This window comes from Glandiceps talaboti, chromosome 10, assembly GCF_964340395.1.
Source record: "Glandiceps talaboti chromosome 10, keGlaTala1.1, whole genome shotgun sequence".
NCBI lineage: Eukaryota > Metazoa > Hemichordata > Enteropneusta > Spengelidae > Glandiceps > Glandiceps talaboti.
Window position 1 is genome coordinate 11,339,650 of NC_135558.1, and position 288,358 is coordinate 11,628,007.

A 288,358-nucleotide genomic window follows, 5' to 3' on the forward strand; every position below is an offset into this window, starting at 1 on the left:
CCGCTAATGAAAAAAATAATATCGCAACGAGACCGCAGGCAAATTCTGCCTTCCGAAATACTTTCCACGCAAGGCCTTTCGTTGTTATGGCGGCAAATTTGCACTTCCGTATGTGATCTGTGCACTGTGTGCATGTCTGTAGTACTGTACATGTAACAATATCAGTATTTATCAAATCTCGTATCGTCTTTACTTTAATTTATTTGAACTGAACAATCTTCAGAGGAATAAGTGTGGCGTAGACATTCACTGGTAAAAAAGTCAAAAATGATTCACGCAATAGTCAACTTCCAAACACTTACGGCACTCAGTGGTGAAATGACCCAATATATGTTATCAATTTCACATCGCACATCAGTCGTCTGCTATGAAATATTTCAGTAAACCAAACGAAAAAAAAATCCTACCGAACACTAATTGTACGTAATGATTACGTGATGTTGAGAACTAGCTGCATTTATTTGCAGATTAATTACGTGACACCATCTGACTTGCACATGTAAAACGGGACGGGTTCCCCCAGTCACCCCATTACTTTTCCGAGTACATTCACATTCAGTCTCAGTAAAAAACTTCAAGATGGAAATATCGTAAAATTAAAACCCGAGGACAAGTACCTAAAACGTAGACATCAATAGCAACTTTTACACAAACCATATATTCACAGATACATGTACCTCCAATGCTCACAGCGTTTGAACTTATATGGCTGTGATGCTCATATGTCGGCCAAAATGTACCGTTAAAACTTATAATCGGGAGTTAATACAAAGGAAATCCACAAAATCTGAAGAGAATATTTACGCAAATTACTGTGCTATCTCGGCAACAACTTCTTTGATAGCAGTTTCCGTAAATACGGTGGCGAAGACATCGTGTGCTAAACATAAGGTATCTTTTCAGATCGTAACGAAAACGTATCTCACACGTGTTAAATTTTGGGCAATATGTGGTGGTTGAATAGCAAATTAACGAGTCTTGTTCTCCTAATAATATTTCGCGTAAGTTTGGCTCTGCAATTCGACAGGAAAACCTAAAAGTAGCAACATTTTGAAACGGCGTTTTCACTGTGACCTCGGCCATTTGCGTTACCGTTGGAGAAATTGTAGCGATTGCTTCCAGTCAAACATCGGAACGGAAAAAGGTACAAAAACAGAGGAAAGAACCCCAAAATCACAGTACACGCTACAGTTATTGCAGTTAGTATAAGACATAGTTTGAGTGAACCACATAAATGTTACATGGGAGGATGATTCATTGAAGGGATGATGTGGTGTGGTACATCAATAATAATAACAATATTTATGATTCGTTGCCGACTTCAATGTTTTTTTTAATACATTGGTGGTTCTGAATAAAGATTAGCAAGCTTACCAAAGTGTGATAGTAAAGATGAGTATATAAATACAAACGTGTTTATGCCAACTTATAACCAGTACATGAAATGGTTTCTTCCGGACAAAGTTTTATGACTTCACCCATGGTGCTACACACCACTATCCTAATAAACAAGAAAGGCCTAAGTACGCGGCGACATCAGTTTACAATACATGTATGAACATGTGGCTCGGTAATTGTCGATCGAACTCTCAATATTGCGCACTAATTAGCTGGCAACATGGTAATTTGCTGACCGGGGAAATTAGTGCGATGACTGCAATACACCGATTGAGGGCGCTTACACCGGCGTAAAGCGTTCACACCTACAACTGAGTACAAGCTAATCCTTTCCTCCGGAGGATCTCCGGAGCTGAATCAACCAAAACCTCCGCAGTAAAATAATCCACAGATTCTCCGGAGTCGACCATTCACACACGCAAATTACCTCCGGAGTTAATTTAAGTCACTGATTCTCCGGAGGATAGGTCCTAGTGTGAACGGAGTAATATAATGGTGAATGGTCTATGTTTATTATTCACAATGACATGGATATCTCATGAATCTAGGTCTACAACTGTATGTGTGCCAGAATGAATGCCCATGGACATGGGTTTAGGGATTGTTTTTTGACTCTGTGAGTATCCTGTTGTCTTACTAATAATAATCAACCTATTAAATGCTAAAATGACAAACTCGTGACGTTTACAGAAAAGAACAAATATGGTGCCCTGGAATATCTCACAGAGATTAGGCATTGTTCATGAACATGGTGTACCTGCGGAGACTACGGCTTGATTATTAACTAATAAGTCAAAAGTGAAGCTAACGTACACATGACTGAGTGATACAGCCCCGGAGATACATCTGTATACGAACCACTCAGAGTTTAGTTCAATCATAGAAAATAGTCTTGACTTTATTAGTGGCGAATTTTCATCAAGGACAAACTGAAGGACTTCAAACGGTCAATCGACTCATATGAGTGTAGCGTTCCACAGCTGTCATCGACAGTGACAAAGCCCACAAATTTCACATAGAACCAAAACGCGAACGTAACCCCGTTAATATGTTTTTTCTAATCCATTCTGCCGAATCGCACAATACCCCCAGATAAACTTCTCGCTTAGTATTATACTAGATATTTCATTCATTGTATCAGTGGAACCTAAACCTACTCTTATCATTAGACACAATATAACCAGACTTAATCCTTCCATAACAAATCAACATTGGGGAAATGATACATAGAAAGTTCCAACATTTTATACTTTAGGATGATTAAATGTTAGAATGAAATCACATCAAATATTCATGAAGCAACAGGCTGAAAAAAGTATCTTCATTTGAATCTCTGAGTGAAACGTTGGCAGATGTTAGCTTACCCTAGAAGGACGGCTGATACTACTGTTTAGTGATCCTAACTGCCAATTTGATTTGTTTAAATACCGAAGGACGGGCGACTTTTAGAAAATCAAAATCAAGCTGTGGTATTAAAGTCCTGTCATGTTTAACCCTAGGGTAGACAATGGTCCCTACTCCTGTTATACTTATCAATAGAAAAACGATGACATGTCATATACAAATACAAGAAAAGGTCAACTGAGAAAACTGGGTCATTTTGTATGCAGATATTCAGAAGTAACCATTTGAAGTCATTGATTAAAATTCCACAGCTAGGAGCTGATGTTCTATGATCGAACCACACACTTCGTTGGTCGAATATTTGATGGATAGCTGATGTGTATTATCCAGTGTACGTCACCTGTAGCATTAGCGGAATTCTATCCCCCTTCACATACTATATCCTGACGGGACGATTATATACACGCAAATCAGGTACCACAAGTGACAAGATTAAAAGTGAGCGGTTGAGTGATTGATTGGTAAAATTTTGGGTATATCATTTAATAAACGTTAAAATATACATTTAATACAAATCTCAATCGGTTATACGGACAAAAGAGCTGCAACAGCTCTGCAAAACTGTTGGTCCTTTTGAAAATCTACCGTTCTCGGGCCGACATTAATATTTCATATATATGCCGGTTATCAAAGTCATTAAGTTGTCAAAAGTCATAGACTCAGAAAATATTTGGGAGATAGGTTTGATAGTTGATAGTGACATTCCTCAGGGTGTCAATAAAAAGAGAATTCTAGGAAATATAACGACTGATTCAACCATACCTTATACTGTCGTTGCGATGTTGCTGCATAGACCAACATTTGTAAAATAATACACCGTCAATGCTAAGAGTTACGAATCATGTGACAGCTGGACGTTTGCTGAAGTAACGAAAGAAAGGTATCCATAGAGTATCCATTAATCCTCCAATCTGATTCTACTTGTGGTTTGCACACTACAAACAATCCAGTACGTGAGTTTATAGATGTGATGTCAGTATTAGTTTGAATATGGAGAGTTTGCACTTTCAATTTCAAAGTAACAGCCAGTGATTTACAAAGAATTGTGATATTTTTGTTCTCCAATATCCAAAAACCTAGTCTAATATGTAATAGGAATGGCAATGGTTTTGATATTAGGAACTGGGAAAGTAATTTTCATCAATTATGTATTGTAGGCGTCTCTATTATATAGTTTTCAAATTTGGCAAACCTTGCGTAGAAGAGGCCTGATGTACACTAGAGCGAGGAATTCTACAATTACGGAAGTATCACCCATTTGGGCAATGCCTCATGGGAGAAAAAACCAACGAGCTCCAAATCGCATGACATAATAGCCCCAGCATTGTTTTGGGTAATGTTTAAAACGATTAGGAGCTCAACATTTTCAAAATATTAATAAAATGGTGACTTGTTTTTTAGTATCACTTCACTGGTTGATAGTATCTTCTTAGAGGATTTCGTATAGGTACTAATGAAGACTTAGTGAATGAAGCAAATAACCAGCATTTACTAGTACCTTTATATACGGTAATTTTACTTTGACGGACAATATAGATTCTGATGCAGAACACTGTGTAAACAAATTATATTACAAGTTATGGAAATTGACTAACAATCTCACCTATTTTATTATTTTTCTTATCTTTTCATACTATTGTCTAAAGCAAAGAAAATGAGTTACAGATTTAAAGAGTTACTTTCAATAATTGCTGTACATGATATTGAACATACTATGTGTGTAATTATCCATAATTCCTGTACATGATATTGAACATACTACGTGTGTAATTATCCATAATTGCTGTACATGATATTGAACATACTACGTGTGTAATTATCCATAATTGCTGTACATGATATTGAACATACTACGTGTGTAATTATCCATAATTGCTGTACATGATATTGAACATACTACGTGTGTAATTATCCATAATTGCTGTACATGATATTGAACATACTACGTGTGTAATTATCAATAATTGCTGTACATGATATTGAACATACTACGTGTGTAATTATCCATAATTGCTGTACATGATATTGAACTTACTACGTGTGTAATTATCCATAATTGCTGTACATGATATTGAACATACTACGTGTATAATTATCAATAATTGCTGTACATGATATTGAACATACTACGTGTGTAATTATCCATAATTGCTGTACATGATATTGAACATACTACGTGTGTAATTATCCATAATTGCTGTACATGATATTGAACATACTACGTGTGTAATTATCCATAATTGCTGTACATGATATTGAACATACTACGTGTGTAATTATCAATAATTGCTGTACATGATATTGAACATACTACGTGTGTAATTATCCATAATTGCTGTACATGATATTGAACTTACTACGTGTGTAATTAAGAAGTATTAAGCTCTAATGCCCACATAATGCACAAATTATGTAAATGATAAACTAGTCTCTCTTAAACTATACCTACAATGGCACAATGACAAAAAGTCTCTAGACACAAATGAAGACTGTAAATATTAAGTACTGTCGTTGGCGATGCTCTGACAGTTTGCACTGAACAGTCGTTATCTGTGCTGCAATAGTCAATACAGGACACTGGTGGCAGTTCGATAGTGTACACTTGGCAGTCGTTAGTGTTTCTTTGCTAAACTACGCTGTATAGTCATTAGTGGTGTTTTCATAGTCTACGCTGGGCCGTCGTTGGTGGCACTTCTATAGTCTACACTGGAATGTATTGTCGTTACGGGCCCTTTCATACGCTACAGTGTACAGTCGTTAGCGGCACTTTCATAGATGACACTGGTCAGTCGTTGGTGGTACTTTGGTAGTTTTCATTGGGCAGTCATTGGCAACACTCCAATAGACTATGTGAACTAATGACTATATTTTAACGTCTAACTCTACTGTTTTATTTAAATTTCCCTTTCTAATTCATTGTAACCCTTCGCAATCAACATCTTATTAACAATGGTAATGCTGGGGTCGATCATTCTGTGCATGTCAGGAGCAAAAGGGTCATCTGGTAAGGCTTCATGTCCTGTTCTCTTGAAGATGCCGTCCATATCATATTTCAAACACTTGCGTCTTTGAGTAGTTAACTCAAAACCAAGGAATTTCACTATTTTCCCAACTTCATCAATAGTATGTTGTTTGAGATCTGAGTATTTCACCACTAACAAGGGTTTAGTGAAATTCAACCATGTAGTTATTTGAGCTTGCCATCTTTTCTGATTTCCATTCACAAATTCCTGCCATGCTGTTAAAAAAGAATAAATTGGGATCAAATATATGGTTCTATCAGCACCATCATACAAATACATTCCAGTTATTCTAAATCTATCCTTGTCATTTTATCGTTTTACTTCCCCGCTAAATTTAAATTGTTTGATTAATCATGGCCTAGTCGTGATTTACTCTGTCTGTAAGCGTCACTATTGAAGTGTGAACTATGATTTGATGATGAAGAGGTTGTAAACTCGAACACTGCCGTTCGGAAATTAGTATTACCAAATGATATTCAATTTGAAGCACGCATTCTTAAAATTTAGCCTAATTACTGAAAATCATTAATTATGCAAATGAGTTATTTAAACTACAAGCTATATTATCAAACTTTATATGATACAGGCACTTTGTTATCATCAATGTAAGTACCAAATTATATTGAGTTTCAATTTGTTAAGATATTGCCTAATTACCGAAAACCGTTAAATATGCAAATTTGTCATTAATATTCATGTCATTTACACCAAAACGTAATTGGTTCTATTCATTACCCGAAAGAATATGTGTACCAAATTTTGTTTCAAATAAGGCAGCCGTTTTTGAGAAAACGACACTGTCAGACAGTCTGACAGATGCGCACACAGACTTCATCTTTAATATATAACCTTCCTTACAAAAGGTAATAAAAGTAATAGTTCAAATGGCTGCCAGTGAATGGATGGAAAAAACAGGTGCAATACCTTGACTTTACGTTGGGTTATAAGCCTGAGGGTAAGGATACGATCAGCATGATTCATATGCATAGCAGAGTGCTTGTGCACTGAAGGCATACAACCCAATATCAATGCTATTATATTTATTGTACTGTCTCCATGAACGTTAGTGTTAGAATTATGCATGTAATAAACGTAGTTTATATTTGACTATGACTTTGCCAAGGAGTAGATCAAATAAAGACATCTTTCATGAATGTGGTCAATTTGATTATTATAACCATTTCTTTACAAAATCTTTTGTTGGTGGGAGAACGTTATTCTAACAATACGTCTTACCTTTGCTACGAAAGTCTGAATGTGAGGCAATTCCTGTCTTCCCAGCTCTTCGTCGATTAAATTCTGCAAGCAATGCTTTGTATGGATCGCGAATGAGCAATATAGCGGCATCAAATGGTGCAGTCCTTTCACCATGTATCTTGACTGTCAATGTCCTGCCCAATGTGTAGTCAATAGTTTCACCTTTGAACCCTGTGAGTTATACAGTGGAGAGGAGAAAAGTTGGTGTAATCATGGCATATATAGGAAAACACTTTATGGAGAAACTGAAAAATTAAGTTTGATGTATCTTACTTTAAACGCTGGAGAGTTTTTACGCTGGAGGGTTGGTGTTTAAAAACAACTTCTGTATGCAAATTATTGATACAACAATTTGCTTGGAAATTGTAATTTGAAAGTGAAATTCAATCCCACAAAAAAGATGTAAACATATCAAGCCTAGCCACTCAATTTCAAAAGTGCGTGTCAATTTCATATCATACTGTTGTTCAAAATAAATAACATTACTTAAAAAACCAGAAACTTTTAAAGAAAAAACAACAACAACAACAACAACAACAACAACAACAACAACAACAACAACAACAACAACAGATATTTACATTATTAATAACTCTAATAAACACACTCGGTGATAGGATCGTACCACAAGTGAAAATAAACATAATAACTGACGGTAAAAATGCCAAAAATATTGTTATCAAATAACCAATTACCTTAATATTTACTTAGAATTCAGTGCAGCTTATATTGTGTTTTAAACCTAACCCTGTCAGGGATACTTCTGATAGCATTTGGTATTTTGTTCCATAGCAAAGGACCGGCAAACTGAATTGGCATGTCATTGAATAATTAAATATTTGTATTTAGGGGTACAAAACAAATCCATTAAAATTAAAATGGTTTTTAGCTCCGCTGTCAACGAAAGCTGAAAGCGTAGCTTTAGGTATAGGTGGGTATAGAGTATAGAGAGTATAGGTGAATCATAGGTGTCCGTCAAATTTTTATATTTTCATCATCTTCTCCGAAAGTAACAGCCAGAATACTTCGATATTTGGTGTGCATGTTCGTTGGGGGGAGGCTATTCAGATTTGTTCATGCCAAGTTGATGTGCCATTTTCAATTTTTTATGATTTTTTTTCAAAAATGACATTTTCATCATCTCCTCAAATACTACTTGTCAGATTGCTTTGATATCTGGTGTGTTGATGCACAGAGGGTAGCTTACTTAGATTTGTTAATTTCAAGTCAGAACGTCTTCTTTTCTATTTTTTATGATTTTTTTTTTGGTAATTTGAAAAAAAATGAATATGTTAATGAGCATTATGACCGACGCCATATTGGAAATCAGACCACAACACTGTAAGTAAACTGCCACTTTTCAAAAGACACTATTGACGTCAAACAAGCAATGTAATATGTGCTATAGTCATAATTCTACGCATTGTGCACCCAAATGACAACCGTTTGTTCGAAACAGGGTGGTAAACTTCAAATCCAAATTCTGCACCCCTTCTACATAATCAGCCTGTCCGCAACATCCTCATTTGCATACATCTATCCTTCAGTTTGCGGCCATTACACTTTGAATGGCTGCTCACGGGCCTTATTTTTGGGTATTTTCAACTCGCTGTAACTTCCACTAGAGTCCACCATTTTAGATACTGTAAACGCCTAAACCTCAACTGACATCTCTTCTTTCGTACCAGCAACACAAATTTTGGAATTACATTTAGGAATACCGATTTTCCGACGAATTCGGGACGCATACTTGAGGCCCTGAAACTTCGACCCGGTTTTTCAGTGCTCATACTAGTAGTTTCCTTAATACGGACCGGAAAGTTTTACAAATTTCACAAAAAGGTGGATTTTAATGTGTTTTAAATAACTATGGCAAGTAAATTTAGTAGGATCATTGTGTAACGCTCCGTTCAAGAATTTTCGGTAGAAAACGACTGATTTGACCAGAAGCTGAAGCTGACCTCGTTTGACCAGGCGATTTTCCACAGCAAGTAGCAACACGGGACGTTCTTGGTACTCACTAAAATCATACTTCAGACCCACTATAAAAGTGTGATGTTTTCAGATAACATGTAACTTGTGATTAATTCTATATTGTCGTGCAATTTGGAGTGACAGTGAACCAAAATGAAGACAACTCGCGTATAAATTAAGGCGGCATGCCTAGCATGAAGTTATGCAAGAGCAGTCTCACTGCCGACTGTGAATCGACCAAACTTTGTTTATTGGCCGACAGTTTACATGTAAAGTTAAACGACATGAACAAATGTTTCAACCTCCCATCACTAACCTACATTTTTTATCCTACAATGAACTATTATCTCGCCCATTAAGGGTTACAATTTAACATACTGGCCTTGTCAAGAAAAAAAAACGATGTAAACTTAACGCCTTCCATCAAGGGCTTAGATTTTCTTTAGATTTTTCTGAGCAAATTGGAAAATTGACAATTCAAAACTATACGACATTTGAGGCTTGCATACTTCTGATATTGCCTAATTACCGAAAATTACATCACACATTAAAAATAATAGTTGTGTCAACAAGCTTCACAGACCATGTGCGCTTTGTTATGGTTAATGTATGTATCAAATCATTTGGAATTTGAAGTGTACATACTGGAGATATTAGCAAATGACTCATTAAAACTAAAAGTCAAAGTCAACAGACTTGTCAGGATATGCGCTTTGTTATGACTTGTGTATGTACCAAATTATATGGAATTTGAAGTGTAAATTCCTAAGTATACCTTAATTACTGAAAATCAGTAATTATGCAAGTGACTCATGATTAAAAGCCATAACAAGATTTACAAAACATATGCGTTCTGTTAACATCAACCAGTTCTAGCTTTAACCCTTGAGAGTATGTATACCAAAATTTGCTTAATTAATAACACAATGAGAGACAGAGAGACAGACACACAGTGCACGCACAATATTAAAACATAGCCTTCCTTTACAGAAGGTAAAAACATCAAAATGAGCATCAGTGGCTTAGTTCTAAATTCTTGCCTGCCACGTGGGAGGCCCTTTTTCGATTTCCGGCCGATACAGACAAATTTTGCTTTTAATAACACAATACCAGCGGAACATGCCCATGTATTACTCATATGAGTGAACAGCTGCTCTAATAAATTTCCATAAAAGTTGATAGCCGAATAGTGTAGGTGGAACTTGGACAGATTTACCATTGACAATTTATCATAATATTTGATGAATGGGGGGTGTTGGTACAAAATCAGCTCGAATTTTTAGTTCGCTTTCTGTTTTTTTTTTTCTGGTTGGTTGTACTGTAATTGAATTGGATTGTATTGGATATCTCATTCAATGTAGGAGCACCCTCTTTGAGAGGAGGTTACAATTATACAGTTAAAAATCGAAATAGAATAAAGTTATCCCTCTTTATATCGTAAGGAAGATGTATACCAAATTTCGTTTAAGCCAGCCGATTTTCTGAAAACGATGACAGATAGACAGACAGACAGACAGACAGACAGACAGACAGACAGACAGACAGTCAGTCAGTCAGTCAGTCAGTCAGTCAGTCAGTCAGTCACACACACACACACACACACACACACACACACACACACACACACACACACACACACAAAACACAAACATATCCCTAAAGTATAACCTTCAATTTACGGAAGGTAAAAAGTGATCTCAGATAGTTTTGGCCTTTAACCTCAAAACGTACTAAAACATTACTTGCATATTTATCACTCTGTAGAAAAGGGGGATCTTAACCCCATATATTTATCATGCGAATAAAAATGCTATTTTCTACCGTTGTTCAGTAGAACCCCACTTCTATAAATAGACCCCGTATATATTCCAGTTGCGTGTTCTATGAGAAGCCTTGTCCATGTGTTTCCGGAACTATTGATCTCTACCCCTTAAGTGTTACAATTAAACACGTTTTGTCTTGTCACGAGAAAAAAAAAGAACTTTCACGCCCAAAACGCACTCAATCATGACTCATATACTTATCGCTCTCTTCACGAATAAAAATTCGATTCTCTACCGTTCGACTGAAGAATCCCACTTCCATAAATAGACCCTGTGTATATTCCAGTTGCTTGCTCTATGAGATGCCGTATCCATGTGTTCCCGGATCCTGGAAAACTGGCCAATGCGATGGGAGGATGGGTGTGTTCAGGAGACAGTGATACATTACATTGCACTTGACTATCTGGATAGAAAAGAATATGAAAAAAGAATAAAGTTTGTTAATTATGATACTAATTATGCAAATTATTACACACAGATTCCACTCATGAAGTGTACCTCTACTAAGTATTTTGTCATTCAATCAAGTACCTTATGTATGGAAAATCAACAAATTATGTAAAATTCATATGCACGAATTTGAGCTCAACTCTCAAAAATTTGATTCCTAACCACTCCTCAAAAATCTCACTTTTGCGAATATAGTTACTAATCCAGCAAATAGACTAGGCATTCAAGATCATGCTGCCATCAACGTCATATCAAATTTGGGTGTTGCACCGGAGTGCAATGCCGGCATTCACCCTGTCTGTCTGTCTGTTTGTCTGTCTGTCTATGTATGTATGTATGTATGTATGTATGTATGTATGTATGTATGTGTGTGTGTGTGTGCGTGTATGTGTGTATGTATGTATGTATGTATGTATGTATGTATGTACAGTCATTATCCGTGTATTCATGTAGCTGTGTTCGGTTGATTATTGATGTATCATATCTAAACATGTACTTACGAGTATGGAGCAGCCAATTACAATATGTCTTACAATAATACTCGAGGATGGAAAGTGGCACAAAGAGATCCACCAAACAATAATAGTAATCACTCAAAAAGAGCAGAGGAATTTGCAACATTATTTTTATTAATATTGTTTTTTTATGCCCGAGCATAGCGTTCTGAGGTACTGTACCAGTAGGTTTCGGTGTAAGACACGTTCTCATTGGTTGAATAAATTCACTCAGCGCTCAGATTTTAATGTGAACTCCCTATGGTACATTGTGTCAGATGTAGGAACAAGGCGCTCACTCACTGGACAAAAAAGAACAAATTACAATAAACGTAGGAAACAAAGAATCCCTCCAAGTTCACTACATCAGATGTTAATCAGATTGGCACTTGCTCATCAAACCTACCTTGGTTACCATTTACTTGATGTAGTGAATGGTGTGGTGGTGGTGGTGGTGGGGGTGGTGGTGGTGGTGGTGGTGGTGGTGGTATGAGTAGTCGAAATGGTTTAGCAATCTCCTTTTCCAGTACACATATTATCAAAGTAACACATACAACCACAAACAGGATGCCTTGTCTTTTAACAATCATCTTGTCTCACAATAAACCGGTACTCTGGATCAAAAACAATATTGAACTTCATGTAGATTTTCAGGTAGATAATGCTACGTAATGTTATATATAGTGTACTAAATTAAAGTAAATGCCTTTTGGTCATAAGGACCAATAGGTAGCAAAAGCTATTGGTCCTTACTCGATACAGTTTATTAACCTTTATCTACTGCTAACTTTAAAATACAACATATTGTCTTTTGCTGTAATAGAACAAAAGAGAGTAACAGAGTAGTTGAATACCCAAAACAATTTATTTCACATCATTATCTTTCTTTTTGAGTGGACTCGGCTGTTACCAGCTGTTCATACTGGCAAAAACCATATACCACAACAACCAAAGAGGTCCGTCCCATAAAGTCAAGGAAATTTGAGATACCTGTCAGTACACGCTCTGTGGAAAATACAACTCTTGAGGTTGTTTGACTGCCTAGTTGGTGCCCTCTTTTACTGTCAATATCGTAACAAAATGATACCATTGTGTGACCTCATGTATACCAAATAATGACAAATCAACTCCAAATTAATAATGTAACGCAAATAACTTTAAAAAAATCACAGATGTGTTTGCAAGAACTGAAGGTTCTTGACGTTAGAGAATTATCAGTATTAAAAAGTGCACATTTATAAAGTGAATGTAAATGTTGTTAAAACATCACTCACAGCACAGACATATGAAAAGCATTTCCTATTACAGTGTCCCCGGAAGACTGTTACAGACGACAATTTCTTTAAACGCAAAAGTCTTCTGAGTCGAAAATAAGTTCTGGGAAATTATGTCTAATAAAATAATTTTGATAACTTGCATACAATAACAATGTATTGAATATAGTAATTCAATACTTATACTGGCAGATCAGCGTTTGTGAGTGCACGTGCGGACAGATGACGTCATTACAGTAAATTCAATGATACGGTATTTTAATTTTTCAAATGTATTTGTGTCCTGATCTTTACCTTGGATTGTCTTTGTTATTAGTAGTGAGATTAGCTTACATTTGGTAATATTTGGAATTTGAGTTATATCTGTACTTTTCATTTATTGTACCTTTAATAATCCTATGGGATTGATTATGTTTAAATAAACACAATCACTTGACAGCTGTTGTTTAATCAATGCATTTAAACAAATATAGAGGGATTAGCGATACAGCTTGTACTGTGGATGAATGAATAATCCGTTCGTTAATTTGTTATTAGTAGTGAGATTAGCTTACATTTGGTAATATTTGGAATTTGAGTTATATCTGTACTTTTCATTTATTGTACCTTTAATAATCCTATGGGATTGATTATGTTTAAATAAACACAATCACTTGACAGCTGTTGTTTAATCAATGCATTTAAACAAATATAGAGGGATTAGCGATACAGCTTGTACTGTGGATGAATGAATAATCCGTTCGTTAACGGTTAATACTATCTGCAATATCATAGAGATCATTTACCTGTCTCACTGCATGATTCCTCAAAGTCAAAGTCTTAATCATATAGTCAGTTGTCTGTCAACAACGAGTGAAGAGGGATTGGATGCCGCTAACACTATTTTGTATATTACACTTTGTGTAATGGATACAACTTCGAAGGTTCAATACTTCCAAGACGTAGAAGACAAAGCATTGGGCGAATTGCTCATCAAGCAATCAACTTACATAGAAAAATACGACGGACTTCGCCAATAAAATCAAGCAAACCAATCTTCCAAAATGTTTTAGAATGAATCCATGTATACAAATACTGATCATGATGAAACAACACACATACACATTATATACTGATAAATCATATTCACCTAAGTGTACTGGACATCAAACCACCACTACCCTCAAATATGAAAACACTGTTTGGAATAATTCTGAAATCAATTTGAATTTGATAGTGAATGTTGTCTGCCACTGTGGTATGGGAAGATTTCTCTAGAAATTGTCGAAAGCTCCTATCACAGCATATAGGAGAAACAAACCCCAATACAAATAGCATTAGCGGAATCCTATTTACCTTCACAATACCCAAACATGACGAGTATTCACGTAAAGCAAATACCATAAGGAGCAAGATTAAAATTGGGCGCTTGATTGATTGGTAAATTTTTGATACATCATTGAAACGTTTTATATCAAATAAAAAATTCAACTGATCCAACAAGTTACAACAATTCTGCAAAACTGTAGGTCCTCCTGAAAATCTACCGGCATTAATTCGCATGCTGGTTTATATGTAACGTCAAAATTCATCAATTCAGAAAAAATTTCGGAAATAGGCTTATAGTTCGCAGTGTTCCATAGGGTACCTAAATGACAAGAGGCATTCTGGAAAAGTAAGGATTGATTCTACCATACCTGACACTGTCGTTGCAATACTACTGCCCAACATTTGTAAAATGACATTAATTAACACGATGACAGATGTTGGCCCGCCGCTACAAATATGGACGTGATGAATTGATCAACACTGCGTTGTGTTATTTCAAATGGAGTATTTGGACTCTACTCTACACTTTACAAGTCCCACAAAATGAGAAGTACTAAGGGGTGATAGTAAACATGAAGTTACCCAATGTAATATCCCATTATTTGAATGCTCTATGATATTCTAACATAGCATGTAGACTATATGAAGGTGGTAGCCTGATGTCACGAAAGCCAAGTTTTTTTTCTAAATTACACGATGGGAGAGGGGAGGTCCACAATTACTGGAGAAATAACAAAGAACTCGCACACATAGATGTCATTCAACTGGTCTAATTTTTCTCTAAACTAAAAATACAACACATTGTACAGCGAAACTGCTTGTACGAAAATATATGCTTAAATCTATAAACTATGAGTACACTTGAAAATTAGTGATGACCGGTTGTAGCAAATAAAACTACTCACATTGTTCGATGTAAAGTCTTTTTTGTCTGGTTTTATCGAAGGGCAGACCTGGGACACACTGTTTACCGCAACACACAAATCGTAGAAGATGTTGACAGTTGTTCAAGGATGAAAAGGTCAGTTCCACACAATGTATTAAACAAAACGTTGAGTTTCCAAGCAAAAACAGAATTCAGACCTTCCCCATACAGGAATCCAACAGCATATATACTGCAGCAAAGTTGTAGATCCAACTCTGGAGTGCAGCTCCCCGAACTGTCAAACATTGTCCCTTTTATACCAGTGTCAAAACAACTCGGTTGCCACACCCGATTGGATAATCATAAGGAAGCCTTCAGTATTTAGAGGGGGGCGGAGGAAATCACACATGGGCTGTTTGAGTAAAACATAACCCTCCCCCATTCTCCATTTGTAAAAGGTGACCCTCCCCTTTGTCCCATTTTGTAAAACATGACCATGACAATTGCATATACTGAATGTTAATCAATCTTCCCATTATATGTATACATACAAATAAAAATTTTTGACTCTGTATTAGAAAGCAAACAGTCAAAAAATGGCTAGTTGCATTTCTCTTATAACTGTATACAATCTAGTTAGTATCTAAAACGCTTTTCCATGTTGTGCATACTTTACCTGATCTTGTGACTTGTAAAAGTTCCCAGATATCATTGTCATCATCATCACCTTCACCTTCAGTATTGTCATTATCAGTGTCACTCTAATCTGACTCACTGGTTCTACTTGAGTCAGTACATGTATCACTGTCAGTGTTCTCTATTACATTCAAAATTAAATAATAATCAACAACATCACCGTCATCATCATCATCACCACAATAATTGCATCTTCAATTTGGTCACAAAACTATGGATTGTAAAATGTGACCACCAACCCGATTCCTCCGGCCCTCCCCCTCCTGTAAATACTGAAGACCACCAGGTGTACTTCGTAGTGTATGCAAATTCAATCAAGTTGTTTACCTACTTTCCAGCCATCTGTTGAAACATATTATGTTAATTTACTACTTAACTGATACTATATGCGAGCAAACACATACCATTATGTATGTATCTTGTCAACAACTTTAACCGGTGATCCCGTATAAACAGTGGAGTTAATGTCACTGACGGCAGTCCAATAACCTAACATGTACGTATACTATTAAAATATATCACCACGTTGTGACACCTTGTATACATTGACAGTTACGAATCATGTGACAGCTGGACATTAGCTGAAGAATGGCAGAAGTAATCTATATCCAAAGTATCCATAGAGAGTAGGGTTTACATTGACACAAGTTCTCGTATCAATAACTGCCCGTGTCACAACTTGAGTGGTTTGTAATGATTAATCACCCGATCCGATTCTACTCGTGATGTGCTGACTATAACAAATATTAATTCAGTACCTGAGTGTATTGGTGTGATGGCTATAAGTATCAAATTGGTTATGGAGAGATTTCCTTTTTCATTTCAAAGTAACAGGTTCTTCTAATATAAAATAGAGTTTCAAAATTGGCAAACCTGGCGTAGAAGAGGGCTAATGTACACAAGAGGGAGGTCCAGTACAATGGCCTATGGTCACATTGGGGTTAACACTTGGGAAAACAAACCAGTGAGCTCTCAAGCGCATGACATAATAGCCTCAGCATTGTTTTGAGTAATGTTTAAAACGATTAGGAGCTCAGCATTTTCACAATAGTAATAAAATGGTGACTTGTTTTTTAATATTACTTTACTGGTTGGCATTATCCTCTTAGCGGATTTCGCATAGGTACTAATGAAGACATAGTGAATAAAGCAAATAATCACCATTTACTAGTACCTGTAATTTTACTTTGACGGACAATATAGATTCTGATGCAGAACACTGTGTAAACAAATTATATTACAAGTTATGGAAATTGACTAACAATCTCACCTATTTTATTATTTTTCTTTTCTTTTCATACTATTGTCTAAAGCAAAGAAAATGAGTTACAGATTTAAAGAGTTACTTTCAATAATTGCTGTACATGATATTGAATCATACTACGTGTGTAATTATCCATAATTCCTGTACATGATATTGAACATACTACGTGTGTAATTATCCATAATTGCTGTACATGATATTGAACATACTACGAGTGTAGTTATTTATAATTCCTGTACATGATATTGAACATACTACGAGAGTAATTATTCATAATTCCTGTACATGATATTGAACTTACTACGTGTGTAATTAAGAAGTATTAAGCTCTAATGTCCACATAACGCACAAATTATGTAAATGATAAACTAGTCTCACTAAAACTATACCAACAATGGCAAAATGACAAAAAGTCTCTAGACACAAATGAAGACTGTAAATATTAAGTACTGTCGTTGGTGATGCTCTGACAGTCGTTATCTGTAATGGGCAATACAGGACAATACATTGGTGGTGTTTTCATAGTCTACGCTGGGCCGTCGTTGGTGGCACTTGGCAATGTACTGTCGTTACGGGTCCTTTCATAGTCTATAGTGTACAGTCGTTAGCGACACTGGTCAGTCGTTGGTGGTACTTTCAATTGGTAGTTTTCATTGGGCAGTCATTGGCAACACTCCGATAGACTATGTGAACTAATGACTATATTTTAACGTCTAACTCTACTGTTTTATTTAAATTTCCCTTTCTAATTCATTGTAACCCTTCGCAATCAATATCTTATTAACAATGGCAATGCTGGGGTCGATCACTCCGTGCATGTCAGGAGTAAAAGGGTCATCTGGTAAGGCTTCATGTCCTGTTCTCTTGAAGATGCCGTCCATATCATATTCCAGACACTTGCGTCTTTCGGCAGTTAACTCAAAACCAAGGAATTTCACTATTTTCCCAACTTCATCAATAGTATGTTGTTTGAGATCTGAGTATTTCACCACTAACAAGGGTTTAGTGAAATTCAGCCATGTCGTTGTTTCAGCTTTCCATTTTTTCTGATGTACATTCACAAATTCCTGCCATGCTGTCAAAAAGGGATAAATGGTGATCAGCTACAAAGTTGTATCAGCACCATCATATAAATAACAAGGCTTATAATACTGTTGATACATTCCACTTATTCTAAATCTATCTTAGTCATTTTATCATTTTGCTCCCCAGTCAAATCAAAATTGTATGTTTAATCAAGTCCTAGGCCTGATCGCGACTTACTCTGTCTGAAAGCACCACTATTGAAGTGTGAACTGTGATTTTATCATGAAGTATTATCGAGGTTATAGACTCAAAAGCCATCCTTCAGAAATTAGTCAGCAGATGATGAGTTTTATCACCGGGGGATTAGGCTTAGTTAGTTATATTTACGAAAATACACAAACCAAATCTAAACAAACAAACAAACAAACAAACAAACAAACAAACAAACACACACACAAACAAACAAACAAACAATATATAAATACTGAAAAAAATGAACGACGGGATAATTACGAAACAATGTCAACAAACTGAATGTTTCCATACAGCAAGAATTACAATATATTTTGTTAAATCTGAAATGGTCAAAAATGTCATATAGCGGTATGATTTTCAAACAAGGTTGTTTATCTGACAGGCAGCCGACATCTCACACAACGTCCGTGAGTGAAGGACAACCTTCGGAGTGTCAAGTTTAATTGTAGTTTATCATATTCCACACCTAATATGTAAATAAAAAAACATTTTCAATATCAAAGGAGCTGTTAGATACATTGGGTAGAACAAAGGAAATATGTCTAGAAAGAATAAAAATATATTGAATTTCCACTGAGAAAATGGTTCCTTGACTCATGGTAGTTTACCTAAGACCTACTTCCGGGACGTAGGCAAGGCGAGATAGCGTAAGTGGTCGGTGTAATGTCTCATTGGTTCAAACGAGGACCGTAGCATTAGTAATTATGTGACAGAATTTCCATACACGGACATATCTTTTTCAGAAATAAAAGTTTGATTTTGGTGTAAACAAAAGTGTTTGTTTTTTAATCTATCAAAGCAGTTCATGGTTGATCTCAAAACAGAAAAGAGTTCCGGTTTGATTCCGTTCGTTCCGTAATATATGTACCGCTATATACGTCATCGTCACTTTCTCCATTGAAAACTGAGATGTTCGAATGCAATAAATGTAGTCTATAACTTTGCCAAGGAGTAGATCAAATAAAGACTTCTTTCTTGAATGTGGCGAATTGCTAATATGATAACCATTTCTTTACAAATTCTTCGCGCCATTTTTTTGTTGGTGGGAGAACGTTATTCTGACAATTCGTCTTACCTTCGCTACGAAAATCTGAATGTGAGGCAATTCCTGTCTTTCCGGCTCTTTGTCGGTTAAATTCTGCAAGCATTGCCTTGTATGGATCGCGAATAAGGAGTATAGCGGCATCAAATAGTGAAGTCATCATACCATGTATCTTGACTGTCAATGTCCTGCCCAATGTGTAATCAATAGTTTCACCTTTGAACCCTGTGAGTTCAAATGGAGAAGATACAAATTGGTGTCGTATTCACACATCAGATTTTAATCAGATTGATTATTCTTGTGGTTTTCCGTAATTAATGACATACGTTTTGTCTTGTCACGAGAAAAAAAGAACTTTCACGCCCAAAACGCACTCAATCATGACTCATATACTTTTGCTTTCTTGACGAATAAAAATTCTCTACCGTTCGACTGAAGAATCCCACTTCCATAAATAGACCCTGTGTATAATCCAGTTGCTTGCTCTATGAGATGCCGTACCCATGTGTTCCCGGATCCTGGAAAACTGGCCAATGCGATGGGAGGATGGGTGTGTTCAGGGGACAGTGATACATTACATTGCACTTGACGATCTGGATACAAAAGAATATGATAAAATCATGACATTTGTTAATTATCATACTAATAATGCAAATTAGTACATACAGATTCCACACATGAAGTGTATCTTTATCAAGTATTGTGTCATTCAATCAAGTACGTATATTTTACATATGGAAAATTTAGGAAGCCTTGTGTAAATAAAAAGGGCAGAGGGCCGGGGGATATCAGGCCTGGGCGGTTGCATAAAATATGACCCTTCCCCGATTCTGTCGCCACAAAAAGTGACCCTCCCAAATCTCTGAAACATGCCCCCCCCCCCCGTTAAAATATTTCCAAAAATACCACCAATGGCACTGTAGCACAATTGTAATTAGCTGTTGCTATGCACGTGTTCTTGTTGCTAGGCATATTTGCATTCATTTTGGAATCTCTTAATTTACCAACCCTATTTGTGTTTAGTTTGTGCCCAACAGTGACAATCAAGAGGATTAGCGCCGTGAAGTGACAGCAAAAGACACACGCAAAACCAAGATGGTGGCCCACCACCACAAATATGGATGTGATGAACTGTTGAATGTTGGGCCATCTGTCCTTGCAGTGCTATGTCAGTTAAAGGAGAATTTGGACTTACAAAGCCCACGAAAGGGTATTAGTAAACTTGCAGCCAGTAGCCCCTTATTATATCATCCGAATGCCAACCGATACTCTAAACAATGGTAGACAGTGTGAAGGTGGTAGCCTAATTTGTACACTGGAGTGAGTGACATTTTAGAGAAAATAGCAAACAGTTTTAGTTTTGAGAGCTTGTGTTATGAATGGAGCTAAGTGTTTTGATGTTGATCAGGTTATGCTTTTAGAAGACAGAGATCATTCATTACCGTGAGGTACTATCTGAACATATTCCACACTTCTTTGCAAATTATAACGTTGACTATGTTCGATGGCTTCGCATTCACCAGAGGACGCAGCAACACTCATAAGATGGATGCTGGTAGTAGTAGAAGTTGGCCTTCTTGTTGCAGCATACGAGATCTGTTTTTATGCCACAAAGTGCTGAAGGCATCCTGAACAGATGAACGTCCCCGAAGAAGTTTCAAGGTATCAAACGTAGCATAGTTCTACATAGGGTAGACCATCACATCCAAGAAGATTCCTCTGACTTGCTCACCTTAGACACAATGGGTATCGCTGATTCGCTGTCCTTGCATTGATTTCTTTGCACAACAAAATAGACAATGAACAGCATGGGAAGGCTTCGGCATGAAGACCAGAGCCGAATCTATTAGCCAATCATAGAAAACAAAGCCAACTTATTTCAGTATAAAAAAAGTTGCAAACATTTTGATGGAAAGAGCACACATCTCTCGACTGCTCATTCCTCGTCAGAGCAGACCGTGCAATGGTTTTTGCAAAATGAGAATCGGATTAAGTAACAACGGTAAAATTTAAACTTCATACTTGTCAGTCAAAGGTCCAATCTGTTGTATATACTACTAGAGACAGTACTGATTTTGACAAACACAAAACATGAAGCAGATGTAGTCATCATTAACAATGGTTCTGGCCTGAGCAACACCCTACCTCCATTTACACCAAAAACCTTCTCAGACTAAGCCCTGGAATCCATGGGAGTCAAGTATTTAACGCAAGGGGTCAGGAGAAGGTTAACAGGCCTAGGGAGGAATGTTACTTAGCACAATGGGAGGATTTTCTGACACACGTCAATATTAAGAATTCTCTGTTCACATGGAGAAGTTGGCACATTGATATTTTACATGTCAACCATGTAACAAAGAAAACAACAGGGTGCTAATTGTCAATACCAAAGACACTGATGTTGTAATTATTGCCAGTCTCCTTAAAAGTCCTTGGTCTTCAGAAATTATGGTCAAGGAGCGTATTGCTGATAGATTCCAGTGTTTGAGGTAGCCTTCGTAATTGGGGTTGTAGCTATACCAGTGGAACTCAATTCTTCCATGCATTCAGTAAAAGTGATGTTGCCATTGCTTTCTGGGGCAAAGGAAAGAATCCTGCATTGCAGACATGGAGATGTTTAACACATTGTATATTTTTGCTTACGAGCAAAGATCATTAATTCCACCAACTCAGTCTGCTCTTAGCAACATTCAAATGAGTTGCCTACCAGGCAGGAATTATCTGGGGAAAAGCACCTTTCATTCAACCAGACATGTAAATTTCATTCGAATTGCAATGAATTAAGTAGGACAACAGGGTGACAACTGGTAGGTATTTTGGAAAACTTTGAATACATGTATTTTTTGCCAGGCACGGCTATGTTCGAATTCTATCTATGATGAAGAATTTTTTATGCTGGCCTCACCTGCACTTGGCAATGTAATTACATATGCCATGGATAATTTAAGTAAAAAGGTTAATTTTCCTTTGTTATAAAGACCCGGTCGAGAGCAAACATTTTTTATGCTGGCCTCACCTGCACTTGGCAATGTAATTACATATGCCATGGATAATTTAAGTAAAAAGGTTAATTTTCCTTTGTTATAAAGACCCGGTCGAGAGCAAACATTGTAGTTGAATGGGATTTAATAATAGCACAATGACCCTATTGATAGAACAAGTACTAGTACGGCTAAAATGTTCTATCTTTTGTAAAAAGAATCTGGAAAACAACACCTATCGCTGAGATTAGTCTAAAATGTGGTGGGATGTTCCAAAGGATGAGTAGATAATGGTTTGACATCAATAATGGTGATTTGTGTATGCAAAGGAGGTCTAAAACTGTTATTTTCAGTATAAATCTCGAACTCAAAAAGTTCCAGGTGAATTGTTCTGAAGTTTGGTGGGAATGTTTCTCGGGTAAGCAAGACAGTATTAACCACACACTAAAAGCTACTTAGCATTTTTTCAATTCACTGAGTTAAAAACCAGACTTGGTTTATTTTTCTCCATATTGTTTTTCAACCAGAAATATAGAGTACTTAGTAAAATTCTACAAATTACAATAACTGCTCGTTTCTCATAGACATGGCCCCTTTATATTATCAAAAAATTAATACCTTGGGTATGAAGTGATTGGCTTCACAATTGTTGATATTACTTACCTTGGTTACTATTTACTTGTAGTGAATGATGTACGAATGGTGTTGATGATGATGATGGTGATGGTGGTGGTCGTGGTGGTTTGGGTAGTCGAAGTGGTTTAGTACTCTTCTTTTCCAGTACACATATTATCAAAATAACACACACAAGCACAAACAGGAAGCCTTGTCTTTTAACCATAATCTTGTCTCACTATAAACCAGTACTCTGGATAAAAAATATTGGCCTTCATGTAGATTTTCAGGTAGATAATGCTCTATATAGTGTACTAAATTAAAGGAAACCACTTTTGGTCATAAGGACCAATAGGTAGCAAAAGCTATTGGTCTTTAGGGACACCGACAAGAAAGTCTGTTTTAGGGACGATCGCGATTTTTACACATGCTCTACATAAAACGAACTTGCGTTTGTTTAAGTGGGATGGGTTCTGGCGTCAGTGCGATTGGTGAACTTCATTTTCACACTTCTAACCAAATTTCGAAAACGTTCACGCCTTCAATGATGACAGGTTTTGTATTTACTACTGATATGTTGATAAGTGGGTTACAATTTACTTCTAATGTGATATACAGTGCTGGGTTTCCGGTAGTATTTTAATGTGTTTACCATCATGTTTTACAACGCATCGATCACAGTGCAGAACTTTGTCTTGGTGCAATCATGCATTTAAATTTAGAAAAGTGCTCATTTGCATAAATTTGAATGCAATTTACATAATATCTATTTTAGCATACGCAATTAAATATCATATGTTAGGTCAGAAAAAAAATGCTGGTCAACGGGTAACCTAACCCATCACATTGGGTAAGTAGGTCGATTTCTTTTTTTCACAATGCTTGACAAGGACAAAACAAACCACATATAATGTTAGCAAAATATATCAGGTCGAGTTAAGATAGAACGTATTCAGTCATCTTGATTCTATCTCATGCAATTTGTCTGCATAGCTACAGTTACGAAATGTACACAATTTACGGTTAAACAAATGGTGTAGTTCCTCTCCCCCTCTCTTCTCAAAAATGTTAAGCCCCGCCAATTGAAACTCTAGCATTATTTTAGCTACCCCTTCTGTCACCTACACTACAGTGCCAGTGGAGATATAAAATCATATGGTACAATGATGCATTGGAAGGAGACAACTCCAAAAGTGAAAAGAATTGAAAATAAGACCATTAGGTGTAGGAGGCCATTTAGAGGCATAAAATATCGAACCATAGACATAATAAAATACCGGAATTGAAACAATTATGCTATGCATTACATATTATCTGGAAGTGTATTTTGTTGTGGCAAAGCTGAAAGATATTATGCGAATGTGCACATGGTAAATGACTTTTCTTGATGTTTAATTAGGTTCCAAAAATTCACGAATAAAGAGCAAAACTTTTCAAGACTTTCAGACTTTTGATGGCCCAATAATCGTAAACTTTTGTTCAATTCTTTTTAGTGCACATTGGATATTTAATCTCAACTCATGCTTGTATGTAACATCAGAGCCAAGTAAACCACTGTATAAGATATTATATAATTTGGAATAGACTCAAATGTATATTGTTACATGTACTATTCAGAAAATATAAAGAAATATCCTTAATTTTGAAAAAAATGGGAAGCCCGCATGAGGATATATTGCCCATCACCAGAAAAAAATATATGGGTAGGTTGAACAGCTTTTTCATTTTTTCTGGCCTAATGTCGTATCTTTCAAAGTAGTTGCCGAAAAGATGGTGCTTTCTCAAATAAGTAACACAACAAAATAATCATTTTCTTTACCCAACTCCCAAAACTGTTACGGCCTCGTTTATGTCGGAACCCAAGGTGAACTCAGTGAATTCTCCTTGTCATTATCATTGTAATGGAAATTGAAGTTTGGATTTTGATGTCGAAGGTACAGCTCTGTTTACAAATTCAGGGCCATTCTTTCCATAGCAAATTTTCGCTTCAAAATGAATTGTGGAATAACGCTAGTGTCAGTGTGCAATGAAATAATTATATCAAACAACATTTTAACCAAAGACAACGTCGAACACAATTATTGAAAGAAATATCTTCAAATAGTGGATCTTAAACTGCGTACCTAGTTTAATAGTTTTTCAGGGCCACCAAATATTCCAAAAAGAGATCTGCCGTTTTATCAGTATGAAATGTTTTAATATAAGGAACCAGATGTAAATGAGATCGAGCGCATCTTCGGAGTCACTGCATGCAGCATAGCAGGCGACCTCACGTTGAACGACTTTTTCCGTCTTTTTTTTAAAAGTTTCACTCGCTGACATTATAATTGCGACTTGCTTCAAATGAAGGAGACTTTCAAGACTACTGTTACTCGCGGAAAATGCACAGTGCATGTGCGCACTTCTTTTGTACTTTCCCGCACAAAGAATTTTTGATTTGCTGCAAACAGTTACAATTTTTAACTGGACACATTTTTATTCAAAGTAGCCAGCATACAATAGCGATATAAGATACATATTAGCCAGGAGTCAGTGTACAGTCACTTTAGTGAACTATTCATTTAAATCGCACATGCTAGGAATCGTCACGTAAATAACGATTCTAATAGCATCGCTATGTATTGAAAAAGTACCTTTTTGTCTTTCTTTTTTCCAAAATCTCAGGGGGGCAGCTGCCCCCTTGCCCCCCCCCCCCGCAGGCTACGGTACTGGAGGTTTAGGGCAAAACCCTTGCCCCTCCCCCTGAACGAACGTTCACAAGTGCGACTTCAAACATTTATATATGATGTAAACTATGATGAAAACTGTAGCAGACACACCACTACGATCGATGTAATGTAAAAACATGATTGTAAACACATTAAAATACTACTATAAATCCAGCACCATATCTCACATTAAAAGTTATTTTTATCAACTTACAACATCTCAGTAGTAAATACAAATTAAAGCTGTTATCATTGAAGGAGAGAAAGTTTTCCATTGAAATTTGGCGAAAATAAAGTTCAGCAATCGCAATGATGTCACTCCCCTCCCCCCACGAATGAGGTTTGCTGATTGGGCTATTGAGCTTGTGTGACATTGTGCGATCGTCCCTTATTGAGCTTGTGCGACAGTGTGCGATCGTCCCTTACTCGATACAGTTCTAAGCCTGTATCCACCACATTTCTTAAAGATCAAAGGAATGTGAACTTTAAGATACAATATGTTGTCTTTTGTAATAGTGTTACGATCCAGAAATGACATATTTGGAATTTTGGCATATTCTCTCAAATTAACGTATAATTTACCTTTGTACTACTTAATTACAAACAGGGGCTAACAATATCTTTAACTTGGTTTGTATTTTGTCATTAGACGTAAGGAATGTAGCTCGTTTTGGTAACATTTTGCAGGGTTTTTTCGTTTATTGTACCTTTATTATATTCCTAACTATATATATAGTAATGATAGTAATTACAAATATTACATTTACTAGTCAATTGCAAGTAAAATATTATATCAATAGCTAACTGGAAAGTTGTCTTGCTACTAATCTAGTCCAACCCTTATAAATTCATTTCACAATTAACAAATAAATATGATCTGGGCATGTCCAATATGATATAATAAATCTGGAATCCTCAAAACTTACAAATACATACAATACAAACAGAAGAAAAAAAAGTAAATAAATAAATAAATAAATAAATAAATAAATAAATAAATAAATAAATACGCCCAATCTAAAGTAAAAAATGAGTACATGATCAGATATGTCTGTTAACATAATGCCATAATCAATACATATCACTCAGAATCGTGTACAGCTTATCAACTATTGTCTCGGATCTATTTTCTATACTGGTCTGAATTTTGGTAATCCCCAGGATTGATTATGTGTACTCAATAAATAGAGCAATCACGTGTCAGCTATTGGTTAATCAATGCATTTAAACAAATATAGAGGGATTGCGATACAGTGGATGGATGAGTGCTTCATTCGTTAATATTGTCTGCAATATCGATCATAGAGATCACTTTTCCTTCCTCACTGCTTGATTCGTCGAAGTCAAAGTCTGAATCACTGTCAAGAACGAGCGAATATGGACAGGATTCGGCTAACACTGTTTTGCATATAACACTTGGTGTATTGTAGACAAAATCTTGAAAGGTTCAATACATACTTTCAAGATGTAGAAGACCAATTCAAGGCATTGGGCGAATTGTTCATACAGGTTGTGAGAAAACAACCAACCAACAAACTTACGTAAAAGATACGACGGACTTCACCAATAACATCGAACAAACCAATGTTCCAAAAACAGTGTACAGTTTTAGAAAGATGGACATAGAATCCATGTATGCAAATACTGACCATGATGAAACAACATACACATTATATACTGAGAATTACATTCAACAAATTATATTCACACTACCCTCAAATACGAAAGAATGATTGAAGTGTTTCGGAAATCAATGTGAATTTGGTAACGAAATATGTAGACAAACCTGGCTTTTCCAGAAATTTCCGACAGCGTCTATCACAGCATATGTAAGAAACAAAACTTACATTACTTATACAAACACGTATAATCTATATTGCAGAGGTATAGTTTAATTTGTACTGTGATTTCCCACAACAGTTTCAGTTTTTAATTCGCCTTTTTTTTCTTTTTACTGTCAACCCTTGAAAATGGTTTTCCGTATACTACCACTTTAAATAAATGCTGATTTTTTAGTAAATCTTGGACTGGTCTCCTTGAACTAACTCGTCAGTACTCGGTCAAAAATCATAAATTTAGACAATATGCTCCCTGGTGTGTATGGATAAAAAACAGACATTCTGGAAAATAAGGACTGATTCAACCATACCTGACACTGTCGTTGCAATGCTGCATATAGATCAACATTTGTAAAATAATACAATTTTAACAGTTACGAATCATGTGACAGTTGGACATTTGCTGAAGTAACGAAAGAAAGGTATCCATAGAGTATCCATACAGGTTTACCTGCATTAGTCATACCAATCACTTGTGCGACATGTGTTGAATGGTTTGCAATGGTTAATCATCCGATCTGATTCTACCCGTGGTTTGCACACTACAAACAATCCAGTACGTGAGTTTATAGATGCGATGTCTGTATTAGTTTGAATATGGAGAGTTTGTACTTTCAATTTCAAAGTAACAGCCAATCAGTATTGTCCGATTTCTTGAAAAGAATTGTGATAATCGTGTTCTTATAAACAACAAATACTTTGAAAATGTTATGTTTCCAAACTTGTTTGCGTCGGAATTCATGACTAGTGTACAATTTTCAAACACAAAATCTAATATCTAATCTAATAGGAATGGCGATGGTTTTGACTCAGAAAGTAATTCCCATCAATTATACATTGTAGGCATATATATTATATAGTTTTCAAAATTGGTTAAAGAGCCAACTGTACACTAGAGTGAGGAATTCTAGAAATACTGAAGTATTCAACTATGTGCCAATTAAACAAACAATTCAATATGGAAGTTCATAAGTGTGATACCTATATGTGTTAGTTTTAGATATGGAGTTTGTCCTTTTCCTAACGAGTCCTGTTTTTGCATACCATGCCATAAAATAATACATAAAGCGGAACGGTTAGCTGGTTTGATAGGACTAAACAACGCGAAATATCCCTAGGTAATCCGATTTCTTCCTCCAGGGGAGCTTAGTAATCACCACAATTCAATTAAATTTGGATTAGTCTAGCATTTGGTAGGGGTGTTAGAGTATTCAGATGCTAAATCCTTCACTGTAAGCCGATGTGATCGTGGGTAAACAGTGAAAGTACTATACTTTGCAGATACGTTGAAATGACATGGACCAACTGCGACACTATATTCATCCAACTTTCAAGTACTTCCATAAAATATATCTTCACTCATGGGACATTACGTTTGGACACAAAGCATTTCAACTCTAGACTAACATGAAAGTGTGTGTTATATGTCATGTTACATGAGTGAAACAACCAAACCAACATGTTAGCTATATATCGTATGCATGTTGATTTTTTTACCCAGAGAAGAAATTAGGACAGTCATATAGCATTGGCAGTCAATGCAGTCTATACATCAGCGAGCTTTATAATAAGCATGCCTTTTGTTATCATCAATGTATGCAGCGAAGTATATGGAATTTGAAGTTAGCATTCTAAAGTTATTGCTTAATCATCCAACGTCATTAATTATGCAAATGACTAATTGACTACATCAACACACTATAAAACGTGGTTACTTTGTTCTTATCAATACATGTACCAAATACAATTCATCGGGCTGTCTAGATAATAACAGACATTCTGGAAAACAAAATGAGGACTGATTTTACCATACCTGACACTGCTGTTGCGAAGCTGCATAGACCAACATTTGCACAATGACATCAATTCATGGTATCATGCGAGTCCACTGGTGGCAGGAGGCATTTATACGATGGTTTGCAGAAAAATGTTTAAGTCCTTTTATTTTCAATGAAAAGATGATATAAACATTGAGTGTATTTTATCCCACCATTGAAAATAAAATTCACTCTGCATTTATATCACCTTTTTATTGACGGTATAATAAGTGCGGGAAAGGTGCAAATCTTCACATACCTGCCCCCATGGTAAATTATGTGACAGCTGGACCTTTCCTGGTGGACAGAAAGAAAATTATCTATAGAGTGAAGAGCTTTCATTGGCATTAACTAGTTTACATAAGTCACCTGTGTGCCATAGGTCGAATTTCTAATAACGATACAAATTAATCACCCGATACTTTCCATTTTATATCTAAAAAGTCGATGATAATAAATTGCTTGTGTCGATATCGCTTGATGATGATATAGGCTACATGTAGTTTTTAATTTTAACAGTTCATTTGCATAAATAATTATTTTGTGGTTATTAAGCAATATTGCAATGCATGCTTTAAATTTCATATAATTTGGTATATACGTAGATAATTACGAAATCAGATAAGGGACTTCAGAATTCTAGTCTAGTTCCTGACGGATCATATTCTGTACTACATTTTCTTCTTACTATACCGTCTAGTCAATCCTGTTACTCTCACACAGAATTCTGTGCAGCGTTCATATAACAGTGATGACGTCGTCAATCCCCACCTGATTTTACTTTAAACAGACTGGAGGTGGAGTCCTGGTTGGACATTTGCATATCATATCAGTCCTAGATTCTAGAAATATGAGAACGATGACAACAGCCTGTCAGTTTGTGATGGATTACTACTGACATGCACCGTTCGCACTTTGCCCACCATTGTTGAACCACAATTAACGCCCTGAGTAACAGGATTGACTAGACGGTATAGTATGAAGATAACGTAGTACGGAATAGGAACTAGAATAGTCAGGAACTAGAATATCAGAATTAATTCAAACTTCGGACTTATATAATAACAAAGAATAGCGGAATTTCATGGGTGCAACCTTTGACATTTGAATTGGATCTCTCATCGGTTCATCTTTATCTCTATAGAACTAATAACATTTATGCTTTATACCTACACTAGCTGCGAGGAATATCATTTTTTCGATAAGACGACCAAAAAATATATTCTGCAAATTGTTAAAATACCAATAATCAGACACTGTCGATTTTATCCATTAAAAGTAATGCAGTTGAAATCGTGGTTTTAGGGTACGGACACAAAAATCAATTTGATCGGATTTATTGCACTGTTATATGTATACAGCTATATAGTATACATTTACCAACAGGTGATTCTATATTGTTCAGGGTATACGACATTATAAGTCATTATATTAGACAAAACATTTTTGTTGTTGTTGTTGTTGTTGTTGTTGTCGTCGTCGTCGTCGTCGTCGTCGTTGTTGTTGTTGTTGTTTGTTGTTGTTGTTGTTGTTGTTGTTGTTTGTTTGTTTTTGTTGTTGTTGTTGTTGTTGTTGTTGTTGTTGTTTTTTAAACTCACAGTTGCAGCTTTAATGGCCTTTGGATAGATTCGTCATCGTCAATCGTAGCAAAGATTCCTTGACTAAATTTTCCCAGTAAGTGGCGGGACTCATTAGCTTTGTGTCTCGTTTCCGACAGTTCACGAACTATTATATATTGAAAACAAGAATGTCATCCATAGCTGTATGTGTTTCTAGAATGTCGTCATCCATAGCTGTATGTGTTTCTAGAATGTCATCCATAGCTGTATGTGTTTCTAGAATGTCGTCATCCATAGCTGTATGTGTTTCTAGAATGTCATCCATAGCTGTATGTGTTTCTAGAATGTCATCCATAGCTGAATGTGTTTCTAGAATGTCATCCATAGCTGTATGTGTTTCTAGAATGTCATCCATAGCTGTATGTGTTTCTAGAATGTCATCCATAGCTGTATGTGTTTCTAGAATGTCATCCATAGCTGTATGTGTTTCTAGAATGTCGTCATCCATAGCTGTATGTGTTTCTAAAATGTCATCCGTAGCTGTATGTGTTTCTAGAATGTCATCCGTAGCTGTATGTGTTTCTAGAATGTCATCCATAGCTGTATGTGTTTCTAGAATGTCATCCATAGCTGTATGTGTTTCTAGAATGTCATCCATAGCAGTATGTGTTTCTAGAATGTCATCCATAGCTGTATGTGTTTCTAGAATGGCATCCATAGCTGTATGTGTTTCTAGAATGTCATCCATAGCTGTATGTGTTTCTAGAATGTCATCCGTAGCTGTATGTGTTTCTAGAATGTCATCCGTAGCTGTATGTGTTTCTAGAATGTCGTCATCCATAGCTGTATGTGTTTCTAGAATGTCATCCATAGCTGTATGTGTTTCTAGAATGTCGTCATCCATAGCTGTATGTGTTTCTAGAATGTCGTCATCCATAGCTGTATGTGTTTCTAGAATGTCATCCATAGCTGTATGTGTTTCTAGAATGTCATCCATAGCTGAATGTGTTTCTAGAATGTCATCCATAGCTGTATGTGTTTCTAGAATGTCATCCATAGCTGTATGTGTTTCTAGAATGTCATCCATAGCTGAATGTGTTTCTAGAATGTCATCCATAGCTGTATGTGTTTCTAGAATGTCATCCATAGCTGTATGTGTTTCTAGAATGTCATCCATAGCTGTATGTGTTTCTAGAATGTCATCCATAGCTGTATGTGTTTCTAGAATGTCGTCATCCATAGCTGTATGTGTTTCTAAAATGTCATCCGTAGCTGTATGTGTTTCTAGAATGTCATCCATAGCTGTATGTGTTTCTAGAATGTCATCCATAGCTGTATGTGTTTCTAGAATGTCATCCATAGCTGTATGTGTTTCTAGAATGTCATCCATAGCTGTATGTGTTTCTAGAATGTCATCCATAGCTGTATGTGTTTCTAGAATGGCATCCATAGCTGTATGTGTTTCTAGAATGTCATCCATAGCTGTATGTGTTTCTAGAATGTCATCCATAGCTGTATGTGTTTCTAGAATGTCGTCATCCATAGCTGTATGTGTTTCTAGAATGTCGTCATCCATAGCTGTATGTGTTTCTAGAATGTCATCCATAGCTGTATGTGTTTCTAGAATGTCATCCATAGCTGAATGTGTTTCTAGAATGTCATCCATAGCTGTATGTGTTTCTAGAATGTCATCCATAGCTGTATGTGTTTCTAGAATGTCATCCATAGCTGTATGTGTTTCTAGAATGTCATCCATAGCTGTATGTGTTTCTAGAATGTCATCCATAGCTGTATGTGTTTCTAGAATGTCATCCATAGCTGTATGTGTTTCTAGAATGTCATCCATAGCTGTATGTGTTTCTAGAATGTCGTCATCCATAGCTGTATGTGTTTCTAAAATGTCATCCGTAGCTGTATGTGTTTCTAGAAAGTCATCCATAGCTGTATGTGTTTCTAGAATGTCATCCATAGCTGTATGTGTTTCTAGAATGTCATCCATAGCTGTATGTATTTCTAGAATGTCATCCATAGCTGTATGTGTTTCTAGAATGTCATCCATAGCTGTATGTGTTTCTAGAATGGCATCCATAGCTGTATGTGTTTCTAGAATGTCATCCATAGCTGTATGTGTTTCTAGAATGTCATCCGTAGCTGTATGTGTTTCTAGAATGTCATCCGTAGCTGTATGTGTTTCTAGAATGTCGTCATCCATAGCTGTATGTGTTTCTAGAATGTCATCCATAGCTGTATGTGTTTCTAGAATGTCGTCATCCATAGCTGTATGTGTTTCTAGAATGTCGTCATCCATAGCTGTATGTGTTTCTAGAATGTCATCCATAGCTGTATGTGTTTCTAGAATGTCATCCTTAGCTGTATGTGTTTCTAGAATGTCATCCGTAGCTGTATGTGTTTCTAGAATATACTGTAAACCTGGACTAGTTTTCACTTATTTTACAAGATAACAAAAACACAAAAACAAGTAGTTGTTATTTTATTCATTTTTAGATTCCTGACGAAGGACATTTCTGCAGGACCGAAAACGTAGAAATAAAAGGTTTTCAATTCAACCTCAGTGGGAGCAAATTCTTGTCCTTTGATATCTAACTCGTAGTAAATTAGTCTTTGAGAACTAACTGAAGACTGCAAAATGGCGCAATTTTTTTCTAGTGGTGGAAAATATCTAGGTTTACAACTGTCTTCATCCTGTGATCAAAATCGAAAATGCCAATGGCAGCATGAATTTTTCACACAGAGTATAGAATTACCGGTATGTATGATATTGAATTACCCACGCTCATTGTGTAGGAACACTCATCATATATTCGTCTATGAACCGCGTCGGTGTACCTATACATAGACAGAAAACCATCTTTAGTCATTTTGTTCGTATTCGTGCATACGTGCATGTGGAACTATGCAAACAGACTCAAAACCAAATGAACGACACTCCAAATTCCACAAATTTCCTTTTTATATAGAAGTACTCCATTTTCTACAAATTGGTCAATAAGACTGAAAGTTTACAGTTTATAGCGAAAATGAACATTGAGGCTATGTTAGTCTGCAAAACAACTAATGACTACTAGCCAAATTAAGGGAGCGATCAGTTTTTAGGGCCGGGGGCCCCGGCAAATCAGGGGGTCACCTTAATTTGGGACTCAAAGACTTTTAAAAGGTGAATAAAGGGGGGGGTACCTTGTTTTCAACTAAACAAAATCATAAGCCACACTCCTGTACTTAAATGTCCATACATTTAATATCGTAACTAGGCCAAAGCCCCTAAGCTCGCACAGCTGGGTAAATTCATTTGTGAGCGGCTGCCTCATGATGATATCATAGATAGCACTCTCGGCGTGGATATTGTATACGATGTGTACATAGAACGTGCATGTGTAGTCATTGTACTGCAATGCATCCTTGGGTAAAACCACCAAAAAACATCACATAGTATATAGGACACACATACGTACTAGTCATTGAGCCGCTATGCTGCCGCTTGCGGGCGCTGTGCGAGCTATTAAACAAGAAATGTATGTGCATAAAATAAACCATAAACAAATAGCTATAAATATACATTCAAATATAACATAAACTCTGTCTCTTGATACATAATCCAATACATATGGTATGGCATCACAACACTGCACCATGGCCACCTTTAAGCAACATTTATTTGTTAGAAATGACTTCTCGCTATTGCACGCCATGAGTTGCATTGTGTCATCTTGTGGTAGAAAAACTTGCATGTGCAGCTGTCCATGTAACACATAAGAAATGAAATACCTTAAGATTCACTGGCTCTAAAATATATTCCATTGACCTGAACATGTTGAATTGTGTACAAACATAACCAATTTAGGACACTTTGAAATAATATGTGGTAAACACTGTGACTGAAAATGCCTGACCCAGCCTGTCTAGATATTGGATATTCAATGTCCATGTTAGTCTAGTTCCTATATATGTTTGTACATCGATATCTAATGTATGATAAAAATCATCTCCATTAGAAGTTCCAAATTGATTTATGGTTGAGATCAATAGTTCAATGTAGGATAAAAACTAAATTCTTTTAGTGTAGGGTGGGGTGAGAGGAGGTATTTTATAATGAAATCTGTTTTGTACCCCAATACAAACAATTTTAAAAATGTCAGATTGGAAAATGGGAAAACATTTGTTATGCATGGCACTAAAATACATTTATTGTGCATATAAAAGAGCTATTTTTCCTCACTACATACTGGCTTTGTATTCATAGTACTACATAATACTACATACTCATTTGAAATTGATTGTGCTGTGTACAACAATTTTACCAATTTAGTTAGAAGGGGATGGGGAAGGGGTTCTGAGGCCTTACTAAAAGAATAAGTTTTTTTACCTACTGATCTCACCCCTAATGTGTTGATTTATCATACATGTACAATCTATTGAACTGTTACTTGGCATAGCTATAGTACGATCTGTGTTTGTGTTTCACTTCTTCTCTGATACCTGTGACCATCACCAAGTTTAATACATGTTACCAAGCTACATGTGAAACCCCCTTTTGTCTTGCTATTGTTTTACACCATAAACTACCAAGAAAGAAATATATTCCAAGGTGAACACAATATTAATCGGATTCTCGGAGAATATATATTATGTGAATGACTGATAAACAAAGTTATAAACATAGACTTGTTTGATGATGATCTAGTAAAGGGCTACTTACTGTAGCCAGGACTTCTATAGTACTGACACAGTGCAAAGTTAGGAGGAAAATTTGATTTTACATCTCCCCCTGGAATATCTAGTATCCACATTGAGTGACTGTATACTGCGAGTAACATTTTGTCAGCAGATCATAATATTATATTTCCTTGGTATTAGAATGTATTTTTTTCAAGGCTATCATGTTGCCAGCAATATACTGGACAACATAGCCAATAGTAAGTGAACTGAATTAGTAATCTAGTTTAGAAACTGCTGTAGTACAGAAAACATTTTTATGACATTTTTTAATTTCTATTTTGAAACCTATGACATTTATCACATTTCATTATTCAAAACCTATCAAAAATATTTTGGTTAAAATTAGTAGTGTGGTCAATGAATGGGGTGGGGGTGGCGTTTTGAGTCAGTGCCATGATTAAACTGAACAATTATGAACAGGACAAATAAGTGCCTTGAGGAGTGCAAACGTGTACATGTATGGAAAGCCTAAAGAAAACAATTCATTATATGATGCAAGTACATCATTATGTGTGACAGTTATTGACATGGGTTTACAAGTATATTAACTCCATTTATAATATTGTACTTGATAATTAGCTGAATTAATCTATTAATAGTTCACTCAATCTAAGAGATATCCTAGAACTTTTGGTTACTAAACCATGAATATTTTGTATGTCTGTGAACAGACAATCACACTTCTCATAGGGTTCCTATCTAAAGAGCTTTATACATGTGAAACAATGGATTTCGGTTAGCAATTTACCAGATAAACTTAAAATTACTGAAAATGTAACATGTAAAATTAACTATGCAGTGTGCAGTATTATGCTTTGAGAATAGTGTCTTTTTCAAGAACAAAAAGAGTGTTTTTTGTCAACAGATGGGAGGGGGGTCATTGTGTTTTTTTATTTGTCAGAGGGGGGGGTGGATTATTTTGTGGATGAATTGCAGGTGGGGTCACTATTTTAAGTACAACATGAACAAAAAGTCACCGGCCCACCCCCGGCCGTAAAAACTGATCGCTCCCTAATTACAGAATTAAGGTCAAGTAAAATTCACGCCAGTACTCAAACTGCCAATAAAGTTCTGGTAAACTGAATTGCTTGTACAGTTCTCTAAAGGAAGAGGGATGGGTGGGTTGAATCTGTAAGCACTAACGTTTGCAAGAATGATCATGCGCAGATTGAACCATATACCCTACTAAACAAGTAGTGCTGGGCATGCGTAGACTAAAGTGTTTACTATTGTCATAACATAAAATATGTATATAACATATATATATATATACAACATCGTGTTTAGTTTACTGCAGCTGGCATGAAACAGAGTATGAAATAATAAAGACGGGGTAATCACACCAAATGACACGTTTAGTACCAATGAATGCTTCAAAATACCAAATCAATGACACTCCAAATCCCACATATTTCCTCCATTTTCTACAAATTGGTCCTTCCTCGATTCCCATTTTCTAAAACATGACCGTCTTTTTATTAGACTCTAATATTAGACGTCGCTTATCCCCCGCAATCTCGCAAACGGCAGAGCTGTTATTTCTTCCGCGACACTGTGAAAATAACGGTGCGTCATGGACGGTGCCGTAAAAGAGGCTGTGGTTTACGACGATGATCGGACCCGAACCCCGGGGCTCAGCCACATCCACACAACCTCGCTCATATGATCTAACTTAGATGTCGCTCATATCGCCCGAACCCCAGACAGTAGTTTTTTAACGGATAATATCATCTAAAACCTAACTTAAGAGATTCGGTGTAAAATCTAATATTAGACTCTAATATTAGTTAGATGGACGTCCCTCATCGCCTAGACCCCTGACAACAGTTTTGATTGGATAATCTAAGCTGGAGTCTAATTATATTACATTTTATCCGATAATGGATATTGTGTAATGTCGCGCCGACATGCTTTATACACATGGCACTCAGGCTTAGTTAAGTTTACGAAAACAACCAAACAAACAAACAAACAAACAAACAAACAAACAAACAAACAAACAAACAAACAAAATTAATTAATTAATTAATTAATTAATATATATATAAACAAACAAATAAATAAATATATAGATAGATAGATAGATAAATAAATAAATAAATAAATAAATAAATAAATAAATAAATAAATAAATAAATAAATAAATAAATAAATAAATAAATAAATAAATAAATAAATAAATAAATAAATAAATAAATAAATAAATACTGACAAGCACCAACAAGAGAGTAGTTGCAAATCATTATCAACAACAGGAATTGCTATATGTTTCCCTATTTGCGAAATGGCCACAAATGTACATACCCCACGAAGGATGTGACTGATCCAGGGCTACAAAATGCGAGTTCAATTATTGCCAATTTGACCTCTGATCAGTAAAAACCAAAAGAAATAACATGCTTACAATTCACTTATTTACCAGGCGCAATTTACGACTCATGGTCAACGGGAAGGCATCAATTCTGGCGATTTCTAAACCTTCCCATCTTGCATTGAAAAATCTCGTTAGATGTTCAAAACTCCAAGGCACTCAATTTGAATGAGCCTGAGTGCCCTTATTCTGGAGACTACTGGTTTCTAACCCACGTCCATGGTCGTCGCGATACTGTATAGAAACTAGACTAGAGTACCCTGTGCTTTATACAACAAAGCCAATTATGCTTCAACGCTCATCGTCGTAAACCACAGTCTCTTTTACGGCACTATCCAAGACACCGTCAAGAGCTGTGACCAGGTTGATAATCCGTAATCGCAATATCTCGGAAGAAATACTAGCTCTGGTTTGCGAGAATGTGAACTCTATGTGGTTTTAATTTCTGACGTGGGTTCACAATATCAAGATCTTGGGTATAACAGAAATGAATCGCGTGTGGTGATTGTGGAATCTGTAAAATTCGCCGGCTTGTAAAGGTTCAACATGATAGAGGGACTGTGGTTCAACACAGGCCTTTACTTTGAAAGAAATGTTTTGATGAAGTTCAGTTCAGTGTTGGGTTGGAGATTTGTTGAACCCATCACCACCAGATCCCGCCCCTACCAAATGGTCCATCCATCAATTCTAAGGGGTAGACCATTCGATATCCTGGGGGGTGGGGCTTGGAAGATTGGTGGGGAGTCATTATTTTTTTCCCCACCTGCTTGCCTGAGAATTATTTTTTTTCTCCTTCGCCTTTGCTGGCAACTTTTTTTTCTTAGCTTCTTTGAGATATCCGGATTTTTTTTTACGTCAATGTTGAACACCTACATTTGTTGCCACAATTTTCTGTTTGGTTTTCAATTAAATAAACATCATTGACAGTTTTTATGCCATGGTATGATGACACACTGAAAATTCAAATCGGAAACTTGATTGTGAGCTCAAACATTCAGATAGACCAGTCAGTTTCTCCAGCTTGAGTGGATGGGGGGTGTCAGTGTTTTTTTCCATTGGGCCGACAAAAAGTCACTAACCCCCTGAATAAAGTTTCATAGCATCTGACAGTAAGCTGTGGAGGGAAGAGCTTTGAGACTGGGATATGTCCACCTCTTGTGTGAGTGTGTGTGAATGTAAAGAGCAACTACGTGAGTTTGAAACATTTTTGAAATAAAGTTTCATAGCATCTTGACAGTAAGAGGTGGAGGGAAGAACTTTGATTTGAGACTTGGACATGTCTACCTCTTATGGGGGTCCTAGGGGGTCTCCCCTTGAAGCTTTTGATTTTTTTTTACCAATTTTGGTGAATCTTATTGTTGGTTCAACGAATGAGTGGCCTCTGGGGCGATGGAGTCCAAGGGGTCCCCCCCCCCGGCAGATCTGCAGTTTTTTTGCTTCTATTTAGGCAATTTTTAGGTTATTCGTAGCCTCTGAGATATATATTGCCAAGCTTCGAAAAGCTAAAGTAAATATAACTTTTTAACTAAATTTTCCATGTTATAAATGTGGGCCTGTAACATTGGTATAGGGGCATTGATATTGCATGTATAGTAAAGTTACTGATGTGTTAGAGCACTTTAGGAGATCATACCTAGTGTACAATAGAAACTTGAATTTGAGTTGTGGTGTCGATACATGTAGTGTCCGAAATATGAAGTATATTCATCCCTTCTGACAAATTCATACTGAAGAGACTAGAACAATTTAGATTAAGTTCTTTTATAAACTATCCAATAGTATGAAGATTACCATTACAAAACCTTCAAGTTCACTTTTGCCCCAAAGTGCAAGATAAGTGAAGCACTGATTGTGAAACAGCCAAACACTTACATGGCATGTTCTGTAACTAGTGTGGCAGCTTGGTAATACTAGTACATGTATTATATGTATAATTTTATGTATAGTTATGTTTGAACCCTTACATTAAGTAATATTTAAACAATTTATGAAAGAAACAGAGACAAGAAAAAAATATATACATGTACCACAGGCTAACGAAACTGACTGGTCCCTGACATGTGTTTGAAAATGTTTGTCATGATTTGACAAGTGTTCTGGTTGGAGAGGTACGAACAGGTTGAACAGTATACTCGAACCTGTGCATCATTTCCCAGCCAAGACATTTTTTTCTAGCAGCAGTGGTCCATCTTTTTTTCCATCACCCACTCATATCCGGATTTTTTTTCAAGCAACTCCATTTGGCATCTTTTTTTCCCAAAATCTGCCAAGCCCCCCCCCCCCATGATATCAAATGGTCCACCCCTAATATAGAATTGGCGTGTCGTTTTGCTTTCCAGTATGCGACACGTTGCACTGTTTATATGAGTACACACACACACACACACTGTTTGACAATCTCCGTTCATCGATTGATAATTTACACATTGGAGCGATTCACGTATTATATAATCATATCCAGACCTGATGAATGTCGTTCTCCAAACACTGTCACCTCTCTCTTCAGCATAGTACAGCGGTTCGGCACTCATATCCAAAATGCCAAGATTGTCAGTACTGCGATGAAATGATGATGTCATATTTGTGAAAGACATAGGAGAAAACAGAGGCGAGTGTCCAGATATAATTTAATGGAGCGGTAATTCCGGTGTCGTTGCGTATTATCCATAATTAAGAAAAAATATACCATACTCTATCTCGTATTGCAACAGTTGGACATCTTGTCGCAGAAAAGAATCCCTTATATGCAGAGTAGATACGTGTAGTTGAAGAGCAGTACACTTCGATCTCGAAATGACGGCAAATAATTCCCCTGGAAGTCTTGCAAAGGTAAGAAAGAGAAACCAGCAATCGTGTACACCACAACTAAACGTAAAGTAATCTTTTCTGTAAGTTGCAAAGTGTTTTGCGTTGTCGCAATGACGTATTATTTCAGATTCACTTCAATCTTAATTTAATTTATTTCATAAGAATAGGGCCACCGCCCATCATTCGACGAAAAGAGGATAAATATTACAGTAACTTTTGGAACACAATGACAAATAAAATAGAAATTACAAAGATGATAATGTCTTCTGTCGGGGTAAAAACGCTTTGAATACAAAAATAGACAAACTAAAAAGTGTAAGTTGATGTCTGATCGAAAGTAAGGTTATTGGTTTTTTCTCGTCTTGAGTACTGCATAAACTAATTTAATTTTAGTTCCTTTCTAAGAGACTGGTATAAAGGACAAAATAACAAAACATGCAGTTCATCTTCAAGAACATTTAGACCTTCATTTTCACAAAAAATACATTTTCTGTACGTGATAACTTTACCGACATGTCTTCCAGTCTCAATAGCTAAAGTATGGTTTGAACAACAGAATTTAGCTAATGCTATTTTATACCTGGATATATGTATACGTTGTAAATATAATTCAAGTTCTAGTTGAGTCTTAAATATCGCATAAAACCTGAGTCGTCATTATTTATATCATGCCACTATTGTTGATAACATACAGTTAAACTTTGGTGAAATATAGACATAAATAATTCAACATTACCAACTTGTTGCTCGAACTATACATAACCAAAGCCATACTTAAACAAGAGCTCTTTAATTTTTGTAGCCCAGATGGTTTTATCTGCCTCATCTAATTTCTTTAACATTTCATAGGTAGCTCTAGTGTACAGAGAACTATCCATATGTACAAGCTTAATTAAACCAATATGTCATGCATCTTTTCATGTACGTACAGCAAAGTGGGACCCTGCCACACTCGCCCAAAATAGCTTTTCACGACCCCTAATAAAAAGCTACAAAAACTGAGGTGATTTTTTTTCCATTGTAAGGGACAATTCATGACCCCATATTTCAGATCCATAACAAAGCACAGGTGCTACACAACTGTCAAACAATTTGAATGAATTATGCAATGACATAAAACCTAGTTTCTTTATAACAATTTGTATCTGGGTTAACGCCTTTCTGGATTTAGAGGCAAGTTCATTTTTGGCAGGTGACCATGACAAACGTGAGGACAACCAAAGTCCAAGAATTCAAAGCTGTAGTGCTTGGCACAATCAATTTTTTTTTGCCCAAATAGAACCACTTTTCGGTACTTTTGATAATGCCGCCATTTCCGAAAACTAAAATTTTTGTTTTATCCAAATTAACAGTCATACACCAATGCTTACAAAACAGTTCAAGCTGGTTAATTTTACGTTGTAATGCAATAGGTAGATCGGCACTATCACTGACATCATCTGTGTACACATTAATAGGAAAACCATCTGTCAGAAATATGCCATCACGTTCGGTCTTTCTCGTGTAATTGCGTCATTCATTAATAAATAAATAAATAAATAAATAAATAAATAAACAAATAAATACAGCATATAACATTGTCTTGTACCAACCCCGCCATTGAAATAACTGGTGAGGCCTTCGTTAAATAACACACATGATTCCAATTTTGAGCATATAACATCGAGCGTAACACACGTAACATACGACCATGGAGGTCATATGAAATATATACCATCAATAGTCATGACGTACACATTCGGATGCCTTAGAAAAATATTTTTTGAAAATACAGAATAACCTTCCTTTGAACTCGTTGAACTCATTTGCATCACACGGGTGGCAACTTGTATCATGTTGATTTAAATCTAATTGAATTTTCTGGTCAAAAGTGTTCTCCATATGTGTGACATCCGTATTTAACAGTTTGCGAAAATAATTATGCCAATCTGATGGTGTTATTTGCTGTGAGGAGGAGAGTGTTCGTGTGTTCCCTTTGATACGCTTAACGACAGACCAAAACAATGACGAATCGTTCAGACCATAGACCTGTTGGGTGGAGGGTCTATGTTCAGACTAACTAGAAGAGATGTCTGTTGTTGTTGTTGTTGTTGTTGTTGTTGTTGTTGTTGTTGTTGTTGTTGTTGTTGTTGTTGTTGTTTTCTGTAATTGTGTAGCTTAGAATTACAGAGACACTTGTGTTGGTTTCTAGCTTCAATCTTATTTGGCAGTGACTCTGTTGATATTGTGAAATGAAGGCATCGCGATGCTATTGATATTAAAATTGTAGCCCACAAGTTATGTAAATGAATTACAGTACAGCTTCTAAATGGGGAAGTTAAGTTATTTTTAATAATTCTATTAATATGAGTGGCTCCCTCTCTTCAGAAATTTGTACGTATGTGTAGTTTAAGTATATACTTTGAAAAATCATTTTTGAAATAGCTTAACCATGGCGGTATACTCCATGGCCTATGGTATCTATTTGTATCTATCTATTGATCTTGGTAGGTAAGTAGTCACAGATCCAATAACGTCACATTAGACAGGCTATATTTCAAAAGTCGGGTTTCCGAAACTCTTCAGTAAGGTCTACTCCATAAGCATGAAGGAATGTACGTAAACGTATAAGCTTATTTGTGTACCATATGTCGAGGTACGCGACCTGTAATATGATCGAATCAAATTTACGTTCTTTATCTGTGCAAACTCAAACCCTCACTGGTGCATTTTTTCGAAAAACCTTGAAATGAAAACTTGAGTACCTAAAACAGCCAGTTGGGAAATTGTTCAAAGCAAAATGATCACTTCACATGTGTGTCATTTTTGATCAAAAAACTTAAACTCAAAAACTACGTATTGGGCAAATTGGTCTGAAATTTAGTGGGAATGTTCCTAGGGGTGTTAGATTAAGATTTGTTTATGACCACGAAGAGTCTATCAGTAATATGCAAATTAGGGCTAAAAATGTGTATTTTTGGTCAAAAAATATTTCATTCTAAAACTACTGAGCAGATTGGGCTGAAATCTAACAGGGGTGCATTTGGGAGTGTATCGATAAAGCAAAACAAATAATATAATGATCTCATCAGCGGTATGCAAATAAGTGTAAAATTTTTGGTCAAAAACTTACATCTCATAAAGTACTTGGTCAAGGAGACTGAAATTTGGTGAGATGTAGTGTTATTCTACAGATTTAGTTCAAAATATTTTGACACAATTGGCCCTAGCAACCATGACCATGCCCTTAGCAACATCCAGATGCCAGTATATTTTGCTAAAATAACATCATCTGGTAGACAAGTGAGTACACATTCAAAAAATGTATGCTAATATCACTAGTAACCATGACCACGTCCATCGCAACAGCCAAACGATGGTGTATTTCATAAAGATAACAGCGATTCTTAAATTAAAAGAAAAGTATGCAAATATGTCTACCAACATGACCACGCCCATATGACAACAGCCAAATGGTCCCATATATTGCAAACAACAGGGCTGGGTGTCACGGATTCTATAGCATGGATCAGCATGTGGACGAACATTTTTTTGAAATTGTATTGTTGTGCTACAACGCTGGTGGCGCTATGTTTTTCTATTGCTTTTGGGAAATTAACCCGACGGCCGCACCTGACCTGTGCACTTCGTTTCTTTACAAAATAGATATCTTTCCCTTTTTACAGGTCAAATTATACTTCTTGGCCGTGCTGTTGTTTGGATTCACCATCATGGTTTATTTTTCTCGAAACGGTTACAGTCCTTTCGTACTTAATTCGTATTCGACAGGGTAAGTCTTCAAATGAGAGAGGGAGAGAGAGAGAGAGAGAGAGAGAGAGAGAGAGAGAGAGAGAGAGAGACTGACATACATACATACATACATACATACATACACACATACACACACACACACACACACATACACACATACATACATACATACATACATACATACATACATACATACATACATACATACATACATACATACATACATACAAAGACAGAATGTAGGAAAATTTACTCTGGCTTGGCAGAATGTATACCATATTCATGCCATCAAATAGTTTATACATATATGTACCATATATGTATAAGCTAATATACAGTCTGTACTAAGGCATACCAAAATTGATGTTATATAATGTATATTGTGAGATTGTGTACACATTGTATAACACAACACCTACACATTTATTTATTTATCTGACAGATGTTATAAAGAGCTACTTGGTATTCTGTGTAAGCATAACCTGTAGGCTGTGATACCAATAATCCGGTATTATTAATGAGCCAACACATACTGTGGTCTTATATTAGGAACAGTAGACCAAATAGGGTGTGTATTGAGCTGAATGCTATGGTATCGAACACACCATGAAATGTCTTCCCTTCAGACACTAAGCAGTGAAAAATACAGTGACACTGTGTATAGGCTTGCAATGTTCTCTCCAAGCTAGTTTGCAATGATGCTGTCTAATTTGCATAATACTTTAATATCCATAATAGTATGTTTAATAATCAGCAGCTAGTATACAGTCTATTTCATAATACCGTGCAGCTTTTCTGTTTGATACAACCACAAAGAAACCAACAAGAAACTGCATATGCCACATATCAATAGGAAGATCGCATTTTTTGCTATATTACATGCATGCATGCATGCATGCATGCATACATACATACATACATACATACATACATACATACATACACACACACACACACACACACACACATACATACATACATACATACATACATACATACATACATACATACATACATACATACATACATACATACATAGAAATGCATAAGGAACGAGTTATACAGTCCGAATAAATAAATACAATCCGACGTTGCCAGAAACCTTACAAATTCCTGAAATAGACATATCTGATACATTATGATCGTTGGTAATAATACAAGACTTGTTAGTAAACCTAGTCGTAACAGCCACACTGTTCTTAGGGCCAAAACATGATTAGCATTAATAATGAGACGACATGTACCACATCGAGTACGGTCGCATGGAAATGAACCAGGATTAACTTCCAATCCATGTTGTTCTGTATGGAACACCATATCTCTAAGATTGGTATCACGAACATCTCCATGTTTCATCATTGCAAAGTTGGCTATTTGAATGTTAATTAATATGTACAATCTACTATATCTATCAGGTGTCTATTTTAAGCAGTTAAACAAATAGCAAACAAACAGACAGACAGACAGACAGACAGACAGACAGACAGACAGACAGACAGACAGACAGACAGACAGACAGACAGAAACGACAACAGGAAATTTACCAATATGAGTTATGAATGAAAAATTAACCAAATTCTAATTTCGACATAATTTAGTCTGAAAGGTTCAGTCGTTTGTCATTAGATCACAAGCTGTTTTACATGTGTTTACGTCACAGGCCATGATTTATACATTTTTTTCCTTTGATGTGTCCGCTAATTATGGCAGGTGTCATCCAGGCGTTGTTGAGCATAATACATAAGAGGAACAACGACTGAAGCTTTCAGGCTAAAAGTGATTATATAAAATGAAGCCACGCGTTACTCATTCTACCTATAGTCACTTATTTGCATATACCAAATGTGTATTTATTTAGACATGGCAATAATACATTGTAGTCGTTGCATTGATATGATGACAGTGAGACTGTAATTGCGTATTATACACACATAATCAAAGTTATCTTTGAACAGAAAATGTGGATGATATACCCTGGTCGTTCTACATCATGGCAACCCGTGTCTACGTCACTGTTTTCTGTGATGTTCAAAACATTCTATTAAAATCACCATCAGTTTTCCAACATCTTTCATACACTTTGCATGAGGGGGTATAGTTATATCATTCTCAAGATACATGGTATTCCTTCATGCAGCCGGAAAATATTACAACTAACACTGAAGTAAAGCACTTTCTCTATGTACTACACTCATTTATAGCATTCGTATCAAGTGTAAAAATATACTGTTTCAATTGGTTTATTTACAAGCCTAGCATGTGGCCTTTGTAATGTGGTCAATTGGCAAATGAAACAGTACACTTGATATGGCTGTTATAAACGATTGTGGTACATACAGAAAATGTTTTACTTTGGTGTTATGGATTATACACGTCTAGCGACTCGTAGTGACAGTGCCCCTTAGGTGACTCGTATCATCATTGGCTGAATGAAGAAAAATGGTGGTGGTGGTGGTGGTGGGGTAATATCTGATTACACTATGTATGTTCATCATGGAAGCTATCATTCATAAACAAGTTACATGTATCAAGTTCCACTTTGATTGAGAAACATACTTGTTTCGAATAATCACTTGTCCTCCAGTGTCTCAACTGTGTCTGACAGTGGATGTATTACTCAGTATCATTTCTGACAACTGTTTAGATACAGCTAGAGATCCAAATGTGTTGAACCTCAGACCACTATAAAGAAGGTTGAACCATAGACGACGACCCTCGTGTAGGATCTATGGTTGAACAAGCTCGAGGTGTGAAAATGTTAGCTTCAATATGTCAATTCAGGAGTGAATGTACTTGTCAGTTCACAGACCCTCCTGTTGATGAAGGGTCTGTGGTCAGTTCAATCTAACTGTTCACCTTCTTTGATAACAGTGTCAGTGTTGTATTTCACGACCAGATTTGAATTATTCTGTCAGATCCAGTTGAGACACTGACTTGTTCAAAAACATGCCAAATGGATGATGAGAACTTGGGTATGAATGTATAATTACTTCTAGTTTGTCGTTCACGTCTGAGCATGGAGGTATAAGGGGAGAGTGACGGCGTAGTTTATGCCAGCTGTTGACTTTTTGTGTGTTTGCTTATGTCTTCGTTTTTGTGTTCAGCGAAACAAAAGTAAATAAAGGTTGTCATGTTTCAATTACTAATTACCATGCCATATCTTCCTTGAGGATGCTTGCTATGAAGGTCATTTTCCGGTATTAAATAACGGTGAGAGGGATATACAATCACGTCTAATTTAGACTCAAACACACTAGTATAATCCATCTCAATATATTTCTTTTTTCCCATCTGAATAAGTATTAACTTGTATTTTCCCAACAGGAATCTGGTACATAGTTTTCTATCAAATATTCCCATCACTTGGTCTTCAAGCCTCTATTCAAACCTTTCCGTGTTTAGCTCTAACGTCACAGCAGTATCAACAATCAAGACCGAATCTTCTGAAATGCCAGGGTTGACAAATCTTACAACTTATGCAAAAACGTGTTCCTCCCTCAAGGATGTCGCCTATATCTTTAACCGTAAAACGGGCAGTACAACTCTCGTCACGATATTAGACAGATTTGGGAAACAGAATCACCTTCCTTTCCGCATGATGACAATATTTCACAAGGGCAAAAGTTACATGGGAAACTTACAAACCTATTACATTCATGGAGAAAATTCTCCCGGTGCTTCCCTTCCCGTGATGGGAACTAGGCGGGAAGATAGGACTCTTGTTGCAACGACTGGCCAAACTTTAAACTTCGCTGCTGTTAATCCAACACAGATGAAAGTAATCGAAAGGGCTCCACAAACCATTCTTCTTTCTATTGTACGTGAGCCAGCGGCAAACTTTGAGTCCGCCTTCAACTTTTTTCAATTGTATAACTTTGTAAATAGACAGCCAAAGTCAAGTCCTGCTGAAAAATTAAAGGAATTTTTAGAAATGCCGGAATATTATCGAAATAAAATATCAAGAGGTCGTAACTGGAACGTAGCAAGGAATGGTCAAGCATGGCATCTTGGTTTGGATCACAAGTACCACGACAGGAAAGATATTGTGGAGGAATACTTCTCAAAACTAGCAAATGAGTTGGACTTGGTGTTTGTTACGGAATACTACGACCATTCCTTGATATTACTAAAGCGAATAATGTGCTGGAAGATGGAAAATATATTATATATTGCCCGTCGAGTGAGAAGCAATCGTACACCCCTCACTGAAGACATAAAAGACAAAATACGAAACTGGAATTACGTGGATTTAAAACTTTATCAAATATTCAACAGAACACTTTGGAGCAAAATTGATCAGTATGGACCTGAATTTGACAATGACTTACAAGATTTCCGCCAACTTAGGGATGCTGTATCTAAGGATTGTAATTTACATAAAACACTGACAAAAGAAACCATCAAATTATTGGCAAAACATAGTTCCAATGTAACAGACTCCAGAAAGTTTTGCATGAATTTGGAAGCTTGGTATACCATGGATGATGACTTAGAACCTGCTGGAGTCTCACATGGCCTAGGTGCCTACACATCTTTGATTAAAGGTAAGGATATAACAAATATCTTGATAAAAGATAGGTTTTTATGATGTCACTGTGCCATTTCAGCAAAATTGATTGTCGACGGTCACATTGTGAAGTCATGTTGATGAAAGGGTTGAAGTGGTTGGCTTACAATCTTCAGGTCGCAATCTCCAGCCTCACCTCTGCCGCTTGTTTCTGAATGCCTTAAGGCCAAATAGGACAATTTGGATCACAGTTGTGTCCCTGAAATTGAGGACCTGGTAGGATAGAGGTTTCAATGTGAATGCTTTTCTGCTATACGTTTACAGAGGCTGCAATGGACTACATCTTCCACGGGGAGATGGAGAAGTATAAAGAGCCATACAATGTGTTACCCCCATTTTAGACCAAACTGTATTTTTTAAACGCTCCATTGCTTCATGAGATGGATTCTCATTTACCAAGAGTACATTAAAGTATTGACAGTGGTCTGATTGAAGTGAAATTCGAGAATAAAATGTGTTTGAAATTTCGGGTACAAAATAATGAAATAGAGGGTTGATCCATTTAAAACCAAGGCTGGGTGACCCCATTTTATACCAACCATTCCATATCTACACCCCTATTTCACTACAAGACCCTAAAATACATATCCAGGTGGCACATGCAAGGCTTGTAAATAAACCAATTGAAAGAGTATACTTTACACTTGATATGAATGCTATAAACGAGTGTAGCACGTAGAGAAAATGCCTTACTCCAGTATTACTCGTTGTATTATTATTTACATCCCGGACTTACGCTCAGTGAATATTATAAAAATCACACATAAAACTTTCAGATGCATGTATCGAAAATCGCCAATCTGATCAAAATCTGATGTGGTGAATACGGCTCGATTTCTCTATTTATCTCTTTTTCCTCTTCGTTTATTCACAAACCACTGGTTTGTTGTCGTCTGTTTCCCGTTTTGTGATTCTGGGAGTGATCGTCGTCTTTGAAGCGCTAATATAATACTCCAGGAACAACAAAATTGATCAATCGGATTACGAAATTTCTAACTGTCGAATAATTGTGCTGCAAATGCTGTGCTCAATTAAATTGGTGGCCATTATTGTTTTTTCATCTTGTACAATAGGCACCAAGGACCCCCTTGGCTCTTTCAAATCTGAAAATACTGACAACGGAGAACAGTGCATAAAAGTGTACTATCACAAAGCAATATCGTCCAAGGACAGAAAATCGTTAGATATTTATATCTCAAAAATGGGTTCCAATATTTCAAACATAGAAGTTCAGAATACAACTAATGGATCGTATGTTGCTAGCTATACCACAGGGGAATGGGAATATTTTCAGGTGAGTTGATTCCTAAATATGTAGATCTATTCCTTACTTCTTTGGCATTTTCATACATGTTCATATTTTGTTCAAAATGAGACTCATTCAAGTTAATGCGAGTACATGTGGTTGGCAGTGTACAACTGCCAACTACCATCATTTGGAATAATTCCGACACTGGTAATAATATCACCGTTTTGTAGTGTTGTGTAGTGTATATACTGACATCAAGCACTTGTCAACAACAGATTCTATATCAACGTGGCTAGTGACAAGTTCTTGTCCTAACTCATAGTTAGGTATTCTATACATATAAAGCATATGCAGTGAACTGTGAAATTAGCTTTTGTGATGACGAAATGTAAGAACAGCGGGAAAACACAACAGTTGTGTGAAGTAGAATGTAATATTTGCAGTGGTACCAAAACCACCCCTGTGGGAATCAGTGCAATTCATAACATTATTTACCAGAGATTTTTGTATATATGCCCTGTGACTTATTAGACTTTTTTTGAGGGCGTACACCACCTGGGCTAAAACTATGTATGTATGTATGTATGTATGTATGTTGGTTGGATAGTCTATGCCTTCAATGAAGACCTTTCTTAGCACGACTGAACTCAGAGACGTATACATAAATGCCCAACAAACCGACCATTTCCACAGCAACAGCAAAAACCAATGGCCTTTATTACATCAACAGCAATGAGGTGTAGCCATAAAGAATTGTGTGCATAGCAACCAGCTGTGACACACCCATATACAGTAACCAAACAGTAGTGTTTTGTGTAAAGATAACCACAGTGATGGGCATGGATTAACTTCTCAAGATAGAATGATGTCCAACCAATCAAAATATCTGAAAATTTAATCTTTTGTTGCCCATATTGTACCAGTTGTGCTACAATACCATTGGCAATATTTTGATAATCAATGTTTTAATGTGTCACGTTTGGTGTAGACTGCCACTCTACGGCAATATTCTGTTACATATAGTTGACAAATGATGTAAAAATGATACACATAATATGTTCAGACCCAAAGCAAATACGCCTGTGTGCCTGTAATAGTGCCCTAGGTAAAGATTTAAAAAATATTGCCCTCTGTATGCAAATTGAGGTCACAATGGGTCAAGAATCCATACCACGTGAGATTGTCTAAGCCAATCACTAAAGGCTATATTTAAAAAATGTGTTATAAACTAAATTAGTCCATTAGAAACAAATGTAGAGGAATCCCAGTTTGTACAATCGTAAGATTAAGATAAAGGAAAAGACCAGTCAGACTTGTCACCACCTTTTACAACACTTATTTTGATTACTGCTATCAACTTACATATTACACAACTGTGAAATGTTGTCAAGAAGTCCCACTACATATATGCGATAACAAAAGGCAGAAATAAGTCTGACTGGACCTTTCCCTTTGACACATATACAGATACATGCCATCAGAAAATAGGGTCACATTTTCTGGTGTGCAAATCTTTATGTGGTTCTTGTATTTTACTCAATAACTGTATTTATCTACCATTTTCCATGCACATTGGTTTCAGGTGACAACACATGTCAAATACACCACTGACGAATATTTGATAGATGCATTAAGTATGACAAATGGTCGATGTGATGACTAGAAGACAGTTTATAATTATCAATATATCGCAAACCAGGAAACAAGCCAGGGACTGGAAGGTGCCAGTGTCTTTCATAGGTTGCGGCGTGCATGGAATTTGTTGACCTTACCCAAGACCATGTCCTATAATTACTGACCGTCCCTCTCCTCTGTCATTGAAATGTATGTAATAAAAAATGTCATTGCACAAAAAACAGTGACCCACCCCAAAACATTTGCATGAAAAATGGTTAACATATAGACGAATATGGACGAATGGTGACCCTATATGCAAATTAATGTCACTGCGGGTCAATAATCCATACCATGTGGTCCGATCTAAGCCAATCACTGAGGCGCATATGAACACAATATGTTTTTTAAGCTTGTTACTGTCGCTTTTGATTTTAATGAATAATTTGCATATATAATAATTTTTAATAATTAGGTAATATTTCTAATAATTCCATTTTAAAAAATCGATGATAAGAAAGTGCTCGTGTCCGATATCGCTTTATGACGATATGGAGTATTAATTTTAACAGTTCATTTGGATAAATAATTATTTTGAGGTGATTAGGCAATATCGTAATGCATGCTTTAAATTTCATTTAGTTTGGTATATATTGCGTTGATGATTACGAAAGCCGAGAAGGGACATCAGACTTCGGACTTCGATAATACCAAAGAATAACGGAACTTAAACAATATTTATGGTGGCATTACGTTAACGTACCATCTGGTCTGGAATCTCAAGTCACCATCATGACTAACTGACCCAAAAATCAATTTGATCGCATTTATGGCACTGTTATATGTATTCAGTTATATAGTATACATTTGCCAACAGGTGATTCTATATTGTTCAGGGTATACAGGGTATAGGATATTATGAGGAAGTCTTTCTAACAGACAAAACAGTTTTGGTGTCGTCGTCGTCGTCGTCGTCGTCGTCGTCGTCGTCGTCGTTGTTGTTGTTGTTGTTGTTGTTGTTGTTGTTATTATTATTATTATTATTGCTGTTGCTGCTGCTGTTGTTGTTATTGCTGTTGCTGCTGCTGTTGTTGTTGTTGTTGTTGTTGTTGTTGTTCTTGTTGTTGTTGTTGTTGTTGTTGTTGTTGCTGTTGTTAAATCTCCCAGTTGAAGCCCTTATAGCAATTTGGATAGATTCGTCATCGTCAATTGTAGCAAAGATTCATCCATTAAATTTTCCAAGTAATTGACGGGACTCTATAAAATTTTTAATATTAGCCATGTGTCTCGTTTCCAAGAGTTCACTTTTATTATATATTGAAAACAAGAATGTCATTCATAGATGTATGTGTTTCTAGAATATACTGTAAACCGGGACATTTTCGCTGAAGACTAGTTTTCATTTATGTTACATGAAAACAAAAACAAGTAGTAGTTATTTTATTCAATTTTAGATTCATGACGGAGGACATTTGTGCAGGACCGAAAATGTAGATTTTCAATTCAGCCTCAAATTCTTGTCCTTTTATATCGAACTCGTAGTAAATTACTCTTTGAGAACTAGCTGAAGACTGTAAAATGGCGCAATTTTTTCTAGTGGTGAAAATATCAACCTAGAGTTCACTATTATTATATATTGAAAACAGGAATGTCATCCATAGCTGTATGTGTTTCTAGAATGTCGTCATCCATAGCTGTATGTGTTTGTAGAATGTCATCCTTAGCTGTATGTGTTTCTAGAATGTCATCCATAGCTGTATGTGTTTCTAGAATGTCATCCATAGCTGTATGTGTTTCTAGAATGTCATCCATAGCTGTATGTGTTTCTAGAATGTCATCCATAGCTGTATGTGTTTCTAGAATGTCATCCATAGCTGTATGTGTTTCTAGAATGTCATCCATATGTGTATGTGTTTCTAGAATGTCATCCATAGCTGTATGTGTTTCTAGAATGTCATCCATAGCTGTATGTGTTTCTAGAATGTCATCCTTAGCTGTATGTGTTTCTATAATGTCATCCATAGCTGAATGTGTTTCTAGAATGTCATCCATAGAAGTATGTGTTTCTAGAATATACTGTAAACCGGGACATTTTCGCTGAAGACTAGTTTTCATTTATGTTACATGAAAACAAAAACAAGTAGTAGTTATTTTATTCAATTTTAGATTCATGACGGAGGACATTTGTGCAGGACCGAAAATGTACATTTTCAATTCAGCCTCAAATTCTTGTCCTTTTATATCGAACTCGTAGTAAATTACTTTTTGAGAACTAGCTGAAGACTGTAAAATGGCGCAATTTTTTCTAGTGGTGAAAATATCTAGGTTTACAACTATCTTCACCCTGTGACCGAAATCGAAAATGCCTATGGCAGTGTGAATTTTTCACACAGAATACAGAATTACCGGTATGTATGATATTGAATTACCCACGCTCATTGTGTAGGAACACTCGTCATATGTTCGTCTATGAACCACGTCGGTGTACCTATACATACGTAGACAGAAAACCATGTTCTGGTCATTTTTTCGTATTCGTGTATGTAAGCTCAGACCACTATAGAGGTCTACAGTGGTCTTGATGAAGGTAAACGGACCTTTGTTCCGACCGGATACGTCATATGCATTACAAATAGACTTAGTTGTTACATAAGCTATTCAGATTCCATTGTGAAACGGTATTGTATATCACCTTCACTATGCGACTTAGATCATGGATTACGGTACCAGCACTGAAGGCTTGCACCGTCTAGAGAACCAATCGCTTTCCTTTTTATAGAACAGCATACGAATTGAGATTTAGTACACATCCATACTATAAGCTACATCCTCATAGGAGAGCGAAGACGGGGACAACATCATTGTCATTAAACAGGTAAGATGATTATTGCGTTGTGTGTATGAATCTTTACAATCGTATCAAACCGACATTTTAAGGCTAACTATATCTACAAAACACTCCATGATTCGATATGTACACGCGAAACGAATCGCTAATAGAATACAGAGACATCGCCATAATGTCGTGGATTGAGGATTTCGTATTTCTCAGTAAAAGTCAAGATGGCGATCAGACGTACCCTTACACTCAGAAAGGAATACATATATAATTAGCACGTTGATTGGAAGGGGTTGTCTCGCTGTCATTGTCATTGTCAACAGTTAGCCTTTGTTATCCTACCTGGCGTGTTAATAAGTAGCTGTTGATATGTGTACAAGTAAAATCAAATCTATTCATTAAAGATACAGTACACTCTTTGGTTCTGGAGATTCGTTTCAGAATTTCACACCATTCACATAAATTTCACGGGGTTGCCAAGAAACACCAAATACATTTAAGCATAGACAGTTGTTCTATCTGTATTTTTGACATTGCTTCGTGCATGGATGTATTAGTGAGAGTCTAACTATGTCAATGACCTCATATATATTCCGAGGTCACATTTAGTTAGAGAATAAAACGGTAAATATTAAAATCGTGGATACTAACAAGCGCGTGTCATGTCACTCGCTATTCCTGACATCAAAATTGGAACTCTGGTAGGATTATAAGCTTATAGCTCTGTTTGTGACCACCCCTCGTGACCAGCAAAATTTCCATCATTTGTAAGGAGCTGATTTTACTCTCTTTTTTTCCGCCGAGAAATACAAATGTATATTCTGCCTTATTCTACATGTCGGTGATTATCTTTACTATCCTATGACGTCACTGAAGACGACTTATGGCAAGAAATTCACATCACACTGTTTATGATTTGTTACTGTTGTGATTGAAAATATCGTATATTTAGGAATTTGGGTGTAAATTTACACAATTTTGGCGATATTGGCTAATGCCCAAGTGATTTTACGAGTAGGGGCATGGCTGGGATGCACACGATTATGTAATTGAGACAACATAATGATAGATTTATGAGAAGTAACAGTTTGTACAAGGTGTGATTGAAGTGTCAGCAAGTTTTAATATACGCTTTTAATATTGGCGAGGGCTTCACAAACATACGTCAACAAATGGTAAGCCCAATGTGATGAATGATGGCACACAGTACTAGGATATTCTAGTACAGTTATGCAGTAGTAGATGATATCGGTACATACAAAACAACTCCTTTAGTTTTAGTGATGCGAAGCTCCGAGGACATGTAAGAGAGTCTACTATTGTCTTCACACCTATGTGAATTATTGTAATAGAAGATATTCATTTCTTCTTTGTCTAGGTGTTTGGCTACGTCTGAACCCAAAGACAGTAAATTACGTATTCGTGACAGGCTACTGTATCGTGACAAGAGCTGTGAACGAAAGCAATGACCTCGTGACCTTTTCAGCTCAGAATTTACAATTTATTGTACATACCCAAACCGATACAATTTACACAGCCATAAACTTATTTACATACATAAGACAGTAAATTCCGATATTGTTCTGATATTCTAAGACATGCTGTTGAATGTGCAATATTTATCAGCCTCTGATTGAGTTCTGTATATAGTCTGTATTTGAATTACTTTCTGTTTCCATGACGACGGAGTTCGTTTTTTTCAATATGACCGCCAGGCTAAAGTGGCTTTATTGGAAAATGGTGTGTGTACTCTGTTGAGTTCTGGTTACCATGGGTACGCGTTGAAATAGTGCACAGATAGGTTCTTCATTACATATACATTTATTTTCATTTTCCACTGAGAATAATGTATTCTTGTTGAAAGTTTATTATATTTTTTTGTTGTTTTAGGAAACGAAGACGTTGCTATATTACATATGAAGTAGAAGTGTGTTCCAATCACTGCATTCGTATCGAGTGACGTAGGAGAGCCCACACCAATCAATGCATCAGTATCGAATGACGTAACAGAGTGTGCACCAATCAGTGCCTTGGCACTGTGTGTTGACTGCTTGGAAAATCGTCTGCGACTTTCACCACCAGAGGAAACCATGACGACAGCAGGTCGCAGGCATCGTATCATGCGAGCGCTGTTTTTAACATTCGTACTAAGTAATGTGTTTATTGTTATCGCCGTTTATTTCAAAGTTTTTGGAAATTTTGGTAATTCGCCGGTAACGACGAGGAACATTGACGAACGTTTTGCATCACAGATACATCAAAAACATCACCATCGTCTAAATCACCACCGACATAGAAGGAAACACCACGGTGACGGTGACGGTAACATAACTGACGATTTTCAAGGAAACCAATTATCGACATTTAATGACATTATAAAACAAAGTAATGATAATCTCGAAAATAATCTCGAAGCCTTATTTGATACAGATGATAAAAGTAATGATAATCTGGAAAATGATATCGAAGCCTTATTTGATACAGATGATAAAAGTAAACTTAACCAACTCATACGAATGATGTATAAAATTAACGATGGAAACGTCGAAGGAAGTCTAGCAACTGTGAACAGAGGGAGAATGAACGTACGTGTGAAAAACAGCTCATCATTAAACGATATCCGTGGCTATCCAACTTCACAACAACAAAATGCAAATCTGACGAGTCAGGAGTCAGAAGACGACGTTGAGAGTTTATCGAAACCTGCGCAGTGGATGAAACATTCAAATAAAACAGTAAATAATAACATAACACTACCCGATATATCAGATCCACAAATACAGTTTGTATTGCAACAATATGAAAAGAGTTTTGATGATAGATACATAGCACCACGTAATAAATTTGGCATTCCACCGAGGAAAATTCGTAAGGAACGTGTACATGACACCGGTGATGGACGACAACTATTATGCAGGTTAAAAGACGAAGCTCCTGTTCGTCTTCTATCCCCGGACACGACCCCATTCAAAGAAATTGGTTTCGGAAAATACTTCCCGAAGATAGAGTTTCTGAACGCTTATAAACGACCATTTGATACATGTGCAGTAGTTGGCACAGCACGGTTTCTGAGAAACTTTAAACATGGTGCAGAAATAGGTAAGTGGGATATATATAATGATAGCATATTTAAATTATAAAGGAGATACACGTCATGTCATAATTTCTTTTCTCATATTTATCCCTAGGGGTACATATTGTAATTCTTGTCACATCGACACATTGTTGATGTTGATTTGTAATTTCCCAGTCGTTCATGTTTCTCAGTATTTGTATGTTGTTGTTGTTGTTGTTGTTGTTGTTGTTGTTGTTGTTGTTGTTGTTGTTGTTGTTGTTGTTGTTGCTGCTGCTGCTGCTGTTGTTGTTGTTGTTGCTGCTGCTGCTGCTGCTGCTGCTCTTGTTTATTTGTGTGGTGTGTTTTCGTAAACAAAACTTTTCATTAAGCCTGAACACCCTAATGTCCACCAATCGTGTTTTCAATTTTCAGACGGACACGATGCAGTCCTACGAATGAATGCAGCGCCGATTAAAGGATACGAATCAGTGGTTGGAAATAAAACCACATTTCATCTCCTCAACAGTCAGTTCCTTGAGAAGAGATCATTTGAAACAATCAAACACACGTATCATGGAAATGTTACCCATATCGTTTGGAAAGGTGGTCCATACAGTGGAAATCTGTATAGGGTAAATTATGATATAATTTTCTCGTTCATTTATTCTGTCTTTCTTTCTCTCGTTCGTTCGTTCGTTCGTTCTTTCTCATTTGTTCTTTCTGTTTTACTCCTAAGTGCTTATTACCTTCAGATAGTCAAATGGACCTTGATTAGTACCTAGGGAACTATTTCCATGGCCCCCACCAGAAATGTCCTTTCTGTTGCTTTCAAATATTGTGTGCATATTTTTCTTCTCTGGTGAAATACATTTAAATTCAATAGTCATGAATAGTCATTATTCATATACATGAGTGTCTACTAAGTCCCATGCGGCAATAGTGGATATTGAAAGAATAATAGCGGTGAAAAAAAAAAGAATTTCAATAGGGGTTTTCTTTGCAGAGATGTGAAATCATGCAATGACTCTCTAGAACCCAGTTTATGAAAACACATTTTATTGCCTTGAGTTGTGTTCCCTTTAAGGAGAGGAGAAGAAAGGAAGTCTTCTGTCTCTTGTTTCTGAACACATTACCTTTACTCAGTCTACAGGAAGTGTATTGAAGTGTGAAGGAAAGCAGACAGTGCCCTTCATTGACAGAACCTGATATTATATTTTGGGTTATATATAAGGTTTACATACATCACAGACAAGGAAGCCTTGCTTATCTGTGCATACATACATACATACATACATACATACATACATACATACATACATACATACATACATACATACTAATATTATTGGTATTCATGGCACACCCGCCTAAATAATTATCATTAATTATGCAAATAGTCTCATTGATTTACATATTATGATTTACCATCCACAGTGGTATGAGGTTCCAAGCGCCCAGAAATTTTTCAGTGGTTACATGGAATGGCAAACGTATTATCCTACATCACCTATGTATGTGATGAACCCTAAATCTAACTGGAATGCTTGGGACATTATGAAGGATTACTGTACAAGTTCGTCTGTTAACCCATTATCATCTGGAATTACCGGTAAGTCACACTTGTCACGCCTCACCACAGCACGTCACTGTCAAAGTGTCAAGTCTCGTGTAACATGGCGTACTGTAAAGTGACAGTGTCAAACGTTTTCACGGGTTGCGCTGCAGGTAAAATATCTCACGTTGCACGTTACCCAGAGTCACGTCCCCACGCACGGAGCATGGTATTCTGAACGTCAATTGACTTTTAACGCACATCCCATATCCATGATCTGTACGTCTGACAGTGTTTACAAGGTGTAATATGTCACGTCTTGCACGTCATAGACTACAATACATCGCCTGGTGCGGGAGTACGATGCAGTGTCCTTGTTATCCAGTCCCTCCCATTGTGGAAAGAGATGGGAAGTGCGCCCACAACGGCTGATATTTCAGTCTATTCCAACTTCACATTGTCATTTCCATGTTTCTTCTAAGTTGTATCGTAACATTTCAAAATCTGAAATAGTTTTACACTTTGTTGGTAGCCTCACATTGATCATATCTATTCAATGCAATGTACATTCAAATGTGTAAATCTTTCATTAAAGTGACACCAGCTGTGTTTGTAAGCATTTTACTCAAGTGAAAATACGTCTCGTTTGGGTGGTCTTGTGGAAGAGCTCCCAGCGGTGACAGTCTGGGTAACCGAGACTAGGTATATTATGCTAATATCGATGCATGCTTTCTATCACATTACAATTTGTGTTCTGGTATTGTTGGAATTGATGAATGCACAGTAGTGCGAGTGCCTGTATATTTTTTATGCGTATGATAAATTACGTCATCGGATCGTTCATAAGTTATATTCTAATACCAGGTTTGAGTTCAGTCAATTGCAAGTGATGGTTAAGTGTACATCAGTAACTAGCATACTGTGAGTACCTTTTAATATGCAGAAAAAAATACATCCCAAAAAACTCAGCTTGTGTGCTTTAAGGACTCTCCTATGGTTTTTTTCTCCACTTAGAAGTTGACTTCACTTTTTTCTCTTGATTTTATTTCTAGGTCTTCAGGCAATGCTACATATCTGTAAAGAAGTTGACGTATATGGAATGTTGTACCCGACTACGTCGACTTCACTATGCCATTACTATCGAGATATTTACAGTTGTTCTAAATTAAAGTGGCATCCATTATCCATGGAGAAATGCTTCCTTCAAAAACTTGTAGATGGCAATTTAGAAATTCCGTATGAAAATGGAAAATTTACACTGCAAGGATTCCCATCATTAGACTGTAATAATTAACATAATATTCAAACTGAGGCCAACCGAGGTGACGTCATAGACAACATGACGTCACATTCAACCATATTGTGATTCTCGTTTTCCAATTGTTAATGGTTTGTGTTATCCCAGTCCCTCTATCCCAGGGACTGTTCTGTTTTCTAAACTTCGTTTTCGTCTTTCTGTTTTTTCTTTGTTTGTCACTTGTGCATTGATTTTGCAGTGCTAATTTAGTATTTACATGACGAATACCGCGTTGAATAATCAGAACAGGTAACGGTTGAGGGCGTGCCATATATACAGGACATTTACATGATTTGTATTCATGTGTTGTTGTAAATCTTTTTGTAAATAACTATGTTAATCCTTGAATTCGCCATTTCAATGTCAGTTACATTCTATGATCGCATACGTCACTTCTGTATGCAAATGTCGATGGATACTGATGCATTTTATCATGTTCATCAATATGTGTATATAGACAACGTGTCAAAAATTTAGCCAAATGACAAAATTGTCGTTCAGATCCATATCTATATTTACTAGCAAATTTCAACAACTATTTTTATGTTTTTGAAGATCAAGACATCTCAATTGTAAAAGCTGTTATTGCATCGATATTTCTCAAGGTATCTCGTGATTTTTCGGTGGTTGGTATTGCATGTTTGGATAGAGTAGTCAGACTTGGGCCGACACAATTTTATATTAGCATGCTCTCGGAATACTCAGCCATGAAGTGAGCCATCAACGGTGAGACTGGATAACCGAGATTTTGAGGAATGTGCGTAGGTATGACCAGACTGTGGCAGTTTACGGTATGGAATACTTTTGTTTTTAACGCGCCGAATCAGATTGAGGGCGCGCCACAGTTTGAAACTTTGATGCTGACTTTGTTTTAAGACAATAATAGGAATCGCATATACATATCGATGTACCCTTACAAAGTCAGATGGCGGCATCAGTATTTATAGAACCACCATTTTTTGTCTTGTATTGTTCAAATAAAAAATCTTTTTAGCATATTATGTGTTTTCATTTTATTTATTTTGTGAGATTGTTACGTACACGAGTGAGGTAGTTGCGAAAACGAAGTATTAAACAGGCGAGAAAACACGGAAATATATTGAGGCATGACACAGATACATTATTTTATATTTCAGAGCTTGTATCGAAAAAACTCAAATAATTTTAATTAAAAATGTTATGAAAAATGAAAAACATTGTCCTCATGACAGCGCCCTCACCGGTTGCATATCCGATGTGCCCTCACAAAGTCAGATGGGGCGACATTGTTATAGAACTAGTTTTTTGTTTTGTTTTGTTTTTAGATTTGTTTCAAGTGAAAAATCTATACAGTATCATACTAAGTATTTTGTGTTTTCATCGCTGACGATAAAATAGTTTATGACTGTACCCGTAGAATACATGAATGTATTAACTGGTATAGTTTGGTTTTAAGAAAGCTCATGGCACTGATATGTGTATATTTCTACTTAAAGAGACAATCAGGTATTATAAGTCGAATGGCAGCCCAGTTTTCGTATGTTTCCTTGACGCTGAAAAGGCGTTCGATAGAGTGAATCACTGGACTCTCTTAAAGAAAATGATTGACAGATCAGTGCCGACCTATATTGTTCGGCTACTTTCAAATTGGTTTGTAATACAAAAGTTTTGTACTCGTTGGTCAAATTCTCTTTCCATGTCTTTTAACGTATCTAATGGAGTTCGACAAGGGGGAATCTTATCCCCATTTCTTTTCAATGTTTATGTTGATTCTCTTAACAGGTCACTGTCTCGTGCCAGGGTTGGTTGTGAAGTGGGTGGAATTGCAATTAATAACTTGTCATATGCGGACGATATGTGTCTCATCTCTCCATCTATCAAAGGCCTCAGAAAACTTATTCATCTCTGTGAACAATATGCTGATGATCATGATATCATTTATAATGCTAGAAAATCTAAATGTGTACACTTTAAGGCATCCACAAAACTGTCTGTCATTCCCCCAATCAACCTTTGTGGGAATCTTCTCGAATTCGTATCAAGTTTTAATTACTTGGGACATGTTTTTACTGATGACCTGAAAGACAATCAGGATATTTTGAAACAGCGTAGAGCACTTTGTGGTAGAGCCAACTTTTTATTGAGAAAGTTTTCTGCATGTACTATATCGGTGAAACTGCGTCTCCTCACAGCGTTTTGCAATAACATTTACGGAAACCATTTATGGTGTGATTTCAATGTAAGTAGTATGCAAAATATAATTGTCTGTCACAACAATGCGTTCCGGAGACTGATAGGACTTCCAAGTTCTGCCAGTGCATCTAATACGTTTGTCTCCAATTCAGTTAATTCTCTCTCTGTTTTGAGAAGAAAGGCGGCATTTAGGTTTATGCTACGTCTTTTTGACAGCCAAAATGTTCTGATTAATCGTGTTATTACTTGTGATGTACGGTTCTGTGGGCTTCAGGCCCACTGGTTGAAGATTTTACATTGATTTTTTTTTCTTTTAAAATAATACCTGTTGTAATATTTTCTGTTTGTATTTGTCTGTTATGTAAAAATTATGCTGTCTTGTGGTATATTTTTGTTCTTCTCTGGACCATGGGTCTGTAATAAAGTTTAAATAATAATAATAATAATAGTGAATCAAACCAAACTAAAACTATTGTTATTCAGTTCACCAAGGGGCAGTGGCGTAGCTGCAATAATTGTAGCGTTAGTTTTGATTCTGAGTTGGGTTTTTTCTGGTTTTATGACGTTCGTTTTGAGCTTGAACTAACTCCGGAACAAAAAAAAGCTCAAAAATAGAGAAAAAGAAAACAGAAAAATCAAAAACCAGTGCTACAATTATTGCAGCTAGCTAGCAGTGGCGTAGGCCACAGGCACTTGTTACCCAAGATATGTCTCAGAATACAATAAAATGTTGATAATATCGATAATATAGACGTATTTAGCCAACTTTATATGAAAGGGGTAAAAATTATACTTGCTTCTGTGATCGCGGAAGTTCACTCACCGCGAAAGAAGAGACTTCGCGGTGAGTGAACTTGCGCGCTCACAGAAACAATTGTAATTTTACCCCTTTCATATAAAGTTGGCTAGATAAGACAATATTATCGATACTATCAACATTTTATTGTATTCTGATAGAAAGATTGTGATACGTATCTAGGGGAAACAAAATTAATGTGTGTGGCGTTCTCGGAACGCATATTTTTTTCCAGAGCTATTGTATAGTTTGAGGATCAAATCATGACCAACTGTGATTGTGAATCTCGTTGTGAATAATCTGACTATTACACATTTCAAAATTGATTAAACGAGTAAAATAGCTGTATCAAGCCTTGAGATGAGCTCGCGGATATGCAGGCAAGCCATACAGCGAAGTAAAGGGAATCCCGTGGAATACCCCTCTGACGTCATGAAGTGCTACATTTTCAGCTCAAAGCAGTTCATTCTGGTGAGGTTGGAAAATAGTATTAGATGATCTCATTCACTGACCATTCTAATTTTAATACAATTATATCTAAGATTTTACATTTAAAAATAAAATATTTTAAATATTGATTTATCTAGTGTGACTTACCTGCAAAATTACGTAGCGCGATACCAAAAATAATACGATTGATATTACATTGCATTATGGGTAAACTTCGCCTTAGCAACAATCACAAGCAAGCGGTAACCTCGTCAATTTGCTCGTGTGAATAAGCAGGGATTTCAGAAAGAAAATACCATTTTTGAAAAGCCTAAGATGACTACAACCCGTATTTCAGCACATCTACCACCAGATATTGACGTAACCAAGGCGCCACTGGCGTACGGCGATCGTGCACTTCCCCGACTGGTGAGTGTGACCGACTGTAAACAACACCATTGTCAAATGCAAGCGTGATATCTCAATGTTTGAAACGTATTGTGGTTTTAAATCACTTTGGTAACTTCTCTCTGTTGAAGTATTTTCCAAATTCCACAAAATTGCTAATTCAAATGTTACAAATGTATACGTGTAACCATAGATTTACACGTAGAAACAGTGTTAATACACCATCGTTACTTCGTGGACACTATGTATATGATATCAATGGTTTACCTCAACCTGGTTTAGAATAGCAGTATCATGTATTAATGTAGTCGGACGCACTGTTTAAAAATGTACTTGCTACTCCAACTACTGTATCTGAGAACCGGCAGAACAGAGACACTACAGTAATACTAGCCAACTGGCAGGATTAGGTTTAGCGTAAAGACAGTTTTTCTCTGTTTGGAAAGTGTTATTATTTATTACTATATCACATGAGCCAGTACTTCATTGGATCATGGATGTATTACATCCGTGATTAGATTTAGAGTAACGGTCAGTTGATGTGACCATGGATATTCTTCTAATACATCCAGGAGGTGTCAGTGATCAGGGGGTAGGCTACCACTTCATATTAGCAACTCAGTAGCTGTACTACAAAATAAATACTGTCTGTTTATTGATTTAACTTGTAGTACTGATTGTAGCTTTGTTATTATTTACAATACTTTTTTATTCTTATTTTTATATACTCTATTTTGTGTGATTCAACATTTTTCGTCGTTTTACTCGTTTATTCTCTTATGGAGTTTACAAAGAAAAAAACAAAGCGGAGTATCGAGAGCAATGGAGCGAAACCACTACTGTTACTGCAGTCAGCAACTCACAAGTGTGTGTGTGTGTGTGTGGAGAGAGAGAGGGGGGTAATCTTGTTTTATTTTATTTTTTCCTGTAGGTCTAATAATAGTTGAGAATAAATGTGTACAGTGACTAAAAAATTCTGTAAGGCACCGCTGTAATTTTAACCTAGTAAAAAGTTTGGGTTCTCTCAGCATTGCTGAATCTTTTGTTTCATTGCATTCACTGATTTATTTTGATTTAATCATTTCAAACATTATGGTGTTTTTGTTTACAGAATCGTGAATTAAAAGATGAAGAACTGATTACAAGGCAGAGAGCATTGAGAACACTGTGTGATTATCTCCATGACCCTGAACATATAGCAGAATCCCTTAGAGTTGGTAAGTTAATAAAAAACAATTGAAACATATAATAAAGTCAGTAAGCTGGGTCAGTTGTCTCTGAGGTTGTCCATACACCCAGTCAGTTCACACTTTACCAGTGGTCTTTGATATGATGAAAGTTTGGTTCAAAATTTGGTTTGATATTTTTGATATTTTTTTTTAAATAGTTTTTTTCACTAAATGTTATGCATGTTACTACAGTTCTATACTTGTATACATATAGATATGAGTGTGAGTGTCAAATGACAAGCCAAATCGACATTTGAGGTGTTGACACAGAGCAGTCTTTGCATGCATAGTTAGCATTCATTTCTCAACCATGTAGTGACAGCACAGTTGTTGCCTTTATGTTTATACAGGGCCAGAATAACAATGAAAACAAATACAACTGCGCTGAAACAGATCCTTGATCTAAATTTTGCAATTATTTTTCTGCAACAATGTTCACAGAATACTCTTCTCACATTTCATGATGCTAACAATTGCCATTGGTTTATAAACTTGTATGTGAAATAACCTCAGACCACTAAACAGTGGTATGAGAAATAACAAACATATCAACATCCAAATTTTTACACCCATGCAGATGCCTAGATTGAAAGATCAGCTGTTGAGGGCGCTCTTCTCATCCCTTTTCTACACAGGGGATGATAAGGATGCTCCCAGTGATGTATTTTTCTGTCTAGCAGATGCTCTGAAGTCAAGAATTGAGTTAATCTATGAAATAGAGATAAATTTTCATTTCTTCCACTAGGTGTTGCTGAAAGTCTAAAGGCATTACTACCAGATAAAGATGGCACAGTCAGACAGAAGACAACAGAAGTACTTTACATTTTAGCTGGTAAGTATAGTACTTATTGTACAGTATTATGGTATTGGGTTCCAGCAATGAAGTATGACCAAACTATTTAGTTCTCAATAAGTCTTGTTGGAGATCTTGTGAAATATGCAACTATGCCTAGCAACAATCGTTGTCAAACATGTGATCGCAGTCAAGCTTTCACCGTGGCCATGTGCAATGATATTCAGAACAATAGTGTTGCTAAGCGTCTGACACTTTCAGCTTGACCACCCTCATGAGTAGTTTGTCCAAAAGCACACATTTTTATGAACTTTTCTGAATTTAGAAATGTTCGACTTTGTTAGAATTTTAATCTGTTAATCTGTGATGGAAATGTATGTATGTCATAGGCCATATATAGCAAATGTGAGACATGAAATGATTCATGTAGCAATTGACCTAGCTGTAGGGGGAGGAGGGAGGGGATGGGGGGTCCTGTCCCCTGAATATACCCTTAAACTGTTTCTGTCACTAATGGCATTAATTTGTTCTATCAAATCACACACAATTAAAGAGGTCAATATTTCTTTCCAAAATTTAATGATAAAAATGTCTTTCAATTGTGATAAAGACAAAACTAAACAAAATATAATCACAAAAGTGATGTCATATCATGCAATACATCTTGGACCCAGAAAACCAAGTATTGAACATTTGACTCCTATTCTACCTTACCAGCAGTGTGACTTAGGATATAATTATATACTCTGATAAATATACCTATGCTAAGTTTTCAAAGGGTTCATTTACAAATATTTCATCAAATATTGTTTTACATTGACTTTGTACTTACAAACTTTTTATTTATCTTTATGACAGGTCATAATGTTGGTCGTGAAGCATTCTTGGACTTTGAGATTATTCTACCATTATCTAAACTCTTTGATGATGAATTAGACATTGTCAGAAAGAACACACATATGGCCATGGAGATGGTGTGTGAAATGCCATTGGGTGCTGCCGGTGTGGTAGAGGCAGGACTTATCCCAAAACTAGTCAACAAACTTAGGACAGAACTAGAAGAAATAAAGGTGAATAGTTATTTATTTTTAAGATTTTATATGATGTTACAAATTGTCAACAAAACTGCAAATATGTTGCGTAGGTTTCCATAATTTCTTCCATGCGTCAAATGCAGTTAAAGGCCCATGTCGGTTTAAGTTTAAAACTTGAGTGACCAAGAGAATAATAAACAGCTGTCTGGCAGAGGTATAGAAAACGTTGATCCAGAGCAAAGCGTCTGTATTATTCTGATTGGCTCCAGTCTCCACTGATACGATAACACAGTTACACTAATTTAAATATGAGAACCTAGGACTTTAAAACATTGGGTTTGAGAAAGCCTTGTTACAACCAATGCTAGATTTTACCTTGCAGTTTTTAATACAGGAATACATACATACTAGACACATTTCACTTCTGTATGAGACTAAAACAGTTACAGGCGTTACAATCAGGAGCCATCACCATATTTACAATTTCATCATCTTGTTATTTTACAGGAATACATACTAGATACACTTCACTTCTGTATGAGAGTTGAACAGTTACAGGCGTTACAATCAGGGGCCATGGAAGTATTTACAGATTTATTAAAACACGAATCTAAAGTGATTCGAGCTAAAGCAGCTAGAGATATCATGGATCTTAGGTAAGAAGTGACGCACCATTTGATAACTACAATAGTTTTGTAGAGTTTTTTTATTTTTTTTTTTAGAATTATGATGATAAAGAGGTACATATTGATTGTCTCACAGTTCCTCTATGATAGAAGGACTTTAATTATGATTTTGGTGTTGAATTTCACCCAGTACATATGACCCCCACCACACACTATGAATTTGACAAACAATGTCAGTGTAGTATAATTTTGTGTTTAACTAATTACTAGGTTTAATGTTATTTCTTGAATAGTGTACCACTTGAAGGTAAAAAGAGAGCATGTGAAGTAAATGCTTTGCCACCATTGGTTGGTTTACTCAAAGATGAAGAGGCAGATGTACGTTGTAAGGCTGCAGGGGCAATAATGACGTAAGTGTACATTGATACAATATTGTGTCTTGTTTTTTTTCATCATGGGTATATGTATGTGTGTCACCTGTGTGTGTGTGTGTGTGTATGTATGTATGTATGTATATATACGTATGTATGTACAATGTATGTATGTATGTATGTATGTATGTATATATGTACAATGTATGTATGTATGTATGTATGTATGCATGTACATACGTACATACATATGTATGTATGTATGATACAAGTTTGATATATAACTATAAGCCTTGTGTAGGGAAATTATTTAGAACAAACCACAGAACTTGTGTAAGGTGTAATTTTGTAATTGTAGGTTTACAATACTGTTTCTAATACTGACTCTACATGGCCTTAATTTTAAATGAGTCGAGGTAAGAGGTGTCTAAGGAATGAACAATAATGACTTTCCATGTTGTGTTTTATTTACAGGATAACCATTACCACACAGGGCAAATACCAAGCCATTGAAGCCGCTGCCATATCAAATCTTGTAATGTTAGTTAATGATGAAACTAGTGAAGTCAGATTAAATGCACTTAAAGTAAGTACTAGACTTAGATTTGTCATTGTGGATGTTCCTTATCACTCACAAGAACAGAGGAAGTGATAAAGATCATAATGTCTGTATCTGTATCTGTATCTGTATCTGTATCTGTATCAAGGTAGGATAAAAAACTAAATTGTAGATTTACAAAATTGATTTACTTGGATCTGTTTTGTACCCCTAAATACAAATGTTTTATAAAACATGTCAAATTAAAAAATGGAAGAATTTTCACTGTAGTAAATGCATGCCGCTAAAAGAAAGCAAAGTTTCAACAAAAGAAACAGTGTTTCCTCACTACATACTGGCTTTGCATTCATAGTACTACATACTGATATGAAATTTGTTGTACTGTCTGAAACAATTTTCAATTTTGGCCAATTTAGTTAGAAGGGGTGCGGGGGTCTGAGGCCTAACTGAAAGAATTTAGTTTTTTATCCTACCTTGAACTATTGACCTTGCCCCTTAGTCAAGCTGGAAAGAAGCTTTGAAAATACAAGTTTATTTGGTATCAGAATGTGAAAGGGCCATGGAGTCATTGTTTTGTAAAGCATTACATGCGATGGTCATGTTGTATTGCACAAATTCAAGGAACTATGGTTAGTTAGTGTTGTAAGTCCATTTATCAACTTTTCCTACAGGCAATAACAACATTATCAGAAGCACCGCAAGGAAGGGCAGCACTCTTAAAACATGTGGAATTGGTAAGTATGTGCATGTAATTAGCATATATTTAGCATCTCATTAACATATACTTACCACATACCTCTAGCATGTATATGTACAATACTGATTGCTGTGCAATGACCATCATTTCATATGTTTGTTCTAGCATGTTGTTTCTGTTTGTTTTACATTCTCTGTTACAGTCTCACAAGTGTGTCTCTAATTTGGCATGCCATCAATAGTGCTATTTCAAAATGTTTTGCCACCGCTGGCTGTAAGTAGGTCAGTGCCACTTCCTCTTTGTGGTTATGATAGATCTCGTTTGCGATAGCATGTGCAGTGGGATACAGTACGTGATCTTGTATAAGTTTCTGTCTTCAAAAAACATATACCTTATAATAAAAAAATATATACCTTATAATAAAAAAATATATACCTTATATGTAGAGATATTTTAGTTACATTCAGAGTTTAAACACGAAATAATCTTGAGCAATATTGCGACGACAGTCAGGCAGTCAACTTAGTCTTCCAAAAGTACTTTAACTGGATCACTTACCACAGCACAGGCTATCACAAATGTGATCAATTACAACTGAAAAACAGATGTGACCGCGACCTATGTAGCATGAGTGCACTGTCAGCAGCAAAACATTTCAACATAGCACTATTTCTAAACATAACATACCAAACTTTGGTATTCCCTTATCCCTTAGCCTATATGGTGACTTACAATGAAATCAAATTTCTCATCATTTGGACACACAACAACAACAACAACAAAAATGTGTTTTTTCAATGGAGGGCACAGAGATTCTTGCACAAAATTAAACGGAGAAATAATGTACATATAAGCTGTCTTTTAGATCTAACGTTTCTAAACCCACACACATTTAAACAACTAAAATGAAAAATTTTAAGTTTTGCATTATGAGAACCTCAATCTTCACAAATAGGCAAGCACTCCACATTTTGGGGTCACCAACCAGAAATGAAATCAAACTGATCTTTATGTATATTCATTGTAAAGGGCATTCATGGCTATGTAGAGGTTGGATAATGAGATGTTATACCCCAATATTTTTCTTCCTTCAGCCAAGGAAACTACTCATGACCTAAGGGGTCTTTGGCACTACTTGTTGATAGATGAGAAGTGACAACCCTTAGGTCACGAGTATTTTCCAGCTGAATGAAGAAAAAATATTGGCGAATAACATAATTACACCAGAGCCAGTAATATCAAAGTAAAATTAGGGAAAGTAATGGCAATTTTGAACGTTTTGACTCATATTTGGAACACAGCAGAACCAGTGACATAGGCGCGTGTTGTCGTGATGTAGAACGACCCACGTATATTTTCCATATTTTTTGTTCTAAATGGATCATGCATGGTATAATTAACTTTGTCCATGTGACACACTCAAAGAGCTGAAAACTTTTAAAAAATCTATGTACACCATGATGATAAGAGTAAGAAAATGGTTGCTAGGTGGAATACTTTCTAATGTGATGATCCTGATTGAAATATAGAATATTTAATGTCAAGTTCATCTTCTTTTTCAAAGTCATAAAGTTGTAAGAATTATTTAATATATGATGTTTGACTTGAGTAGTTCAGTTATGCAATTATTACTCTGAAGTAGTTTATATTACACATTTTTCAAAATAGAAATCACCTTGATCCTAGGTGGTATCTCAGAAATTTTTTTTTTTAGAAATACAAATTAAAAACAGTTTGTTTTTCTTTGTTTAGTAATGCATGCTACAAAGTGTTAATTTATATGAATGCATGGATGTGGCAACAACTTTTTCTAAATCTTCCCCAATTCACAATTATGTGTGTTCTGAATATGATAGAAGAAGAATTCTATAATATATAAAACATTGGAAATTAAAACATGTGGGGATATTTTTTTTACCAAATTAAGTGTGTAGTTGTTTGCATGACAACATGCTGCAAAACAGAACAACCAAGCTACTACATAACAGTGTATTTATAAAATGTACGTACAGTAATATGTAAAGTATTATATAGAGCTTAATACCTATATGTGAAGAATCTAAAACTCACATTTATGTGAAAATAATACTTTTTCTTCGTTCAGCCAAGGAAAACACAAGTGACCTATAAAGGGGCCTTTGTCACTGTTTGTCTAGCGACTTGTATTGACAACTCTGAGGTCATGAGTATTATCCAGCTGAATGAAGAAAATTTTTGGAAAATAACATAATATTATACCAGTGATATCAAAGAAAAATCGGGGAAACTAATGGTAATTTTGAACGTTTTGACTCAGTTAAGTAGACATGCGTTGCCATGACAATGACCAGAGTATAAATTCCATATTTTTTGTTAAACTTGGCTTGTGCATGGTATAATGTATGTTATAATATTTGGTTTACACACATATATCCCCTGTATTCTAATATCTATCTATTTTCACCTTATACTCATGCATGTGCTGAAGAGTTGCGTGAATTTTCTACTTGAGTTACTGATGTGTTTGTGTGTCATTGTACGTTTTCTGCATGCTTTTTTTTCCATGTCTTTCTTTTTCTTAATCTCTCTTTCATCTCTATTGAATGTTTAATGTTAACCACCATTTTTCATGTTACTATTTTTCATATTAACTCCCGTTCATTGCAAAATTGCATTGTGTCTGATTAATGTACATACTGTCTAAACAAGGTGCCACAGGTAAATTTTCCGTCCGTCCGTCTGTTTGTCTGTGTGTGTAACTTACCATATCACCTCTGATAACTTCACTTTAAAATACAGGTCTAACTTCACTATGTCACACACCCCAGGCTTGCAATACACACATCAATTTCTGTACTTCTTTGACTCTTTGAGGTGATAAGGTTGATAATTTCATCATGTTTTACTATTTAAATGTTTGTCATTTGGGAGAGGGTGTGGATATTGTGATCCATTTTGCAGTGATTCTGCAAGTTAGACTTATTCTTCAGAATAAGTGAAGGGCAAAGTTAAAGATTTCTTGTACCCATGAAGTGATGATGTCAAAATGTTTGCTCTCCTGAAGGACGATAAATATTCTAATTACACAAATAGTAAAAACCATAACACAGTGTAAAGATGGTTAACATTGATACCCTCGAATTTGGTTTTATACCTGTATATATTCTCTTCAATGAATGGGTATAAAAAGTGGCTGTATTATATTTATTTGTTTATTACTGAAGTCCTTTTGGATCGAATATTCATCTATCTGTTCCTGTACAATGACATCTTTATTTGTTTGACATCATTAGCTTGTGAGTGGAGGGAAACTTTAACTATGTAAAAACATGTGTTTGCACAATTAGCTGCGTTGTGTTTGGGGATTAGCTGGTAGCTTTGTTGGCGCGCAATGTATGGGTATTTGCTGTAGTAATTAGCCTTGAAATATGCAATATTCTAAGTTTCTGTAGATATTTGATGTTGAGATGACACATCATCATGCAATGAAGCCCATAGACTTAGCTTAGGTTTGACCATATTCTTTGATCAAACGGCCTCCTGATAGTGATGAGCAGCAGTTTCTTGTATATGTGCAATGATACTATCGACAGTAGTTTTGCCATTCTCTATGGTATCGTACAGAAAGTAAAATGCAAACTGCTGATGTCACCTTCCCTGCCCATGAGAATTCTCACCTCTAAAGTTTCAACTGACATGTTAAATTTGGCTTGTTTGCATGTAGTTTGAGTTTAGTTCTCCATGGTAGAATTCCCCATCAAATGGCAAGAATTTAGAACAGACTGCCTGACTGTAGAATAGACACAAATTTGTAGTCATGCTAAGGAGTTAGGTTAGGGATAGGAATAGAGTTAGACCCCCTAACATAAACCTGATTTGTATCACCTTCAATGGGCGGATACTGTTCTACATATGTTCCATGTAAATATCTGCTTGAAGTCAAAGCAAGGATGCAAACTTTTGTGAAAATGTAGTCTAAGTTCATACAATATTAGCCAAATTCAACTTGTGTGTCCGAACCATAGAAATGTATATTTTGCAACATCACGTCTATCATAATTTGAATATTGCATATTGACTTGACAGATTTGCATGCTGCCAACACAGGTGTTGCTGCTTTTTTGAAAAGCGTGCTGATTGGACAAAATAATACATATTCTTGACATGTGTAAGGGTCTAGTAAAGAATGCCTGCTGATTGGTTTACGAATTGTTTTTAAAAAAAGCAAACATGCTGATTGGTTGATAAATTTATTTGATTTACATAAATCGCATAATTATTGATTGGCTTGTAACTGAAAATATCATTTAGATGTTAATTTCTTATTTCTGACGTCAACCTCTTCAGAGTACAAACTTGAGAGAATGAATTCATTTACATATTAGGTCATATTCATAAATTTAACTTTTTCAAACATTTTGCACCTCTGACAAAAGCTATGGTGGATATCTGGTGAAAGCTTTGGTGGGCTATTAATATTTCAAAATGAAGTTAAATTTGTGAACAGAGGCTGAATGTTTGCACAGATGTGCTTTCATCACACGAGGTTGCCAATTGATTTTGAGCCAAATTAGCCAAATGGCTAACATATTTTGAACCCCAGAGGAAACACTGCAGTTATTATTTGAGTACAAATCACAGCAATTCCTCAATCAATCAACCAATCAGTTAGTCTGCTTTGATACATTGTTGCATCAACAAAACATCTTAATTTATGATCACCATATTAATTTTTGAATTGATGTATATTTTCATAACAGATCCAAAAACATATCGATGAAGACAAAAGTGAAGCTGTACAAAAAGCAGCAGAAATTGCAGTCAAAGTCATCACTTGGAAACCATAGAAACTGTTCACATGACAACAACATTCCTGAATTAATGATGAAGAACTGTAAATAGGAGTACTTATAACGAAGACAAAAAAGAAAGGAATTCCTCTAGAATTCAAATTAAACCATGTAGATTATTTTTTCGGTAAAATTGTGCGATATTTTACATATTATCGATACAGTGTTTGAATCCTACATCAATTCCCTCCACACATTTGGATGTTAACTCCCCAGTGTATAAAAATCACCCACTGTATTGCTGTTGGTTTCCCAGCTCTTCTTTGTATATACATATCACATTGTATGTAATGTATTTGATGTTCAGTGAGTCAATGCACAACTAGGATTGCGACAATTTTATCTGTATTTATAAAATTATCAAACCTTCCAAGATTGGAGGTATAAAATAAATTTCTTTCATAACTGTCAAAGTTTGGAGGTATGAATTAAATTACTTTCATATAAATATATATCAAGGAATTCCAAATACTGATGTGTAAGAAAGTGTTAGATTATCACCTAAACTATGAAATACAATGGTTGGTGGTAGTCCATATGTTCTACTTACCTCAAACCATTGCATAATGACTGGCTTGTTATCACCAGGTCTGATTTTAAAAAAAGCAGTATAAGCATGTACTGTTATACTTGTACCAAAAATGGTCAAACAAGGTTGCTGCAGGTTTGGATACGTGTCTCGCTTAGCAAGTCTTTGAAACTTCAGAACTATCAACAGGTTCCATTGGGAGAACAGTGCTAATGCACTGAAATGGTGTCTGTATATGAAAGATTAATAAACAAAGAAAGAGGGGGTGGGTGGGGGGGGGGGGGGGGAATGCCTGGAAAGCTTGTGATCGCCGCTTAAGTCAACCCCTTTAAAGTGTATATTTAGGTCAAATAGGCTATGTATTTTACCTTGTATTTTTGATCTTATATATATAGTTTTGTGAATTGGTATCATTGTATATATGTCAAATTAACCAATTAATGTCTACACCATTGTCTTGTTTTGTGAAGACAGGTGGAAAACGGTCTCATTTTGTTTAAATACTGTATTTGCATATTATTTTGACAATAAACAGATTTTCCCCCAAAAAAGAGTTGTATTTATGTTATTGTGTTGGTATGTAATACATCTAGTTATAGTAATATGTATATTTGTGTACTGAATTGTATAACCCCCACCCATGACATGAATAAAAAAAATCTAAAACTTGCCATGATTAGAGACCGATGTGTGAGGGCGCCCTTCACTGCGTACCATACAGACCTGGGCTGGGATCGGTTGATTTCGGGATAACATACTGAGTCAATATTTTAAATGGGTAGATAGTTAGGGCTCTTTTCACAGTGAAAGCAACTTATTATGTAACAGTTGAAAAATGTCAGTTTCTTTGTATATCCAATAGAAATATGTGCCTATGGCCCACGTAAATCCTACATTAGAAGGTTTAATGCAGAAACATTAAATTTAGAAGGGATTTTTAATAATTTAAGATATATATCTGCGATGGGAAATTATGCAATGAAACACGAATATGAATATAAGGTCCCTGTAGATGGCAGAGCCGCTCATGACTTCAGAAAGTAGGGTACGTAGGTTGAAATTTCATTTTATTTTACATTTAAAAATTTTAAATCACTATGAAGATAAGATTCTCATCAGTCACAATACTTTCATGAGAGTTTGATGAGGTGTAAAAGAAGTAAATGAAGATAATTATATGTGAAGTAAACGAATGCATTATGCGGGTTGTCTAAAAACATTTGCCCAACAATTTTTTGCCGTGCAAAATGAATCAACAGCTGGGGTGAACATAGCTCTGGATGTATATGCTACAATGTTTTGACACATCTTCCCTCTAGTCGAACCTCATAGCATATGCATCCAATTACAGAGAATGAAGCTGTATGACATACACATATATAGTTGGTAGACAGATCAGTCAATCACAGGGAAGATTTCATGATAGATTTTATTCATATCGAGGTGGGTTGTGATGTAATATAAATCTAGATTTGAATACAGAATTGTTGGGTAAATATCCAAGCGAATGTTGGGGGGATATATCCGAAATCAACCAAACAATGGGTTTCAGTTAAGTTCCCAAGATAATCCAAAAAAGACCAAACACATTCATACTATATAATGGAGTCATTACCGAGTAGACTCACTGTTGTTTTGAGTGGAAACAGTTTTCCATGTCCTATCCTGAACACTTCTGTAGGTTGACTGATGCTCTACTGACAAGTGATTGGTGACAAAAGACAGAGTTTAGTTGTCACGTGTTTGTGAGAACCAAAGAGGAAATTGTAATACAATTTTAGATTTGATACGGATTTATTGGGCAAATGTGTAAGGGAGTGTTGGAAGACGTAGTCGAATTCAGTCAAGTGAGGTAAAGTTCCGAGATGACCCAACAATAGAAACTGAAAACATTCACACTTATACTATACAAGTCATACACTTTTTACTTGTTCATTTATTGATCAACATTGCAATTAATACAACATTGCCATCATCATCATCATCATGTGATTTAGAATAAACTGTGATTACAAATTTTTGTTGTAAAGTTGTTCATTATACAAAATTTACACAGACTTTCAAATTCATGAAATCCTGACACCGTACCTTACAACAATGTGACTAAAATATGTTATGTTTGTCGTAAAAGCTGTGCGCTCTACCAAATCTCACAAATTCTAAATTAAAATTACATATGGTATTTTCCCAAGTGAACTAAGTTAAAGGTCTTCACTTTGTATATAATAATACGACAGGATTTAAAGTTTTGTATCAAGAGCTGAAATCTATTATTTTCATACAATAAAAACATAACTCGTGCCACTGCAAAATGCTCTTACTAAAATGGAGATGTTTTTAATTACTCTCTATTGTAAATGTTAGTGCAATATATCTGTATCCTGACAGAGATATTTTATATTTGGTATCTGCCCATCAGTATTGGTGTCTTTGCATATTAGATACTTTGCATTTTGACATAGATACTTTGTATTTTGTATGCATTCTTTGTGTCATTATAAAGATATATTGCACCTTTCTAAAGATACTTTGTAGCTATTTAAGGATACTGGAGCTTTTTTATAGCCACATTGTAGCTATTTATACTGTGTAGCCTTTTAAAGCTACATTGTAGCATTCTATAGATAACACTGTAGCTTGCTACACTCTAGCTATCCAAAGACACTATCTTTTTATTGTTACATTGTAGCTTTCTGAAGACACTTTCTAGTTTAGCATGGGTACTTTGATGTTTTGGTATAGCTACATTGTAGCCTTGTAAAGATACTTTGCCACTTTCTAGTTGAAACAGCATTCCATAGGTACTTGGCAAAACTAACAATGATTTGTATCTTTCTATTGATACATTGTAGCTGTCTAAAGATATCTTGTAGCTATGCCATAGATATCTTAATAATTTTCTCTAAGGATATCTTAGCTGCATTTTCATCAGCAAATGTAAACAAAATTCACAAACACATACATTGAGTACAGAATACTTAGTACACAATTTGTACACAGGCACTTGTTAACAATGTCCACATATGAGTTGGTAGTAGCATTTCAACATAAAACATTAAGAAAATTCTCTACAAGGTTTTGACACAAGTTTCAGCAGTCTGGCCTGCTACCCAGGCAGTCAACACTAAAATCTAAGTTGACGGTACAGCACATTTACAATTTTTTACGACAGTACATATTAAATTGTACAGAATTCAGGTTTGTTGAACTTTTGATACTATTCCTTTTGTAAATCACATAAAAATGTATCAAAAAATTAATACATATAAAATAAAAATCGAAGTCTTTGATTCACATAATTCTAGCTATATGTTGTGATGATTATATATCAGTATACAGATTGTCAGAATATATTATCAAGTGGTAACACCAGTGATTACACATAATGGTACATTGAATTAAGTCGTACAATGTTGACACAGCATTTATTGTGGTGCACAACAACACTAAAAACCACAGTAATAACTGCACTAAATAAGTTGTACAACACTGACACAGTATTTATTATGATACAGGCACCACAATGGCCAGTCTTGTGCTATTAGCTGTAAACACTGACAAGTCTGTGCTGTAAACTACTGTGTTCCTTGGCAAATTAAAAAACATAAAATCCTGTCAATTGCACCTAATACCATTATCAAAAGTAAATCCATAGTAAGTATTGTCTTGGCAAGCACTAGCATGTTATAATGTACTTTGTAAGAACTACAATGTTGGTACATTCATAGCTAGCACTAGTATGTTATAATGTACTTTGTAAGAACTACAATGTTGGTACATTCATTGCAAGCACTAGTGCACTGTGTTAGTACTAGAACTATGGTACTCATTGCTAGCACTACCACATAATAATGCATTAGTGTAAGAACAAGAATGATAGTACATTCATTTCAATGCACTCACTATAATGACAGAATCATTAATTTGCATGTCTATTCACAGACAGTACCATTAATTTGCATGTCTATTCACAGACAGTATCATTAATTTGCATGTCTATTCACAGACAGTATCATTAATTTGCATGTCTATTCCCAGACAGTATCATTAATTTGCATGTCTATTCCCAGACAGTATCATTAATTTGCATGTCTATTCACAGACAGTATCATTAATTTGCATGTCTATTCACGGACACTGCTATCAATTTGCATGTCTATTCACAGACAGTACCATTAATTAGCATGTCTATTCACAGACAGTACCATTAATTTTCATGTCTATTCACAGACAGTATCATTAATTTGCATGTCTATTCACAGACAGCATCATTAATTTGCATGTCTATTCATGGACACCGCTATCAATTTGCATGTCTATTCACAGACTCTACTATTATTTTCACTTCTATTCACAACAGACCCTTGTTAAGTTGAAAGTAACAGGGTCTTGAGGAAACAAGGAACAAAACAGAAGAGATAAGATTTTACGATATCATACTTATATACAACGAGTTGAAGATTCATACCATTTTTGTACTCACTTTCAGTAGAAACAATACCACATCCTCACCGCCTGTTCCTTTTGTCACATCTGGAGTGCTTTATATGCAAATGAATGTACCATTTTACACCTACCACTGCTATGAAGTGCACACCTGCTTTTAGCAAAATACCATTTGACATAATACCTACAATAATTATTACAACTCAAAAAGTATAATACACTCAGAACATCACAAAATATATCAAAACATCTCACTTGAACAGATTTCTATCAACTAAAACTAATACATGTACGAAATATTTGCATAAACTAAAAACAAAACTAGAACTTCTTGCAGTTCTGTCTAGTTAAACTACCATCAGTAATTTTGTCTAAATGCACAATTTTCTACATAAATAAAACTGACACAAAAAATGTTAACAAAAAAAGTCTGGGTTTTGGAAGTTTATGTATCATTCTCATTGGAATATGTCAACATTTATGGAACACACACACAAATAATGAGAGAAAAAAATGGCTGTCATCTCTCAAACTTGGCACAAATGTGTGACCACACTATTTTTATAGTTACCATATTTTTTTTTTCTTCAAAGCTTTCCTTGGTTACAAACAAAGGAAAATACAAGACATAAAAATATTGACACATTTGGTGGATATAACATTGACTGGCCAGAAAAAAAAAACGTTTGTTGATTTTTCACAAATAAAAGTTTCCTGGCATATTTGTGGTTGGACATTTTCCAATCCGTGATACAGGCACCAAGACCAGCAGGTACGTATTCCCAAAAACTATACACATATTTTGGAAAGTTGTTGATGATGATAAAGTGTTACGTTCAATGATCAAAGTTTAAAACTAAGATCACTATTGGAAACATGAGATAAAAACTAAACTCAAAATACCGGATAAAGTTTATACAGCAAAGAAGTAAACACATCTTTTATCTTTGATAACTCCAAATTTTACCAAACTAACGTAACTACAATATGTACATCTAAACATCTATTTGCTAACACTATATCTACCTACCATCTTAACTTTTATAAGTGTTCAAAACTTCTTACATACGATATGTTACATTGTTAATAAATTGTCACTTTATATAGTATGTTAGTGATTCTTTCACTTCACTACATATCATCCAAACTCTTTACACTTATCATATCTGTCTCCTCCAACCCACCCAAACCCCAAAAACTTATCAACCCACCCAAACCCCCAAAACTTATCAACCCACCCAACCACTAAAAGTAATGATCACCTAATTCAACAATTGATCAACCCCATAAACTAATCAACCCACCCCAACCCCCTAAACTTAACAATCAACCCATTCCAACCCCCAACCCCCAACCCCCTAACTTGGCAATCAACCCACGTCAACCCCCTAAGTTCAACAATCACCCAACCCCCTAACTTGGCAATCAACCCACCCCTAGCCCCCTAAATTCCACATTCACCCAACCCCCTAACTTGGCAATCAACCCACCCCAACCCCCTAAATTCAACGATCACCCAAACCCCTAACCTGGCTATTAGCCCACACCCAACCCCCTAAACATAACAATTAACCCATCCCAACCCAATCACCCAACCCCCTAAACTTGACAATCAATCCCCCCCAGCAACCTAAACTTAACAATCAACCCTCCCCCTCCCCTACAGTAGTTTTTGACATTGATGAAACTATTAAATCAACATTGATTTAACTAAAAGTGATAAAAAATGAAGACAGGAATGGTTAGGATTGAGGTGGGCTTCATATGAGAATAATTTTTTTTTTTCAAACTTGGAAATGTTTATGATCGGAACTCAAAGTTGTCAAGATATGATACATCCATGAAAGAAAACAACTAATGCCATCTAAAAATACCGCCAATGGAGTTGAAGCCCAACTGATAATATTGAAACAAATATTACAAGACAATGTAATTGTTGTTGTAATGGTCATGATCATAGTTGCTAGGGATTGTTTTGGTATTTACCTCACCCTTCATAAACACTGGTGACTATCTATATAGGATACGATACAGTTTCTATGAAAGAAGTCTTTGTTGTCATGCATTACTATTGGACAACCACCTGGTATAAATATATGCAATATTCAAATTCAAATCTGAGCATTATAGATGGAATGAGAAATTCAGATGTATACATTACTATTGGATGACCACCTGGTATTAATATATGTAATATTCAAATTAAAATGTCAGCATTATAAATGGACAAATTCAGATGTACGCATTACTATCAGATAACCACCTGGTATAAATATACGCAATATTCAAATGTGAGCAATGTGGATGGACAAATTCAGATGTATGCATTACTATCAGATGACCACCTGGTATAAATATATGCAATATTCAAATGTGAGCATTATAGATGGACAAATTCAGATGTATGCATTACTATCAGATGACCACCTGGTATAAATATATGCAATATTCAAATGTGAGCATTATAGATGGACAAATTCAGATGTATGCATTGCTATCAGATAACCACCTGGTATAAATATATGCAATATTCAAATGTGAGCATTATAGATGGACAAATTCAGATGTATGCATTACTATCAGATGACCACCTGGTATAAATATATGCAATATTCAAATGTGAGCATTATAGATGGACAAATTCAGATGTATGCATTACTATCAGATAACCACCTGGTATAAATATATGCAATATTCAAATGTGAGCATTATAGATGGACAAATTCAGATGTATGCATTGCTATCAGAAAACCACCTGGTATAAATATATGCAATATTCAAATGTGAGCATTATAGATGGACAAATTCATATGTATGCATTGCCATCAGATAACCACCTGGTATAAATATATGCAATATTCAAATGCCAGCATTATAGATGCACAAATTCAGATGTATGTATTACTATCAGATGACCATGTACCACCAGGTATAAATATATGCAATATTCAAATTAAGATGTATGCATTACTATTGGATAACCACCTGGTATAAATATATGCAATATTCAAATTCAAATCTGAACACCACAGATGGGCAAATTCAGAAATTTGTATTACTATAGGACAACCATTTGGTATAAATATATGCAACTGCATTACTATTGGATAACCACCAGGTATAAATATATACAAATAGTCAAATTCAGATGTATGCATTACTATTGGATAACCACCAGGAGTAATTTAGTATACGACACATTCAAATTCAGATGTTTGCATTATGATTGGCCAATCACCTGTTATAAATAAACAATGTTAAGAGACAGTATATCGTAATGTATAAAGTCTTGTATATTTTGATAACCATATCGACCACTTAGACAAATCACATCTGAAGGTCGCGAGCTGCCCTTACTAGTGCACTTATCCCTGGATAATTATCACCCCCTCCCTCAGCATGCAACCCCCACCCCACCATTATAAGACAGACATTTGTATAGAACATGTTTAGTGACTGCATTTTATGAGAAATACTGCCAAGTGAAAGCACATGTGAACCAGACACTGTAATAGCACCATGTACTTTTAAGAACATCACAAACACTAGAGACTACACTCCCACTTTTTTTTCTTTTTATATCTATCCCTACTTTAGAAGAACTGCCATTAAGTTATCCATGATTGATCTGACACTACACTAGACTAGTTTTTTTTCTACAAAACCCAACACCTGCTTAGAAACTTATACCAACCCGCATAGATTGTCCAAACTGTTACTAGTATTGTAGTACATATATTATGTAGTGTAGGTGTACAATGAGCTGTTTTGTGACTTCAGAAGATACAACCATGGCAGCTTGACTGTCGGGAAACTAACATGAACACAAACTGAAAGAGTTAATGCACCATGTTGATATAAGCATAGTGGAGGGTCTATGATATAAGCTACGAATGAAACTGATTTACATGATAGGGTGGTGTTCCTAAAAGGTGGAATTTCTGATAATAACGTGTGTTTTTTTCTCAAAGTGCTAGTGAGGGCAAATACAACACCATTCACTGTTTAATTAAACTACAACCCATAACACCAAAGTAAAACATTTGCTGTATGTACCACAATCATTTATAGCAACCATATTAAGTGTAAAAGTATAATCTTTCATTTGGTAATTGACCACATTAGAAAGGCCACATGCTAGGCTTGTAAATGAACCAATTGAAACAGTATACTTTTACACTTGATATGAATGCTATAAACGAGTATAGCACATAAAGAAAGTGCTTTACTTCAGTGTTACTAGTTGTATCTTAATTACAGGGTGATCTCCATGGCAACGCTATCACCTACTTGTTTAAATCTACCACATCCAGCAAACAATAGTTTTAATCTGTGTCTATCTTAGTTTGCCAAGAGAACATTTTCTGTAGTAATATTTGAATGTAGGTACAAATTGAACAAACCACTAATCAACCCTATGGCAGTCATATCATTCATGACACAGAGACTTTAGATGTGATATCTTAACACTATCAAATAACACCCATCTATATCCTAACTACAATGTGAGGAAAACATGACTTCCTATTTAGGCACATGTGTTACCATGGTAACCATAAACACCACATTATTATGTCTCAATACAAAATATGAGTACAAATTTGACACAGACAATGAACCTGATTTCACCATGATAAATACTGCTGAGGACAAAGATGATATGCATTTCATTAGATAATTATTTATCATGACAAATTAACTATATATCTATATTTTAAAATGTGGAAAATGAAATTTACATATATGAAAGTGTTGACAACTAATCAATTTCACTCAGTCACTGATATTCTTGAATGACCAAGTAAAGTTTATTATTATATCGTTTTCCATTTCCTGGGCCATATTAAAGCAAGCCTTAGTTTCCCTTCCATCAAAGTATACTTCCCTTGGCTGTATTTTCCCTTTTCCTGCCAATATTAAAATAAATCTTAGTTTCCCCTTCCATGGCCACATATAGTATGTTTCCCTTTCATTGGCCATATCAAAGTAAACTTAAGTTTCCTTTCCCTACATCAAAGTAAATCAAAGCTTCACTTTCTTTGCCCATATCAAAATAAATATTACTTTCCTTTTATTGGCCACATCAATGTTAACCTTTATTTCTACTTCTCAGGCCATATCAAAATAAATCTTAGTTTCGCTTTCCTTGGCCATATTAAAATAAATTTTAGTTTCACTTCCCTTAGCCATATCAAGGTGAACCTGCACTTGAATTGTTCCTTTACATGGCCAAACTATACTAATAATATAACAATACCTTTTCCCGTGGTCATATTAAAAATTTGCTCCCTTCTGCAGTTATGAAGTTGTATGAAAAAGAATACTGCATAGAATATGGAAATTAGCATCATAATTATGTAAATGTGGCATGATGAGTGAAACCTTTCGTTATTAGCCAAAAAAGTACTTGTAGGTAGAGTAAGGATACTATTACTACTATCTCTCCAGAGTATATACGTTAGATTTAGCAATACCAAATATATACATATCTTGTTACCAAATCTATGACAGTTACTATACTTATCTTGGATAATTAGGACTCAAAAGAACCTTTTTATATATATTTATATAAAAAAAAATAACTACAAGCAAAATATGCAGCAAATTTAACCAGGTAACATAGAAGTAGAAAGGAATGGCCCTCTGAGGACAATGTAGCAATATACTTAAAGTTTATTTATCGTTTAATTTTTATCATATAATAGCCATTTTTCAATAACAACTGAGCATGTGGGGTTATTTATAGATGTGGTAATATGTAATCTTGGGATAACTGGAATGCTAGACCTCCTAGGACGGGTCTCGGTAGTGAAAAAAACTATGCTACATACAATGTGACAAAATGCTTACAACTATGACTACCTTATGTATCTATCAATGGAATACTACTATTTTCCCAATGATGCATTGCACTATTCAAGATGGCTACTTCCCATGATGCATCATTCAAAATAGCCATTTTCCCGTGATGCACAATTCAATATGGCAGATTTGCAAGTTCTTAGTTGTACTGTCATCTCTTGAATGGTTACAATTTCCTTTCGATGTAAAGGAGAGATGTGGCACAAACACAATTAAGCATTCTGAACAAAACGGCACAAATAATAAATAAAAAGAAATAAAGTCTATTCATTATAAAGACAACAGAGATACCCATTTTTGAAACCAATCAAAAATTGCTTTATAGGCCTGGTACATATAGAGGCTGCCAAATTACTTTTAAAAACAAACATGTATTTGGTGATAAGGAGGAAACCAGTTCATTGTACTAAAAAACCTCTAGAACTGCAAAATATCTAATATTTCATGTTAGAATATACTGCAGAAAAATAACTTACAAACCAGGCTTACTGATATTTGCCAGGAGCTGTCTAATATTTTTAGGGGGCATCTGTGGGCGAAATGACATTCCCTACAGTAAGACAGCACAACAGTACACACAAAAAACTCACAACTGGGCAAACGTCTTAAGATAGGTCATGATATTTTGATGTGTTGCCATGCATCTAATTGGTTGTATTGTTTAGACAAGTCATGGCTCCTACTAATATATTATTGGTTGTTTGTGACAATCTATCACTGAAGGCCTTGCATCACTGGTAGGCCTTCATCAGGAAGTAGTGGTACAATGCAGCCATAGACCACAAGGGACCAAAACCAGTTCCTCTACCCGGGCCCTTTAATATACCCTCAGTACCGTTATAATACCAATTTGTATTTAGAGAACTAACATTCAAAGGTAGAGTTAGTTAGCTATAAGTCTATCGACTGTGTTGTGCTGATCAAATGGCAAGACATGTCCATGTTACAGATATAACACTTCCTGTGTTAGGCCATAGAGGGCGCTCTATTTGTGCACAAACATATAGCATTATTATATTTGACCATAGAGGGCATCCTATTTCACAAAGAACCAATAATTGTTAGGATTTCAGATACCCAGTGACACTTGAAATAAAAATTAAAAAATGAATTCACTTAGGAGCAATTCATAATAGGAAGATATAATGAAGGTATGTATTTTGACTCCAAAATAAACTTATATTAGTTCTTTAAGCTTAACAATTTCTGCACCAAAAATAAACCAGCATCAGAGTAATATCTCTTTCACCAGTAAATTTTGCATGACCAGGTAATTATAGTTATTTACAGAGGGTGTGTGTAGTCAGGTGTGAAAACCAACACGTTAACTTACAAAAGTGATTCAGCTATGATTACCTGTTAGTCACACATATCACAGTTATTATTAACTGAATACAAGTGTAATGTTAAAACATCCCCATCAATAATCGGCCAAAATAAATTGGTGCAAAGTGTGAAAAACTTACTTTTTGTGAGCCATAATCATGATAATGCATACATTCACATTCTTAGTTTTCAGGTCATGACCTTTTTAGACACAATTCCACTGAAAATATGACGATTGAGCGCTAATCGCTTCACAGTGCTGTTAATCATGATCTACACTCTCAGTATGAAAATGCAAAAACCTTGCATATTTCATTACATTATTTTGCATTTCCACTTTATCTGTCTGACTCAACACAGTGACAACAGATTGAGATAGATTTCAAGAGTACACACGTAATCTTTCATGTCAGACTCACTGTGTTGAAGACATACTGTGCAGAAGTGATCATAGAATATGCAAATTAACTAATTTAAATATTGCATAGGATTAACTAGCTACACTTCAGCAACTCAATTATTTGGAGGCACAACTCATCACTGAGCATCCCGCAGAAATACCTGGAACTACAGTAACTTTATCAATCCACCCCTCCCCCCCCCCTAAACAGCCTGGTTAACAACATCTAGTACTGATAAACAATAACAACTGCTTTATCTATCACTACAAACTATAATTCTGTGGTTAAGTCTGCATATACATCCTTTGACCGCTGTCCACTCTGTTTGACAGAGTCATACTTATGGTTGTAGAAGATTCTGGTTTGTTTCCTTGGATCTTTCTTGTTTTTTTCCTGTTTCCGTTTTATCAATGTCAGCACGATGCAGGCAATGCAGGAAAAGATGAAGATGGCCACTACTACAACTATGACAATAATTATCCACAACTCTGTTGGAAAAAAGAAGAAGTAGGAACTTAGGAAAATCAGTTTTATTATGCAATGCCAAAGAGACATGCATCTGACCTTGGTGCCATGTTTGAATAAAACTGGACTGTTTTCATTAGAGATATGGCTGGGGACATATGGATGCATGAATGCACACACAAATGCACACACACACACACACACACACACACACACACACACACACACACACACACACACACACACACACACACACACACACACACATAAATGCACACACACATACAGACAGACAGACAGACAGACAGACAGACACAGACAGACAGACAGACAGACAGACAGACAGACAGACAGACAGACAGACAGACAGACAGACAGACAGACAGACACACACACACACACACACACACACACACACACACACACACACACACGCACACACGGATGAAACCCATTCCGATAGCTCCTTTGTGTTTTGCCTGTTGGGAACTGAATAATATTACATATACTGGTGGTATCACAGAACACAGAGTTGGGATCTACAAGGTATGGTTAGGTATGGTTGCATCACACAATGTACAGTTGGCACAACAATTTAACACAAATGGTTAGATATGGGTACATCACAAAATGTACAGTTTGCACAACATCACAAGGGCCAAAATTTAGATATGATGGCACCATATATATAATACAGAACTCACGCAACATCAACAACTATCACACAAAACATTACAAACAACAGTTACAGATTATACATCTAAAGGTTTGCCCTGTATGCTGAGGAAGACTGACTTACCTAGACCACTTTTTGGTTGTGGTTCTGATGTTGGTTCAGGAGTACTCATTGTCACATTCACTGTGATATTACCTACAATGACAAAATTAGAAATATATCAATTTGGAGAAACTATGTTCATTTCACTAGATTTCCCTATTCTGTAACTGGGCTCTTAAAAGCTGCCACTAGGGTGGTTTTTTTAAAAATTCTTTGTCACCTATACGCCATTTGCTCATAATATCGTATCCCCTGAATAGTATTGAATAACCTGTAGGTAAATGCATGTTCCATTCTGCCCGATAAAGGGGGAACGCGAACAAAGATTTGTCAGGGTAATTAATTAAGGTGTAGAACTATTAACTCTGTTCGCTTCATTGCCTTATAGTATCATACAACAGATAATGAACAGACTCTTCTAAATCAATTTTCAACTCTGTAATTCTAGAAAAGTCGTGCAATGAATTAATAATAAATTAAGTTTTATGGTCCCCATGACATATAGAAATACAATGGAGTTAAAATCGATCAAATCAATTTTTTTTCTTCAATTAACATGTACAAACAATGTCTGATATTGGTATTTGAACAATTTGCAGTGAAATTGTTGGCTGTCTGACAGCTACTGCAGGTTTAAACCATAGCAAAAACACTATATAGCATTCTTTGTGTCTATCTAAGCTGACAGTATATGGCATCACTAAGAATCCACAAACACTCACCTTCAACTGGACCCCCATCATCAACAACTTTGCCTGTGAACTGAGTTTCAGTGACGGTATCAAGTTGTTTGGAGTTTAGATCCTCAGGCAATGCACATGTTCCTGATATTGTATTAGAGTCTTTGGCCCACTGTACAATCCATGCCAATCGTTTATCACAGTGTACTGGGTTATCCGCTACATGTCTATGATAGAAATACAACCAGTTTTGTTACTACAGTACAGTACACCACAAAATGATACATTGCCCAATCCTTACATGGGATTTTTTAGCTAGCGTGTTTCTCAAAAATACTGTCTTTAACATAGTGTGGCTCTGAAATACTGCCCTCTAGACTGTGATTCTGAAATACTGCCCTCTAGACAGTGTGGCTCTGAAATACTGCCCTCTAGACTGTGATTCTGAAATACTGCCCTCTAGACAGTGTGGCTCTGAAATACTGCCCTCTAGACTGTGATTCTGAAATACTGCCCTCTAGACAGTGTGGCTCTGAAATACTGCCCTCTAGACTGTGATTCTGAAATACTGCCCTCTAGACAGTGTGGCTCTGAAATATTGCCCTCTAGACAGTGTGGTTCTGAAATATTGCCCTCTAGACAGTGTGGTTCTGAAATATCACCCTCTAGACAGTGTGGTTCTAAAATATTGCCCTCTAGGACAGTGTGGTTCTGAAATATCGCCCTCTAGACAGTGTGGTTCTGAAATATCATCCTGTAGACAGCATGGCGCTGAAATATTGCCTTGATTCTAAACTATTGCCCTCTACCTAGTCTTGTTCTAAAATATTGCCTTTTATGTATCCTGCTTCTAAAACAATGCCCTCGAGACGGTGTGGTTTCAAAATATTAGCTCTCTCGATAGTCAGCTTCAAACACTTCGCCCTCCAGCTAGTCTGGTTCTCAAACGTTGACTTCTAGATACATGTAGTGTGCTTCTGAAATGTTGCCATCAAGATAGTTTGAATCTAAAATATCACCCTCTGGATACCCTGGTTCTAACATTTCTCAATCAAGAAAGTCTAGTACTGAAATATCGCCCTCTAGATAATTTGGTTCTAAATTATCACCCTGTACATGTGTCATGTCCATTGACTTGATGGATTCTATCTGCAAACGATAACTTACATCATTCTGAGTGTAGTTAACGAGTATGGGATATTCTCTTGTAAGGTTTCCATCTGATTTCCATTCAAATGTAAACTAGTTATCGTGTTTAGTCCTTGCAGCTGAGGCAGATACAGTTCTCCCAAATTGTTGTTATCCAAATATCTGTAAATAGATAGATAATACAATGTGACTCTCAACACTGACTGATTGGTTAAAGGAAAAGTCCAGTCAGACTTATTTCTACCTTTAGTACACTTGTATTGATTACTGCTATCAACTTAAAGAAAAAGTCCAGTCAGACTTACTTCTGCCTTTAGTACACTTGTATTGATTACTGCTATCAACTTAAAGTAAAAGTCCAGTCAGACATATTTCTACCTTTAGGGGTCGTACACTTGCATTGACTACTGCTATCAACTTAAAGTAACAGTCCAGTCAGAAATATTTCTACCTTTAGTACACTTGTATTGATTACTGCTATCAACTTAAAGAAAAAGTCCAGTCAGACTTATTTCTACCTTTAGTACACTTGTATTGATAACTGCTATCAACTTAAAGTAAAAGTCCAGTCAGACTTATTTCCACCTTTAGTACACTTGCATTGACTACTGCTATCAACTGAAAGACAATTTGGGTGTTAAAATAGCATCTTGATAATCCAGTCAACTCTGAAATCATTTTTTTTTCAAAAGTCCCTTTTGCATTTGACAAGTGATCGCCAATTTGGGGGATTTTCTGCAAGGGTTTATGGGAAACATCTAATGATGACATCACATTAATTTACCACAGTCTCTATGTAAATAACTGTCTCAGGAAATACTTGCTGCATAACAGCCCTCGAGGTAAGATAATGTCTTCTAATGCCCAAATATGGCCGTGCAATAAATATTAAAATCCCCTCCCTCCATCAAATTACCCTTTATTTCATGAGTTTCGACTTGCTCCATGAAGTAAAAATTTTCATTTGCAGTAAAATCTTACAATTCCAGATACTGGTGTTATAAACACGCAGAGTGAAAATATAACTTACAAAAACTTGAGATTTCCAAGATCACCAAATGTGTCCTCATCAATTCGGCTGATATTGTTGTTTTTTAGAAATCTGTCGATTAAAGAAGTCAAAATTATGTTTATTTTGTGACTATGAATTCTATTTCTGAAAGACATGTACTGTCATTACGGTAACATTCTAACATATTGTGTACATAGACTGAAGGAATATCTAGCAATACCACGCACATTAAAAAAAAAAATCCCAAAGATTGTAAGTTTTGAAGTAGCTAGTGTCCCATGTGGCTATTATTGAAATAATGATTGGGTATATCTGATCATATGATATAGTATAATCAATACTAACTGATGATTGGCTGCATAAAATCACATGACAGTATTGTCTGATAATGATTGGCTATATCAAATCACATGACAGTACTTTCCGAAATTAATGGAATGTATCAAATCACATGACATAGAGTTTGGATATTAAGAAAATCATACTCACAAATCTTGAAGTTGATGTAGGCCATCGAATGCTCCTGCTTCCAAATTTTGCAAATTATTCCCATCAAGTCCTCTGCAAAATACAAATAATGCATATCATCACAAAATGTGTAACGCTCAGCTGTCATGTGTAGCTGAAGTTGTAAAGCCAAGTACATTGAACATGAAATTTCTCTTTCCTCCTATATACCAGCCATAATTTGGTTATATTGATATAATTACCCTGTAATCAACATAGTGTAAACACTGAATGAAGTTGAATGTGCTGCACTGTCACATGAGGAAAACTTGCAATCAGAGCTGCCACCCTACTGTGAATGTAATAAGTATTTCCAAATTTGCCATGGTGGCGCTCTACTTCCTGTCTGTGTGTACCTTGGGGGTATACATGGTATAGGTTTCTCGGTTAATCATACAGCACTGCTGCTTTCCTCGATGTCTGAACAATACGAAAAACATTACACTTCTACAGAATACCAAGGGACAAAGCTCTTAAGAAACAGTACTATGAGGTGATGATACCCCCAATTTGAGTGAGGGTGCTGTATTCTCAATTGCCCATCATTACACTATTATAAATTTTACATCGTACCATCAACATGATGTACTACATCAAACATCAATTCTTGCCATAGCAAACATGACTACATTGTCTACTGATTTTGTTTTTTCAAAATATTAAAGATGGCGATATTTTGGTCTTACTTAGCGTGATACTTACAATAACTGTAGAGCTGATAACCCCATGAATTGTTCTGATCCAATGCTGGAGATGAGATTGTGGTCAAAAAACCTGAAGAAAAATAAAATCACTTTCTCAATAAAAAAAAAATGGATCCTGCTGTGGAGAAGATACTACCAAACTAACAAACCTTTAAGAAGTATCTAAGAAAGGCTTTTATAAATACATGATTCCATGATGAACTTTGATTAAAAAGAAATTATTAGGTAGTAGCGTTCATTTTGTATGAAGACCTACCCTTTTGTATAATAACAGGATACATGTATCTGACTATAAAATGAAAGTTGAGAGAAATCTGTTTATAATAGTGGCAGCTTCCATCTTGATTCCTTCCACATGTGCAATCAATGCTTGTCAGGGTGCAATCTCAAGCAATTTTATCAGGGGTGCTAAGCTGGTCATTTGATAATCATGCAGTGATATGAAAATATCTGCCCAAGAAATCAGCTAAGTAGTTCTGTATTTTGACCAAACACAACAGATAATAGTGTAGCGTGAATCCCTATTTTAGAGTCTTTGATTTGAAAAACACACCCTGTTTTAGACTAAAGAGCTAAAAACACACATCCCTATGGGCCACAGTGAAGTAGATATATGTATATCCACAAATAGGGGGAGTAACAACCCCCCCCCCCCCACCCTGTTTTAGACAAAAGAGCGAAAAAACACATCCCTATGGGCCACAGTGCAGTTCATATATGTATATCTAGGGCTCGAAATTAACAGTAGTCCTGTGTCCATACACTACCAATTCTTGTCATGGGGCTACCATAATTTGTAGGTGGTAGCCCATTCAGGCTATTCAGGCTACCACTGATTATGCGATGATTTAAAGGATGGAAGATGTAGGAACATGAAAGTATTTTAATAACAGGCATATTTCCGATAGAGGAACTCTGTTTTCAGTTCAGGAATTCTAGGGCTACCAAAGAAAACAGTTAATTTCAAGCCCTGATATCCAATAATTAGGGAGGAGTAAACCCCCCCCACCCCCACCCACCTTATAACATGTACAACATGTAATACATACATACACTAAACATAATAGGTGCATTTAGCCATACAAAAAACACATGTATACATGTACACTTAAAATTTACAAAAATTACACACATCAAAATTTCAACAACAACAAAATAAAAGAAGCAACTAATAAACATCAAGAATCTAGTAATAAACTTTGTACAAACAAAGACATAAACAACAACAATGTACTTACAGCATTGTCAGATTGGGGAGATCTGATGCAGCAAAATCGTTGAGATTGGTCAACTTATTGAAACGTAACGTGCTATAAACATGAAAATAACAACATAAATCATACCAACTCTATTCATAACAACAAAATACTGCAAACTAAATAATCTGTGTAATGTACATATTATCATAATGACAGTCGGACTATGTACCCCAATAAATACATCACGCACAAATATAGTGAAACAGAAAACTCTGCATTTCCCACTTTTACTTCTCCTTCTGAGTCTCCACATATTTGATCATCATCTTTATTTTGTCACATTATTTTACTCATGAGAATTTTGTTACATTATTTCAATCATTCTAATTGTCACATTATTCCATTTAAGTCCTCACATTACTATTTAATTCATTAATGTGTAAACACTACTTTCATTATTTTGTGATTTATTTCAATATATTATTTTATCACATTATCTATTCATCATTATCTATTGCATTCGTAACATTATCATTTATTATGTCACATTACTTTTATTCATTTTTTGTCACTAAATGTTTTCCATTATTTTGTCAATATTAATTATTCTATTCACTTTTGTCACATTATTGTATTAAATACATTTGTCGCATTATTCACTTCATTATTGTCATATTATTCATTATTTTGTTGCATTACCTATTCATTATTTTGTGATATTATTCATTATTTTGTTGTATTAACCTATTCATTATTTTGTTGCACTAACGTATTCATTATTTTGTCATATTATTCATTATTTCATTACATTAACCTATTCATCATTTTGTCATATTATTATTTTGTTACATTAACCTATTCATTATTTTGTTACATTAACCTATTCATTATTTTGTCATATTATTCATTATTTTGTTACATTAACCTATTCATTATTTTGCTACATTAACCTATTCATTATTTTGTCATATTATTCATTATTTTGTCATATTATTCATTATTTGTTAACACTACATTTTATTTGTTGTTACATTATTCTGTTCTTCATTTTGTAATATTTTTTATTCAAGGAGGTTATTTTTACTTTGTTTGAAGTTCTTTGTTTTCTTTACAATATTTCTTCATTGTGTAAAATATTCCCTTACAATAATCCAGATTGAAAAAAAAAGACAAAAATCAAAAATAGCAAAATTAAACTGCAAGGAACTCCAAAACAAATCTATCTATGAATATTTTGAGATTGTAAATATATACTTACAGTTGTTCTAATGCTGGCATTCTTGTAAAATTAAACTTGGCTGTTGAAGTGAGTTGATTGTACCCTACATCGCTGTAAACAAATACACAAATTGTATTCAGATCAATTCTTCATTTTGATCATCTTAATCATTTCTGTGTCAGATGTCATGAAACCCCATCTCTTCAAATTTTTCAAATGTTTTGAATGAAGTGATGGTAAAACTACGATACAGCAGTCCAAACATGCTTCCTGTCCCCTGGACTATGTTGTCTGGTTTGCTAAATTGTGCGCTATAATACAATAATGGTATATTTTCCCAGCTTTCTAGCTCTATTTTTAAACTAAATAGTGTTTTAACATTTAATCTTACGCAAGTACATATCAGTATTTATACCATGCACAAGCCAAGTAATTGTCTTTGAACTAAAAATATGGATTGTATACCAGTACCCCCTGGTGATCCTATGCCACAACAACCCGTGTCTGCATCATCACTGTTCTTCAGTGCTTGGAAAATGAGTCAAACATTCCAAAAACACAATTATTTTTCCTAATTTTTCCTAAATTATGTTTGAGGAGTCTTAGATATTATTATTCCCCCAATATTTTCCTTCATTCTGCCATAAAATACTTTTGACCTAAGGGTTTTATGACTCTCTCACAGTCCTCGAAGCATCACATTGCACAAAAGGTTGTTTTGTATGTACCGATACCGATACTGTACACACTACAATATCTTACCCACAATTCTCTCTGATTTGTATGCTTGGAGGTTCCTTATTTTATAACTTCTTCATTAACCCATATTTGTCAACATTTTAAGCATAGTAATTACGTTTTATTAATATGTAACAAAAGTACGCTTAGGAATCAAAAATAAAGTTATACATTTTGCATAAAAATGTACTAACAACTAAATGAAACATGTACTAAATGAATAAAACACTTCTCAATGTCAAAGTATCAATAACTTGGGTAGACAGTGTGTATGGCGAGTTTTAGTATGTAAATTTCTTTTGTTATACCTATTCAAATAAATCTATATCTTTGGCAAAGTCATGACAGGTGCAAATGTTTTCCTTAGTTTCGTAGAAAATATTTTGCATGTTTATCAAGAAAATCTGTTGACAAATTTCTAAAATTGCTATCTCCTCCTACAATAAATCATTGATACCGGAACCAATGAAAATATGGATTCCGAAACTCATCAGTGTCAATTCTACGCTTCATAAATGACAAAAATATTCTTACAAATCCCTGTACACAGGTGAGATTAGTCTTACTTCAAGGAGATGATGTTCAACAGTACAAATCAGAGAGAGTTGTGGGTATAATATTGTACAGTGCTGTATAATTGTACTGTGGATCCTCATCGACTACATATGGCTAATCATTTGTTGACGTGTTACTGCGATGCCCAAGGCATTGCAATAACACAGAGTCACAGTAACACGTCAATAAACGAGCCCTATGAAGTCAACGAGGGCCCACAATACAAGGATATTCTAGTACAATTATTCGGTAGATATTGGTACATACAAGACAGCTAATAGCGATGCTCCCGAGGACTGGCGAGAGAGTCTATCTATTAATACCCAATAGTCATTTCATTTGATAATTTAATGATGTTAGTATACTGATTCCTAGCATAGTACTTATTTTTCTCCAAAATATTCTTACGGTAATAAATTTGACATAAATATTCATGAGTACATGGTTCAAAGGCAATACTTACAGGACCTTCAGTTGTGGAAGAGATACATTAAAACTAGCACCAATATCTCCTATTTCATTATGACTTAAATCGCTGTTGAAAAAACAGAAAAGACAACCATAAGATTTAACAAGAAGTTGGCCATATAATTACAGGGTCGTGTCATTTTAAAACTGATGCACAACAAATGTAATTCTGTCATTATGGGGGTAGGTGGTAGGAGTTACTTAAAGTAGTAAAACATTTTACAATTTGAATTGCAATATGAGTTTGTTGTGTTTATTGATGTCATGGTACATGAAGTAGTGACATAGGACAGGTTGTTCATTTTCCCATTTCGCATTAAGGAATTTCATTTTGAGGGGGGGGGGGGATTAAAATAAAACGAAGGAATTATGTTTCTTGTGCATCAGTTTTAAACTGACATGGCCCCTTACTAGAATGACAAATTCATACTTATGGTATGGTTACCAAGCAAAGTCCTCAGCTGTGATAACTTATGTACAGCATTGTCACTGCTAGATACGATGCAAGTAAACAGAGTACAAACAAGTAAACAGAGTACAAATAAGTAAACATAGTACAAATAAGTATTATAACATAGTACAAATGTACTACATTTGTAATTACATTTTACTGCATTGTAGTCATGTGGAATATGGATGGCAAAAAAATCTTACTTACATTTCTGTGAGATTTAGCAATCCTTCAAAGGCATCATTCGGTAGAACCTGGATTTTATTGTCATGAAGATACCTGCAAAATAATGCAAGAAAAAGAACTTTATATCTCCCAAAGTACATAAATAAATATCATTTGAAGCCTTACGGATTATAGACATATGAACAGAATATAGAAGCAGCTTTGAGGTGCAGTATAGAATGCATGATAGCCTAAGGGGTATAAATTGTAGAATGCAAGAAAACCTGAGGGGTACATTGTAGCATGCATGAGTCTTGAGAGCCTATGGGTACAATGTAGAATGTACAAGAGCCTAAAGGCTACAGCGTAGAATGCGTAAGAACCTGAGGGGTACACTGTAGAATGCAACAAAGCCTGGGGGTACAACACAGAATGTACAGGAGCCTAAGGGATTATGCACAGTGTGAACATTTATTATGCAAAAAAACCTGCCCACTCGTAAACCATATTGACAAGAAGTATTCAATGGACTGAATGGAATTGGAAGCTGGTAATGATAAGACCATCAATAGAGAAACCTCTGGTAGAGCCTACTAGAGGGAGAAGTGAAACTATCACACAGGAAATGAAGCTACTATGAGAGGAAAACAGTTAATTGTATACAACGAGAAAAAGCTAATGTAGATGGCAAAAATTGTCCCATGTGAAACTATAAATAAATCAATGAAAACAGCTCATAATATGAAGTAGCACTGGACAGTAACTGGTACTATATAGGCACCACAGTAGTATTGTGTACATTCATGTATCATCAACGTAATAACTGGTCACCCAACCAATCCATTTGTCATTCATAGTCCTAATATTCTCATTATCACTTTTGGAAAAACATCCTACAGTGATTTCAAGTTGCTTGGTAATTAATACTGTATTGATTTAAAAACAACATTTTCAAAAGGCCAAAAGTTCACTCACAGCATTACTGGTCAAATTTTAATACAGTGTGTTACTTATTGGTTTGCTGAGGTCAGTATTACAGAACTTGACCCCTCATTCTTTTAAATACATGACATACAAACAGAAGGCAAAGTTCACAGTGTATGTACTTCAATATATCGCGGCACCACTGCAATGTCATATCTACTATACAATTGTATAGCAGATATACCTTTATTGCATTGATGCCACGAATTATACTGGTATAATACTAATATAGAATTCTGTTCTTGACCTTAGGTATCAAGAATTTATAAATATGACATTTTGCATATGAAATATTTTGAGAGAAATTAAAACCAAGGCAGATTAATCAATTTCACTGGCATCATTCTATTTATGTGTGTTAAATAAATTTGCAGCATATAAATGAATTTAGCCTTTGGACATATTACAGATAAATCGACTCTAATATTAACCTAAATCACCTATAAATGGACACATATCACATTGTGAACGGTATTATTTGTTATAGTCGCCGCTGTAAGCCAGTGAATGCTAATATTTTTTCTGAATTATCAGGATTCCCTATCAGACTATAGTTAAATGTACTGGAAACACTTTTAATTTTAATTTTACCCCCCCCCCCCCCCCCCAAAAAAAAAAAAAAAAAAAAAAAAAAAAATTAATAATAATAAAAATTATAACTAAGTCTTGAACAATTTTGGAAAATGCAAGTAATTATGAAAATTTCATCAATAAGAAATGTATCATACTACATTATAACATAAACTTCAATTTTAAATAATATATATATCTATATGAGTCAAAGCTTCTCTCTACGACGTTAGAGATCGTTTATAAATTAACCTTTAGAATGTCATGTATGTAGTAAATACTGAAGACTCCCTCATATCAGCAACAGCCCAGTAATTTTTCTTGAAAACAAAAGGGCCTACATTTCCTAAAGCAATCTACTGCAACTCCTTTAAGAAAAGTGATTAATTATACACAAGGGATGGCATGATAATAATATTCAATGGATAAGTTTTAAATTCAATTAATAATGAATTATCAGAAATGGCATAATTAATTATTTTTGTCTCATAGACAATTTGTAAGAAAAGTGTACACTGAATGGTACACGTTCCCTCAGTATCAAGGTGTGTCTATATACTGTTAGTAAGTGTTACACTTGCATAAATTATGGTTTAAAAGATTTTAATTGAATTATGTGTACATTTTATTTTGTATGTTTCTCTCCCTCTCTCTCTCTTTCTCTCTCTCTCTCTGTGTGTCTGTCTGTCTGTCTCTCTCTCTCTCTGTCTCTGTCTCTCTCTGTCTGTCTGTCTGTCTGTCTGTCTGTCTGTCTGTCTCTCTCTCTCTCTCTCTCTGTCTCTCTCTCTCTCTCTCTCTCTCTCTCTCTCTCATGGTTAAATGATTTTAGAAATGAAGAGAAAGGAAAATTAAATACTTATGAGAAACTTTTTAACCCAATGTAAACTTATTTAGTAGTTTTTTTTTTCTTTTTTGTCAATTCTTGTGTGACCCAATATCCTTCCTTCCCTTTTTTTCTGTCTTTTACTTGTTTGTACTATTTTTTCCTTAGTATAAATAATATATTAAGTTATTTCTATAAGAAAAAATACATGAATGAATACTTGTGTATGTGTGCGCTTTTTTGAAAGTGTGTGTACATCTCTAAGTATTGCGTAATGCAAGTGCATTTATGTGCACATCTACACATGTGTGTGTATGTGTGTGTGTGTGTGCATGTGTGTGTGTGTGTGTGTGTGTGTGTGTGTGTGTGTGTGTGTGTGTGAGCGAGCCCATGATACATTGATAGGCAGTGCATTCCTAGATATATTTATAATATTAATAACTAGTTAAATGATACACATATTAAGTGTGATATAACCTCTGTGTAATTCAGTGTTATCAAAATCTATTATTAGCACAATATAACATACCATTGTTCACAAGTTGTATTGATTCAGAACAATACAATCCAAAATGAATGATGTTCAAACAGAAATTATGACAATTCTAAATACTCAGTTATCTAAAAGGGCAAGTATTGGTGGTACAAATCATGTGCATGCTAGGGGACATAAGCTTACACTTACCCCCTAGCTTGGAGGTAGATAATACCTCCATTGCCAATCAACTACATTCTTATTAGTCTTTAAATCACAAATCAATTAAAAATTAATTAACAGAAGCCAACACATAAACTCACTGACTTCCAACATATTTAACACTTAAATTCCTTAGGGTCCCTTCAACTTTAAACCATACAATAAACAGTGGGGTGTGATCAAGTCAAAAGAAAATGGAATAATAAAATACACTATTATGGTAGATTTGGTTATGTTGTTTGGTTTGGTTAGCAAATATAAGTCTTTTTTGACAAAGAAGAGCAACAAGTGAGGGGGCCCAAAGGAAACCTTCCTCACAAATGAACAAAGGCACTTTTTTTACAGTTCCTCAACAACAACAAAATGAAAATCATCAAGCTAGGTGTAGGAATTTGAAGAGAGTGAGAACACTGTGTATTACATATTTGTGTATACTTGTACCTACTTCAACTAAAACCACACAAGTGAGTAGTTATGGAATGTCACATTACTAATTTTACATGTCAACAGGTACGGAAATTCCACAAGTTCCATTTTTAGTCCCACCATTGACATTAGTCATCAACGACAAATGACACCCAACAAAACATCGCTGAATGTAGAATTTGACATGTCTCTATACTGAATACCGTTCATAAATCATATTCTACAAACGGCAACACCACTCCCACTTTCAAATAATACGATTTACGAAATAAAAACTTTGTTCCTGTAATTAAATTGTCAATCATAATGTCTGGCTAAGAAAAAGACAAGGAAGTGTGCCAACGAACAGAAATAACGATCGTAAGACCTATGCACATACAGACTTGTCAAACTACAATTAAACCCCGTTAACCTGTTCGTAGAAACTTTTATAAACAAATTCATCGTACGTTGTTTACTGACATAATCGACAAGTATAGTTCACTTACAGCTCGCGTATCGTAAGGTTCTGCGACGAAATGTCCGACGGGAACTCTGTAAGATTCGCGTTTGAACAGTCCAACTTGTGCAGCGACGGACATCGGCACTGAGGTCCCAACTCAGGGCACATCGTCGATGAAATCTTTTGCAAACCACATAGCGTTGAAAGACAGAACAGTAAAACCAGGTCGCACCTGGAAATACACCTGGGCGCCATCTTTGCGCTGCTGATCGTCGTAAGAGTTGTGTAGGCTCGTTCAGAAGCGTATTTGTAAATGTAACACGTGATGTTTTCACAGTACTCAAATCTTTATAATTTAAATATTTTGTTTAAAAATATATTTAACATTGTAATTACAGTTCACTTTTAAACATGAGATGGTACTGTATACATTTGTACTATATTATTATTCTATAGTATTATTGGCGTCTAGAACGAGGTCAAAAGTATGCCTGCCTGTGTCATTACAAATTTAAATATGAAAATAATATCATGCATTATAAATCATTGTAAATCGTTCACACTAGATAATTTGTTTTTCGTTGGATAGAAAACTGTTGACAGCAACTATCACGAAACCCCATTTCGTTTACATTTGTTAGTCTTTTGTGCATTAAAAATATTCAATATCTAATAATTTATTTGATAGATACATTTTGTAAAATGTCTTGCCACCTTGATGTTGCATATTAGTTTCAATTTATAATCATAAACTATTGATTAAAACATTATAAATAGGAAAAAAACTATTTCCGATATTTCAGAGCAGTTTATCGAGATTCACAATTAATTTACTAACTTATTGATTTCATTTGTGAATTGTTCTTGTCAATTATTTAATCGATTTGTATTTGTGACATATGGAATGTGAACTGTATTTTTATTTATTTTTTTTAGAGTAAGCTCACTTTGTCAACATTTTCCGTAAACAAGCCCTACTTTTCAAGCCGTTCAACTTGTGAAACAAATCGTAAACAGGGAAAGTAAACATTAGCATACGTCATTATTTGCATATGGTACCTCTACGTCACACAACGTTATCACGGCTGTATTAATTATGCAAATTTAGGTCACACCTCCGGTAAATTGAATTGTGGGAATAGACGTACAGCGTTGTTGTATCACTTTTCATTGCTTGATAGTTCGCTCACAAAACGCTAAAACCTTTTGATATTGGCATTTCTAGAGAATATTCATCAAAATTCTCTCTGAAGACTGTTTTTACATTGAATGGAAAGTGACGTTTTCAAAGGTGAGTGAATTTAAGCGTACAGTTAGTTAGAAATCACAACGAACGTAAGTTTGATTGAGAAAATGTTTACGTACTCGCGTTGATAGTAACTTGCGGCCTTTCTTAGACATGAATCCAGTGAAATACACGGTTTGTTATTGCATATTTTACTTCTTTGTATTTGGGGATTGTTTTACGAGCTGTTTCCCATGTCAGACAGTAAGCGTCAGTGAAAAATGAAGACCGTTTATGTGTAGGTCTGTACACTTGAGCTTCCTGTTAAACGAACATGGCACGTCCTTGGATTAAGACATATCTGTTCAGAAATGATACTACACGAGGCCCGTGCATTCAATTTATCACCTGTGTTGTCAGAATCAACTAACACGTATACAAATCTTTCTTTTTCAGTTATAGATATGATGAAAATACCAAAACAAGAAGAAAACGAGGTACGTTTCTTTGACAATGTTTGAGATTTCAGTCAGTCAAGTACGAACGCCATGTTTGATGTGAAATTACCACATTGCTTGGCACTGGCAACTACGCAAACACATTGCATACTCACGAGTTATTCGACGGATTTCGTTGAAAATTCTGTCATGAATTTAGTTGGGTGTTGGTATGAATTGATAGAATTTTTGTCGGATTTCGGGGTGTATTTTTTGAGAAATCGCGATTTTCACCTCTGTTGCGACACGTTTAATTTCGGAAGTTTAAAAAATCGTACAGTTGCGTGGTTGACACTCAGCTATCTAGAGAACTAAGTAGTAGTTTCCCATAAAAATTGGTCAGTACATGCATATAGGTAATTTCTTATAAGTTGCAAAATTTCAGCTCATTCTGTCGAAAATTGACGAAAATACGGCTTTTTGTCGGTCACCGAGAACGCCTTCCTTTCTTCTATCATTTGGCGGCCATATTGTCGAATTGTTGTTGTCCCAGTTCGATATGGACATTCGAAATGTACATAATGAAGCCTGGTGACCATGTGTAGAATTCGTTCTCATCTATGACAAAGACACTGGTGAAAGATCGTTTATGATTACAAACTTTCAAGTTTCAAAATAAATGTTAAGTACATAACGTTTGTCACCTGAAATTGTATGATGGAATATGGGGAAATATGCCAAGTGCTAACATAATAAACCATAAACATCGGCTATCAAGCGACATGGAAGAACAATACGAATGTCACATCGAAAGGCTTTTAAACAGTCTGTGCTAAGAATATCACATGTAACCATCAAAATACTGAATCTGTTTGAAGGAAAACGCGTGAAAAATAGTACGAAGCTTTGTTGACTATTGAGAATGTCAGCCTGTGTCATCCTATCAATCGATCGAAGCTTATTTTAAGCCACTCGTTATTCAGTGTTCATTCCAACAGTCGGTCACGGCGATTCTAAAATCGCCGCTGCCGTATATGTACTGATTTTCAATGTCAAATACCTCCCCATTTCTTACAGTATACTAGGTAGATGTTATGTTAGATCGTAGCAGTTTGGCGATAAGGTCAATTCATAAATTATACTGGACCATGTTACATTGATCGTTGGCTTCCTTTGATAATACGTATGGATATATGGGTTTCAGTGTCAGCGAGCTATTGCTCAATGCTGCTGGGTAACATTTGTGTCGATCATCTCATGATTTAAAGTTGTTTTGATGTTCAGCATTATGTTGTCCTTATGAGGGGGGTGACCTGTGTTGAGATGGGGGTCCCAGTGTAAGATTTCACCGAGTCTAAATGGTAGCAGCTGTGTTGGGTAGATGCCAGTGACCTATAATGGCTTCAACACACCAGTACAATGTCCAATAGATTGGTCTGTAATGTATTCATGCTAAACATCAGAAGTGTTTGCTAACGCTACAAGGTCAGTCCTGCTGTTTGAAAATAACAGTTACTGGAAAGGTTGTAGAGTTGTTTACTATATATGTTAACATGGAGGAAATAATGTACAGGAGACGTGTATGTGGATTTCAAATTGTCAATGGAAGGCTTCCATTTCATTTATTGTATCATTATATTTACATGTAGCTAACAGTAACACTTGGGGTGCTGTAGGCCGTCTTGATCTTTACTTATTTAAAACACAAGACATGCTACTCAATATGAAAAAATATAACTGACTGTGAGCTGGTGCTTCATTTTGTTGCATTGGTTAAAAAACAATCCATACAGATACATGGTCTCAGTGTGACCTTTTGGTAAATAACAACTGTTCACATAAGGTTTTGATTCTGTATTTTACAACTATGAATGAAACAAACACCAAAGACAGATGCTATGTTAATATGTCTCGGAGCCATGATCTGGCATTCTTATTGGTCACCATGGCAATGATGTCCTCTTATTTTTATATTTATACTTTCCCTCATTCTGCTTCAGTTCAGAATACCAGGTTTGGTCAACCACATACTGATCAGCTCTTCTTTCCTGGCAATCGATTTTCTATATTTCTAAACAAAAATTTTGCTGTCTTCAAATGTTCTCATGTTTTCAAATAGATAGATTATTTTGTATGTCGTCATGTATTTGACATTCGTAGATACAATACCTTTAAACATGGGTGAAATTTTGACAAGTGTCACAATGAAAGCATGGTGTTAACGGTGTTATGTCACTCATTTTCTTTTCCAGCATTACACACCACAGCCAAAGAAGAGGCGGACTGTTGCTGATTTCAATATGTTCTGCACATGGGTGTTAGCATACGAAGCAGAACAACAGGTCAGTGTACTTGCGTTGTTGTTGTCACCATCATCAACATGGTCATGTCCATATTCACAAGCCGTTTTCCTTCGTCTTCTGCGGTTTACAACATCAGAATTTAGTGAGACAACACTCAAGCTGCAGAGCTGATACTCATAGAAATGTCCTCCATTGATTTCAATAGCTATGCAAATCATATTGTCGGATCAGTCATTGCTGCTGCGAGTGTGATGCCCTTTGTAAATGAGATTTGTCATGTGTAATGTTGCACTCAAATACCTCCATTGGACTGCCTGATTAATTATGCATGCATGTTACCATATAAGGACTGTGTTAGTCATGTGTAGTGTGGATCTCACCATGTTAGTGAAGGGGTGTTGAGTTGTAACATGAGGGGAACAAGTATGACCCAATTCCACTTTGTAAGGTCATGGAAATTATAATCTGCATTGTTTGTTTTGTACAGGAACTTTCGAGGAAAGGAAGTAGTAGTCCACTTGATAGTGGTGGAAGCAGCACTGGTAGTTATAGTTGTGATTCCATGGACAGTCTTAGTAGCTCAATCAGTAACAGTAGTAGTAGCTCAAGTTTAAGTGCAGCCAGTGACCTCCCTGATGGTGAGTGGTATAGTCTTCATATATATTTCAAAATCATGTTGTTTTGTACACTTTTTGTACCCTAAATGCTAAAATTATAACTTGGGGAATTTAAAAGGACAAGAACAAAATATGTATGGCGTATTATGACTCAAAATTTTTATTTTGCATGCATGCCAACCGACATAAACACAAAACATTGCTTCCATGAAATTTCTTATTTTCACATTCTGAAGTTCTGATCCCATGAAAGTGATGATTGCAAAGATGTCAATTTTGTGTCAGAACAAAACAAGAAAAATGTATCATAATTGTCATACGAATTTGAGTTCATCTTGTAAATCCACCTATTATTTTTTTTTTCAATTTCAGAGGACGACTCGCTGGACTTGGTGACATGTTATTGTACTAAACCCTTTGCTGGTAGACCGATGATAGAATGCTCAGAATGCAATACATGGATTCATCTGTCGTGTGCAAAAATTCGCAAATCTAACATTCCAGAGGTTTTTGTCTGTCAGCGGTGTCGAGATGCCAAGCACACAATTAGGCGGTCAGGGCGTGTTCGCGGTCCCAAGAAGAGGTTTATTGAATAGAATATTACATGGACTATTTAGATATAACAGAAAAAATACTCACAAAAAGATAACAGATTTTTTCCAATTATTTTTTCAACTTCCATGAAGTCTGACTTTTAACAAAAGTGTCTATAGATTTTTTGCACAAGGAGATTTTCTTATTGGGTAGATTATACCTGCAGATGTTATCACTTGAAAACCTGTATGTAAAACAGTTTGTTTTTTTAAGTTCACCACTCTTGTATTCACCAATGGTACGCTAGTCTTTGATTCAGCATGACATTGTCCTTTGACATATTTTGTATGAAGTCCAAGATTGCTTATTGACAGCCACCATGGCAAAGTCAATGTCAACTGACTTGATAATAGACGTAACATAAACATTAGGGTTCTCCCCAGCCCCATGGGGAGAACTGGTTGGCCATTCACGAGATATGTTAACATAAAATATTGTCAGTTACCATTTACAATGAAATGCATAGCTTATGAATAATTTAGGGTAACAATGAAACTAATTGGATGCATTTTGTTAAGGCTACTTTGCCAGAGTACCAGTCGCTGCCAACCAGTGTGGGGAGAACCCTGAAACATCTTGGGCTGTGATTTTTCCTCTCTACGTATCATTGTCATAGTGGTGGTACTTTGTATATTTTCAATCCTAGTGAAATCTTGACACCATTTAGTCCATAAGTTTCTGTTTCATGTAATATATTCTTTTGGTAATTATTTAAAGATTGGGGATAGCATAAGATTTCCAATTGTACAGGAAGCAAGCAAATACCGTGATCTACCCACAGTTTTTTCGCCGAAAAATTCTTTATATGTAAATAATTCTATACGATATTATACTGTAGTTAGAATATGAATTGCCATTCATTGTGTACATAACACCATGCTAACCAACAATCTAGTCCCGTACTGTCCTCTTCTGGGATGGAACTTTTGCTGCATTTTGGGAAAACAAAACGTGTCTTTTGTTGATAAATATGGAAACATAGTTTGTAAAAAAAATCAAGATTGTAGGTAGCTCAAAAAAATCATCATTTTCAATCTTAGTCAAGTTTCCCATGTTATCATTTTAGCAAGGGGGCATGACAGTATTGCTTAGAAAAGTACTTTTCCATTTTTTCTGAACATTTTTTCCTTATAATGTGTAAGTGATATGTACAGTGCAGGCTTTATTTGAAAGTGAACGCTTTATATCCTGAAACATGTTTTTTTCTCTTAAAGTCTGTGCAAATTTTAATTTTGGCTTGCTGACTAGGTCAGTGGCATTGTAAGGGTTATTTGGCATCTGTCTATCTGTGCACAAGGTCTGATCTAGCTCAGTAGAGAGAGTCTTCATCAACCGACAATTTAATTTTCAGGGTCTGTGTGATCTGTTGTTCAATTGGTTCATAACATTTTAAAAGTACAGCAGTTACCATAATGTCATAGTCAATTTAAGCCATCCGATGCAACTTTTTCAAAATTTTGGGGATAAAACTGTCTAAAATGAAAAAAAAATCTGCCAATAAAATGTTTGTCTCATTATCAAACCAGTATTGTACAAAGATAAATTTATCAAAGGAATATTGATGTTACTGAATAAAAATAATGAAAAATAAATGAAAATTCATACGCAAGGTGAAAACATGTCAGTAAAAAAATGAGAGAGAACCATACTTGACACAGTTTCACAATAAATGGTTGATGTGCAATAAAGAACTTGAAACAAACTCCAAATTTAAAACGCTTTGGTCTTTCTCGTTTACCTGAGAGTTTGGCTATAAAGCTGTGATGGACTAGTTACTGAAAACTAACACTAAAGGAGCCTCTATGGCACATAGTACTAATTTGTGAATGTGAGATACGTCTCCATACCAGCAGTCTGTGTTGTCTGTAAGGTACGTCATGATGGGGCACCCTCACATATCGGTCAACCCCTTTCACTGATAGAGTAGGTTGGTGAGGGTAAAGGGACATGGTGTATCTTACAGTCTACAGTCTTTCAGGGTTCTATAGTCTGTTGCTATGTAAGTCAGATAAGCAAATAATTGACTTGAAATACGTGAATCAACTACTTTTTTGTTTTTTCATCATCGGAACCTTCTCTGCTGATCTTGACAATGTTGGACAAAGGGTAGTTTTAAAATGCAGTAACCCTTTGCACCCTTCTAACCAACACTATGTTAAGTAGAATATTGAATTCATATCATTATTCCTAGGTGTTGGCTTGAGATGACATTATCAAGATCAGCCAAGTGAAGGTTACATGTTATCACAAGATAGACAGGTGCCAAGTTGCTCAATCCCATTCTGTATGGGGTTTACTTTACCAAAATTTGATTTACAGAGTAAACGCACAGATACTTTTAAGTTTGTAGAAAATGAGACATCAACATTCAGTTATGGTCAGTAGATTTTTGGTAGACTATTTTTTATCCTGACAAAAAATGGGCATACATACATATGTACAGCTAGCCATTTATGTTGTGTACATATCACATCCATCTATACTTTCAAATAAGAAATCACTGCCTGATGCCAATTCTTTTAACAATTGGTTTCAAGTTATGTGTTTTTGTTTTATTTTATTTTGATTCAGGGGATTTCATGGTCAATCCTTTTTTTCCTGTCCTGAATCATCAAAACTATTGATGGTCTCCGTTGAAATAAAAATAATACGATTTCTGCAAAGTGCATAATGTGTTGTGTGAATTTCCTGAGCATCTTATGCTAGGGTAGGTGTATAGAGTGGTGACATTGTCAAGTCGTATTGCCAAGTCTCTGGACTAATCTACGCTATGTTTATAGCTTTAAATGCAGTGTTTGATTGTAAGATCTGCTTTATTATCATCAGCTGTAGACAATGAGAGAGTAAAAGAAAACATCTTGCATGATTTATACACAACAATTGTCAAACAGCAGAAACTGACCAAGTATGTTTATTTTGCATGAAATGATTGTCTCAGCACATGGTGATGAGAATGTGTGTGTTTGCTTTACCGATATTTCTTGAACATCCAACAGAGACTCAATGTGTGTAAGTTACAAGTTGAGGCTTCCACCTATGTTTGTGAGTTGATACATATAAACACGACATTCAAGGGGCATATTGACCAATCACACAGTGTTATGTTGTGTTGTATTATGTATGTACATCATTACCCAACTGTAAGGAGGTATAATTTTGTACGTTTCTTTGACTTCCAACTCTACATTTGAAGGTTAGTATAAAATGAATGTTTATTGTTTATACAAATGTCTTCAATTTTCTTCTGTACCTTTGTGAGACATGCAAGTGTAAGCCATCTATATTGAACAGTGTTTTTTGGTTCTAGGAAGTAAGTTGGTAAATCTGTCTACCACGGTAGTTCCAAAGTTTTTTAACCATGGTACCCCATCAAATACATATACAGTAACATGGTATGTAAATTACCAACCCCATCAAATACGTACAGTAACAGTAACATGGTATGTAAATTACCAGTTTTACTATAAATCTGAGACTCAGAATGATCCGTTGTTTGGTTTAGTGAGTGTATACAGGAGAACACACAACAACAAATCCTTTGATCTAGTTTTATGTCTTACCTTTCAACATGTACCAGGTTTCAAAACCTTACCAAAGATTAGACAAAGAAAAAAAATTGTGTGCTTCTGATAGCTCGACCAATCCTAGTTTACGCTACCAACCCTAAACACATTTAAAACAAAAAAGTTAAGAAATACTTCTTGACCTTCATGTATGTCTGTTTTCTTTCCCCAGTCATGTCTACACATTTCATCAAACTATCACAGAAGGAGTACTCTGTTTGTTTGTTTGACTTTATTTAAACTCGATAAATTGTTGAGCCAAAGGCTCTTTTAAAGTGGCCATATGGATGAGAATTTGGTATTTATTTTGGATTTTTATTTGATAAAACAGCTTCACTATGTTTTTCTACTTGAAAAAATAATGTGAAATAACATATACCAAGTCCATGTTCACATCTCAATAAACTGTAAAACATCAAACAATGTGTAAAATGTTTGTTATTGTACGTACAATAACAAACTTTTTACACTTTGTGCATCGTTTTGCAATGTATTGAGTTATGAACATGGACTTGATATATGATATATGTTATTTTTTCAAGTAGAAAAACATAGTGAAGCTGTTTTATCAAATAAAAATCCAAAATAAATACCAAATTCTCATCCATATGGCCACTTTAACACAATGTCGAGTAAGGGAAATTTACAATATTTACATTAACATATACAGAAAAATAAATTATGACAAATTAAGAAGTGGGCAAAAAACAGTAATAATAATAATAATGACTGACTGACTGACATTTTGTTTGTTTTTAGGTCGAAGCAATATTTTTCAAAAAAAAATAAATAAATAAACAAATAAAATCCTGACCTACCTACCCTATTTTCTGAGACCATGTCGGAAACACACAATTATTATTTTTTTCACCTGAACCATAAAATAACGGTATTAGTAAATGTGTCAGTCATATCATAGACCCTCTATCAAATAGAAGTATTGACTGTGGAGTATATGTTATTATATAGTACAGTATATTTGGCACAAGATGGGGCATAAGACTACATATGAAATGTACATAATCTATAACAACAACAAAATAAACAATTATAGATATTAACATTGAAGTATAATTATAAATATTTATGGTGACTTATAAAACAATAGGGGAAAAATTCTAAGAATTTGTTAGACAATAAAGTTATACATTTTCCTAGGTTGTTAGCAATAAACTCATCCCTCCCAGTGTCCATAGTTTTTAAAAAATATATATTGACCTTGGATCCTATCACTCCATGGGCTACACAGTCATTGTCATCACATGATCCAACAAAATTGTGCAATACATATAGTGTATATGGTTAGAAATTGGACTGGGTGTTGTAACTCATTTTTTATACTAACACTGATAGATTTTTAAGGAACAGCTGATTGACCTATGAAATGTCAATATCAATATGTGATGTACAATTCATGGGTACAGCTGCAGCTGCAGTCCACAAAAATATCACATTGTGCACATATATTTTTAGAATGAACAGGTTCCAAATAAATATACACCTATGTCCATCATTTTCAATCCATCTGTTATTCACCAGTACAGTCAATATCCAACATTACCACTAATATTCAGTGTGATTATAAATGTAAGGGTTCTCTCTGGGTTCTCTTTACTTGCTGGGGCAGCTGCGCGCAATGCGTTTCGGGAAAAATACCAATGTTTCAATTACGCATGCTCACAGAGCATTTCCGGTGGGTTCGCCGAGGAAGTGTAGCATAAAAGATGATAGTCCACTAATATTTTGACAGGCCTATTCACGCATATTGCCACACAAAATGTCGCGATCTATGATGCAAACACAGCAGAAGTTAGCTGAGAAGCTAACTATCATCAATGACAGAGGAGTTGGTATGCTTACACGTATTTATAACATCAAAAAGGTGAGTACGTTTAGCTTTAGTATTTACAAATTTAGCGTACCCGGAAGTCCTACGCAGGGTGTTGTTTTCTTGTATTACATTTGTGTACTTTGAGTTCGTGACTTGTCAATATGAAAAAAAACTCACCACCTCTCTTCCGTTTTCGCCCAAATTCCGGAAACTGGTTAGTTTTGATGATAAAATTAACAAGGAAGGACTGTTCATAGAAAAAGAGAAAAAAATACACGTAAAGTTGTGTGATGTAAAATGATACGTGCATACATTTGAGCGTACACATATAGTATACATTTTGTATATGGCTTCATAACAGGAACTTTGAATTGTTTTTCACACCTATGTAATAACTATTCGTTTTGCTGGATTGGGTGCCACAGTTCAGACTAGTCTCAAATGTTGATATCTAGTCCAGTTTGAATTATGTTTCATCCAAATTTATAGATATGAATATTTGTTCACTATTTTAGATTATATTTGTTTTGTCTTTTTCATGTTTTTGTGCCTTAGGCTTAAATAATCCCCCAGAATATATTACGTGTACTAAATAAATAAATTCATTTTAAAATTCACAAAATTGTAGCTTGTTATAAAGTTATGTAGGGTATACAATGTGGCAATATGCCATTGATGTCCTAAATGTGATGTCAAGTACTAGTATTTGATATGGTTCCTCCTAAAATGAGTCTGTCAGTATAAAATCGACCCATTAAAATAATTCACATTGTATAAAAAGTGACAAGTTAAAATCAATCACTTCCAATAAAACCAATATAAATATCATATATTGAATGATATTGTATATATCATATCTCAAAGTTAAGGATATACAATTTTGTGAAATTCTGGCCTTAATTGGGTATAATTTTAAACTATAAAAAAGTACAGTGCATTTTCAATTGATTTACATATAATTTTCACAAGTTTGTTTATTTGTTCCTACAACTAGGACTTAATTTTCTTTGACTTAAAAAGTTATTTTTCAATCCCAGGTCATCACATTAGTGTTATCTTAACATGGGGTCATTCTTTTGCTTTATACCAAGTTTTTCTATATCTCTGCTAAACAATCCTTTTTACATGTAGATTTTAATCCTAATCTAAAGATTTTATTCCTAACTGGAAGTGAGCCTTTAAAGGCAAATGTTGGATTGGGATTAAAGTTTTGGTGTGAACAGTTTTCTGGAAGATTTTTCAAAAATATTTAGTCCTTGATAACAAAAAACAACCTATGTACTTCATATGGCTGCACTGATGAGATAACACAGCTAGTCACTCCAGGATCTATGGAACATATTACCCTCTAAGCCAATTTGACACACCACTGAGACACATACAATTTCTAGTGACGCACCAAAATTTGGTGTTCTCCTATCTCTTGCTGTGTGGTGACTCACAAGAAATGCCAGATTTTCTCATTTTGACTCACAACAACATTTGGCTATCATTAGAGGGAACACTGCTACGGACTAATATGAAAACCTTGGATTGAATCACCTGAGTTCTTCAGAGAAGAGGCAGCTGTATATAGTGTAGCTGTAATGTGCTGCGAACATATTTATTTGAGTCTCAAAAAATTTTTGGCTGAGAGACAATTTCTGTCTTTTTGGCTATACTTTATTTTGGAGGATAAAGCATTTTGACTATACTTCTGCGGGTACAAAGTTTTTTATCGTAGGTAAACAACATCTGACTGTACATGTAATTTATATAATATATGTTTTGTTTTTAGGCCTGCCAGGATGCTAAGTCGAAACCTACGTTTCTATCAGATAAAGCTCTAGAAAGTAACATCAAGTTTATTGTCAAGAAATTCCCCAATGTGGACAGAAATAGTCACGTAAGTATCATACATTATCATAAACATAGTATATGTCTTATAATATGACTCTAGCCCTATATAGCAGCTAGACTAAGTTATTGCCAATCCATTCAAGTCAGCTCTAAGACAGGTACTAGGTAGCACATTGACAAATCCAATCTGATGAAGATTCTACAACTGTGTTTGACCTTGTCAGGTCACATGATCCTTTTGACCAAGGTCAGCAAACTCATATGTGAACTTGAAACATTCTGATCATGTAAGACTTGTTAAAATGATACCGAAAACAATAAAGTAAAGTTCTGACAAATTAATGTTTTTGTCATACTTTAAGAAACAGTTTTATTGACCAAGCACATATTTTATATTGTTACTTTTACAGAAAGACCTAGGACCAGTTACTGCTATCAAGAATGACATTGTTAAATCTTTGTCACTCTATTACTTCACATTTGTTGACCTGTTGGATTTCAAGGTAAGTCACATGATCAATTAAGTGGCACTAACTGTAACTTGAACATTTTTGAAACTTTTGATAGATATAATTTTCTCTCAATATTGTACTCCATGAGATGTATATGGAATTATCTGTAAGTAAGCATATGTATAATACGCAGTAACTGAATGTATGTTATTTTTGAGAATGGTAAGAAAATGTATGATTTTGTATTTTACAGTATAAACCCTAAAATCAGCACCTCCATCAACCAGAACACATTGAATTGCACATAAAATGTAATCATTCACTAGACATGTTGTGAAATGGTGATTGCTATGACTAATAGTGTATGACCTATAGCTTGTGCCTTGATATCAATTAATGAGCACTACTCTATATAGGTATTGAGGTAAATCAAACTAACATGTTGACGTGTTCAAAACCAAGCTTTCACTTGTGATTTAAACCTGTCCCTATTCTACCTATGGATAAAATCAACTAATTAACAGGTACAGTCAATGTCTTTTAATAAGTAATTGAACAATTTTTAATGAATATGTCATTTTTTGCTTGATGAAAAAAATGTCCCAGTTATGGCCAGGCCAGGTTTAAGGCAGGGGATACAGCGGAATTCAATTTTAGCCGAACACTTATATTACAGATTCCCAATCCTTTAGTTCATTTTATTATATTCACATGCAGTACAGAGGATTGACAAAGTTTGTTATTATTGTTATTACTATTATTATAATTATTATTATTATTATTATAGGACCATGCACAAGAACTGTTGACAACAATGGATGCTTGGGGTGTGAACTTTGACATTGTAAGTATCCTTCCAGAATTAACAATTGACGGTAACCATGGTAATTGAATATTAATTAGAATTCCTTCCTTTTAATTAATTATAGTGCAATTGTTGTGCACTGTGCATCATTCTTATGCAGCTTAAAAAAATTCTGACTCTGAAATACATTGATTGGTGAACATTACCTTTTCAATTTCTGCCATCATATAAGTTTTTGATATTCGTGGTCATAGAAATGTTGTAATTATTGAGTGGGCTTTGCATTGCAGACAACCAATTTTGATTTGACCAGAGGTTATTTAGATCTGATGGTCACCTACACTTCATTGATGATGTTACTGGCAAGAGTTGATGATAGAAAGGCTGTGTTAGGATTGTATAACTATGCCTATGAAATGGTCAATGCTAGCAGGTGAGTAATATTCTAGTTGGCCATTTTTACCTCCCGTAAGGGTATGGGAGGTATTAAAAGGGGGATGTCTGTCTGTGTGTGTGCCTGTTTGTCTGTGTGTGTCTGTCTGTCTGTCTGTGTCATCATTTTCTTAAAAACAGCTTGCTCAATTATACAGAAATTTGGTACATATACTGTTTAGGGTAATGGCTAGACCTGATTAGTTTTTGAACAAGATCTGTTCATGTTAATTAGGAAAATTTGCATATCAATTAAATAAACTAATTACAAGCAATATCTTAACACTGCATTCTTGTAATTTAGTACATAAGTTGACCTTTAGAAAACACATATGTCCTATAAAGTTTGTTGATGTACTTTACAGTGCTAATGAATAGTTTGCATAATTACCGGTAATAATTTTCCGTAATTAGGTTATGTCTTAAGAATACATACTTCAATTTCAGTAGATACATTAACCATAGCAAATCGCATATGTCCTATAAAGTTTGTTGATGTACCTTACAGTGTTAATGAATAATTAGCCTTTTGAGACTGGTCTCAGATGACTATTTTTTGCAGACTAAGACTCTCAGTTCATGGTGTCAGTTTAACGTTTTAGGTACCCTTACATACCACGTCAGTAGCACCATTGACATGATAGCATCCTACCTCAGGTGCTTGTGGTTCCTACCTTTGGTACAGTGCTTTTGAACTGGTACTAGCAAGTAAACAGGTTTTATGTTAGCTGTTTTCTAGAAGTGGTCTTCAAGGTTACATAAAAGGCAACTTGCTTCAAGTACTCCATGTTGTGGTCCTGGCTTCCTGCCTTTGGTAGCATGTTTTTGAAATGGGAGTGCTAGCAGTTCAGTAACTGCCATTTAAGCCAGTTTCCTTAAGTGGGTTACACCATTACTCAGACTACATGTAGGCATCCTACCCCAGCTATAGTATCCTATCCCCTACCCCAAGGTAGAAGGGGTGGGGGGGAGGGGGGTTATGCCTGTGTACATATCATATGATTAGTGTGATAGATTAATACCATGGCCATATACTCAATGTCACCCACAAATTACATTTATCTAACTTGTTCTGTCACTCTTTACAGATGCAAAATACTGAAATCCTCGAAACATTTGCTAAAGACTTATTTTACTTATTTTGCTGGAAAATAAAAAACATGAACATTAAGAAGTGGCTAAATGTTTTCTTAATAAACACAGTCACAGTGCACCTGGCTTAGAAATGTTTAAATATTGGTCGTTGAGAACTAATTGAAGACTGTAAAATTGCAAAAAAAAATTCTAATGGTGAAAATATCTAGGTTTGCTGTGTTTGCCCTGTTTTCAATATGACCATGTGCACCATTGTAATAAAATAGATTCTTGGTGTCCCATGTGAAATTTAATATGGTAACCATGGCGTTGTTGCTGTTGTTTTTTGTGTTACAGTGATCATCATTTCCCAAGACTTGGACAAATGATAATTGACTATGAACAGCCTTTGAAGAAATTGTGTGAAGAGTTTGTACCCCATAGCACAGTAAGTAGTCCATAGTTACCACATAGCACAGTAAGTAGTCCATAGTTACCACATAGCGCAGTAAGCAGTCCATAGTTACCACATAGCACAGTAAGTAGTCCATAGTTACCACATAGCACAGTAAGTAGTCCATAGTTACAACATAGCACAGTAAGTAGTCCATAGTTACCACATAGCACAGTAAGTGGTCCATAGTTACCACATAGCACAGTAAGTGGTCCATAGTTACCACATAGCACAGTAAGTGGTCCATAGTTACCACATAGCACAGTAAGTAGTCCATAGTTACCACATATCACAGTAAGTACACCATAGTTCAGCATAACAGAGGATGCATTACACAGCAAACTACTCAACATTGCAATGGTTTGTCAAATGATGAATAAATAAAGATAACTCACATCACTATAGCAGACTGCCAAGGTTATTGTTTCATTGTTTCTCTCCAGTTTTACTTGTAATAAAAGCCCAACAATGTTCAAATCTTTATTAGAACACATACCAATCAAATACATGCAGCAACAAATATCATCTCAAAAAACAAGATGGCAACGACTTTGATATTCAAATTTCAGTAAGTAATGACATGGGAAACTAGATGATCTAAACATGTAGTTGACAGAACCAGTGATGTAGACACGCATTGTCATGACATACACATGTGTTGCGTAACATAGAATGACCAGAGTATCTATTCCATATTTTTGGTTTATGCATGGTATAATGATTGTTATTTCAGTTGGTTATGAGTGCTCTGATGTCATTACAACAAGTGTATCCTAGAAGGAATTTAACAGCTGATAAATGGAGACAACATTCCATGCTTAGTCTTGTATCAACTCCTGCACACATGCTGAACCCAGCGCAGTGTGATACTGTAAGTATATGATGTATCAATCACCGATATGCCCTCCCCTACAGCAACACAGTTAAGTATATGATGATTCCATCTATATCCCTTTCCACCCCCTATAACCCCTCCCCATGCCCCCCCCCCCTACAATGTAACGCAGCAAAGTATATAATGTATCAACCCCCTCCTATACTCCCTCCCCATGCCCTCCCTTACACTCTGACATGGTATATTGTGTTTCCATCAGATTACTCAACCGGGTACGTTTCCATCCCCCTTCTCATGCCCCTCCAAACACAGACACAGTAAAGAACATGGTGTGTTACTCCCCCATACTCCCTTTTGCTTAGTCATCACCCACTAAAAGTCACTAGCATACCTCTACATTGTTCACTCAAGGTGCTTTAATACCTAATATGCAAATACACGCTTACTCAGAGTTTTAACCAGTCACCATCATCATCAGCATTGTTAAAGGTCAATTCTTGGTTATGACCTCTATAAACACAATTTCTTGACACTGTGTGTTTATTAATTAGCCCCAAAGTGCAAATGACTGAAGGGGCTATTACATTGAGTTCTGTCCATTCATGTGTCTAGATGTGTATTCTCTACCATTTATGTGACATGCACGAACTAAATTCAACCAAACTTGTACAACTATGTTACCTACCTTGTTTTGGGGCTATGTCTTTGATGGAGACTTGTTGACACTCCTCCCATTTTACCTTTCTAAGGGTATGTCTTTGTTCATACTCCTTCCATTACGTACCCGGTTGAGTAATCTGATATATTCTTGTGCCATTATTATTGATGTAAGTCAATTCTTATTGTTTATTTAGATGCCCTGTGAATATCTTTCCCTTGATGTGATGGAGCGATGGCTTGTCAGTAAGTATATGATGTTGTAACATTCAAGTAGGAAATTACGACACTCTAATCTTGGTCTGTTGGCCAACACATATCAGCATTGCACTGTAATATGTGTATTCTGTGATGTGTATAATGTGTGCCTTTAGACACTTTATCTTAAAATTCCATTAATTTTTTGTGTGTTTGATGTACTGAGGTCATGTGTTGCCCCATACATTTTGTATGGCAATGGTTGTATATAATGTATCAACCCCCTCCTATACTTTGTATGAGATGATTGATCTCCTCACAGCAGAGTAAAAATATCACCTTTGTTAGGATTTGGATGTCAGGAAACTAGACAAGCACCCGCAACATACAAATAAGTAAAACTGGACAAGCGCCCTCAACATACAAAATAGTAAAATCCTTTGTTTGAGGCACTCCTTCATGTATCTATGTTTTTATTCCTTTGATTGACAGTTGGGTTCATGTTGTGCCATCATAAGATCACAGCCCTTGGTACACCCCAGACAGAGTTGATGCGGGCTGTCCTACAGAGTGGTTGGTGTATTACATTATTCCGTGATGAGGTGCTGCTTCATCATAAACATCTGGAAAATTTATTTGAATCTGTCAAAGGGTAAGTGTCAGGCATATTTGTATCCAGTGATAGGAAATAAGTATTGATTGCTTTCTTGTGTTATTTTTGCCAATACTTTTTTTTTTTGCAATGTTTATATGAAATCAACAAATGTGAAACAAATTAAATTATTGTGATAACCTGAGTCTGTAATTACATTTTAACTTTTACATTATCTCTGTATCTTTATTCATTAGTACCAGTAAAATTGTTGCATTTATCAAGGAATGCTGTACACAGGCAGTGACTACATCGTAAGTAGTTGTTTCCATGGTGATATCTATCATAGTGTTCAAATGATTTTAACGCTAACACTATATATAGGTGTAATTACATAGAGTTACAGAAACCAGGTCATTAAAGATTTAAAATCGATAATTTTCACAAATCTAATAGAGTACAAAATAATTATGGCGTGATTTGTGATAATGAAATTATCAATTCAATTACAACATAATAGTCACTTAGTTATTATTCCCCAATACTTTTCTTCGTACAGCCATGGAAAATACGAGTGACTTAAGGGACCTTTGTCACTGCAAGTCGCTAGATGAGTAGTGACAACCCTTAGGTCACGAGTATTTTCTGACTGAATGAGTGGAGAATAACATAATTATACCAGTGCCAGTAATATCAAAGAAAAATCAGGGAAAGTAATGACAGTTTTGAAGGTTTTCACTCATATTTGGAACACAGCAGAACCAGTGACATTGACACCTGTTGTGACGACATAGACACACATTGTCGTGATGTAGAACAACCAGAGTATATATTCCATATTTTTTGTTCTACCTGGCTTGTGCATGGTATAATGTCTATTATCTGTGTGTCAGTGAATAGAATACTACAGGTTCTAAATTTTAAAAATCTACCGTCAAAGAGTGTAAACCTTGCCTATGTCCCTTTACAAGGGACATTATGAACGCCAATGTGAAAAGCCATTTAACTTTATATCCATATATTACACAGGGGACCAATTCACAAAGAAAGAAGAAAATTTCTGAGAACATCACTGAAAGAATTATCCCTGATTTTGACTGACCAGCCAGGATTATTAGGTCCTAAGGTAAGACTTACTTTTATGACATTTGCAAACTTTCTTGTATTTATCCAAAGAGAGACACTTCATAATTTTTATTGTCATGGGAAGATAGATTCCATGCCGATCAGGAGAAACACATCAACCATACAACTATGTGGTGCCCCGGGTTTGACAAGCTAAGACAAACAGCAACAATTACGTGTTATTCCCCAATATTTTGCTTCGTTCAGCCAAAGAAAATACGAGTGACCTAAGGGGTCTTTGTCACTATGAGTCACTAGACAAGTAGTGACAACCCTTAGGTCACAAGTATTTTCTGGCTGAATGAAGAAAAATATTGGAGAATAGCATAAATATACCAGTGCCAGTAATATAAAAGAAAAATCTATGAAAGTAGTGTCAATTTTGAACGTTTTGTCTCATATTTTGAACACAGCAGAACCAGTGACGTAGACATGTGTGTCATTACATAGACGCACGTTGTCGTGACATAGAATGACCAGAATATATGTATTATATTCCATTTTTTTTCTAAATGGCTCTTACATGGTATGAAAACTTATCTTTTTAGAACTAGTAGGTGACCTAAATGGCTGAAAATTTGATGTAGCTCGGTTTCTTTCATATAGTGACCTCATTCCCACAGCAATAAAATAAAAACATGAGAATATGTGAAGCAAATAGAAGTAAATAAAGATATTGAGTCGTATTGGTACATCTGAATTTAATCAGTGATGCATAACTTGGTGATAGTCATAGTCATACCTTAGTGGTGCAGATATTATCACCTTGTCATCAAGGTGGTATAAATACTGAAAATCACCCCAAAATGTTACACTGGAAGTCTACACAATGCATAAGTTTTTCCACAAACTAAACCATTTTATTATAAGTGTACGGTAATCATAGCTATTGTCCATTGATAGATTAATGCCAGACCGAATTCCGATTTTTACACTACGTTATCTTCACACATTATGTCTAGTCAATGTCGTTACTCTCACACAGAATTCTGTGCTCTCCCCCCCTACAGCGTTCATATAAACATGATGACATCGCATCCCCATATGATTTTATCCATAGTAAATCATGCTGACACTGTTTTATTTCTATAGATTCTGTACGTCTTTATGGCTCTAGGATTTGCCCGTGATGAAGTACAGTGGTTAGTACGCCATTATGAAGCACCATTGCCACGGAATAGGTCAAGGCCAAATGCAGAAGACTTTGAAGACAGACAGATTCCAGAATTGTTATTCCACATGGAAGAATTGAGAGGTAGTCACACTCTACAAACCATCCTGCTAACAAGAGCTTCGTCATCATTTTTTTTTCATGTACAAAACTAATTGATGATTTACGGTAGTCTGTTTTGGTATTCATTTTCTGCTGATAAAATATGGAAATATTTATGTTTATGTTATCCTGCTGTGCACAGCATTGACATGATACCAGCAGGATTCATATTTCACTTACTTGTAAACAGACCATTATGGAGATAGGCAGTTAATATTAATAATGAATATAGTTCACTTCCTATCAAGAAATTGGAGAAAATCTATGTTAATTTTTACATGAATTCAGATGAGTAAACTACTCTAAATGATATCATATCATAGAGTGAACAAGACTGACAGTTTGTAGTCAAAATCTCTGTTTATCAACAGCGCCCTCTATCATAGAGTGAACAAGACTGACAGTTTGTAGTCAAAATCTCTCAGGTTATCAACAGCGCCCTCTATCATAGAGTGAACAAAACTGACAGTTTGCAGTCAGAAGCTCTCAGCTTATCAGTTTATGTTGTGTGTATTGGTTAATTTTCTAATTCATGATAGATGGTTTTTGAAATTGCTTTTCTTTGAATAGTTTATTTATGACAGTTGTTGGTATCTCAACTGCTTAGATGGTGAAATAATTGTGGTTGATATTTGATGACATCATTTGTGGGTGTGAGTCAACAGAAAAGACTTGTCCATGATATGCAATGATTTTTGTTTTCAATTATTTTTTCTAGCCTTGGTTAGGAAGTATAACCAGGTACTACAACGCTATTATATTCAATATTTGGCTGGATTTGATGCAGTTGTACTAAACAACCAAGTACAGGTAGGTGTCCGCTAGTATTATGATATTTGACTATCTACAAGATACAATGTTAGTGTTTTGAGATACCTCAGTACGGTCCTCATCATGAAAACTTAACATTTCAGGGTTTGACAACACACAGTCATCATCTTTAATTAGAATTTCAGAATTTTGAAACACATAGAAACACTTCGAGGTGAGATCAATAGTTCAATGTAGAATAAAAACTAAATTCTTTTAGTTAGGCCTCAGACACCCCCCCCCCCCCTATTTTAACAGAGTTTGCCATAATTGATGATTTGTTTCAGATAAGGCAATCAATGTCAAATCAGTTTGTAGTTTGTGGTATGAATTCAAAGCCAGAATTTAGAGACCTGTTATCGATACTTTCATACATTTTTATACAATGCATTTACTTGGTGAAAATTCTTCCTTTCCTTGATTTGACAACATTTTTTGGAAATATTTGTATTACCCAAGAGGCACAAAACAGATTCCATTACAAGTAAAATCGTTTTTGTAGGATAAGAATTATGTTATGGTTCTACCCCCCCCCCCCCCCCCTTGAGAATTAAGTTTTTTTATCCTCCAGTGAACTATTGATCTTGCACGTTACAGCAATACAGACCAAAGTATACAGCAATAGTCGATGAGTTTTGATGTTGGCTTCATTCACTTTCATCCATCAGAATGTTGCTGGCATCAATCCAAACTTAGGGGGAAGTGCTGTATAGGCCTTGCAATGCAAAATTCTGTTAAAACATATTGTGGACTGGTTCTATTGTTATTCTAATTGTGTAACAATACAAACAGTTGACAATACATTTGAATGGGAGTTCCATAAAAAGGCTTATACATCACTACCGCCTAAGTTCTGATCAATACCAACTCCACACTGATGGGTGAAAGTAAATGAAACCAACTTATTTGATCTTGTTTAACATCCAGCATTTTATTAATCATAGTGAATTCACAAAGTATCCTCTCCATCTAATAACAACCACACATTAGATAGTGGTTACATGAATTCAATTCACTCAAACCAATGAATTGCCACTTATATGATAAAATACTGAGTATAATTTCTGATCAGGCGTGCCAAATAAATTCTTAGATTTTATTTAGACAGCATTGTACATGATTTTTGTCATCAGTGTAGGAAAGGATTGGTACTTTAAATAAAAAAGTGTTTTTTTTGCCTGAATGACATGAATATGTTAATATGAACGTATGTTAATGTTTGGTGCAGCATGTGTGTATCTAAGTGCATGGTTTTGTCTTGAATGCCTGCAACTATGGCATGATTGACCTTTGACCTTTACTGTGACTATTGGACCATGGAATGGATGACCTTTGCTGTGTTCACTTTGTGACAAAAACAATGTTACTACAATGTTACAGTGTAAAGTTGGTCATGGTGTAAGTAAATAAATGGGAGCAGGTTAAGTTGGTGCTACAAAGGCTGAGTGTATGTTACCTTTAATATTTTGGTTCAGTATTGGTACTATGGTTGTACTACAGCAGTGTCCTTCAAAAGTAGCAATATGAATGTATTATTATCAGAATCTTAGTTCAGGCACTACATCAGCATGATTATTCTGTCATTGATACTTAGTCCAGCACTACAGTGATGTCATAGGTCTTGTATGCAAATATCAACAATTTACATGGGCTTGAACACTGCCCTCTATTGTTGCTACAACTTGCAACAGCATAGTTTACTATCAGCACTGGCATTACAATAGTGTTATAGGTTTCATATGTTAATGTAGCACAATTCTATCACTGTCTCAGTTCAACCCGGGGTCACACTTGTATGGTTTACCAAATGTCTAGTCAGAACCCAGTATCATCAAGAAAGCATCATGAATTGTGATCATGCATATTCAGCGATTTTTGTGAATGAGATAAAATAACAAAAAAGCCTGTACATTTTATAATACCTTGCTACAAAAGTCAACCATCTTTTGATAACCACCTTTGTACAGCAGAAGTGAGAATTATCCAATAGGTCATTTATATCGACATGGTTTTTGGAAGAATTACCAAATAGGAACACAAGAAACTAATCTATTCCTGTTTAGAAACATTTAATAAACAACATTGTTGTAATATCATTGATTTGTCCAATGTGTACATAGCTCTTGTCATTCAGATCCAGATAACCCAGAACTTCAGATGGTCATCTGATCCAGGTGTACTAAAACTTTACTGTCACTTTATTGGCTGACTTAGTCATGCAGGTCCAGGTGCACCAAAACTTTAATGTCAGTTTATTGGATGACCTAGGCATACAGATCCAGGTGCACCAAAACTTTAATGTCACTTTATTGGATGACTTAGTCATACAGATCCAGGTGCACCAAAACTTTAATGTCACTTTATTGGCTGACTTAGTCATACAGGTCCCAAAACTTTAATGTCAGTTTATTGGATGACCTAGTCATACAGATCCAGGTGCACCTTCACTTTTGATACTGGCAGTGTAATTGCTACCTACGCTCATCAAGTCCAGGTGCACATGTTTAATATGCATAATGAGGGTTAAATGTATAGATTATCAGCACAGTATTTGATCATGTGACTCACGTTGTTTGATCTTTTGGTTTTAAATCCTTGATAATAAAGGATATCAAATGGAAACGTAAGGTACTATAAATGATATGATATTCTCGTTATCGAGATCCGACTCTTACTTACTTAGTTAGTATAGAATGTAGACCAGTCACTGCATGTTTTGAATTATAACCGACAACAGGGATGGTACTTTGTCAAAGATTATGGTAGATTATTTTGCAAGGTGCAGTCCAATGGACTGCCAGAAGGCATTCTGCTCTTTTATATGCAAATGCTGTATATCATCTTCCAGGCCATGTTAATTCCATACAAACTTTTTTGATGACAGTGGTGGGATTTCCATGTATCTAACCTGTCCCCACACTCTAAAAAAATGCCATTTTGCATCTTACTGACCAATCAGAAAGGTCCACCCACTGTGGAGAAGGTTGTAGATTTGCAAACAAAGTAAAATGGGCTCAGCTATCTTGAAATGGAAGCCAATGTAACAAATCACCACATTGGGTAATACTTTGTCAATGACCACCAATCAGATTAGAGATGTGAGGGCGTGCTTCATACATGAAAAGTCATGCCTGTATATTCAAGGGTGTGTATGGAATTAATATGGACTAAAAACTCTGAATGATGCAAAGCGATTTTAAGGAAATTGTACGGTGAAATGGAAGTGGTTGAGGAAAAGTTAATTTGAATCCTACATACCATAGTTGCCACGACAACATAGTACCACCCCTGTCAGTTAGTCTTTCTCTAATATATCACATCTGCCAATACCTTTGACAAATAGAATGTCTTTATCTTGCATTGTACTGTTCTAATATGACATAGTAAAATTTGGCCTAATTTTTGGAAGGTGTTTCTGCCTTACTGATGCAACAATTTTTTGTTTATTGTTAATGCCTGACTTTTCACTGTAGGTTTTTTTCTGCACTGAACTGTAAACATTTCATTAGGTCCTTACAAACAAAGATTTCTTTGTATGTTTACAAACAAAACAGCGACAAATGAATCCTCCAAAAATGCATTTTCTAAATTTGATATATATTTCAAATTTGTAGTCTATGCATATTCATGAATTCAAAATTGTTTGACCTATAACCTTTCAACTTTCAATGACCTATTTCTGGGTCAAACTTAGTTGCCCTTTTATTTTGTGCATTGTTTTTTTCTAGATTTGTAGATCTATACATATTTATGGTCGCATTTTGACCCATGACCTTTCAGCTTATGATGACCTATTTTCTGGGTCAAACTCGGGTCACAAACATACAAACAACTGACTTTGTAAGGACTTAATACTAGTGCCTTGTAAAGCATTTGTAATCTGTTTTCTACTTTCTTTGATTTTGGCTAGCGTTTGTTGTATGCTAATTTCTGCACTCACATAACAAGTCAATCTCTCCTTTCACCCATCATTCTCTTCATGTGTATTTTATTGATTTCTGTGTGCATTTGTATGTTAATATGTAAATCATGGGGTGAAAGGTTACAGATGACATCATGATTTGATTGGCTCTTACAATGTGTTGATTTCAGAGTTTTGGAGTTTGTCCTGAAGATGAGTGCATTATCTTGTCATCGTTTGTCAGTACCATACAAGCATTGAATGTCAAACAAGGTAAGTTTTGTATCAGTTGAAAGACTTTCACATGTAAAGATACCGATATATATGTAGATAGATGAGTCAAAATGTACAGTTGGGGAGGGAGGGAAGGATGGATGGATGGATGGATGGATGAATGGATGGATGGATGGGTGGGTGGGTGGATGGATGGATGTATTGAGGGAGAGAGGGAGGGATGGATAGATAGATAGATGGAAGTGGATACATGCATGCATGCATGCATGCACGGATGGATGGACAGACAGACAGATAGATTGATAGATAGATAGATAGATAGACAGACAGACAGACAGACAGACAGACAGATAGATAGATAGATAAATAGATAGATAAAAGTACTAGGTGAATAGAAGATAGATAGATAGATAGATAGATAGATAGATAGATAGATAGATAGATAGATAGATAGATAGATAGATAGATAGATAGATAGATAGATAAAAGTAATAGGTTAATAAATAGATACATAAACAAACAGACTTACTGATTGGTTGACAGATAGCCAATACAGTAAATAACACAAATCTAATCAAATTTACCAGCAGTGTCATCATTGTTTTATTTATTACATTGTACTATCTTCACTACACAGTGGAAGAAGGCGACTTATTTGACTTCCGAGGACTACGCCTGGATTGGTTCAGATTACAAGTAAGTAGATCACATGACACTCACATGATGCAAATGATGTCATGATTATGCAAATTTGAATGTGATGAATTAATTAGACAGCTTGAGCTTGAACTGAATCCAAAACACTTTGATTAAAATGGAGTTTTTTTTATGAAACACTCATCTGGAAATCTGTTCTTATCAAAAGATGTGAAATATTCGCATACAGACAAAACTTCTAGAGGTCAAAATTTCGGTGAAATACATAAATGGGAGACTTTTTAAGCCCTTACCTTGTGTATACTAGTAGTTAAAAATTGTACATCCATAATTTAAAACAAAATAGAAAAAAAAAGATAGCTATGAGTTCGAAAATAAATAGGATATGTTGAAGAAAAATGGATGTATAGATAAATTGTGTTTTGGGATATTAAGATACAAGTGGAAAGATGTCCTCTTGGCTCATTACTTGTTACTAATTCTATTCACCATCCTGACCACCCAGATCTTGCGAGATATGCAAATATGCCTGGCAACGGTTGTCAAACATGTGATTGTGGCAAGCTTTCGCCATGGCCATGTGCAATGATGTTGAGAACAATAGTGTTGCTAAGCGTTTGACACTTTCAGCTTGACCACCCTCACATGGACACAATGCCTCTCGTGAGATCTCGTGAGATCTGCCACGAGACAAAAAATGGCTTATTATCCTACATCTACAAGTAAATTTGTGTTACTATGATTTGATCCTTCTTTATCAAGACTTGGTGTTTTTGAAAATTAGTGTGTCTGAGGGAAGTCTTCACCTGATTTCTCAGATACTACACCTATATTCATCAACTCTTCATTTTCTCTATTCAGGCATATACCAGTGTGAATAGAGCAGCGTTGGTGTTACGTGAACATCCAGAGCTTGCTAGAACTCTCAACACCATATGTTTTCATACAAAGATGGTAGACTATCTGGATGAGATGTTGGTAGAGACATCAGATCTCAGCATCTTTTGGTAAGTAACAGCATCGAGATGAATTATTCCCTCTATGAGATATACAAAAAAATTAAAATCAACCAAATATCAAACTAGAAGTCTATATATATATCCTATGAATATAGCAGTGCTCTTGAGTTTGACGATTTATAAATTTGCATACTGAATACCACTTCACTAAATACCAATTTCACTGCACTGGAAACTTAAACTAGTAAAATAAGTAATGTCTAAATTGTCTTCTTATACATAAACCCAATGCATCAGGTTCTGTAATTTGCATAAGTAAATTTTTTGGAACTAGTTGAAGACAGGAAAATGTCAAAATTTTCTCATACCATCTAGAGTTGCAGTATAAGGTAGAATGTCCCTCAGGGATCAGTTTCACTAAAAATCAAAGTTCTTACATTCTCTCCAAACTTGGAAGTTTGCTTTTAGTCCTTTTCAAATAGTAAAAGAAATTTGAGGTCTACCATTTTCTTTTCTAGGAAATCGTCAATACCTTTACAACAGTAATCGGCGGCCATATTGGATTCTAAAGTGGCTTCATTTTGATAGAATTTCTGCCTTTTTTTACAGAAATTGTGATCATTTTTTTTTCTTGATTTTAACTTTACAATGAAAGGAAGTTTCTTGAGCAAAGTAAGAGGAAAAGTTTAGACAGCATATTTTCAAAGTGCATTTGATGTTTTAAAAGTGAACATTTCATTGATTTTATCTCATAGACCTGTAATAATATAAACATAACAATCTTATATTTGTGTTTTATTTTGCAGTCACTACAACCATTGTTTTGAGAGGTTTTTCCGTCAGTGTCTTGACATGCCATCACAGGCACGATTTATCATAGCGTTTCCTCTCATCTGTAGTCATTTCCTCAACTGTACACATGAACTTTGTCCCGAGGAGGTAAGGAATATTTCTTTCTTTTTCATGCAACATTTTTTGAAAACATGTATTTTTTCAATTTGAACAAAGAATATATATATCATTGATAAATCTGAATCTTACAAGAGTTGTACAATGAACCCAATTCAATTTGTTTATTTTGGCTCTCGAAAATTTTGGCGGGAAATAATTTTTCACACTTTGGCTCCAATTTAGTTTGCAGATAAAAAGATTTGGCTGCAGTAAATCGGCTTTTATAAAGTGTATAGTAAACTGATAGGTTCACTGTTATCTATGCAAAATGCATTGCTATCGTTTAATCAAGAGCAGTTTGGTGCCCCCACCATGATGAATCTTTCAGTCAACCTGTATAGTTACTCTAGAGTTTATCAGTGAAACTGATTCCATTTACTCAGAATTAGTTTGATTCAAACATTAATTACACTGAATGAGTTCAAATAAATCAAAATATTTATCTTCCTAGCATTATATGTATGTATGTCTGCATGGGATATATATGTTAGGCTATGCAAACAGTATTATATAGTAAAGTTGAATAGTTTATATTTTGTTTTTTACATGACAGAGACACCATGTTGGTGATAGAAGTCTGTCAGCTGTTAATCTCTTCCTGGATGAAATGGCAAAAGAAGCTAAGAATATCATCACCAGTATCTGTTCTGTATACTGTGCCCTCAATGATAAGGTATGTGCATGTGTGTGTATGTGTGTGTGTGTGTGTGTGTGTGTGTGTGTGTGTGTGTGTGTGTGTGTGTGTGTGTGTGCATGTCTGTCTGGTTGGCTGTCTATGTATTTGTGCATGTGGATGTGTGTTTGAATGTGCATCTGTGATTGCATATGTGAAGCTAAGAAGAAGCGTATGTGTATTTATGTGTGTTTATCTGTGTGCATGTGTGTATGTATGTATGTATGTATGTATGTATGTATGTATGTATGTATGTATGTATGTATGATGTATATGTATGTATGTATGATGTATATGTATGTATGTATGTATGTATGTATGTATGTATGTATGTATGTGTATGTATGCATGCATGCAATACTGTTACATTTAAAATATCCTACATGGCACACCTGACACACCCCAGGTTCAAATTGTTGGCAATAAAATTCAGTTCTCAAAAGCATTGATATGATTCGTGTGTGTTCTTCATGGTTTGTAATTTCTTGTTATTTTGTAGTTATTACCCAAACATTGTGTTCAAGCAATAGCTTTCCAGCAGGCACGGAAAAAGAAAAACAACAAGGATACAAGAAACAAGGCATTGCAAGAACCGGAGAAACCAGGAGAAGAGAGTAAAAGAAAAACAAGGGAAGACTTCACAGAGTAAGTGTAGTGATGTACTTTAATACACTACTACATTCACATGTAAAGTCATAATGGTTGAACGGTTACAATGGTGGGCTTGGGATCTCCATGTTGCAGGTTGAGCATTACCACTGCTGTTTGATTCTGAATAGCTAAAGTCATTGGGCAAGATTTGAACCACACTTGTGCTCCAATCAACCCAGCTGTATATGGGTTGTCGGTGGCCGAGTGGTAAAACCACTTGCCTCTTACCACTGCGGTCGGGGTTCGAACCCCATTCAGGGTTCGATTAAATTTACCACGATGTAAGTAAGAAGAGTGTCGTTCAGTTTGACTCTACCGAACAACGCAGGTTTTCCCCAGGTACTCCGGTTTCCTCCTGCATTAACACTGAACCCATGAGGTATGGCCCTCACTGGACTTCTTGGGAGACAAGTGTTTATATGCTTAAAGAACTATCCAGTATAAATAAAGATTATTATTATAATAGACCTGTTGCAGGTTCCAAGATGCATTGTGCGTCTCTCCATACAATACCATGTATTGTGTATGCGCTGAGGGGTTTGCACGTACTACTCAGGGGGGATGGTTGTCACATGACGGTACCCTGTGTTCACCTGTAAAATCCCTCTCTGTCATTGATAATGTTTAGTCTTTGTTCTGTAAAATCACTCATAATCAAAGAGGTCAACATGTCTTGCCATCATTTCCTGATGAAAATGTTATTTCAAATGTAATAAAGATAAAAAAAAAAGACTAAATGTGACAACATAAGTGATGTCCTCTTGCCTTAAACCGGAAAATCAACTATTGGGGATCTAAAAAATGTATAAAAGCATGCTGGGTTTGTAATGATGCACAAGATGTTCTCACTGCCATCTCATAAACATTAGCCCCATCTAGACGGCACTAAAATCCTACCTGAGGTAGGATTCAGGATAGCTTGAAGCCCGTGTAGACGCAAACGTGTCCTGAAACCGTCCTGACTTAGGACACCTTTGAGAGGTTTCCTGAAACCCTCCTGACTTCTTCCTATGTACTGTCAGGATGGAACGCGCGACATCTACGCTGTAACCTTCCTACGTGTAGACACAAATCTATTCTACCTCAGGTAGGACGACCTATGTGTAGATGGGGCTACTGTCTGGGGTGTACAATGAAAACATATATGAAATAATTGCTGAATTAATTGAAGTATTTGTTTATTACAGAATGGATAAATATAACATGGAATTGACTGAACTGTGCTATGCTATAAACTACACTGGTTCCATTGAAGTATGGGAACATATGTTTGCCCCAAGAGAATATCTCATCTCACATCTTGAAGCAAGGTTCAACAAGTAAGATGTGATATTTGATTTCATCAAGTAGTAAAATCTAGATGGGTTTGTGTGTGGAGAATTCTCTCACATTTTGTGGTCAAGCTGAATCAACCATGTTAGTGTTCAGTATTCAAAAGTTTTATCTGTTGCAAATATTATTTTAAACATATAGACCCTCCACCAACATGAGGGTCAATGTTTTAAATGGATCCAGATTCTCATAAATGCAGGGAGGGTATAGATGGGTATAGGTACTTTTTAAAAACCTTAATTATGCCACTCATGTGAGTGTTACGTTAATCTGTACCAGGCCTCTACATTTTACAATGAATAACACTGAAGTAAAGCACTTTCTCTATGTGCTACACTCGTTTATAGCATTCATGTTACAACAAGTAACACTGAAGTAAAGTACTTTCTCTATGTGCTACACTCATATATCATTCATATCAAGTGGAAAAGTACAATGTTTCAATTGGTTTATTTACAAGCCCAACATATGGCCTTTCTAATGTGGTCTACGTGATGTGGATGCTATAAACAATTGTGGTACATACAGGAAACGCTTTACTTTGGTGTCACAGGTTGTATTTCAACTAGGGAAAGCTGCCTGTCTTACTAGAGTACAATTAAGGATAACAGACCTACTCCCTACCAAAATAGAAGGATAAAAATGATCAACATCCTGTCCACAAATCCCATTCTTTTACTTTTTGAAATCTGCTACCTTTTAGTTTTCATACCAAAGTGGGTAGTCATAATATTTCTGAGATAAGTAGTATGCAGATTTCAGCAGTTTGATAGTAAGAACTGATATCCATATTGTTTGTTTGGTTTGTTTATATAGAGCTGTGGTTGGTATGATGATGTACAATCCAGACAGTAATGAGATAGCTAAACCATCAGAGTTATTAGCCAGTGTCAGAACCTATATGACTGTACTACAAAGTATTGAAAACTACGGTAAGGAAAAATTTAAAAAAATGTTATTCCTCAGAACTAAAATTATGGGTGAAGATAAATATCTACAGTACCATATGTTATTGTCTGTTTCTGTGTCTTAAGCCAAACATCCTTGTCGTTGCAGATTTCAAATGTCTGTGTCTTTGTGTCTGTTTTTGTCTATCTCTCCTGCGTCATTGTCTGTCTGTCTCCATGTCTGTGTGTGTCTCTGTCTGTGTCTGTGTCTGTCTGTGTCTGTGTCTGTGTCTGTGTCTGTGTCATTGTCTGTGTCTCTGTCTGTGTCTGTGTCTGTGTCTCTGTCTCTGTCTGTGTCTTGTGTCAAGTATCTGCATATTTGTGTATTCTAAATGGTCCAAAATTATGACATACATTTTCATTCTTGTTGACAGTATTGGGAATTTTATAGGGCATCGCGTTTTTGTTTTTTTTCATTTCCTTGTACAGTAATTGCAAAGTTGACCTTAATGACAATACAGCTATATTTAAGTGACATACTGCACAATACAAAATACTCCAGAATACAATACATTGACAACCCAATGACTGAAACTATTAATAACTGTAAAGCGTGATTTGTCATCTTGGATTAAATTTTTTTTTGTAAATTGATATTGTTCATTGTAGTGCATGTCGACATCACCAGAGTGTTCAACAATGTCCTGCTACAACAGACCCAGCCACTGGATAGCCATGGTGAGAAAACAGTCACCAATATTTATACTAACTGGTAAGTTGGGAAGCACATTGGTTGGCATGGTAACATTGTCAGCCATCTTGAATCACGCATCAGTAATTGGTGACCTGTAGAGTCTTTTGTACAGACTGTTTTGAATTCAATGAATAACTGGAGTAAGAACTGTGGATTTAAAAAAAAAACATGTCTATTTATCTTGGCACCAGAAAATATTTCTCAGATAGATATTTGATTAACTGTCCAAAACATGTACCATTACAACATGTTCAGACAACACAGTACATCAAAACATCAACTTAGGGTGTCTACTCAGGATGCATTTGATTTTCCCAGCACCCATGTGGACAAGCGCCCTCAACATGCAAAGTTATATAACTTTCATTTGCTACATACTCATGCATACATAACTATCATAAAAATAGATTGCCTTAAACTGTCTCTGACTTAATCTGTGTGTGAACTTAATCATCCAACATGGGGATTCATGTATGTAAACAAGAGTGATGTCTTGCTTTGTGAAAACTAATAAAACATGAGATTGTATTCATTGCTTTGTAGGTATCTAGAAGTGTTACTCCGTCGTGTTAGCACTGGAAATATTTGTTACTCACCAAACCATAAAGCCTTTGTCAGTTTATCATCTGACGGCCAGTTGGACGTCAATGCAGAAGAATACTCAGATATCACAGGTAAGCTAGGGAGTATTAAGATGTCACGGGCAAGCTAGGTGGTATTTAGTCATTACAGGTGAGCTAGGGAGTATTTAATCGTCACAGGTAAGGAGTATTAAGATATCACAGGTATGCTAGGGAGTAATAAGATATCACAGGCAAGCTAGGTGGTATTTAGTCATTACAGGTAAGCTAGGGAGTATTTAGTGATTACAGGTAAGCTAGGGAGTATTAATATATCACAGGTATGCTAGGGAGTAATAAGATATCACAGGTCACAGGTAAGCTAGGAGTATTCGGTCAGCACAAGTAAACTAGGGAGTACTCACAACTCACAGGTAAGCTAGGGAGTATTCACACATACGTAAACTAGTGAGTATTAACACATCACAAGTAAGCTAGGGTGTATTCAGTGATCACAGGTAAACCATGGGGTTCTACTTCCATGGGAAAACTAAGTAGAATTAAGACATCACAGTAAGCCAGTGAAAGTAATTGTTTGTCATATTCAGGAAACCAGTCAAATGTGTCCAAAAACAAGCGGATATTTAAAAATGTATGTCACTGCTGTGGTATAAGTTTACACATGTGCATAGCAAACTGTTTCTGTACTAATAATAATTTATCTTGTATAAACAATATAATGTGACATTTTTATTAACAGATTCCCCCTATTTTCCATCCCATAGAACTGAGAGCACTAGCTGAACTCCTTGGTCCATATGGTATGAAGTTTTTGAACGAAAGTTTGATGTGGCATATTTCAAGTCAAGTGTCTGAACTCAAGGTATGAGTTTGACCTTTCAACCCTGACCTCTAAAAGCCCTGACCTTAAAAAAACCCCACTAGATCACATATACACTACACCTGCTCATGATTGTAATATCAGAAACATCTTTTCACTGTAAGGAAATTGTCTGACATACGATATACATGCATGTTTAATATGATTTGCTTTGGACTGGGAGGACGTACATTATTGTTATTATTTTATAGTTTTGCCAATTCCAGTGAATTTGTAGACCGAGAAATGCAAAACAACGTATAATGTACACAGCGCTGAACATCGTCTGCCATGTTCGGCCCGGAAGCTGAATACTAATCATAGCAACACACGTACGTACACGTACATACACATATACACTTCAATGAACTGCTGTGAACACAAATTTGTTTCATGAACATTCAGATACCACTGTTATCAATTGGTTACCATGGTAACATGGTAGAGCATACTGAAAGTATCATAAGATAAAAAAAGTAGGAAAAATTATTAAAGTTCATAGTTTGTTGTTAAATCATATTTCAGTGTTTGTCTGATGAAATAATTGCAAAGGAATGATTACTATGAACTGTTATTTATATTTCTTATTTTCTGTCTTCAGAAACTGGTCACATTAAACAAAGACGTACTGTCAGCACTGAGAACTAATTTTGACAAACCAGGTGAAATGACAGATCTCTTTAAAAGATTACGACGTAAGTATTTACTCACTTTTTTACAAAGCTGTGTTTGGTACAAACCATCTGATTTGCTGTTTGATCTCTAAACTCAACTATGTTTGGCACAAGCCATCTGATCTGCTATTTGATCACCAAGGTAATTGTGTTTATTACAAGCTATCTGATTTGCTACTCAGGCACCAGCTTCTACTGTGTTTAGCAAAAGCTATCTGATTTGCTCCTTAACCACAAATCTCAACTCTGTTTGCTACAAGCTATCTGATTTGCTACTTGATATCCAAACTCAACTGTGTTTGGTACAAGCTATCTGATTTGCTACTTGATATCCAAACTCAACTGTGTTTGGTACAAGCTATCTGATTTGCTACTTGATCACCAAACTCAACTGTGTTTGGTACAAGCTATCTGATTTGCTACTTGATATCCAAACTCAACTGTGTTTAGTACAAGCTATCTGATTTGCTACTTGATATCCAAACTCAACTGTGTTTGGTACAAGCTATCTGATTTGCTACTTGATCACCAAACTCAACTGTGTTTGGTACAAGCTATCTGATTTGCTACTTGGTCACTAAACTCAACTGTGTTTGGTACAAGCTATCTGATTTGCTACTTGATCACCAAACTCAACTGTGTTTAGTACAAGCTATCTGATTTGCTACTTGATATCCAAACTCAACTGTGTTTGGTACAAGCTATCTGATTTGCTACTTGATCACCAAACTCAACTGTGTTTGGTACAAGCTATCTGATTTGCTACTTGATATCCAAACTCAACTGTGTTTAGTACAAGCTATCTGATTTGCTACTTGATATCCAAACTCAACTGTGTTTGGTACAAGCTATCTGATTTGCTACTTGATCACCAAACTCAACTGTGTTTGGTACAAGCTATCTGATTTGCTACTTGGTCACTAAACTCAACTGTGTTTGGTACAAGCTATCTGATTTGCTACTTGGTCACTAAACTCAACTGTGTTTGGTACAAGCTATCTGATTTGCTACTTGTTAGAATGTTTTCATTTAAATCAGATACATGTACCATATAATATAACTTTGTATATTTCAGATGTGGAGAATGTGTTACAACGGATGACAATTATTGGTGTGATTCTAGCATTCCGATCACTAGCACAGGAAGCACTCAGTGACGTAAGTACTTGCTGTAACTGTTATCCTAACATACAACTTGTGCATGCCTTGTCTAGACAGTGTTGTCAATTCTAACACAACAACTATATCTGTATGTATACAGGATATATAGTGATTGATATTTAGCAGGCCAATATCATAGCTGCTCAGTTATGCAAAGTTAGAATAACTACCTAGAGAAATAAAAAAACATGGTTAATACAACTGAACTTGATTTAGTCATGCTATAGGCAAGGTGTAGTGTCTGTCTGCCTGTGTTAGTGTGTGTGTGTGTGTGTGTGTGTGTGTGTGTGTGTGTGTGTGTGTGTGTGTGTGCACGCATGTGTGCCTGTGAGTGTCTGTCTGTGTCTATGTCTGTGTCTATGGGCATGTCTGTGTGCATGTGCATGTGTGTCTGTGTATGTGTGTGTGCGTCTGTGTTTATGACGACAAGCAAGCATTTACAAAGAGAACTTATTACAAACAGGAAAAGTAAATAAATGAATTGGATTAATAACACTTGGCACAGTATGTTGGAAGTACAGACACTTGTATTACATTCATGGTCTGATAAGAACAATATGATGGCGTCTTAATGAGCACACGAAATGCCAAGGGGAACTTGAAATTTGTTTGGGAATGTGAACTGTAATGTAAAGAGACCATAAAGATATTTTTAAACATCTCTATACTTGCAACATACTGTGTCAAGTGTTATTAATACAATTCATGAGTTTAATTTCCCATTTTCTAAAATATTCTGCTGGTTACCTGTAGCATGATGGCGGTTGTGTACAAATGTTGCCTTTGAGTCAAACCAAACAATAAATCGTAATATCACTGAAGTATAATGACCTATGTAGTCCTATGTCACTCTTCATTATAACATACCGTTGAGGTTTTTTTTTTATTTTCAAGTATCTTCCTGAGATGGCCTTACAATGTTTTCTTGATATTTGTAGGTGTTGTCCCGTCGTATTCCTTTCTTACAAGGTGCTATTGTTGATTTCTGTGAACACATTCCTTCTGGCAAAGAGACCGAAATTGTCAATGAGATGGCATCAGCTGCTGGTTTGCCATGTGATATTGATCCTGCTCTGGTATCAGCATTAAAACAACAACAGTCAGGTAGGAGTAACATACTACTACTACCAGGGTAGTATAACATATGAATGATTGCTATGATCGCCTTGCATGTCCAACATTTTGAGAGCGTTGTCCGCCTGTACTGTATCTCTGAAATGCTTAACCAATTTAAACCAAACCTGGCACAAATGTCAGGTACTATAGTGGGCATGTGCACGTCACTGTTACCTTCATGATAATGACCGAACGGCAGTCATATTTGTTGTAAAAATTCAGAATCTGAATGAGTAAGTTGACATGTTGGCCTATGTCTTTGATGAAGACTTGTTTTTAATGCAGGACTCATTTCTCTGTGTGCTGTTTTAGCAAGTTTGAGTTTTGACTTCATTTTGCCAGTGATCGGTGTAGTACAGATGACTCCACTGACAACTTTACTTCAGTACGTACAGCTCATCCTGTGTGTACACAATATCTTATTATGTACAATTGTATATTTCAGATAATGCTGAAGATGACTACAGGATATCTTGTCTGTTGATGGTATTTATAGCTGTAGCTATTCCATCACTGGCTAGAAGTGAGGCTACATTTTACAAGGCCTATCTTGAAGGTAATCTGAACAAGTACACTGTCTCAACTGATGAAAACAATTGACAGTTTTGTCTACCCTCACAGTTAAAGAGAAGAATGCACTGCAATAATTGAAGAGATGGGGTATATACACAGCAGCACAAGTGACACAAACCATTTGGTAGCTTTCAAAAAATGCAACAACAATAGCAACTACTACAACAACAAAAACAAAACAGCAACACTAGTAGAGTGATGAAAGCTCAGAACCAGAACTCTATAACTCATACCTGTATAAAGAAGGCTAAATTGGGTTCATATCCCACTATACTATAGAGGAATGCAATATCCAAACCCTAATATTTGTAAAGTCTCTATCACTGACCAGTCACTGTCTTTATATTTGGCCAAACTCTTTAGACTATATATATCTAACCATGCACCATAGACTGTATATATATATGGCCATACACCACAGACCAAATATATCTGACCATTCACCGTAGACTGTATATATATGGCCACACACCACAGGCCACATATATCTGACCATTCACTGTAGACTGTATATATATGGCCATAGACCACTTATATGTAACTATACACCATAGACTGTATATAAATGGCCATACACCACAGACCAAATATATCTGACCATTCACCGTAGACTGTATATATATATGGCCACACACCACAAACCAAATATATCTGACCATTCACTGTAGACTGTATATATATGGCCATACACCATAGACCACATACATCTGGCCATACACCATAGACCATATATATATACCTAACCATACGCCATAGATGCTATCTATCTAACCATTCACTATCTGTCTATATACATCCTATAGGTCATGGCAATAACTGTCATTGCATTGCCAAGGCAGTCAATGGTATTGCTGGTGCATTGTTCACAATCCATGGTAAAGGTGATGTTGAAGACAGACTCAAAGAATTCCTGGCTGTAAGTATACTAACACAAATACCCACTCTTGTACATGGATAGAGAATTTGCATATCTTTATGTGATGCAAATGATATGCAAATATATTATAATGAGCTGCAATTGTCAAAATGTGACATTGCCACCAATGAGATCAAGCACTCACATGCTCACAACAAACGCTCACAAAAAATGTTTCTGGCAGTACCTGTATTCCATCATATCAAATATGAAATAGCCATTAGATTAATCACATCAGGGTCCAAGATCTCCATAAACAGTGTGAAAGTTGAGTTGTCGCATAGAAAAGGAAGAATGTTATCTGACCCTCTAAAAGTTGAATCATCAAATTGAAGGTTGAACTGTCAAGTTCAAAGTTGTAAGTTGAATTGCAAATTGAAATGATGATGATTACAAGATAATAACATGTTTAACTTTCAGGTAGAATGTGTATATTGTAAATGTTGCAATTCACTATTTTTATGATATTTCACTAAATAATGTATTTGATGTCTTTCCTCACACAGCTTGCATCCTCAAGTTTGTTGAAACTAGGTCAAGAAACTGATAAACTGGTGATTCGTAACAGAGAGTCTGTGTACCTACTGTTAGATGAGGTAAGACTTATCATGTCTTACCTTTACCACATCATCTCTGTAAATGTCTATCTTACCAAGTATTATCCTTACCTTTACAAATCAGTGTTTTATAGCCTGGCTTACCAAGTGTTACCCTTACTACCTCATTTCTGTAAAGTCTACCTTACCAAGTGTTAGCCTTACCACCTCTTCTCTGTAAAATGTACCTTACCAAGTGTCACCCTTATCACCACTACATTTCCGTAAAGGCTACCTTACCAAGTGTCACCCTTAGCACCTCAATTCTGTGAAGGCTACCTTACCAAGTGTTAACCTTACCACCTCATCTCTGTAAAGGCTACCTTACCAAGTGTCACCCTTACCACCCCATCTCTGTGAAGGCTAACTTACCAAGTGTTAGCCTTACCACCTCATCTCTGAAAGTGTACCTTACCAAGTGTTAGCCTTACCACCTCATCTCTGTAAAGTCTACCTTACCAAGTGTTAGCCTTACCACCTCATCTCTGTAAAGTCTACCTTACCAAGTGTTAGCCTTACCACCTCATCTCTGTAAAGTCTACCTTACCAAGTGTTACCCTTACCACCTCATCTCTGTAAAGTCTACCTTACCAAGTGTTAGCCTTACCACCTCAATTCTGTAAATGAAGAGATAATTCTCAATCTTCTGTCTTTGTAAAATCACACTTAAATGTCCTATGTGTGTTCTCATTGACATTTGCATTGCAATAGATTACTATATAGATATTAGGTATAAATCATACCAATTCCAAAATAGTGACATTGTTGTACTTTATATTTCAGATTGTTCTAGAGTCTCCGTTCCTTACAATGGATCTGTTGGAGTCCTGTTTTCCATTTGTGCTGCTCAGAAACGCCTACCATGCAGTGTACAAGAAACAAGAATAAACTGAAGATAGTGGACATGTGACAGTCATGTGATCGAGTCATGACAGCCATGTGTATAGTCAATAAAGCCATGTGACAGTCATGTGATACATTCATGTCTACATACATACATGGTGGAACTAAGCTAGCTACCTGTTTATGTTATCGTACAGCAATCTGCAAATATCCATGGTAACCAGATTGTGTAGATTTCATCATAATATGATGATGAAGTCAACAATCTAAGAGATATTCTGTATCTTTCAAGCTCATTATTATGCTGCCAACAAATGATGATTTAAATATTATAATTTCAATATTTGAACTTGTACCATTTTTGTTAACAAGGGATTTATTAGATAGGAGGAAATTAACCCCCTCCCCTCCCCTCCCTCCCCATGTTTGAGGGTTTTTATAGCATACAGCATCATGTCTATATTTTGATTAGTTTAGTTGAGTCATTTTGGGGGAAATTTCAACATATTTTGAATTTATTAATAATGGAAGAGAAATCTGTAACCCACATTTCCAAATATGGAAGATAGTTCTAGAACCCACATCACCAAATATGGAAGATAGTTCTAGAACTCTCATTGCCAAATATGCAAGAGTTCTACAACCAACATTACCATATATGGATTTGAGTTTTACAACCCACATACCTTTTTAGCCAGATACATTCTGTATATATTCAGACAGAGAGTTTTGGAAAAAAGACAAACTGACCAATCAATTTCAAAGCTTTATCAAAAGATGTCCATTTTAAGAATTCTGCAAAGTTGAATTGTAGATAACCAATGATAATCAATACTAACCCAGGTTAACCAAGTTTATCAGTCTGGTCTAGTTCATGGTTGAATGACAAAGTTTCTAAATATACAGGCAGTCATTCAGGAACAAGCTTGTGTGTGTGTGTGTGTGTGTGTGTGTGTGTGTGTGTGTGTGTGTGTGTGTGTGTGCGCGCGCGCTTGCAGGCATGTGCTGTGTGTGTATGGGTGTATGTGTAAATGTGTGTGTGTGTGGTGGGGGGGGTACATGTGTATGTGTTGTGTGTGTAAACCTATCTATGTTGATGGGAGTGTATGTTAGTGGATATGCAAAGTGCGTGGATGTGGACTAATATACCGATTAGTGCAAAACTGTGTGTGCTTATATGGTGATGTATTGTCTGCATATATGTATGCCAGTGTTAAAGCACCAAGTAGCTAGATCACATACTAGTGATTGAAGCAGTCCATGAAAACTTGTGACCTTAAATTAAAATACCAAAATTACTTTGATAATGTCTCAGTTTGTTGTCAACTACTAGTTACTTTCACACCAAAAATATAAAAAATAGTTTTGGCTCCACTCATAAATATCTCATAAATGTTATGATGATTTTATGACATGATGTTATTTGAGTAATGCCACTATGTATTATAATATACTGAGATGATATTATAGAAAATCACTGGTCCCAGTAAGTTTGGATTGTATGTATGTGACAAGTCATTTGATAGTTAACCAGAATGAATACATTATATTTCTCCTGAGCTACAAATAAATGAACCAAATCCCTTTCTTTCTCAAACTTTTATCTAATTATCCTGACTACTTTTTAATCATATGAACAGAAAAAGGGTTTTTATTTAATCTTTTTGTACAGGATTTGATCTCCTGATAATGTATATTTACTTTTGGTGTATATTGACTTCTCAAAACTGACAACTTAGATTGACCTTTGACCTAGGTTTTGACCTTTGACCCAATACTTACACAATGTAGACATTAAAGAGTACACATAATGTATAATCGAGGTTCAGCATTTTATGTAGCCAGCAATGATTCCTGGTGTAGCAAGCCTGGATGCATGCTAATGTGATATTAACCTAGCTTTGTCACGAAAATTATGAAATAAATTTTTTTATACTCTAGTACGAACCGTTATTATCTGTCTTGGGTCAGTATGATTTTAAGAAAACCTGAAAACTAAATGGAATAACTGGAGCTATGTAAAACTTAGTTATTTCTGGAAGAGCAAATTGAAGGGAAAGAGAGAATTTGATTATGCTCGAGTCTACATTCATACCCTTTAGTGAAGGTCTGTACAGACATTCAGAATTTCCTAAACTACACAATCTCCCTGTAAGCAGAAACCACAATTGCTTTTCGTTCGAGCGAGATTTCAGCAAACTACTCTTAAAACACGCAACCCAACAATGGGACTGAGGGTCGCCATGTCATACATGTTTCCCGCAACCACTACAGGTGGTGGACACGTTTGACTCGCCCTCTACGACAAACTCACGATTCTTTTGTTTTACCATTACTCTATGGCTGCTCCTACAGAGATATAGGATATGGAAGATCCGAAACCTGTACAAAAATCGACTAACTTTGGTTAGATATAGGTTATAGCTCTTTCTCGGTATTTCTCCCAGATAAAGACGAATTGGTCATCAGTTTACCCAGAGATTACCATCAAAGAACAGTTGAGAAGACTGCTCTCTATGGACTATAAATGAATACTTTTGTTTTTCCTTGTCCCAAGCGATTTTTACTGCGCGTGTTTACTGTGAGCTACTCTTCATGTCTGTAGCTAGTCTAGTGCTATCACTCATCGAATCTTTCAGATCTCTCTAGTTTTAATAGAGACCATGTTGGCATCCATACTTGTACGTACCTTACAACAAATTTGAGACCTCTAAAAGAACAGAGATGAACCCACTACTGTAGGATTATAACAAACTAACAACATTTCGTCACATGTTGGTTTGTGTGGATTGGTAGATGCAACCTTTAAGATCCAATTCTTGTTTTTTGTTTTCTTTTTCTTTTTAAATCATTATCGCTACATGAAATTTGTCTGGGAAGAAGTTTCCCACCCCGCAACGGTACACTGTGGTCTGAGCATGAAGTCTAAAATTTAACTGAATGTGTATTATAAACTCGGTGTCGCAGTTTGACAAGCACACACCTCTATGATTAACAATACTAATGTTGACATCGCCCCAATGCATCATTTCTTTATTCAAAAGCACACGACTTCACCCTACATTATTCATAAAATAAGTCTGCAAAGAAAAACTCAATTTTTTACGCTTGCATGCGCAAACTAAAGAAAGGGTGAATGTGCAAACTAAACAAATACGATGATTGTGTGATAAAATATACCCACCCTATGATTCAACTTTCCAACTTTCCAACCAGTTTCCTCGGTTTGTTTCGGATGATCCGTATGTCCAGTGTATAGTATAGGGGTAGTACCAGTCATCTTGTCTACAGACAAACTACATTGTACATTAACACCTTGATAGGTGAATACAAATTAGAGATTACCTGTACTGCGAGTTTCTACATGTATCACCTTCACGTTGACCAAATATATTCATGTCTGGGTTGTTGACATTGTGCAAACAATGGTTTGGTCAAAAAAACACGATCGTTTAATTAAAACGATTGATTTATAGATACCTTGACCCGATACAACGAACTTGGAAGCGACACGTCTAACTTGTCCATAGGATAACTAGATTTGTCAATTTTGACAGTGTACAGTCATTTCATTGTTTTGTTGACTCGAAAAGTCATCTTGGGCCCCAACTTTCTTCTCTGAAGAAATATGATATACTTTCGCTTATACGTGTTTTCGTTCGTTTCTTCGAATTAAGATGTACTAGTAATATTATTGTGTTTTGGTGTGTGTGTGTGTGTGTGTGTGTGTGTTTGTTTGTTTGTTTGTTTGTTTGTTTAAATACAGTATGTGTAACTTCACCTTCAGTTTTTACATGTATTGTCTGTATGTCCGTGATACTCGTGTTACATTTGTAAGGTAAACTATACACAATACACTTGAAATGTGAGATGCGCATACGGTCTTGCATGCTACAGTGGTATTAAATTGAAGGGATGTTCTCAGCAGACTTGTGTGCCAGTATAGCAGTAGTGGTGTCCACTATGATATGGTAATCCTTGCTATTACAACAAAATACAAGTGTGACATGGTGTCGGGTTAAGTTTTTGTGTGGGAGCTTATGAAGTAATCTCTGCCTCTCTACCTGTGTTTATTACTTCCATGGTAACTTTAATGTTATATCATTTATGTGAGCGATGACTACCCCCATGAAATCCCCTCCCATAGCAACCTGATTCACGGAGTAGTCATCTTAACGTTGTGGTTGGTATGTCTTTGGTATTTGTGGGCCAATTGTCTCTCTTTGTCCGCTGTCTTCTTTCAGTCACAACGACTTGAATCAGTGTATGTTTTCACCGGGTTCACAAGGTGAAACAATGTGAAAAGCCAATTGTTTTGCTCATTAACATAACCTGTCGAAATGTACAAAAGTCCTGTCCATACACGTCCATATCACGTTGGACAGCCAGCTTTTACCGCTATGTCCATTCAATATATCGAAATCAACACTTGTTTTACATGCCTTTTTTTCGACCCATTTAAACCCAAACATGTTCAACTCTGCCCCACTTTCCATGACTATAGTCTGTTTCCCTGGCAACACATTCTTTAGGGGTGGTCAGTTTCCCTTCGATTCGTAAATTCTCCATTGACACAACAGTCAACACTGTGTTTTATGAATGAATCACGTTGGAAAGGGGATAGTAAATAGTTGTCGTGAGAGTTCAGTTACCAGAGAGTAGCCGTGTGGGTCAGTCAGCCAGTCGAACTTACGTGTCAGTGCATAGGTGTCTATAGTGTAACCCACATATAGCATAGACTGTATATCACACTGAACAGGTCTGTATACACTAAACAAGTAAGTAAATTTACTAAAATTTTGACGACTGATTTCACTTCTAAATGTGTATATTTGCTAATTAACTTTGTTAAAGTCTCTGCGGACTTCTACTACAGGGAGTGCAGTGCTTTCGTTTCCACGTCTGTATGTCAAGTGGGCTAATGCTTGATTTATTGTATGGTGGTTTATGGTACCGGTGCAAATAGCAAATGTGAAAATGGAATATCGTCCAAATACATTCATCATTATATGTTATCGTGTTTGTAAGTAATGTCAAGCTCTCGCTTTTGTTCACATGTTATCCGAGCGTGCATCGGCCTTTCCACCGAAAACAGAGATAGGGCGGTGTAGAGTTACCGGGAAACAAGTCTTAGTGCAAGTCCCGTAGGAACACATTTTGCATGTGATATGAATACGAATTGAACCGTAGCCTAGTCTAGTCCCAAATTAACTACAATTATATGATAATTTAAGGCCTTGAAGGAGGTATAGCATTGAACACTGCAAGGTTACCTTAAAGTCATGTAGATCATAGTATTGTCTGGTCGTCATTTATCAGCATGTCATTATTCCGTCTTGTACGTGGGATAGGCCTGGTAAAATGTCCTTACCACGGTAACAGGTACGCCATGCAAATATGGATATCCAGTCATAGTTCCGTTCGTGGTTTTAATATTTTTGAACATACAAATAAAAATGTTAAACTTTCACTCTCGGCTGGCATACCTGGCCTTAGTGTCAATGTCAACAATGTAACTTTTGTTTTGGGTTCACAAAAGGACAATTAGTCACCTGTATACAGGTTTCGCCTATATTTCTAGATTATTTTCTCTGTCATTTAACCATTGAATATTTTCGGGGGCAATACAATTTAAAAATAACTATGAAGTTAAAGCTCTAAATGGCGTGACTATCATAAACTATATTCGCGCCGAGTTCTCTGGACTATGAATGGACATGTTGCGACAGATAGGGCGGGATCGTTGAGATTTCCATTGTTATTTAATGACCTATCCGCACCCTCAAAAGAAAAGCCGTAAAACATTGTAAACACAATAGCAGAGGTAAACAGGTATGGAAAACACCTTTGTGAAACTCTATACACATTCTAATGTCCATCTACTACTTGCACTACGACAAACACGTCCACACTCGATGTTCTGGTCGGACATTTTTTTTCTAGAGTAGGCAGACACGCTGTCCCAGGCCAGCGTTTGATGCATAATCCGATAAATATAGATCAGCTGATAACTGTACATAATCAATCAAAACCTAAGCACGCATATAATGATTTAATTTTGTTGCATAAAATAAACCTACATTAGATCTGTACCTGCATAAACGTGTTCGTCAACTTCGCCTGAATGTCAACGTTGTTCCTTCTCTGTCTCTTTGAACGCTATAATATGACCTGTGCGATTTATTTTTCAGTCGGCAAAAAGCCGGCTATCTAAAGTACAAAAGCTAACGCTGTCATATGTTTGCTGTTATTACTAGGGGTAAATCCATGTTCAGTTAGCAGGTTGATTCAGATTAAAAGTAAACGAAAGGTGTATGTAAATGTTACAGTGTCTGTGATTGGTCAATTCATTAACACGGAAAATCATGTTCTGACACAACAAATCACGACGGAACTTATAGGATAGCAGTTTTTTGCTTTTTAAATCGTTAACTATTTGTATCATTGCTAGAAAAGGGCCAATTGCTTGATACGCAGATCGGTTTTGGCGTCCTTTGACGAGGGTCATCTGACAACTTTCTTCCAATAAGATTGAGTGTTATATTTATATTTTGCAGAGTACCTAAGTTTGTGTTCATAGTGGAGATATCGCTGTTGAGCAGTTCACTCGGTACATCTAACTTTATCACATGCTGTGTCAAAGTCCACCGCGATGACCGCTGAAGATAGTATAGTTGTGCCCAACAGCCAGGCGAACGACAGCATGGAGAACAGCGGCAAAATCGAAGGAGTTTCTGGTGCCAGAAATGAAACTGCTTTATTACAGTTGATGGAAAGAACAGGATATAACATCATGCAGGAAAATGGACAACGAAAGTTTGGTGGCCCCCCACCAGGTTGGGAAGGACCTGTTCCAGGCCGTGGCTGCGAAATCTTCGTAGGTAAGATCCCACGAGATTTGTTTGAAGATGAGTTGGTTCCAGTATTTCAGTCGTTGGGAAAAATCTATGAAATGAGACTGATGATGGATTTCAGTGGCAACAACCGTGGTTATGCCTTCGTCATGTTCACAAACAAGGAGGACGCCAAAAAAGCTATAAAACAACTGAACAACTATGAAATTCGAAAAGGGCGCTACTTGGGTGTATGTGCAAGTGTCGACAATTGTCGATTGTTTGTAGGAGGTATACCAAAGAATAAGAAAAAGGACGAAATCCTTCATGAAATGCAAAAAGTGACTGAAGGAGTAATTGATGTTATTGTATATCCAAGTGCCACGGACAAAAGTAAGAACCGAGGATTTGCTTTTGTCGAATATGAAAACCACCGGGCTGCTGCGATGGCACGAAGAAAACTCATTCCAGGTAGAATACAGCTATGGGGTCACCAAATTGCTGTCGATTGGGCTGAACCAGAACAAGAAGTAGACGAAGACATAATGAAAACGGTAAGTAAATGTATTTTCAATCAGATTTGTTTTGCGTTCAAGCGTGACCTGCACGGTGTCATCCTATTGTTAAAATGTTGAGATATATGCGAACGACAAAACGACACTTGCACCGCGCAATGTTGTTGAAATTTGTGTTTATTATAATTTATGAATGAAACATACTAGTTAGTACAACAACCCTCTAGTTTACATTCACGTGAATCAAGAATATTTTTTTTCCAAGTGATAATGAAGTACACAATGCAATGGAGCCCCAAATATTCAGTTCAACTTCAATGTATGCAAACGTGTGCATGTAATAAAATGCGCACTTTCGGGCTTGTCTCTCCCCCTGCACATACATGTAATGAAGTCGAAGAAATCTAACGTTTGCATCAGTAACATTTTAAAATTTTGGATAAAAAAGACAGAATAGCTGTTCAACTTCATGAGGCAACCAAAATTATGAGAAAAATAGTCAGAGTTGCGTTGTTACGAACCACTAACTTTTAAGAATGTCCCCGATTTCTGCACTCTGGTTTTTGGTACGGGTCAGGTATTTTCAGACAGCGCGCTGTGTACATTGTACCCAGTACCTGTAACATTTACCTGTACATCATGCAAATTCGTCGTGGCCGTTGTTTTATTACAAGCAAATCCTTAAAATTGCCAATTCTTTGAATTACAGTAAATAAATTAATGATATCAAAGATACATTTTATCAACGAAAGAATTTTTGGGAAACATGCAGTAAACAGTGTGTCATGTGTCGTGTATCAAACAAATTGCAACATGTCTGCATGGTATGTTTTCTAAGGGGGTGGAGACATGATTGATAAAATCCAAACATGGCGGGTCGACCCATTCTATATCTCTTAGAAACATTTTGTTTTCTCAATATAAGCGTCAATTTCCCATCAGGATCCACAAACAAACAAATATTTAATAAAATGCAATGATTGGAATTTGGAAAATTCATTTAAAACTTGATTATTAGATTATAGATTTGAAAATTAAAAAAAAAAATGGCAGAGACTTGTTGTACTACGTTTAGATAGCCAGGAGTTAATGAATAACAGAAAACGGTTAACTAGTATTTGTCAATAATTAAACTGTAAAGTTACAATGGTGGATTACTGAACATGGCAGTAGCTCAATAGATTTTGAATTTACTTAAAGTGGTGTAAAAAAAAAAACCTGGTCAAAGTTCCTCAATGTTGTATTCAACTGATAAAAAAACAATGGTCTTTGTACTCAAGTTAGTAATGATAATAGACCAGTACAAGAGTGACATCAATTGGTTGATAACCCATTGTTTGATCTAACTAAGCTCAGACCACTTAAAATTTGTATGTGGTTTGCATATATCTATTATTTTCACCAATCTGATAGTAAAGAGCACATGGTTTGATTTCAGCAAGTCATGTTGTAATGTAATCAAGTCCAAACACATGTTTGTGGCAATGCTTGCAAAGTCCAGCACTAAAAAGATAGATGTGTGATATCTAGCCATCTTACAGGTGTCATGGCCGATGTTTCAGAAAGATGCATCACTGGTTAGCGGATATAAATGAATAGGGGTGTGTAACATAGAGAGAGAAATTACTGATAGGAACTCTGTGTTGTCTTGCCATAGGGTACAGTTCCTATTGTTAAACATACTAGGAACAAATCGTTGTAAAAAAAGAAGGGAAAAACGATGTTCTACGAACATGTATAAAAATATTTCACAGGAGCTTATATTTTAAAAATAAATGCTATTGTGCATTGATAAAACAAAGATTTAATTTAGTAAATGATTTATCAAAACATTTTCAATGTTGGACATGTGCCAGTGTGATTGTTAGGTTTTCTATAGTTACTGTCCTTTCAACACAACATGTGATAATGTATTCATCTAGTATTTTCACTTGTGTTATAAAATCAACTCTAGTACATAGCAAAACAATGACTAAGTCATCAAAATCATGGAAACTGCATAAAATTGAGAAAGACATTTTGATATGTGCCTTTTGCAGGTCCAGTAGCTGCATCCAAAATTGTTTGGTTATTGCTATATAGTTTAGGTCAGGTCTGAACAAACTTTGGACATATGCCAATCTTGCACACGTGAATATTGTGCAATAACTCCAATGGGGTCAGGTAAATTGAATATGCAAATTACATGTGATCACTCCATGCTTGTTGGCTACCATAACCATGACCAGTTTCTTCTGTAAGTTCCACTTCATTGCAGCCTTCAGTCCGTATAGTATGAATAAAGAAAAACAATTGTTGAGTGTCCGCCTCAATGATAATCCTCATGTATTGTCTACAGTATGAACATTTCTAACATAGCAACTGCATATACTGCTTGTGGCCTTAACCAGAGTTTTGTATTTTGGAATAGCCAAAATGACAAGGCTATTTTCACAAAATGACATTGCCATAAAAACTACATTAAAATATATTTACCAAAATAATAGTAGTTACTTAGTTTGATTGTTTGGTTGGTTGGTTGTTTGGTTGGTTGAAAGAAAGAAGAGGATAATGCCAGTAAGATTAACAAAATTATTTTTATGCTAAAAAGTATTACTTTTAAGAAGTCCATTGACAACAGATATTGTTGATATTTAAATTTCAGGTGATAGACCTCATCATAAAGATGGGTCATCCATTTGAATTTAGGTGTTTTCTCTTTTCTACTGGTATGTATGTCAGAGTCTGAGTGATTTGAGGAACTGCCCTTATGAATGGCATTGTAGTGACAATTACTATACAATGAAAAATAATTCCTAGAAAATAGATTGTTACTTACTCAAGGCAAACAATTCACAAGAAAGTGAAACTCGTTAATGTGATGGTTTGATATTTACATTTGATTTCCTCAAAATGTTTTTAACCTGGATAGTCCATTCACTAAATGCAAATCAGTAGATGTACCATATAGCTTTGTTGATGCATGTTGTTGTGGCCTAGATTTACTGAAAAAAGGAAGAATTATTCAGCTGATACATTTAAAAGTAAATGTCACTGGAGGTGAGAAAGGAACATTGATTGCTAAATTGTAATCATCCATGTAAATACAGATATAGTCTGGAAGCCATGTGGATGGAGGTTTTGAATTCGTTATTTTCAGATGGGAAAATCTAAAATCAAAATCTCCCGAAGTGGCCTGGATTCTAGGCTAATACAGCTACCAACATGCATGTCAAAAAAGGTTTTAAAACAAATTGGTACATGTATACTACTAAAGTGATCATTGACATGTTGAGTATTGGTTCTTCTATTCTGGATGCCAACATGGTATCGAATCATCTCTTACCCACAGAGATCTTCAAATTCAAACCCAATGGATAGTCTCTAGACTAGGGTTTTCCAAAATCACCAGACATTACATAGGATTAATAACTGAGATATCAAAGGTCTGTGTCCGATTATTTATTCAAATTTGGGTATAACTGGGCAAATTTAAATGTGTATGTGTAATCAGAACTAGACGATATTGACAAAAAGTTTCCAGTTGTATGCATTTGTTGGATATTCACAATAGTGTTGAGTGCATTCGAAATGTTTCTAAAGACGTCAAAAACTAATTAGCAATCAATAAATACTAATGAATTTAGTGATATCTACCATGATTCATGAGTATATTCAAACATTTCCTGTCAACAATAATTCAGCAATCAGTATACAGTTATAAATACTATTCTGATGATTTTAGCACTATGATTCATAATGCAAAAATTAATGATTGAAAACACTTTCAAAGGTCAGGGTTTCAATCCCATGTTCTCGCATTAGGGCAAGCTTATCAGTGGAGCCATAATGATAGATTAACCAACCTTTTCTATAGCTCTGTCAGACACGTTTTCTGAACTAAATTACAATCCTAATCAGAAACTTTTTATTTTTGGAGACTTCCGAATTGAACCGGATGCGCAATGAACATCAGCGTGACATGTGGAATGTAGATGTTAATGTGTGACTGAGGTCACATGAATTGTTGCCTGACATTGCAATGTCACCTCAGTGTGTTATCATATGATTAGATATTAAAGCTACATTTGTCATCATCTACTTTGTAGTGATGCATCATTGATAATGATGATGAGATACTTGTCCCAACTAGTAGGACACACATTAACATGTTCACTGTATTATGTAGAAACCACAACCTGGTAATGCCTACAGTAGGCTACAGGTAGGTCAGAGACTAGGCTATCAGACACAACATATACTGGCTCAGTTCTGGTGAATGATGTAGCTATAAGTATCTGCATTCTACAAATTGCAATACAGGTGGTTGTTGTGCTGTGTTACGACCAGTGTTCTTTCTTGTACTGTCTCACTGGTCATCCGCTTGATAAAAATGAAAATCATACTCCAAACCCACTTTTCTGCATAAGTTGTACCAAACGAGCCACAAGACCCAAGATTGTCCCCTTCTTGGTCTCCAACTGGCAATTCTACAGAAGGTACGTGTTACCCCTCTCTGAGCCCTTGGGAAAATATTCTACAGAGAATGACAGCAATCATAGCATATATTCTCCAGAATATTTTCACAAGAGTGCTGAGAAACTGTAACACCAACAGATACACATTCCATAGTTGCCAGTTGGAGAAAAATAGATCTTACTTTGGAGTGTGATTTTCACCGAGGGCACCCAAAAGTTACAAAATTATCACTAGTGTTACCTTGTTATTTTAAATATATTAAATTAATCAGATAAAATTATTCTTAGAATTTACTTGCAAAATAATAAGTAATAATTTAAACTTGAAGTATTAATCTGAAGAAAGATTTGAAATATAACCAGAACAAATAATTGCAAATGAGTCAGTTGGTATTTTACAGAAGAGAATATGTTCATATATATTGCTGAAAATAAGTACTAGTTAATTAGACAGTTTGCAGAGATAGACTGAACAAATTTTGCATGTTAACATGTTATTGTTTGAAGACTTTCCTCTGCTGCTAGCCACCAGCACTATTAATATATTATCATTATTATGTAACTTTGTAACTGTGCATCTATGCGTTATGTATGAAATGATAACACAATGAAATAAAAGAGACTCACTGACTAATTTAGATATGATTAGGCAATCATTGTAGCCTATGTTTTAATTTCAAAGTGCAATTTTGCCATTTGCATTGTGATTTGTCAAGTATGCTGAGACTCGGACTTGAGCATAAATTAACTCAAGTATATAGTCCCTGGCAGTAATTTGGAAGATATGGATAGCCACTAAGTTCAACATTTTTTTTCAAAATCACTCATATTTGTACTGGGTCTTGAAACAAACTTTACACCCACTCAGCATTTTAGTTATAAATACCAGAAATAAAGTGTTTCCAAAAAAATGTCTGCCACGAAACTGCTATTGTGAATATGAAGGAAACAATTGGAAACAGAAATTCCAGAATTTAATCGAGAAACTGACAAAAAATATGTTAGGAGAACAAGTTGTAACATGTGACATTTTGTCGTATGAGATTGGCATTTACCGGTCGCATTGTTGGTAGGTCAGTATTATCAGTTACTTGTCACTCAGTCTGGAGTAAAGTTCAGCTACTGACTAGGTCCTTTACAAGACACCCATACTTTACAGCGCATGACATTGTACAATTTTGTGGTTGTGATCTAGATATAGGTCTTCTCTCATGTATGACGCCATGACAGACACGTAGAGTCATATGGGGAAACAATAAAAAAATTCATTTCACAAATTAAGAATTCAATTAATAGAAGTATATTTTGCAGTTCCCCCAACTTTGAAATTAAACTCTTGTAATATTAGTATATGCAAAGATATTATCGTGGGTGTATCAAAAAGTCTTGCAGAAATGATAAATATGGTGTTTGTTTCTACTACAAAATTATATGTATGAGCTAGAGTATAATCTGCTTAACTGTTGAATTCATCATGAATAGAAGAGATAAAGGACTAAAGATGTCTGATAGGATAGAGAACAGATAAGATAGGGCTGGAGAGACAGAGTGGGTAAAATGCCACGTGGCTAAGTCCACCAACATGTATGAACAATAAATGCCAAGCATCATGTAAGTACTGTGTAGTTTACATGTATGTGTCATTTGAATACCATCTATACTAGTTGCTACAGAAATACAGCCCATGAAATTATTTTCAAGTGCCTTTTACTTTCCCAGCTGTATCCCTTGATCGTTTGTTTGCGTCATTTATACCATGCAATTCTAAGTAGATTTTTATGGCAACCAAGAAAATAAAGTCCACTGGCTTGTAAATTCCATGATTATAGACCCAGAATGAAGATATAGTTATGTGACCCACGTGTGATGTCATCATTGGTTGACGAACAGATAAGGCTACATGTTTGGCTGTAGTTGGACGCAGTGTCAACACAAATCTTTGTAGTCAATAATGTCACTGTGTGTAGATATACTGTAGATATGAATCCCTGAATTATGCAATATGTAGTTGTATGAATTTATGATATAATATTTGTAACTCTACGCTATTTCAAGTTGTAGTAAGACATGTCAATCAATTTATCTGATGGCAGCAATTAACACATATGCTAACTCAAGACTAAATTCTTAATTCTTACAAAGGCAGAAAATCATTCTTAGCTGTAGATGCTGTACTGATAGAGCATATTTTTAATATAGCACACTAGCTAAGCACACTATACATACAAAGGCGGCATGTTTGTATAAGGTCTCTAGTTAATAAGCAATCCTTCTTGTATATATCAATCATTAATTGTAAGAAATTCATATCAAATTTGTCTACTCTGTATCTGTAGACTAGTGCACCAGCAAACCTGGTTCACATTGTCCCTAAATTGTATATAGCCTAAAATCCTATTACCGTAATATAGGGCATTGCTGATCCTTTAGTATATGAGGAGCGGGATCCAGGATTGATAAAGAGGGCCTGGCAATTACCAATCCAATCTGATAGCTTTAAAAGTTAGATACTTTGCTTAGATTAACATACAAATCTCCTACTAGTAATCCAGCAATTTCATTTCTAGCTTGGACAAATTCATGCAACATATATGCCTCAGTATGTTCATCTACTACTTCCACAAGTTTGAATAGATGACCTAGGGTCAAATCACAGCCATGTAACAAGTGTTATTAACCAATCAAATAGTCTTAATTTGTTGATTTAACCTGTGACAGTGTTGACAGTCAATCACCCAAACATGATGAATATTGTGAGCTGTCAGTCACAGTGTCACAACTTCACATCAATTTCTAGTGCGGTTCCCAGTAGAATTCAGTGTTGCTGTGCATTAGCAATTCACATGCATTCTCAGTTTTTTAGAATTCAGTATATGCTCAGATATTTAGGAAGTTGTTTCCACAATTGTTGAATTTCTACATAGTTAATCTAACCCTAATCCTGCTTGCAGACAGAGTATGGAACTAGATTCTGATATTGGCCCTGTACACAACCGAGTACATCCCACCTCTCTGTACAACCCAGTTTGAGTAATGTGGATAACAAGCTAGTATACTGTATTTGCTGTTATTCAAAATGGAGGGTTATTGTGAAGTAGACATATGACAAGAAAGGGGCTGACAGACCACCTAGAATCAACAAATCTATGTCAGGTTGACTAAAATATGACTCAGTCCATGGATACAATGGGTTGAATTTATAAACAAACAGTAAATAGTGGGGTGACACATAACTTGATAATCTGTCACTCTGCCAATGTACTGACAGTTGAGACTTTTCCTTGTCAAGCAGAATAAATAGAACTATAATTCATACAACTTCCATCTTATATTTTATTAAATATGTAGCTATTTTCAAAAAGAGAGGGCTTAAAATCTTAATCATAGATGGTAAGAAAACTACATTCAACATTGCAGCAACTTTTCAGAAAGTTACCATTGGTTGTCTGGTGTATGCCAGTATATGATATTGTAATCTTTATTTAAAAAATTCCCTGAATATTGTTATAGAGTGATAGAAAAATCTTTAGTATAAGTTATAAACTTTGCATGAAGTCTCAAGTATATTGTGTCTTAAACATTTTAAAATTATTTTGGGTTAATATCTCAAATAAGATGGTTTCAAAATTTAGATTAATAAAATCACTAAAAATGAATTCTCAGTATCAACATTTAAAGAAAAAAAAATGTTTTACCAATATTTTGCATTACAATGAAAATTAGAAGTTTGTATGTCCCTTTTGTAAATTGTAATATGTAAAGAAAATGAGCAATATTATTGTGAAGAATAATATGTGCGTAGAAGCAAGCTGAATAACACATCACTTGCAGTAGATGATTCATTGTTTATAGTCTGGTAACTTTGGCAACATGTAGGGTGGGGATGATGTGTGGACAAGAGGGTGACAATACCTTAAATAGGGTGGGGGTAGATTATACCTTTATGGTCAAGAAACAGTCATTGTGACCTTTGACCCCAGTGGTTAATCATGAATGACTAAACTAACACCAGGTTATTGCAGGTAAATTATTGAAAATATTGAAAAGTTTACTGATACCAGTTAGTTATTAATGTCTGTACAAGTCAATTTGTCAGTGGTTTATATGAATACAATATATATGCTGACTAATCATCATACATTAGCCCAGACACACAGCTTGGCTATTCAGCTTGAGTCTATGTTATTTACAAAACATGCATTAAATGTCAGATAGCCAAGTCACTGGACTATAAATTACACACATTGACATTGGATAATTAAAGTCACATACATACACATAAAATATGTGAATAATTAATGTAAAACTTGGTGTAACATTAATTTTTTTTAAAAATTGGTCCATAAAGAAAGGAAACATTTAGCAAATATTTAAAGTGCCAATTTTAAAATGAGGGAGACAATGTTTTATTTGTAAGTCAATAAGTTGATTACTTTTTGGTATAGTGACCTACACTGTTTGGTCCTGCAATATGTAAATCATGTAAGTCTCAAGTTAAGCACCAAGCATGATATATGCTAATCAAAATGAAAGATGCAGAATTAAAAGAATTTCCATATTCAACAAGAAATTATTTGTCAAATGTATTTTGTAGTGAACCGAAACAAATGAATGAATTGACCATAGAGTAATGATACACTATAGTAATGTTAGCCTACATGCAGACTCCAAGGAGTAGTGCTACCACTCTTGCTATCACACCTGACATTTTGAATTTGATTGCAGAAATTCAAAAAAATCTAAATGTCAGTTAGGATAGCGGAATGGTGTAGTAGCAATAGTTATTCAAGTCTACAGGTAGGCAATAGTAATATAAATTGCTGTAGAACACTGGGGTCATGTTTGCATGCTGATGTATACATTACATGTATATAGTACATGTGGCTCAGTGCTCAGTGGGTGTACCATTGAGTACCAGGAAAGCATTCCAGGGTTACTAAGCATGTTTGCTTACCTTACCACAGGGTGTGTGTGCATGTGTGTGTGAGATCATGTCTTAGTTAGCACTAAACTATCAAACCAAGTAACAACTTGTCAATATGGTTTGACATTCCATATGCAGAGGTCAACTGAAAATTGAATGCTTCAGTTACCTTGGTTTCTTTTGTGTTTGTACTTTGCCCTATCTATGTAAAATAGACATCATTAAATTACAAAGTGAGAATATGCAAGTGACTTTGTGACAGGTTTAAAAGAATGCATTTTAATATTTATGAAGCAAACTGTAACGGGAGCTCTTCTGTATGAACAATGTTAGTGTGAGCTCGTATATGCCATCTTCTGTAGGCAGGAACCATATCCCTTCCAAAATATGTCTTTCTAGAAGAGCATGCACACCTTACAAAACTTAAAAAGTCACCAAAACAGACAGAATAAACCCTCAAAATCGCAGCAAAACGCTACAGTTATTGCAGCTAACCTTACCTTATCCCTTGGCTTACATTTTACAAAAGGATATGGATTGTCCTGTGGCAGAGCATCCTGTAACTTAGTGCAAGCAGGAATGCCATTTTAAAGTTTACATGCTGTGTATGTGTACATATTGATTAACAAGGACAGCATGACTTCAAGGCTTCCAGGAAGTCTTCAATAAATGTTGTCTCTGTTAACAGATATCATTGTAAAGTTGTTGTAATACCTGCTGAGAACTGAGTCAGAAATAACAGGATGATCTCCAAGTGCCATGTAATTTTAAGAGCTTATACAAATTGATTAAAATGTGTCTGTTTACTCCTGAAGAATAGAAGGAAATGTGTTACTTGAATGTTACCATGGAGACTAATAGCTTGTGTAAAGTGTAAAGTATGATATCTGTATATCAAGATGTGATAGTGAGGGGATTTAAAGACCCCTTAAACTTTAAAAATTAATAAGTTAAATCATGTAGTCAAATTTGATAACACATATTTTTTCATCAGGTTCTTAAAGTATTTACATTTCCTTAATATTTTTCCAATTTTAAATTTGAGGATCGACTCTTTAGTTTAAACCGGCAGAAAACTTTTCTAATGTTCTCACCCTGTTTGTTACTAGTAAAATGTTCTTTGATTTATTACCCAGATAATTGCAAAAATTATAGATATATTTCAATTTCGGAAAAATGGTCCAAAAGCTACTACTTCCAGACAGCACCCCTAGTGGCCAAACTATACAATCTTTTGTCTTTCTTTAACTGGCAAATAGCCTATTGCATACACACTGTAAGTTTAAATTTTGTGTTGTATTCTCTATACACAGGTCAAGGTGCTTTATGTACGTAATCTAATGCTAAACACAACAGAAGAAACAATTGAAAAAGAATTCAACCAAGTCAAGAGTGGTTGTGTAGAGAGAGTAAAGAAGATCCGAGACTATGCATTTGTACATTTTGTTAGCAGAGAAGATGCCATTGAATCCATGAATGCAATGAATGGTAAATATACATCGTTTATAGAATTCAGTGAATTTTAATACTTATGTTTTTACATCCTGGTGTAACTAACAGAGCAAGGAACTATTATAGAATTTGAAATGTGTATTCTTAGTGGAAAGTACAAACATGGTGAAATGATATTTGATATTATTCAAATATGGTAAAATTTGAAGGAGATAAAATTTGAACAGATTTCCATATCTTGTAGTATGTTTATTTTGGTTGCAAACTGAGTAAAATGCACAGGTATATTTATGATGTAATTTGAAAATATGTGACTTTAATACTATTATTAACAGATTAATCAAGGATTCTAACTTGTACAAAATGTTTGGTGTGAATATTATACAATATATTTAGCATTTCACCATCATTGTAGTTCCAGTCAAATTACAAATATTAGGAGTTTGTCTTTTTTCATTGCTTAAAATGAAATTGTTGACAGTGAGACTTTATGATCTATGGAACAGAAATATCTTCAAGGACTATGAAATATTTCAATACTGATTACTAGGGTATACATTATGTTTTTGATAACAACTTTATGTATGACTCACACATATATCAGGGATGGGGAAAGGGTGGATGTCAAAGTTTGCCTGTACTAATCTACATTTTAAGGTGCTAAGAAAACAAGACACTTTTCTTAGAATTACATGATGATCTGCCCAGAATTACATACATACACTTGAAGAATATAACATTACAACTTTTTCCATTATTGTCTGTTTTCAGGAAGAGCTATTGATGGGTCCATGATTGAAGTTGTTCTTGCCAAGCCAGTTGACAGAGAGAATTACATTCGGTACACAAGGGGAGGTGGACGGGGTAACTTTGCACAAGGTTATGCCGCCCCCTATCCATTTGATCCAAACTATGCTCCAGCGGCACCTCCACAAGCACCAGGTTATTATGGCCAGTATAATACCCCTGGAGGAGCTAATCCAAGATATGGAGAGTAAGTCATGTAGTTCCACCAAGTTTTGGTTTCAGATATTAAGTTACTAAAAGACTGGTCTTTTTTTAGACAGTTGCATCATGACAGAAACATGTATTTGAAGAAACTTGCAAACATTTTATTGACATTGGTATCATGAAGCATTTTGAAAGGATATCACACAGATTTGTTAGAAAACAGACAAAAAAATTCTACTTGTTGCCTGTATTGTCATCAACAATGATTATGAAAAGAAATAATCCTTGCATGTCTGAAAAAATATTTTGTTGTGGGTAGAAATGATCAACAGTGGAATATATTTCCATATAGTGAGTCACCACACAGAGATAGGGGGGACACCAAATGTATCAAGAAACTGCTGTGTGTCAGTGGCTTAGATGACACACTGATGGTTTCCAAGCAGTGGGACACTACCAAAGGCTTCACATTGACACTTACTGGATGTGCGGAAACACCTTATATAGATGTATGTGAAAGAGAAAAGGATCGTAGACCAAAACTTCCCTTTTGTCTGGAGCCTCATCTCAAATAAATTTAGTCTGTATAAGTACTAAAACATGAAGTGTTATATGTTTGTGTATAAGCATGTACCATAATTGCATACCATAATTTTATTTCACAATGAAATATATATATATATATATATATATATATATATATATATATATATATATATATATATATATATATATATATATATATATATATATATATATATATATATATATATATATATATATATATATATATATATATATATATATATATATATATATATATATATATATATGCACGTTTATGATAGTATGGTCTTCTATCTATATGCAGGCCTAGTATGATGCGTGGACGTGGTCGCAGTGCTGCTGGTTCCCGTGGTGCCGGTGGTCGCGGTTACTTGGGATACAACATGGGAAGAGGATATGGAGGAGGAAGATTTTTTGACAAGAGAAATCCAGTTCAGGTTAGTGGTGCATGCATGCTATATTGTCCTATCTGTTTGGTGTGTTGTGCTTATTGCTTTGCGTCTAACTCATAATATACACTAATAGTTTACATGTGTCCCCCGGATAATACACTGGAACTTGTTGAAACACTCAAGAAACTAAGCCTACCTCCAAATGGTTGTTAACATAGAATGCATAGAATCTCAGAAATAAAAAAATTTGTTGAACTTTTGCCGTTTCTTTGTTCAAGAAAACGATAGTTTGGAAAGTTTCAAAAACTTCGATTTTCAAAGAAAGGTGTCCCCAAGGCACATTCTATCTTAAAACACTTTTATAAATCCAGATCAGTCGTACACAGACTCTCATTTGCAAGTTGAATTTAAAAAATTGATAATTTTATTTTTTTGGTCTAAAAATCAATATTTCCATTACAACCAGGAAGCATTCACATTGTATTCAGTTCATAACTACATTTCATTCTTCACTCCATTATAGGTGATATAAACTTGGTTTGATTGGTATTTTAAAGTGATTTTAACAAAGAAAGATGTAGTTATAAATTAGGATTAACTGATAGTACGTATAGGCTTCAGTCCAATGTTCAACTGCACATATGTACAGATCATTTAGTTCCTTACAGTAACTGCAGCTAGTGATAGGGGCCAAGCATTTTCCATGATGTTTGTTTGTTTGTTTTTTGTGTGTCTTTCTGTGTCTGTGTCTGTGTGTCGTTCTGACAGTCTGATGTGTTTGATATCTGTTCGTCTGATGTCTCTGTCAATCTGTCTGTCTGTCTCATTGTGTCTGTCTGTTGAACTGTACCCAGGCTGTTCCTGCCTGACTGTCTGTATCTGTTTGTCTGTCTGTTAATTGTCTTTGCATGTCTGTACATATATGCCCACTGACAACAGACCAAAAGTCAAATCTTCATGACTAAGCATCTCCATAAACACTTGTATTGTGACCAATGACTGCAGAAACCAAGTAGTTGTCATATGGGACTGATGTCATAAGTATAAGATCTCCTTTTGGGTAATTGTAATCAAAGAGTGATTTGAAAGTAAAGGGGGTGATAAAGTCCTGTCAAGTATTTGAAAGGTTAGTGGGTTGAGTTAGATAATATAGGCAGATAATTTAACTGGATATTATTTCACCTCAAAGGTGTTTTTGTAATGTATAATCAAAATACCCAAATCATGAAAAAAAATATATACATTCATAGGATCCTAACTCGAGGGTTAATTTATCCACTTTGTTTTGCTTTGTGCTTTTTGGAATGTTATAAATTTTATTTGCATGTGTGCATCTATATTTTTCTCTTTTATTTTCTTTTTTTTTCTGTAGCCCCGCCTTTACGATCTAATGCCTGGCATGGAATTGACACCAACTAACCCGCTGACCTTAAAACCTTCAAGTATCAAATCACCAGTCCAGGTATCTAAGTTGTCAATATGCCACCTTGATGCTGTGTCATTTCGTAGTCATTGCGCACAGTCTCTCTATATGTGTCTAACTCAACCACTAAAAACTCAACTAAGCGTCAATCATCTGCAAATCATCTTCATTAGCTAGGGTCCCCCTGCCCCCCTCCCCCCTCCTGTCTGTGTTTATAATAAACTTGAGGTAGTTTGCTTATAATGTCAAAGAAAGCATAGTAGTCATTCTATTGATAATTATGAAATTTTCTCACTGTAGGTAAAGTTGACATTTCAGCATCATCATCAGCTGTTCTTGTGTCATGAACATGACACCTGTATAGCAGCGTAGTATCATTTGCAGGCTAGCTGTCATCCTTACCAAAGATGTTTTCAGTCGTTACGGAGTGGAGATGTTATGTGTTCATGATAATTGTAATAGATAACTTTTCACCATGTATGTTAGGTGTGGGGAATTGTAACACATCATGTCAGCACATGTACTGCACTCATGTTTTTAGTGTGATCGGTCCTCACTGTTTTATTCAGTGAGCTACAAAGTACATCATTGAACACATCACATTGCTATGCTATGCTATGCTATACCATGCTTTGCTATGCTATTCCATCACAGCAATAAACTTACATTGCATTTCTTCACTTGCTATCAATGTAACCATTTCATTTCATTTCTGTGGTGAAGGTGTATAATAAATAAATAATATTCTTTGCTTTGTTTACTTGACTTTCTTTCCCTGGTCTACATCGCTCTGCTTTTAATTCTCCCCCTCTAGTACTTGGAGGAAATCTGTAACAAGAACAACTGGGGTACTCCTGTGTACACTCTGCATTCTACCAGGGCACATGACAGCAATGTCCAACTGTTCCTTTACAAGGTAACAGGATGTCTTCGTCTCTTAAATACAGTACTGTAAACAGCAAAACTAACAATTTTTATCTAGTATTAAACACTTTAGTGTTCTCTTTCTGTTTCTTTCTCGCTCTTTTGTAAACTTAGTACTTTGGTTTTGGTATGTTTCCTATGCTACTAACATGCATAGGCAATGTATGGCAGCAATGGTAGATTTTACCTGTATAACAGTGTTCACTGTGATACTAATAAATGCCATGTATTTCGTACAATTTCTTTATTTATTCAGCAGATTTGCTGTATAAAAAAAAAGAAAAATAATACTTTATAGTGGTTACCATCATGTGTACCAATCTAAAGTATTTTTACATAGCAACTGCAATTTGTACCAATCCCAAATATTTCTACCTAGAAACAACTGCAATTTGTACCAATCTGAAATGTTTCTACATAGCAACAACTGCAATTTGTACCAATCTGAAATGTTTCTACATAGCAACAACTACAATATGTACTAATCCCAAATATTTCTACCTAGAAACAACTGCAATTTGTACCAATCTGAAATGTTTCTACATAGCAACAACTACAATATGTACTAATCTGAAATATTTCTACCTAGCAACAACACTTACTACAACTTGTACCAATCTGAAATATTTCTACCTAGCAACAACTGCAATGTTTTCAATCTGAAATATTTCCACATAGCAACAACTACAATTTGTACCAATCTGAAATATTTCTACCCAGCAACAACTACAATTTGTACCAATCTGCTGGCTTTTCTGCCAATCAAGTCAGTCATTGACTGCTAGCCAATCCAGTGAGACTTATTTACCCGAAGTTACAGATGTTTCATTTCTGTCAATCAACAGACTGCTAACCAATCAGATCAAACTCATTGATCTTGAGGGATGGCTTTGTAACTGTCAATCAAGTCAGTTATTGACTGCTAACCAATCAGATCAAACTCATTGATCTTGAGGGATGGCTTTGTAACTGTCAATCAAGTCAGTTATTGACTGTTAACCAGATCAAACTCCTTCATTTTGAGGGAAGGGTTTATTACCGTCAGTCGTCAAACAAGTCAGTCAATCAGTGATAGACTGCTAAATCAAATCACTTATCTCTAGGGATAGGCTTATTTCTGTCAACCAATCCAATGACAGACCCTAACCAATCAGTGAGACTTATTATAATCACGTTTGTTCCCTTCCACTATTAAAATGACCATCACTACTTAATACATAGGTGTCAACAAATTACATCAAATTAACACAATTTTTATCTCTGTATATTTTAGTACGTTGTCAATAATATATTTGATGAGCAGCCTCTTTTCAACTCCATCCACTTTTGTTATCCTTTTCCAGGTTTCTGTACCAGCATTAGCAGGACATTTCCCAAACAGTTTCCAGCCTAACAAACTCTGCCCAACAGTAGATGAAGCCAAGAACTATGCTGCTGAGTATGTCCTCATCCAGCTAGGTGTTCCACTTGATGGTAAGATTATTAATTATTTGATTGTTACAGTCTTACATGTTACTTCATGTCCATCAACATGTTACACCACTTTTAAAACTATAAATACTATTTAGTGAAAAAGTATGTGGTACATATGAAATTACTATTTCCCTGTCCTAGCAATGTTTATGTATATTTTAGTTATTGTTGCTATGATACCACACATAAAAGTAGAATGCAAGATTTAGTTTTTGGTTCTCATGACAACATGTCGATAATGCAAGATTTAGTTTTTGGTTCTCATGACAACATGTCGATAATTCTATTAATGCTCCAAAAAAATTACTCAAAATATTCAAAATCAACCATTATATTCCCCAAGTATTACATAAATTAAGTAATCTTGCATGAGTATAACTATCTCATTCCCGAATAACTTTTTTTAATCAGTCAGAAAGTAGTTCTTTAACCTCTATAAATATAATTTGTATTTCCTTCGGCTGAACAAAGAAAGAACTGATAATTGTTTGCTGTTCTAACCATAATGATTCGTGCATTACAGGTTCTGTTGGTGAAGTGCCAGTCACAACTATGGCCACTACACCAAGTAGTTACCCAGATCGTCCCATTGGCCCCCCAGGCTATGTGATGGCTAACGGTGGTGGGGGTCGTGGCACTGAAAGCACACCTTACCCTGGTGGATATGTACCTATTACTAGTACGCCCTCTGTCATCCCTCAAGGGAAAGTGCTGCAAGGTCAGTGACAGCCCAACTCTTAAATTCAATAGGTATGTGAACCTATGTATCTCAGCGTAGGTTCATTGACAAAAAAGTAGTCCATACCATATGCATGACCATCTACATTGCTTTGTCAAGTGCTCGCTTGGAATGCTCCTTAGTTTTGTGTGTTACACAAGGACACTGAGAGAATGAAATTAAGACAAATTGCTATCAGAGTACTAGTAGCCCATGTAGTGTTAAACAGACTTGTCCTACCAGAACATTTCATTGGTCAGTTTGATTAGATTAGGAGTTCTATGGCATCATTTCATTGGTCAGTTTGATTAGATTAGCTGTTCTATCAAAATATTTGATTGGTCAGTTTGATTAGATTAGCAGTTCTATCAAAATATTTCATTGGTCAGTTTGATTAGATTAGCAGTTCTATGACATCATTTCATTGGTCAGTTTGATTAGGTTTAACAGTTCTATCAAAACATTTCATTGGTCAGTTTGAATAGATTAGCAGTTCTATCAAAATATTTCATTGGTCAGTTTGATTAGATTAGCAGTTCTATGACATCATTTCATTGGTCAGTTTGATTAGGTTTAACAGTTCTATCAAAACATTTCATTGGTCAGTTTGATTAGATTAGCAGTTCTATCAAAACATTTGATTGGTCAGTTTGATTAGATTAGCAGTTCCAAACATCATTTCATTGGTCAGTTTGATTAGGTTAGCCTAGCCGTTCTATGAAAACATTTCATTGGTCAGTTTAGCAGTTCTATCAAAACCTTTCATTGGTCACTTTGATTAGCATTGAAGTTGTATCAAAACAATCAGTCAGTAATGTATGTAAGGTAACTAGTTCTATTACAAAATACTTTAAATAATGATTTATACACTCAAAACAATAGTTTCCTTGTGTGAGACATGAAAAAAGGGAGCATTTTAAGATAGATTTTCATGCTAGTGTACTGAGTATTGGGTCAATTATTTTCCTGTTTAGCATTGATTTAGGAATTATTGATATGAATCTTGGTTGATGTTGAAATTTTTCTTTCATTTTGATAAAGTTTATCAGTAGTAAATTAATACCAAAAAAACCGGCTTGAATCTTCATAGTTTCACACTTCAGTAAGCTTTTTCGAGAAGTTTGAATATAAGCGTTTATGAAATAGTTTACAATGTTTTTAATTGTATTTTCACAAGTTAAAAATATAAAAGATTTTCCAAAAAATTCAAACTTATGAAAAAAATGCTGTCAAAACAAATGTGATAAAACTACTAGAGCAAATAGTCGTAGATCTTGGGTTCATAGTTATAACTAAAGTTCACTCTCAAAGTAAACAATTTCTGGAAAGTTAATCCTAAAATTTACCAAGATGTCTTGTCAACATCAAGATTTACTACATGCATAACTTTTACAACATAGTCCAAAATCTTACAACATGATCTTGAAAATATCAGTGTTTTGGGGATGATCAAAAGTTGGGTTTGTTATTTCTGATGTGAAAAAATGGTTTTAAAGATTTGCTGTGTGTCTGATGACAACTAACTTCATGCTGGTTCATCTGTCATTCCACAAACCTCATCTAGATATCATCGTAGTAGAATCAAAGTATTCAAAGGGGTCAAGGTTCAAGTTTTGTATCACTAACTTTTCAAAGAGAGGGTAGCCCTCAGACAAGAATGGTATTTTGTCAGAAATATAATTTGATGGTATTTTGTCGGAAATATAATTAGATTTATACCACTGAGAATGTCAAATATATTTTACTTGAAAATCCAAAAACATGAATATTGTTGCTATGTTGGACTTTAAGTATTCTAAACTTAAAATGGAAATTTGCAAAGTATATGTCTATGTCAGACGAGTATGGAAACAAGTTAGGAAGAATTATCGATAATATTCTGTTAGATGAGAGCATTGAAATTCATGTTTGCTAGGTATCAATATCTGTTAAGTCTGAAAACAAGTTACGGAAAATATACATTTGTTTGTGTTAGATTTAACTCTATGTCTATTTTGTTGTTGTGAATGTTTTCTAATTGATGTTCCTATTCTATATTTTGTATGCTTTATTTACATTCATTAGGTGGACATAGCGGACCTGAAACATCTACACCCAACCCATCCGCCTATGCTAACTATGCTAATCAAGGCTACGCAGCACCGGATATGTATCAACAGTATTCATGATTTCACTCCAAAATCATATAATCAGTCTTATTTTTAGAATCAGGGATAAAAAAAGAAACTCATGTATTTTATGAACTGGGAGCAATTTGTACCATAGAATATGGTCAGTGTTTTGACAATATTTGTCATGAAGTGGCAATTGTTGTGTTGTTGACATGCAAAACTGTCCAAGTGATAGTTAATGTAACATGTTCATTCTGTGGCATACAACACAGTGAGATCAGTTGTCGCACACTTGTTCCGCAGCATACAACTCGTTGCCATGGTTACAGTTGCTGTACAAGCGTTATTGTTCCATTTTGTGTACTTCCACATTGACCATGTTCATGTCTATTGACATTGAGTTTATTACTTCATATATATATAGTGGTGTTTGATGAATTCTACTCATGGTTGCAGGTATATATTACGTTTTCAATTCAAAGATTTTATCCATTTATATGTATTAGTCTAGCTCTGTATGTGGACTGCTGACTGTTACAATTTGTCATCTTTGCTGTCACTTGAGAAAAGCTGTTTTAAAAAAAAAAAAAAAATAAACCTGTGCTTCTATAGTCCTCACATGTATAGAAGTTACTCGTGCCAAAAGAACTTTTACTGAGGAACACGTTGTCATATATATTAAAGTAAACATAGTAGTATAACGATATGTCAAAACTGAATTTTGTTGGATGTAAGATAAAACAATATTGTTGATATTTGAAAAAAAAAACCAAAAACATTATTGTACATTGGTGTTTTGCATAGAAGGAGCATTTATCCAGCCATTTTTTTCAAGTTTTTGAAATCCCGGCTACTTGACCTATATGACCTTTACACGACCTTATGACCTTTATATGACCTCTTGAAAGTTGCTTTTGAAGATACAGTTGACCTGACAGACAGGGTTTGTTGATAGATAGGTGGATGTGTTGATGGTTCTGACTGTATTTAACGTTGACTTTTCTGTTTTAAATGATCAAGCATATTGTTAGATCAGTTTTAAAGCTAAAGATGCAGGATTTTCTTTACTGTCGTATAATTTTTACTGATATAATATCATGTAGGATATATTTTGAGTGAAACAAGTGGAAAATGTTTTTTTAAGTGAATCATGTTACGACAGCAGTACGTCCGCATACAGAAGCTGTAGCCCAACCCATGATGACCTGTAGTGACCTTTGACCCTTGACCTATGGTAGTTGCCAAACTAAAAAGGATATCGTATCGAAATTACTACAAAAAAAAAAAGCATGAAATTACTAAATGCATAGATTGTACCTGTTCTATCTATTCTAGTACACCTTTTTTTCCGGAAAGAGTATTTTGTATTGAAAAGCAAGCCAAGCGAGAGCTTTATTTTTCTACCTGGGGAAAAAAACCTATTTGCAATCAGAGATTGTATAAGTGATGGCACGTACGAAAACAGGTGAATCATGGGGTGGTATAACAAGACAAGAACAACATTCAGATGTGTGTTTTCTTTATTTTTTTGTTGACTATTATAGATATTTTACAGAGGTGGATTTGACATCATTTCAGTGCTATTTCTTTTCAGTTGTTGGTTTTGGTGATTTGTTTTTCCGTTTCTAATTTTCTTTTTTTTTGGACTACAGTACTACAAACTACATGCACAGAAAACTTACTGTCAACTTGCCAAGGTTGTTGGCGTGTTTAGCCCAGAACAGTGTTGTCTGTGTGTACTATATCCACTTTGTTATTATCATGGAGTGGATATAATACCTGATAGACTAAAAGATACATTGCTATGGGCACGTCTTTAGTCACTTACGAGACTATATTACACGGTCATGTGATACAGAAAATTATCACATGCCTGAATGTCATTAGTACCTTTATTACACAGGCATGTAATACAGAAATTATCACTTGATTATGAATGTGTTTATTAGTTATATTTCACTGGTATGTGATACAGAAAGTGATCGCATGGCTATGATGTTCATTGCTATTATATCACACAGGCATGTGATAACCATCATATCACACAGGCATGTGATGCAATAAATTAAGTGGAGTGCCCACAACAATGAATCGTTTAGTCTAGATACCTGGTAGCAAAGCAACCTGCCTGCTGGTCATATCAATTTTATAGTTTTTAATAGTCATGTCAGATTGTTAGACATCAAAGTTTTACTGTTCCTTTCGGTTTCAAAAAGTGTGATTAAAACTAGACAATACCTGCATAGATTGTCACAGTATTTTAAAAAATAGCACATTTCATGGAACAGTTGGATTTGACCTGCATGTAGTTATAGATGTTTGGATCTTTATAAGGCATTATGAGCTGTTACAAGTGTGTATACGTAGCACTGTTTTACCTCAAGTTCCCACTTTTTGAAGCAATTTAAAGTTTTTAGCATCACAACGAACTCAGTGTTGTTATTTGGTGGTGGCACATAGATCCTGTCCAGCAACTATTAACAGAGGAAACACTCTCGTTGTAGTGACACAACACCAAACACTGTGTTCCGTTTATATGTTACAACTTTATCAATTCTAAATTTTTAGCTGCGACATAGTTCCTGGTATTTTTTAAAAAGAAAAGAGACTTTTAACTGATTGAGACTTCAACTTTTCTACTCTATCTTGTAACTTCTTTTTTCCACCACTTTTGTCAAAAAGTATATGAACAATGTATATTCCTCAAAAACGGACCAATCAAAGTGCATGTTACTTCTTATGGACTGGGTACATGTGCATCTTTTTAAAAAAAAATGGCCTTTGATTGGTTGATGATGATGATTGTTCTTAATGGTCTGTTGTCTTTAGATGAGAAGATTGCATGTACATAGGTTAGAAAACTCACAACGAAAAGAATGAACTTCGACGCAAGACCGGAAAAAAATTAAGGTGCATTTTGATTGGCTGTGATTTGACAATCTTGTACAAGTGATAAATTTGGCCAATGTCGATGGCAGATCTTTCGCCAACAAAATAAATTTTGAGTACCATTGACCACACTGTGTGCTATAACCAAACTATAACTTCTTTAGTATTAGCCTGTCATCTTACATCCAAGTCCTGCAATTTACGTAATACAAGTATCGTCGACTGACTAAAGAATGACAGTCCGTAGACGCTACATGATACATGGTAATTTACATCACATATACACATGTATACTTCAAAATCAGGACTGCATTGTCAAACAAAGCAATTTCATAGGTGAACCATTTTTATATTTGGTTGATGGAGATCACAGAAAATGTCTGCCATTTTATTTTTTGCAAAGTAAGAATCCCTCGTGTACTTACACTATGAAAGTAGCAACCACAACTCAAAAGCCACATTTGTATCCACCATCCGTCCTTTGCAAAAGAATGATAAAGAAAATTATTGCATGACTGACTGACTGTTAATAACTATCTTATTACACAGGCATGTGATATTAGTTATTGAAAGTTATTGCATGACTTAGAATGTGTTAATAACCATCATCTAATTATACAGGAATGTGATATTAGAATGTGTTAATTACCATCATATTACACACGCATGTGATATTAGAATGTGTTAATTACCATCATATTACACCGGCATGTGATAAAGAAATTATGATTTGGCTATCCACATGTACATTTCCATCATATTACACAGATGTGTGATACAAGATAAGTGATATAAAACCATTAACTGGATGTATACTGATAGGTCCCTCATATTGTATTATCAGACGTTTTCAGTCTGTGTTCGTATTTTACCATGTACAAAGTGTTATAAACTTGTTTCTGAGAAGTTTTTTCAAAGATCAGTTGTAAAAGTTGAAATCTGGTTTTGAGAGGAAGTTTGAAGTTTGTAAAGAGCAGGTGGTTCTGTTTTGTCAACCATTAAAATATTTAGTGAAACATAGTTATCTTGATGTCATTTTTGGATTAGATTGTATGTATAAATTGTGTACAATAGGTGGGTGAGTGTCCATATGGATATATATTTATAGTATATATATAATAGTCTTGGTCCTGACAGGGACCGTATTACATACTACAATCACAGTCTATTCAATCATGTTGCTGAAGGCGATAAATGTGGTTAATGTGGTTCAACCCCCATGGTGAGCGAAGCCCAAACGGGCGCATGTCAGTAGTAATCCATCACAAATTGACAGGCTATCGTCATGACTGTGCTCAAGCAACGGGATTGACGACTGGGATTGTAGAATATAATACGGTCCCTGTCAAGACCTGGATTAGCATGTGGATGATGGTGTAGGTTGTGTGCCGGTGTCTTTGTATGCTTGTAGATGGCCTTGTACCATAGTCACTTGCGGGCTTAATTCAAGAATGGTTCACATGCAAAACATTACATCATTTAAATTTTATGATACAATGTAATGGTAACTGGTGATGCTTTGTGAATATTCATAAATGGCATGAATGTCTACTAGGACAATCCTTGAGTTGAGCATAAAAGCATATAGCAAGAATGAGGAAAGTTAAAGATTCCTTTGAAATTGGAAATTTAATGCTGATATACAGATAACACATCGAGTAGTAGTATATGGTGTGCCATGAACACAGTCCCGGAGTTGCAGAGTCCTGCATATATCATGTGGTATGCATAAGGCAATCTGATTGGTTGTAGTGTTGATGTACAAAGCCAATGTGATCAATAACGCTTTTGTATGTGAATGAAACCACTGCCTTTAGGTGGTGCATCCTGGACGGTGCCGTAAAAGAGGCTGTTGTTTACAACAATGAAGAAAGTAATACTTTAATATTTCTATACCTTATGAGCACAAATAAACACCCCTTTCCAACAGACTCTCCCTGTACGGTGCTCTATGGTAGTTGCCCCCCCCCCCCCCCCACACACACACATAAACTCTCATATATACATTTACATATACATGCATACATGTATGTATACACACACACACACACAACACAACCATACATATGTGCACATGCATATGCAGACAAAAGAATGACACAACACTCAGCATTATTCTCATTAGTGTGTCTGTGTCTGTGTGTGTTATGTTTGCACATACTAGTATGTGTGCGTGCGAGTGTGTGTGTGTGTGTGTGTGTGTATAGTATCTGTGTTAATGAAACTCAAAAGTCAAGATTCAATTATTATATGTTATAAAAAAAATTTCAAATTTATTCTGGTCCTTGATAATGAACCTTCATTCACAAGTTCTTTTTTTTCATCCTAAGTAAAAATGTAAGTTCTGGTGCACTTTGACACATGGCATAAAAAACGTTTGCCCGGTCAGGAATTTGTATCTCTGTAAAAGAAAAGAGAGAAAAACTGAGTCAGTTGATGCACTAAAGTACAAAAGTGTATGTCAGTAACACAGTTATGCTCTACACAAAATAGTGTATATGATTCACTCTCATGTCCATACTCCTAGACTCTCTCACCAGTACTTGGGAGCATCGCTATTAGCTGTTTGGCATGTACCAGTATCTACCGAATAATTGTACTAGAATATCCTTGTACTGTGGGCCCTCATTGACTACATAGGGCTAATTATTTGTTGACATGTTACTACGACTCCATGTTATTGTGATGCTCGGTACACACAAAACAGCCTCTTATTGCCTTTTGCTTTGTTGATTTTCAACATTCAATATGTAACAAGTGGGGCGCCCTCTCTGGTGAAGTATGAAAAACAAGCGCAGCAAAATGCCATACAGCTAAACTTGAATTGTCACTTTGTTCAAATGTTCAAATGTGAGTGCCACAACCCTATTAAAACCCTCTTTCAGAGTGACCAATTACATCCACCCGATATCAAATGTTGTATCTGTTGTGTTTAATCGTTTCATGATTTGCCTTCTTGATTTTAATTATGTATTTTGCTTATTTGTTGTTGTGCATGTGTCACCTGGAATATGTGCCCTGGCTTGCTAAAAGGGAGTGTATAGCAAAAATGCTTTCTGTGGCAGACACTTCAAAGGGCTCTACTTTCACAGATAGAACAACTGATGCTTTTTTTGGGTAGGTGATTGGATAAAGATTATAACCTTTGCCATCTTGTAGAACTTGAATTAACGAATATGTAGAAGACCCATCATCAATCATGTGATGTTTACTTAACGCTTTAGATATCACTGCAGCTGTATGGTCTTCATTATTTAACTAAATTAACATAAGAGAGATCAAAATTAGTTTAGAAATAAGTAAGCGTTTGCTAGTAGTATGATTGTCAAGAGTAGAGGTCCATGATAAATTACATACACTCATTTAACGATTGTGAAACGTCATAAGACATATGGAAATTTAAAAAAAAAAAAAAAAAAATACAACAAATATCATACTTTGACAACTTTTGACTTGCAAGACCATGTTTTAAAGTTTGTCTAATTATAAATAATTAACATATAGTGTTACATCTGTTACATCTGTCTTTCGTTTACATTGCTGCACAAATGAGACCACCTATCTCAGTCATTATAATCAACCCTCGAAGCTTAAATGGGTAGAGGATGCCTTTTCGCTTCAGCATTTAAGAATAGTTAAAATTTAGTGATCCATGGATACTTATTTGCATAGAAAACTAACATGTATATTTATGCAAATAAGTTTGTTTATGGAGCACAGATTTGCACTTGTACAGATGTAAATATTTTTTGTTCATTATCACCAAATGAAAGGATCTTGTACTTTATTTGACAATATATATTGTTGCAAAGATAACAACAGGGATGGGTAGGCAAGTGAATAAAGATTCAAAAAATGTTTGTAAATATGCCTAGAAAGAAGACTATGCCCATAGCAACAGCCAAATGATGGTGTATATTTTGAAGATAACGGAATTAATAGGCAAGGAAATAAACATTCCAAAAAAATGTATGCAAATATGCCTAGCATCAAGACCATGCCCATAGCAACAGCCAAATGGTGGTGTATATTTCAAAAATAACACCACGAATGGGTAGCCATGTGAAAAAAAAATTCACGAAATGTATGCAAATATGTGTAGCAACAAGACAATGCCCATAGCAACAGACACATGATGGTGTGTATTGCAAATCTGAAACTTGGGATAGGTAGGAAAGTGAATAAAACATTCCAAAATCTTAGCAAATATGCCTAGCAACAAGACCATGCCCATAGTAACAGCCAAAGGCAATTGTGCTACAATTCCATTGGCACTGTTTTTATGTGTATACTTTTCTTCTGGGTGAAATTTATCCATTATAGCTTTGATTGAAACAAATCGTTTTGAAAATGAATATCTACATCAAAGTAAATTTTATCAAAAAATATTCTACTGAATTATTTTTATTCAACTTACAACAATACTCCTGTAAACATTTCCACGACTCTGCTCTTCTTCTTGGCTTATTTTAATGATGAGTGCATTTGGTGGACACAATGATGACATAGATAGACTCTGCAAAAGTAGAATTTTGGTTTCGTATAAGTGTGATACTTAGTTAGAGTCCCAATATGACAGAAGCATTATACTATTCAACCCATTCCGAAACAGTTTTCATGGTTTCAAGTATTGATGATATCGTATGAAATATGAAACTGTTTACACTTTCATTCTTTTATATTTTAAATTCATATATATGCCATAGTATTGGCATTGGTATTACATTTGTGATTTAACATTGTCTATTTCTACCCTTGTGTGTCTGTGTGTGTGTGTGTGTGTGTGTGTGTGTGTGTGTGTGTGTCTCTGTGTGTGTGTGTGTGTGTCTCTGTGTGTGTGTGTGTGTGTGTGTGTGTGTGTGTGTGTGTGTGTGTGTGTATGCATGTGTATTTGTGTCTGTGTCTGCGTTCAAATGTATATTTAATTATATTTTGATTGTGTTGACTAGCATGTCATGTTTGACATGTATAAGGATATGTTTACATTATCATACTTCTTACCTTAGATTTTTGTACAGCTAATTTGGAGGTGTTTTCAAACCTCTCTTCTGACTGTATACTTCTAGCAGGACTCAGTTTTGACCTGCAAAATATAAATAAAATTCCATTTCCTGTGCACTTGTTCATTTGGGTATTAAAGCTCACTGAATTAACAAGTTTCCATTTTGAAAATTGACTCGGGTATAATTTAAGAAGCGATATGTTTAAAGAAAGAATTCAAAATGAAGCAAACTATTTGTACCTATACTAGACATACTAGAATCTATGAAAACTAACTTACATTCTGGATTCATTTTTCGTTCTACGTCTATAAGATTTATGGGAAGGCTTTTGTTTCACTTGTTCTGAATCACTGATGGCACATGACAGTTCATAGCTTCAAAAAACAGGGAAAAAATCAAATTAGATTAGTAAGCTATATCCTTCAGCATGTTTGCAAAATGTTTAAGTCCTCCCCCCTCCTCGTCACTCTTCAGTTTTTGAATAACCCTCCCCCAGTAGCTTTACATATTTTGAGTGACCCCTCAGATTCCTCCGACCCCTTGTATGTCTTACATATAAAACAAGTCTGAATTTTCGTGTAATGGCCGATCGAGTCAGGAACAGTATCATGTTAATCTACTGTGTGGTTTACAACAATCCTGGCACATGTGTTAGTAGTTAGTATTATTATTTGTTGATTCAGCTAGATGACATATCTTCTAAGGCTTAAAAATCTTACAAGAATTAAGTCCAGGAAAGCAGTGCATTTTATAATCAGTAACCAGATCAGACCAAGACTTCATAAACTGTACTTTATGCCTAAAGTCTTCAACTTTTGCCATTATGTTTTTTTCAAGAAAACCTCAAACTCTCAGTTTACACCAAGAAAAAAATCATACATTGGTCAAATGATACCTTGATTTAACAATCTCATTTATTTCAGTCAAATATGACACTACGAGTTCTTACCTCCTTTCATCAGATAGAGATGACATATCCTCGAACCACTTTTCAAATTCCGGGTCTTTTTTGATTTCATACCTGTACACATTTCTCTGATATTTTTTAATATCTTTTAGTAGTCTGAATTCCTTTAAATAACACCAAAATAATAATAATTATGATCATAGGAAATTTCAATAAAGTTGATGTACATTATACTATAAAAGGGAACTTTCCTATAGCCAATTTGTTTGAAAAATAGCAGTGAAACAAAATAAAGACTAAGAGAACACAAATTGATGTGTAGTGAATATCATTCAAATGACATAGAATATTTAAGCGATAAACCACCCCCTGGACCATCCCCAGGGGGTGGTTTATCGCTGTTATATTATACCAGTATATTGAAAAATTCAGAAACAAGAAAAGAACTGACGTTTTCGGGTTTCATTTGTGCCCCCCCCCCCAATAATTTGCATAATAGTATTATTAGTCACACTGCATGTACGACGCACGGCATTCATTGATCAGCTGCTGATCGATGAATGCCGTGCATCGTGCATGCAGTGTGATGGGATTTATTTTATCTGCTACTTGGTTCTATGGATAATTTGTACATTGATCGGCTCATTAAAAGTGAACAGTAATGAATAAACCACCTGTTTGACTCAAGGTATAAACTTGAAGTGGTTTATTGAATACAGCATGCTCCGTGCCTAGCTGGCTTCGTGACTCAGTGGAGTGAGAAGATAGACATGGCGCGACGGCAGGTTGATTACAATGTACATGTATCTACTGGAAGCTATGTCAGTAGACTTTTGGGTTTCCCATGTACTATTGTCTCACTGACAAAATCATGCTCTGACATTTACAGAGTTCACTATCAATGCAAACTGAGCAGACTGCAACTTTCAGAGCAGACGACAAACATTGAACTCCAAGTAGTTTGTAAACATCACGAAAATTTGGACACATGCCAACTGTTCATTATCACTTATTTCAGACATGTTAGACATGCTAGTTTGATGTCTAGACCAATCAGATCTCTCGATTTGCATCATCAATATACTGGTATAATATAATTACATTTATACTCGGATATACTAACTTTTCTTTTCTTCTCTAAATTTACACGACCTGGTGAATCCTTAAAAGCACTATCCAACATGATGAAATCTGTGAGATAGTTACCAAGAAATGGTATTGTTGGATTTATTGTGATCTAGGAAACAAAAACAAAATGTTGTGTTTGCGTTAGGACTGGTAAGTGTTATTTACAACATGTTTTTGTCATTTCATTTTTTATTAAAAAAAAAAAAACTACTCTGATACAAGAGTTGATTGGTTGATTTGAATTTGACTTGTGAATGTCAGAAATATGGCTGACCATAGACACACACTTGGACAGCCGGATGGATGGACTGACGGACATGGGTCATTCCTATAGTTCTATCTGGACTGCGTTCCTCTTGATTAAATACAAACCTTGTACGACTGATGACATGGTGATGACATGGCAAATGTCATGGTGATGGTATGACAATGAGATGGCAATGTCATGGCGATGGTATGGCAACGACATGGCAATGGCATGGCGACATGATGGCAATGTCATGATATTATGATGTCATCAATTATTCAAATGAATATTCATTGTTCATGTAGTGACCCCACTATGAGTACAACTAAAATGAAAAAGAGTTTCAATTTTGTATTTGTTGGTAATCATCATGAAAATCTTGAAAATACTGTCAAGCACTCAAAGATAATGAAATTAGTTACTTTCTGGAGTGGCATTCTCATGACTGGTATTTATACTAGAACAGGTAAACCTCACCTCTGTTGGCTTTTCTCGTGAGATAGCACACAGGTCGTCAAACACACGTAAGGCATCTCTATGGAGAGAAATCAATAAATCTGACATTACTTTGAGAAAGACCTTGTAACTTTATGTTAATGAGAACTGTCAATTTCATATCAAGTCATGGTGACTGTCCTTTTGATTGGTCAGGGAATGTCGATCTTAGTATCGTCTCAAAACTGCTTGCTACAAGCAAATCTGTGAGAGCTAAAAACTTACTCTTGCTAAACTTTGGCAAATGGCCAAGATCACTCTTGGTGGTGTGAATTTCTTCATCAGAAGATTTATAGCAAGAGTTTTATACTAAATAAGTAACTTTGACCAAAATGTGCCTTATTTAATAACATTGTTTTATATATCTACAATGATATTACTTCTAAACAAGTTTATAAACACCACAAAGAAACAATCGGTATTTTGATGAAAAGGAACTGTAACATGATTTTTTTTGATGTACAAATCTTTGACTTGGAATTTGACAAAGGGAGAGACAACTCATCATACATGTCCATGACTTACTTGGGTACAAATGACCACGTTTTCTTTAGTCTGAAAATACACTCTTGTTGTAGAGCAGATGTTGTAGCTTTCACAGCCGAAAAATTCCTTATTTTTTGACATTCCTAAAAAAACAACACAAATTTTAATAGCATTAAAAGTTATTTCAATACCACTTTTTTGGTGACAAAGTTGGTCAGAGTGCATCCAATCACGGTATCTCTCCCTCTTGTTATTTTACCTGATTAGACCACATACAGAAATGTTTTGCCCCCCCCCCCCCCATTTTTTTTTTTTTATAAGATTAACATTTCCCATAGTTCCAAGCAAGAATCTGAAGTAATATGTGACCATCAGGTTATGAGCAAGTCGTCTACGTTGCATGACCAAAGTGTAATGTATGTTATACCCGATCTGTGAAATTGCCCAATTCATGAAATGGGTAGGTAACTTTGCCCAGTTCATGAAATAGGCAATCGTGTTGCCCAGGTTATGAAGTGGGTATGGTAAGATATGCCCAGTACATGAAATGAGCATCTTTTATTGGACATACACAAAAAAGAATAAGAATCAAACAACTTTATTATCATGTATTTACAAACTCATCACTTCACTATTCTTATTTTATTATAATTCAGTGTAGCTTGTGTTTTTATTAGAGTTTGATAATCAACACCCCAACTCTAGTCGTACAGTCTATTATGAATACTTTTGTTTCATCTAGAACAGAGATTTACCATACAAAATACGGGCGTTCATGGCGCTTTCACCATCGACAACAGTCATAAAAGTACACAGGCAAAAAGTAGATTTGGCATTGCTATAGAGCGCCCTCTACGACTGTCATTTGACAGGCCACACAAATGTGAATATTGACCGACCGTCAGTCACATGGGAGCTTTTGTTTTTCTCAAAATTTGTTTTGAATTGATTGTTCATTAAAAATGTTGTGCAGAAAAGGTAGTCTGGCTCTCCCTATGGTGTTAGTGTGTTTATCCGAATGTTCGCAAAAACTCACTTTAGTCGCGGTTACCCAACCGAGACTGTCAAGTGTCATGTCACTCAGTTTTGAAAAAAAAAACAGAGACCTGCAAGTCTAACGTGAATAGTGTACATTAAAAAAGCACCCTCTCAAGTGACTAGAGCACCTTCAACAACGTTACTATTTGACAGTTTATAAATACTGTACGAGTCTACACCGTCCGTGTAAGAATAGAACGTCCACTACTGACAACCTTTGTGGAGCGAGCATAGACTAGAGAAGCGCCCTCACCAACAGTTAGCTAGTATTTCGACAGTCTGGATTCAATCATAGACAGTGTCAATCAATGATTCAATTCAAGAAATGAAATAACGCGGAATTCATCAACTATTTTCTCTATATGATACCAAACGTGTTTTATTTATGTCAAGGGGAAAAGTCTGCAGTTTATAATTGACTACTTTTACTGTCATTAACTGTTGTGTGTCACATACCTGGGCAATAGTAATCCACTTTGTAATGATTTTTGCTCGTTCTTTTGGAGTCATGTGCTGTCCAAGGACTGTAGACGTGACACAGTCAGTTGTTTTATTGAAGTGTCTGATTGTATTTCTCACAGTCCTTGTCCTTCCTCCTCCTGCCTTTCGTCTTTCCCATGCACTCCCAACACAACCTTCGGGGATTAACGCTTTCAGGAGTTCCTTTAAATTTCATGGGGAAAATAATAACATTTACATCATTAACGTTCGTATAAGTAAATCTCCTCAGCAAAGACCACAGTATGATCACGTGGTGTACGTGGTGGGAAGGATGGATGGGAGGGGAGGGTCAATGGTGGTGGTTCAATTTCCGGGGCAATGTTTTAGCACTCGAACTTGTCGGAGTTCAGTTTTGCTTCCAAATATGTGTAAGTAGCTAGTATCATTTTTTAAAATTACAATCAGAGAAATAATCATACGTATATACATATGTTGTTAGTGCATAAACAGCTCGTCCAACTATTAACATAACATGAAAATTTGAATATTTGAAATATTATGCATATTATTTTATTTATTTCTACATTTTTTTGTACAAAAACAAAAAAGTTCATACTCACTGCGTCATAATATGTTAATTGTTCAGCAACAACTTTCTCATCGATGTCTTTAAAATAACGTGATTCCTGTAATCAATAATCAATCACTCAATCTATCAATCAATCAATTTATATACGAACTCTGCACTGTAAGCGGGTGTATGTGTGTGTGTGTGTGTGTGTGTGTGTGTGTGTGTGTGTGCGTGCTCGCATGCAGGCAATTCGCAAGCAGATAAGTGAGTGAGTGATATATATATATAAAATATGTAAATGGTTTAAGAAGGTATATGATGCCTTATGGGCCACTATACAATCAATGAACGTGTATATGTGCTTATATATAGTATAGCTCAACTAACATCATGAAAATCTTGGTTTATCACATCATCTTTAACCATAGACCCTCTACCGTGGGTGGAGGGTATATGGTTTAACTAACAGATGTATAAACATTTAAAAAGATTAAATGATTAACTTGCAGTGTAAACTTACATCATCACCACTCGGACTTGGGGTTTGACATTTTCTCCTTTTTCTACCGTCAAAGACCCTTCTCAAATACTTTGTAACTCGTTGGCACAGGCCGTTATGACACTTTAGAGTTTGCCTGGTTATTAATAAAATCAAAGATTATGAATTGAAAATCATGTACCTTTTTTTAAAAAATGGTGAGTTTCAAAAGAATTTATGACTGTGATGAAGTTCCTAATTTGGGTTATATTCTCGACCCTAGAGTGACGTCAAATTTAGTATCAAGCTGGGCTCACCAGCGAAGTGTATTACGTATTAGCGTCAAAAAAATATGAGATTCCCGAAGAGAATATCAAAATTATCCCTGCACTTCGCATATTGTGACTCCTCACGCTTCCGTATTACATGTATTTAGACAACTATTCAAGATCATTAAATGTTATAGTTAAATGTATCACTGTGTAGTTTTGCTTTTTGAAAATGGGAAATACCTTTAAATATTGAAACCATTCTTTTCTGTCTAGAATAAATACTCGTGGAAAACTTACGTTTCGTCTGTGACTGCCTCTTCACTTGGAATTTTATCACTGTCATCATTATTTCTCTCAAGTGGATCTGAGGATGGAGACAGGTGTGGGAGGAAGATAGAATGGTATGAGACGGAGGTGTCAGACATCACTAGTAATGTTTGGTATTAAGAATGTAGATTGCAAAATAATACGAAAGTATTGTGTATGTGTGTGTGTGTGCGTGCGTGTAGGTGTGCATGTGTTTATGGTTGGTGATGGTGTGCTGTAGTGTAGTGTGATGATATGTGCGTGCGTGCGTGTGTGCGTGCGTGCATATTAATAATTAACAACTGTACTTACCAACACCAAAAAGAGAAAACACTGCAAGTAAAGTGACCAAAATCAAATCCATGTTAACGATGCAATAGCTACGATATACTCTGCGTTTCACACTGGAGCGCTTTAGTAATGTTTGTTCTTTTTTAAGAATCTTTGTTATACCGTCATCATATGTATTATTTTTGCGTTCCAATGCTTCGCGGAATAACCGCGCGAAGCTTGAAGGTTGACAATAAAAACGCGCTTAACAGATATTTTGGCAAGTCAATATTTTTATTTTCGATACTAAATTTTGAATGATTTTAGATGTTGTCGATTAACTTTCTAATATGCAGATATTAAGAACTACTGAAACTATCTCTCGGAGTCTCTGACATTTGCCCATGTTAAAAAAAAAATATATATATAAATATATTCTATCCCCTCCCTCCATCTTTATATATCAATACATGGGTCAACTTTCTTGTTTCCATCGCCATCTTTACTGTTTGTAATTTGAGAGCTTAAAAAATTGTGCAAAGGTATTTTAATGTATACAGAATTTCTATAAGATCTTAAATGTATACGGAATCGAAGTGCGATAAGATTGTTACGACGTTTCAAATTGCCGTAGCATGCAGGGCGGTGTGTGTGGCAACTTTCACACCTTCCCCCGAATATATCAATCAATTTGTAATTTATGTACGAATAGTTTTAAACGTAGCAGACACATTTTATGTTGATTTCAGTAATTTTACCTGTTTGCCGTGTCTGAATACTGAAATGAACGTATGTACGTAAATGGTTTTTGCGTCACCGTTAAATCCCCTAGAGAGGGCGGGCTTCTCTATTACTCCCCAACGCACAGGCTGATGCTCCGTACGTGAACAGTAAACTTTTTTTTTTTTCACTTCGTAATCAGTATCTACGAATATTTCAGTCGAAGGGACTGAATTAGAAAACAGCCCACATAGAGTTGTAGTACTACCTGCTGTACTATTATTAATAAATCGTAGATGTAAAAGACGACCGAGACCGGTCAACCCTGTAGCTACAATTGGAGACAACCAACAATTTACTCACTGAAAATACCAACAATTATACATTTTACATGTTAATTAGGGGTCGATTGTATCCGTAACTAGGACATCAACAGGCTAAACTGAGACCGCATTGGGACACTGATTTTTGGATGCGGATCCAAAGATTGTTTTGATTAGATTTATTCATATAGAATACTCAATGCTGTTCAGTGTGTATTATATATCATAAGTAAGTCGTTATATCTTACAAAACAGTTTCAGGTGGTGCAAGTTTAAGAGAGTAAAGTGTAACCATGGAAATCATATAGTTTATTTTATACAGACTACTAGTACTAGTATTAGATTTCGCGTTCAACTGGTGCACTGATATTGAACACTGCCACCAGCGATAACATTTAGCATGTGGAATAATAATCCAATGGAGGCATGAGAAGAGTACCGTAGATGGCGTTCTTTGTTGGTGTACGTATAGTATTCAAAAAGTAGTTGTGCGAGCAGGTAATACGAATGTACTTCAGCGTTTAATCTAGTCAATCAAACCACTTAGCGAACCTTCGGTATTTACAAAGTGGAGAGCAGAGGAATTAAGGGAGGGATGGGCGCACTTTTTCCAAATCGACTCTCGGGGGAGGGCCATAGTTTAGAAAATGGGATAAGTGGAAGGGTCACATTGTACTTTGACTCATTGACATGCATGCATTATTTTGTGTCTTTCGTCATCCCATTCCCGTTATTTGGGTTAGGTACGAATGATATCAGCCTATATCAATCAAATTGCTGCTGACAGCCAATGCAATGAAGTAATTGTCATTTGTGGTGCGAGGAGAGTAGTGGGTCTCATAGATGTAAAATGAGAACAATTGGGTAAAGCATAGACCCTACACCAACAGGTAGGGTCTATGGATAAAGATATTAATTTTAATACTACGGATAATGTTGTGGAGATCATGACCTCGGGCCCGACAATGCAATGTCGGGAGTGTGCCAATCTACTAATCGTTTAGTTGGGAGTTGTAGCCTTCAGCTCAGCCAATGCGATGCAAACACAGGTATTTATTAATGCAAGGCCATCACACATTCACATAGTGGTAGTAGTGGGAAATAACAAATTCATACCTGTGTCATTGACTTCTGCTGAAGCAACGAAATGTGGACGTTGTGGACGGTGGCATACGACGTTGCACTGACTCTTCCCTTTTGTACCCAGGAACCGTGTGACAAACAAAACAAACAAAACAACAAAAGAAACAAATAAATAAATAAATAAACCATCAAATAAATGACAAATGAACAAGCAGACGAACGACAATTCAAGTATAGGGACAAATAAAATAATTAAATAAACCAGCAAATAAACAGATACTCATGGGGGTATACTAGATATGGTTTTTCTTTTCTATACCCATCACTATAAAAACAACCCATATCTAGTATACCCCCATGAGTATCTGTTTATATGCTGGTTTATTTAATTATTTTATTTGTCCCTATACTTGTCGTTCGTTTGCTTGTTCATTTGTCATTTATTTGATAGTTTATTTATTTATTTGTTTTTCACAGGTTCCTAGGTCCCCTGTGTTCACAGTTGTCCTTGTCAAATATGTTTTATGCATGTGTCAAAGTGCACCTAGAAACCTACATTATCACTGCAAAGTTAAAAAAAAAACCAAAAAAACTAATGAATGAATTAATGTTTTTGCTTCAAGTACCAGAATAATTTTTTTATTTTGTAGAACATTAAATAATAATTGAAGGTATTGCCGATTTCAAGTTTATATAAATATCATTCCATTGAAATTATAAGTCTTTGATATCATCCGCCACTAGACATTCTGGCTACCATTGATAGCTTTCATTTCAATAGCTTCTTTGTCTAAAGCTATATATGTGTTATAATCTGAAACCTACATTTGACATAATCATAATTAACAGTATAGGAGATTGAATTGTTCTAACTAAACAATAGCTTGTCTTCTATTGTTAATAATCTCAATCTCAATCTTTATTGCATAACAAACATGCAATAGCAAGCATGGTAAAGCATACAAAAATAACATACAGAAATAAAGTGAATACAATACAGTCACTTAACCAACTGCTGGAGGACTGTTTAATATTATTGTTCTTTTGTATATTGGACATTGTTAGATTGGTTTTGACTGTTCATGTTCTGTTGTTTTAATATAAAGTTCTTTTCTATGTCAATGTGAAACAACATAGACCAAGTCCTTGTTTGTAACTCAATCAACGGCAAATGATTAATAAATGTGTAAAACCATGATAAAATAAGTTTATAAATTAATAATCCAAAATAAATACCCAATCCTCATCCACATGGCCACTTTAAGAGCAACAACATTTATTAGCTGATCTCTTTAGCTTGGATGTTGTCATTTCCGACAATAGCCTGGGCTCACCTAACTTAGTAACTTCAAAGTGTGTAAATGCCTGCATTTATAGCGGGGCTTGTGTTGATATGGAGCTAGTGTTGAGAACTTGACAAATTATCATTGAAATGTGTCCAAAACAGAGCCCCGAGTATAATGTCGCCGTACGTACCGTATGAGCAAGTCTCAGCTCCATATTCTTTGGTTCAGTTGCACAGTTTATAAACCTTTTACTAAAGTGAAAATACTTGCATAAAATAGGTTGATTGCTAGTTTCGATTCCTGGACGTTTTTAATATGTATGAAAAATTACATAATTGGATAAATTATTAATTTGCATAATTAATGATTTTTTGGTAATTAGGCAATACCTTAATACATATTTCAAATTTCAGATGACCTGGTGCATATATTCATGATGACAAATGCATGTGTTATATATCTTAACAATGCCTGCTTCAAATTTCATATATTAATTTGGGACACAATGATAAAGGATAAAGGAACACAATTAACCCATATGGAAAGCATTCAATAAACCCACATGGAAGGCATTCAATAAACCCATATGAAAGGCATTCAATTAACCCATATGGAAGGCATTCAATAAACCCATATGGAAGGCATTCAATAAACCCATATGGAAGGCATTCAATAAACCCATATGGAAGGCATTCAATTAATCCAGATGGAAGGCATTCAGTTTACATTCATTAAAGCCTTACAAAGCTGCTTTCTCTGTACAAGTTGCTGCATTTTTAAACTGTAAAAACACATGTATAATTATGTTTGATCAAATGTATTTTCTTCTTCTAGGATTTTGGACGGTATATCTTCAGAAAAGAGTTACTACAATCAGCAAAGTGACATAAAAATGCTGCCAACAAGTGGATGAACATGGCAGAGCACATCCGCAAACTCTCCCATACCAGTTGCACCATATCAAATGAACAGGTCCGGCAGAAGTACTGGGGTCTTGAAGATAAACACTGAAGAGTTAAACATAATGAGAAATCTGAATGATAGGATGATGCCCGGAGGAAACATTTTCTCAAGAAAAAAAACAATAAAGACAGTCACACCACATCAATACCCCAAGGAATAAGGTGAGTTAGAATGACTCCAACATAGTAAGGTGAGTTAGAATGACTCCAACATAGTAAGGCGAGTTAGAATGACTCCAACATAGTAAGTGGTTTAACCACTTGGCCACCAGCAATCCATGCTAAGTGTATGACTTTTGTGATTATTTGGCAAACCCTGACTCTAAGTTGAATTTCTTATACTAATGTACATGTAGAGAAGTAAAGGAAAGGCATGAATAAAATAATTGGTGAAGAAGCCAAGTGGAGTTGACCGTATCTCTGAGATATATGAAGGCCCAGGAGGAGATAGTTGAACAGCGTCAAAAGGAAAGAAATGGTCTTCTCTGACTTAATTAACGTTTTGAAAAAAAATAAGCGTTTTTTGGTTGAAATGTATTATTTTATGTAAAGAGACATTTTCATAAATTATGGGGTTTGGAGAGTCATTTCATTTACTTGCTATTTCAGAGAAGCATCAAGTTGATCTTGTGCAAATTTAGGTATCTTTTGCTATGTGCATCATGACAGTCAGCAGAAATAATATATTCAAGTTGCACACTGAATATTCATGAGTCCTGAGCACCTATACCCCTCACTGTAGATAACATCTCTCAAGACTGTTGCTCTTGAGCCAGTTCCCTGACTACCTTGGGCATAATTCTGGTCTGGGAATTAAACTATGATATACAGCCGTACAGTATTTGCTGTTAAAATATGATTTTATTTACACTACAAAACAAAATGCATCATGTTACCACCTCAAGAAAATTACTCACTTTTGTGAAGGACAGACCAAATAAAAACATCTTTTAACTTTATGTGATAAGAAATGACCGCCATCTTTGGTCGTCTGCTCCAAATCAAAGTCGGTCAGGCTATTCAGAGATCCCCCGAATATATTAACAAGCACCATCCCTGACTCAATCAAGTCTTAATGACATCACCAAAGTAGGCCGAGACTGGTCTGCCAAATCAAGTCCACCCACTTTCTCTGTAGGAGTATAGGAAACTAAGAAATGTTTCTCCAGGGAAAGCTATAATGGCTGCATTAAGAAAGGAGTGCATATTTAGACTCAGGAAAATGTAGTCAATTGATTTACTTGTTGTTATTTTCCCCATGAAGGGAACTCAGGAAAGCACTAATCCTGGAAGGCTGTGTCAGGAATGCATGGGATGAACATAAGGAGGAAGGAGGGAGGACAAAGCCTGTTAAAAATACCATCAAACAGTTTAATAAAACAACTAACTGTGTCACTGCCATAGTCCTTGAGGATACCCAGCGTATGACTTCAAAGAAAAAGCGAAAGTCATTGCAAACTGGATAACAATTGCCCAGGTGTGTGATATAAGAGTTAATGACAGTAGAAGTAGTTAATTATCAACTGTAGAGTTTACCCTTGAAATAAATAAAACAGATTTGGTATCATTGGATGCACCCTGACCAAGTGTGTCACCAAAAATGTGGTATTGATACTATAACTTTTAATGCAATAAATTTGTGTTGTTTTTGTAGGAATGTTGAAAACTAAGGAAAGCCATAACACTGCATTACAAAAGGAGTGCATATTTAGACTCAGAAAAATGTAGTTGACTGATGTTATTATTTTCCCCATGAAAGGAACTCATGAAAGGATTAATCCTGGAAGGCTGTGTTGGGAATGCATGGGAAAGACTTAAGGAAGAAGGAGGAAGGACAAGGACTGTGAGAAATACAATCAGACACTTCAATAAAACAACTAACTGTGTCACGTCTACAGTCCTTGGACAGCACATGACTCCAAAAGAAAGAGCGAAAATCATTACAAAGTGGATTACTATTGCCCAGGTATGTGACACAACAGTTAATGACAGTAAAAGTAGTTAGTTATCAACTGTAGAGTTTACCCTTGAAATAAATAAAACAGATTTGGTATCATTGGATGCACCCTGACCAAGTGTGTCACCAAAAATGTGGTATTGATATTATAACTTTTAATGCAATAAATTTGTGTTGTTTTTGTAGGAATGTTGAAAACTAAGGAAAGCCATAACACTGCATTACAAAAGGAGTGCATATTTAGACTCAGAAAAATGTAGTTGACTGATGTTATTATTTTCCCCATGAAAGGAACTCATGAAAGGATTAATCCTGGAAGGCTGTGTTGGGAATGCATGGGAAAGACTTAAGGAAGAAGGAGGAAGGACAAGGACTGTGAGAAATACAATCAGACACTTCAATAAAACAACTAACTGTGTCACGTCTACAGTCCTTGGACAGCACATGACTCCAAAAGAAAGAGCGAAAATCATTACAAAGTGGATTACTATTGCCCAGGTATGTGACACAACAGTTAATGACAGTAAAAGTAGTTAGTTATCAACTGTAGAGTTTACCCTTGAAATAAATAAAACAGATTTGGTATCATTGGATGCACCCTGACCAAGTGTGTCACCAAAAATGTGGTATTGGTATTATAACTTTTAATGCAATAAATTTGTGTTCTTTTTGTAGGAATGTCGAAAACTAAGGAAAGCCATAACGGCTGCATTACAAAAGGAGTGCATATTTAGACTCAGAAAAATGTAGTTGACTGATGTTATTATTTTCCCCATGAAAGGATTAATCCTGGAAGGCTGTGTTGGGAGTGCATGGGAAAGACGTAAGGAAGAAGGAGGAAGGACAAGGACTGTGAGAAATACAATCAGACACTTCAATAAAACAACTAACTGTGTCACGTCTACAGTCCTTGGACAGCACATGACTCCAAAAGAACGAGCAAAAATCATTACAAAGTGGATTACTATTGCCCAGGTATGTGACACAACAGTTAATGACAGTAAAAGTAGTTAGTTATCAACTGTAGAGTTTACCCTTGAAATAAATAAAACAGACTTGCATGTTCATCTACGATCTAAACCATAATCGCTTTACACACACTCTTGACCATTACATCACATACCAGTTGTCCCATAGCTATCCAACCAGTGCTAACAACAGTGGTAACTTTCCAATCCCTAAGGTTAACCTCTCAATTAGTCAACACAACTTCAAGTACGCATCTATTAAAACTTGGAACTCTGTGCCTATGTTTGTAAGAACGATAAACAATAGACATAATTTTAAGAAAAACTTAAGGCAGTATCTTCTGAGGGAATAACCTTTATCTGTTGTCTCTTTCAATTTGCCACTGTAATTTTATTTCTGTATATTAGAACTTGTGCTTGTTTCCTGTTCTTATTTTACTATTTTTTCCGTTATGTTTATAAGCTTCCATTTAATTTTGCCACCAACACTTCTCTTTATTTACTAAGAATTGTATTTTTGTTGTTATTGTGAAACTCGTACCAGCCCAAATTTGTATTTATTATGTACGGTCCATGGACATTGATTAGTTCCTACGAACTATTTCCATGGCCCTCACCGGAAATGTTCTATCCGTTGCTTTCAGAGTTTGTGTATATATTTTTCTCTTCTGGTGGAATAAATTTCAATTCAATTCAAGATTTGGTATCATTGGATGCACCCTGACCAAGTGTGTCACCAAAAATGTGGTATTGGTATTATAACTTTTAATGCAATAAATTTGTGTTGTTTTTGTAGGAATGTCGAAAACTAAGGAAAGCCATAACGGCTGCATTACAAAAGGAGTGCATATTTAGACTCAGAAAAATGTAGTTGACTGATGTTATTATTTTCCCCATGAAAGGAACTCATGAAAGGATTAATCCTGGAAGGCTGTGTTGGGAATGCATGGGAAAGACGTAAGGAAGAAGGAGGAAGGACAAGGACTGTGAGAAATACAATCAGACACTTCAATAAAACAACTAACTGTGTCACGTCTACAGTCCTTGGACAGCACATGACTCCAAAAGAAAGAGCGAAAGTCATTGCAAAGTGGATAACAATTGCCCAGGTATGTGATATTGAACACATATTGATATTATAACTTCTGCAATAAAATTTGTGTTGTTTTTGTAGGAGGGTAGAAAACTAAGGAATTTTTCAGCTACGACATCTGCACTAAGAATGTATATTTAGACTAAGAGAAACATGGTCTTTTGTTCCCAAGTAAGTCATACATATGTATGAGTTAATTATCTCTCCCTTTACCAAATTCCAATTCAAAGATTTGTTGATAGGAAAAGGAATCATGTCACAGTTCCCTTTTTCTTTTCAAAATACCAATTGTTTCTTTGTGGTGTTATAAATTTCCTTAGAAGTAATATCATGATAATACTTTGGTCTAAAGTAACATGTCTAAATTTTCTGATGGAGAATTCACATTAAAATTTGTGTTTCCTTTTTTAAGGAATGTCGTAAACTAAGGAATTATTCGGATGTGAAAGCTACAACATCTGCTCTACAACAAAAGTGTATTTTTAGACTAAGGAAAACGTGGTCATTTGTTCCCAAGTAAGTCATGGACATGTATGATGAGTTGTCTCTCCCTTTGTCAAATTCCAAGTCAAAGATTTGTACATCAAAAAAGAATCATGTTACAGTTCCTTTTCATCAAAATACCGATTGTTTCTTTGTGGTGCTATAAACTTGTTTAGAAGTTATATCATTGTAGATATATAAAACAATGTTATTAAATAGGGCACATTTTGGTCAAAGTAACTTAATTAGTGTAAAACTCTTGCTCTAAATTTTTTAGCTCTCACAGATTTGCTTGTAGCAATCTGTTTTGAGAGACGATAATTGACATTCCGTGACCAATCAAAAGGACAGTCCACCATGACTTGATATGAAATTGACATTTCTCATTAACATAAACAATTTGATGTCAGTTACAAGGTCTTTCTCAAAGTAATATCAGGTTTATTGATTTCTCTCCATCATTGTCCATAGGGATGCCTTACGTGTGTTTGATGACCTGTGTGCTATCTCACAAGAAAAACTAACAGAAGTGAGATTTACCTGTTCTAGAATAGACACAATCAAAGGAATACACTCCAGAAAATAATGTTTTTTTCATAAACTTTGCATTCTGGAGAGTATTTTCATTTCTTATCACATAGATTTCATTCGATTACCAAGAAACACGACATTGAAACTCTATTTTGCCTTAGTTGTGGCCCACTATGAGACTTATCACACACATGCATATGTATTAGGTGAACAATGAATATTCATGTGATATGATTGATGACAGTGCCATGTCATCAGTCATAGAAGCAAGAGGAACACAGCTCAGATGGAGCTATAGGAATGACCCATGTCTGTCTGTGTGTCCATTGTCAGCCATATTTCCAACATTCACACATCAATTTCAACCCAACCAATCAACTCTTTGCTAACAGAGTTCTTTTCTTTCAAATGAAATGATGCAATCATGTTGTAAAGAACACTCACAAGTCCTGACAAAAACACATTTTGTTTTTATTTCCTAGATCACAGTAAATCCAACAATACCATTTCTTGCTAACTATCTCACAGACTTCATCATGTTGGATAGCGCTTTTAAGGATTCACCAGGTCATGTGAATTTAGAGAAGAAAAGAAAAGTTAGTATATCCGAGTATAAATGTAATTATATTATACCAGTATACTGATGGTGCAAATCGAGAGATCCGATTGTCTAGACATCAAACTAGCACGTCTAACATCATCATGTCTAAAATGAGCGATAACAAATAGTTGGCACACATCCAAATTTTGATGTTTACAAACTACTTGGAGTTCACTGTTTGTCGTCTGCTAGAAATTTCGAAAGCAGCTAAGTTATCATGTAATTGTACAAATCACCGCCTACTAAGGTCAAGGCATTCACGCAATCAGTTCTATAGTATATTAGGCTATAGTTTCGGCTGGAGTGGAAACAGGTGTATGTGTCCCGTCATAAAATTGAAATGATGGAAATATGTTGTAAATAACATTCGATTACCAAGAAACACAACATTGAAACTCTATTTTACCATACTTGTTCTCATAGTGGGCCACCGTGCGACTTATACACATATGTATTAGGTGAACAATGAATATTCATGTGATATGATTGATGACAGTACCATGTCATCAGTCATAGGAGGGTTTAAACAAGAGGAACACAGCTCAGATGGGGCTATAGGAATGACCCATGTCTGTCTGTCTGTGTGTCCATTGTCAGCCATATTTCTGACATTCACACATCAATTTCAACCCAACCAATCATCTCTTTGCTATCAGAGTTTTCTTTTTTTCAATTGAAATGATGGAATCATGTTGTAAATAACACTCACCAGTCCTAACGTAAACACAACATTTTGTTTTTGTTTCCTAGAGCAGAATAAATCTTACGATACCATTTCTTGGAAACTACCTGACAGATTTCATAACGTTGGATAGCGCTTTTAAGGATTCACCAGGTCATATGAATTTAGAGAAGAAAAGAAAAGTTAGTATAGTATATCCGAGTATAAATGTAATTATATTATACCAGTATACTGATGGTGCAAGTCGAGAGATCTGATTGTCTAGACATGATTGTCTAGACACCAAACTAGCACGTCTAACATGTCTAAAATGAGCGATAATGAACTGTTGGCACATATCCAAATTTTGATGTTTACAAACTACTTGGAGTTCACTGTTTGTCGTCTGCTAGAAATTTCGAAAGCAGCTAAGTTATCATGTCATTGTACAAATCACCGCCTACTAAGGTCAAGGCATTCACGCAATCAGTTCTATAGTATATTAGGCTATAGCTTCGGCTGGAGTGGAAACAGGTGTATGTGTCCCGTCATAAAAATGAAATGATGGCAATATGTTGTAAATAACATTCACCAGTCCTAAAGCTTCGGACTAAAACAACATTTTGTTTATGTTTCCTAGGGGACAATGAATCCTAATATACCATTTCTAGGAAACTACCTAACAGACTTTTTAACATTGGATAGTGCTTTATAAGGATGCACCAGGTCGTGTGAATTTAGAGAAGAGAAAGAAAAGTGAATATGTCCGAGCATAAATATAAATATTGTATATCATTCAAATACTATTCACTACATATGGATTTATTTTCTGTTTTTCATTTGTTTCACTGTTGTTTTCTAATGAACGAATTAGCTTCAGGAAAGTTCTATTTTATAGTATAAGGTTTCTTGAAATTTCCTATTATCACAATTATTATTTTTCTTTATTTAAGGAATTCAGATTACTGAGAGATATCAAAGAATATCAGAGATACGCTTACAGGTATCATATTAACCAAGACTTCGAATTTGAATGATGGTTTGAGGGTATTTCATCTCTAGCTGATGAAAAGAGGTAAGAACTTCTACCACTGAAATAAATGAAGAAGTTATATCAAAGTATCACTTTGACAACTATATATATGGTGAAGTCTTTTTTTCTTTTTTTTTGATGTAAACTGTTTTTTTTTCCTGTTTTCAAGCAATCAAGTGTTGTGTGCCATTGGTGAACAAGTGAAAGAAAAGTCATGTTGTAAATCGTGTTCACATAGAAGGAAAACTCAATCCCTTTGCAGAACATAAGTTAGTCCTTGTGGTAGGTCAAAATGAGTATAAAGGTACAATTCATTTTGACCCACATATTGTTTTATATTTTTCTTCAAATAGATATGCCTGAATAAATTTGGTTTGCAAAGTGGAATCCCACTTACATGATCATTTTGGTTAGTTGTGAATTTCAAGTTAAGTTACTTAAGCAAAACCAAGGTTTACATGAATATATACTACTGCTTTAATGAAAATGGCACATTTCTGTACAAATATAACTGATTTACTTTTAGCATAATTTGTTCTTTAAAAAAATTAAGCACCATTCTTTCTTTCAAGTATATCATTATCCAAATGTACAATTGGAATTTCACTTTTTAATGCATGTCAAGTCGTACAAGAATGATACAAACTGAAGAGTGACTGGAAAAAACCAACGAATCAGCTGTACAAAGTTGTGTTGTGGTGGTGGAATAAAACATCTGTTGTTTGTTTACCCCAAATAAATACATTACTATGTAGACTCTGGTAACAGACTAAATTGTTATCAAACTGAGCATTGTGAAGCACATTTTCATACCAAACTCCAACATGTGCAAAGTTCATAACATTATCATAAATAGATCACCAATTGATAAGCAGATACCTGATGAATTCTCACACAGGCACTTGAATCAATCTGTTTATATATATATTTTTAAATTTTACTAGTAATGAAGAGCACTTGAATCAATCTGTATAGATATTTATCTTTTTAAATTAGTATTATATTAAAATAGTATTATTACTACAATTTAAAAAAAAATATCTGTACAGATTTATTCAAGTGCCTGTGGTAAAAAGGCTAGTTGTTTTTGATGGTGACGTGTGGTCACCAGGTCAGTTAGTTTCCTGGCAGTTTCCTACATACTGCATAGTACTGTCTGTACTGTGTCACCAGTATTTCTGCAGAGATCGATGGCGTTTAAGATTAATCCTCTACGTAAACTTTACATTGATCTTGATAAATGTTTCGGTCAAGATGACGTTAGGCAACTCAAAGTTTTGTTGGTGGATGAACAGATTCCAAAGCAGGAAAAGGAATCAGCAATAGACGCGGCCGACATTTTTGTATTGTTAGAAGAATATGGACTCATATCACGTGACAATCTTGACTTTCTGAAAGATCAACTAAGAGATTTGCAGAAGCCACATCTTGTACAGAAAGTTGAAGACTGTGAGCGTCAACTCGGAATAGGCTGTACACCATTAGTAGATGACAAAGTTCAAGGTGAGGGATAAATCATTTGAAATTGATATCTGGAGTGGGGCTGGAGGATATGGACCATATATTTGCTCATACCCCGGGAGTATATTTTCCTTTAAGTCTACAAGCAATTTCTTCTTTTTTTGCACTTTTCTTCTGTCACAATTATTTACCAAAAATGTTCCAGCCCCCAACCCCAGATATCAAATGGTACACTCGTTAGTATTAAACCTTATCTTATATAGTACCATACAAGTCTGTGTGCCCTCTAGTAATAGCTAAATTTTGTTATTGTGAGTCAAAATGAGAAGAACTGGGATTTCTTGTGAGTCACCACATAGTAAAAGATAGGGAACACCAAATTTTGGTGTGTCACTAGCAATTGTGTGCGTCAGTGGCACATCAAATTGGTTTAGAGACATTTCTTCAAATATATTTCAGGGAAGTCATGATGCCAAAAGTCATTAATTAGCTTATGAATATGGAAATATTTCTAAATTTTATCCCAAACAGGTTTAATTACATAATGAAATTTGTCTAAACACTTTAATGAAAACAAGGACATTGGACTGTGGTGTGACTTTTCCTAGTTACATTTTAACTAACAGAACATCATAAATCAAATCACCAAGAGAGCGAGGTGACAGCTTGTCTAGTTCCTATACGGTATCATTATGATTTACAGCTCCATTCACATTCCAGACGAGGTGACACCTTGTCTGTTGAGTTGTTTCAAAACTTTAAATATCAAGAGACATGTCATAACATTACAACTTTTAACAACACTTTGATTTACTTACAGTGCTTCTGTTGTTCTAATCTTAGGCCTATAAAAAAATTGTTCGGGTCAAATTACCTTACCCCCACCTAGTTTTTCATGCCAACCTTAAACTTCTTTTTACGTATTCAAGAAAAAAATAAATGAAATTGAGAAAATAGTGAAGTCTCGTAAGAAATAGTGGATGCTGAAACTGATGTCGACGTTAAAATACAATAATTGTAAAACTGTTCTTCCAATCTGTAATGGCTGTACATCTGATGGGAAGAAACCAATAACACAGAGACCATATGGAAAACAATGGAAAACATAACTACCTGAACTAGACACTCACATATGAAAACAAATATACTGGGTATATATAAAAAATATATTTTAAAAAATAAGATAAAAAATCTACAAATTAAATTGAGCGTAATCGGAACCACAGTTGTTTTTGTTAGGCCTTAGTATCTAATATTACAACTTTTTCTCATTTTCTTGATAGGTTTAAATTGTGATGACACAGTTGCAAGCAGTGCCCTTGGTTTGACAGCTGTACGATGTGAGATAGAAAGAGGTATGCAAAGTGGCTGTTACGACAGTCAACCAAGTACAAGTTTACAGCATCATCATGATAAGCTCAGAAGCTGTGAGGGAAGAAAAGTAACCAAAAAATTGAAATGTGGAAATCTTTTCAAGCGTAAAAAACCCTATCAAAGTAAGTAAAAATTATATTACATAATTAAAGAAAGGCCATGGAAAGATGTCACGAGAAGGCTTTACTAGCATTTCAATACGCTATGTGATTATTTCAAAGAAAGTCACTTTGATTAAAACAAGACAAATACTTGGTAACAAAATTTGAAAACAAAAATCGGTCACCAACTCTATGCTGAAATTCATGAATTATTTTAAAGAAAATCGCTTAGAATAAAACACGACACATACTTGGTAACAAATTAAAAAAAAATCAGTCAGTGAGTCAATGCTGAATGTCTTGTCATGAAATACAACTTGATTATTTTGAAAGGACCATGTGGTGACCTCACTCCTTTGATGAGAATCTTGAAACAAAGCTTAGTTGAGTTTGAAATGAAACATCAAATTAATTGTACAACTCTTTACTTTATTCTGCACATATGTAAATTGTACATATAATTATGTATAAATGTTATAATTCTGATAAAAGAAAACTACATAACTTTCAGATCCACTTGGAGAATCTCAAAAAAGGCGGCGAAACCATGGTAGGGGGAAACAATCCTCTTCAAAAAGGGAAACAGTTGGAGAAATGGATGGTAGGTGTATACATGTTTTATTTGCAGCCTACAATAATAGGATAGTTTGCATTTGGTTGTCATGGGAATATACAGGGGTGAACAAATCATTTTGTGAACTGGTGGTCCCCGGACCAGTGCCTTAAAAAATCTAGTGGTCCTGCTGAAAGAATTAGTGGTCCCAGGTCGCGCTAATGTGAAACATTAAATCTTACCTATGAATCTGTGTATTCAAAGGACTTTTTAATATAGTCATTAGTCCCCGCGGACGAAGTCCGGAACGGGGACTTATGGATTGGGTTCCGTCTGTCCGTCCATCCGTGCGTGCGTGCGTCCGACCGCAGCTGTTTCTTGGAGATGCCTGGACCGATTTTTTTCAAACTTGGTACAGGGACAACATACTATGGCATACATATGCACGTCAATTTGTTTTATGATACGATCCAATATGGCCGCCTAGCAACCATTTTGTTTGCTAATTTTCCCTGTCTAAAGCCATAACTCAGACATGCTTGAACAGATCTCATTCAAAGTTGGTATTAGGACAGTGTTCTATGACATACATGTGCATATTCATTGTTGTCATGATACGATCCAATATGGCCGCCTAGCAACCATTTTGTTTGTGAATTTTCATGTCCAAAGCCATAACTCAGACATGCTTGAACAGATCTCATTCAAAGTTGGTATTAGGACAGTGTTCTATGACATACATGTGCATATCCATTTTCATTGTGATACGATCCAATATGGCTGCCTGGTAGCCATTTTGTTTGTGAATTTTCATGTCCAAAGCCATAACTCAGACATGCTTGAACAGATCTCATTCAAAGTTGGTATTAGGACAGTGTTCTATGACATACATGTGTATATTCATTTTCGTCGTGATACGATCCAATATGGCTGCCTGCCAGCCATTTTGTTTGTGAATTTTCCATGTCCAAAGCCATAACTTAGACATGCTTAAACAGATCTCATTCAAAGTTAGTATTAGGACAGTGTTCTATGACATACATGTGCATATCCATTTTCGTTGTGATACAATCCAATATGGCTGCCTGGCAGCCATTTTGTTTGTGAATTTTCCATGTCCAAAGCCATAACTCAGACTCCATTTTCATCGTGATATGATCCCCCATACCCAACCAATCCTTTATTGTTGGAGGCATATTCCATGTCCAACAAGCACACACAACATATCTAAGTCTGTTTGTTTTAGGTTCACAAATGTTGTTGCGTGATCAGAGTAGTGATAATTCCTTAAAACCCAATTATAGCGGGTCTATGTCATTCTCAATGACTTGTTAACAGTAAGGTACTGGTCAGACGGACCAGACAAGGTAAAATTTGTGTGGTCCGCCCCAAAAAATCGCTAGTCCTGGACCCAGGACCAGTGGATTTGTTCACCCCTGATATACATATTGATATTGACTTATAATAATGTAATGAAATTTAGAGGGGAAAATTAAATGAATACAAAATTGTTTTGAGATGCAGGGTCTTTGGAAGTTTTGTGATGTTTTGGTTAGATGTGTTTAATATAGAAATAAGTATGGTGTATTTTGACAGGTATTGTACCATTTGTATATGAAAAGCTATGGTACTACACAAAGACCAAAGTTGTACAAGTACATCATTGTCTCAAAGAATACAACCTGACCGTGAACCATTAATGCTGTACTACAGCATGTGACAAGCTTGCAGAGCTGAGAGGAATCTTCTGAAATTTTATTTCACCTCAAAGTCTGATACTAAAATTTTGCTGCCTAGTTTGCAAGGTTGCGCAAGCTTGTCGCAATCTTCAACTAAACCCCACAAGCTTTTCAAACTTGTGCAAGCATGTAGCAAACTTGCGACTTTCGTATGGGAACGAGTCATGGAATGGCAAAGGGACACTAGTTCTTGTATCAAATTTTGACAGTTTCTTAGCTATACCGTGTGTCTATGGAAGCATCACTTTGTTCTTGTTACAAAACCGATCAGAGTTTCTTGTGTTTGAGGATGTGTTTAATTTTTCTTTACTAGGGTGAACTTAGATCTTCGACCAAAAGAGATTGAAAGCTCAAAGCTAAAAAGTTGAAAGTTCATTAATTATAACCTGTGTAAGGCACATTTTAATAATATAAACAATGGAGCTAACTGTAGACTTATAACCTTCCTAATCTTCACCTTAATTTACAGATGTCATCTCTGATATTCAACTGCAGTTGAAAGGATACTACAGGGATGAGTTTTCTTCCATCAATCCATTGCCATGGTGGGATGGAACTGACGCACTTAAACTTGACGACATCTATACGGAATTAGAGCTACATACAAAAGGTGAGAACAGACCCTTCACATGGGAGGAAATCTTCACCATGAATGAGGACGGTAGGAGAAGACGGCGAATCTTCATAGAAGGTGATCCCGGCTACGGAAAATCAACATTTTGTAGGCAGTTAGCCTTTAATTGGACAAAGGGTGACACTGAAAGTCTCAAGAATATAAGTTTTTTATTTCTTTTAGAATTAGACAAACTTTGTGAATACCACTCGAGCAATCCAACGCACAAAGAACTGATAGATGCTCTTAGTTATTTGACATTTGGAGATAACATAGATGATGAGGGTAAAGCTGAATTAAGAGAATTTTTAGCAGGCCACCAATCTGAAATATGTTTTATTTTTGACGGCCTTGATGAGGTAAATATTGATGATTTACCAAGATATTTTAGGAACATGATAGAGCTAGGGCAGAAAGAATTGCATGATAGTGTTGTTATTGTGACATCCCGTAAAATTCGAAATAAATACCCCAATCACAGGTATGATACACAGTTATCAATCAAAGGGTTCACTGAAGAGAAAGTACAAGAGTTTGTGAGAAAACATATCAAAGCCGTACAAATGGAAACATCAGTGGAAGAATTCTTTGAACAACTTCACTGCTTAAACAATCGTAAACATCTGTTTAATTTAATGGAAAGTCCTTTAAATACTTTACTAGTAAGTGATATTTGGGTAGGCCAAAATGGTAAATTCCCACAATCGGTTACTGAGCTGTACATACAAATCACTGAGTTAATTAAACAAAGATTTCTAAATGATGAAAATCTAACTGTTGATATAAAAAACATGAAAGACCATGAGGATTTACTTTTTCTTGCTGAACTGTCTTACAACAAGTTTATTGCTTATGGGTCCAACAAGTCCTTCAGTCACAAAGAAATCCCAAGCAATCACATGGTATTGAAATTGGACTTTTTGACAAAAAAGCAGCGTGCGAAATCCTCGGCAAAACCCACATATGAATTTTTCCACTTGACATTTCTTGAATTTTTTGCTGCCATGTATATTGCAAACCTTTGCTTCGTAAATCCGTCCAAATTTTTCGAAGCAATGAAATCACTAGAATTAGACGACGATTCCCAAATATTAGTCTTTATCGCAGGTTTATTGAGAGATGATGTCGTCAAAATGTTTAAAGTGATGCATGACTTGAATCAAGGGTATTCCATAGGTTTTCGCTCATCATTAGATTTACTACTTGAAAGTGGTTGTGAAAAACAAGAGGCTTTAACTAGCTGTGCAGAAATTTGCCCAGGTTCTGTCTTTCTTGACATAAATGAGAGAACAACAAGCAAGGAATTGACTATAAGAGCATCTGTCCTAAAGCATCCTGATGTGCAGACAATCAGACTCTCTGTAACTCTGTCTACATTAGGTCATGAAGTGGTAGATTTAACCTATGATTTCATTAAGACTGTTGTTATTAATGCCAGTAAGAAAATAAATATAACATTAGATATCAAGTATGATTGTAAGTTGGACACTAATAATAATCTAGCACGCTTAGGATATATGTTACAACCTTATAAGTTGAGTACTTTTGAGTTCACTGATAAGTCTGACTACTCTAAGACCACAGTTGATTATTGCGAACATGTTGATTACATATTAAAGTCAGTGAATTTAGTTACTGCAGGCTCTGTTAACTACACATTTCCTCTCATCAGTTCAGAGTTCATGAATCATGTTTACCATTCTGTGATAACACACTCATTCAAAGTAACTCCCAATGTTACATTCGGGAAGAAATATTCGGTATTTGATGAACATGAAGATGCAATCACTACAGAAATTACAATCTCAAGAAAAAATTTCACATTGGTTGGAAATGTAGGTGATTTTCACGAATACTTTCCAAATTTTAACATGATGTTCCAACACAAATATTCAATCGATGATGAAGAAATGGCAGTTTTTGTATCACGGATCCAGAAATGTGGTTGGTCCACAGACATGAATGAAACTGCTCGTGTAGTAGCAGTATGGTCAAACACACACCTTACAAAACTTACATTGAGACTGCAGAAAAACAGTGTTGACCTAGAAATAGTTGAGAAAACACTAGGTGTCATAGGGGGTCAGGAGACAGCAGATGTAGATGTAGGAATAGATATAAAGTATGATGACATCATTAGTAACATAGGAGGAGGTCAGGAGACAACAGACATTGAACGACTACTAAGGCTATTACACAGCTTACAGTCTTATAAGGTTAGTAAACTTAAATTCAAAACCGAGTCTCAGCATATACCAAAAATTGTGAAGATTGGTCTTACAGAAATTTTGACAGCAATGTCGGCTATTGATGCCCATAATGTCTCATACTCATTTCCCTGGGTTGACCTGACATTCATTGAATGTATTTGTAAATGTTTACAAAGACAACAATCACTTCAATCTGCTACTATTGAACTTGATGGGCATATCAACGAGAAACAACAGACATCTGAACATTCGGAAATAGGTATCAAAGCATCTATAGGAAAATGTTGTCTACAACTGAAAAATTTGAACTTTGATAATGTCAGTGGCATTTTTACAATATTTCGCGACAATTTACTAACTGAGGATGATAACACCAATATAGATATACAAATCAATTGCAATTCAGAAAGCGATGATTTCATGACAAAATTTAAAAGAATTTCCAAGGCATTCCCGGCTACAGACCCCGTTTCCATCAAAATTATAGATTATTCTCCCTTTACTGAATTAGCCAACACAGACCAATGTTCTCGAATTATGAATGCAATCGAGAGTTTAGAAACAGTAAAACCTGTTACATTTATGTATAACAATTTTCCGATAATGGAGTACGAATTTGCAAAAGCAGTGATTTCAAAGCTGCAAAGTCAACATTGGGTAAAGTGTATCGACTTTGAATTCAATAGAAAGGTAGAGTGTGATTTCATTGTAGACCTAGTAAAATATCTTTGTACACAAGGAATGTTTCTTCGTCTTTTTAAAATCGACAGAGAATGGCGCGACACGAATAGCACCAACTTGTTTTCTTTTACAACCACCGACCCTGAAGCTGAAAATCAAGTAAAAGATATAAATATATCTTGTACTGTGAAATGTCCCGTAATAGTTGATATATTAGGTCAGAGTGACAAATTACAGGAGTGTGTGGTTGATTATTGGGCTCATACAACATGGGAGGAGAAAATCAACATGAGTAAATCTTTAAAGAACAACTTACACTTGAAAACAATCAAGTTGAATCATTGTTACAGTACCTTGATGACTACTACTCGTATGAATAGAGAGATATTTGAAGAATTAGTAAACAGTATTCTATGCATTCAAAACCTTGAACAGTTTACTGTATTTGATGTAAATGTTGAAGGCAACAGTCAAGTCCAAGCATTGTGGAAGAAACTATTCAGTAAACCATCGTTACAGATAGTTGAGTTACACCTTAGTGCTGGCAATATTAATGGCAGTGGCATATTGGTAGGTGTAAGCGAAGCAGACAAATTTAGAGAGAGTAAACTCAAAGTAGATATCTTTACACTTAACCTCCCAAATGATACTATTTCACTAGAGAACGACTTTACTATTGAAAGTGAAAGTAAATGTATGAGAAAAAGATGCGGGGAGATGCGTGTGAAAGTTAAAAATATCACAGTTAAAATTGAAACATGGTGGTGAATTGCATATTCATAATCAAATGAGTACAGTAATTACATTTGAACTCTGATTGTCCTACATGCTAAATGTAAACATGCAATGGTAAAACTGTGTGAACAATCCAATCCATCGAAAATTCTGAATAGTAATCAAACATTACTATAAAACCTGAAAAATAGCAGGTTTATGAAAATGTTTAATAATCATCAATGTATTGGAGATATAAAGTCCATAGCATATTTTTCAAGATGAATACAACTATTGTCCATAAAGTTATGGTTGTTAATAGGTGTATCAACTTTGACTTTAAAAAAAATTGCTCGCTTTATCTACCAAATTAAACAGAAAATGAAACCGTAACTTTACAGACAATAATCACCACAAATTACCATTTCACATCTGTATTTCTGTACTTTCATCAGAGTATTATTAAAATTATTAAGTACTGAAATGTTCTCACCACCAATTACTATATTCAGTATCTGTCGTCGTTACCATTTCAACTTCTATGTACGGAAAGTATAATATTGTCAACATATGGACAGATGTTTTCATAGATGACACCTACTTTGAAAAGAGATAGTATGTACAATGTATTCATGGATTTCATTCATTGACAACTGTATTATTGTCACCTCTTCAAGGAAAGTGACTTTTAGCTAATTACTATAAGATTGTACAATATGTAGATAATAATAACTTAGATCTATTTTTGTATATTTTGTAAGAAATTATTTTTTTTTGCCGAACAGAAATGTATATTTTAGCATTTAGGGGAGATGCAATAAAATAGTAAATATGTTACATCTCATTTATATGTCACATGCTTATGCATGTATGTATATGTATATGTGTGTGTGTATGTATGTATGTACCCAAAACTCTTGAGAAAATTAGTAATCCAGGACTTCAAGAATCTATTTCAGTGGCAAGGGAAAAGAAATTCAATAGAGCATTTCCCTTTCACAGTATCGTAAATTATAGTTTGGTGAAAACTATGATGAAATTTGAGTGTTGATCAAGGACTTTGAGCGCTGAACTTTATGAATCAGACCACGTGGTCTGAGATGATAGCAACTCCTGGTAGTCTAGACTTACCCGTGATATCAAATTCTGCATATATTGTTCAAAACATATTGACAGGACTGGCTCCAGCAACCATGACTTTGCCAATCACAACAGCCAATTACCAGCATGTTTAACAAAGATAACAACACATGATAGGTAAGTGAATAAAAATTTAAAATGTATACAATTATACCTGGCAACAAGACCATGCCATAGCAACAGTCAAAGGATGGCGTATATAGTAAACTTAACAGGGATGGGTAGGCAAGTGAATACTCATTCAAAATATATGCAAATATGCCTAGCAACATGATCACACCCATAGCAACAGTCAAAGGATGGCATACACCTCAAAGATATGGGGAGTGGTAGGCATGTGGATAAATATCCAGAAAATAATCACATGTATACCTTGCAACACGACCATACCCATAGCATCTGCCTAATGAGGGTGTTTTTAGCAAAGATAATAAAAGGGCTGATAGGCATGTTGATAATAGAACATTCATAAAATAAAAACATGTATGCTTTGCAAGAAGACCACAATCTTAGCAACAGGCAAATGACAATATCTTATAAATGCAAATATAACATTATAAGGTAGGCAAGTGGATAAAACATACATATATGTGCTTATCAACAAGACCATACCCAGCCATAGTAAAAGTGAAATGATGATGCATGTTGCAAGTATCATCATGTAAGTGGATAGTGGATTTTTTTTCATAGATGTCTTTGCTGTTCATTTGGTTCACTTGAGCAGCTTGTTGGTGGCCGAATGGTTAAACCCGCTTGCCTCTTACCACTGCAGTCGGGGTTTGAAAACATTCAGAGTTTCATTAAATTTACCACGCTGTAAGAAGAGTGTCGTTCAGTTTGACTCTACCAAACAACATAGGTTTTCCCCGGTTTTCTCCTGCACTAACAGTAACACTGAACATTCCTCCTGCTTACAGTTATATTATACAGTGAATCAGTCAGACATATTTGATGAAACGAAGTTATAACTCTTTCACATGTCATATAGCAATGCTGTGTGACATGATTAATTTCATTAAAATGTTCTGGAGGAAAATAAAACAAGTTTACAGCAGGACTCACCTTTTGAGTAATTGATGAGAGGGTTGCTTTTGAAAACCTTGACTCAAAGGAAAGTGTATGATACATTCTTTTTCATGACTACACAATGTCATGCACTAAATACTGAAATACACTAAATACATATGCACTAAATATTGTGAGGAAATGTTGCACTTACTCATCCACATGATATATGGAAAATTACATCCAAATTGGTACTGAGGCTATATTATATATACTTGAAAGGAGTGGGGAGGGGCATGTAAATACTGCGCAGTAATTGTTGAAAGGTACGTGAGAATCAAAATTTTCGTTTTTGAACTTCAAAACTGTATATGGAATTTCAAGAATATTCTTAAGATACAGCCAAATTCCAGAAAATGATACATGTATTATGTCTCAGCTATCGATCACCAAACAACAAATTGAAAATTGTTGGGTGATCTAGTATGCAGGTAACTACACGCTCCACACGTCTTCATCCCACTCCTGAAAATACACTCTCCGAGGACTCGTAGATCATGTCCTTGTTCCACAATGGTAGCGACCTGGAAATTATACGCTCCATGCTCAGCGCAGTTGGATGAAAACATGGTGGAATCGATCCTTTAGAGGCGCGGTAGTTGTCCATATTCATGATATTTGCATGATTTAGTTTTGCAACATGTTCATGTATATTCAAATAATATTTCAATACTAGAATATTGATAGGCTGCTTACAAAAATGTATCTTTTTTTGTTTTCTCCGACGTTCACAATCACTAGACTGTCGACAGTCGCTCGCGCCTTTTTTTCCCTGCGTTTCCCGGCGCAACACTACTATAATCGCATACTGATACCTTCGGCCCTCGATATGTCGATATCAGTATGCGATTATAAGCCGTAGTAGTATTGCGCCGCAACGACTTAAGTTTAGATAAAACGTAGGGGAAAAAAGGCGCGAGCGACTGTCGACAGTCTAACAATCACGTGCACATGACGTTACCATCTTGACTTGATTTTGAATAAACTTTTCCCATTAGTCATTATACTACGGCTAGATCAACTTGGCCAATCATCAGACTCGATTTCGATTGGTTATATGGAGCCCACTTTGTTCATTGTTCTTAGTGGTGCGACCTATATATCCGTTTGAGCCAATCACGCCGTAGTGTAAGTAAGATAGACAGCTCGTTCGGTAGGGTTATGTGCCAAAAAGTCGGGGCTACGCCCCTCGTTTATTGGCACTTATATTACTGTTAGACCGACATGGCCAATCAGAGGCCTTGATTTCGGTTGGTTATATATGTATCTCAGACCACAAAAAAGTGGCCTGATGTTATATGGAGCCATATTAACCCGGTACCCACTCTTTCTAAAGGGATGTGGCCTATATTACGCTCAGTATGCAACACATTACACAAACATTTTGAAAAAGATCCGTTTGAGCCAATCACGCCGTAGTATAAGTAAGATAGACAACTTTTTACGCCCCCTCGTTTATTGGCTCATAACCTCCGCCTCCCGAACTAGTTGAATATCTATAACATAACTCTCCCGAACTCGTTGACTATCTATTACATACCCCTCCCTAGACTGTCGACAGTCGCTCGCGCCTTTTTCCCCTACGTTTTATCTAAACTTAAGTCGTTGCGGCGCTCCGATCCGGCGCAATACTACTAAATCGCATATTGATATCGAGGGCCGAAGGCACTCGATCTCTCGGGCCTTCGGCCCTCGATATCAGTATGCGATTATCACGTAGTGTAGTCTATCAGCTAGCCCTCGGATGTTCTTCCGATAAAATATGACACACAGTCGAACGCTATCGAGGATGGAACATCCGAGGTCTAGCGAATGTCATCAGGATATAAATAACTGCCAATCAGAGAAACCGTATTAGACTATTAGCAACAAGCACAAACAGAGGACAATAGCTAAATTTTCATGCATATTCATCTTAAGGAGGGGCTTGTAAAAATAACCACCAATGCGTTAACTAAAATGTGTGAATGACAACGGCTACACACTCATCAAACACAATTACCATAAACTGATAAGACATAGTAATGACATAAATGCGTTTGTCAACACCTGCATGCAGAGATTGAATATATTAAAGTTTACATATGCATATATGGCCCAACCCACCGCTTTATCGTAATCTCAATGGAATGTCCGGTCTGAAAATGACATTCGCTAGACTGTTCGGGCAAGCCCTCACATGCGAACTTCGTTCGCTTATAGTTATAGCATCGAAAGAAAGCCCGAACGTCTAGCAGCAAGACTACACGTAGTGTTGCGCCGGATCGGAGCGCGGCGACGACTTAAGTTTAGATAAAACGTTGGGAAAAAAAGGCGCGAGCGACTGTCCACAGTCTAACCCCTCCCGAACCACAGTCGCTTGTAAACTATTATTCCTTTCCTAAATGGTTTTATTCTTGTCTATGACACGTTGTATTTATGACATATCGCTACCGATTTTATAAGAATATCGCCAATCCCTATAATAACGTCATTGTTCTGTATTAGGACCGTCATAGACAAGTATACAACCATTTAGGAAAGGAATAACAGTTTACAAGCGACTGTGTCCCGAACTCATTACTATCTATTACTTAGACAGTGTATAGCATTAAAAATTATCCAGGTGCGTGACTATTAAACGACGTCCAAGTGAAATCCTAATCTATCCTGAGATGATGTCGTTAGTCACGCACCCAGGCAGTGAAATCGCCAATGTCAACTTTAACAAGAGATAGAATGTGTGCCCCCGAGCAGCCATTTGTGTCCACGACAGTTTTTAAATTAGTCAACACACATAACACTCTCAGAGTCAAAACTAGTACAAAGTATGATCGAAATCAAAGCAAATTCTTTTCCAACTTCGTGCACTTGTAAATTGCCATGTTGTCGAATTATCTTATGGTACGTTCAACTCCAAATAAATAACGCCGATAATTGAGGGGGAAACTTGCCATTTTTATTCTTGCTGGTCATATAAGTAGTGCATTTCTAACTGTAAAATGTGTCAGGTGCCTAACATTTACAATAACTCTTTGCTAGTATATAATGGTCATTGGAAAATGTTAATTAAATGTGAAAATTCGTTCTAATTCTGATTTTCGTCGCATAGACACGCTAATACATATATTAATAAGCTTATGTAAATGACATCGTTCACGTCTGTCATGTTTGAAATAGTTTTACTTGTCCGTTTAAAATATTGGAATTCTTTGTTTTTCACTTGAATAACCATAGTTGTCAAATAAATCCGGTACGTTTTTGTTGGCCGTACTTGCTTAGATCTGCAGATCTACACATTGATCAAAAGATCGCCCGCATGGTGTTGGTACAAATACATTTATTTTAAATCTACTACACAACTAGTCTAGTCCTATACCTGTCAACGTTTTTTTTACTGAATCGTATTACACGTATAGGAAACTTTTCAAACAGGACGCCATTCTCGCAAACCAGAGTTATTATTTCTACCCCTACTATACATTTCGAAGGAAGGCTCGTTAAGAACGTTGCCGTAAAACAGGCCGTGGTTTGCTGACTTCTATCAAACCCACACTTGTTATTTTTTATGAACAAGCATTAACATCATGAATGAATACGCGTACGCAAGTTGTCTTCTTCCACTTTTCATTTAAAAAACCGCGTTTCAAACAAATCACTAGTCCTTCACAGTCGAACTGGAACTGACAAAATGGTCGGAAATTTTGATGGAGTCGTTGAGTAAACTGGAGATGTGAAAAGGTTTAACTTCAGAATACATGAATGTATACAAAATCAGGCGTAAAAGCACTTGTCAGTTATGTACATCTAACTGTCCACCTTCTGTGACGATCTCTTGCATATCGATTAGGATTATTTGCATAAAATGAATACTAATAAACATGTTTTCATTATAACGTTTAATCGTTTATTTGAGTACACGTAACAAAACCCTGGGGAGTTGTTAATGGTACAAAACATAAAAGGAACATTATATAAGTTTACTTCTCAATTCAGCGTTCTTTCTTGAGAATTTCACCTATGCCAACACTTCCAGTTCATATCTGATCGTTTACAATACTGGACCATTATTCATTCTGACGATAACACACATGGAGCAAAGCCCGGGCAGCCAACTTTTCATAATGAACGAACGAATGGATGAATGAATGAATGAATGAATGAATGAATATGAATGCATGAATGAATGGGTGGGTGGATAAATAATACTAGATAAATAAATAAATACATACATACATACATACATACATACATACATACATACATACATACATACATACATGTAATACTTGAACTGTTTCGATCAACGAATCGCGAATCGTTTGTGAATTGCAACTCAGTGACGCGAGCGAGTTAGTTCATAGACCCTCCACCCAGGGGCTTAACCTTTTAACCTTTACCAAAGGGTCACGTGACTGGGGTCGCTTCGTTGTCTGCATATTGCATACGGGTGCATGGTGTGACGTGACGTGAAGTGAAGAAGTGATCTTGTCTGTATCGCAATACACATTTTTTTATCAGCAACATGGGCATCAATCTGGGTGACGAGTTTCCAAACTTCTCAGCTGATACAAGCGAGGGGCCGATAAAGTTCCACGAGTGGTTGGGCGGTTCGTAAGTATCGCACGTAGATACGTAGTTCAGTCCAGAGTTCGACCATAATGTAGGTTTGGTGAGTCAGCGCATTTTGTGACAAAACTGAACCATGCCTGCTTACATGCGTCTCCATGCAGTTCTCATACAGTTTGATAGTTCTAGACAACTTTCACTTTCAACATACGCGCGTTATCAGCGTGCGTCACTGCGAAAGTATTATCAACTTCCCTGCACCACCAATGGGACGCAGAACTTGTATTTATTTTCTTACAAACGAGTCGTTGAATTTTACAACCACTGCAAGGCACATGTCACATTGGTGCAGGCATGCACGTAGTATTGCTAGCTGTAAACGTAATACGTGTCGAATTTCGAGGGGGCGTGGCCATGTTGATGTGACGTTCTGTATAACTTGATATACATGTTATGTACGGTTGTTGTCTTGACACGATAAACAACTTAGAACGCTAAGTATCCACGTATGTATAGTGTATTTCGTGCACGAATTATGACAAAATGTCTGGTAGAGGATGCAGGGTCATAAAGGGCGTAACGCGGGGTTACCTAATCATGCTAATAGACAGCTTTGCATGTAACTTATCTAGTGTGCATGTGTATGCATGTAATTTTAGGCTAAAACATTAACTGAGACCATGAACTGATGGCTATTTTTGACAAACTGAGACTGGTCTCAGATGGCGATTTTTTGCAACCGAGACTGGTCAGAGGGCTATTTTTTTGCAGACTAAGACTCTCAGTTCATGGTCTCAGTTTAATGTTTTAGGTACCCTTACATACCCTTTCACATTGATTCGAAGTACTAACATTCAAGGTCTTCTTCCAAAAGTAAAGAATAAGCCTAACCAGAGTGCCTAGACATTTAACAAGGAAGCATGACTTTGTATGTTACACTTATATGTATGTATGTGTGTGTGTATGCATGCATGATGTCAAGTGATATATACAACCAAACACGACACTGAGACAAAACAACTTTTTAAAAACGTTTCCCACAAATGTGCTTTCAAGTTAGTGACTTTAATAGCCAATATATTATTGCACTACAATAGTGAGTCACAATACAACCATATCCATGACTGACAGAAATATGATTACTATTATTCTGTTGATCTTTACTTCCAATACCATTGCACAGGAAAATATGACCTGGACTGATTTCACTATGTAACATTCATTGGAACTATGAACAGGTCATCAACTTATAACATACATATAATAATAATAGAAGTAATAATAATAATAATAATAATATGATGATGATGATAATGAATGGTTGTTGATCGCATGACACCAGTCCCTCTGCTAGAGTAACAATGTGTCATTGTATTGCATGCATATCATTCCAGACAGTGAGATAAGTATAAACCTACAGATACATGGTACTCAAGGAAAGCATGGCCATAATCAGTATCAAGAAAGATCTACGAACTTTGACCCCTCACTGCTGTTAACCCAAAAGAAGGCTTTTTATCTGATAATGAATCCCTGTCTCTTGTGTTTTTCTGTTGTCTTATGTAACATGGTGAAACGTAACCAATGTGTATCATGAGTATTAAATATAAAACCAAATCACAGAAGCTGAAACAAAATGTCATGTCATTCTAACTCTACAAAAATCTTCCTGACACTGCTACATTTTATTTTCTGGCTCAACAAAAATCTTACCACTATTACTACATTTTATCATCTGGCTCAACAAAATTCTTGTTTAGGTAGAAGCAAAATATCAGACTAACTGATGCCCAATATTTGTTTGGTTTTAGATGGGCCATTCTTTTCTCTCATCCAGCTGATTACACACCAGTATGTACAACAGAGTTGGGACGTGTTGCCAAACTAGAACCAGAGTTCAAGAAACGTGGCCTCAAAATGATTGCACTCTCTTGTGATGGTGTAGAAAGCCACAAAGGATGGATTAAGGTAACAATCATTTTAAAATTTAGTTTAAAAGTTATTTATTGTCCGTAAGGAAGGGCAATGTCATAGCTTTCTCTCTCTCTCTCAGTGTATGTATGTATCTTGTATGTATGTATATGTATGCATGTATGCACACATATGTATGTATGTATGTATTATGTATGCATGCCTCTGACAGTTGGCATGACATCTAAAAAATTACTGCATCAATTCTAATAGCTTATGAGAATTGCAAGAACCGATTAGGTTCTGGTAAACATCTTATGAATATTAATGAGTCATTTGCATAAATTAACTTCCAATTCCCGATCATTGGCGATTTCCATATCGCTTTTCCAGGATTTAAGTCTATTCCAACATCCATAACTTTCCCTTCCCTATCGTTTACAAATTTTATCTTTGTATGTCAGGATATCAAAGCGTATTTGTATGTTGACTTCCCCTATCATGACTATTTCAATCTTCGTATTCCAGGATATCAAAGGGTATTCTGGGCTCGATGGCTTTCCCTACTCAATTATTGCTGATGAGAAGAGAGAATTGGCTGTCAAGCTCGGAATGGTTGATCCTGATGAAAAGGATGCTGCTGGTCTTCCACTTACATGCAGAGCTGTACGTATATTTATATTTGGTAGTACAAGTAACACTGATCTAGTAACTATTTGAGAAGTATTACGATGGTCTGTTGAGTAAACAGTCACTAATAAAGTGAACACACAGGAACTCCTGTAATGGACCATTTCGCTTCTTTTACTACCCCTGTGTATGATTATTGTGTGCATGTTTACATTTATTACCCTTATATGTGTGTATGTGTGTGCACAAACAGACCGTGTGTACAAGAAGCATCCCTGATGATAGCTCCTTATGTCAGAATTATACCAGTGATTGACATGATTAAAGATAGTATAGTGTGGCTCTAGAATCTCTCACCAGTCATCGGGAGCATCACATAGGGCTATTCATTTTTAATGTATTACTGCGACTCCGTGTTATTGCGATGCCCCATCACAGTAACACATCCACAAAGAGTATCCCTATGTAGTCAATGAGGGCCCACAGTACAATTATGCAGTAGATATCGGTACATACAAAACAGCCCTTTTAGCGATGCGATGCTCCGAGGACTGAGAGAGCGGCTAAGTGTGCTCAAATCATTTCCATTCTTTCTTGATCATCCTTTTCTTTTGTGTTATTCTATAGGTCTTCATCATCGGTCCTGACAAGAAACTAAAACTGTCTTTGCTGTACCCAGCCACAACTGGAAGAAACTTTGAGTAAGTTTAAAAAACACTGCATAATTGAACACCATTACTGTTAGCAATACGTCATACATGAGATGAAAACCTTCAAGTTGACATTGTGACCAAAATCCTAAAGTGTAGTTTTCCTTGAGTCATTACAACAGGATTAGGTGATCACCTAATTTTGATGTCACTTTTGTTGTTTCTTAAATTTGAGGTCAGTCACCCCTTATGTTTCCTATCTTGATTTGAACTGAGAATTGGTTTATGTTTTCCTGAGCAGTGACAGCAAAAGTTTGTAGTACATTGAAGTAAGCCACATTACTGATGGTGTAGAAGTGTTAAAAAAATGTGACAGAATGGAATAAAAAAGCTAAATTACTATAAATTACAAGTGTCAAGTTGTGATGCTTAGTATTCAACCGTCTCTTGCTCAGTCACAGCATTTGATAAGCAGTAGTCCAATATTCCAACCTTCCATAGAGTCTTAGAATCAATTTTGACTGGAAGAAGGACACACCTTAAAGGTCACTTGTTCAACAATTCAGACTATGTTGAACATCTATTGTCCAAAAACAAATCACAACTCACTTTAATTGTGGTATTCATATGTAGCTAAACAACTATCAGTGGAGCAGATACAAGAACTTGTACCCCTGGATCTTTGACATATTGTTGGCATGCAGTCATGCATACCAATAAAGCCCTGTGTTCCATTTGAATTTAATTTGAAAATGTACTATCGATTTAGGTCAGGATTATATATTGGAAAGAAATGTTTTCATCCAATCTTCTGGTTTTATTAGCACAACTGAACTTGTTCAGTAGTGCTATAGGGATCGCCCGGCGTCTGTCTGTCTGTCTGTGTGTGTGTGTGTGTGTGTAAACAACTTAAAGTCAAAAACCGCTGAAACGATTGCCACGATATTTGGTGGGTCCATTACTTTGGGTGTCTAGTTGGGAAATTGTTCAAATCAAAATGATCGCATCACAGGTGTGTGATTTGGGTCAAAAAATGTGATTTTTGGTCAAAAAACTTAAACTCAGAAACTACTGGGCAGATTGGTGCGAAATTTGGTGGGAACATTCTTAAGGGGGTGTAAAGTAAGATTTGTTCATGACGGGATGATTCCATCAGTGATATGCAAATTAGGGCTAAAAATGTGTCTTTTTGGTTAAAAATCTATAATTCTAAAACTACTGAGCAGATTGGGCTGAAATTTAATGGGAATGTATCTAGGGATGTATGGACGAAGAAATATTAAGCATACCATGATTCCATGAGTGATATGCAAATTAGGTGTAAAAATGTTCATTTTTGGTCAAAAACTTATATCTCAAAAAGTACTTGGTCAATGAGTCTGAAACTTGGTGAGATGTTTCTGAAACTGTTATTCTGCAGATTTTCTTAAAAACATTTTGACAAAATTGGCCCTAGCGACCATGACCACACCCTTTAGCAACAACCAAATGGCAGTATATTTTGGTCAAATAACAACATCATCTGGTAACCAAGTGAGTAAACATTCAAAAAATGTATGCAAATACCCTAGCAACCATGACCACGCCCATAGCAACAGCCAAACGGTGGTGTATTTCACAAAGATAACAACAGGGTTTAATAGACAATTGAATAAACATTCAAAAAATGTATGTAAATTTTCCTAGCAACAAGACCACGCCCATAGCAACAGCCAAATGATCACGTATATTGCAAAGACAATATCAGGAATTCATACACAAGTGAACAAAAACATACACAAATGTATGCAAATATATCTAACAACATGACCACGCCCATAGCAACAGCCAAATGATAGCATTTATCGTAAAGATAGCAACATGGTTGGATAGGCAACTGGATAGTTATTCAGCAAATAAACACCTATTGTTAGTATAGACTAGCATATGGATAAACATTTTAAAAAACTACAGTTGTGCTACAACGCCATTGGCGGTATTTTATTGAAGTGTAAACCCAGCAAAGTTGTTAAAATACTTTGTTGGCTTTGAATTGAATCATTTTGAAGTCGCTGAGATGGACAAAATGAGAGTCCATAGTACCAGTAAATAAACCCACTTCTAAACAGACATGCCATTGTAGAATTGAATGACCCTCTCTAACTAAGACTGCAAGACTTTGCTCATATACAATCACAAAAATAACAGCTAAAATTAATGATTGTGTTTGAATCTTTTTAGATTCTTGGAATATGTTACTTGACAATAAGCATTGTAGATTATTTAGCTATAGGTGGAATGCACCTGGGTATTTATTGAAAATCAAATGTCTTCAATTCTCTGTAACTCTTTCAATGCCCCAAGGCAGATGATCGCCCAAACCATTCATATGCAAATTACCACAGGACAATACATCAGCCCATTCTAGATACCATATTTTGCAAGGGATATTTTGATTCACATACCTTATTATCATATCAAAAATGTTCAGTGATATTGTTATTCCTATTTCATTATACTTCCGTTGAAATGAGACTTGCAGGGTATTAAAGTTCAAGCAAAGGTAAATTGTCAGAGGTCGACAGTAGCGACAGTGACCTGTTGCAAAGTACTAGCTCCAAATTTGAGAGTTCATCCTCTGATTTTGAATCTGAACAACACTAGGTTAACAGTATTTTTTTATCAGCACATTTGTAAAATTGAAATATGGGGAACTTTTGTTTTGACATTGATCGTCAAAACAAAGTAGTCATAAGATACCAACATATTTGTAAATGTCAAAATACTATTATATCACACATTCTTATTGAAATAATGATTGCAAGTGTGATATTATGATTAATTTCTTGTGTTCTCTGATATTTTCAGTGAGATCCTTAGAGTGATTGACTCTCTGCAATTAACAGCTACAAAGAAAGTAGCCACTCCAGTCGACTGGAAGGTAAGGTTACCATGGAATTGATGCATTATAGTTCAAGGTCTTTTAATGCTCCTTGCTATATTGCATGTCATAGTTCATCTGAAATCACAAACTACATAACAGTTGAATTTAGAACACATTGCTAAGTTCTGTCATAGTTTACCTAAAATAACACAGCAAATATTAGTAGATCTTGGATCAAAACACTTTTAATGGTTTTTCTGAAAAAAAATCACTATTAATAAGGTTGAATTTGATTCACATCAGTATTAGTTCTGTCATAATTTGTCTAGAATGTCACACCATGAATTTTTGCTGGACTTATTTTCACTGGACAATGAAAATGCAACTATAAATAGTGACGAACATGCCTTGTTGTACATGAACATGTACCAGCCTGGTAGTCTGAGAGAACTAGATGAAGCCTGCAAAAATATGAACTATCAACTTGGGTTTACAGTACATGATTGACGCATCCAAAAAATTTAGGATTTAATTGAAAGGGATGAAGTACATGGTAACAGGTCTAAATATGCTTGTCATGACTGAAACCATATCTGGAAGAACGTCAGCCCGTGCTTTAGAACAAACACTTTCCTACTGTCTGCCAAGGACAGATAGGGGGTGTGTGTGTGTGTGTGTGTGTGGTGGGGGGGGGGGGGTTTGTTGGTTACTTGGAGACATCTACCCACTCTTTCAAGGATATTTCCTGTGAAATCAGGCCATGTTCTACAATGTATATAAATGCTTTGAGACCCATGATTAATGATTTTTAAGTACTTTGGGGGCACTATACAATGACATCTCTCGCTCATTACCTGCCAACAACAAATGTGACCACTCTAGATACTCGACAGGCAAGATTTATGACTTTCTTTACCTTTCAGTGGAGGCAGTGTTTGGCAGTAGTGCTATACAAAAAACCTTCATTGGCAAAATTTGAATCTGGGTAGTATGAGAAATGTCCTCTAGACAAGTGTAGAATATTGGTGGCCATTGTTGTCAATGACACTTATGCTAGGGAGTCTTATCCCAAATGCTAACTCCCTAGCTTGAATACGAATGTGCATCTCTTATACAGAGGTCCACAGTTATACATTGTTTCCATATTCTAACTTCTTGTTTCTGTATCTGTTGCACAGCACGGTGACGACTGCATGGTTATCCCAAGTGTTAAACCAGAAGATGTACCAAAGCTGTTCCCTAAAGGAGTTACAATCAAGGAAGTTCCCTCCGGAAAGCAGTACATACGTGTCACACCACAGCCATGAGCTGATTTGGTACAATGAAATGACATGCCAGGCACATGTAGTCTGTAGTGAAAATGATTACCACATTTCTAACATATTATAATCAGATGTATTCTAATTTTGGTGTTTTGGGGAGATGGAAAGATGTAATGTAATGACAACATGGTGCAGTCTAGCTTTTGAACGTATGACACAAGTTACAAGACTTGTCCCACATTTTCAATCAGCTTTTAGTAAAGCAAGAACAAGTGCCTTATTATTAGTTACATTTGATTTTTACCAAAATTTATGATTATAAAAAAAAAACATTCCAAGGAGAATCACAGTTGAAATATTACATGTTGCTAGGTTTATACAGGGTGTGGAAGTTTTAGGTAACTGTGAAGTACAGCATAAACTACCAAAGTTATATTGTCTGCAGCTTAATTAGATCAAGATATACATGCCTTACATAAACAAACCAGGTCAGGAAAATGAATGTTTCCAAGATGCTGAGAATATCTGTGCAAAGAATACCTACATCTATATAAGTGTACTCTCCAAGATCAGTTTGATAAGATTAGCAAACATCTAGGGAAAGCTGTATGTGAATTGTACTCGTAAGGAGTCCTGTATGTAAATCATTCTCTACAAAACTTCACACATCACACCAGTGTTGAAATAGTTAAAGGTTGAAAGAAATATATGCCAACAATTTCATGTTAGCGCTGAAATTTAAGTTATATTATGCCAAATATTATGTATGTTTTGAGAATTGTAAGCCATCATTGATATCAAAATATTTCAACTTGATATTTAAGCCGAGAACATCTTATGGACCTGTTACCATGCAATTATTATACTTGCGTACAACAATAAACTAAAGTAACAAGATTCGGATGTCTCGAGTTTTATTAGCCCCAATGGGCACACTGCCCGGAGGGGCTATTACATGGGGTTGTGTCCATCTGTGCATTCACCATCATATGTCTGGCATTGACTTAAAGATTTCAGCCAAACTTGGCATAAAGGTAACATGCTATGTGAGACATGTGCATGTCACTTTGTAATATTGCTACCAAATCAAATATAGTTGAATGGCAGCCATATTTGTTAAATTTCACACTATGCATAATGTGGATGTAATACATAATGACTCAAGTGCCTACACCCATATTATCAAATATGAACTTTCTTTTAAGACCTTGATCTTTGACCTTGAAAGTTTTCTAAAAGGTCAAATAGCCCAAAACGGTTATCTTCATAGCTTTTTGAATAAAACATTTCAATTGATATTTTAATCGTGACGTGGGCATTGACTGAGATTCGACACATATGCAAGTCCCTTACTTTCACCTTGAACTGTAAAGCAAAATGGTGGCCACATTTGTGATATAGAAGCACATTTTACCTGTTTTCTTCAAAGGTTTTATACATATGAACACCATTTAATTATGTGTCTACCCTCGCATCAATGTGCTTTCTGATGAGACAAGGTGAAATGACTGAAAACTGTCATTCTACATTAACTCAAGAAGTTGAATACACAAAGACTCCATTTCAATGTCTATACTGAAAGGACAGCTTTCTTTTTTACACCTTGACCTTTGACCTTCATATTCAAGGTCAAACAGCAAATTGGTAAAAAAAAAATGAGAAGGTTTGTATCTAGAAGCACCATTCAAATTTTCACAATAACTGCCATAAAACACACTTCAATTGAAGGATTGTTCATTGCTGGACAGATACATAGGATATGTACACACATCCATATGCAAATTAGAAAATTCACCAGACAATAAATATGGCGTGGTACAAGAAAACTGGTTGACAAACTAATAAATACACACAAGATCAGTTTTACGAATAACTAATTATACCTTACCTTTTGGTTGACATTTCACCAACAAGACAAAAGCTCAAAAAAGGATTTCAAATTCCCCCACAAAAAAATGTATAGACATCCTCAGAAAAATCATATGTCCCCAGTGGTTTACTATTCAATCTTTTTCTAGCAAGCTAAACGTTATATTCATGCTCTGTTAAGTTAGTTTGTATCATTGGGTTTCCAAGAGCTATACAACTTCTGATCGATGTTTTTATTCAGTAAGAATTTCCCCTCTGTGATTGCCACACCATTACGACTCTTATTTACCTTTAAATTTGGAAATCAACTTTGATGAGCATTACGCTTTTTTACAAATTTAAGAAATGTTTAGAGCATCTTTCAATCCATTTGACTTGAACTCTGCTTTCCTGTTATCAACTTACTATGCCCATTTTCAAATTCATGGTCATTTACAAAATCCCTAAACTCTTGTTCTTGGTCAACTTCCGTTTTCTTTTTGTGAGGACATTATAAATCTAATTTCTAAGTTACATTTCAAAGAATATGGTTGGACTAGAAATGTATTGCATTGTCCACAAGTTTTGTCACCCCATCAGAAGTATTTAATCACCAAAACTGAAAGAGTCCAGCATAAATTTCTCAACTACCTTTATTTTGGAAAATCGTCCCATGGTAAAGGAGAGTAAGCCTTGATTACAGTAATCTCGGTCAGTATTTTAATATTCAAAGCCTTCAATCTCGTAGGAAGTTGCCAGATGCAGTCTTTTTTTAATAATGTTTGAATGGTTCTTTTAACTCAATGTATATTGTTGTCAATTTTCCATTTCACGTTCCCTCCAGGAATCTCCCATACATGTTTAAAGTGACTTATTTTAATTCTACTCAAAGGAAAAACTTGTTTTTACCTAGGACCTTCAGTTTTATCAATACCTTGCAAAACGCTGGCATATTTTCCAGTCTGTAATTTTAGAAAAAATGTCCTAAATGATATTATCTTTTCTATATTTTTTATGTTTTATTAGTTATATTGAATAAAATATTGAATGGGTTTTAGTCTTTTCCAATTTCTGCCATTCCATGGTATCATTTTCTCTCACTTTTTAGGAGAATGAGTGTACTTTTTCGCCTAACAGGATATTGTTCCAATCTTCCATGGAAGATGTTGAGGAAATTGATTCCGGAAGAATACATTGGTGGGATGTCGACCTCAAAGGAGCAGATGATGAATGCCAGCGGGATGTAGCAAGTCAACGACCTGATGCATGAATGATGAAATATAAAATTGTAAATGTGTAAGAGATATCCACTAGGCATTGTAACAACTCATAAACTCATGCAGGATTACATTGTGATATTTGTAATCTTTTCAAAGTTGACATGTTATATTGCAATGAAAGACGAGGAAAGACTGGTAATCGTCTGACGTACCTCCCCGGGGTGGCGTACTTCGTCTTTCGCATTGACTTTTTGAAGCAATTCCACGTTGATACTGGTTGGGAACATTTCCACATCTGCATACAACACATATAAGAACTGCTACGTAAAAGTTAGATGAACTCCATGCCATTACCGGTATTCGGAATTTACCACCTTCGCTGTTGTCACACCTACCTTGGCATACAATGAGATAGACAGGATCGGTAGACTGTTGTACACTAGGCACTTCAACTTCACGCGGAGGAGTCAACATCTTCAATGTCACCAGACAAAGAGAACGTAATAGTAAACATTACATTGGCAAATCACAGTGAAATTATGCAAATAGAAAAAGTGTGGCAATATTCATTGTATCAACTAGAAACATTGTAGCTATGGTTAATGACGCGCGAAAACTTTACTTGCTGGCCGGCTAGCATGACGCGTCGTGATATGATGAGAACCTAAAAACACAAATCAAAGCAAAAGAGTAGATTTTCAGTAAAATGGCCTTGAATCGAAGGTGCTTATTAAACTTTTAAGAACTACAGTTTCGTAGTGAATAACTTGAACGCATACTTAGGGTTCGCGTCTTTATTGAGGTGAGTCAAACCTCTATATAATGCTTTAAAAATCAAGACCGTCAAAAGTCTAGTACGATGTTGGGGAATCTAAACACATCCCACACACGCAGCCCACGGGCATTTGTTTCCCAAGTTTTGTCTCAGAATATTTCTATTAGAATTCAATAAAATGTCGATAATATCGTTAATATTAGCCAACTATATATGAAAGGGGTAAAATTCCATTACACTTGTTTCTGTGATCGCGCAGGTTCACTCCGAGGCATAGCTGCAATAATTGTAGCGTCTTGTTGCGGTTTTGTGGGTTTTTTCGTCTGTTTTGGTGACTTTTTAAGTTTTAGTGTTTAAACCCGCACCTATATATAATGTTAGACAGTGCGCCCGTGTTTCACAAGGTTAATGACTGGAAATTATCGGAACTTTACCTCGTCCACCACAGACACAACATGTTAAGATATTAATGTCAGTGAGTATTTCATGCCACAGAACTAGAAGTGAACCCGTCATATGGATCGGTAAATGCACTGTACAAAATATGCATTGCAATGTGATATCACTAGACACTGACCTAATTTTATCGGTTCAAATATAAGAAATTTCTCCTATTCACTGTCTGACGGAGTGTAGTATTACTAGTAACTGAAATCTCCTTGCATCAATTATGTAGTTATAACTTTTCTGTCAGGCTACTCTAGCAGTGTATTTCCAGCTGTGATTGCCAAGTACATGCAAACTGCCAAGATCACAGTTATACACAGTGTTATTAGAGTTAATGTGTATAGTGTATTACATTTTTTCAATGACAAACACAATAGCAATGAGAGGAATATTTACCTGGAATATTATGGCGATTTTATTGACATTCATGTCATCTTCTCGCAACGAAATTCGTTTTCTACCGTTGAACAGTACGTATGTGTCGACCATGTTCATGATGATGTTCGCGCGGTTTGTGTCATTGGGCATACCTTGGCGGGCTTTGCTTATCATGCAGCGAGCGCATGGTAGACATTTACTTATTACGTGAATGATCTGTTGATTCCATCATGCCATGTCATAAAAAGGAGATAAAGGGCCTAGGAAAACAGTACATGTTTTGATTTATCGTTATATGATCGACAGAACGAGTAATTGAAAATGAACACAGATGGCGCCTTTCGTTTTCTTTTGTTCCGACTTATAAAACGAAAAATGAACACAGACAGTTTGTTTACTATCGATTATGCATACGGTGATAGAGAATGAGTAGTTTTTCTTGATTCCTTTTCTCACCATCAAAGCGAAAAACGAAAACTGAACACGGATTGGTTTTTCGTTTTCATTGATTAATTGTGTTAAACGAAAAAGGAACAGGGTTTGTTTACCGTTTTTGTAATCGAAACGGCAATGGAAAAAAAATGTTTTCCTTGTTCTGTTTTCCGATCGATGAAACGAAAAACAAATTGTTTTCGCTTTTCAAGTTCCGATCGAGAAAATGAAAAACGAAGCAGGCACTGGTTTTTCGTTTTTCTTGTTTGCAATAGAAAAACGAAAGTTGATTCAGATATATTTATTGAATAAGTTCTATAAGACGCAATCACGGATATGCAAAATAATTGAAATGATAACGTCTTTATTGACTTTATTAATGTATAGAATAACAGAAAAAAAAATCATATTTACGAAATACAAATATGGAACAGAAATGTCTTGACGTGTATGCGGTAAAACGTAAATGGTGCCTCGAGCGGTCGTCAGACACTTGCAGTTAAGTTGCGTTTTGTCTACTCTCACCGTCCGCCACACTCAAGTACACATTATTCACAATACAATAAATATGGTAAAAACCTGAGAATTAACGAAAAATTCTTACCATTACTTTGGAAAAAATCTCTGGAAAAGCGCAAATGTTACCAAGTACATGTACCATGCCACAAGACATTCATTGTTAACAGTAAGCTTATGATAATTATACCAAGCATTTTTCAAATGCAGCCAATCAAATGACTACTCCTAAACTTGTAACCAATCACGGGTCATGAAAATCCCGCCACACGAGATTACGTCAACGTCACTGTGGTGGCGTCATCTTGCCACTTACTTTACTCCATTTAATCCAAAATAACAAAAACCTCTCCAAGGCTCAACATAGCTATATTGACCATGCCGACAAAAGAACATGTTCACGCTTTTCTACGAAACGCTAGAAAATACTGGTTGTATATGCCTTTATATGTCGCTGGAGGCGCCTTTCAGTACGAAAGTTGTGATATATTAAAGATTGAATGAGCTGTGGCCTAATAGCAATCAAATAAAGGCATTATAACTACCAGACTACTGAAATTAAATATGAGGGTGAAATGAATGAATGAAGTCAAGAACATTGGTGAATCATGATGTATATACAATCTTGGGGGAGATATTTGGTAAGACCAAACTGGGGACAGGGATTGTGTGTAGTGTTACTGTATTCTGGCAGTGTCTAACATGCGATTTTTCGTCAAGGGACATCAAAATAAAATTATTGTTTTTCATCAGTTCTGAAAACTGTACACATACATATCATAGTTTTCTTCTGTAAATCTTCCCCGGCAAACATTTAAAAAAAAAGGGAAATTCAGGGCCTCAAAAGAGATAGCTAAATAGATGCCTGGGCGACTATTCAGCAAAAAACCTAATGCTCATGTACCATACATTATTGTGATAGATAGATAGATAGATAAATAAATAAATACATACATACATACATACATACATACATACATACATACATACATACATACATACATACATACATACATACATACATACATACATACACACACACACACACACACACATGCATGAATGCTCTCAAAACCGAGTTACACATACTCATGAATAGGTGTATGTATATATATATATATATATATATATATATATATATATATATATATATATATATATATATATATATATATATATATATATATATATTATACCAGATATTATAGTGTGTCCAGGTCAAGGATTAATAAAACACAACACTTCATCACACATACAGAAGTATACAAATCACTCATATAAATGAGAAATTGAAAGAAGACATGCTCAGTCAGATCAGATAATAATTGTTTTTTTTAATACATTACAATATGTAAAAGCAACTGTTTTGTTTATAACTTAATTACACTGGTTGTCGATAAAAAAAAAATGAGAGTTCAAGCGGAAATAGCATTTTGAAATACAGAAGAAATAACATGATACAATGCTGGACTCTGTATGTATGTATGCAAACATATACAATACCAAATATTACAGTTATCCTGATGCGTAGTGTGATATAGGGGGGAATGCTAGCTGACAAAAAAACAGCAAAGATACGTTACTATACACAATTGCAATACTTGGGGCTAAACTGACAGATTCATCACAACTTAGCCAAGAATATTAGATTAAATAGTATCTGTAAAGATACGTTGAACCACATGATTCGTTACTTTTTGAAGTATTTCATTAAATAGGACAAAGTGTTGTGAAATATTTCATTATTCAGGCCATTATTGACTTTAATAGACAGATCATGTGTAAAACTGTGAATTTTATCACATATCCACTCTCATACAGTTACTCTTTGTACAGGCCATAGACCCTCCACCAACTATCTGTAGGTGGGAGGGTCTATGTACAGGCCACATTTAGAAAGAATACAGACATAGGGGGTTTGTCAGTTGAAAACCCATGAGATTTTCTGTCTTGTATCTGTGTGTTGCATATCTTTTACTTACATTGAACAAAATCTGGTTACTGCTTAATAAGACCACGTTTGCATATTTTATTCTACATTTAATGCGCATCTTTTTTAGAAAAACAGAATGTCAGTTTTCCCATACCATTACTAGGGGTAGTATTTATTACTTCGGTTGAGAAAACTTCGTACTGGCCTGCTATATTATATATATATATGTGTGTTTTAGTCAATTTCACTGTATATTTGATATGCAGCTCACAGATGCAAGACAGCTGGTATGCTGAACGTAATGACAACAAAATCAGTTTAGTCTAAAACACTTCATTACATCCATTTGTATTCCTTCAAAGACCTGGTTTTCAAATAGTCAAGATTTCATTACGTGTATTTGTCATTCAGGGTAGATATAGAAGTGGTCTTTGTCTAAAAAGCTAGTCACTCTGTCTCTGGGTTTATATTTCTTTGGTGAATCAAAACAAAATCGTGAAAGGTAGTTTACATCACCAAAGTGATTCATAAAAGACACACTGCACATGGATTTTTTGACTATCAAGTTTGCGTTTCCTCCAAAACACATACCCGTGATTGTCTTTGCACAATATGTTATTTTCAAAAATGCATCACACTTAGTACACAAAAATAGAATTACTATTCACAAATGTATCATAAACAGTACAGCACCATTAGGGAAGGTGTTACATGTATCCAGCACACTGACTGAAATAACATTATCTGGGTCAATTCTCTGACTTTCAAGATGTTAAATATACATTGGCTTTCTCCCTATAAAGGTAATAGGGAATTTCTATGCAAATGGCATTTATCAAACTTACTAAAATTGCTGCAAGTGGCCCCAGAACCAGTGTATTTGCTTAGATTGCTAGAAGCCTGTTTGAGGCCCTGGAACTAGTATATTAATCAAGATTACTGCCCCTGGAACCTGTGTATTCATAAACATTTCTAGAAATGTTGCGTGGTCTATGGATTGCTAGCTACAAAACACTGCATGTGGTCCTGGCACCTGTGTATTCATCAAGATTTCTACCAAACATTGCATGTGGCCCTGGAACCAGTGTATTCATTAAGATTTCTAGAAAACATTGCATGTGGCCCTGACAACAGTGTAAATATCTGACAAACAGTACAAGTCAACAACATGTGGCTATAATAAATACAGACTACATATTGCTGATGAAGTACACTTATATGGGAAGAACATGGATTAGTTAACTTGTTGGCGTTACGATACGAAGCAGGTTTGCATGCTCGTCTGAAGTACGATAACATCACAGGAAGAAGTACATCACAATGATGTCACTGTAATTCAAAGGAAAGCTACAAGCCAGCTTTGTGTCTGAACCAGGACAATTCAACTATTCTGTACATTACACAGTAATTATGTCAACGTTTGTCTTTTGCCATATATTAGCCAACAGATAAACACTGAGACCAGATTCCATATTGGACAAGTCTTTCACTGACAATGTTAATTTTTTTGTGTGTGCATGTCGTCAGTGTTTCTCCTACTGTGGCGTTCCCCTTCTATTGATCTGACCGTTGGTTATAGGCTCCCTGCTTGCTTACTTTCATTTAAATACCTTTGTTAAAAAAACTCAAGTCAATTTAAAAAACACATTTTGACAGGATAAGAAAATAAATAAATAAAATACAAATGGATTACATAGACATGATACGATAGTTATAAGACATAGCGAATATTTAGGGGAGGTACTTTCATACACTATAAATGGATAGTTCTAGTGATGCAAAAGTCACCATTTTGGAAGAATTGAATCAAGATTTTAACATCTGATTAGTTTGAGTGGTTCACAGAAGGAAGAGTACCCCAGGTGTTAATAAGCCTGTTCACAGCACTGTGGAGATATATCATAAGCTGGCTGTACATCCCTAGCCCTGGTTTCCTTTCGTCTCCTTTGTTTCATTGTGTGTGTGTGTGTCTGTCTGTCTGTCTGTCTGTCTGTGTTTGTCAGTCAGTCTGTCTGTGTCTGTCTGATAAACGAGAGCTAGGGAAGCAAGACCAGCTATGATGTATCTCCACAGCACCATAAACAGGCTAGACATTAATAAAGAGATTGTAGAATTAGAAGTGAGTGGCGATGAAAGGTGTGACACGTTTGTGCAGTAACTATGGGTCAAATTAAAATTATCTACATATAATGAACAAATACAGTGAAACTGCAATCAGAAATTTGCCAGTGTTCACATTGTGGCCATTGTTCTTTTGTAGCTTGAATATTTAAAGAACCTAGTCACATGGAAGACCCAAAATGAAGTCCTCAATCCTTCTGGCCTGTGATGGGTATGTTATTTGACTGTGATGGTAGTCACGGTGATTAAGTACATAGTCGACCTGAGGAAAATCCAAGTCTTTCACAGGGGGTCTCAAATATTAAAATATTGATGTACAGTGTATAAGAAATTTTGTAAATTGGATGTGTCCACATCTACCACTGGGAAATTGAAATTGATCACTACAATTAGGTTGTACAACACAGACGTTGGTGGCGCTGTGATACTCTACATTACACACCTGTTGCGAATGTCACTGTAGTAAATGTGTGAATTTCTATTATAGCAATACTATTACTCAGAAGTGTGGTAAAAGTACAAGATCAAACTTTTGGCTAACATTATTTCTATGGTTTCACGCATGTATATGGAATAACATTAACTGAAGGAGTGGTAAAAGTGTCGTATCGAACTTCCGGCTAACGTTATTTCTAACACTTCAATGTGTGTATATGTGTGAATTCCCATAGAAATAACATTTACCGACAGAGTGGTAAAAGTGCAGTATCAAACTGATAGCTCATTTTACTTCTATGGTTTCACACATTGACAGTGAGATTCACAATAGGTGTATTTGTATAGTGTAAACTATCACAGTGAACTCACCATCATATTATTGCCTAAGCTATCATCATCTCTAGGGAGAACATTAACAAGACCAGAGTTATCTAAACCTTGACATTTTATCACCATTCACTGGGGAAGATGTATGACAACACCATCAATGGAAGAAATAGAATCTTGATTTTTTAGTTAATTTTATGATTGATTTCAGTCGCTGTCTTTATTACATCGCCACAACAAAGGGACATGTTGACAATAAAGTGCAATGGTAGGTATTCAACAACAGTGTTCCATCACATACATAAATGTATACATGACATAGTGTGTGATACACTAATGATGTATATTCCTATCTCAAAGTAGAGGGGGGGGGGGGGGGGGGGGTTGCATTAGGTTGATAGCATGGTCAATCAAAGGTTACCATAGTAACAGAAACAATATTTTGCACTGGTGTCAGTCTATGGTTACCATGGTAACACAACTGTAGTACTTGGTGGATGACTGTCAATCAATGGTTACCACAGTAACACAAACAAATGGCTGTATTTGGTAGATGACTTGGACAGTCAATAGTTACCATAATAATAATCAAAGCAAATGGCTGATTTGGGTGGGTGACAGCTTAAATCACTGGTTGCCATAGCAACATTAACAATGTATCTGTAATCATTGGTTATCTATTTCTATCGCCATCAGGAGAATTAATTCAACAATTTGTTTTTAATCTAAGGACACATAGCTAGCTGCAACATACAGGAAACCGGCTCATAGTTTTGTCTTCAAGTGTAAATTTCATCAAAGGTGTTTTGGGATTGTGCATAAAAAATAGTATCGCTACAGTTCTCTCTCACACTAAAGCTCGAGTTATAATTTAATTCTAGATGAGTTTCTCTCATTTACATGTCTACAGAAATGTATGCATCAAAAGTAGCAACATACAATAGACTTTCGTACAAAAACATACGAGTCAAAGCAGCATCGTACAACAGACTCTCGCACGCACGCACATACGCATGTACGTACGTACATACAAACAATGATTGGCTTTAGCAAAGGTATTCCCTAGGTCACAAGGTGACGGTATCAAATGTCTCTGGAATTTCAAGTATTTACAAGTTTTCCCACCCCTCAACACTAATGCACCAATGCCCTGACTGTCTACATCACGTTCACTTCAATGAGCCCTCCTCCCATCCTCCCACCCTCCCGCGACGCAGCTCGTCTCTGCAGGATTTCCACAGAGAATGATGAACAAGCTAACAACAACTACAGTGTTGTAGCTCTATATACACAGTAATAAGTAGAATTACTTCACAAATAAAATAACACAGTGAAATCTTGAAACGCCACTATTTTCCAATAACATATTCTAATTACAATACGACACTGCCCCAATGATTAGTCTTTGTGGTCTCCCTCTTTAAAAAAAAAATCCATTACAGCGCCCTCAACGGCTATTGCATCCATTTCCACACTTGTAGTGATACCTCTAGTGCTGTCCTCTTCCAACAGTACATTTGAATGAAATATGTTAAGTAGTAGTTTGGATTTAAATATGGCTGTTGCATGGTTTTATGTATTGCACCTGTAGCATTGACATGTGTGTAATATATGCAAATGTCAATGCAGTCCTGTCCATCAACAAACTGTCAACACTGTAATTTACATCAACACAGCACTGTAAGTACAGTCGTGTACATTAAGAAGTTGTTGACACAGTACTGACAGGTCTGTATATCAGTAGACTATGGACACAGCACTGTACATCAACAAACTGTTGACACAGCACTGTACCTCAATGGACTGGTGGTACAGCCCTACCAGTACTGTACATCAACAGACTGTTGAAACAGCCCTGTCAGCACTGTAATTCAACAGACTGTTCACACAACACTGTCAGCATGGTACCTGTTGACACAGCACTGTACAACAATACTGTTGACACAGCCCTGTTCACACTGTACATCAACACACTGTTGACACAGCACTGTGTACATCAACACACTGTTGACACAGCACTGTACATCAGCACATTGTTGACACAGCACTGTACATTAGCACACTGTTGACACAGCACTGTACATCGGCACACTGTTGACACAGCACTGTACATCAACACACTGTTCACACAGCACTGTACATCAGCACACTGTTGACACAGCACTGTACATCAGCACACTGTTGACACAGCACTGTACATCAGCACACTGTTGACAGCACTGTACATCGGCACATTGTTGACATAGCACTACATCAGCACATTGTTGACACAGCACTGTACATCAGCACATTGTTGACACAGCACTGCACATCAGCACACTGTTGACACAGCACTGTACATCAGCACATTGTTGACACAGCACTGTACATCGGCACATTGTTGACACAGCACTGCACATCAGCACACTGTTGACACAGCACTGTACATCAGCACATTGTTGACACAGCACTGTACATCGGCACACTGTTGACACAGCACTGCACATTGGCACACTGTTGACACAGCACTGTACATCAGCACACTGTTGACACAGCACTGTATATCAGCACACTGTTGACACAGTCCTGTACATCAGCACACTGTTGACACAGCACTGTACATCGCCACACTGTTGACACAGTCCTGTACATCAACACACTGTTGACACAGTCCTGTACATCAGCACACTGTTGACACAGCACTGTATATCAGCACACTGTTGACACAGTCCTGTACATCAGCACACTGTTGACACAGCACTGTACATCGCCACACTGTTGACACAGTCCTGTACATCAACACACTGTTGACACAGCACGGCAATACTGAGTATCAATACATTACTCCTTTGCATCTAAGACAGCCAACTCTACCTTGCTGAGTAAAAAACTCTGCCTTTGGCGTTTTGTGAGTTGATGATACACCTGAGCACTTGACCTTGGAGACGGTGTCCTTGGTTCAATAGTTCATTGTGAGGCAGTTTGGGCTGATTTGGAAATAACATCATTGGAATAAAGCACACCATCTAATGGAAGTCATCTTCAGTAAATGGTTTCCTTTTTGGGGGTTACAAAAATACAACCGGAAAAAACAGGAGTGTTGACAGATGTCGACACTTGCCAAGTTCGAGAATAAATAATGAGTAATGCATGGCCCTCTCTACCAAGACACAATAGTGTACATCCTCAAGTACTTTGTAAGAAAGCAACCGAAGTACAGTATATGCCATCAAGGAGCTTTCTCTCTCTCTCTATCTCTGTTTTCGTCACAACTACACCACCCCTTCCATCATTGAGGTATCTAAGTTCTGCATAAGTGTCTTTATAAATGACATTTCTTTTCTTGTGTTCTCAAAAATAACAGAGGGGTCTACAGAGTCACAACGAAGACAATTAGGTGCCATGACCATGGCCAGGTTATTAGCGTCCATCTTTGTAATTGCAGCATTCTCTTGTCGCATGAAAATCTGAGAGAAGAGAAGAAAAACAAGTGAGTATCGAGAAAAATACAACATGGGAATTGATCATGTAAACTTTCTATACAAGATAAATATTACACTAGTAATATATAATGGGTGACACATTTTTATGACATTTGAAATGACAGCGCCTGCTTGAGGCTAATAATTCTAGGCAGAATTAAGACTTCCTAATCTTGATGAAAAGGTAGGTTTGGTCAACTACGGTTCATTCTGTTGTTTAACTTGAAACTAAAACTTTTCAGTGGATATGTCTGTGTGTATTTGTATTTGTATTTGTGTGTGTGTGTGTGTCTGTATATGTGTATATGTGTGTTTATGTACATACGTATGTACTATGTATGTATGTATGTATGTATGTATGTATGTATGTATGTATGTATGTATGTATGTATATAAGTATGTATGTATGTATGTATGTATGTATGTATGTATGTATGTATGTATGTATGTATGTATATAAGTATGTATGTATGTATGTATGTATGTATATAAGTATGTATGTATGTATTGAATTGAATTGAAATTTTTGAATTGAAATTTATTCCCCACAAGAAATAAACATACAGAAAAGAAATAAATGATAACATCCAAAAGGAAAATGATTTCAAGTTGTGGGTGAGAGACTACTAGAAAATAGTTTTCGGAAAACTAATCGAGTCTAGCCACTCAATATACACATATATATATACATATATGTATGCGCATGGAAGAGTGTCTGTGAGTATGTATGGTTTGTGTATATGTGTCCATCTCACCACATTAATGCATACATACCTGTAAGAACCTAATTAGATAACGTAGCACCATTTTATTTATTTCAGGTAAAAAATCCACAACTTTGTTAGCCTCTTCTATGTTATCATAATTATCAATACAGTCATCATAAAATTTGGTTGGAATGACAGGTTCATAGAGTTCCCGAAACCACAGTTTTAGGAGAGAAGCCGGAGTATGGGGGTCCTGACTTTCTGGTAATATCCATTGATCACAGCGGACTTTCAACACATTCACTTCATCTATGTCTCCTGGTACTCTGTTGACAGAACAAGACAAAGTACATAGCTAGTAAAACAAGTCTTGGATAGAGAAAATCCCCTTTCTCAAATATATGTGGTTAATGTGGTTCATGCCTACACCTTCCCCCACCATACATGGAGAAAAAACCCTCAAAATCATGGAGTAAGTCCATTATGTAGAGACCTAGGGATTACAGATTGGTATGTTGTTCTACTAGGTATGTTAGTTAGTTAGTTAGTTGAATAGCTGTACCAACCAAGTATTTATCAGGCCTCTGAAATACTTTCAATGTTTTTCATGTCAGGTACGGTAGGTACATAGAGGATGAATACCATGCTTCACACAATAACATCTGAAGTATGTGCGAGATATTGGTCAAGGTAAGGATGAGACATGAAGCATGCGCAGCATACCTGTTTACTCATGTGTTGGGATCTATACAATCTGATTAAAATCTGATGTATTGTACACTTCGTAATTTCGTTTTGGCTGTTACGTTTACTATCATTTGTTCACGTACCAAATCTAAGTGCTGACTGAATTCACTCAACAAATGAGAACGTGTAATGCGCCGAAACATACGGGTACAGTATTTTAGAGGGCTCTGTTCGAAAAGAGTACACGCACAGAGTACAGACAACAATGTTATCGTTATTGTTTGGTGGTTCTCTTTCTTTCAATATCGAAGATTGAGTGTATATATTGTAAGACAGATTCTGATTGGCTACTCGTAAGTACGTGATTTGGTACGGGAATGCCGATGACGTTGTATCAGATGTATGTAACGAGAAGAACAAACGACAGTAAATGTAACAGCCAAACAGAATCGCACAGTGTACAATATATCAGATTTTAATCAGATTGGGATCTAAAGTGAATGCATCATAACAGTGTGTGCTGGTATGAAAACATTTTTTGCTATTGCTGAGATAGGTATAACAATTTACAATGCTTGTTGTCCCTAATGGACAGCACATATGAAACAAAATGCATCTGCTATCTAACCTGAAAATTCCCTCTGTCTCCATTCCATTGAGACGGATGATTTCTTCAGCCAAGATCACTAGTATCCATGGTAATTTCCTGTCAGGAAATTTGTCTTTTTGCAAGGCCATAACATCATCTAGTGTGTTCCCAAACATTGAAGGGTTGAAGACAGCGAGCTTAGCTTGTTCTATTTCTTCTATGGTTGGCTTCTTTAGGCCCTTCTTTGCACCACTTTTTGATATCCTTTCTAGTTGCTTGTAACAGTGATTAGCATAAAGACTAACAGGAACCTGAAAACAGTTGGATAATGATGTAAATCAAAGTTCAAAGGTTGGGTCAAAAAACATAGTAAGAGAGAGCACTTAAAAGACTTGTCTTAGTGTCTATAAATATACCCTTTGAAGTAAGAGTGAAACTATATAACCATACCTGTAATGTATCCACTGATGGGTCTAAATGTCTATAAATATACCCTTCTAAGTAAGAGTGAAACTTGGAGGACGGTGGAAAGAAGGCTAAACATATTGCCATGAGTTCCCAGCCTTTCTCTAGGCTTTCACTGTAAACAAACATGGAGAATACAATTTAGTTAGTTACAATATTCACAACATACACTGACTAACAAACATAAATGCACACACACACACACACACACACACACACACACACACACACACACACACACACACACACACACACACACACACACAAACCAACAACAGACACACACATATACAAGACACTGTCAAATACACATTACAATGCTATAATTCTGAATTGTTCAAATTTTCAAGCTTGTTAACAAGCAAGTAATGGCAGCATCAATTTTTTCACAAAATCTATAATGATACCCAAACCAAACTTCACATACCTCACTGCTATTAAAATGAACACCATTGGTGATTTCAAATTTATGAACAGAAGCGACACAATGATTCCAATTTTGTCATTGGGCAACAGACACTTTACAAATATGTTCAACAGTGTCTGTACACATGGGCAATTATCACCTTGCAGGTAAACAGTCTATTTAAAAAATATCCTGCAATTCCTTGCAGATAAACAACAAATGTTGTATGAAAATTGAAGTGTCATATAATCACTCATAATAACATGCAAACATGTAGGACCTGCAAAACTCAACCTGTGCATTTTTGGGCTATATTATAAATATTTTGGTTAAAGGGGCATAAGCTGAGGTATATGATTTAGGGGTAATTTGCAGCATCTTAGAAAGTACTTGTAATATTCTAGTATATATAACCATCACTCACTATTGGAAGAACTTAAAACCTGCTATTTAGGCATAATTGTGATTCCATGACATAATTTAGTATTTTGAGGAAACTTCTCGTGTGATCAAATGTGTAAGCAGATGACTATTACTGCTACAGAAGACACGCAACGACATTAACATTTCACTCAATAGTTTAATAAAAGTTTATGCAAGTATTTTCACTAGAGTACAAAAATGATAACTTCAGCTTGTGCCTCTGTAATGATTATTTTCTAGAAATGTAAAGTATTTTCACTCAAGTCAAAGAATTATTACTTCAGCTTATGCCCCTTTAATCATTATTGTCTAGAACTGTCACAGAATGTAGAGATGGAATACTTACTCTTTTTTATTTTCTGTTGTCTGTCTACAAATCTGTATCAGCATTTCATCTCTAATTACTTGTGTACTCCAGCCCTTTATAGTCAATTCCAAGGCTATGCTCTCTGGACTCTGTTTACTTTTCCTATCACCCATGTACATTTGGATTTGTATGACTAGTTAAGGAATCATTATCATGAGAATCGTCTATAATACTAAGCGGGAGTTCTGTCTAGGAGAATTTTCCAATTTGGAGGAATGGATTAGGAAAATGTTAGAGGTGTTATGTTCACAAAACAGTTCTACATGAAATTCATGGGGTTCACTGCTGTTGATGACGCCTGTCAATCACTACGCATATGAAGGAAGCATGAGCAGTTTGACATTCAAGTTGTGGTTATGCCAAATGCCAGTTTTTGCCTAACAAAATATGTATATCCTGTGTGAAGCATGAGTTATTTTCTAGTATAATCATATACACATCTCTAGCTAGGCTGTCGCCAACCTGTGTATCAGACCCAATTCACATGAAGCCAACTCCCATGAAAGATTTACTGCACAAACACAAGTACAAACTAATGTCATATGGTGGGCGTATACATGTTCTCACGTGCTGCCCCCCCCCCCCCCCCCCCCATCTATGGAATACACTGCAATAAGAAATACGACAAAAACCAACAGTTAATGCATTCATAAAGAACTGAAAGACATATCTATTTTCCAGAGTATGTTATCTGTACAGCGGTAGCCCCTGAACTCTATATCATATAAATTCACTAACTAACTAGCTGACTGACTGATTGATTGATTGATTGATTGATGATTGATTGATTGATTGATTGATTGATTGAATCAAAGAAACAGTATAAATTGGAGGTTTCAGCAGATTCGCCATATTGTCATAATCCTAAATTACACAGCACATTATTTCAAGCTAATATGCTACACTTACTTACAAAAAGAGAAATATTGAGTAGTTGTCTGTATCAAGACATTGGTTTTGGATCTTATATCAACTCAACTATATTGTCTATACATTGCCTATAGTGATACTTGTAACATTTAAGTTAAAGTTAAACCCTGGCTCACCTCTGCATTACAACATATTCAACATCATGACAATAAATGGAGTAATGAATACATAACAAAAAAGGATATGTTTAAATATTTCAATAGCTTCTTTCTTCACTGTTCTCTCAGTTGTTGATATCATAGGTTTCTTTATAGGTTCCTGCCAACAAAATGAATCAATTATTAACAATAACCAACCAATCAAAAGTTACTACATAAATAGTTATGGAGATCCGTATGAATCATGCTTTCTATAAAATCTTAATTCCTTTGTAAGATTTTTTCACTCACTCACTCACTCACTCACTCACTCACTCACTCACTCACTTTTACTCACTCTTTAATTCACTTGCTTGCTCATTCATTTATTCAGTCATTTATTCATCCATTCATTTGTTCTTTAACTTTCTTTCATTCACCCATCATTCATTCATTTATTCATTCACTCATTCCTTCATTCATTCACCCATTCATTCATTCTGGCATTCACTCAAATGTATTATCTGTACACAAAGACACAAGACATTCCATAGCAAAGCTACTGTGTTTAATCTTACCTTACACCATGACAACATTGTACCAACAGATTCTTTCCTTCTAAATATTCCTTTCTTCTGTTTGTTCAAGTTGTCTAAGTTTTCCAAGTCACTCTCTGATGATGGTTTCCTGACCTTACCTAGTGTATTCGATGCTGATCCCTTGTTGGCCCCTGGTACTGTACCATGTCTCTGTTTAATAGTAACCGACAAATAGTGAAACAGTTCCATTACAATCACTGGCATCACTCTTAAAATAACGTGACGAATTCATTGCTAACATCTTCACTACCCCAAATGTTGAATTAGATCACAGATGATCCCTGATGGTCTGGTTAAAGGGATACCCAACTCATGACAAGTAAATAAACTGTAGTATTTTCATAAACTTTGTGCTCTGTGTCTGGAGAAACACTGCACAATTTAAAACCTCAGAAATTTCACACAATTGCCAAGAATCACCAAATTAAATTTTTTCACCACTGTTCTAGTAGTGGTCCTGTTGCCTCACGAGAGTCAACATGTATGTATATGAATTAGGTGAAATATGAATATTCATGATGCCGACTGATTATTAACTTCAAGCAAATAGTCATGACTATTCAACGTTCATCTGATACCTATGCATGTCTGCTGTTTATTCCCACGAGGTGACACAAGACGTGTTTCTTGGCTATCATACAAAATTTATGTGACTTTAGATCATGAAATGACTCTCAAGAACCCAAAGTTTATGGAAATACGTTTATTTCCTGGAGTGATATTCCCTTCAATTAGATTGACAGAGTCATTGTTGTGTACACTTCTTTAGGGATACACCATTTGATTTGGGGGAGGGGAGGCTGGAGGATTTTCAAGAAAGATTTGTTGTCGGCAAAAAGAAGTAAAAAATAAAATATACTGACCAACTCAAGACAGAAAAAAAAATTGTTGGCGAGGTATGAGCTAAAATAGAAATTTTGTTGTTGGGTCCAAATCCTATAACCCCCCCCCCCCCCCTCCAAATTAAATGGTATACGCCTTTTTAACTTGTGTTTAGTTAATGGTAAACAGGAGTGCCAACAATAACAAGTCCTTCAGTATACAAGTAACTACACACTGACTAGATAAGAGTTATGTGCAAAGATACCACACCACAATTAAATTCAAAACAAATTTACATATACAACAAGTAACACTAAAGTAAAGCACTTTCCCTATGTGCTACACACCCTTATAGCATTCATATCAAGTATAAAAGTATACTGTTTCATTTGGTTTATTTACAAGCCTAGCATGTGGCCTTTGTAATGTGGTCAATTAGCAAATGAAACAGTATACTTTTACACTTGATATGGATGCTATAAATGATTGTGGTAAATACAAAAAAAAAACGCTTTACTTTTGGTATGATATTAGTTTTTAGATTTGGTAACTGCTTACAATGTTATCTCATTGATGTGGCTTAGATGTGTAGTGACTACATCTCTCTGATAACTTTCAATATAGTGTAGGCCACATTTGATTGTGCATTATTGTCATTTATAACCTCTGTGCCAGGTTTGAATAAGACCAAACTCTGTGCATGGATGAGAATGAACTGCACACACACACACACACACACACACACACGCTCACTTTCTGAGATACATTCTTTGTGTCTTTATCCTTATCACTCGGTCTGTCTGTCTGTCTGTCTGTCTGTCTGTCTGTCTGTGTCTGTATGTATGTATGTATGTATGTATGTATGTATGTATGTATGTATGTACATTGTATGTGTGTGTGTGTGTGTCTCTCTCTCTCTCTCTCTCTCTCTCTCTCTCTCTCTCTCTCTCTCTCTCTCTCTCTCTCTCTCTCTCTCTCTCTCTCTCTCTCTCTCTCTCTCTCTCTCTCTCTCTCTCTCTCTCTCTCTCTCTCTCTCTCTCTCTCTCTCTCTTAGGTGGTAAAAAAAACACATAGTTTCTATCAAAATATTAAACTGATACTTCAGACACAAACAAAAACAACACAACACATATAGTTAAGAGTTTTCATCTGCCAACATTTGAAACAAACACACATTCCTTAGATGCAATTTCATGCACCATGCATTGTACAAAACATTCCCATGCAGTTTCTCTTCTATTTCTTCTCTTTTTTTCCAGGAAAAGCCATGCTGGCCATAACTTTCAACATTCAAAAGACAACATTAACAACAAAATAAATCTCAAATCAAATGATTCATTGTTACTTAGCAACAGATAACAGATACAGAAAACAGTCTAGACGTAAAATGGGATCCAAACCAGAAGGTACCATGCCAGGATAAATTTAAGAACAGTGATAGATATGGAGATCACAAAATTAACTTTTAACAGCCATGAACCATGCTTAAATTTATGGCAAACAGAATTGTTATCATTGGCAAAAGATTTCTAGAAGTATGAAAATGGTAGTATATGGTTTGACTATACGCATGGCATACAGTTGGACATTACAATTACCATGGTGAAAAGATAGATTCCAAGATATTACACTAAAGAGATGTGACTTTACCAGACACCAAGGACACGACGGGAACACGTACGTACGTAGGCAGGTACACAGCTTGTCTATTGGCTGTGATGGATTGGATGTACCCACCTGACGATCTAGACTACTAACAGCTGGGTTAGCAACAACCAAGTCCTCAGAACGACTCTGCATTACCATAGAAACTGGACGTATTTGATGAAGAGAATCTTGCAAAGAAGAACTCTTTTCAAATCCGTTTCCGCTTCCACTTGTCTTGTCGGCTTTCTTGCGTTTCAACGACGCGTGAAATGTTTGATGCGGCAGTGCTTCAGCTCGTATCCTTGAAGTGTTGGCCGATGGCTGGATTGCGAGTACCGAATCACTCTCGTAATTAAGGCTGCTTTCGTCACCACCTCCAGATACTGCATAATCAGATGCAAAAGAAAGAGAACACATACGTCAAAAATAAATGATCAGTTATTCAAGTATCAAATAACATCACGAAATTATAGCGTTCACGTTCTATCAGTCACATATCTCACAATTATACGAGATCACACCAGATAGAAAGATTCAGACTCTGCTAGATGTAATGATAAGAAGTTTAAACAACTGTCACAGTGTCTTACAGACTTCAGTATATTTTTAACGTGAAATGCACTGCCAAAATAAACTTTAAATTTTCCTGATACTTTGTTCAAGAAAACTCCAACCCATTCTCAGTTAAAATCAAGAAAAAAAAATCAGTGGTCACCATACAAAGTTTTGAAATAGAGATAAAATCATTGACAAACATTATCATTTTGGAATCCAATATGGCCGCCGAATAGTGCTCACTCTATGGGAAAATACAAGATTGTTGATTCCTTGAAAACAAGATGGCGGACCCCAATTTTTTTTTAATTATTTCCAAAGGACCAGAAGCAAACTTCCATATGGCAAAGTATGGAGAGATTTTAAGAACATGGATTTAAGAAATTCATCCCCAAGACACATACAACTACCTTAACGAGTCATGCTTTGTATCATGGGATTTATAGAGTGAGACAAATATTCTCTCTGTAAAAAAACTGATAGGACATGATTGAAACATACACACGTTTCTATCTCGGTTGTGCAACAAAGAGTATGACAACATCACTCCTTACCTTCAGAATCACAGCTTCCTGCTTTAGGTGAGAATGTTGCTGAGCTTTGAGAAGCCTGACTGCTATCTCTGCTATGATTAATGACTAATTTTTCTCCATTGACAGGACTAGATCGGTTGTTTTCAGTGCTAGGATGAGGCAGAGTAGCAGCATGACGATGCCTAGTAGCAGGGCTACCATGTATATATGGACCATGATCTGATAACACAATTTGATGGTGTTGTTGATGATGTTGCTGTAGTTGTTGTTGTTGTTGTTGTTGTTGTTGTTGTTGATGTTGGGCTTGCCGATGATGTTGATTATGCATTTGTTGTCGCCTTTGTTCCCTTTCTTGCTGTTGTTGTTGTTGATGCTGTTGGAACATTTTGAGTTGTTGCCTATGTTGTTCTTGGTACATTTGATGCGCTTGTAGTTGTTTTATCTGCTGTTGCTGATGGTGTAACATTTGCTGTTGATATGTTTGCAAGTTCAAATACTCATGATCCTCGCGTTCTTCTTGTTTCTCGTGCGTTGGAAAATTTTCGTACTCGGGGGCAGGGAATGTCAGTTGAGGCTGTGCAGGCCTTCTTGAATGTTGTTGAGCTCGTTCTCGCTGTTGCTGTGCATGTTGTTGCTGTTGTACATGTGCTTGTTGCTGCTGCTGTGCATGTTGCTGCTGCTGTACATGTTGCTGTTGTGCATGATGCTGTTGCTGTATATGTTGTTGCTGTTGCTGTACATGTTGTTGCTGTTGTACATGTTGCTGTCTTACATGTTGCTGTTTCACTTGCTGCTGCTGTTGCTGAAGCATTTGTTGCTGTTGCAAGAGTTGTTGTTGTTGCTGTACATAGTGCTGAGTACGTTGTAAGTTAGCCTGAGCAGCAGCCTGTTGCTGTGCCTGTTGCAGAGTCTTTGGGGTAATTTGTGACAGTTGGCCATCTTTAATTTGTAATGAATACAGTCCAACTGGTGGTGGTGGTCCCGATGGCGGAGGTGGCCCTGATGGTGGTGGTCCTGATGGCGGTGAAACATCAGGATACTGTGGTCCCTTATCAGGGTAGTACGCATCTGCGCTGCGCTGTCTCGCGTGTATATGCTGGTGACGTTGCAATGATGCATCTTTGTCATAATACATTGGTTGACTTGCACTGCGTTCATGCTGCGGCACCATCTGTTCCTGCAATAACTGCTGTGGTGGCGCAGGAGGCAGTGGTAATTCAGGCATGCCCATACCATCTGAAGAATGCTGCGACAGTTGAGATCCTGAGTATTGGTGTTGATGTTGGTATTGGAGTTGAGCTTCAGTAGACATATCTCTACGTCTTGTTCTAGGGCTGTCTGTATAGCCTTTATGCATTAACATTTCATAACGAATTTGAGATTCAGCTGATCCCTTTCTACGAGTCCTAGGACTATCTATGTATTGTTTACGATAATTTAAAGGGCTGTCAGTCCTCTCTGGAAAGGAATATTGACTTGAATGTGACGAATGTGAAGACATTTGACTGTCAGTTCTTTCCGGGAAAGAGTGCGTTGTGGAATACCCCGTACTTGCTTGACTGTCTGACCTGTCATGGGAGTGATGTTGGTGGTGTCGGTAGTGATGATGATGACCGAAAGACTGTGAGCCATTCGTTCGCCTGAAATGCAAATCAAACGACAATGCCATCAATGCTTTAAAAATGTATTTGAATATTCATTTTCATTCTCAATGCTTTGTACACAATTGACGTTTTATGTACACACTTGTTTTAATTTCTTTGGTCTGTTTTTTTAAAAAAAAATTATATTAGCAGGCCTCACTTCTAAGATTCAATCACATGCCTTAGCTTCATGCACACACTTTACCATTCTGCTCAGTTTAAATCTGTGGTTGCTCGAACAAGCCTGCATGAGTACAAAACTTGTATTCACCAGCGTCCTAGCATCCTATCCAATGTCTCTCAAGTTGAAGTTCAAATAACATCTGGTGCCGGTGTTCCACAGTTACAGTGAGTGTTATGCAGTTAGAGTGAGTCCAGTTTTCAGAACAATTCTTGCGAAACTATACAGAAATGCAAGCCATTTTTATATTCAACTATTACACCATACCATAACACCAAGGTTTCAAAAGTGCTGATAACAACTTTGTGTACTTAGAGAAAGAATAGCCTATACTTACCTATCAGACCTCTGTACAGGGGGTGTATTACTAGCAGTCCTTCTATTAAGTGACGGACTGTCAACACCTTCCCGCCTTCCCTTTTGTTCTCGCATTTCCCTTTCTCTTTCCCGTTCTCTTCTTTCCCTCCTTTCCCGTCTCTCCCTGTGATCCTTGTGATGCCTTGTCTTTTCATGTTTCTACAATGGAATTGAGACCATGTCATCAAACCATCCTAGATCTTACATTGATTAACCCAAGCTTTTAATATCTAAGTGGAACAAGTTGAGTTTTACATACATATAAACCCTTGTTTAAACGACAACACAATTGTCTTTTGGCATTGTTATTGATGGCATAATAGACACTTCCTGAACACTTTAATTACATCAGGACAATAGGCCTTTCCAAAATTTGCCATGGTGGCGCTCTACTTCCTGTCTGTGTGTACCTTGGGGGTATACATGGTGGCACTCTACTTCCTGTCTGTGTGTACATTGGGGGTATACATGGTGGCACTCTACTTCCTGTCTGTGTGTACATTGGGGGTATACATGGTGGCACTCTACTTCCTGTCTGTGTGTATCTGGGGGTATACATGGTATAGGTTACTTGGTTAATCATAGAGCACTGCTGCTTTCCTTGATGTCTGAACAATATGAAAAACGTCCCTGATGTACAATTCTAATTTGACTGAGTGAGGGTGTTGTATTCTTAATATCCTGTTTGCAGTCTGGAATGGCCTATAGGACAATATAATTATAATACAACCCATAACACCAAAGTAAAGCATTTTCTGTATGTACCACAGCTGTTTATAGCATCCATATCAAGTGTAAAAGTATATTGTTTCATTTGCTAATTGACCACATTAGAAAGGCCACATGCTAGGCTTGTAAATAAACCAATTGAAACAGTATACTTTTACACTTGATATGAATGCTATAAACGACAGTAGCACATAGAGAAAGTGCTTTACTTCAGTGTTTCTGGTTGTATACACTGTACAACCATTATCCAAGGAACACTCCCATGTACCTCTAGAGAGGCAGACATTCGAGAAATAGTTCTTTTGTGATGAAACTCAGAAAGCTAAAATACATGGAATATTTCTCTTGATGTGAAACTCGGAAAGCTAAAATACATGGAATAGTTCTCTTGATGTGAAACTTGGAAAGCTAATATACAACATATCAAAATACACGTAATATCGATACTAAACTGTTCATATTTGAAATTGTGATGCAACTTGTTTAGTTTGTGTAAATAACAATATGATATTACGGGTGACAGAAGGTCTGCTCACAGAAGAGGACCTATAAACACTGGCTAACTTCACTTAAAAGGACTGGTTACATTGGTATACAACTTGTCTAGAGTTTGCGTGCAATAACAATGTGATATACGGGTGACATACTGTAACGTCTGCTCTCAGAAGAGGACCTATAAACACTGGCTAACTTCACTTAAAAGGAATGGTTACACGGTATACATAGTTACTTACATGTGATCTATGTCTTGAACCTGTGTTCACTTTGCCTTCTAGCTCATCTGGTCTGGCTTCTGTGTTCTGTTTTAATGTCTGTCAAAGTGAAAGAAAACTGTTCAGGTATTGTATTGAAAGACAGGACACAAATCAACTTATCAATATAAAATAAATTACATTCCATAATGTGACAGTTAAAATCCAGAAATGTCTAACTTTTTATCCAGGAATGTCTTAATTTTTATGTAACGAAATATGTTTTATAATTATATTCTGACATTATTCTCTTTTCAAGGCACAATAGCTGAAACCATTTATGACATACATGTGCATATTTTCCGACAAATAATTCTGTTCTAGAAGACAACAGAATTTTATTCTATGCCCAATGTATGTGTTACTGGACAATGGCAAAGCTCTGTATACGATCAACAAGTTATTACCTTATTTTATTATTTATTATTTTACATTATTTTGTCATCATAATATCAATATTCAATGTTTAGTGAAGAAGTCAAGACCTAGTTCCCATTCCACCCATGTGTACATAATTTTGAATATACAAATTATGCTTCTGGTGATTATACATTTTGTTGTGAGTTTTGACTTGTGAGTCATTTATACACACACATATGCACACACACGCATACATGTACACATACACATACACAAGCACACAAGCACACATACATACATACATACATACATACATACATACATACATACATACATACATACATACATACATACATACATACATATATACATACACACACATACATACATACATACATACATACATACATACACACACACACATACATACATACATGCATGCATGCATGCATACATACACACACACACACACACATACATACATACATACATACATACATACATACATGCATACATACACACACACACACATACATACATACATACATACATACATACATACATACACACACACACACAAACACACAACACACACACACACACACACACACACACACACACACACACACACACACACACACACACACACACACACACACACACACACACACATTCAACAATGCCTGACAGACCAACACTTCCATGAATACAGCACTAATGGAAAATTCTTCAATTTTTCTTAAAAACAGAAATGAGTGTACTGATAAATGACTGAATTTCATAATTGTCTTTGTATATGTTATAACAGGCGGTGTGCTCTGTTGACTTTGGTATGCATAGCTGGATCAACATAGGTCATGCTAAGAATTTACCAACTATGCGATTTAAATTACCAGTAAAGGATTAAAAGGACAGACTCATTACAAGTAAATAGGGGCGGCATTTAGACTGAAGTATAGACAAGTAACTGTTACAACTTGTGAATAAATATCAGGAAATACCTAACTTATAAGTCACTGGTAACAGTGTATGAAGAGAGTTGGTTTGAGAATATCATGTACTATATACATTACAGTTAGCCTAGAATGAAGTCATGGTAGGAACTTTGGGGTCTTGCCTTTCCCCCTACAGTAGAGGAAAAGCGAGAACCCAAAATTCTCACACGACTGGCCATTCTAGGCTAACATACAATGAGTAAGGGGTATTTTTGTAGTCTAGTTCCTGTATGGTATCGTTACGATTTACACCTCTGGTTTAGTTAAAGACCACGTTGGCATCTCGACTATCTTTTCAGAACTCATAATCATTTTTTAAATTTGTTCTCAACTTGACAACTTCAAAAATGAAAATGATGTCTGTCATAATCTGTAATTATCATTATCTGCTTTCTATATTATCCATTTAACAGTACCATTTTATATGTACATATGAAAGAAATTTGATCAAAATTTCATCATACAACCATTTTTGTGGTCAAATGTAGTGATAAATCTATTTGTTCTGGAATTCATAACTGTAGCATTTTGTGTGTTAATGTAGCAGGACTAATTTTTTTTTTGTAGTTCACAATTTGACATTATTTTTCTTTGCAAATTGTACTGGGTAACAACTTCCAACTCACACCTATATTCCAACCACCCCACACACCCTCTACAGTGTGTATTGATTGAGAGTATGGTTGAAAACATCACATATGCAAAATAGGCTAGGTACTGCAATGCTGTGGTGTATGTGAGAGGTGTTAACACTACAACCAAGCACACACCGCAATGCTGTGATGTATGTCAGAGGCGTTCAACACAACAACCAAACACACATTGTAATGGGACATATGCTGTTCCAATGCTGGGATAGCCTAGAGTCATGTGCACCTCAGAATTAGCCTAGAGTCAAGTCATGTGGACATTTTGACTATCCTTTCTCCACAGGAGATGATAGTCAAATCCCCATCTCCAAATCCCTACACAACTTCAACTCTAGGCAAATACTCATACTGATATGCATATCAAAAGTGTTGCATACCACAACCAAGTCAGACACTGCAATGTGACATACATGTATACCAAGACAAATGATAACACAGAGATTGATAAAGACAAATAAATACAGTAACAGGTGTACTCTGCAGCCATTTCTCATATGACTGCCATCGCAAGGCTGTGATTGAAGGATTACCATCAGTGGTTATGATTGACGGATTATCATCAGTGGTTATGATTGATGGATTATCATCAGTGGTTATGATTGATGGATTGTCATCAGTGGTTATGATTGACGGATTATCATCAGTGGTTATGATTGATGGATTATCATCAGTGGTTATGATTGATGGATTGTCATCAGTGGTTATGATTGATGAATTATCATCAGTGGTTATGATGACAGACAATGATACGACAAACCAATACAATAACAGGTGTATTCAACTGTCACTTTACACATGATTGTCATCAGCGATTATGATTCAACAACAACAGCATATCATAGTACAAAGTTCAACCTTGGGATACCAACTCATCTTGTGGACAATAAATTGTATTTATCATGGCACTATAAAAGCTGTCTTGTGGTAAAATGAGCCAGATACTTTAATTTGACTTTCTTCAACAGTTTTTGCATTTAACTTCACGTTTGGTGTAATTGAGGCTATGGAATTGTGGGTAACCATATAAGGTGGCAGCACTGCTACAGGGTGGCTATGGAATTGTGGGTAACCACATAGGGCAGCTACACTGCTACAGGGTGTAATTGAGGTTATGGAATTGTGGGTAACCACATAGGGCAGCTACACTGCTACAGGGTGTAATATTGAGGCTATGGAATTGTGGGTAACCATTTAAGGGCAGCTACACTGCTGCAGGGGGTAATTGAGGCTGTGGAATTGTGGGTAACCATAGGGCAGCTGCACTGCTACAGGGTATAATTAGGTTATGGAATTGTGGGTAACCATTTAATGGCAGCTACAATGCTACAGGGTGTAATTGAGGCTGTGGAATTGTGGGTAACCATAGGGCAGCTGCACTGCTACAGGGTGTAATTGAGGTTATGGAATTGAGGGTACCCATACATGTATATGACAGCTGCACTTCTACAGGGTGTAATTGAGGCTATGGAATTGAGGGTACCCACATAGGGTAGCTACAGGGTGGAACTGAAGCTATGGAATTTTGGGTAACCATACAAATATATAGGACAACTACACTGTTACAGGGTGCTGGCACACATTCTGGGTTTCTGCTCCTAATGAAATCTAACATTTCCTCTATTTGCTTATCTTTTTCATTGTAGGTTTTATTTCAGTTGATGACAAGTTTACACAAATTTTATGAGTAAATAGACACTTTTGATATGATTGGTTACAACAGTGAAAACAGCAACATTCTCACACAGCTTCTTCCCTTCACTACCCTATACTACTACTACTAGTACTAGTGCTTTTGCAATGGTTTTGAAACCCAGCATACAGAGAGGATGTGACCCTCGAAGCCAATTTGACACGTCACCAGGGTTCTCCACAATTTAGAAAAATACAGGGGCGCCCTAATTTGCATATTTATTTGCATATCATTAGCATATTTCCAGATCATAATATTAGGAAGTGAAAAAAGTTTCCAAAATCAAAAACTCCTATTTTATTCATTCAGCAAACTAAAATGTACTGAAATGTATTGTAATCACCAATTTCCAAACCTTTCACATAATTCACAATGTAAAAATTTCAGGAAGGAGGTTGACAGTTACACAAACGATGTTATAGTAATGTTGGCAAGCATGTTTTACACACAGGAGTGACAACACATGGCATTGTTGATGTACATGTATGCACCTCTAGGCTAGCTATCACTTAGTTTTGAGTTGTTGGTTTCACCTTGTAAATGTGCATGTCATTCATAAAAATTAATTGAAAACAATTCATTTTCCTTTATTTCTCTAAAATTTGATATCCTTTTAATTTTCATGAATGGAAAATGATTTTTCATCCAAATTTGCCGGAAATACGTACATTTTTAATGTGACGAATTTGGGCTAAGAATAACCGAATACGTTCAGTGCAAATGTACAGTAACAAACATGGCTGCCACTTCGGAGCTACCTCGTGGTACTACGATCGCGATTCACATCCAAACGTGATCATTTAGGACATAAATTTTACCATGGAACCGTACCGGAGTAGTTATTTCTAAAGAACATGTATAAATTTTAGGATTTTGTTCGTATTTATCGATACAATACGAAAATTGCCGTGACATCGTACATCGTATGCGTACTGTATTACGTATACGGGAAGGCTTGGAAATTACCGGCTTGATATACCCGGCCATAGAAACTACCAACGTACCGTCTTCTACTTTACGACGGTACTGCATTTACTGTTTTTGTTTCGGCTACCATTGTTATAATCAAGGCGATAAATAAGTTCATAAATGATGATAGACGCAGTGTCGCTGTTTACTTCCTTCATTAACGGCATTGAATAGAATCTCTTGAAGACGTTCACACCAAAACAAAGGGGCGCTGAACGCAAACAGAGGGGCGGTCCATGAAAACAGAGGGGCGGTGCGCCCCTCAAAAACCCCTCGTGGAGAACACTGCGTCACTGACATACACAATTTCTAGTGACGCACCAAAATTTGGTGTTCCTCTATCTCTAACTATGTACTGAGCAGTGTGCCTTCTAAGCCAATTTGACGCACCACTAATGCACATAATTTCTAGTGACGCACCAAAATTTGGTGTTCCTCTATCTCTAACTATGTAGTGAGCAGTGTAAGCCAACTTGACGTGCCAGTGACACACAATTTCTTGTGATGCACCAAAATTTGGTGTTCCTCCATCTCTTACTATGTGATGACTCACAAGAAATGCTGGTTGTTTTCATATTGACTCACAACAACAAAATTTGGCTATCATTAGAGGGCACATTGGATGTGGGGGTGGGGGGGAGGGGGGGGGGTGGTTGGGAGGGGGGGGGACTAGTCAAATCTGCATACATTTCCTTATCATACATACCACAATTTGGCTGGGGAACCCTGGTAAAATATCTTTGGCCAAATGAAGGCAGCTTTCCCAATTGAACACTTTACACAGAACAAAAGCACTGTCTACCCTACAGCAAATTTGTCCATAGCCCCTTTCTCTCACACTTTCCTTCCCAAAACACTGCCTACCCTAAAGCAAATTTAGGTCCTTTTTTCACATACTCGCCTTTTGAATACTGTTTGTTGCTACAAACTGACTAAAAACAACAATTGTAGGCTAAGTTGCAAATAATGACATGGTTTAATCCCTCAACTGTACAACATTACATAATGTATTGTTTTGCCTTCTAATCTCATTGCTGGAATGTGAGGCTATTAGATAACAATAGAGATTTTTTTACTTGGAATCCTTTTTTTAGCCAACCCTGAACTAGACTAAAGATTCATTATTGTTGTGTTCCACATTACAATCGGGGTAATTGACAGCAGTATGGAACAAAAAATTCCAGTCTAAACCTGAACTCGCGACAACTTTACAACCCACTCAACCCATACCATGCAGCATGGACAAGTCATTCCACACACTAAGAACATACTTAGCCTGCTCAACCTGTGGAAGGTTACATGACATTATAGCCATAATAACCATAAGTATGTGCGTAAATCACTGATATAGTCAACAGCATACAGGGTGAGATCAATAGTTCATGAAGGATAAAAAACTAAATTTTTATACTTAATAGACCTCAGAAACCCCCCCCCCCCCCAACTAATTTGACCAAAATTGAAAATTGCTTCAAATCACACAATCAATTTCAAATCATTACGTAGTATGTAGTGGTAGTGCTATGAATATAAAGCCAGTATGTAGTAGTATGTACATTGTAGTGCTATGAATACAAAGTCAGTATGTAGTAGTATGTAGTGCTATGATGAATACAAAGCCAGTATGTAGTAGTATGTAGTGCTATGAATATAAAGCCAGTATCTAGTAGTATGTAGTGCTATGAATATAAAGCCAGTATGTAGTGAGTTAAAAATACTTCTTTTCTTGACACTTTACTTTATTTTAGTGCCATGCATTTACTATAGAAAATATTCTTCCTTTTATTCTCAATTTAACATTTTTTAAAGAAATATTTGTATTTTGGCATACAAAACATCCATTAAAAGTAAAATAGATTTTGTAGGATGAGAACTAAAATGGCTCAACACCCCCCCCCCCCCAACCACCCACCCACCAACCACCACCACCCCCAAAGTAAAAGATTTAGTTTTATCCTACACTGAACTACATGTAGTACTGATCTCGCTACTAAATCCATTTGTAAGAACACACACCTGTCACACCCAAAATACTACAACTTACCTGTAACTTGGCAAGTGGAATGATGTCACAGTTCTGTGGTCTATGCCATACAGTTTTTTGAGTAGTAGCATTGTAATAATAAAATCTGGAAGTGTTCTGGTCAAAGAGCTCCCACCATTGGCTGTCATCTGTTTTCTTACTGAAAGATATAAAAAACAAATACTTCATCAGATTTGTCGCTACCATGACAACGATAAATTTTACATCTCATAAAAGTATTAGAGTATGAATCAACAACTACATCAGATTATGCCTGTTAGATAATTTAAATTAAATTTGCCATATACATGTACATGTATGTGTACAGGCAGCTACTTCGCCTTACAAGATGACTTACATACTAGGAGGGCTACAATAGTCATTGATTCATTGTTTTGTGTTTTTGATGATGTGGATAAGAAGGTCAAATCTACCTGAGTTCCCCAGGTATTTTATCTAAGTCCCCAATCAGAATTAAGTGACAACAACCAAGACAACAACAAGGTGTGGAAATCTACAGTGTGTACACACATTTTATCAGATTTCCCTCCTCTGTTTATTAGTGTTACTGGGGTTCTTCCAACCTTTGTAAAAATACCAACACAACTGTCTTTCAAAGTACTGTGAGCAACAACCCAGTCACTAAATGCATTTCACTTGTTTCAACTCAAATACATTCACATCCTTACCAAACTTACTAGTATACATTCATTTCCATATTTTGAATGAAAAATACAAATAATAGAAATATTATATTCCATATCTCATATGAACAATATAATTTATAGTCATGTTTGTTTATTCAGTAAATTAAGGAAGTGTTAAAATTCAACCTGAAACACACAGAGAAGTAATTTTCATTTTATTTGGCTTCAATCTGCTCCAAATTATAGAACACATAGAAATCTCATCAATTCTTACATATCTTCAGAATGGCCTGATTATGTATTTGATTAAGAAATTATAATGGCCCATGAATTTATTGATTTATGTGCATTATGTATACTTTGGGAAATGACTGTCATTAATATACAGCCAATCTGGATACTAACACAGCTTGAAATTCAACAAAATGATTTTAAGTGACTGCAATAATGTACAATACATAGGCACTCAGACAGACACATACAGAGGCATTATTCCATTTTCAACTACAACATTGTATCAAGACTACCAAATTAACAGTAGTCCAGGGCACATAGACAACTACAACATTGTATCAAGACTACCAAATTAACAGTAGTCCAGGGCACATAGACAACTACAACATTGTATCAAGACTACTAAATTAGCAGTAGTCCAGGACACATAGACAACTACAACATTGTATCAAGACTACCAAATTAACAGTAGTCCAGGACACATAGACAACTACAACATTGTATCTAGACTACCAAATAAACAGTAGTCCAGGGCACACAGACAACTTAACATTGCATCTAGACTACTAAATTAGCAGTAGTCCACGTCACATAGACAACTACAACATTGTACATTGTATCTTGAATACCAAATTAGTAGCAGTCAAGGGCAAATACAATAGGCTACTAAATTTTTGTATCTGGACTACCAGTAGTCTAGGACACATAGACTACTAAACATTATATCTAGCTAACCGAATAAGCAGTAGTCCAGGACAAATAGACAAATAAACATTTTATCTAGACTACCAAAATTAGCAGAAGTCCAGGACACATAGACTACTATTACTAAACATTGTATCTAGACTATCAAACTAGCAGTAAGCCAGAACACACAGACTACTAAACATTATATCTAGACTACCAAATTTACATCATAGTCTTTTAGAGGCATGGAAATCATTAGCAAACTGAAGGTAAATTAGTTTACTGCAAGAATATTGGCAAAATAAGACTACCAATCCTTAAAGTTAAATTTGAGCCAAGACTGTAATGACATCATCGGTCAGGACTTATCAGCCAGCCCTAATATTTGGGGAAAGGGAGATTAGATCATGCCACAATGGCTGATCTGTCAGTCTGATTTGAACCCTGTTATGTGTATTCTGATAGGATAGATGGATAAAAACAGTATGTTAGACAAGTGGGTGACTTTTTTTGACATTTTGTATTTTCATTTCAATGTCTGAACTATTTACCTTTAGATTAATTCAACCTGTTTGGTTTTATTGATTCCACACACACTACCACCATATGTCTTCACTATACATTTCTGCATGTAACTTCAAAAACTGTTTGTGTTGTTTTAACTAAGTGCTCTGAGAAGTGTAATCATATCTGGTTTCCGAAGTTGTAGATTCCAGACTATGCACTATGTTAACTATTTCCAAGTTTATAAAAATGTTGTAAGTAGGCATTTTTCATCCAAGTTCAAAATCTATTTTAAGACTAGTGTCTGTGTGTACATGTACATGATGATCAGATGTACATGTATGTATGTGTGTATGTGCATGTGTGTGCGCGCGTGTGCATGTGTGTGCGCGCGCATGCATGTGTGTATGCATGTATGCAGTGTGCCCTCTAACGATAGCCAAATTTTGTTGTTGTGAGTCAAAATGAGAAAAACTGGGATTTCCTGTGAGTCACCACGTAGTAAGAAATGGGGGGGAACACCAAATTTTGGTGCATCACAAGAAATTGTGTGCGTCAGTGGCACATCAAATTGGCTTAGAGGACACACTGCATCTATGTACATGTATGTACATGTACGTACGTACGTACGTACGTATGTAATGTACCAGTGTGTCTGTCAATCTGCCTGTTTGTGCTGTAGAGTGTGTCCTCTGAGCCAATTTGAAGTGCAACTATCATAGTACATGTACCAGGACTTTCTTGTGAACCTAGTGTCCTATCCCTTAGCATGTGGTGACTCAAAAAAAAAATTGATGTTGATGTTTTCAGTTCAACACACAACAAAACATTTTACCTTTCCTTGTAAGGCACACAGGTGGTGTATGTATGTCCCTGTACATGTGAGCATGTATGTATGTCTCTGTCCATATGTTTATGATACTTGTTAGAAAAGTCAATGAGATTGTGAAGAACAAGAAGCCTTGTGAAGTATGTGCTTCAAACTTGAATATGGAACGAGAAAAAAAATCAATACTATTTATTACCGTAAAAATACATTATGTATACATTTAGGGGACTTTGTTGTAAAGTATTATTGATCAATTCCTTTTAATAATCACATTACATTGCAATCAATTACAGACCAATCTCACTAATAGGATTAATTTCAAACATCAAATCTCTATTCTAATATGGCTATTACAGCTGTTACTTCTACCAACTGTACGACTGACGTCCATATTTCTCTGACTCTCTGCTAGGTCGACAACCAAGTTTAATACAGACACACCTACACTGTTTTCAAATGGGCAATTCTACTTCTCTATTCATCTATAATGCATTAGTCATGTTAGAAAGGAAGTGTCTCCAGTCTGCTTTGCTAGATGTTTTCCCTTCTGTCCTTGAGTACACTGGATCCCTTAAAAGCATTGAATTCATCAGATGTTTTGCTCACAAGACTACCGGTAACAGACGGACCCCAAATTTGATACTACATTGTATGTATGTTATTCACCTGTAGATGTGAGTGTACATTCATACATGTATGTCTCAGTCGAAATCCTTAGACACGTGTAATCAGCTGTCGAGGAACAGTCGTCATAATCTTTCTGACCTCTGTACATCTACGAGTACTATTGTGGGTAAATAAGTTAGTACTCACCCATGAGAATTTTACTTTATGCCATGTGAGAGAAAAGCACTCACTCAGATGTTTATTCAGTTAGCGATACCAAATTCATGCGACTCTATCTTTCATTACAGATATCAAAATAAATTCTATGTTTAGACGAAATGTAACAAGATACTTTTGCATGGTGAATTTGCAGAAAAAAACTGATGAGTGATTTTATTCATAGTTTACAGTATATGTTGTTCATCATAGCCTTTATGCTAGTGTTAGCAGAATGTGTAATGTTTTGTTTGTTTTCATTTTCTGTGGGGAATAATTCTTTAGACTTTACTGTGCTATCCTTGCACAAATTGCTGTGCAAGTATTCTTATTAACTATTTACTGGTGTAAAATAGATCAAATATAATTCAACAATATTAACAGCTGTGTATGTTGATAATGTATGGGGGGGGGGGGGTACAAGTGGTCAAATTATGTATGTAAATTCTACCTGAGTTTATGAAATTTTGTTGGGGGTGAATATCAAAATAATTGCAAGAACCCCTCCCCCCATTAATTATACAAAATATCAAAACCCTTTAATATCACAAACACTATATGCCATCTGTCAACAATGTAAGGCGCCCATATGTACAACCTGAGGGTTTTTTTAACACATTATGTGGGTATTAAGAAAATAAGTTTAATTGTTTGACGGTCACATTACCACTACATTCTCTGTACAGTATTGATTAATACTCACAAGTGTTTGGTATTTCATTAGAAATTTTCAAATTCCATTGTGTACCCTCAATGAATTTGGAATTCCGTCACTCCACAAAAGTGAATGTTAGGTATGAAGTAGCCATGTGTGTTCCGTCCAAATATGTGGTTTGATCCTGACTTGAGTGCAAGTAGTTAAAAAACACGACGATCATGTTTAGTTGAGCACACAATGGCTATCACTCCATTTCCATATTATGGTAATATTTGTGGACACAAAACACACCAGAGATTTCTTTTTTCTCTTCTTTGACTTCAATTATTGACACAGCTTGATTCAGAAATAGATGTCACATGAATATGACAGCTATCCATAGAATAATAATTAAACCGAAATAAATTTTTTGGATTTTTGGATTTTTTTTTTGAGCTGGGAATTGTTCACAGCGATTTTCTATCCTGATATGTACAGAAATACACACCACTCTATAGATTTGCATTCAGGAAACTCATATAAGAGTTAATGAGATGTGAAAACTAAAAGCTAGGTTAGAAAAACACTACTGTACAAATCTGTGGATTTCATATCATATATATTCAGCAAATTATATATTACCAGGAGTGTCCAAATGATGCATTTACATCAAATATGTATGCTTTTTGCGTTAATGTGACCGCTGTGTTTCAAAAATTGTTTTTTATGTTCCTTAGAAAGCCACTGCTGCAATCATTTTGGTTATGTCATTTTATGCGTACATCTCTTTAAGTTTCCTAGTATATAAATCTGACTCCTTTTAGATAATGGAAACAATTCCATTTATGTTTTGTTTGGTTCACAAAAATCTGATTTTTTTTGCGAGAATGAATGTTCATGGACTCTGGGTTCAAATTTAATTATGGAAATTTCTACTCACAGCAGCATTTTGTTAAGGATGGGGTAAGCAAGTAAAATATACCGAGGTTCCCACATAATTTTACCAGGATTCCCAAATAAAATTATGGTAGACTGTATGGGAAACTATGCAACTTTTATCTCTTTCTCTCTTTGTTACCGGGGTTCCCCAACCTTAGCAAAAACACTGTCACGGGTAAAAAAAAATGAAAATTCACTTTCACGAAATGTTTTGACTCTGTGAGTACAATTGTTGATTCCTAATCTTGGTTTTTGTTCAAATGATCTGAACAATAAAAGAATGCAAATTGTTACTGTTATTTGTACTGTACAAATAGAAAGAGTAAGCACAGAAAGAGAGTTCAAGGGCTACTGTCACTTAATTATACAGTTTCACTCAAAATACCCTCTGAATATAATTGCTTTTGTATCCGTGGCCTAGAAAATTCCAGACAAACCTACAAAACACGATGATTCATTCAATCAATGATCATTATTCTATCAAAGGATAAAATAAAATTCAAAATTCAAAAGTCAAGTTACATGTGCAGACAATCTTTAATGGCTTTTCAATTCAATAAAAGCAGCCATACATTTTTTTAATCAAAGTGAGTCAACAAATCTTGCTACCTTCAAAATATTACCACCTAGGTGACTCATAAAAACCACTACTTCATTCATTTTGCAAACAAGATGGTGGACTACATTATGACAACAAATAGGAACTCAAAACTTAACATGCTGAAACTTATCTTGTTTCTGGTGCAATTTACCTCAGTATAGTAGCACATGACAAACAAGAAATACGAAAGATTTAAAATTGTAAATTTGAGCTGTAGCATGTCGCAATGACAGCAAACGTTATTCCTTCATGTATAATATTTGGATCTGATGAGTTGTTGACATCTTTATGGAAGATAGACATTGTTGTATTGTTCTATGATAGGACCCCCTAGCCTTCTAACAGGAAGCAAACCTTGACATGAGACTGGGAGGTTGTCAACAACTGGAAGAAACTACATGTACATTGCCTCAAGCTAGAATTTAGAATTGAGATATTTCCAAGGATTCTCCCCATATTGGTCAGCACTGATCTATACACAACAAGTACTCAGAAAATGCAATGCTTTCACTCAGTTCCATTGTTTACATGAATTACACATTTGATAAGTAACAAGTATATTTTAGTATTGATTTCACAATCTATGTTATTCTTAAAGTTATTAAATGGTCAACCAGCATTCCTTTGGTGTGGAGAGAGAGACCTGGTTTCTGTCAAAATACACATTACAAGTAGGTAGTATATGAATCTGTATCAATGGACATTATCATTCAATCAACATAGTCACATTTACTAGTGACCTTTGACATTTGATATATCAACAGCAACATTTCAACATGATGAAGAAACACTGACTGAGGCAATAATTCTGAGACTAGGCGTGAAAATGAAACATTTTAAGAATGTTTTACACCGCACTGAATGTACAATAAACAAGGTAACGAAATATGACACAAACATACACAAGTTTTGTATACCTTAGATGTATCTTTATACTTATAGTTAAGTATATACACATGACGTATGTGTGTAGTTCCACTCAACAGTACAATATTACATGTGTATTCCTACATCTAAGCCTATTTTCTACACCTACGCCCATAGTACAATGTGTATGATTTGTATAATACTGTTCCTACATCTGTAGCCTATAGTGGTACATACATGTTGTGTATTTCTGTACATTTAACTGTATGGTATTACACCTATGTATTTCTAAATCTAAGCCCATAACATAATATTTGTCTATTTGTACAGAGTACTACAATACCAAACACGTCAAGAAACAAGGATTCACTGGAAAGTATGAGATTTAAACCATGGCCATTCTACATCAATAACAACACGTCTCTACTTCATTGGTTTCATGGTATACAAACTTGGCAAAACATTTAGAATTGCTATTATTTCATCCTTTATCACACTTAGCTTGCACTGATATAGTTAAAATCATTCTCTAATATTTTCTTCATTCAGTTGGAAAATACTCATGACATATGGGTGTTGTCACTGCTCATCTTCAATTCATAGTGATAAGGCCCCTTTATATAAAACTCCAGAGTCCTATTTTCCTGAGCTGAATACAGAAAAATATTACGAGAATATCAAATTATCCATCGGATGTACATCTAGCCTAGAAGTCCAATAAATCTGTGTCTGATACATCAGTCATGATCAAGAGTACGAAATGTAACCTTGTGCACAGATTGATTGATGATCTGTTGAATCATTCATTTCTTGTAACATCTCCTGGCATTAAAACTGTTCACTGCCATAATTTTATTCAAGGTCAAGGAAAGTTTAATTAGTCATGACCCCCCTGAAATAGTTGTTGATTTTTAGGTTCAGTGAGTACAAATGATTTGTTGTATAGCTAAGATTAGTTTTGCATAGCTACTTTGGTATTCATATCACCTGGATATTTTGGAGAAGTGGATTTCATGAAAACAGAATGTTTATTTTGTATTCATGGTACAATATGCATGTATTATCAAACTTATTATATTTATTATATCATTGTGCTTTAATGGACAAATTGGTTCAAATTATAATATTGTCGCAATTTTTTATTTCTCATTTTGTGTGCAATGAATGAGTACAACAAATATTTTCATTTTTTGCAGCTGCACTAGCTAAAACTGAAACATTTTTTAAAACTGTTTTGTAGATATAATGACTTAGTATCATACATACACCCTGCATAGTACCTGTGGGTAAACGTAATTGTGTAGCAGTATTTATTTAGTACAGCATGGGTGCAATATAGCCAATCAAATTGATTTTGGGTTAGCACACAAAAATCAGCACCTCCCTCCCCAAGAATCACAATTTCAACCTATTAGGCAAAAAAAAAATCAAAAAATCAATGTTTCTGCACATCAATTAAATACCCTCGCGTCAGTCTTCTTTTTTTCAGTGTTTGTCCAGTCCATGCAGTCTGCAGATAGGGGGGGGGGGGGGGGGGGGGGGACGACAAGACACGACACAAAAAGAACCCACCCTACTTCAGTGAAGACAACTGCAGAGCTCATCATGAACAAGCAAATGACATCTGCCCCAGACACACTTGCTCTAAAGTACTAAATAAAAAGTACAGTAACTGCCATACATGTAAATACATGTAGAAGATTAAGTGACAGATTTGTTGAGAAATTAAAAAAATAAAATAAAAAACAATTTGTATTGTCGTACCACTTTGGACAAAATGTCCTGACCAGAAATGATTCTCTTTTTTCAGCCTTACTTATAATACTATACTATGCATAGTCATAAACAAAATAGACCGCTAACTGACATGTGCAATGTCTAATTAGTGATATTTTAAGAATTCTCAGTAAATGTATTGTGGCTGTCTAATTGAAAAAAAAAAAATACCCTCGTTACAGCTAGTGTAGTGCTGGTTTAATTGAGTTGTAATAAGTTTTATGGAAGTGTTATTTCTCACACAAAGCCCAAAACAATTTACCAGTATTGTTGTTACTCTTGTTGTACAATGTTGAAACATCTGTGCAAACAGTCCTGAAATATGTTGCTCTAGTGTAGAAGGAACTGTGTGCCGCACATTTTTCATAATTTCCAAATTCCTGATAGTGATAACAGACCACAGAACTCAAGTACAATCCTTGTCTGGGTTTTCCACAAATCATCATAATTTATTCCAAGAATACTATTTTGACTGGCCTATTTCAAATACTGTTAAGAGACATGGTTAACCACTTCCTTACAACAAATATTTCAATGAACACATGGGCTTAGAATGAAATTATTTTTTGACAATAAAATAGGGGCGGACAAGTATAGAAGGGTGGCCATTTGAGGTGGACCATACAAATCATATTTATGTTAGGGAGCCTACCCCTATCCCTATCCCTAACCTCACCTTAATCATAACTCCCTAGCTTGGATACAATAATGTGTGTACTGTATGTACAGTCAGTCCATTGTTCTACATTCTTGTCTCAAAATAGTCAGTTAAATGAATGACTAGACAAAATTTAAAGTAAAGTTGAGTAGTGTTTTGCGGAGGCAGGTAAATAGATAAAATCTACCAAAGTTCCTAAATCACTAAGCTTGGTGGCCACCCTCTTCTTGACGTCCTAATCCTGCTTCTGCTTTTACATAAACTTGACCTGAAGAGGGTTGAGATGGAAAGGACTACAATGCCTTGAAATAGTGTTTTATGGTCCCAAACTATAAATCACTTTACATTGGTTCCCCACTAAAATCCACTAAAATCATGGCAAAAAAAAATGAGAAAATTTGTTTCAGTTTTACTAGATTTCCCTCTCTCTATAATATTAGGGTTCCCCAAACTACAGGAAAACCACTGTTGAGATATATACAAACATAACAAACCATAATTACATCCACCTTACAAATGGCAGGAAAGTGCTTGATACTGTGAAGGGGTTAATGTTAACACACATATCCTGCAGACACATAAACACAAGCATGTTTGTATATGTTAAACACTAAAGTCAGAAGGGACTTTGTATATCACAGGTCAACTGTCTACCTGACCATTAATAGTACAAATACACTACTTACACTCCCCCCAACATTAACCATGTACTATGACATCAATATTATCTGCACATAATTACAAACACTTGGGTCTACGGTATCCACACATTGCCACGGGCTAGTTGGGGTGTACACCAAAATAGTTCAAAAATCACTATATTCTTTAAACATGTCATTTTCAGTAACATGTGGAATGTTCAATGTAATGTGGTGGTTCATATATTTCACTTGTTTCAACATCTCTCAAAAAACACTTAAAATAAGATTTGGGAAACTTAACTTCATGGATTGAAATTTCCTAATTATCAAAACAAAACAACCATTTAAGAGTGTGTACTGAAACAAAATATGTGCAGTCTTTATATGGGCCAGGGGTAATTTTTGAGACAATATCATGACCTTTCAGTAATATGAAATGTTCACAATTAAAAGCCATTTCTAATATATATAATAATATATTTCTTATATACAATAAAACTCAAGAAATGTAATGCATTGAAATTTCTTAATTACCAGAACAAACTAACATTCATGAATATTCAAGTTGAAAAAAATTGATAGATCATACATGGTCTTGATGTTGGGTTATTTTTGAGAAAATATAAGCTCCAAAATGCAGTGTCAAGGCCAATGCTAAGGGGTAATGTCCTCTCTTAGGAAACCTACAATGCTGTCTGTACCTTTGGGTAATTATCATTCTCAAGGCTATGATCATTGATGTACATGTCTACTTTTACAAATGCGAGATGCATTCTTCTATAATTATTGCCAAGAATTTGATGTTTTCTTATATTTTATTTTACTTCATACATCATAATACTGAATAACTCTCGTAACCGTTATAAAGAATACCAATGTAAACAGAGAATATACATAAACAAAGGCGTGTTATGAAATGTAAGTTATTATACACAAAAGCCTGTATATTATTTGTAATGATACCGTCTGTAATTTTTTTCTTGAAATAGTCACCAAAAATGTTACTTTTAGTGGGGTACGGTTACATAATTATGGAATCTTATCTTCAGTATATATTCGTCGAGTTATAAAGTGCACATACCACTATAATTGGTGTTACACTTGTTTCATACAATGTGTAGTTCGACGTACGTACTGACGCACAGGGCCCAGCAGAGTGTTGGCAACACACAGAAGCACTTCCTTGATACAACGATATAGATACTTACACTTTTACTCCCGGTGGTGGTTCCCAAACACATTCTCCGGTAGTGAGGTTGGCATACATATGCTCTTTCGTCCTTGGTTCGATTATTTCCACCCATTCTAACCTGGATTAAAGGAAAACCAAAGAAAAATTTGATTGTACGAGTGTACACCCATCGATGCACCAAAGCTATGAAGACCGCCCATTTTGAGCCTCTCCATTTTAAAAGCAATCGTACGCTAATTCCTTTAGGAGATCTCGACATATTTCTGATAAAACATAACTAACCTTTCAGCCATATTATAAATCGATGAAAGACCCGCTTAACAGACGAAGCGATCAGTAATAACACCTAGAATTTTTAGGTCCTTCGTCCGTTCAGTATCGATACTGCGTTACGGACCTTTACGCCGCCATCTTGGAGGCTACGTTTACCGGAAATGCCCGGCTTTGCTCGAAACATCGATGCTCGCCTTCGGTCAATGACGAACCCCACCCGAAGTAATCCGATGTTGAGGGCATCACAACTGCGCATGCTCACATTAAGTACCGAACGTACCACACGACATTTACAAGTATCAAAGCGGAAGTGAGATTCTTCTCTGGGAATTATCAGCTGATCAGTTTCCCGTTCTTATAAATGTAAGTACAAAGAAAACCATTAGTTGCCATAGCACCTTGACGACACAAAGAATTAAAGACCAACTTCATTAGGAAAGAAAAAAAGAGCGATGTCTACCCGAACGTCAAACTCAAATCACACTGTGATGACTAAACATAACTAGAATTGTGTGTAAAAGATCCACAGTTATTCAAGCTGTGGTCATATCTACGAACAATGCTGTAACCAAAATGCAGGGACACTTCTATGTGTATTATTTTAAAACTCAGTTGTAGGATATTTGTATTTCATGGGCTTAGTTTCCAATTGAGATGGACATGTTGTTATGGTGTATACAATTACAAATTGTTCCATTCATGTTTGCAACTTCGAGTTGGCTTGGATCACCAGCCATGTTATTATATGCTCCCTGTTATGATGCAGTAATGGCTACTAGACAAAGCGCCATAATTCACACAAGCTTGTGCTAACAATTTATGCTTCCACTACAGTACCTGGTAGTTCATAAGGTTTTCTTACATCCCATTGATTCATTGTCAAAGTCAAGTGGCAGCTCAATAAGATTTTTAGTCTTGGTGTTGTAGCAGTGGGGACACTCACGGTAATAACATCCATGCTAAACTGAAGGAACAAAATAAATGGAAGTTTAGCACATGGTTTTACCTTGGTATTTTCACTGAAATATGTATGATTATGCATGTATTTTTACAGTTATCTGTCTTTACACAATTAAATTTGAAGATTCTACAGTTATGATTGTTTAATTTCACTACACTGTAATTCTATCAATAGATGACACAACAAGAAAGCTCCTGATCTCAGACCTTACCAGATCAGACTGAAGATTAGTAAACACAGACATCCTTGACTCTGAATAACATAATGAATGAACAATAACAAGTTTTTAATGTCATATTTTGCTAACCCTAAATCTAGCGAGCGAGCGAGGAGACTGGCGCATCTCACATTGTCCCTCTCGCTCCATAGGGGAGGGAGACAAAGGTGTGATGTACATGTAGTCAGGATTCCATAGTGAAGGGACTAAAGATGAGTCAAGTCATCCATAGGGAAAGGGGGACAAAGTTGAGTTGAAGTCCTCCATAGCAGACAGAGAGGGAATGACAATGTGTCAGAATCCTTTACATTGGGGAGGACATACATTTAGATGAGGTAAAGTCAACAGGGGAGGGAAGACATGTTGGAATCATTGTAGCACATATCACCACCTCAGTGCAATGAGGTCATAATCAATCTGATTAAAATCTGATGTTGTGAAAGTGGCTAGATGTCTTTATTTACCTCTATTTCCATCATGTTGTGACATTTGTTTCGTTTCAGGTGATCACCACCTTCCTACATCTGACCCTGTGTAAGACACAATCTTGTTTGAATCTCAAGGATCTTGTAAGGTTTCTACAACCAATCAGCACGCTTCTTTCAAAATCATTCACAGAGTCTCTGTACGTGTCGTGTTGACCTTCACGTGTAAGGGTAGTTCGTTTGCCTTTTTTTTCAATTTTTCCAGTGTGCGCAGCTGCCAAACGCTCATCCTGATTGGCTACTCAAAAGCGTGAGATCTTTGAGATTCAAATGGGATTGTCTATTACACAGGGTCAGATGTAGGATGGCGATGGAAAGAGAGGTAAATAAAGACATCTAGCCACTTTCACAACATCAGATTGAGTCATAACTGACACCCCAATATAATACAGTCTATTCCACGTGTCTATTTTATTGTAGAGGTTCCTACATAACCAGCAAGCTGGAGTGGAAAACGAGAATCATGAGTTTCCAGGAGAAGAAGGAAGAGGTAGATCCTGAGGAATGGATGGAAAAATTACAAACATTACACATTACAAGGGCAGATATGAATAAACTGATTATGGATTATTTAGTAACAGGTAAACTAGTAGAATGAAATAATTCTTGTGTTACATGGATTATGGATTATTTAGTAACAGGTAAACTAGTAGAATGAAATAATTCTTGTGTTACATTGACGGAAAGATTTGTCACGATTCAAGCAATCCCTTGATCATTTGCGAGTGATAAAGGGAGTGTCCACTATAACAAATCTGTAACTTTTTTGCATCTCGGGGCAGTGTTTTGAGGGACTGTAGCTACAAATGTAGGTATTTGTATGGTTGTATGTAAAGTAGTGTGGCCAAATTTTGTTGTTGTGAGTCACCACATAGTAAGAGATACGGGAACACCAAATTTTGATGTGTCACTAGAAATTGTGTATCTCAGTGGCACGTCAAATTGTCTTAGAGGACACACCGATGTACAGTCATTTCTCAGCCATGCATGGCTGATTGGCCTAATCATACCTTGACCATATGGTCAATATACAATGTATGTACATGACTTTGGCCAAACCAAATATAGCCAAATGGCAACAATTTTTGTAGAAGTCCACTTACAAAGATTCAGGAGCTATAATACACAGATAAGCAACCATGTATTGAGACTGGTATTACAGTTAACTTTCATAGTCAAGTATTAAAATTACGTTAGTTGTTGTATCTCAAGATTTATTTATGTTATAACTATGTGGCAGATTTGTTTCAAACCTGCTGCAAAGGTCATACATGATTACATGATATCGTATGCTGTCTTCATGCTTTGTTGTAAACCACAGGCCTCTTCATGGCACCGTCCAAAATATACTCGCCATATTTCATTGCGTCAGCAGAAATATGTGTTCTGGCATGCAAGAATGTCTTCATGTTGCAGTGTATGCTTCATTAAACATTATTGTGCAATAAAAATATGTTTGAAAATTATTGCAAATTTGAAAGTTTTGAGTAAGATGACATCTCATATTGGATCCCTTTTAAATTAAATAGCATGTACATCAATTCATGTATTGTGTGTGCCTTTGTTGAGAAGTTTCTAATATTTTATCAAGATCTAGTCTCCTCACAAAGTGTGCATTTTCCGTAGTTGGACTGATCTTCCTTTATTCAACAAACTCACAGTGTATTGTTATTGTGTTCATCAGAGGGTTTCAAGGAAGCTGCTGAAAAGTTCAAGGTAGAGTCTGGTATCCAACCCAACATAGACCTGGACACGTTAGATGAAAGAATTCACATACGAGATGCTATCCAGAATGGAAGGATAGAAGATGCCATAGCCCTAGTCAATGATCTACATCCTGAACTCCTGGATAATGATAGATATTTATTCTTTCATTTACAGGTACTCTTCTAGTTTTATGTTTCATGTTTTTGAAAATATGTAAGAAGAAAAAAAGACTGGGATATTAGGTGTTACAGTTAGTGTAGGTCTATGTATGGGATGCCTACTCATTTTCAGTCACCCCAGGCTGTTTCACATGCAAGGCATATTGTCACATTCAAACCTAAAATACTGCATTTGTTTTGACATTAGCATTACACATGTACATGTTAGACAAGCTTACATGTGTTTTAGAGATGGTCAGTTAAGAAATTGGTAAGGGGTGAGGACTCAAGGCAGGGTCAGCTGTGATGAGGGAGGGGGAGCATAATAAGGGAAAGAAAAGAAATTTGTATTGACAGTGATCAATTGCAGGTACATTGTACATGTTTGTTGTTGTTATTTCATTGATAATGATTAGTTAATGAGGGGATAGCTCATAAGAGGAAGACAGGTTTGTTTGGCAGTGGCCAGATGAGGTGGGGGGGGGGGGGGGGGGGGGCACAACATTCTTCAAAGACAATGATCTGATAAGAGAGGGGAGGAGAAAGCAAACAAAAAGGGGTATGCATGTGTTTACCAGTGATTGGGGTGAAAGGGAACAGTTTTGTCTACATTTGTAGAAGAGGTGTCTTTCTGTTTTACTGATTGTTTTCATTTCGTACATTTACAGCAACAACATTTAATTGAATTAATTCGAAACAAGAAAACAGAAGAAGCTTTAGAATATGCACAGACACATTTGGCTGAAAGAGGAGAAGAGAACTGCGATGTTTTACCAGAATTAGAAAGATCACTAGCACTGCTTGCATTTGAAAATCCAGAACATTCACCATTTTCAGAATTATTACATCCTTCTCAAAGGCAAAAGGTAATGTATCTGTTTTGAGTTCTAGTACATCTCCAATCATTGCAGGTTCTCTGTTTTGTATATATTTTTTATTTTAGGACACTTGAAGGTTGTAGTAGCACACCCCCACATGCCCCAAAAATGGTTTAATCTTGCAATTTATTCACCAATCAAACAGATCCTTTTATACCAGCCACTTTGTCAAACCATCGTCAGTGGGAGTCCCCATAATGAATAACGCAGGGTCATGTGTCCTGGAAAGGCCTTGAATTTCAGAGGAGCCCTGGAAAAATAAATCGACAGGACAGTCAGTGTTACTGTTGTCAAGTGTAAATTAGATTGTTAACCGTTGAGAAATATGTATTAATAAACATGTGTGGCGACAAAACATGTATTTCACTGTTCAACACTTCTGGAAAATAACCAAAGTTGATCTGAATATTCCTGGAAAACTGGTGAAAAAGTCATGGAATTTTATTTGACTTAAGTGTGTGAACTGCATAATTCACATTTTTGGACAATGCATTGCCGATAGCCAACAATTGAATTAACTAGAGTGGACGTGTGGTAAATATGCAAGAACACTGCAATTACTAAGAAAGACTTGTTATTAACGTGGGTTAATTTTATAAATACCTGTCAAATTATTGTCACCTGAGGGAATACTGTTTTGACCCCAATTAATAAAGTAACCTTGAAAACATAGCAGAATTGGTTTTGCATCAACTTTGTAAATGTCATGACAAAGTCCAGTTTCTATGTTTATTCTAAGTTTGAATGTTAAATCACAGGTAATGGAAGGCATTGATAGTCAGTGTTCACACATAAGTGATGACACTTGCATTATAGTTACTACCAAACCAGGGTGACTATAGAGTTTGAATTAGACAAGACAGTGTTTTTATGTCTCACACCAAGGTTTTTTTGTTACAAATTACATAAAACAAAATGCACACACTGATAGCGCACAAGCATATAAAATGATACATTTTATCTCACTGTGAACACAAACAAATATCACAGTCAGATGAAACATGGAACATTCAAATACAGAACTGTTCGTTTGTGTTCGGAATGTCCTAGTATTTTGTGTTTGTGTAATTCATGACAAAAAATGTTGTGTGAGAAAAACCATTGTGTCACCTAACTGAAAGCCTACTGTCTCTCTGATTTGGTAGTATTAGTATTTTGACATTAAAACATACATTATCTCATGTCCAACTTTACTCCGTTCTCTTGACAGGTTGCCAGTGAATTAAATGCTGCTATTTTAGAAATGGAAAGTAGAGAATCCACACCAAAGCTTGCCAAGCTGTTAAAACTTCTATTATGGTCGCAAGATCAGTTAGATTCAAAAAAAGTGAAGTACCCCAAGATGACAGACCTACCCACTGGAAAAATACACCCACATACAAAGTGATATACCCCAAGATGACAGACCTACCCACTGGAAAAATACACCCACATACAAAGTGAAATACCCCAAGATGACAGACCTACCCACTGGAAAAATACACCCACATACAAAGTGAAATACCCCAAGATGACAGACCTACCAACTGGTAAAATTCACCCACATACAAAGTGAACTACCCCAAGATGACAGACCTACCCACTGGTAAAATTCACCCACATACAAAGTTAACTACCCCGAGATGACAGCCCACCCACTGGTAAAATTCAACCCCACACAAAGAAGTGCACCCCACAAGATGATAGATGCATACCCACTGGTAAAAAATTCACTCCCATGTAAATTAAACAAAAGACTTGCAAACGACTGAAACCCATGGTAGTGAATATAATATACCTATGACACTACATATTTAGAGTTATAATCCAAACTGAGCATGCCCAGATGCAAAGGACTATGGGATTATTTGTATATATGCTAATACATGTAGTTAACTAGAAGGATACTCCACATGCTATGGTCTGAATACCCAAGACTACATTATTTTGTGGCTGCAAACAATGTGACATCATGTTTACCACTGTAATAAGTTCAGTTGAATGATACAAATTTCCCATGATGCATCATTCAAGATGGCAGTTTTGAGAATTCCCTATTCAGATAAATTCCAGAGTCCCTTTGAATGAACAGCTCAGAATACATACAGAATATTGAAACTATAGAGGTATCACGAAATTCCAACAGTAGAGCTGTACCATGCGTAGAAACTCAAGTCGGACCGACTTCTGAAAACATTTCTGAATAGCCGTTGTCATGAAACACAAGTTCAAGTTCCAAAGAAACAGTTCATGTTAATTAGCTCTCTGAACCCAGTGGAGAAAACAATGCACATACCATCAACTGTCATGATACTTAGTAGTCTTTCTGCCTAGATTCCATGGCATGTCATTGGTTCATAAATTATATGTATATGAGTTGTAACATAGAACTAGTGGGTAGTTTTACACGTTTGCTGTATACAAAATGTAGGCTTTTTAGGATCATATTTCAGGTTTTGTTAATGTTTAAACTTTTCAACTTTTGGTTGGCTAAATGTCAAAACAAAATAAAGCAATGTTTATATCATATTTTTTTGAATTTGCGGAGATATGTAGAGTGAGTGAGTAAGAGGAAGTGAAAGAGATAACACAACAAAAGATGTAATGTATTACCATTCCTGCAAACTCAAGCTAATATTTCTTACACGACACTGTGAAATAGGCCTTTCCAAAATTTGCCTTGGTGGCGCGCTACTTCCTGTCCATGTGTACCTTGGGGGTATACATGGTATAGGTTACTTGGTTAATCATAGAGCACTGCTGTTTTCCTTGGTGCCTGAAAACAATATGAAAAACATCCCTGATTTACAGTTCTACAGAATACCAAAGGACAAGGCTCTTAAGAAACAGTACTATGAGGTGATGATACCCCCAATATGAGAGAGGGCGCAGTATTATTAATTTCCTGTTTGCAGTCTGGAATGGAAAAGAGGTAGTGGTTTATGATGATCTGTATTACTTGTACCTTTTGTTTATGCTCTCCTTATAGAACTCCTCTAAACAAGAAGGCCAACCTATAATGTACAAAGGATGAAGTTCAGCAGATATGAAATGTGGTAGATACCATTATTTTAGCCTTTGTCAGATCAATTGTTTCACTGTCCATAACTTTACTAAACAATATGAGTGCTATACATTTTAACGTGTTCAATATGTGAAAGAGAGGGGAGAAAGTGTGTGTGTGTGTGTGTGTGTGTGCGCAAGAGGAACTGAAAAGGTAAGAGGTAGAGACAGCAGTAACCATGACAAACTATTCCCTCTTATGAAATATACTGATCAGCGCCCTCTAGTGGCCGGAATTCAAGCAAAATCATTGCAGAAATCGGAGACTACACAGCAGCAGCATTTGTTTAGAATCATAAAATATCTTGAAATCTGCAATAGATGAATATAAATAATCAGTTTATTCACATATATGAACCTACCACAGATAGTTAAATGGGATGACTACATGTTTTGCTCATATGTGTACACAATGATGTAGTTAAATACTAGTATCAATATTGTTAGTCCCTGGAAAACTAGTCCCGGTGTTTCCATTTTTCATTTCATTTCAAAAGCTATTTACTAATGGTAGGTAATCAGCATCACAACTTCTACGAGAAATATCGATGCAACTGAGCACTCTGTACATATGAGTTCGTAACCATGGTGAAAACGCTGATGGATGTACGGTAAGAATTCTTATCCTCGAAATCAAATCCAGTAACTTTAGAATGACCCGTCAACTTCCTTATTCCTTTCTATTTCGTCCCTGTCATTCTTTACAAAACGTAATTAATACTCGTCTAGCGACTCGTAGCGACAAGTCCCCTCAGATCACTCGTATTTTCCTTGGCTGAACAAAGGAAACATTGGGGAATAATATTTCATTTTCAATTTTTGTGCGTGTTAATAAACTACTTCTGTCAGGTGACTAGATATCTGTCTTCTAATTTGATAAATTCACGGACGTTTACCCAGGTTGAAAGTTGGGTGTAAGGAGCACTTGGACTAACTGCTTGTGTATCTTATACGTCGCGTCGTTCCGCCCTCACCGGCCGGATGGCTTGACCTATGTGTGAGGGCGTCCTGTCACGGTGCACGTCGTATACTCGGTATACTACCTTACAGACTGTGTGAGGGTTGGGGAGGTGGTTGTACATATTATTTTGTCCTCAACCAAATGAATAGAATGAGTAAAAGTACAAAAATACAATAATTATTACATATACAAAATATCCAAAGTCTTTTATACAACCTGTCTGACGAAGTTCCAGTAAAAATAATGAAACAGTGTATTGCTTCCTGATTTATTCAATGGAAATGAGCACAGCTGTGTTTGATGCGTTACTTGGTGTATTTTGTAAAATAAAATGTCCGATGTCCACATGCACACTCTTGGTGGTAACTTAAATTGTGAAAGTGAACTAACCGTGTTGACTTGCGCCATGATGATGACGATGGTAATTATCTCCCTCCAGGTTAAAGAAAGCTACGAATACGTACAGTTTTGTTTTAAACCTTTCTGGCGAATTATTGCAAAAGAATTTCCCCTACCACAGTTAGAATACGGTTTAGACAATAGATATTGTGATTAATAGTAAAACTGTTGTGTTCAAACGACTGTTTTTTCAAAGATTTATTGAAAGTCTACAAGAATTTCATCACATGCCACAAATGTGTTGTTGTCATGTACTATACTTCGACTTCAAGACTGTATGTAAATGTAAGTACTGAAGAAACTCGGCTTTCTTAACTAGTTTCGAAGATAGACACAATAGATTTTACCAAATTTATATTTGGGGAAAGTGACAATGAAACTGTAATTGCGAAGTTGAAATGTTTGTGCATATGTGTCATAAAAAATTCCATTAAGGGGACAGTGGGAACGAAAAGGTTGGTGGCGCTTTTCATGACACAAACGGTGACCCGAATTTTTAATCTGGTCTGAAGAGAGATTGGGGAATGACAAAGTCGGACGTATTCAATAACTGACGTCGGCAATAACAAGCTTATCATCGTTGGTGGCGCTTTTCATGAAACGGTATGGAAGCGGCCAAACCCAGAAAACTTTGACAGTTCAAGGGATATTGCCGTCCGGGTTTGTTGCTGTCAAAATTAATGTCAATTGGCTAATACTTGAAGTTCTCTATACAAGTTACAGTGTGTAACTAGTAAAAGGAAAAAGGGTGCATGTATCTACATCGTATTAATGGGTGTACTGATATTGAAAGAGTAGTTTCGAGAGTGCGATTTTGCATTGTAAGTTTATCTGTGTTCAATAACCATCATCCATGGTCGATTGCTACAGTGGTATTCCGCCAAACAAAAATATTGTTGACTATTGATTTCAAATTTTAAAATGTAAGTCACATATTTCTCAGTATATGTTATACAACAAGCACACAGAGTTTAAATAAAAGTGATGACGAGGTACGTTATGTTTTAATAGTTTCGGCGAAACATTGGTTGAAGTATCAGGAAAACGTAAACACATTCTTCAATATTTTAATCGATATTTTGTAATATAAACACATTTTACTCGATATGATTTATATGAAAAATGACGACATTTCAAAATACAATGTCTTTTAAAAGAATTACCGACGAGTGTTCAGACAATCCCGTTTTCCACTTCCGCCCCCATCAAACTAGGTAGCCATGGCAAATACTGATCGGGCGTACCTGTAGACAAAACAGAATGCACGGAGACATGTCATACAGTAGAGTAAACTAATCGTGCCCAGTATGCCACCTTTAATATTATATTTTAATCAACTTAGAAAACGTCGAACGTCCCGGGAGATAAAGAATTATTTGTAGAAAGGTCACAGTAAAGACATGAATACAAATCCACCTTTACATGAAACATGTAAGTTTACGGTTCGGAACCTACGTATATATACATTCGATTTTAATCCATCAAGCTGTCACTTTTACAATATAATTCTCTAGTTTGTCTAAATCACTGGATCTGAGACTCAGCTACACTAGCTCACGACTAGTAAGCGTGTGCATAGTGAACGAGTGTTGCGGAGTCAGTAGCCCATCTACACGGCACTAAAAATCCTACCTGAGGTAGGATTCAGATAGTTTGAAGCCCGTGTAGGCGCAATTCTATCCTACCTCACGTAGGACTTGGGACTGCCTCAGGTAGGACGACCTACGTGTAGATGGGGCGACTCATCCAACGACGGCTAAATAAATAGCCCAGAGCATGGGAAACATACATCATATAAACCTTCCCATCTCCTGAATGTTATCATGCGACACACGTGTGATATTCATAAAATGAGCCATACGAATTAGGCCTATCTTCTGTTCTTGACCACCTCAATAGCTCCGTTTCACGTACACCTAAAGTGTAATCCTGGTCTTTAAACTGATATGAATTGATCTGCTTAATTCATAATACATTAGTTCATATTCTTAATTTAGTGCGCCTCATCTCATACAGTACCAGCTTTGAATCCTCAATGAATACAGAATTCTAACCACTCATCTCGGTGTCAGTGTCTCCATTCATACATATTCCATGTCACAGTCACCATTGCCATCTGCCATCACCATCAATACTTCCACTGCACATTCATAATACACGAAAGAGAAAATGGTTCAATTTCGAATTCCGTTCATACTTTGGGTGATTTTAATTTTCCTTTCGTTCAATTAAAATATGAACAGAATACTTGATAAAATGGAGGGCGGGGGGTTCAATACGAATGAAGTAAACTGAGTACTTTCCTTTATAAGATCTTATAGCTAATTACCTTGGCAACGAATAATTACCATTTCTATTTTGCTCTTGGTCGTGTTTGTACATGCATTTAATGTGCAGTGGATTGTGGACAGGTTGGTTAATTCGATGTTGTCCACTTCCGTTCCATCACAAAGGTTTGAGAGTACAACCAATTGAAAGAGAAATATCTGAGAGGGTTACCAAGGTAAACCAGCAGTAGGTCTGATGAATAGGGGCACAGAGGGTGTAGTCAGATATTAACATGGAGGAAATAAACACGGGGGGGGGGGGTAGATAGGCCAAATAAATATGGGGTGGGGGGAGGGCAAAGAAAGGGTGGTAAGATAAGCATGAAGGATGCATTAAAATGGGATAGATAGGGGTAACTTAGAGGGATTTTGATACATTAATATGGGGGGGGGGGCAAATCAAATGGTTCGTCAAGGGGGTACAATAGAGGGGACTGTTCAAATGAACAAAAAGGAATATTGAGGGGATTCGTCAGATATATTAGGGGTGTATGCATGGGAAAGTGGTCAGATATATTAGGGGTGTATGCATGGGAAAGTGGTCAGATATATTAGGGGTGTATGCATGGGAAAGTGGTCAGATATACTAGGAGTGTATGCATGGGAAAGTGGTCAGATATATTAGGGGTGTATGCATGGGAAAGTGGTCAGATATACTAGGGGTGTATGCATGGGAAAGTGGTCAGATATACTAGGGGTGTATGCATGGGAAAGTGGTTGATAATAATGCAATGACAACACAGACTATTGTCCTGTACCCATAGCATGCCTTTATTTTTTAAATGTTTGTAAATTGGCAAATTATAATACACTGAAATATTGGCAACTAAAATACATCATGTTAAACTTGTTAATATGCACTGTCTAGATTGGCTATGATAACAAAATATGATTTCACAGTTGGGACAATGTTACTAACACCCCCTACCCATATCTATGTCTCTCTTTACACTGTTATACCATGGGTTTGGGCTCTAATATACCGGTACGTCATCTAACCCCCACCAGTCTGTCTGACAAGACTGTTTAGGGCTGAATGACATGGTGTATCTTACAGTCCAAACATGGCTGGGTATAGTATACTGAAAAACCCTGCTTACAACATTTAATTCACATTTCCATCAAAACCACAAGTCTGTCTGTAAAGGTGATTGTTAATCAATGCAATGACTGATCACTTAATGATACACTGCTTCCATCAAATGACTCATGTTACTAGAAGGCACTGAACTTTAATTGTCATTTATCTCATGACAAGACTGGTGGTAGCTATGGTAACAATGTATCTATGACAACTGGTCATCAAGACCAGACATCTACATACTGGCTGGCAGATTACATAAGACTAATGTAGTTTTTTTTATTGAGGCATGTCAGAATTGGTTTAAAGTGTCACAGGTAACCATGGAGACTTGGTGTCAAGAGTCACATGTAACCATGGCGACTTGATATCAAGTGTCACAGGTAACCATGGAGATTTTGTCATGTCAGGCACATAACCATCGGGGACTTGGTGTCACGCACCAGTGGTAACCATAGGAACTTGATGGTTTGACATCAAACAGGTACCTACAGCAACTTACACTGTCATTGGGCAGAGTTTTGGGAACAATTTCTCCATCAATTTTTTTTTACATCTAATGAACAATGAAATTACGGCAAATGAAACCCAAAGTTTGCAAAACTTCATTTTGTGGGCGAGAATGTACGTTGATGGACCTTTCTGCATCAGCAATAGAACTAAAAATGATACAAAATTTCAAACTGAATGGAATTTACGATTTTTGATTATTTCAGGCTGGGTGGTCAAGTTAAGGTTACAGTAGTCACAGTTACAACTTTGTCTTATCAAAACAGTATATTAGTACCCTTATACCCCACGAAAACACAGAAATAGCTGTCAGCTAAACAGGCAGTTTTATCGTACTTTACTGATATATACACAGGGCCAGCGGCGGCAGCACACACACACACAAAAATAACATCTCTAGTGATTCTTTCTCCATAGCTGATCATGACAGGTAGTTTTAATGATTTCACAAATTGATAACTGCTTTTTTTTTGCATAGTATATTTATATAGCCGTAGTACAGAAAAAAAAATTCGACAAACACTGCTGAAAAAAAAATTGTAAAAAACGTATATATGTCTGTCTTCGTTATAACGTATAGGATCTATTACTACTTGGAAAAAAACATGTAAATCAGAACATGACATTGACAATGAACTTGATTATAAGACTTCACATTTACTAGAATCTTGTTGCCTTATAGGCCCACACTACTAATATAATGTCTGAAAAAATTCATCTCAAATACAGAAATGAAGGAAACACTGAAAAAAAAAAGCTTACACCAATCTCTCATACATGTATATGTGTTTGTTCCTACTTGGGTATTAAATGTTGCTATAGTTACTGCTAAACTTTGTTGTAATGGTATCACATCCGTATGTAATTGTACTTTTTTTTTTTTTAAATTTTACAAATGTAAATTCGTCGGTGTGATACATACTATGCAATCAAAAATACAAAAAAAAGTCATGCACTTTGTTCTGATTTTGAAAGCTTTTATGAAAAAGACATTTGATTGGCGGAATGCTAGGTTTCCTATACTCAAAAAATATCGAATTTTTTTTGTAACATTTTTTGTCGTTCTAACAAAAAATTTTTTCTTTGAATTTGTCATTATCTTGGTCCTTTATAAAAAGCGGATATATTTATTCTTAATCTAGTCGTAACAGACAAAACTAAATATTATCAAAAAAAAGCCATTTTATGTAAATGGTTCAAAAAGTATTCCATCTGTACCCCTAAATCCATCCAACAATCTGAGAGCATAGTAAAATTGGCTTTTTTTCTCTCTCTCTCTTTTTTTTTTTTTTGGTAAGTACATAGTTCATTATCAGTTCTTGTATATTCTTAAATATATTTTGATTACCATGAGTTTTCTTTGTCAAAAGTTGACACAAGAGACAGTGCAAAGAATTTTCTCTTTTTTTGTTGTTGTTTTGGCTTTAAAAATGGCGTCCTATAATGTATCAAAATACAATGGCGAACTATGAAAAGTGTAGGGTCTAATAGGGGAAGAAGATACACTCTGTGTTATCAGATTAGGGCATGGTCTGTACTCCAACTACAACTACACAATATTTGATGACATGCTACACAACTACACAGAAGATGATGACATCATACTCATCTATCATAAGTTGACAGCTCGCGTCACCTGCATTTCTGCTTTTGAACAAGTGTGATTTTGTTGTAAATATATGCACAAAGTCTTTCCACAGGCATGGGCTTTGGGGTGATTTCTTTATATAAAAGGGGTAAAACATATTCTGGAATTTAGCTACCAATGATTATTCCACTATACGAACAAAGTAACATTTGATTAACTTCTGAGTCAGTACACCATGTCCAAATCTTGACTACAGAGGGCGACATTTGTAGTGGCGCAGTACAGTTTTCTTTGAACAGAATATCTTGCAAGCAGTAGGAACTCAAAGTACGGTTTCTCAGCAAAGTCTATTTGCAGATAACAGAAGATATGAAGACAAAGGCAACAAAAGGGAAAAAAACTTGACATTGTTGGTTTATAGTTTTACAGAACATGTCAGACGACTAAAACACTGGGTACTTTTTGGTAAAGTAGAGAAAGTGAGAAGACATCAAACTAACACATACATACAACTTACACTTCTATGCTATATTATATATATATTTCAACTAAGCTGTAATTTGTTGGATATTATTCCATCTGTAATCGTGCTTGGTTTCTTCTACTTTTACGGTTCTCACAGTTACAGATTGAGGTCAACAGTTGATGAAAATCAGCTATGAGAAAAGGTCTACACATCGGTCAATGAAGGTCACAGGTCATCACAAGGGTCAGAGGTCACCATGAAGGTCAATGAAGGTCACAGGTCATCACAATGGTCATAGGTCACCATGACGGTCAATGAAGGTCACAGGTCATCACAATGGTCAGAGGTCATCATGAAGGTCAATGACGGTCACAGGTCATATCACAATGGTCAGAGGTCATTATGACGGTCAGTCATTGCAATGGACAGTGACAGTCAAAGGTCATCGTAACAGTAAGTGACGGTCAGAGGTCGTCATGGTGGTCATTGATAGTCCAAAATCATCACTATAGTTCAGTGAGTCAAAGGTCACCATGGTGGTCATCGATGGTTGAAATCATCCTGGTCAGACAAACAGAGGCAGTCATCAGCGGTCTTTATAGTGGTAAAGGTCAACATTATGGTCCAAGATTTCTGTCCACTGCACAGATAATTAAGTACAAATACATCCCCCAAAACATCCTCACGATTACAAGTCCTGCAAATGAAATAAAAGGTGTAAGCATACTTTAACACACAAAAAAAAAACGGGTATCAGATAGCGCACGTCACAGACAAGGAAAAAACATATCTGCAACATGAGCATACTATGTTATTACATTGAGGAAAGGAAGCAAAATAGAAGGTTTTTAACCCCAAATCATACATTTTTACCCATACGCTATATTTATGTTGTTGCTATGGGCATAGTGATGGTTGCTATGGTGTTTGGTCATTGCTTTAAAATGCTTTCACTCCCTACTGCACATAAATAAATACGAAATATATGAACTATCAAGTAAAACACAAGGCATGTATGCACATACGTATGTGCATATATACACACACGTGTACACACACGCACGCACGCACGCACGCACATACGCACACACACACACACACAGCAAACCTTACCATGCCTCTGATACAACTGAACCTCAAGTTAGATGTGCTCAAAAAAATGAAAACAAAACAGACCAAGAACTAGTTTTCATACTCACCAGCAGATCATTAGTAGTTGGTGTTTCATTATGATTAGATGTAGTTATTGTGAATTCCCCACCCAGTAAATCTCCTTCCATTGATTCATCTGGCTGTTTTTCACCACAATCATCTCCTGACCAATCAATCAACAGTTGGGCTTTATCTGGTGAACTTGAAGGCTCCTCCGAGTCGGGTGAACTCATGAAATCAACATTTTCATACACTGGTACATTCTTTACAGCAGTGTCGGATAACGGTGAACTGTCTTCGTCCTCATTGCTTGGTTCTGGTTGTCTTGAACTGAACTGATAAAAATCCTCAAATTCATCAACCTTGCTGTCTTTCTGTGGACTAACACTAAGTTCAGGTGATGATTCATCTCTATCATCACTAACATTGAGTTCAACTGAGAGTCTTTTATCGGCCTCTTCTTCGTCTGACGAGCTAGGCACAACCTTTTCCTGTTCAACAACTTCCTCTGCATAATCATTAGCAGTTTCTTCCTCTTCATCGTTGCTGTCGTCACCATGAATGAATGATTTTGGTTGCAGTTGTATTTTTTCTGACTGGAAATCAGCGTGTTCTATTTCCCCAGCTTCCCATTTGTTTCTCATGGCACTAGCACTGACTGATAACTTGACGGGTTCAGGACTTTCAACTGTCTCCCTTGCCAAATCTTCTCTCTGAGTGGGCTCGTTTTCCGTCGTCTGCCCATCATCTACATAACCTTCATAATCCTCTAGTAACTTTGGTGTCATCTCAATTTTCTCACTTTTGAACTCCGCGTGGGTGACATCACCTGCCTCCCATCTATCCTTCAATGATTTAGCACTTGCTGTTACTGGTGTACTGTCTGAACTGTCTGATTCTCGGGCGAGATCTGGACGATATTCAGGTTCATTTTCTGACATCTGTCCAGACTCATCACCCTCATAGTTCTCATCAGAACTGTGAGGTATCTCGATCCTCTCTTTCTTGATTTCAATATGGTCTACATCTCCTCGTTCCCATTTATCACGCAAACTTTTTGCATTTGTACTAAGCACAGCACCTCTCACCTCATCAGATTCCCGAACGACATCGTCACGCTGGACAGGTTTGCTCTCGTAAACCTGATCTCCCTCACTCTCATAGTCATCGCTATCTCTTACAGGTATTTCCACTTTCTCTTTCTGGATGTTGGCCACACTTTCAACCTCCCCCTTTTCCCATCTGTCTTTCAAGGACCTGGCACTTGAGAAGACAATGTTTTCAGAGGGTGTGTCATCACTTCTCACAACATCATCACGTCTAACTGGTTGGTTCTCGGCAATATGACCACTGTCTTCTTCATCATCGTCTTCAAGCGACCTGACTGGGATTTCAATCTTTGGCTTGACAGGTCTTTGGGATGTCTGCACCTCGCCGGTCTCCCACATACTTCTCAATTTCCTTGTATTACTCGAGAACACCTCTTCCTTTTGATCTGACTCCCGTATAACATCATCTCGGGGTGTGGGATTATTTTCCACAACCTCACCAGTACTACTGACTTCTTCTTCGTCATCAGTAAGTCTCGTTGGAATATCAATCTTTGTTCTTTCCTTCTTCTCAGCATTACTGACTTGCCCCGATTCCCATCTTGCTCGTAGAGATTTTGCGACACCAAAGGGTGGTCGTATCTCTTCTTTCTGTTCTGGAGATGAACGCCCATCTTCTTCATCATCAACCTCTGCTGGCGGTTCAGCTCGAGGAATTTCAATTGGCTTAGGTGTAGTTCTTGTTGTTTGGACCTCACCCTTCTCAAATCTATCTTTGAGTGACTTTAAGCCACCAGTTAGGCCGGGTGTTGGTGTAGGTTTGTCTGACTCTCTGGCAACATCATCTCTGACTTCTGGTTTACTTTCAAATATTTGTGCAGGTCCTTCTTCTTCTTCATAATCGTTACGTGCCGTTAACTGCTTGATTTCATTTTGATAGTCTTTGTAGGACTTTTTCACTTCACTTTCATTGGCCTCTTGTGATTCAAATCTATCCCTGGCAGATTTCATTCCACCGTACAACATGCGTGGTTCTTCCTTTTCCATATCCTCTCGCGCTACATCACTACGGAGTAATGGTTCGTTTTCAGCAACTTGTCCGGATTCCAATCTCTCCTCTGCCCCAAATCCATTTTTTTTAATTTCGACTTTTTCTTTTTCCCCTTCTAATTTGTCTTTGATAGAACGTAAGCCTGTGTATTCTTCTACGTTTTCTACTTCATGGTTATATTTGGTGTCGTTATTACTAGCTCTATGTGTCATATCTTCAGATAATTGATCCGTTGGTGAATCTGAATTGAGAGAGCAAAATATGATAGTTAGCAAATACATGTCAACTGTATTCAATAGTATACCCCCCTCGAAAATAATGGTAAAGTCATCTGTAATTTACATAACAATTGTTATGTAAATTAAGCCATTGTTTGATAGTAAAACCCACAGCTTTTTAAATGCTTGGGGACATAACACTTTTTTTATCGTTATGCAACATCATAAATTTTTGCTATTCCCACCTGGTTTCTAGCTTACTTACTCTGTAAAAGTAATTTTTGATACTCATTGTATTATTAACACATTGTATTTACCACCGTGTCCATAAGACAACACACTACTGTCTGCATACAAAATAAACTATTTGTGTAAATCATTGCGTACATTCTAAGCAAAAAAAGACAACATTAATATTCACACCAAACATTTTGCACATAAAAATAACTTGGTTCATGTTTCACACCACTTCTAAAACTGATTTGAGTCATACATGGAAGACTTAATTTTGCTTGAAGCCGTCAGTTTAGTACACCTCTTTGCTGTTTGATTGCTATAATTTTGATGATAGTAGTATACTGATAAGCATGTGGGAAATATAGAGCGCATGATAACAAACATGAGTGTATCATTTTTTTTTCTTCTGTTTTCTCATTTGTATGGTTTTTGAATTTGTTCAATATGGATGATGTTACTTTTCATATTTTTGTTTTTGTAAATGTTTGCGTCGTGTTTGTTTACTCTGTCACTGAATCACATACAACTGCCGACATCAAACTGTGGACCAATGGAACTTGTTACAAACAGGGAAAGTAAACAAATGAATTGTGACTATAATAACACTTGGCTCAGCATTTTGGAAATACAGAGACTTGTATTACACACCAAGGTTTTGATAAGATCAGCTTTATGGCCTCTTTATGTGTACATGAAATGCCAGGGGCACTGGAAATTTGTTTGTGAACACTATGTACACAAGTGTATAAAGAAGTATTATGTAAAGAGGCAGTGCAACTGTTCTTATCAAATGATGGAATGCTATACAAGTCTCTGTACTTCCAACATGCTGTGCCAAGTGTTATTAATCCAATTCAGTTGTTTACTTTCGCTGCTTGTAACAGGTTCCAGTCATACATGGTCTGATGTCTGATGTCGGTGGTTGTAATGTGCGAGTCATAACAATGTTACTGTTTGACTAACTTCGTATATTATACATTGTTATGTACATGAAATCATAAATATATTGACTTTGTTTAGTGAATGAATTTATGTTGTAACTTGCAAAATGAATCAAGCCCGAGTTATTTCTACAAACATAACAATGTGCCCTCTATGCCATTTTGTCACACAGAAATTTCTGGTGATGCACTAGAATTTGAAGTTCCCCAATACATTACTATGTCACAATGTGAAGGAAAAAACAAACAATTTTCACCCCCCAAAAAGTTATTGTCTGTAAACAGAGGGCACACTGTTCCACAACTTTATGTCATTTGAAACGAGAAAAAAATATATAAAAATATGAAAAAATAATAACATTCTCATCCACATTGCCTCTTTCCAAAAAAAAAAAATATATACAAAAACGTAAAATGGTGCAAACTGATGGAAAAAAAACCACAACCCACAGAAACAAGTTAATTTTACGTATAAAATGTTTAGTGTTTTGATAGATAAAGAACCCGTAGAAATACACCATAGAATAAAGACACTACATGCAATGGTTAATATCAAAGAAAGAAGCAGTTAATTTATGCAAATATATGCATATAGAAAGAGCCATAACACATTAATATGATATGACGAGATTCAGTTTGAAATGAGATATGATTTGATATACATGATTTGATACTATATGCAAGCATTGTGACACAACAGACATACACTGTATTATAATATGATTTTTATGTACTCTAAGTTGAATGAAACAAAAGTTATATGTACCCCTAACCCCAACCCACCCCACCCACTACTTTTGTATGTATATTCTTACACATTACACAAATTCTTACATTTATCAATCCTGATCAGGGTAAAAGGCGCGACTGTTTTATTTACCATATATGGCATCTACTGTGCTTGATATTTGCATTCTCTTTGGCATTGTGTGTCGGGTTTGAACCTTCACCTGCTCCGGGAAGGGGGAGGAGTGGTGGTGGAGGGTGGGGTGACATAGATACATAAGGAAATGCAAAGGACAAGCACAGCAGATATGAAATATCAATATGACAAAACAAGTTGAGTCTTAGGCAGTGAAATATAGCCTTTTCCTGGACTGGATTTGTAATCAGATTGCTTCTAAGAGTAAATGGTATATATACAGTACATGCTAATGTCTTTGTACCGTACCATCACTTTCATATGCTAGGTACTGATATCAACAATGTACATACGATCTACCTGTACTGCAGTTTTGACGACAAAAACCATGTACAGTTCAGTTTCACAGTATAGCTTGTAGCAGCAGTTGCTGGATGCAGTTGACAGAATCTCAAAAACTAATGCTATTGAATCAAGTTGACAGATTAAATCTACTTCCTGTCACGCCCTTGCCTGCAGTAACAGCAACATGACGTACATATCAAGCAAAGAAAACCTACTTGGGTCACATGTCATCTCATTATTCATAACTTTAGATTATTCATCTGTTCTATTTTAAATCAGGTTCGACTGTACATGGAGGGGAGGGGGATTCTACATGGAGGGGGGGGGGGGGTTATCAAATTTCAGCCACTTGATATAAAACAAGTTGTACAATCAAATGCTCCATATAATTTAATAATTCAACTATCTTGACATTCCCCCCCTTGAAATGTTTTACTACATGCATAAGGTTGATGACTTACCACTGCATGGATAACACTAGATTTTTAACTGAAAGTATTCATGAAGGGCCTAAAAATTTGTGGTCAAGGTTATCAAGAAGGCATTGTCATGTTGTATATGCAAGTACAAAAGGAATAAATATACTACAAAATATTTTTTCTTGTCACTCAAAATTCACAGAGGAAAGTGACTGAATGAGTGCAGAAGGAATGCATAGAGCGCCCTCATTTGACCAATTCTACAAATATTTTTCATGACAAATTGGGAAATAAAAGCTATGTGTAGTTGAAATTTTATTGAATACTTTTCATTTAAAAGATTTGCAAAAAATAAAATAAATTGCGATATATAAATGGGGAAAAGAAGAAAATAGGTTTTGCAATTTCCAAGGAACAGGATTGAAAAAAGGTAAACATATGCAAATGAGGCCAGTTCATATGCAAATCAATTGCTAAAATCTTTAGTTCTGGTAATCGGCTTTGAGGTATTGATAACACAGACTGTCACACAGACAGACAGACAGACATTGAGAACCAAGCATAAGCACCCCTATATGGCAGCTAAAAAATAAAAGATTTTACTTGTATACATTGTATCCCTCTCCCCACCATTCCATTCTAGGAGTAAAATTTCCATATTGACTAATTAATATTATGTTCCCTAGAAGAGGGTCAAAGTTTAAGACTCATCAGTGGAATCACTCTAACTAAGATCTTCATTGAAGTCATGACAGTGCCAAGTCACGTTTACTCCAGAGGCTAAGGTTGACCTCCTGACTAGCTTGCATGTATAACATGTACTTCCTAAATCAATTAAATATACTAATTACAGAAAATATGGTTTCCTTATTTACAGAACAATCAACAGCAACACTGGACCTAACTTTTCATGTGATGGTAATTCTATATTGGATATTGATGAGATTTTTATCAACATAGCAGGCACTCTAACATCCCTAATCTTGAATTTACTTGCCTACTTTATTTTGTTTCAGTCAAACAACAGACAAGGGTACATGGTATATACATTGGACCCAGTGTTCTTCAATTTTGGCATGGTGGGTACTCTAACATCCCTAACCCTAAATGTAACTATTTTGTTCATTTTGTCTGGGTTACAAACAGACTAGGGTATGCACCATATATACATTGGACCAAGTGTTCTTTAGTCTTGCCTCGGTGGGTACTTTTAACATCCCTAACCCTAACAATACTTGTCATCATCATTTTGTTGGGGGGGAGGGGGGGGGGTACAAAACAGATAGGGGAACACTGCATATGCATTGGGCCAAACTATCTTCAGTCTTGCTATTGTGGGTATTCTGACATCCCTAACCCTAATGTTAATTGCTGCCTTCAACATTATTATCTCAGTACTGAAACAGCCTACAGTACACACACATCATACATATTGGGCTGGTGTTCTTTAGTCTCACTATGCTGGGTACTCTTACATCCCCTATTCCCAATGTTGTCACTTTCAATTCTATTTCAGTACCAAAACAGACTACAGTACGGTCGGTCGGTACACATACATATTGGGCCTGATGTTCTCCAGTCTTGCTGGCTACCCATATAAAGTTATTATTTCAACTGTTTTTAATTGCGAGATATGATACTGTTATGTCTGTATCAATTGTTTGCTCATTTCAGAATGACTGAGTTTGTTATTTCAGGAACTCAAATCATTCCAACCATAGCTCAATAAGTAATGGGTGGACGGGAATATTTGAAAATTCAATAAATCAGGGTGTACTTTCTTGACTGGAATGTTTTTAATAACAGTATATCATACACACGCATATATATGATCAGCATATTTGCTTTCACTTCCCACGTAAATACTCTCGTAAGACCTTTGCCTTGTAAAATCTCTAAAGACTGCATTCCATTCTAATCCTACATATGTATAGACAGTCTGACCTACGACCTAGCAAGGTATTGGTTTCCATGGCAACGACCTCAGGACATAGCCTGGGTTAGTGCGTAGACTGCTGAATTCACCACACCTCAAAATCCAGTATTGATTTCACTTTGAGGATCATGGCACCTGTATATATTTAGATCGGTATGTGTGAATGTCATCAAAAACCCGACTTATTGAAACCATTTTAGCTACGAAAACAGTAGTGCAAATAACATTTTTTGAATTTTTTTTTCTTCACCAATTACATGTGGATTAGATATGTGTATGGTCTTTTACAATTACAGTGTTAGATTTTAAAATTAAACTAAAAATATTTAGGATGCACAGAACATGCCGCCATTGTAGTTTCTACTTTGACTGTTACGTTGGCAGACCACAATCAGTCCTTCTATATGTAAGCCATTCTGTGACTGCTTGGTGACTAAAATTGAATCTATATCACCGTATTCCCCAATGGCAACTACTGACAGTCATTACGTACAAATACACTATGAAGAAATAAAATACCACATCATGCCACTACAACATCTAGGTATGGCTCGAATTACACATGCATGAACTAAAACATACAACAAATGCACTGTTTTTTTCACATGATACAGCCACTACGCATCACCATAGTAACAGGCATCATCACCATAGCAACCACGGACTAAAAAAACTCATCACTTTTTTTTTAAGGAACCTACATGCGTTGTACATCGGATGTCAAAAATGCTTGCTTGGCTGACTAGAAGTGCCTTCACTGGACAAGTCTAAGTCCTGCTCCAGGTGAAGAACATCGGAAGGGCCTACAGAAAAAGACTTCATAGCTCATACACAAAGACAGCTTTGTTAGTCTGGAAAAGGGTAGGGCTGGCGTTACTCTTAGGAAAAAGATTAAAGACACCAGGCTGGACGTCACTAATAAATACACACTAGCACAGGTAAGGATCATGTTACAGTCAGAAAGGAAGGTACAGACAGACAGACGGACGGACAGTCAGTTAGTAACTTCACTACTTGTGGTGTCTCTTAACTTTTACTTCTACAGGGTGCAATATTAGCATTGGTGAGTTAATTTCTCACTACTGCACATACACTTTGCATACCATAGATTCCCACCTTACCATCAAGTACAAAAAAAGAGTCACCCAGTGTTTTCCCCATGGTGCTTCACTCATGGTTACAAAATATGCAAAGTGAATGTGTGCAAGGTGACAGCTGTTGCTACGGTTACATAAAACATGTGTTTGCTACGTATCAATGTGTCTGCCCACCATAATCAGTTGCAGTCAGATCATCAATTTGCTGAGTGTCACTAGTGTCAGTGACTAACTGCCCTTCATAATTGCTTGCAGTCAATTCATCATCAAATTGGGGACTGTCTGTGACTAACTGGCCCTCGTAGTCAGTTGTAGTCAACTCATCATCAAATTGTGGAATGTCAGTGTCATCGTCATCCTCTACTATATATACCTCAAATTCTTCTGTAAAAAGGGGGCAAAAACACAAACATTAAAACAATAACCACAACTGTACCAGTATTTCATAACATTTGGACTCAAAAAGAATAAGTTTTTTTGTCGTAACCCGCTCAACTATTTTCGTCTGTTCATAATTTTGTACAGACAGCATAACTAACAGCATGTCTACTTTGACCCCCTCCTGAAATCTGACCTCTCCTGCACTCCTCTGAACTTTGAACTCTTGTGACCTTTCCCCCATGGTGATATCTAATTACCATTTTTTTGACTGATGTAGACTTACACACTTCTTGGATTGACAGCAAACAAATAACTTCAGAAATGAATTGGTCACCGATAAAATGTACAAATGTGGGAGAAATCTGGTACAAATTGTGACAACTGTAGTATTTACGAACGACCACGTACGACATAAACATACACGTCATGCATATGGTTATAAATGGTTAGATTTGGGGTGGTATTAAATTTTGTCATATTTACGATAACAGGTTAAATTAATATCACATATATATATATACTAGTATTACTTCTCTGTAATTAGTATCAATGCTGAATTTATGGCCAGGGTTGATGGACACATATGGTGTGTAGTAAAAGTGCAGCTAATATCCCTGGTAAATTCAAACTATCCTATACTATCCTGGGGACTCTTAGCACCTACATTATTACTTACTAGTATCACATACACACCATGAGAAATTTTGGAGTACTTTCCACAATGACAGAGAAATTTAGAATTAGGCAGTTTCATAAGGGTTCAAAAAATTCCAATGTAAGTCAACCAGTTTTTGATACTTCGCTTTCAAAACTGTTTTTGGTGATCTCCCTATGGTGTCTTTATAAAAAGAACCCTGGAACAAGTCAAAACCCTGCTATGCTCTACGACCCCCTTCCCACTCATGTTAATCCTATCCAGGACCCCTTCCTAGCTAAAATTAACCCTTTCCCCGGATCCTTCTAAGTTCTAGGTGATAGGACTTCCTTCCATGTTAAGTATGACCCCCCTTTAGGTTAGATATGCCCCCCTGCAATGTAATATATGACCTATTCCCAAAACTGAACAAGACCCCTTCCAAGCTAATGGTGACCCCTCAGCTTTACAGGACCCCTTTCCCTAGATTATCATGACCTTTGCCAAACTAACGGTGACCCCTCATAAGCTCAATATGGCCCCCTTTAGCTTAACAGGACCCCATTTGTACACTAAAACATGAAACTCTCCATGTTAATTCATAAGTACTTTCACTACATCTAGACTTAACCCTGTATGGTATTCAGCAAAGTTGGTATCTATGTTAGTATTGCGTGTTTTAATCTGACAACAATTTTAGACGTCCCACCGTGCTTAGCAGCTGTCATTTCTGTTTCAACACTGTCTTTCTCGGCCAGTTCAATGTCACTGTTTTCTGCAAATGTGTAATTGGTAAGGAAGAACATGAATGCATGAATCACACATCGGTCGATAATATACCCCACACATTCAGTACCTGGTAGCGTACACTGGTTGTCAACACAACACTGGTTGTCAACACATTCTGTTTGTCAATGCATTGGACGTCAACACACAAACAATTTTCATCACACATCAGTTGTTCATTCCTTTCTTGGCAACACACACTTGTTGTCAACACACTGGTTGTCAACACAAACTGTTTATCATCACAACAGATGTCAACTTGTCAACACACACTGAGTATGAACACACTGTTTGCAAACACATTGGTTGTCAACACTGTTTGTAAACACATGTTTGTCAACATACACTGTTTGTAAACATATGTTTGTCAACACAATCTGTAATGTCATTACACAGCTTTACAGTTCAAGTTTGTTTGTGCCATGGTCAAGTACCCAAAACCGATGACTACTGATTTGAACATCTATACAACCATGGACGGGAGCAAATCGTAAGCACTATTGAACATCAACTCTCTTAGAACACTGACCAGCAACTCAAACCCTTTAAACCACCACCCTGCAAAGCGTAGTAAATACCCTGCAAATCCCTGTGCATACCCTGGCAAAGCCCAGTGCATTTATCTGGGATACACAATGCTCTATTGTATGCATTGATCCATAGTTAGCAAGATTTGATAACACACACACCCATAGAACAAGAGATTTGTTGTCACGACAGCTGCACCCACAGTGACAGAGATTC

The 288,358-nt window shown here is 35.9% G+C and overlaps 11 protein-coding genes across 16 annotated transcripts in view; 6 read left to right on the plus strand and 5 right to left on the minus strand.

The window, feature by feature from the left end:
- Window positions 1-5,235: 5,235 nt before the first annotated feature.
- Window positions 5,236-12,413, minus strand: LOC144440586 (sialate:O-sulfotransferase 2-like). The gene is made up of 4 exons (XM_078129972.1): window positions 12,230-12,413; window positions 11,115-11,282; window positions 7,062-7,253; window positions 5,236-6,040 (listed from the first exon to the last, which is right to left on the minus strand). The coding sequence occupies exons 1-4, from the start codon at window positions 12,411-12,413 to the stop codon at window positions 5,697-5,699; spliced, it is 888 nt and encodes a 295-aa protein (XP_077986098.1). The 3' UTR covers window positions 5,236-5,696.
- Window positions 12,414-17,961: 5,548 nt separating this feature from the next.
- LOC144440587 (sialate:O-sulfotransferase 2-like) lies at window positions 17,962-23,375 on the minus strand. The gene is made up of 4 exons (XM_078129973.1): window positions 23,198-23,375; window positions 20,000-20,146; window positions 19,587-19,778; window positions 17,962-18,305 (listed from the first exon to the last, which is right to left on the minus strand). Exons 1-4 carry the CDS (start codon window positions 23,373-23,375, stop codon window positions 17,962-17,964), a joined length of 861 nt encoding a protein of 286 aa, XP_077986099.1.
- Window positions 23,376-64,537: 41,162 nt separating this feature from the next.
- Window positions 64,538-75,648, plus strand: LOC144440980 (radial spoke head 14 homolog). The gene is made up of 9 exons (XM_078130475.1): window positions 64,538-64,733; window positions 65,824-65,929; window positions 66,687-66,773; window positions 67,593-67,804; window positions 68,276-68,424; window positions 68,688-68,804; window positions 69,240-69,351; window positions 69,996-70,058; window positions 74,761-75,648. Exons 1-9 carry the CDS (start codon window positions 64,641-64,643, stop codon window positions 74,845-74,847), a joined length of 1,026 nt encoding a protein of 341 aa, XP_077986601.1. The 5' UTR covers window positions 64,538-64,640; the 3' UTR covers window positions 74,848-75,648.
- Window positions 75,649-83,972: 8,324 nt separating this feature from the next.
- LOC144440947 (uncharacterized) lies at window positions 83,973-101,709 on the minus strand. Its single transcript, XM_078130422.1, has 12 exons — window positions 101,493-101,709; window positions 97,547-97,618; window positions 96,884-96,955; window positions 95,167-95,238; window positions 93,948-94,019; window positions 92,708-92,779; window positions 91,988-92,059; window positions 91,517-91,588; window positions 90,505-90,648; window positions 89,380-89,564; window positions 88,679-88,750; window positions 83,973-87,902 (listed from the first exon to the last, which is right to left on the minus strand). The coding sequence occupies exons 1-12, from the start codon at window positions 101,699-101,701 to the stop codon at window positions 87,685-87,687; spliced, it is 1,332 nt and encodes a 443-aa protein (XP_077986548.1). The 5' UTR covers window positions 101,702-101,709; the 3' UTR covers window positions 83,973-87,684.
- Window positions 101,710-102,556: 847 nt separating this feature from the next.
- Window positions 102,557-109,289, plus strand: LOC144440786 (uncharacterized). Its single transcript, XM_078130170.1, has 5 exons — window positions 102,557-102,737; window positions 103,128-103,168; window positions 105,361-105,450; window positions 105,899-106,049; window positions 106,401-109,289. The coding sequence occupies exons 1-5, from the start codon at window positions 102,716-102,718 to the stop codon at window positions 106,622-106,624; spliced, it is 528 nt and encodes a 175-aa protein (XP_077986296.1). The 5' UTR covers window positions 102,557-102,715; the 3' UTR covers window positions 106,625-109,289.
- A 2,598-nt stretch (window positions 109,290-111,887) lies between these two features.
- On the plus strand, window positions 111,888-141,831 carry LOC144440548 (nck-associated protein 1-like). The gene is made up of 31 exons (XM_078129928.1): window positions 111,888-112,067; window positions 113,794-113,901; window positions 114,266-114,358; window positions 115,095-115,151; window positions 115,403-115,545; window positions 116,976-117,066; window positions 117,806-117,943; window positions 118,762-118,810; window positions 119,255-119,414; window positions 119,612-119,668; window positions 120,384-120,480; window positions 121,572-121,734; window positions 122,471-122,562; window positions 126,655-126,736; window positions 127,335-127,393; window positions 128,216-128,361; window positions 129,120-129,252; window positions 129,818-129,937; window positions 130,437-130,582; window positions 131,776-131,907; window positions 132,737-132,852; window positions 133,477-133,579; window positions 134,105-134,235; window positions 134,907-135,004; window positions 135,603-135,696; window positions 136,751-136,833; window positions 137,775-137,940; window positions 138,398-138,508; window positions 139,329-139,441; window positions 139,948-140,037; window positions 140,821-141,831. The coding sequence occupies exons 1-31, from the start codon at window positions 111,963-111,965 to the stop codon at window positions 140,923-140,925; spliced, it is 3,381 nt and encodes a 1,126-aa protein (XP_077986054.1). The 5' UTR covers window positions 111,888-111,962; the 3' UTR covers window positions 140,926-141,831.
- A 3,707-nt stretch (window positions 141,832-145,538) lies between these two features.
- LOC144440839 (APOBEC1 complementation factor-like) lies at window positions 145,539-171,521 on the plus strand. 4 transcript variants are annotated; one of them, XM_078130256.1, is made up of 10 exons: window positions 145,539-145,658; window positions 147,438-148,267; window positions 158,923-159,097; window positions 159,833-160,055; window positions 160,884-161,016; window positions 162,344-162,433; window positions 163,209-163,310; window positions 164,662-164,791; window positions 165,315-165,509; window positions 167,574-171,521. In XM_078130256.1, exons 2-10 carry the CDS (start codon window positions 147,533-147,535, stop codon window positions 167,675-167,677), a joined length of 1,887 nt encoding a protein of 628 aa, XP_077986382.1. In that variant the 5' UTR covers window positions 145,539-145,658; window positions 147,438-147,532; the 3' UTR covers window positions 167,678-171,521. The 4 variants fall into 4 exon arrangements, with proteins under 4 accessions (XP_077986382.1, XP_077986384.1, XP_077986385.1 ...); XM_078130258.1 differs by having other exon boundaries at window positions 165,315-165,541; window positions 167,574-167,662; XM_078130259.1 differs by lacking the exon at window positions 163,209-163,310.
- A 38,377-nt stretch (window positions 171,522-209,898) lies between these two features.
- Window positions 209,899-218,258, plus strand: LOC144440945 (peroxiredoxin-6-like). The gene is made up of 6 exons (XM_078130420.1): window positions 209,899-210,096; window positions 211,863-212,019; window positions 212,491-212,628; window positions 213,220-213,293; window positions 216,090-216,162; window positions 217,284-218,258. Exons 1-6 carry the CDS (start codon window positions 210,008-210,010, stop codon window positions 217,410-217,412), a joined length of 660 nt encoding a protein of 219 aa, XP_077986546.1. The 5' UTR covers window positions 209,899-210,007; the 3' UTR covers window positions 217,413-218,258.
- A 10,968-nt stretch (window positions 218,259-229,226) lies between these two features.
- Window positions 229,227-261,932, minus strand: LOC144441488 (uncharacterized). The gene is made up of 14 exons (XM_078131070.1): window positions 261,736-261,932; window positions 261,470-261,571; window positions 250,441-250,579; window positions 243,715-243,792; window positions 242,232-242,410; window positions 240,092-241,710; window positions 239,073-239,365; window positions 236,493-236,663; window positions 236,023-236,095; window positions 234,887-235,034; window positions 233,697-233,826; window positions 233,286-233,557; window positions 232,038-232,296; window positions 229,227-231,248 (listed from the first exon to the last, which is right to left on the minus strand). The coding sequence occupies exons 1-14, from the start codon at window positions 261,744-261,746 to the stop codon at window positions 231,054-231,056; spliced, it is 3,669 nt and encodes a 1,222-aa protein (XP_077987196.1). The 5' UTR covers window positions 261,747-261,932; the 3' UTR covers window positions 229,227-231,053.
- Window positions 261,933-261,940: 8 nt separating this feature from the next.
- Window positions 261,941-268,620, plus strand: LOC144441489 (glucose-induced degradation protein 8 homolog). Its single transcript, XM_078131072.1, has 5 exons — window positions 261,941-262,089; window positions 263,810-263,970; window positions 265,074-265,270; window positions 265,923-266,120; window positions 267,343-268,620. Exons 2-5 carry the CDS (start codon window positions 263,853-263,855, stop codon window positions 267,517-267,519), a joined length of 690 nt encoding a protein of 229 aa, XP_077987198.1. The 5' UTR covers window positions 261,941-262,089; window positions 263,810-263,852; the 3' UTR covers window positions 267,520-268,620.
- A 7,104-nt stretch (window positions 268,621-275,724) lies between these two features.
- LOC144440944 (uncharacterized) overlaps window positions 275,725-288,358 on the minus strand; it is a 52,321-nt gene continuing 39,687 nt past the window's right edge. The window contains exons 6-9 of one of the 3 annotated variants that reach the window (XM_078130417.1): window positions 287,538-287,603; window positions 285,988-286,197; window positions 277,706-279,999; window positions 275,725-277,203 (exon numbers count right to left, since the gene is read on the minus strand). In XM_078130417.1, the coding sequence (XP_077986543.1) occupies window positions 277,195-277,203; window positions 277,706-279,999; window positions 285,988-286,197; window positions 287,538-287,603 (2,579 nt within the window). In that variant the 3' untranslated portion in view covers window positions 275,725-277,194. The remainder of the gene's footprint in view (window positions 277,204-277,705; window positions 280,000-285,987; window positions 286,198-287,537; window positions 287,604-288,358) is intronic. The other 2 variants (XM_078130418.1, XM_078130419.1) reach the window with 2 other exon arrangements.

Coding starts and splice junctions, on each gene's coding strand:
- LOC144440586 (XM_078129972.1), bottom strand. CDS start 12,413: ATGATTGTTAAAAGACAAGGCATCCTGTTTGTGGTTGTATGTGTTACT. Junction 11,283..12,229: donor TCAAGTAAATGGTAACCAAG/GTAGGTTTGATG, acceptor TTTTCTATCCAG/ATAGTCAAGTGCAATGTAAT. Junction 7,254..11,114: donor TGGGATTCTTCAGTCGAACG/GTAGAGAATCGA, acceptor TATAACTCACAG/GGTTCAAAGGTGAAACTATT.
- LOC144440587 (XM_078129973.1), bottom strand. CDS start 23,375: ATGGTTAAAAGACAAGGCTTCCTGTTTGTGCTTGTGTGTGTTATTTTG. Junction 20,147..23,197: donor ACAAGTAAATAGTAACCAAG/GTAAGTAATATC, acceptor TTTTGTATCCAG/ATCGTCAAGTGCAATGTAAT. Junction 18,306..19,586: donor TTCAGATTTTCGTAGCGAAG/GTAAGACGAATT, acceptor CCTTTTTGACAG/CATGGCAGGAATTTGTGAAT.
- LOC144440980 (XM_078130475.1), top strand. CDS start 64,641: ATGACTACAACCCGTATTTCAGCACATCTACCACCAGATATTGACGTA. Junction 65,930..66,686: donor AGCAGAATCCCTTAGAGTTG/GTAAGTTAATAA, acceptor TTCTTCCACTAG/GTGTTGCTGAAAGTCTAAAG. Junction 66,774..67,592: donor AGTACTTTACATTTTAGCTG/GTAAGTATAGTA, acceptor TCTTTATGACAG/GTCATAATGTTGGTCGTGAA.
- LOC144440947 (XM_078130422.1), bottom strand. CDS start 101,701: ATGGCGCCCAGGTGTATTTCCAGGTGCGACCTGGTTTTACTGTTCTGT. Junction 97,619..101,492: donor AACCTTACGATACGCGAGCT/GTAAGTGAACTA, acceptor ATTATTTTGCAG/GTATCTTCATGACAATAAAA. Junction 90,649..91,516: donor CTTGGAAATCTCAAGTTTTT/GTAAGTTATATT, acceptor ATCTATTTACAG/ATATTTGGATAACAACAATT.
- LOC144440786 (XM_078130170.1), top strand. CDS start 102,716: ATGGAAAGTGACGTTTTCAAAG. Junction 105,451..105,898: donor CATACGAAGCAGAACAACAG/GTCAGTGTACTT, acceptor TGTTTTGTACAG/GAACTTTCGAGGAAAGGAAG. Junction 106,050..106,400: donor AGCCAGTGACCTCCCTGATG/GTGAGTGGTATA, acceptor TTTCAATTTCAG/AGGACGACTCGCTGGACTTG.
- LOC144440548 (XM_078129928.1), top strand. CDS start 111,963: ATGTCGCGATCTATGATGCAAACACAGCAGAAGTTAGCTGAGAAGCTA. Junction 119,415..119,611: donor TTATTTGAATCTGTCAAAGG/GTAAGTGTCAGG, acceptor TTTATTCATTAG/TACCAGTAAAATTGTTGCAT. Junction 140,038..140,820: donor TGTACCTACTGTTAGATGAG/GTAAGACTTATC, acceptor TTTATATTTCAG/ATTGTTCTAGAGTCTCCGTT.
- LOC144440839 (XM_078130256.1), top strand. CDS start 147,533: ATGACCGCTGAAGATAGTATAGTTGTGCCCAACAGCCAGGCGAACGAC. Junction 161,017..162,343: donor ACAAGAGAAATCCAGTTCAG/GTTAGTGGTGCA, acceptor TTTTTTCTGTAG/CCCCGCCTTTACGATCTAAT. Junction 164,792..165,314: donor GCTAGGTGTTCCACTTGATG/GTAAGATTATTA, acceptor CGTGCATTACAG/GTTCTGTTGGTGAAGTGCCA.
- LOC144440945 (XM_078130420.1), top strand. CDS start 210,008: ATGGGCATCAATCTGGGTGACGAGTTTCCAAACTTCTCAGCTGATACA. Junction 212,020..212,490: donor GCCACAAAGGATGGATTAAG/GTAACAATCATT, acceptor TTCGTATTCCAG/GATATCAAAGGGTATTCTGG. Junction 212,629..213,219: donor TTCCACTTACATGCAGAGCT/GTACGTATATTT, acceptor GTTATTCTATAG/GTCTTCATCATCGGTCCTGA.
- LOC144441488 (XM_078131070.1), bottom strand. Junction 250,580..261,469: donor CCACCACCGGGAGTAAAAGT/GTAAGTATCTAT, acceptor TATATCTTTCAG/TAAGAAAACAGATGACAGCC. Junction 243,793..250,440: donor TTCCACTTGCCAAGTTACAG/GTAAGTTGTAGT, acceptor TCACTTTGACAG/ACATTAAAACAGAACACAGA.
- LOC144441489 (XM_078131072.1), top strand. CDS start 263,853: ATGAGTTTCCAGGAGAAGAAGGAAGAGGTAGATCCTGAGGAATGGATG. Junction 263,971..265,073: donor TATGGATTATTTAGTAACAG/GTAAACTAGTAG, acceptor TGTGTTCATCAG/AGGGTTTCAAGGAAGCTGCT. Junction 265,271..265,922: donor ATTTATTCTTTCATTTACAG/GTACTCTTCTAG, acceptor GTACATTTACAG/CAACAACATTTAATTGAATT.